The sequence below is a fragment of the Bubalus kerabau genome, chromosome 19, assembly GCF_029407905.1.
Source record: "Bubalus kerabau isolate K-KA32 ecotype Philippines breed swamp buffalo chromosome 19, PCC_UOA_SB_1v2, whole genome shotgun sequence".
Taxonomy (NCBI): Eukaryota; Metazoa; Chordata; class Mammalia; order Artiodactyla; family Bovidae; genus Bubalus; species Bubalus kerabau.
Genome location: NC_073642.1, coordinates 67,642,960 through 67,857,454, shown reverse-complemented (window position 1 = coordinate 67,857,454; position 214,495 = coordinate 67,642,960). Strand labels below are relative to the sequence as shown.

The following is a 214,495-nucleotide window of genomic DNA, read 5'->3' as shown; positions in this document are numbered from 1 at the left end:
AAATGGGGCAGACCTGGGGCAGCCCCACCCCATCTCCAGGGTGCAGCCTCCACCTGTTCAGACACCCCTCTGAGGAGCAGGTGAAGCCTGTCCCCGAGGGCTGCCTCAGAAATCTCAGGAAGCCTTCGAAGGAATGGAATGATGGTCGGTGGAGCCCATTCACTCACCTTCAGTCTTGCCCCAGAAAAGAAAAGAAAGTGAAGTTGTTCAGTCGTGTCCAACTCTTTGCTACCCCATGGACTGTAGCCTACCAGGTTCCTCCATCCGTGGGATTTTCCAGGCAAGAGTACTGGAGTGGGTTGCCATTTCCTTCTCCAGGGGATCTTCCCGACCCAGGGATCAAACCCGGGTCTCCAGCATTGCAGGCAGATGGTTTACCCTCTGAGCCACCAGGGAAGCCCTCAGTCTTGCCCCAAGCCCTACCAAAACAGACAGAAACAAGAGCAGCAAAATCTTGGAAGCCAAAAATCAGGTGGGTGAGTGGTCACTGACTTCACCCACAGCTAGAACTGGTTCCAAGTCCCACTGTGGGGGAAGCTGAGGCATCACCCCTGACCATGCAGACCCCCAAAGCCCTCCCATCCACACTGTGGGCACCAGGCCCACCTCTCTTCCCCCGGCCCGGCCCACTACTTTCTGGTGTATTGAAACCTCCTCACGTCAACCCAATGAACTAAGGTGTGTGACTCCAGGTGGCAGAGGCGGCCAAGGATGGAGGGACCCCACCAAAGAAAGGCATGAACCGTGGGCAGACGGAGACTGTGCGGATGAGCCTGAGAGCAACATGCTAAGTGAAGGAAACACGCCCCACGGTGTCTGATTCCATTTCTGTGAAATACAGAACAGGCAAGTCCACAGAGACAGAAAGCAGATCTGGGTTGTCCGGTGCTGGGGAAGAGGGAATAGGAGTGACTGTTTATGGGGCCAGGGTTTCCTGCCGAGGCGAGGAGAAGGATCTGCAACTGATAATCGAGATGGTTGCACAATACTGTGGATGGACCCAACTGCAGCTGAGCTATAGGCAGGCGCCAAAATGGTAAAGTGATACATCTTATGTGTATTTTCTCTCTCTCTCTCTCTCAAGCACACACACATACAGGAATTGAGAGGCCAGGGTTGGAGCCCAGCCTTCAAATTCAAGGCCAGGACCCCCAATAGGGCCAGAGGGGATGGTGGGGCAGTTGGTAGACAGCCTTGCATCTGGACGCAGCTGTGCACCCTGCACTCTGTCCCTCAGCCTTCTGACCCCAGCTCTTTTTTTTTATTATTATGATTTTTATGATTTTAATTTATTTTGGCTGTGCTGAATCTTCATTACTGCAGCTTCTCTCTAGTCGTGGCGAGAGGGGGCTGCCGTCTAGCTGCAGTGCGAGGGTCTCTCACTGCGGTGGCTTCTCTGGTTGTGGAGCATGGGCTCTGGGGTCCATTGGCCCGGAAGCTGTGGCTCCCACGCTCCAGAGCACAGGCTCAGTAGTTGCAATACACAGGCTTAGCTGCCACCCCAGTTCTTGCCTGGACGTGGTCTGTGATGGAGCGGCCTGGGTATCAGGCACCACCGTCATAGTGAGAGAAGCACTGGGGGCTGAGCACCCGCCAGTGCTCCCTGAGTGGGAGACACTGCTGGTACTATCTGCCCCCGGCCTCCTCTCTCATTCACCCCTTGGTGATCTCAGGCTGGCTCGCGGCCTTAAAGAACACCTCTACCTGATGACTCCCAGGTCTACGTCTCCAGCAGAAACTCAGCCCTCAAGCCCGGCCGCCCGCTCCAGGACTGTCCGGTCCCATGGGCATCACGCCCTGGCCCCTCCCTAGGGACTGTCACCTCTTCTCCCACGTGCTCACTTCACAACTTTGGAGGCACCTTGCTTGGCTTCTCTCCTCCTCAAACTCCGCACCCGCCATCTGCTCTGCCCCCAGGCGTGTGCAGAATCCAGCCTCCAATGGTTCCTCCACAGTCCCCACCTGGGAGGAGACCTGTCACCTCTCACCTGGACTGTTACGACTGGCTTCTTGGCCTCTGCCAGAGGAAGATGGCGAAAACAGAAACCAGATCACGCCATTCCCCTGCTCTAAACCTTCCCTGGGCTGCCCTGGGGGCTCAGACGGTAAAGAATCTGCTTGCAGTGCAGGACATCTGGGATTGACCTCTGGGTCAGGGAGATCCCCTGGGGAAGGGAATGGCTACCCACTCCAGTATTCTTGCCTGGAGAATCCCACGGACAGAGGAGCCTGGCAGGCTGTAGTCCATGGGTTTGCAGAGTCAGACACCACAACTGAGTGACTAACACTTTCACTTTTCAGACCCTCCAGTGGCTCCCACCTTATTCAGAATGGAAACAAAGGCTTTCCCATGGCTCAGAAGGCCCCACCCAAGCAGACCCCTGCGACCTCCTGGACCCTGTCTTATCACCTGGCCTCCTCTCTGTTGCCACTTGGCTGTCGTCCCACTACCCCTCCTGCTGCTCCTTGAACAAACCACGCTCGCCCAGCCCTCAGGGCCTTGGCACCTGCTGTTCCCTGTGCCAGGAGTGCGCTTCCCCTAGAGACCCCCTCGGCTCACTCCTTACCTCTTTCAGATCTGACCGCCCTTTTGAAACGGGCCACCCTCCACCCAACACACGTTTTCATTTGCACACGTCATCAGCTGGTGTGTTTTTGCCGAAAAAGGTTCATCTAGTCAAAGCCATGTTTTTTCCAGTAGTCATGTACAGATGTGAGAGTTGGACCATCAAGAAGACTGAATGCCAAAGAATTGATGCTTTTGAACTATGATGCTGGAGAATCCTCTTGAGAGTCCATTGGACAGCAGAGAGATCAAACCAGTCAATTCTAAAGGAAATCAACACTGAATATTCATTGAAAGCACTGAGGCTGAAGCCAAAACTCCAATACTTTGGCCACCTGATGTGAAGAACTGATTCATTGGAAAAGACCCTAATGCTGGGAAAGATTGAAGGCAGGAGGAGAAGGGGGCAACAGAGGATGAGATGGCTGTATAGCATTACCGAGTCAATGGATGTGAGTTTGAGCAAGTTCCAGGAGTTGGTGATGGACAGGGAAGGCTGGCGTGCTGCAGTCCATGGGGTTGCAAGGAGCTGGACATGACTGAGCGACTGAACCACAGATAACACTGTCTGGCTCGCGCTTAGGATGACAGCCGCTGGGGGCAAGGATTCCTGTGCTCTTTGCTCACTCTGTTTCTCCAGAGCCTAGAGCAGTGCATGGCACACAGTGGGCTTCCGCAAGTATCTGATAAATGGATGCATCTCTTTACGGTGAGGACACCGGGCCCAGAGGGGCAGAGCAGTGCAGCTGTGACCAGCAGCTCCAGGGTTTCCTTCAGGCCTCTCTCTCGGGCTCCCAGATCCCTCCAGCCCACGGCGCTTGTTATTTCTGTTAGTAGCCACCCGTATGCAAGACGGAGTGTTCTCACAGCGTCTTCTTGCTGAGAAGGCAAATATTCAAAAATACTTTGACAATGACATTCTCCGCTTCCCCGAGGCTGTGTGAGATGCCAAAAATGATGTGACTAATTAGCAGCACCAACTCCCTGCACATCCTGGCATCTGTGTCTCCTGGGGAGAGGGCATAGTGGCCAAGACTTCTCTGGATGCTGCCAAGGGACCCCCAAGGCAGAGGGCGGTGGAGCTTGAACCTGGGCCAAGACTTGCTGCACTAGGGCCGCCCCAGGGGCCCCTGAGCCCATCCCTGGGGCTCTCTGGCCTCAGTTTCCCCATCTGTAAAATAAGAGGCTTCTGCCTCAGCTTCAGGTCCAAATGGGACCTGATCTGCTACAGGATGCTCTGACGCCACGTGCCAGCATTGGTGAGGCTTGAGCGGTTTTATCTGAACCTCAGAGACTTGAGCCCCTTTCACTTAAGCCCACTCTCAGCCTCGTTCACTTTATTTATTTATTTTAATTTAGTTTTGGCTGCGCTGAGTCTTGGTTGCTCTGTGGGCTTTCTCCAGTTGCGCCGAGCGGGGGCTCCTCTCTAGTTGTGGGGCTCAGGCTTCTCATTGCAGTGACTTCTTTAGTTGCAGAACATAGGCTGTAGTCACGTGGGCTTCAGTAGTTGTGGCGAACGACCTTAGTTGCATGTGGGAATCTTCCTGGACCAGGGATCGAACTCATGTCCCTCGCCTTCCTGCACCACCAGAGAAGTCCACAGCCTCCTTCACTCTTTGACTGTGCTGTGGGATCTTAGTTCCCTGACCAGGAATTGAACCCAGGCCCTGACAGGGAGAGGGGAGAGTCCTAACCACCAGTGAGTATGAGTGGAAGTTGCTCAGTTGAGTCTCTTTGGGACCCCATGGACTATACAGTCCAAGGAATTCTCCAGGCCAGAATACTGGAGTGGGGTGGCCTTTCACTTCTCCAGGGGATCCTCCCAACCCAGGGATCAAACCCAGGTCTCCCGCATTGCAGGCGGATTCCTTACCCGCTGAGGCACAGGGAAGCCCTAACCACTAGACCACCAGGGAATTCCCATTAGCCTCCGCCCCTCTTCACGTCGGCTCCACACCCCGAGAGCGTCCTGCTGAGCCAGGTGCCGGGGACACAGCGACAGGCCCCATCAAGGTTAGCTCTCTCCTGGCCCCAGTCCCCTTGAGACCAGGCTTTGTTTGACCCTCACAGCACCACGGGAGGCCTCCGGCACAGGGGTCATTGCTCCCACTTGACAGATGTGCAAAATGAGGCCCTGAGAAAGGAAGGGACTTGTTTGTTCCAGACAGCACAGGAAGCCGGGCAGGTGGAACCAGACCTTGAACCTGTACTTCTGAGTGCTGATCCAGGACTTGCATCTGGACACCTCTGAGGAGTGCCAAGAAGGGGCCTCAAAAGCTGGGAAGGGGCCCCTGTCTCAAAGACAGATGGTCCCAAGCTCACAGACTCCACTGGGCTCTGGGGCCGTGGAGAACGGCCAGAGGGGCTGGACCTGGCCATGACCACGGTGAGAGCTAGTGCACCCCAAAGATCAATTCCATCAAGCCACTCCTCTGCTCAAGAGCCTCCTGTGGCTCCTGCTGCTCAGCTGCACTGGCCTCCTTCCCTAGTGTCACCCTGCAGCCCCTGCGTGTCCCTTGTCACCCTCCACCTGGCTGCAGCAGACTGGTGTCCGGGTCCCTCCAGGTTCCAAACGTGTCCCCATCTTGGGACCTTGACTGGGGCTGGGATCCCCTGGGGAGCACCCCTCCACCCCCAACCTGGTCTCATTTTCTTTCCTCCTTAGTGGCCCTTAGGCCTTGCCAGCGCTCCCTCCCTTGGGCCCAGAGATCAGGAGGGCAAGGTCCCCACCCTCCAGAAGCTCACAGTTGCGAAAACAAATACATCTATGAAAAATCAGAAGTCATGGTGGTTTAGTCGCTAAGTCATATCTGACTCTTGGGACCCCACGGAGTGCAGCCTGCCAGGCTCCTCTGTCCACGGGATTCTCCAGGCAAGAATACTGCAGTGGGTTGCCATATCCTTCATCCAGGGGATCTTCCCGATCCAGGGATCGAACCTGGGTCTCCTGCATTGCAGGCAGATTCTTTACCAACTGAGCTACGAGGGCAGAACACAAGGCAAAGGCACCTTGGGCGTGAAGGAGCCGACAGCCATGGCAGCTTTTCTGATCCTCCCCCAGGGCCAAGAGAGGCTGCAGCATTCCCAAACTGAGAAGAGCTGGAAGGGCATTCCTGGAGGGAGGAACAGCCTGTGCAAAGGCCCGGGAGTGAAAGAATATGACTTGTTCCTGGAAAATCACCCACCACATCCCAAGCCCGGATCTGTGTAGAGATGTGGTGGCAGAAGAAGCTGAGGAACATGAAGAGTTTGAATGTCAGGCAAAGGGTTGGGCTTCATCCCCCAGGACAGGAGTGAGCAGACCAACCCAAAGGTACTACATCTAGCCCATCACCAGTGTTCATAGAGCCCGTGAGCTGAGAATGGTTTCACTTTTTTTTTTAATTAACTAATTAATTAATTGATGTGGCTGCATCGGGTCTCAGCTGCATCATCTAGGGTCTTGGTGGCATCATGTGGGATCTTTCATTGTGACTCACGGGCTCAGTAGTTGCACCGAGGCAAGTGAGGTCTTAGTTCCCGGACCGGGAATGGAACCCGAGTCGCCTGCATTGCAAGGAGGATTCTTAACCACTGGACCACTGGGAAGTCTCTGTTTTCACTTTGGCTATCTACTTTTTTTTTAAATGGTTGGAAAAATCAAGCGAGTCTGAAATTCAAGTTTCAGTTTCTATAAATAACATTTTATTGGAACGCAGTCACGCCCACTTGTTTGCATATTGCACGCAGCTGCTTTTCACGCAAAGATAGAGTTGGTTCAGAGGCTCCTCCCCCCACTGCAAAGCCTAGACTACTTGCTATCCGATGCTTCCCCAAAAGTCTGCCCATCCCTGTTCTAGGAATTGGCAGTGGTTCCCAAAGGGGATTCTAGGAAACTCTCAGCCCATGAGATGCTCTGGGAGAAAAGGGTTTCCCAGGCAAGTAAATCTGGGCTCCTCTGCCCGCTGCGCCCCACTCTCTCCAGAGAGGGACAGGGAACAATAGCGCAGTGAAGGCGCTGAGAAGTCCTGCAGGAAAGGACGCTATTCAACTGCTGAGTCATCAGAGGTGTTCGAAGATACTGGAATCCTCTCCTTCCAGGCTCAGGGGAAGACTGCACATCTCCTTGGAGGGAGGCATGGCTGGGGAACTCGCTTTGCCACTGAGATGCAAAGCGATGTGTTCTGAGTGGAAGCTTTAAGAGCCAGTGGGTGAGGGAACACTTCCCCCTTACTCCCACCATGGCCGCCAGTGTAGCTCCAACAGCTTGCGTCCCGCGGGGAGGAGACTTGGAGCAGAGACCCTGCCAGCCCATGATGGACGTGAAACAAGACCAAGAAAATGTCCCTTGCTGTTTTGTGCCTCTAACAAATGAGCAGGGGTGCAGGGGCATATGGGAAAACTCACTGGGTTGTAAACTCACTGGGTTGTGAACCTAAAGAATAAAGTCTAATTAAAAAAAAAAAAAAAAAAGGCAGTGCATATGATCCAGGAATCCCAGTCCTGGGCATGTATCTAAGTTGAAACGATATATGCACCCCAATATTCATAGCCATCCTATTTACAGTGGCCAAGAGCTCAGTTGGTAAAGAATCTGCCTGCAGGGCAGGAGACCTGGGTTTGATTCCTGGGTTGGGAAGATCCCCTGGAGAAGGAACTGGCAACCCACCCCAGTATTCTTGCCTGGAGAATCCCAAGGATAGAGGAGCCTGCAGGTTACAGTCCATGGGGTCGCAAGAGTCAGACACGACTTAATGACTAAACCACCACCCCCACCAAGACATGGAAGCAACCTAAATGTTCACCGACAGACAAAGGAGCAAAGCTGTGGTGCGCACACACAATGGAACATTACTAGTAATGAAGAATGAAATAATGCTGCTCACAGCAACATGAATGGACCTAGAGATTACTATGCTAAATGAAGCAAGTTGGATAGAGGAGAACAAATATCACACGGTATTACTTACATGTGAAAAGTGAAAGTGAAAGTCAGGCGTGTCTGACTCTTTGGGACCCCATCGACTATATAGTCCCTGGAATTCTCCAGGCCAGAATACTGGAGTGAGTAGCATATCCCTTCTCCAGGGGATCTTCCTAGGGATCGAACCGAGGTCTCCTGAATTGCAGGTGGATTCTTTACCAACTGAGCTATCAGGGAAGCCCTTTACTTATATGTGGCATCTAAAAGATGATACAAATGAACTTATTTACAAAACAGAAACAGTCACAGACAGGGGGAAAAAAAACTAATGTTTACCAAAGAGGAAAGGGGGAGAGAGATAAATTAGGAGATTAAGATTAGCAGACACAAACTATTATGTATAAAATAGATGGAACCTCCATGGTGGTTCAATGGCTAAGACTCTGAGATCCTAAAGCAGCGGGCCCAGATTCTATACCTGGTCAGGGAATTAGGTTTCACATGCTGCCAACAAAGATCAAAGACCCCATGTGTTACGACTAAGACCTGGCACAGCCAAATAAATAAATATTAAATTTAAATATAAAATAGACAAACAACAAAGTCCTAATGTATACTACAAGGAATTATATTCAATATCATGTAATCAACCATAATGGAAAAAAGTATGAAAAAGATATATATATATATATATATATATAAATATACGAAACATCTTGCAGTAAATCAGAAATTAATATTTTGTAAATCAACTACAATTAAAACTTTAAAAAATTGAAAATGGGCAGAGGATCTGAATAGATGGCACTCCAAAGAAGATATATAAATAGCCAATAAACACATCAAAAAATGCTCACCAGTCAGGAGGGGAATGCAAAACCACAGTGAGGTTCCACACCCAGAAGGATGGCTTTCACCAAAAAGACAGACAATACCAAGCGTTGGCAGGAAATGAAGAAACCAGAACCCTCATACACTGTTGGTGGGAATGTGAAATAGTACAGTAACTTAGAAAAGCATCTGGGTGGTTTCTCAAAATGTTAAACATAGAGTTACCGTAAGACCCAGAAATCCCATTTCTAGGTCTACACCCCAGATAAATGAGAACTTAGGTCTACAAAACTCTTGTACCCAAATGGTCACCATTGTATTATTCATAATAGCTAAAACATAGAAAGAACTTCGGAGAAGGCAATGGCACCCCACTCCAGTACTCTTGCCTAGAAAATCCCATGGATGGCGGAGCCTGGTAGGCTGCAGTCCATGGGGTGGCTAAGAGTCAGACACGACTGACTGACTTCACTTTCACTTTCACGCATTGGAGAAGGAAATGGCAACCCTCTCCAGTGTTCTTGCCTGGAGAATCCCAGGAGCCTGGTGGGCTGCCGTCTATGGGGTCACACAGTCGGACATGATTGAAGTGACTTAGCAGCAGCAGCAGCAGAAAGAACTTAGTGTCTATCAACTGATGAATGGATAAGCAAAATGTTTTCTACCCATACGATGGAATATTATTCAATCATTAAAAGGAACAAAGTACACCATGGGTTAACTTTCAAATTATGGTAAGAAATTAGCCACAAAAGCCAACATACAAGGTTCCATTTATATGAAATATCCAGAATAGATAAAGCTATCCAGGCAGAAAGATTAGTGGTTGCCAGGAGCTGGGAGTAGGGAGTGGGTTAATGGAGATAGATTACCAGTGCGTTTAAGGTTGCTTTGGGGGTGATGAAAACATTCTAAAATTGTTTATGGTGATGGTTACACAGCTCTGAGAGTGCACTAACTGAATTGTACATTTCAGGTGGGGAATTCTATGGTATCTCAAAAACCTTCTATATTTTTTAAAATCTGTAGGCAAAAAGGAAAAAAAAAAAAGAATCTGAGGTTGCTTATTAGTATCACATATCCTAGCCCATCCTGTATAATATAATTCAGAAAGAGGAAGGGTTAGCTGGTGGGCGGCAGGGCTGGCCACCCACCCCTTGCTGCATTCCCCTGGCGGTGGAACGGAGACTGTGACCCTGGTGGGTCCCGGACCTTGGGTCTTCTGGTGCTTGGTACCTGGGCAAACCCCCCTCTATTCCCCGTGCCTCACCGTGGAGGAGAGCTGTGGCTCCCTGGAGACACTGCCTGGCAGCTGCCATGCAGGGGCAGCTGGATCCCGAAATAGAGTCACAGGCAAGATGGAACCGGGTGATTTCCCATTTCTGCCAAGTACACAGAGCCACTCTTCTCTTGAGCTCCATGTGGGGCTGAGGGAACCACAGCCCCCCTCCCCAGGGCCCTTCCCAGCGGTTTCACCAGGGCTGCAGTATTCATGGGACACATGGGCCCACCTCTTAAGTGGCTCCCATCCCGAGTACAGCCTCATTCACTCATTAATCGAGGGTCTGCAGCATGCAGTCCTGAATTGGCGCTGGGGGCAGCACTGCATCCACTGGACACCCTCCCTGTCCTGGAGGCCACCCTACCAGTCACTGGGCCTCCACCAGACCCTCCAGTCCAGCCCCAGTTACATGACCATGGCTGGTCCCAGCCCCGAACATCTGGTGACTCCCAGACACTTCCAGGCCAAAGCAAGCTCCTCAGCCTGGCATTCAAGGCCCTTCGAGGTCTGGTCCCTGCCTCTCCAATCACGTGAATGCCCGGGGCTCCTGCAAAAGGAACCTGATCCCAAACTGTTCTTGGAATGGCCCCTAGCTGATCCCATCCCTCGGGGCCTTTTGTTCACTGTGTTCCCTCGCCTGGAATGCCCTTCCCTAGCCTGTCTAGTTGGTCCAAGTCTCTGCTGCTGGAGGCTAAGTAGGAGGGAAACGGGGAGCAGAGAGGCCCCTGGCCCTGTCTGTGGATGGGGGCAGGTGCAGGGATGCCAACGAGGTGGTTGCCAAGGCTCCACTCATCAGAGTTAGCCCAGGTGAGCTCTTGCCAAGTGCTCCACGGATTAACCTGCTGGCTCCTGGGAAGCCGCATCTGTCATCGTCCCCCTTGTGCACAGGAGTAATCAGAAGTCACCTGCTCAGTGCCACATGCGTGAGACAGCGGCAGAGCGGGGACTTGAACCCAAGCAGAGCCGGACTCTGGCGCTGCCCTCTGAACTGCAGTGCCCCTTCCCTGCCTGAAGGAGCCACCCGGTTGCGGCCCCAGCTCTGGCTCCACTTGCAGCCTCGGGCCACATCATTTCCTGTTGGAGGGTCTCAGTGTCCCCATCCTCACCAAGGGGAGGAGGATCCTGTCTCCCTACTCAGAGGACAGTCTCTATCAGGTGGTCCCACAAATACACCAGGCCCAGAGGGGCGGAGACAGCAACCCCACAGAGAGCCATGTCCTCTCCCTGGCTGCAGGGGGCACAGATCGGCAGAGGGACTGTGCCACCAGGGTGGGTAATAGTGCTGTCTGGTTATATACAGTGCTATGTATACAAGAGATCACTAATGAGAACCTACTGTATAGCACGTGGTGGGGGTGGGAGAGAAGGCACAATCTGTTTATAGGATACATGTTAACCTGCAAAATGTATTCCAGTGTGCATTAGGTGCTAGTGGTGAAGAATCCGCCTGCCAATGCAGAAGACGCAGGAGACTCGAGTTCAGTCCCTGATTTAGATCCCCTGGAGTAGGAAATGGCTACCCCCACTCCAGTATTCTTGCCTGGAAAATTCCATGGACAGAGGAGCCTGGTGGGCTACAGTTCATGGGGCTGCAAACAGTCAGACACAACTGAGCAACTGAGCACCATACATTAGATCCAGACAAATACTGTTTGACTCCTCAGTTCAGTTCAGTCGCTCAGTCGTGTCTGACTCTTTGTGACCCCATGAATCGCAGCACGCCAGGCCTCCCTGTCCATCACCAACTCCCAGAGTTCACTCAGACTCACGTCCATCAAGTCAGTGATGCCATCCAGCCATCTCATCCTCTGTCGTCCCCTTCTCCTCCTGCCCCCAATCCCTCCCAGCATCAGACTCTTTTCCAATGAGTCAACTCTTCGCATGAGGTGCCAAAGTACTGGAGTTTCAGCTTCAGCATCATTCCTTCCAAAGAAATCCCAGGGCTGATCTCCTTCAGAATGGACTGGTTGGATCTCCTTGCAGTCCAAGGGACTCTCAAGAGTCTTCTCCAACACCACAGTTCAAAAGCATCAATTCTTCGGTGCTCAGCCTTCTTCATAGTCCAACTCTCAGAATAGTCAAATTCATAGTCAGAAAGTACGCTAGTAGATGCCCGGGGCTGGGGGTGGGGAGGGGCAATGAGGAGTTGGTGTTTAACGAGCTTGTCTCAGCTTGAAAGAAGAGAAACTGTTGGCTGCTCAGTGGTGGCCGACTCTGCGACTCCACAGTCTGCAGCCCACCAGGCTCCAGGCTCATCTGAGCCACTGGGAAGCTTGGGGGAGAAAAATTCAGGAGATGGATGACGGTGAGAGCTGCACAACAGCGTGGATGTCCTTAGCGTCACTGAACTGTGCAGTGAAATATGGTTAAAATAGTATATTTTGTGTGTTGTGACTTTTGTTGCTGTTATTTAGTTGCTAAGTCTTGGCTGATTCTTCTGCGACCCCACGACTTTTACCACACACATACACACACAAACATTTTTAAAAGTGCTGTGCGGATCCACGAGGGGGCTGGAGGAGGGGAGATGTGAACTGAGGGTTGAGGGACAATCAAAGGTTTGCCAGGCAGCCAAGGGTGCGAACGACACCCCAGGCTTTGGGAGGCATGAGAGGGTCAGTGTGAAGCCTCTGCCCTCGGGCATCCTGCAGCTGGAGAGGGCAGTCCCATGGTGGGAGCTAGGCTGAGGCTTGGGGCAGCATTCTTGCTGGCCTGCCTCAGGGCCCTGAGCTCCCGAGACCCCGAGCAGCGGGGGGGTGGGTGGGCCTCTGTGATGACCCCCCCCCACTGGGAGTGACCCCTCACTCTTCACTGCCTCTCCGCTCTGGCCCCTCCCTGCTGGCCACACACAAGGGGAGGAACTGGGGTCAGCCCGAAGTGTCAGGTGAGGAACAAGCTCAGGTCTCCTCCTGGCCCTCTCTACTGGGTCCTGGGTCTGGGGGCTCCGGGAGGCAGGGCCCAGGCCCAGCCCTCACTGGAACCAGGCCCTTGGCTTGGAGTCTAGCCCAAGCGGACTGGGCACAGAAGAAGACCACCTGTTCAGCTGCTACCTGCAGCATCTCCTCGGGTGCCCAGGGTGGCACACCCAAGAGGGGCCCAGGCTCTGTGACCCCTCAGATCAGCCCACGGGGACCAGGACAGGCCTGGCAGAGTTTAGGGCTGCAAAAAGCTAGAGTCTAAACCTCTGTGCGCCCCCTTTTACAAATGGGGAAACTGAGGCTCAGCTTGGGGGTAAAGGAGAGGACCAGTGTCCCCCAGCCTGTAGACTCTCTGGGCTCTCAAGGAGGAGGTGGGGACCCAGGCTGGGCCTTGCCCCTCCACCAGGAGGGCACACAGGGCCGGAAGTGGAGCTGGGACTGGGGCCTCTGCCACCTGGTCCTGGGGGGCCCCCTGGGTTGTGGCCAGTGCCAAGGCGGGGCTAGGCCAAGAGGGGGGAGGGCTCCTCACAGCCTGCCCCCATGCTGGGAGGGGCGGCCCTGGGCCTCAGCAGGGGCCGGGGGACCCTCTGGCCCCATTCAGGGCCTGTCTGCTTCTCCTGTGATGAGGGGGGAGGCTCCCCGCCCGCCCCGCGCACTGCCTCCCCGGGGCCTTCTTAGGAGGACCTTCCAGATTGATTCATCTTTCCGAGGGAGGAGGCGGTGAAAGGAAGGGATAGCATGGCCAAACCCAGCGAGAGGTCAGAGGAGCCAGTGCGTCCGGGCCCGCTGTCCAGACAAGGAAACTGAGGCTCCTAGTGTGCGAGGCTGGCCCGAGGCCACCCGGAGCCCCGGGCTGGGCGGCGGCGGGCGCCCGCGGGGGTCCCCGTAGGCCCGCGCCGCCTCGTCGCCGGGCGCTGCCGGTTCTTTGTCTCCTGCGGTCACCATGGCTACGCGTCCCCGCGCCGCCTCCGCCCGCGGCCGGCGGGATTTCGCTTCCGCGCAGGGCTGCAAGGACCCGGCCGCGGGCGGGCGCGGGAAGCGGCAGGCCGCGCGGGCGGGCGGGCGGGCCTCGGTCTCCCGACCCGGCAAATGGGCGGGCACACTGCCAGGGAGGGGCCGGCGGAGCCCCTGACCCTCTCCTTAGGGGGTGCTGAGTGGCCTGGGGTCTCTGCGCCCCTTCCCGCCCGTGTCACATGGGTGAGATTCCAGGCGGTGGCAGGAAGGGCCCAGGAGCCGAGGGACACGGGCAGGTGCCTATTCCTTGGTAGCCAGTGTCATTATTCTGAATAAAACGTTGTGACTTGGGTCCAGGGGGCCAGGTCTGCAGGCCCGGCTGGTACGGGGCGGCGCCGTCACTGAGCAGACCACATCTCCACCGCCAGCCGGTATTAGGAAGAGCTGAGCCTGGATCTCATGACAAAGGACACTGCAGGGAAGAGCACTTTATGCGGAGGGAATAGCATAGACAAAGATCCAGACGGCAGAGGTCTGGGGCCCCTCCCTAAGCTGGAAGCAAGCCAGGTCACAGGAGGACCCCGCAGAGACCTGGGAGGAGGCCAGCCCTTCAGGCTCCTGCCCAGAGGAGCCCGTGTTTGGTCCTCGGCCCTGCTGTTGCCCAGTCTGGAATTCTTAATTTTTGAACAGAGTTCCTGCAGTCTCCTTTTACACTGGGCCCTGCATATTATGCAGCTGGTCTTCACGGAGGCAGTGTGGAGCCAATGGAGGGTTTTGTGTTTAATTATTATTTTTTATACATAGAATTTACCATTTTAAAGTGTGCAGTTTACAGGGAACTTATTCAATATCCTGAAACAAACCACAGTGGAAGGATATGAAAAAGAAAATGTGTATGTGTGTGTGTGTGTGTGTGTGTGTGTGACCATCACCTTCCTGTACACCAGAAACTAATACAATCTTGTAAATCAACTATACTTCAATTAAAATAGTAATAATATTGGGGAAGGGTGGGAGGGAGGCTCAGGGGGAGGAGTATATACATAGGGCTGATTCCACTTGTTGTACAGCAGAAACTAACACTATTGTAAAGCAATTATACTCCAATTAAAAAACACATTTAAAAAAAGACAAGATGATGCTGGTCAGACCACCGATGACCAATTTCAGGATGACTGTCAGAGCTGACTGCTATTTCTACATGTAGCCCCCTCCCTCTGCATATGAAAACTCTTGCCCCTGACAGTCAGGGCAGGGAGTCAGGTTTTGGACAGGAGTCTGCCCTCCCCACCTGCCTACCCAAGTCCCTAGCCCCATTCCCAGCACCTGAAATAAACTTTACTTCCCACCATAATAATAATAATCATAAAAGTGTGCACTTCAGTGGCATTAAATAATACCCATTGTGTGCCGCCATCACCACCATCCATCCACAGAACTCTCTTCATCTTGCAAAGCTAAACCACTCCTCATCCCCCCCACCCCCCAGCCCCTGGCAACCAGCCTTCTACTTGCTGTCTCTGAGCAAGGTTACACTAAGTACTTCCCATAAATGGGATCATAGAGATTTGCCCTTCCGTGACTGGCTTATTTTACTCAGCATAACATTCTCAAGGTTCATCCATGTTGTAGCTTCTGTCAGAATTTCTTTCCCTTTGAAGGCTTGAATATACGCTACTGGATGGATAAACCACATAACTTTTCCAATCACCCTTCCATAGGGATAAAGGCAGAGGGTTCCCTGTGGCTCACAGTCTCACCTGTCCAGCCCCAGCCTCACCTGACACTACCCACCCTTGCTTCCAGCATTCACTTTTCTGTTATCATTTAATGAAAACCTACTATGTATGACAAACCTAGGCAGCATATTAGAAAGCAAAGTCATTACTTTGCTGACAAAGGTCCATACAGTCAAAGCTATGGTTTTTCCATGTATGGATGTGAGAGTTAGACCATAAAGAAGACTGAATGCCAAAGAACTGATGCTTTTGAACTGTGGTGTTGGAGAAGACTCTTGAGAGTCCCTTGGACTGTGAGAAGATCAAACCAGTCAGTCCTAAAGGAAATCAGTCCTGAATATTCATTGGAAGGACTGATGCTGAAGTTGAAGCTCCAGTCCTTTGGCCACCTGATGCAAAGAGGCAACTCATTGGAAAAGACCCTGACGCTGGGAAAGATTAAAAACAGAAGGAGGTGACAGAGGATGAGATGGCTGGATGGCATCACCAATTCAATGGACATGAGTTTGAGCCAACTCCAGGAGATGGTGAAGGACAGGGAAGCTTGGCATGCTGCAGTCCATGGGGTCGCAAAGAGTCAGGAGATGACTGAGGACTGAACAACAACAACAGCAACAATGTATCAGGTGCTGGGGGTACATCAGAGAACAAGAAGGACAAAGACCTGCCTCCAGAGGCACTCAGGCCGCAAGGGCTGCCAGGTCCCCCACCCCCACCCTGCCCTGGAACTTGGCACCCTTCTAACTCAGGGTCTTTAATCCTGCCACTCCCCTGCCTGTATGCACCCCTCCCCTCACCTCTTTTGCTTTAATTCTCTCATGCTCCCCTCAGACTTTCTTTCTCAAAGCAGTCTTTCCACCTTACCAGCATGGTCAGGCCCTCCTTTGCACACATCTGTACTTCCCTGCCCTCTTTGGAGCAGAGGTTAGCACAGCCGCTGTGGTGGGCCACTGATTTACAAGCGGGTCATGAAATCAACTTATGGAACAAGCAGCAGTTTCTTTCTTTTATGCAAAATTGTCATACAGGGCAACGCACCCATTTTAAGTAGCTAGTTCTTTAAGTTTTAGCCAGTGTATACGTCAGTCATGAAACAGCATTTCCATACCCCAAGATGTTCACCAGTGCCCCTCCCCATCAATCCTTGGGCCCCCAGCCACCACAGATCAACTTCTTGTTGCCACAGATTAACCTGGCCTGCTTTAGAACTTCACATAAATGGAATCATACAGTAGGTAAGAATCCCACCAGGATTCTTTCAACTCACTGTCATGTTTGTGAAATTCATGCATGGTGTTGTGTGTATTGTTGTTTAGTCAATAAGTTGTGTCTGACTCTTTGTGACCCCATGGACTGTAGCTCATCAGGCTCCGCTGTCCATGGAATTTCCCAGGCAAGGATACAGGAGTGGGTTGCCATTTCCTTCTTTGGAAGATCTTCCCAACCCTGGGATCAAACCCATGTCTCCTGCATTGGCAGGTGGGTTCTTTACCACTGAGCCACCAGGGAAGCCTTGTGTATTAGTATTCCCTTATACAGATACACCACATTTGTTTATCCATCTACGGCTGATGCAAAGTTGGGTTGTTTCCAGTTTGGGACAACTACAAATGAAGCATTTTTTTTTTTTAATGAAATAAGGGTAAGCTCTGTTCCACAAGCTTTTCCTTGCTGTAATTGAAGACGTATGTGCAGGGCATGGGGTAAAATGCAACGCTTCCTGCTGCTGCATGGAGCAACCAGCTCCGGAGCGCCCGTGTCCATGGTCAGGGGCAAGTGGGGTCCACATCAGAACTCAGCAGGCCTTGCTCTGGGCAAGCATAGGAGTGGAGAGGGTGGTCTGTTTCTGAAAAGGGATCCACTGACCCGGAGGTCTGGGCTCAGGCAGTAGGACCCCCGACGGTCCCTGGGAGGGTGTGCCGTCCCTGCTCTCAGGCCCCACCCTCTGGCTGGTCTCCACTTCCTTCTAGAGCCAGGGAAGCCTGGGAGGCAGCCCGACTTCTGCTGCTCAGCAGCCCTTCCTCACGGACCCCATCCCCACCATCAGGATTTCCTCCCCTACTACAACCTAAGCCCTGATTGTGGGAGACCTGGGAGCTCCGGAAAGGAGCCTGACAATCCTCCCCCACCGGGGAGCCTTGGACTTGGGCTGCAGGGGCCCCTGGGCAGGCATGTGTCTCTTATTAGCTCTAAGCTGTCCCTCCACGCTGGGGCTGCCATGCCCAATATCAGGTTGAGTCAACTGAGGCCAGGAGACTGGGGCCCAGCCAAGAGAGGGGCTGGAGCACTGGGGTGGGGGGCGGGGGGGGGGAGGCAGGAGCGGTGGGGAGGAGGCAGTTCAGACCCAAATTCTGATGAACACTCCCTTCCGGTTCTACTCGGGAGGATCTTCTTGTTCTCATGGCCCAGTCCCATCCACGCTCCCCTCGGAGGGCCCCCGACTCCTCTCTCTGCCCTCCTAACCATCTCCTGCCTCCCCTCTGAGGACAGCTGTGCTCTTGTCATCCCCATTTTGCAGATGAGGAAACTGAGGCCCGGAGAGGTTAAGCAAGTTGTCAAGGCCACTGTAAAACAGGTACGGGGAGGAAGTGACGAAGCCAGAGTCATCCTCCAACCACAATGCTCCAGGCACGGGGTGTCTCAGCCAGTCCCAGCCCTGCCTGGCAGGTGGGCAGCCCTGCATGGCCCCGTGCCCTGCGTGGGTGCCAGACACCCCCAGAGATCCCTTTCTGTCTCTACCTCTCACACCATTCCTCTCCTCCCAGCTCCTTTGCACCAGACCTTCCTCAGACATTCAGGCCACACTGCTGAGGTCCTAGGACTCAGGCCTGTGACAGGTGTTCCCAGCCAGACTCGGGCTCCCAGGGCAGTGAGGGGGTAGGGGAGAAAGCCCGGCAGTCTGCCTGGAGGTGTCCAGCTGCAGCTGAGTTTGTTCAGTTCAGTCACTCAGTTGTGGGACCCCACTTTGGGACCCCATGAACTGCAGCACGCCAGGCTTCGCTGTCAATCACCAACTCCCAGAGTGTGCTCAAACTCACGTCTAGCAGCTGAGTTACTAAGAGCAAAATCCTACACTCCAGCTGAACACCCACCACTGGGAACTGGGCACACCAGTGGGGGCTCCTGGCACAGGGGCCTGGAGAAAGGGGTGAGACGGCACTCTCCGGGGGTCTTGGTGTGAGAGAAGAGTGCCTGGCCAGGTGGCAAAGCGAAAAAAGCGGGGTGCAGACCACGGGTGTGCAGCGAGACCCCTGCGTGCCTGGGAGAGAGAGACTGACGTCAGCAGGAACAGGAGGACCCCTGGGGACCCGCACGGCCTGACAGCAGTCACCCTGCTGGACACCACTGCTGGGCCGTGCTTTTCCAAGACATCCTGTGCTCCCCAGTGTTTGTACCAGAAACACTTATTACTTAGATTAAAAGCAAATTATACAAAATCTACTGAACGAAAAACAAAACCTCATGGGAACCTTTAGAGTTCTTCCAAGAAATGTCTACGGAGAGGGGGACTACGAGGGTGGGGGCATCTGCCCGGGGCCTGAGGGTCCCCGCAGCCTGGGGGAGGGAGCCCGGTTGCCCCTCCCCACTTCCTTCCCAAACCCTCCCAGTACCCAGGTTGTTACCGTATTCTCCCTGTGGAAGCTCCGATTACCACATTCCCCCGAGTATGTGCCACTCAGGTTCTGCCCCGGGGACTGCCATTTCTGCCCTGGATCCGCAGAACCCCTCCCCGCAGGGTAAGAAGCTCGGATGGCTCAGCATCCCCGGGGACTCCACTGTTCCCTCCAGGGGATGGTGCTCCTCCCCCTTATCTCTTTCTCTATTAATTAATGTGTATTTTTATCGGAGCAATGTAATAGTTTAAAGTATATGCACTTGACACGCACAGAATTTTCCAAGATACACAGGCCTACAGTGTTGAGCCGCAGGCCCTCCCCAACCGCCCCACCCCCAACCCTCCCCGGAAACAACCACAGTCAACGCTTTTGGCTTCTTCTGGGTTTTATCTCCATGTTTATAAATAACATGCCTGTGCTGCTATTACTTGATTTACCAATTTGAGCCATTATCTACTGACTTCCTCTTACAGAAGACAAGGGTTCAGCTCTCTCACACACAGTCCCCCTCAGCTACACACCCACACAGCACTCTCCCTCTCTGTCACTTCTTATTACCAATATGCAACAATTTTTGGTTCAACAAATATTCAGTTGTTTAACGATTATGTAAACACTGTTTGCTACTGAGTCAAGTAATGTAATGTGGTTGTATTTCCTTTCTGCTTTAACTTTTAGTTTTTCATGAAGTTAATAATTAGCTTTGTTTAGGCTGCTTTAACAGAGAAGGCAATGGCAAGCCACTCCAGTACTCTTGCCTAGAAAATTCCATGGATGGAGGAGCCTGGAAGGCTGCAGTCCATGGGGTCGCTACAAGTTGGACGCGACTGAGCGACTTCACTTTCACTTTTCACTTTCACACAATGGAGAAGGCAATGGCAACCCACTCCAGTGTTCTTGCCTGGAGAATCCCAGGGGTGGCAGAGCCTGGTGGGCTGCCATCTATGGGGTCGCACAGAGTCGGACACGACTGAAGCAACTTAGCAGCAGCAGCAGGCTGCTTTAAAAGTGGGTCCTAAATTTTAAGAAAGTGGCTCCCAATATAAAAGAATGAAATTGGATCATTTGTAGAGGTGTGGATGGACCTAGAGAGAGTCATACAGAGTGTAAGTCAGAAAGAGAAAAGCAAATATCGTATATTAATGCATATATGTGGAATCTAGAAAAACGGTATAGGTGACCTTACTTACAAAGCAGAAATAGAGACACAGATATAGAGAACAAATGTATGGATACCGAGGGGGAGTGGGATGGAAGGAGTTGGGAGGTTGGAATTGACACATATACACTATTGATACTATGCATAAAATAGACAACTCATGGGAACATACTGCAGAGCACAGGGAATTCTGCTTAATGCACTGCAGTGTCCTAAATGGGAGGGAAATCCAAAAAAAGGAGGAAATTTGTATATGTATGGCTAATTCATTTTGCTATGCAGTAGAAGCTAGCATTGTAAAGCAACTATACTCCAATAAAAATTACTTAATAGAAATAAGTGGCTCCCGAAGACCCCACCATCTGGTGTTCACACCCTTTTGCAGCCCCTGTCCTTGAGTGTGGGCATGACCTTGACTCATTCTAACCAACTGAACATGGCAAAGGCGACGGGATAGACACGGTCATGTGGTATAAGATCACAGAGCCTGTCACACAGGTGTCTCTTGGAACCTCCTTGGCTAGGAAGGAACAAGCTGCCAAGTCGTGTGGTCACAGCAAGAAATTGTGTGTGGCCTCTAGAAGTCGAAGGCAGATGCTGGGCAATCGTCAGCAAGAAGCTGAAGCCCTCAGTCCTATACAGCAAGGAACTGAGTTCCAGCAACATTGTCAGTGAGCCTGGAAATGGATCCTTCCCCAGTCCAGCCTCAGATGAGTCTGCAGTCCCATCAAGCACCCTGAGTGTAGCCTTGTGACGCCCTCAGCCAACGACCCAGTTCAGTTATGCCTAGACTTGCCCAGAAGGTAAATTTGTGGCAATTTGTTAGGCAATGATGGGTTACTAATAGCTTACCTACTTATCCATTTCTAAGTATACTCGATGGTGGACAGTCTCTCAATATTATTTCCTACCTATCAAAGAAACTGTGCTCCGCTCGGTCCATACCTTCCCTGCCAGAACCACCCCACCACCATCACCACCCCTCAACAATCCAGGCTGGCTGCTTCTGTTTCCCCGACCCAGTCTTTCTTGTTCTTGGTTTCCTTGCTTTCCTAGAGAACCTCCTCCAGGAACTTCCTGAGAAAAGGAGCATGGAAGATTGATTAGTATAACTCTTGCACATCTGAAGAGGTCTTCAGCCAACATCATGCTTGGTGATAGCTTGGCTAAGTATAGAATTTCAAGTTAAAAATCATTTTTGCCAGCAATTATTTTTAGAGTTAATTTTTTAATTAAAAATATTTAAACTATTTTTTAAACATTTTGGCCTGTGGGATCTTAGTTCCCAGACCAGGGGTTGAACCTGCATTTTCTGCTTGGTAAGGTGAATTGTTAACCACTGGACCACCAGGGAAGCTCCTTCAGGAGCACTTTGAAGGCATTTCTCCATTGACTTCTTAGCTCCCAGTGCTGCTGCTGAGAAGCCCAGAGTGTCTCTGATCTCAGTACTTTCCATGAGACAGACTTTTCGTCTCTGGAACTGTTTAGTATCTTGGCTTTATCCCTGGCGCTCTGGAACCCCTCTGCCTTGAGGGGAGGGGAAGAGGGGGATGGTCTTTGTGCAACTCTGTGCGGGGCAGGCCTCTGCACTCTGGGGACTCATACTCTGCAGGCCTCTCCTTCTGGGACTTCTGTACTTGGATTTAGCACTTATCCTCTAATTTTTCCCCCTATTTCTTTGTCATTTAGGCCTACTCCTTAGGGATTTCCCTGCCTTTTACTCCCATCCTTATTTCAACTGTTGTCTTTTAAACTTCTACAAGCTCTTGGCTCCATTAAAACAAATAATATTGTTCTGGTTTAATGTCCTCTCTAAGGAATTAGGATTAATTCTGACGTTTCCTTCTGCCCCCGATTCCTCTCCTTGCATCCTACTTCCTTTTCTCTCTGTTTTGGTCTCTGTTCTTCCACTGATGGGTTTCCTCAATGTCTGATGACACTCAGCTGCCACACACACCCCCAGAGGGCACAGACGGGCCAGCTGGAATCCCTGTGTGTGGAAGGATGCCCTGGATTTTCAGGCATCCAGGCAGCTTTCTTGGGTGTATCAGTCAGCTTTGCAAAGTTATGCTTCAGTAACAAACAATCCCCCCCAAATCTCAGAGACACACAACAGCAAAGGTGTATTTGGTGCCTGCAGGTCGCTGCAGCTCTGCTCCGCGTGTCCTTTTCATCCTGGGCCCTCGGCTGAAGGAGCTGCCTCCACGTAGGACACTGTCTTCTGTGGCGGAGGAAAAGAGCAATGGTGGGACCACAGGACGACTTTTCACATTTTCAGAAAGTACCTGTCATTTCCGCTCTCTCTTCATTCACCAAAGCAGGTCACATGGCCTTTGCAGCCCAGGGCAGTGAGTGATGGGGAATCTTCCCGTGCTGGTGCTTCTGGGTGTCCACAGAAGACCCTCCATCTTCCGCCCAGGGACACACACTTGGTTGCCGGCATTCCAGAGGCAGGGCAGGGAAGGACTGGGAATCCGTGGTCACTCAAGCATCTTTTTCAGTTCCACTCTCATTCCTGCCTCTGCCATGCCCGAGGTCCTGATTTTGGAATCTCTCTCCAGAGAGGATGCATTTTGTCTTCTGCAGGAGGGGTCGGTGCAAACGGGGAAGTGAATGGTGAGCAGCTGTGGGAGGGCCTCAGAGTGTGTGTTTCTACGCTGAGTAACAGATGACCACAGACGGAAAAACTGAAAACCACAGACATCTATTCTTTCACAGTTGCTAGGGGTTGGAGGTCTTGGTGGGCTGCTGCTCTGCTTGGGGCCTCACGTGGCTGCAATCAAGGTGCCACTCACTGCGTGCCCACCTGGAGGGTCTACTGGGGAAAAGATCCACTTCCAGGCTCATTCGGTTGGTTGCTGGCAGGATTTCTGTCCTTGTGGCTGTGTGACTGAGAGCTCCAGCTTCTTGCAGGCTGGTGGCTGGAGGCCACACGCCGTCCCTTGCCTCATGGGCTTCCTCTTCAAGGCTGCTTACCTCGTCCAGCCTGCCAGGAGGGTCTCCTTAGATGGGGTAGGCCGTCCCATCACCTGTGCCACAGTCCATTGGTTAGAAGCGGGTCACAGCTCCTGCCAGGGCTTACACAGGGGTGTGAACGTCAGGGGACAGGAAATGCTGGGGTCACATTAGGGTCTGTCCACCACAAGGGCTGTCCACAGTGGGGCCCAGACCTAGCCCCACCACCAGTCCCTGCTGGTCTGTGGGTGCCAGTCTCCGGTACAGGCCACCCCAGGGAGGCACACAGAGCCCTGTCAGTTTCCATCTTCCTAAAACGTGCGGCCCCTCTCATCTGCAGAACTCTCCTGTCTCGTGTTTATACCTTTTTAAACTGTTTTGCCATCATTTTTATGAAGTTTCCAGAGGAAGCAGAGGTGAGCATGAGGTTTAGTCTCCAGGTTTAACCTCCCCCCTCTACCCACCAGCTAACCCTCCCCCATCTGACAGCCTGGCTTTGATGCGGTCTTCCCTGCCCCCTCTGCCCATCCTCCACCACCCACCTCCTGCAACCACCAGCCCACCCAATGCAGAGGCCTCTTGCTGCTCCTTGCCTGCACCTTCAGAGAGACACTGACACACGTGCAAACGCACTCCAAGTCCTTCAAGTTCTCATGCAGGGGTTCCCTGGGCACCCTGCACTCTTTGCTGCCTCTGTGCCTTTGCACATGCTGTACCCTCTCTGGGATTCCTCCCCTCTCCCACCTCTGGGCATATCTCCTGGTGATCCCCACTAGGCTGAAGGCTGGGGCCCCTCTCCTAGGAAGCCTTCTCCAAGTGGTCCAGGATCTCGCATCCACAAAGATCTGCAAAGTGGGGCTCCCATCCATGTCCCTCAACCCCCATGAAGCCCACCAGGGCGAGGAGGCATTGTGGCAGGGTTGCATGACAAGCAAGGAATTCTTTCCTTCACAAGTTGGCAGAGCCCTGGGAAGGCACCAAGGCCAAAGGGATCTATTAAAACCCTAACTGGCCGCACTAAACCCCTGCTTACAGCCCATCCATGTGTGGCTGGGCTAAGATCCAAAGGCCCACAATGCTCTGCGGGCGGTCTCCGCGCCCCGCCCCCACCTCATCGTTCTTTCAAGGGAGACCAGGAATCCTCCCCAGTCTCGGGGTGGAAAACTTGGAGCTCTTTGTCTCCCTTCAACTCCAGACCCTTCCCCAGTCATTTCCTGAGGGCTCTCAGGGTCTCCCCCTGAGGCAGTCTCCAGCCCCGGCCCCCCTCACGTGCCCCTCCCCACAGTTCCGTGGCACAGACCCCTCTGAGCGTCCCCAGGCTGTGAGCCCCGGGCGCAGGGCTGTGTCTGCCTCACTCAGGACATGTTCCGTCTCAGAGAGTAGGTGCTGCATGCAGGAACGTGGGCAGCAGAACCCACTGTGCAGCTTCCAGTGGACAAATAACCAGGTCCGGAGGATCCTCAGGGTCAGGTGGTGAGGTGAAACCCGTAAACAGCCTGAAGCCAGAAAGTCAGCGGACAAGTGCAGTGTGCACCCCTCCCCAGCCGCAGCTGAGCCCGGGGCTGCGCTCTCTGCCCCTCACCCTCCCTCGGATGAGGTCTCCGCCTGAAGCAGCCCAGGTGGCCCCAGGTCACCACCACCCCACCCCCACCCCCCCGCAGGGCTGCGGGTCCTTCTCCAAACCAGTGGGGCAGAATTCTGGTCGCAGGCCTAGACCTAGGAGGGTAGGGTGCCACCCCGACACCGTATCCCTGGAAGGGGACTGGGTAGGGTCCCCCTGGGAAACCAGGGTGCTCTTAGAAGGAGGGATTAGACATCCCCCCCAGGGTGAGCCCAGAGGAGTGGGACCAGCTCTGGGGCCCCAGGAGACTCAGCACTGGAGAGCTGTCCCAGGCCACTGAGTCCAGCACCTCGAGTGCTGGTCCGGGGCAAGGCCGAACAGTGGTCCAGCCCGGAGCTGGAGGAATAAGACAGGGGCCTGCGTGCCTTCCCCCGCAGCGCCCAGGGCACTGAACAAAGGACCCACTCCCGGGCGGTGAGTCACCAAGTGGAGAGTAGGCTTCCCGGATAAGGTGTGCCTCTGGACTGGGACTCCAGCGGACAGGGCGGCGTCCACACCCACAGGAAAGAGTCTCTGGGATCCCCGGTCCACTTGCCGCCCGTGAAATGGGTCAACAATCGCCCAGCACAAAGCCAGGGGGCGTCGCAGACCAGCCTGAGAGACGGGGCGGGCAGCCTAGGTGCGGGGCTCTTTTGCTAGGCCAGGGTATGAAAACAATTGGGTTAATCTTCCCCATCGGGGCTTGGGGACAGGGTTCAAAGTTCCCAAATAATCTCCTCGCGTGAGAGGCAGGGGGGCGCATGCGCCCTGGGCTGGGGGAGCCGCTCTCCGGCGGGTCCGCGATGTGGAGCCGCAAGTCCACAGGCTCGCGTCTGCACGCGACACTCGCATCCTCAAGCCCCGCTCGGTCCCCCGTCCCGTCCCGGGCTGTGCTGTGTTGCTCCTGGGCTGAGCTGGGGCAGGTGCCTGACAGTGGCGAGTCCTTACCAAGGAAGAAGGGCGGCCCTTGATGGAGAGCGCAAGGGTGTGTGTGGGGGCGGGAGCGGGGGTGGGGAGTTCGAATCTCCACGGCATCTCCCCTCCTGAGACCTTGGGGGCCACTGAACTCCTCGGTATCTCTCTCTCCTCCCTCTCCTCCCCTGAAACGTGGGATAATAATAGTAATAAAACCTGCCTCGTGAGGGCGCGCTCCGCTCCCCCGCCCCATAGCGGCAAGGGTACTCCTAGGGGTGGAGTTCGGGTCATAGACAGATTTGGTGGTATTTTTATGGGGGAGGAAATGGCAACCCACTCTAGTATTCTTGCCTGGAAAATCCCATGGATGGAGCCTGGTAGGCTACAGTCCATGGGGTCGCAAAGAGTCGGACACGACTTCACTTCTTCACTTTATGGGGGAGGGGAGTTATTTACTGATGCCCCCCCCGCCCCCCGCCCCGGCTCAGTGACTGTGCATTACTGTCGGTCTTGGACAGTAAACCTTCCCTCGAGAGACCCGCAGTTAGGGGTGCGGCCTGGAGGCGGTGCGATCGCCCCATTTCACAGAGGCGCACGGCTGGGGGCGGACCGAGTCTTCCTGGAGCTCAGCCAGGCTGAGCGGGCAAAACATCACACACACACACACACACACACACACAGACATACACATACAAAGACACACACACACACACACACACACACACAGAGGCCCCATCCCCAGCACCGGGTCAGGCTAGCCCCTGGCTCTCGGATTTCACCCCACCACCTGTTCCCAGCGGGAGCACAGAGGGTCTCCCCGCGGGCTTCCCGCTCCGCGTTTTAGGGGCCCTTAGCTGGCTCTTCGTGGGGTGGGGATGGGCCGCCAGTGGTGTCATTACCACCTGGCAAGGCTCGGCGAGCACCTGGCCGGGAAGAGGAGCACAGCGGGCTGGCAGACCGGCCCAGAAGGCCGCGAGGCTTAGGGCCCTCCCGTGAGCCGGGCGCCCCACAGGCCGCGCGCCCTTCGCTCCTCCCAGCTCCCCGACCAGAATTCGCTTCCTGTTGCAGCCGGGGAAACTGAGGCCCAGAGTGGTTAGGTCGCTGGTTCAAGCTCGGCGGCGATCTGAGCATTTGGGGAGAGAGGGTTGCGTGTTAGGCAGGGGACCCGCTTGGGCGAAGGCGGTGGGCCAGGATGCGGGGGCTAAGCCCCGGGCGGGGCCTGCGGAGAGCGGGGTCGGCTAGAGGGCGCGCGCCCAGCGCACTGGAGGGCATCCGCCCTCCGAGGGCAGGAGGCTTAGCTGGGGAGCTGGGAGGTCAGATGGGATCGGGCGAACAGCCCGGAGGTTCCAGAGATGCTCCGTCTGGTCTGGAGGCGGGCGGGGAAAGAGGACCAGCCTGTGGCACCTGGCGAGCGCTGGGAAGCCGGTTCTGGGAAGAAAGCATCACGTGTCTGCTTTTGTTGGGGCGTGAGGGTGACTCCTGCAGCTCTCTCTGCACAGATCCCTCATCTGCCCCCTCGAAGGGTCTGGGAGTGGTCAGGAGGCCCAGCGGGCTCCGGGAGGAGGAGGCACCTGGCAGTGCGACAGCCTGCTTGGAGCCGGTGGGCTGCTCCACGAAAGACGGTGGGGGCCCCAGAGGCTGAGGGCAGAGGACCGCCAACCGGGCGCCCGGTCAACGGGTCGGACCGGCTGGGGAGGGGGCACAGCCCCTGGGCGCGGCACCCGTGACACATTCCTGCCTGGAGGCTGGTGACCCGGGAGGCCGCATCCGGGGGTGTCACCCTGGGCGGGGCCTGGGGCTGCCTCGCCCGGCAGAGAGCGCAGAGGGTGTGGCCACGGCCGGGACACGCCTCCCCCCGCCCCCGACTCCCCAGCCACCCCCAACAGAAACCTTAGGGCTTGTTCTAAGGTTTGTTCTAACACAGCCGGGCTGTTCTCTAGAGATGGCCCCCCCACCTCCACCCCCCCAACCCCGTGGCCTCCCTCACTCTCGGGTTGTCTCTGCCCCCTCCCACCACCGCTCCAAGGAGGCAGATCTATGGTGGTCAAGGGAGGTGGTCTGTACCCCGTTCTGCCCGGTCTGTACCCACTCTTCCTGGGGGCGAGCCTGCCTCCCCAGGATTCATCACCCCACCCCTTCCGCAGCTAAGGGCGCCCATCGTGTGCCGTTCCAACCTGCCTCTTCCTGAACTTCAGACCCAAAGGCTCCCCTGGGGGCACTTGCAGTCTCCGCAGACACGCCATGCCCAACCCAGCTTCCTCCTTGGGCTCAAACCCGTGTGGGTTCGAATTCCAGCCTGATCCGGGCTGTGGGGTTTGAGGACAAGCTCCTTCCCTCTTTGTGTCCCACCAAAATGGGGAGGATAATAATAATATCGCTGACCTCATAGGGTGGTTGGAGAAGGGCACGGCAACCCACTCCCGTATTCTTGCTTGGAGAATCCCATGCACAGAAGAGCCTGGCGGGTTACAGTCCATGGGGTTGCAAAGAGTTGGACATGACTGAAGCAACTTAGCAAGCAGGTACAGGGTGGTAGATAGTGGTCCTGAATCAGCGCCCACAGTAAATGCTGCATCCTGAGTGTGTTAGATTCTAAGAAGACCCTTATCCCACTCAAAATGGACGATTTATCCTTGAGATCGTGATGGGCAGCTTTCAAAAAGACCCCAAATGATCCTGGCGGTGGTATTCATACCTGGGCATAATGCCTGCTCCTTCAGGGTGCCATGAAAAGAGCAGACTTGATAGGGTCATCACTTCTGAGACTGTTGTTGTTCAGTCACGAAGTCATGTCGGACTCTTTGGGACCCCATAAACTGTAGCTCTTCAGGCTTCCCTGTCCTTCACCATCTCCCAGAGTTTGCTCAAACTCATGTCCATCGAGTTGCTGATGCCATCCAACCATCTCACCCTCTGCCGCCCTCTTCTCCCCCTGCCCTCAGTCTTACCCAGCGTCAGGTCTTTTCCAGTGCGTCAGTGAAGAGCTGACTCACGGTCGTGGTTTAATTACCCACATGGCTATGGTGTTTCCAGCCTCTGGGGCTTCTAAGAGCTTCAGTTGAGGGAGCATCCCTGCCTACCCCCACGTTAAGCTCTCTGTCCCATCCGTCACCGAGGCTCAGTGGTTGTGCCTCTCACATGTCCCCCGGGGTCTCCTTTTCTCCCTCCCAGTAACCACACTGGCCCCCCGCCTCCATTCAGCTCCTTCCAGAAGGCTGCCCTGGACTCTTCCTGTCCCCATGGGCAGCTAGAAGGTATGTGTCCCGCCCCTGCTGACACCTGCCCGCCCCTCCCCTTCAGCCCACCTGCCAACTCCTCCTTTCATGGCTCACACTTCTGCCCTTTAAATTCCAACCTTCCCACCTCGCCCAGGTACGTTTCCAAGGCCCCTCCTTGCCACCTGCTCACCCAGATAGAGGGCAGATAGCGGATGTGCAGAGCCCAGGGCTCTGGTCCTACCAGCCGGCACTGCTTACCTGTCCTCTGCGTCCTAGTTGGCCCAGCTCTAGGACAGGAGTAATGATGGCTCTCCATGCTCTTCCCAGGATTGTTGGGGGAATAAGATAACAGAGAAGAAAGGGCTTGGGAAGGGTCAAAGACTTTGTGAAGGAGTGATGATAAATAATAATATCACATTAATAATAATCATCATTCTTATTAATTATCAGTGTTGTTACAAGCACTCAAAAACAAGACAGTCCAAGCCATAGGATGGCTAGTAAGAAACACCAAAAAGCAGCAAAAATCCACCAGGTCTTTCCCCAAAGTGGCAGACTTGGGGGGAGAAGAGGTTGGGGGTTCAGAAGACCTGGGTTCAAGTCCCCTTCCAAGGGGAGGAGACTGCCAGGCCAACCCCCCTTCCTCAGACACAGCATCTGGGTGCTGGGGCCACAATATTTGTAGGGGCCATGAAATGGTTCACTTTTATTTAAAATCAGAATGGGGGGAATTTTAGGATGAAGAAAAGTTCTAATATATTATTATTATTTACGGTAATGTTGTCATAAAATAGATTTGTGTGTGTGTGTGTGTGTGGAGGAAAAAGCCCAGGAAGACCAACCCTCAGGCATCTGAGAGTAAGGCAGGTGGCCCTGGGCTCTGGGCAAGGTTTTCACACTGTGAGCCTCAGTTTCTGGCCTCCCGCGTGGCTGTGCTTGCATGAGCCTCATAGGAAGGAGTGAGCAGCGCAGCCCGGGTGCCCGGTGGGGGCTCCTCCCTCCATCCGTCCCGCGGGGGTCTCTGATCGCTGCTCCGGCACTTGAGACATAGTTTAAGAGAGGCTGACGAGGTCTAGGCTTGAGGCCTCAGGGGGCTTAAAGGGATCAAGGTGAAGAAAGTGTGAAAGGAAAGAGGAAGAGGGAGCAGAGTGAACCAGAGACAAGGAAACCTTTGGGGAGGACGGACCCTGGCCCAGCCAGTGACAGGGAGGCAAAGGGAGCTAGAGCCCGGGGTACAGAGCTCCACCAGCCCTGCTGGGGTCCCCTCCCAAGGAAGGAGCAGAGCAGGGCGAGAGACAGGAGCCCCCCACAGCCTATCCAGTCTCAGCGTCCTAGGCAGGCCATCTGAGCTCCTCTCATGTGTCAGCGTGTGCCACGCCTGCGTCAAAACCCTGCTTGCGGGAGCAGGTAACTCAACTGCCACACAGCCCCGTCTCTTTTCCAGGTTTGGGCATGACCCCTCCATCTTAGGGAACATGTGTGCCACTCAGAAGATGCTCAGGGACAGCCCTGGTGGTCCAGTGGGTAAGATGCCTCGTTCCCAATGCAGGGGGCTGAGCTTGATTCCTGGTCAAGGAACTAGATCCCACAAGCCACAATTAAAAGATCTCAAGTGCTACAAGGAAGGCCCATTACAGCCAAAATAAAATAAATAAATATTTAAAAAAAAAAAAACAAGAAGATGCTCAGGAGGAACTCCAGACAAGCTGATGGAGGGGCAGGGGCATGTTTGGGACAGGAAGTCTGCCCTGGATACCCCAATACCCAAGTGTGTGTGTGCAACAGGGAGCGATTTAGCACCTCGGATCACATCCTAGCCCACAGCCCCAGGACATACTCACATATGTGCCCCTGTAAGACTGTCACCAACAGGCTCAACCCGAATGCAGGCTTAACTCTGACCCAGTGAGGGCGCACGCGCGTGCGCGTGCACACACACACACACACACACACACACACACACACGACCCCTGGGCCAGTCTATAGCCGGGGGAAAGAAAAGTTTTGGCCTCTTTCTGAATTCAAACACCCCAGGACAAAGCTGCAGGGGAAACGCTTATTCTTCCTAAGAGGCCGTGTGTGACCAGCAGCCCAGGCCCTCCCGGATCCCATCAGGACCCTCCTCCCTGCAGCCTGGGGTGTGTGGTGCCTGGGGCCTCCCAAGGCAGCCCTCAGCCCCTCTGGGCCCCAGACCCCTCCGAGCCTGCCTGCCGGGCAGCCTGCTGGAGAATCTCGGGTATGGATGGGGGGTTGAGGAGTTTCAGGGGAGGCAGGCGTCAGGAGGGAGCACCGAGAGGGGCCCTGGCTTCTCCCCCCTGCCCGGCCTCCTGCCAGGACCCCTGCCAACTCCCCCTTCCACCCCGACCCTGGCTCCAAGCCCGGCAGCCTCCCCTTTGACGCTCTCACGGTTGAAAAGAGGGGGTTTAGAGACCCCACTAAAGCACAGCCTCCAAAACTCCTGCGGAGCCCGGGGGCCTGGAGGGCCCTGAGTCCCCCATCCCCCCGCCCCGGGCCTCAGTTTCCCCCAAGACCTGCCCAGGACCCCGAGGATCCGTGCGGATGGGCTGGGGTGGGGCCCCGCGCGTCCTCCCCCACCGGCCTGGCAGGCCGTGGGCGTTCTTGGCAGCAGGCAGCGAGTCCCGGCTCCGGAGGAGGAGACCGGGCGGGGGCGGAAGCTGCGGCTCGGGAGAGCGAGCAGCCGGGCCTCCCCAGGAAGGGCCTCCATCCCCCCAACCTGGAGAGGCCGGGGCCCCGAGGGCAGCGCCTCCAGCTGGTGGAGGAAAGAAAGGGAAGTCGCTCAGTCGTGTCTAACTCTTTGGGACCCCAAAGACTCTTTGGGTGCCCTACCATGCTCCTCTATCTATGGGATTCTCCAGGGAAGAGTACTGGAGTGGGTTGCCATTTCCTTTTCCAGGGGATTTTCCCGACCCAGGGATATGAACCTAGGTCTCCCGCATTGCAGGCAGATGCTTTACCTTCTGAGCCACCAGGGAATTCCCAAGCTGGTGGAGGAGGGGAAGGGTCACCTCAGGCCCAGGGTCGCCTTCCCCACCCCGCCTCCCACACACCAGATCCCTGCTCAAAAGTGCCCTGGGACAGATCCCCGACCAGATCCCTGCTCAAAAGTGCCCTGGGACAGATCCCCGCAGGCGCCAAAGGCCCAGGCCTCAGTCTCCACTTTTGTAAAACGAGTGGGTTGGGTGGGGCTGGGCTCTGCGCACTTGGATCTCCTGGACTTTGGGGGCTCCCCTCTTCACCCCATGCCCCTCACCTCCTTCCCAGGTCACTAGAGGGGTTGTGGACCTCAGGTGCTAGAACCCAGGATCTCAGAACTCAGCTCCTGGACTCTCAGACTCCAGAACCCCAGGACAGGGAAGCCTGGACCAAGGACGGCCTTCAGAGCTTGGGCTGCTGGGGGTCGTGTGAGATCCTGTGAGGTCCCTGTCCTTCAGGCAGCTGAGTGCTTTTCGTTCAGTCCCCCAGGTCCGAGGCCTCAGAAGCAATGGCGGGCAGGATGCAGCTCTTCCTGCGGAACCTTGGGGCTCTCTTCTCGGAGTTTCCTGGTCTCTGATCCTGGGTGAGTGAATCCTGCCTTGGGGGCTCAATCCCACCCTGAAGGCTCCTGTCCTTGCCCTGCAGGGTCACCGGGAGGGAGCAATGGCCCTTATCCGGTTGAGGACATCGGGGCCGGCGGAGTCCACCCACTGACCCACCCGCCCTCAGCGCGGGACTGCAGTGACCTGGAGGCCAAGCCGGCCCTGGCCCAAACGGCAGCTCCAGGAGGAGCGGGACCTAGGGAGACCTAGGAGGTGGGGTGGCGCGGGGCCTTGGGAGACCAAGGGGTGGGGCCTCCGGGAGACCCGGGGAGGGGCGGGCCTCCGGGAGACCCGGGGAGGGGCGGGGCTCCGGGAGAGCAGGGGAGGGGCGGGGCCTCGGGAGACCCGGGGGGTAGGGCGGGGCCTCCGGAGCTTCCCGCGTCTTAGTTCCCAGGGTGCTCTCCGCACCCACCGTTCGCGCTGAGCGGCTGGGGGGGCTGATGTAACGAAACATCCCCACGCCCACCGCTTGCCAGGGACCCTGCACACCCTCCCTGCCTGGGCAACTGGGAGCTGGCTCGTGCCCAGCCTCAGGAGCTCCTTGGTCACGGGCACAGAGGGCATGCCCAGAGCTCGCCCTAGGTGGGGGTGGGGCGCACCCCAGGGTCTCTGGGAGGAGCTTTCTTGACTCGAGCATCAAGTGATGTTCTAATCAGACCATGGACCCCCGCAGAGCCTCGAGGAGCCCCAAACTGTGGCTGGGGCCAGGCCTAGAGTCTGGGATCTGAGCCCCCAGGGGTCAGTAAAAGCCCTAGCGTTTCAGACTTGCCCGGTTTCAGTCTCCAGCCTGTGGAGTGGGAATAACCTACCTCAAGGGCTGCAGTGAGGACCAGAGAACATCCGGAAGTGCCAGCCTGGCATGTGGCCTGCCCCTCTCCCCCATTAGCCTGGTGGCCTTAGGAATGGACTGCCAAGAACTTCAAAGCAGGTGGGGCTGGTGCCTGGCGTTTAAACATGTGGAAACTTCTACAAGAGCCAGGTCTACTTTAGGGCCGGGATTTGGGGCCCAACCCTCCTACCCTCAGTATTGGAAGGCCAGGCCGGCAGTGCAGGCCCTGAAGGCAGTGGCTGTTTCTCCATAGGAACACCAGGGTGTGGGGGTGGACAGCGGAGGGCTCCGGAGGGCCCCTCAAGCCCCCACTGCCTGGGCCAGCCCCTCCCCGAAGCTCAGCCCCACACGTGCACGCAGCTTCCTGTCTGCCCAGGCTGCCCCCGCCTCCCCCACCGGCCTGCGCGCTGCAGCTCTGAGATTCACACCTCAGGCCTCTGCCTTTGCCAGGGCCCCTGCCAGCGAGGCTTTGCCTTCCTCCCCATCTGTCCGTCCTCAGACAGTCCCTCCCATTCCTCCTCAGTTGGAATTAATTCATCAGCCAGAGCGGTGGGCCCTGATCACCTATCCCCCACTGAAGTGGACATCCCCGAGGGCAGGGGCCTGCATCGCCTGTTCTGGGAGCCAAGGACACAGCATCAAGAGCCACTAAGCAAATGTACTGTGGACAGTAGGAGAGTCTGAAGGACAGAAACACACACAAATCAACAGACGCTATTCGTAGCCTCACAAGAATCCCACGTTATCCCCAGTTTACTGATGAAGTGGGCTCTGCGAGGTTAAGTGACTTGCTTGAAGCCACACTGCCTGGAAGTGGCAGAGCTGATTTAAAGGCTGGTCAGTGAGCCTTCAGGGCTTCCCGGGTGGTGCAGTGGTAAGACTCCGCCTGCCATTCAGAAGACACAGGAGATGCTGGTTCCATCCTGGGCGGGGAAGATCCCCTGGAGAAGAAAATGGCAACCCACTACAGTATTCTTGCCTGGAAAATCTCATGGACAGAGGAGCCTGGAGAGCTACAGTTCACGGGGCCACAGAGAGCCACACACGACTGAGCATGCGTGCATGGGCCTCTTGGGCCCCTGACGAGATGCAGGTCAGTCAGGCTGTCAGGTGCAGGAGTGGACTCCAGGCCTCGCCCTGGGAAGAGGGGGAACTGCTGGAGGAAGCTTCCTGCCTGAAGAAGGAAACTGTCCAAAGCAGGGACCCATGGAGAGAGGGGTTCAGATTTCAGGAGAGCGGCTCTGCCCCTGGCCCGGGCCTCTGAGAGCACAGAGCCCCCCCCCCCGGCCCCAGGGTGTCAGTCGGGGCTTGGCTGGGCGCAGGCCGGGCAGCTGGTGGCTGAGGAGCCCCGTTTACTCCGGCCCCCCGTGGAGGTCACCTCTCCACCGCAGTGGAGGTCTGAGGAGTCGGGGGACCCAGAAGCCCTCTGCCAGTCCCGCTGCCCTGGAGTCCAGGTGGGGACACAGGCGGCCCAGACTGGCATCTGTCTGCCTTTCAAACAAGTCTCATCTCCACACGGTCTGCTGTCTCCGCCTTGGCAGGAGAAGCAGGTGGTCCAGTGTGCTCCTGGCTCATCCGTGAGGCTGTGGTGTGGCCAGTGCCCTCGGCTTTCGTCAGGGCGGGTCGGGGGCTTTGACTCATTGTCACTCAGTACCCACAGCTATCCTATCAGCTTTCACTAATATGGGAGACCCAGCTTCGATTCCTGGGTCAGGAAGATTTCCCTGTCGGGAGGCATGGCAACCCACTCCAGTGTTCTTGCCTGGAGAACCCCATGGACAGAGGAGCCTGGCAGGCCATAGTCCAGGGGTCGCAGAGTCAGACGCGACTGAGCGACTGAGCAGGAGCACAGAGCAGGCGCTTGGCCGCTCTGAGAGCTGCTGTGGAGCCTCTCAGTTGACTCCTGATTCCGCAGATGGGAGAAGCAAGGCACAGAGAGGCTGTGTGGCTGCTCTGGGGTTACGCAGCTGGCACGTGGAGGACCGGGGTCTTGAAACCCTGCCGTTGCTCACCAGGGTCATGTGTCTTTTGTATCAAGCAGCTTGAGACCCCACCTTGAGACAGGGAGAATGTGCTTCTTCCCCTCTTATCCCCTCATTCCATCCCATAGAAAGTCCAGGCACCCCTGGGCCTTGCTCAGGCCTGGACGAGGACCAGGAAATCTGCTGTGTGACGGGGCCAGGCTTCCTGGCTCCCTGACCGCCGGGGCCACCCCACAGAGGTGGGGGTCAAGTGATGGGAAGGGACCGGGAGGGGCTGCTCCCAGGGCCTGGCTGCCAGGAATCACCCTTTGGTTACACACGAGTCACAAGCCACCCCCAGGCCTGGCTCACGGCAGACCCCCTGCAGTTCCCCAGGGCCTACCCCTTCCTGCCAGTCCCACAAGGACCTGAGCATAGCAAGTGGGGTGTCCCGAAGCCTCGGCTCCCCAATTCCAGCAGGTCAGATGACTCTTCAGTTTTTTGAAGAGCTCCTTATTTATTTTTTGGCTGTACTGCGTGGCTTACAGGATCTTAGTTCCCTGACAAGGGATTGAACCCAGGCCCTGGGCAGTGAGAGTGTCGAGTCTGTCCTAACCACTGGACCACCAGGGAAGTCTCTAGATCGCTTTAATATTTGTTATCACGGTCATACAACAGATGACGTTAAGAGAAAAGGGAGCACCAGGGGACTTCCCTGGTGGTCTAGAGGCTAAGCACACTGAGCAGGGGGCTGGGGTTTGATCCCTGGCCAGGGAACTAGATCTCACAAGCCACAACTAAGAAAAGATCCCCAGCGCTGCCAAATACATAAATAAGTGCAAATAAATATCAAAGAAAAAAGAAACAGAAAGGCTTGGGAGGAAAACAACCCAAGATTTCTTTCCTCCCCACCCACCACCCCCACCCCCAGAGAGCCATCCCAGCTCCTGGGAGTGACCTCCTCCTCCACACTGCCCCTCTTCACCAGCCTCCGAGTCCCTCCCCAAAGGCACCCATCTCAGCTTTGGTCCTCTCTTCCCCTGCCGCCTCCACGGCCCTAAGAGAGGACAGCCAGCTGACTTCCGCCCCCTCAGATCCCTCCTGTCTCAGGAAGACCTTGGGGGCCTTCCTTGCCCCGCTCCCCAAAAGGGTCTCCCAGGCTGTGTTAATCAGTTGGCAGTTTGAAAATCAATAGTCAGGTTTTAAGCTGCTGCAGATCTGCGCATCTTGGAACAGGCACTTTTTAAAAGGAGCTGTTGTACCCTTGGTCTCCACCTCCCTGGGCTCCCTGCTGCAGGGTCATGAGATGTCAGAGCAGGGAAGGGCCTTGGAGACAGTCTTCCTACAACCCTGGTTCACAGAGTCAGCCAGGAGCTCAGAGAGGTGAAGGGGCTTGCCCAAGGGCACACAGCTTGTCAGAGCTTGGTGCAGAGACTTCTCTCGGCCCCTCAGGTTCCTGTCCCCACCCTGCCACCTCTCTTGTCCAAGGATATAAAACCTCTGAAGGTCTGTCTGTGTATTTGCTGCCTGGAACAAATTCCCAGCCCCTCTTACATCTAGGTGTGGTGTGGCCATATAGTTTTGGCCTAGATGTAAATAGTGTTCCATTTCAGAAAGGGTCTTTAAAGGACAAGCACATCCTGTTCGCCTGTTTCTTTCCTGCTGCCTGTAATGCAGATGTAATGGCAGGAGCTTCAGCAGCCATCTTGGACTACAGTTTTTCCACATAAAAACTGTGCATGGCAGAGCCATGTACAGAAGGAGCCCCGCTTCCCGATGCCGCCCTGACCGCCTCTGACCATCTGCAGTGTGAAAGGAAACTAAACTTTCATCTCGTGGAAGCCCCTGGCTCAGCGGGTAAAGAACCAGCTTGCCAATCCCTGGGTTGGGAAGATCCCTGGAGGAGGGCATGGCAACCCACTCCAGTATTCTTGCCTGGAGAATCCCATAGACAGGAGAGGCTGGTGGGCTGCAGTCCATGGGGTCACAAAGAGTCAGACACGACTGAGTGGCTAAACACAGCACACCCTGGCATTTTGGGTTTCCAGCTGGGTCTGTCTGACTCAGTCCAGGGCTCCACTTCCTCTCCCAGGATGTCTTCTCTAAGGAGACTTCACAAGGAACCACCAAGTCTGGGTGCAGAGCAGGCCCTGGGGTTTGTGACTTGACACCTCATCGGAGTGCAGGGGCCCCAAATGTTTTTGAAGTAGCTTAAGCCCTGAGTGAGAAAAATCTCACTCAGAGCCCTATAAGAACACAGTCCCTTCTTCCCAGTAAAGAGGGCAGGAGCCCCCCGGTCAGACTTTGCTGACGTGTCCCAACCCCCCTGAGCCCACCCAGCATCTGTTTTTAGAAGCACCTGCCTGCACCCCTGTCCCCCCACCCCCCACCATCCCAGGTCCCCAGGTGTCAGACAGACTGACTGATGGAAAGTTGCAGTGACTTGGCCTATCGGTGTAAACAACGCCTACTCCCGGCGTGGTGGCTCTGACATCCCCAGAGCCTCCCAGACCCCAGGGACTCTGGGTGCAGCTGCATCCCTCCCTGAGCCCTCCTCATCCTGGGGGACATGTGAGAGAAGCCACGCTCCCCCCCACCCTGAGATATCCAAGCTACTGCCTGGCAATGGGTAGGCAGCTGGAATCAAGATCCAACCCAGAGGACCACGAGGACCTGGTGCCACAGTCCTCCGGCGGGACCCTCAGCACCGTGCCGCCTCTCCTCCTGGCCCCCGGGCTCTCCTGGCATCAGTGCTGCATTCTGCCAAGTGGGCACATGGCTCCTTGCCCTGCCCGTCTCCCTCCCACGCTGCTCTGTGACTCAGAGAGAACAGATGAGAGCAGGGCTCTGGGGTGAGAGGCTGGCGTGCACATTGCCAACCTGGGGGGCCTGGCAGGCAGCCGCAGATGCCACCCTTGCTGACCCCACGGTGGCAGATGGAACACCACCTCGTCCGTCAGCAGCCCCTTAGTTGTGGAGGCCAGTGGGCTCAGACGGTGGCTGCTGGCATGGAATCCCTTGGTTCACGAAACCAAGTGCCTGTGGGTGTTGCGCTCTGTCCCTTTAACGTGGGGGCGCTTCAGTAACAAGACTTCGATTTTATGCATTTACTCAATTCTCCACTTCTCATCCCAAATGCCTGAGTAAAGCCGATGGTCTGGAAGGTGACCTGTGTCTGTCTGGTGGCTACTTCCCCCTCCTCCACCCCCCACTCCCCACCCTCCTCTGCCCCCCACTCCTAACTGAGAACCAGGCCCCCAGCCCAACAGAGAAGCCTCCCTAATTGCCGCTTCACCTGTGCAGCTGGGCAGGGCCTCTCCTGGGTCTGGAGCTTGTTACTGGGAGGAAACTGATTTCCCCAGGTTAGAAAGATTCAGACTTGGGGGGTGACGTCTGCTGGTTTGGAGCCTTGATCATTCACAGCAGGTCTCCTTCGCTCACGGTGGGTTTTCTGTCAACAGCTTGGAAGGGATCCCTCATCATCTGGGCTCCTACCCCGCTGGGGTTCCTGGCCTAAGGGGCAAGGGTGGCACCCAGGGCGCCACGACCCTGCACAGGGCCCTGCGGGTCTGGGATCTGAAACCCGGAAGGCTGGGGCCGACTCCAGCCGGGTGTGCCCTCAGCTGAGCCCCACCCACCCTGAAGGCCTGGCCCTGGGTTCCTTTTCCTTCTTCTGAGAGCCTTGCTGATGTATCGCTTTTGTGCCGTGACACTTCCCGAGTTGGAAGGGCACAACTCAAGGATCTCCGGCACGTTTATAGAATCGTGCAGCCTCGACTACAGTCTAGTTCTAGGTCATTCCATCCCCCTCCCCACCCACGTTCCCAGCACCTCTTTTCAGTTAATCCCTGCTCCCACCTCAGCAAGCACTGACCTGTTACCTATATGCTTTTTCTGTACACTCTGCCAAAATGGAACCTCACAATCTGTACTCTTGTGTTTGGTTTCTTTGTGTGTGTGTGTGATGTGCTTAGTCACTCAGTTGTGTCTGACTCTTTTCGACCTCATGGATTGTAACCCGCCAGGCTCCTCCATCCATGAGGATTCTCCAGGCAAGAATACTGGATTGGGTTCCCATGCCCTCCTCCAGGGGATCTTCCCAATCCAGGGATCAAACCCAGGTCTCCCACATTGCAGGTGGATTCTTTATCATCTAAGCCACCAGGGAAGCCCCAAGCTGTTTAGGGATTCCTTCTAAGATTTTCTTTTTTTTAAGTTGTATTTTATTCTGATAAGATCTATCCTCCTAATGCAACTTGAAGTGTGCAGCACATTCTCGTTGACCACTGGAATGTTTGATTTCTTTTACTTAGCATCATATTTTTGAGGTTCTTCCTTCTTGTGGCATGTATCAGACTTCCTTTTTCAATTTTTAAAAATTAAATAATTATTTATCTTTGGCTGTGCTGGGTCTTCGTTGCTGCAAGGCCCTTTTTCTCTACTTGCGGAGAGTGGGCTTCTCCTTGCGGTGGCTTTTCTTATCACCAAGCTCTAGGAGCACCGGCTCTAGGGGTGCAGCGTTCAGTAGACGCTGCCTGTGGACTCAGTAGTCTCGACTCCTGGGCTCTGGAGCGCAGGCGTAATAACTGAGGTGCACCGGATTAGTTACTCTGCAGCAGGTGGGATCTTCCTGGATCAATTATTGAAGCCCTGTCTCCTGCATTGGCAGGCGGATTCTTCACCACTGAGCCACCAGGAAAGCCCAGAGTTTGTTCCTTTTTATTGGTGAATAATTTCCCATTATGTGGACAGACCACAATTTATTAATCTATTTGCCAGTTAATGGCATGTGGACATATGTTCCCGTCTTTGGACTGTGATGAACAATGCTGCTGTGAATGTACAAGTCTTTGTGGAAACATATATTTTCATTTCTCTTGGATATATACCTGGGAGTGAAATTACTGGGTCATCCAGAAATGCCAAAGGTTTCCAAAGTGTCTGCACCCGACTCCCAGCGTATGAGAGTTCCAGCTACGCCACTTCCTTGTCAACAGTTGACACGGTGCATCTTTTTCATTTTCTTGATTTCCAGCTGGAACAAAGATTGTCAGGAGGAACATCAACAAACTCAGATATGCAGATGATACCACTCTAAGGCAGAAAGGGAAGAGGAGCTGAAGAGGCTCTTGATGAGGGTGAAAGAGGGATGAGGGATAGTGGCTCAGTTGTGTCTGACTCTTTGCGACCCCTCGGACTATATCTGCCAGGCTCCTCTGTCCATGGTATTCTCCAGGCAAGAATACTGGAATAGGTTGCCATGTCCTTTTCCAGGGAAGGGTAAAAGAGGAGAGTGAAAAAGTTGGCTTAAAGCTCAACATTCAAAAAACTAAGATCAAATGGCATCTGGTCCCACCACTTCATGGCAAATAGATGAGGAAAAATGGAAGGAGGACAGATTTCATTTTCTTGGGCTCCAAAATCATTGTGGAGGGTGACTGCAGCCATGAAATTAAAAGACATTTGCCCCTTGGAAGAAAAGTTATGACAAACCTAGACAGCATATTAAAAAGCAGAGGCATCACTTTCCCGACAGTATAGTCAAAGTTGGTTTTTCCAGTAGTCAGAGCTGGACCATAAAGAAGGCTCAGCACCAAAGAATTGATGCTTTCGAACTGTGGTGCTGAGGAAGATTCTTGAGAGTCCCTTGAACAGCAATCGTAAAGGAAATCAATCCTGAATATTCACTAGAAGGACTGATGCTGAAGCTGAAGCTCCAATACTTAGGCCACCTGATGTGACGAGCTTGGAAAAGACCCTGATGCTGGGAAAGATTGAGGGCAGGAGGAGAAGGGGACGACAGAGGATGAGATGGCTGGATGGCATCAAGGACTCAATGGCCATGAGTTTGAGCAAACTCCGGAGATGGTGAAGGACAGGGAAGCCTGGTGTGCTGCAGTCCATGGGGTCGCAGAGAGCTGGACTCAACTGAGCGACTGAACACAACGATGAACAACAGCCACCAATTTATCAAAATCTTTTAATTTGTTTTATAGGAAAAAAAAAGCTAAGACATCTTTGTCTAATCCAAGATAATGAAGATGATCTCCCAAACTCATTCTTGAATTTATCTTCTTACCCTTCGCCCCCCACTTCCTAGACCTGACAGTTCCACCTCCTTAGTTTTTTCTCCTCACACTCAGCCACCTCCTTTTGTTCCATTTCAGTGGTGACTTTAATTGTTTTTTGTTTTTTTTTTAATCTTTTGGCTGCACTTCGTGGCTTGTGGGATCTTAGTTCCCTGATCAGGTATCAAACCCCTCTGCATTGGAAGCGTGGATCATAACGACTGAACTGCTAGGGAAGTTCCAGCAGTGATTTTTTTTTAAATCCCAAATCAAATCACACTCCACAAGGGCAGGGATGGTTCTCTGTTTTGATCACCAGTGAGTCCCAAGTGCCTGAAACAGTGCCTGGCATACAGTAGATAACACTGAGCACCTCCATGGAGACACCGAGCACCGAGTTGGGTTGGGTCACATTGATCCTTGGGAGACACTGGGCTGCATTTGGAGAAAAGGCAGCCTCAGTGTCCAGGACCTCAAGACTCAACAGGGGCTTCCCAGGCGATTCGTGGTAAAGAATCTGCTTGCCAGTGCAAGAGAGGTAGGAGACATGGGTTAGATCCCTGGGTCAGAAAGATCCCCTGGAGAAGGAAATGGAACCCACTCCAGTATTCTTGCCTGGAGAATCCCATAGACAGAGGAACCTGGCGGGCTACAGTCCAGGGTGTCGCAAAGAGTTGGATATAACTGAGCGACTGAGCATAGCACAGCACAGAGAAGACTCAACACAATCCGACCCTGCCCACCCTGCCCCTTGCCCACCCCTCTCCTGCCACCCTGATCTGTCCGCTAACCCTCAAACGTGTCAAGCTCATTCCCATCTCAGGGCCGGTGCTTTAGCCTGTGATTCATTTCCCCTGCCCTCCCCAGGCCTGGCTCCTTTTTTTGGTTGAACTCAGGTTAAATGTCACCTCTTCTGAGAAGCCTTCCCTGACCACCTTGTCTAAAGCAGCTGCCCCACCCCCACATCCCATCACCCTATTACATCAACCTATTTTCATTGTCCACAGAGCACGCATCTCCAGATGTTTTCCCCAGTTTGTAACTTTCCTCCCTGGATGGTTATCCTCCAGCCTCCATGGGCCCTGGGATGGAGTGGGGTGGGGGTGGGATGGGGTTGAGGGTGGAGAACAGAGCTCCCAGCCCTCTTTAGCCAAGCCCTTCCTCCTTCAGGAGGCCTCCTCAGTTACTCTGACCCCCGAAGCTCTCCTGTCTTTCGTCTGTCTTCCTTCCTTTCCCACTTCAGTAAGCTGTGAAGTTGGTGGCCCACAGTGGCTCATGCTTCCTGGTATTCATGTCCTGGGGAAGTCGCATTCCACACTGACTCCGGGCTTGGTCGTGTCACTTATCCTGGCCAATGACACACTAGCAAACGTGATGGAAGTGGAGGTTTGCTGAGCTCTTGCCTACTGAAGCTTGTCTTAGTGGAGCATAGCTGCCATGGTGTGAATAAGCCCAGGTTAGCCCTGTGTAGAGGCCAAGTAGAGGAGGATAAAGCACAGGGGCCGGTGCCAGGACCTCTGCAAATACCAATATCCCAGGGTGCTCAAGTCCCTGGTACACGATGGCATAGGAGGATTCCTGGCGGTCCAGTGGTTAGAACTCGGGGCGTTCACTGCCTGAGCCCAGGTTCAATCTCTGGTCAGGAAACTAAGATTCCACAGGCCATGTGCTGCAGCAAAAAATAATAAGTGACACAGTATTTGCATATAACCTATGCAATATCCTTCTGTATACTTAATTATTTAAAAATATTTATTTATTTGGCTGCCAAGTTGACAGTTAACATCAACTGCAGCTGTGTGGGTAAAGCCACCTTGGACATTTCACCCGCTTTGAGCCCCCAGCTAACTGCAGCTGTGTAAATGATCTCAGCCAGCAAAATATGAAGAACTGTGCGGTCAACCCAGAGGATGGCGAGAAATAAGCAATCATTGTTTCAAGCCACCGACGTGGGGCTGTTTGTTACCCAGCAGTAGATGGCCGATACACCTGTGGGAGCCTCTTTGGTCTCAGGGCTTATTGGCGAACCAACTGCAGCTCGCGCGTCCACCACTCCTCCCCCTTCCTGGTCACTGCTCTCGGAGTTGGTCAGTTTGCCCAGTCCTCCCTGTCCTTGGAGAGAAGTCCCTCCCAGGCCTTACTGACCTGTCTCCTCGCAGCCCAGTTCCATGCTCCCTGCACAGGGGTCATCGGGAAAGCTCAGGCCCTTAGTGCCACCTGGCAAGGCCCTCCCTGCCTCTGCAGAGCCTCAGCTTCCCATTGGAGAAGCGGTGGCAGAGTGAGAAGCGGTCCCCAGGGGGATCCCTGAGCCTCCCATCCAGACCACCGTAGACCCTCAGTGAGCTCTGCCAGGCATGTGCTGTCCATTGTCCCCTGGAGTGGGAGCAGAGAGACAGGCTTGGGACGCGGTGCCATGGGGGTGGGTGGCACAGCAGCGTGTCACAACCAACCGTTGTTTCCTGCCAGCCCACCTCCCAGGCCGGCACCTTGTGGCCCGCTTTTGCGGACACTCTGGTCTCAGTGCCAGCATTCTGTAAAATGGGCCCGAGGTAGGATGAACTCTCCCCTGGAGAGGGCAGTTAGACCTCTTGTCCAGGCAGGCCCAGCTGGGTGGACTGCATTCCGGGCGAGGCAACAGCTGGCGGGAAGTCCTGTTCCCTGCGGCGGGGAGAGGAGGCCTTTGCGGAGGACCGGGGCAGGGCGGGGCACCGGGGCCTCTGTTGGGCAAGAGACCTTGCTGCCCTCCCCACCCTGCGCCCTGCTGGGGTCCGAGGCCTCCCTGGGGCGGGGCACCCCAGGAGGGGAGGTGCCTGGACAGGGTAACGCAGAGAGGGGCCCCACTTCGCCCCCGCCCTGCCACCCCCCTGGATTTCGCAGTGGCCTCTCGGGGCAGTGGCCTCGCGCACTAGGAAAGGGGGGGGGGTGCCGCTCACCCTGGGTGACCGCGCGCGCGGAAGGAAAGCGGGGTTCGCGGGCCCCGAGGGGGCGGCCGAGTGGCCACCGGCGTAAGATGGGCACGACTGTCACGGCGGAGACAGACCCAGAATGGGAAGGGGTAGGTGGCGGCCGCACGGCGAGTGGAGGGCGGGGTGGGAGTCTGTTCGTGGAGGCCGGCGCGGCGCAAGGGCGCTCAGACGACCCCCGTCCTCCGGTGACCGAGGCGCCTGGCTCCCTCACGCGGCCAGGAGACGGCCCGCGGGCTGCGCTAACGCGCGGGGCCGCCAGGTGGCGGTGTCGGCCCGCGCCGGGCGGTGGGACCGGACGCCGTGTCTCGGACTGAGCGGACGGGGAAACTGAGTCAGGGCGTTCCCCCCGCCCCGCCCACCACCGCCGCCGCCTCCCTGTGGCTGCACAGCGGCATCCGATAGGGGGACCCCCCTCCCCAAGCCCTGGACCTGATGAGTCCTGTAAACCTAGTTGACGCTCACGCCCCCCTGCCCATTGGCTCCGCCTCCCCGCACCCGTTTCCCCTGGTGTCCCCCGAGAAAGGGATAGTGAGGACGTGGGCATCCAGACGCCGACCGTTTGGGGTCTTGAGAAGGCGGAGGCGCCTGTGCGCGGCTGGCTGAGCTGAATGGCCAGGGCCAGGCCTCAGTTTCCCCTGCTGACTCACTGCACTGCAGGCCACAGCTATTTACCCAAGGGGACATGGAAAACAAAGCCGGAGGGCCCACAAAGTCGGGGGCTGCCCACGGCGCGGCCCACCTGGAGTGCTGCCGCCGCCCCCCAGAGTGGCTGAGGCCTGGTAGGAGCCCCTCCGGATGTTCACCTGGCCTCAGGGGGCAGCATGGGCTTAAAGGCACAGCCAGGCAGGAGTCCAGCCCCTCTGTGTTGGGAGGCTCCTGGAGACAGCAAGTCCACCTTCCCCCTGCAACCTGCTCTGCCAGCTAGCCACCCCCCCACCCCTCTCCACCAGGAGGAGCCAGGTCCGAGTTCTGTAGGCTCCTGCCAGCCGGAACCTGGGCTGGGTCCCCTCGCGCCCAGGGCTCCCTGGTGTCTGGGACCCTGGTGCAGCAGGGGTGAATCAGCCTGTCCAGGGGCGGGCCTGCTCTCCCATGCGGTGACGGGGACTTGCCAGGTTCCCACCCAGCCTGTTCCCTCACTTCCTAGCCCGCCCCAGCTCCACCCTGATCAACTCCTTCTGCACTTAGTCACCTGCATTTATGGGGCACCAATTACCCTCCCCCGGGACAGGCAGGCCCCACCCTATGAGGGTGAAACAGAGGAGAAACCCCTAAGGCTGCAGGATGCCAGGTGACACGGCCAGATGGGCGGGGCCCACTCCTTTAGCCAGGTGACACCTGAAGTGAGTCCCTTCGGACTTCTGGGGCCTGAAGGCCAAGGTTCTCCTGTAACGTGAAGGGGTTCGGCCTTGAGGACTGAGATGGTTGGATGGCATCACTGACTCAGTGGACATGAGTCTGAGCAAACTCTGGGAGATGGTGAAAGACAGGGAAGCCTGGTGTGCTGCAGTCCATGGGGTCACAAAGAGTCAGATTCCACTGAGCGACTGAACAACTGGCCTTGAGGCAGAGCGGGGGTTTTCCACGCAGGTGGGCGGCACCTTTGAGCAGGAAAGGCTCCCAGCAGAAGGGCTGAGTTGATTTGTTTTGACAGGGTCCCCTCGGGCGGAAGGAGGCCGAGGCTGAAGCTGCAGCCTGGAGGGTCCGGGGCAGCCTGGCCCTGGAGGGGGGACGGAGTGGTGAGGAGGGGGGCAGGGTGTTTGCACGCAGAGTCCTGGGGGTGATGTGACGGGTGCTGGTGATTCCTCTTCATCTCAAGTGGCCTCCTCCAGGAAGCCTCTCCTGCCCACTCACCTCTGGTCCTCAAGAGCAGGCTCCAGGGGCTTGTCAGTTGAATTATCCAGTTAAGCTGCTCAGAAGGGCTGGCTGACCATCCAAGTCCCCTGGCCAGGGATGAAGGGACTCCCCACTGCCCCCCCCACCTGCATCTGAGGCCCCTGCCATCCTGCGAGTGGCACAGATTTCTAGCAGAACTTATGTCAGCTTTCACCAAGCCTTGGGAATTCACGAAAGCAGAGCCTTGCCTTCCCAGACTGGAATGAGGCCTCTCTGCTCCGACCCTGTGGGCAGAGCCCTGTCTCTTCTCTGAGCTCGGTTCCCTACCTGGAGAGCGGGCTGACAGTGCAGCCTTCCTCACCGGGCAGATCCATGAGGCAGCATTTCGCCCACAGGACCTGCCTCTTTAAAAACTTGCCTTAATTACACAAATAATATTTGAATATGAGAATGACTCAAACCACAGAGAAGGTGCAGGGAATCAAGAGTCCCTTCCTCCTCCTCCCTGACTTTATCTCCAGGAGGCCCTTCAACCCACACATCATTGTGTGGCTTCCAGTATTTTTCAAACATCATGAGGGACTTTCCTGGGGGTCCAGTGGTTAAGACTCTGTGTTCCCAGTGCCAGGGACATTTGATCCCTGGTCAGGGAATGAAGATCCCGCTTGCCACAGAGTGTGACCAAAAACTAAAACATATATATATATATGCTTTTTCTTTTAACATTTTTATGCTGAAATGTTGAAAATTAGTCCTCAGAGCTCAGTTATTGAGGGCAGCTCCGTGCCCAGCACAGCGGAGTCCTGCAAGAATGCTGTAACTTCTCAAGGACAGCTCTCTGATCCCCAATGACAGATGGGGAGACTCAGGTTCTTTACTGGAGGCTGTGGCTGCTTGATATCAATACTTGGGTTGAGCATGAGTCACAGGGCAGCTGTAGGTTTCCGTCCTGAACTGGAGCCAGGCAGGAATCTCCCTGGCGGTCCAGTGGTTAGGACTCTGCCCGTCCACTGTAGGGGAGACAGGTTGAATCCCTGATCAGGGAACTAGATCTTGCAAGCTGAGACGAGAAAAAAAATTTAAACAAGGACCTGTTGAGAGTGTTGTTGTTCAGTTGTGTCCGATTCTTTAGGACCCCATGGACTGCAGCACATCAGGCTTCCCTGTCCTTCACCATCTCCCGGAGCTTACTCAAACTCATGTCCATTGAGTCGGTGATGCCATCCAACCATCTCATCCTCTGTCGTCTCCTCCTCCTGCCTTCAGTCTTTCCCAACATGAGGGTCTTTTCCAATGAGCTGGCTCTTCACATCAGGTGGCCAAAGTATTAGAACTTCAGCTTCAGCTTCAGTCCTTCCAATGAATATTCAGGACTGATCTCCTTTAGGATGGACTGGTTGGATCTCCTTGCAGTCCAAGGGACTCTCAAGAGTCTTCTTCAGCACCACAGTCCAAAAGCATCAGTTCTTCCGCACTCAGCTTTCTGTATTGTCCAACTCTCACACCTGTACATGACTACTGGAAAAACCATAGCTTTGACTAGATGGACCTTTGTCAGCAAAGTGATGGCCCTGCTTTTTAATACAAGGGGGACACTATTACAATTGCGCTGAGATGACAGGGACTGTCCTGAGCAAATACCCTTGACTCAGGGCTTTTTCAAGTGACAAAGCCCTGTCTCCAATTGGCCTAATCCTAAAACTAGATGATTTAAATATTAAAATACTAAATAAGAGAGTTATACTTTAATATAAATATTAGATAAAATATTTATGTAATTAAATAGTAAATTAAAAAATAAAAATTCAGCTGGCTCACTTAATTACAGAGCCAGAGTCCTCAGGCATGGCTGTCTCTAGGGATTCCCCCACGGACCCAGAGATGCTATCAAGAGTGTCTCCCAGCGGGTGGGGGCGTGGTGGGGGTGAGGGGGATGTGCCCTAGGCTGCAGGCCTACACGAGGTCCTCTCTGAGAGCCAGCAGGGCCCCGGGGGTGGGGGAGGATGCAAGCTGTCCAGCTGGGAAAAGTCATCATGATCATTTTGTGCTCCCCTTCAGACGGCCACCTAGGACGTTTCCAGTTTTTTATTATTAAAAACACAGCAGTATCATATTTTCATAATTTAAAAAAATACGGAGAAAAAACCCCACAGCAGTGATTGCATATTTGGTGGTTGACCCGTGTCGTCTCCCAAGGCAGACTTCACTTTACTGCACTTCACTTCCCAGTGCCTCACAGATGCTACGCTTTGCTCAGACGGGAGGCTGGCGGCTATCCTCCGGCGAGCAAGTCTACTGGCGCCATTTTCCCACTGCATTTCCTCCCTTCGTGTCTCTATATCACATTCTGGTAATTCTCACAATATTTCCAACTTTCTCATTCATATTTTTCTGATTTTTGTCATCAGTTATGTTCCCACTACATCTCACTGAAGCCAAGATAATACTTGGCATTTTTATCAATGAAGTATTTTTTTAATGAGTTGGTTTATTTCTTTGATGGTATCAGGTCTTAATTGCAGCACAAGGGATCCTCAGCTGCGCCAAGCAAACTCTTGGTTGCAGCACGCGGGATCTAGTTCTCCCACCAGGGATCAAACCCAGCCCCCTACTTCGGGAGCACGGGGTCTCAGCCACTAGACTAGGGAAGCCCCACAATAAAGTAGTTTTTAATTAAGGTATGTACCTTGCTTTTTTTTAAAGAGATGGGGATACCAGACCACCTTATTTGCCTCCTGATAAATCTGTATGCAGGTCAAGAAGCAGTAGGTCAAACCAGACATGGAACAATGGACTGGTTCCAAATCAGGAAAGGAGTACTTGGTCAAGGCTGTACATTGTCAGTCTGCTTACTTAACTTTTATGCAGAGTACATCATGAGAAATGCCAGGCTGGCTGAAGCACAAGCTGGAATCAAGATTGCCAGGAGAAATATCAATAACCTCAGATTTGCAGATGACACCACCCTTATGGCAAAAAGCGAAGAGGAACTAAATAGCCTCTTGATGAAAGTGAAAGAGGAGAGTGAAAAAGCTGGCTTAAAGCTCAATATTCAGAAAACAAAGATCATGGCATCTGGTTCCATCACTTCATGGGAAATAGATGGGGAAACAGTGGAAACTGCATCAGACTTTATTTTTTGGGACTCCAAAATCACTGCAGATGGTGATTGCAGCCATGAAATTAAGGATGCTTGCTCCTTGGAAGAAAAGCTATGACCAACCTAGACAGCATATTAAAAAGCAGAGATATTCTTTTACAGACAAAGGTCCATCTAGTCAAAGCTATGGTTTTTCCAATGCTCATGTATGGATGTGAGAGTTGGACAACAAAGAAAGCTGAGCACCAAAGAACTGAGACTTTTGAACTGTGGTGTTGGAGAAGACTCTTGAGAGTCCCTTGGACTGCAAGGAGATCCAACCAGTCAATCCTAAAGGAAATCAGTCCTGAATATTCATTTGAAGGACTGATGCTGAAGCTGAAACTCCAATACTTTGGCTACCTGATTCAAAGAGCTGACTCATTGGAAAAGGCCCCGGTGCTGGGACAGACTGAAGGAGGGAGGAGAAGGGGATGACAGAGAATGAGATGGCTGAATGGCATCACTGACTCGATGGACATGAGTTTGAGCAAGCTCCGGGAGTTGGTGATGGACTGGGAAGCTTGGCGTGCCGCAGTTCATGGGGTCGCAAAGAGTTGGACACGAGCAACTGAACTGAACCAAACCTTGGTATTTTGGACATATTACTATTGCACACTTAGTAAACTTTGGTGTAGTGTGAATGTAATGTTCACATGCCTGGGGAAGCCAAAATATTTTTGTGTCTCCTTTTATTGCGATACTTGCTTTATCATGGTATCCGGAACAGAGCTTGCAGTATCTCTGAGGTCTGCCTATAAAATTAAGCTTGAATTCTCTCCTAAAACTGTAAAGAATTAAGCAAGTGAACAAATACCATAGCAGTGAGCATCGTACATGGAACCTGGCACTTGGGCCAGTATTTATCTGGAATAAGATACCCACAAAAGGTACTGCTGGACCCAACAGCACGAGTGTTTTCCCCGCTGGTGGGCCCTACCCAGGTGCCTGCCCGCCCCCCGTGTGAGAGTGAGGGCCTGACTCATGACCTTGTCGGTACAGGCTGTTTTCCGTCTCCTTGGGTTTTGCCATTAGGAGAATTATTAGAGCTGAGTATCAGGCGTTTACTGGCCAACCTGTGAATTGCCTAGTCATACCACTCACCCATCGTCCTGGGTTAGTCCTTCTAATTGGCTGCAGGAGCTCCTTATTCATTCTGAATACAGAGCCTTGGAGGCCAGGTGGGCTTTGACTCGGTCCAGCCCAGTGGTGGAAGCGCAGGGCCCAGGTGAGGTAGGGGTGAGAGGGATGTTCCCAGCCTCTTACCTGATCCTGGCCACTTTCCATACTGGCCATGGCCAAGCCTGCCCCTGGAACACCTTCCTTTTGAAATCCAAAAATCTACCTGACTCATTTCACAGGGAAGTGACTGGCGCTTGGACAGGTGCAATTACACACAGCTGGTGAGCAGTGACTAGTGCCCAGCTCATTTGGCACAGCCTCCCCCAGGAAGCTCTCTGCCCCCGACTCCCTGTGCAGTGTGCGCCCTGAACTGTGCTCCCAGGCCCAGGCCACCTGCCACATGCCCTCTGCTCTGATGCCACGGGCCAGGCTTGCTGGCGGCAGCTGGGACTCAGGTCAGGGAGACTCTCCGTGTGGTCAATGAACTGCTCTCAAGTCCCACCCTGCACCCCTTGTCACTCTCAGCAGATGACCTTGGAAACAGAAGTCATCACAGCAGACCTCTGACTCACCTGTCCCCCTGCTCTCATTGGCACCATGCCCAACCCTATGCCGCCCAGGAAGAAGAGTCCATGCTGGAGGCTGGGGGCTCCTCTCCGCGCCTGGTGGCCGTCCCTGAGGGCCTGAAGGTCCTGGCTCCACAGGTCTTTCCTGCATCAGTGTTTTGGCCCATCAGTGTTCTGCTCACATGAGCACACATGCACACACACGAGCAAATGCAGCACACTGCACATGGACACGCGCACACACGTGTGTACACAGCGCAGCCAGCCATGACCTAGTGCACACGTGTCTGCATGTGCAGCACTTATGTATTCAATGTTCACGCTTTCATTCTTTTTTGGCCCAAGCATGAGACTTGCGGGATCCTGGTTCCCCTACTAGGGATGGGAACTCGGCCCACTGAGTGAAAACGCCGAGTCCAAACCACTGGACCGCCCGGGAACCCCCATCTCTTGCATTCTTTAGCCCTGCTCACCTCCCGCCCCTTTTCCTCTGCTCCTACACATCTTTCCCAGCCCTTCCCCCACTCCCCTCTCCACAGGCTTCTCCGGCCGCCCATGACCTTCTGGAGAGGGCACCATGACCTCTGTGTAGCCAAATCCTCCTGACCCTCTGGTGGCACTTGCCCCAGGTGGCTGCTCCCTCCTCCACAAGACGCCTGTGCCCTCCAACCACCCGCCACTGACGGCCTCTCCCAGCTCCTGGCTCCGCCTGCCTCCTCTCCCTACCCTGTGTGCTAGATGTCAAGCCTGGCCTCCCAAACTTCCCTCCCGTGTCAGGCTTCCAGTACCTTCTGTCACCGGCCAGGGCTTCTCCCTCCACTTCCTGTTGCCATAGACACCCCCAGAGTGGCTGACAGGCATCTTTGGGGGCGCCCTGCTCCTCCCCACCCTTCCACGTGCTCAGCCTGACTGGGAGGCATTCTGGACTGCGCTCTCCCTCTTGGACCCTACCCAGCTGACCCGAGCGCACACAGAATTCATCGTTTCTGCTTCTCCCCTGTGAGCTCCCTGCCGCTCACCCCAGCCACCCCTTCCCAGGCTAGTTGGCTACTGGGGCTTCCACCCTCTGCCCCTGGGGTTGGCTCCCTGCAGCCAGAGGGGCCTGAGAAAAGCCTCCTAGCCCCTGCCGGGCCCCTGCTCAGAGCCCTTGCTCCCCCAGTCCTCGCACTGACCCTTGGGTCCCTCTGGACCTGGGCGCACGCAGACACCTGCCCGTGGGTGAGACAAGCTCTCCCAGGAGAGAGGGGAGTGTGTCTCGGGTCAGGTCCGAGGGGGAGCATGACAGGATCAAAGATCAAAGCCATATTTAGAAGGCCATCTGCTCACCCTCAGATCCCCCCTTAGTCTGTGAAAACTGAGCCCTATGCCCCGTCTTGTGCCCACTCTCCACCCCCAGCCCCTTCACTCTCCACCGAGCCCATCTGCCCTCCTGGGGAAACTCTGTTCACAGCCCCATCCACAGCCCCAGAGGGCAGGACACTGCTTCTCTGGGTGAGGGGGCACCTGCCCCCAGGGCCACCCTGGACAGCTCGCAGCCATCACAGCCCCACGGAGGTGCGGGGAGGGTGTTCACAGTAGCACCAGGGCCCCACACCCGTGCTGGGCACAGGCAGCTCTCGCCAGCAGAAGGTGCCTCCGCAGGGATGGTGTGGGACCCAGAGTAACATGTACCCCAGAGGGTGAGTCTGAAAGTGACCTGGGAGAGAAAGACAGCCTGTCGAGGCTGGGAGCTGACGGAGCCGACCAGAGGGTTACAAGGTCCGCCACCGCTGTGGGGAGTGCCAGCGCCAGGCTGGGCCGCCAGACGGGCACACCGGCCTTCAGACGTCCCCACAGGTTCATTCCTAACCTGGCTCGTGGGTTCCCAGGCATTGAAAAGTTATCAATACTATTATTTATGCCTGAAATAATCCACCCCCCTCCGCCTCCAGGTCCTCAGGACAAACCCCAGCTCCTTGTGCTGGCCTTCAAGGCCTTGGGCTTCCCTCCCGCTGCCCTCTGCAGCCGCCCTCTGTCACGGCCCAGACCTTTGCCGCGGTTGTGTCCTGACTAGGATCACCCTTCCTCTGCCTCACCTGGTCTTTCTGGCTAAGTTCATTTCTGAGGGCAGCTTTAAGTAGTGGGGCAACAGGCCAGGTTTTATGTTGAGAGAGGCCTTCAAAAAGGCTCTTTCCCTTTGGGAAAGGCAGCAGCAAGCAGTGGGGAGGGCAAGTTGAAGCAGAGGGCCAAGAGGGCTGGGGGTGGAGAGACAGTTGCCCAGAGGCCAGCTGCACAGCAGGCACCTACAGCTGATGCCCCTTCACCCTCAGTCCACTGGTGGCCGTGCAGACGATGTGAGGTCTCACCTCCAGCCCTTGAGGAGCAGCCTCAGCACATGGGAGCCATGTGGTTGGCGTCTAGAACCACAGCAAGTTCACTTGGGACACCACCTCCCTAGGTTGTCTCCCAGGGCCTGGGGGCTATGAAAGGCTGAATGTCAACCCAAAATTTCTATTTGCCTTGTCCCCCATCAGAAACATCAGCAATGGGACAGCTGAGAGAAGATGTAGGAGACTGAGGCCTAAAGAGGGGAGGACACAATGAAAGGTGAAGTGGGGCAGAGGTGGAGCCTGGACCCCCAGCCTTGGTCCATGACCATCTCTGTACATCTGGTGCTGATCATGGCTGCCCAGGTGGCGCCAGTGGTAAAGAATCCGCCTGTCAATGCAGGAGATGCAAAAGACATGGGTTCGATCCCTGGGTTGGGAAGATCCCTTGGAGTAGGAAATGGCACCCCACTGCAGTGTTCTTGCCTGGAAAATTCAATGGACAGAAAAGAGCCTGGCAGGCTACAGTCCACGGGGCGGCAGAGAGCCGGACACGACTGAGCAGGCACACACTATGGTGCTGATAATGGATCCCCACCCCACCTGCCTCAAGGTATGGTAAGGCCTGCAGGGCCATGTTGCACTAAGGCAGGCAGCAGTTTGGGTAGCAGGATCTGGTGGCATCTTGGGCATGTGTGTGCTACTTGTAGAAAGCCCAGAAGGCCAGGACCCCTTCAATCATAAATGTCTGAAGAAAAGAAACACAAGTGTCCAGCTTCCCTTTTGTGTGTTCCTCACTTGAAGGACCGATGCTGAAGCTGAAGCTCCAATACTTTGGCCACCTGATGAGAAGAGCCGACTCATTAGAAAAGACCCTGACGCTGGGAAAGATTGAAGGCAGGAGAAGGGGACGACAGAGGATGAGATGGTTGGATGGCATCACCGACTTGATGGACTTGAGTTTAACAAGTTCCGGGAGAAGGTGAAGGACAGGGAAGACCAGAGTGTGGCAGTCCACAGAGTCACAAAGAGTCGGACAAGACTGAGAGACTGGACAACAACAACGTATGAAGGTCTTCTCCCTGTGAGACCCGATTTCATGGTTGGTGAATCAGGGGTCATAATTCCCACCGCCACTGGCTGTGGAAATGAAATCAAGCGTGTTTAGCACAGAGATTGGTGCAACTAGGCACAGGTAAGTGATTGTCTGCATCCGGTTCACCATCTATTCCCTGGGAAAGTCAGCCTGGAGCAGGGGCTCCAGATGCCCGGACCTTCTGGGGCAGAACGCGGCCGGGGGCTCTTAGAGGTCACAACCCCTTCCCCCTGCTCCCTCCACGTGCGATCCCTGGAAAACAGTCCCGGAGGTCATCCCCAAGGTCACAGAGGGTCAGTGCAAAGGGGACGTGGAAGACGTCTCTTGGGGTGCCGAGGACAGTCACTCTCGGCGGAGCCCGGGCTCCTGAGTGCGAGCGCAGACTCGCTGAGCGGAGGCACCGCAGGCCGAGGGGCCCTCCCGGCGCTGGTGGCCCGCCGCCCGGAGCCCGGAGCTCTTCTCCGCCGGCTACTCGGGTTTCCGGGAGCCCCGCCCCGCTCGCTCCCATCGCGGCCCCGCCCCCCGTGCGCCCGCAAGTTTCTCCCAACTTTTCCGCGGGTCCCCCCGGGCGCCCCGCCCGCCGGTGACGTAACAATGGTGCAGCGCGGTGGCCAATAGGCGGCGGCGGAGGCCGGCGGCGCGGACCAATGGCGACGGCGGGCGGCCCAGCGGTCCTGCCCGGCCGGGGCCGCACTGCGCCGCCCGCCGCCCGCCCGCCCGCCGCCGGCGCCGGCACCGCCGCCCAGGGATCCGGCAGCGGCGGCTCAGAGCGCGGCTGAGGCGGGCGCGGGCGGCGGCGGCGGCGGCGGCCTCTCGTCCGTCAGTCCGTCCTGGGAGCTTCGCCTGCGCACCGACCCGCGGGGAGACAGCGCGCGCTCCCGCCCGCACCGGGGGCGGGGACGCCAGGCTCGCGGCCCCTCCAGCCCCCAAGGTGAGTCCCCCTTCCTCGGCCCGCTCGGCGTGCGGCTCCCGTCCCGGGCGCGACCCCCTGGCCGTCGCCCCCCCTATCCTCCCTGGACACACGCGCACGCAGGTGCAGCCCTCGCTGCGCCGGCCACCGGCCCGCAGATACTCTGGCCTCGCCCCCCCGCGACCCGGGGTCCCGCCGTGCGGCCGGTGGGGGCCGGGGCGGAGCTGGCGGGCGGCCCTGGGCGCGCGGCCTTGCCCTCGGTGGCCCAGCCCCCACCCCCCATTCACTGAGCCGCGACCGTGACTCGCTGCCCAGTGACGTGAGGCCGGCCCAACTTTACGTAACCCGCCCGGCGCCCAGTGTCCACACAGGGTACACCCGGGGCGCGGAGGCCCCGGCGTGGGGCGCCGCTTTTCAGTCACGGTGCCCCCTTAAAGAGCTGTGTGGCTCCAGCTCCCCGCCCCCTGCCCGGTGTCTGTAACTTAGTTACCCGGTTTGTGTGGACTCAGCCTACCCGCTGACCCAGGGCCCTTGTGACCCAAGGGCTTACCCTTGACAAAATGCGGTGGAGAGCTGGGGCCAGGGGCTGGAAGTCAGGGCTCAGGTTGGTTGGTGCAGGGGGCTCTGGGGACAAGGTTAGGGCTCAAGCTGGGTTCCCGGTGGGTTGGCGGGTCCCACCACTTCTGGAATGAGCCCGAAATATGAGGTAGGAGATCTTGGGTCCAGGCCTGGCTCTGCCATGACTTGCCGGCTGACCTTGGACAAGTTTGTCCCTTGCTGGAAAGTGGGATAGCAAGCCCTGCTTTGTCCAGCCTCCGGGAAGACCAAGGGAGCCCGCAGACCTGGGGCGGGGTCTGCAGGCCTTGAAGAGTGTACACACGGGTCTCTGGGTTGATTTCATCCCCCTGCCTCCTCGCGGGAGCTGGGGGCGGGGACGGCGCGGAAACACCATGTTTGGGAGGAAGGCTGGAGGCCCGCTCCTTGCTGTGGCTCCCAGCCTGCCTTCCCTCTTTCTTACAGATGAGGAAGCTGAGGCTCAGAGGACAGTGATACACCCACCTGCACGGAACTTGGTCGCTGCGGTGCACTAACCAGGTAGGTTAGTTAGAACTCCGGGAGTTCGTGATGGACAGGGAGGCCTGGCGTGCTGCGATTCATGGGGTCGCAAAGAGTCGGACACGACTGAGCGACTGAACTGAACTGAACCAGGTAGGTCTGAGTCTGGAGCTCTGCCCCTGGGCAGGGTCTCCTAGCTGCAGGCAGGGGTCAGATGACAGGGTCAAGGTTAGATGGAGTTGGGGAGAAGGAGTTTGGATTACAGAAAGGGTTTGGTTCAGTTTGAAATGTGAGATGGAGCTCTTCTACCCCCTACCCCCCCCCCCCCGCCCCCCCACGGCCTGGCTTTTTCCTTGATTGGGGTTGGGTGCAGCTGCCGCAGGTGGGAGCAGGAACTCTTCCGGCGGGTCCCTGGCCTGGAGGGGGTGTGAGGTTTCAGTGTGGTCTTGGCGACGGTAGGTGGGGGGTTATGAGGGCAGAGGGAGGGGAAGGGGGTCCTTGGCCGAGGTACCAGAGAAGGAGACGAATCCCAGGGCGGGCCACCGGCTGCCGCTAGATCTGGGATGTGGGAAGCGGTTCAGGGCCTGGAAGAGAAGCGAGCTGTTGAGGAGTGACTGGGACAGCCCGTCGGACTCTGGGGGTGGGGGTGGGGGTGGGGGGGCAGGTACGAGACAGGCCCAGCCAGGTGGGGCAGCGTGGGGGGCTTCGACGGGAGAACCCCGTCTCCCGCCTGGATCCTCGACCCTCACTGGACTCCCCTCTGCTTGCAGGTGGTTGGCCCCCGAGGGCCCATGCCGTGAGGTGAGGACACCCAGCCAGCATGCCGTGGGACGCGCGACTGCCGGGGGGCGGCGCGGAAGGCGGGCCCGAGGGCGCAGGGGCGGCGCGCTCTAGGGCGCAGAAGCAGTGCCGCAAGTCGTCGTTCGCCTTCTACCAGGCCGTGCGCGACCTGCTGCCTGTCTGGCTGCTGGAGGACATGCGCGCCAGCGAGGCCTTCCACTGGGACGAGCGCGGCCGCGCCGCCGCCTACTCGCCGTCTGAGGCGCTGCTCTACGCGCTGGTGCACGACCACCAGGGGTACGCGCACTACCTGCTGGCCACCTTCCCGCGGCGCGCCCTCGCGCCTCCCAGCGCCGGCTTCCGCTGCTGCACGGCGCCGGGGCCGCACGTGGCGCTGGCCGTGCGCTACAACCGCGTGGGCATCCTGCGCCGAATCCTGCGCACCGTGCGCGACTTCCCAGCCGAGGAGCGCGCGCGCCTGCTCGACCGGCACGGCTGCAGCCGTGTGGAGGGTGGTGGCACGGCGCTGCACGTGGCCTGCGAGCTGGTGCGCCCCGAGTGCCTCTTCCTGCTGCTTGGCCACGGCGCCTCGCCAGGCCTGCGCGACGGCGGCGGCCTAACACCGCTCGAGCTGCTGCTGCGCCAGCTGGGCCGTGACGCCGGGGCCATCGCCCCTGCGGCCTCCGGGGCGCCTGCGCCGCCGCCTGGGGAGCCGCGCCAGCGCCGCCTGCTGCTGCTGGACCTGCTGGCGCTGTACACACCCGCGGATGCCGCCGGCCCGGCCCGCCGCGAGCTGCTGGGTGACCGGCCGCGCTGGCGGCGGCTGCTGGGCGAGGAGAAGTTCCAGTGGCTGGCGGGCCTCGCGCCGCCCTCGCTCTTCGCGCGCGCCATGCAGGTGCTGGTCACCGCCATCTCACCCGGCCGCTTCCCCGAGGCCCTGGACGAGCTGCCGCTGCCGCCCTTCTTGCAGCCGCTGGACCTCACGGGCAAGGGCTAGATCGCGGGGGCGCTCCGGGCCCTGGACTTTTGGAGCATACAATTTTTAAGAGCGTTGTACCTGGCACTTTACATATATTGTTTCTGGACGGCAGAACCTCTGTTTTCGTCTGTCGGCGTGCTTCGGGGGGCCAGGCCAGAATGGGCAGGCGAGCCGTGAGCTGCGGGGCTTCCGGATGCGGTCGGGCTCAGCTCCCCACCTCCCTGGGTGCGTGGAGCGGGGCTGCGAGGTCAGGCGACTCCCAAGAGCTGGGCCCTGTCCTCAGCTACCTGCTCAGACTCGAGGACCGGAGCCCTGCCTTGATTTAGAGCCTCCAGGAAGGTGTCCCAGAGGGAGAGACAGCTGAGCGGAGGAGGAGCTGGGCAGGTGCTGGGGGCCGGCTTGTGCAAAGGCCTGGAGGCCGAGGGAACCGCCGTGTGGTCACTGGCCGGAGGGCCTCTATCCCGTCAGCAAGAGAGGCCTTGCCAGCTGCCTTGTGGGCTTGGGCTCGGGCTCGGGTCTTGGGAGCTGAGGACGGAGGGGGGCCCGTGTGCCAGGTGGTGGGGGCAGGACCCAGGCTGCGCCTCCTGTTTCTCCCCACCCTACCCTGGCCACTGCCCTTCCTTGAGTATCGCTGGAGCTCTTCCCACCCACACAGGCCTAGGCCTGGACTCGCCCTCTTGTCCGCTTTTTTCTCCTCTGGCAGTTGGTGTCGGGGCCCCTGCTTCTCACCTCTGTTTTCATGGATGCAGCTGCCTCGGGCCCCCAGCTCCAGCCTCCCCTCACCTGGTGTTAGATGTGCCTTCCTGCAGACCTGCCTGCTCACCCTGGGCATGGGCTCCCAAGACCCAGGCCCGGTGTTCGATGGCACCTGTGGGTGCTGGCAACACCCTGTGGGCAAGCTCTCCTGCCTCAGCCGGTAGAGCTGGTTTCTGCAGGAAGGGTTTGAAGATGGAGGCTTGTTGACAGATGTTACCATAACCCTTAAGGACCAAGGAAAGCGGCATCCACGCCCGGAAGAATGTTGGGATCAGGGATGATGGCCAGGTTGTGCCTGGGAGTTCTGCAGGGTGGTGAAATTCAACCCGTGCCGGCTGGGTTGGAGAGCCACGGTGTGCTGCCAGGAGTTGAGGGCTCAGGAGCTGCCCGATGAACCCTGACTGCTTGGCCAGGGGCGCCCACTGCCCACCTTGCCCCTGGCGTCCCTGAGGGGAGCCTGGCTGGGGGTGGAAGAGGCTTGGGAGGTGGTGGCAGTGCCAGGGTGATGGCTGTGGGAGGGGAGGGGTGGGAGCGCCCTGGTTCTGGTCTGTATCTGCCATATCTTCTCAGGGTGACTTTGGGCACATCCCTGCCTTGGGCCTCAGTGTCCCCGACTGCCCTCAGAAGGGGTTTTGGAGCATTTCCAAGCTCCCTACCTAAAAGGATGTTCCTGGGAAGTGTAGGGTGGGCAGGAGCACAGCCCTGTGGGGTAGGGGACAGTGGGGTCAGTTCTGCCCAGTGCTGACCCTAGATTCTTGGTGGGGGTGAGGGTGCCTCCTGTGTCCTGGCCCAGTTAAACAGACTTTCTGAACTTTGACACTTAGCGGGCAGTGGATACTAACATCTCTTCTACCTTAAAACGCGGGGCATCAGGAGCCCCGGGGTATGAAGACCAGGAATGTGTTGATGGGGAGGCATGCTCCTGGGGGCTGGGCTCGGGAGGTTCTGGGGACTCGGGGCGCACTTGTGCCCTGGAGCTTCCGCCTGGAGAGAGCCCGGGCACCTGCAGGGCGTGCAGACTTCCCCTCGCGTCTCCCTGCTCCCAGCTCTGGCCCCTCTGGGCTGAGCCCTCCCGGCCCGAGGCCCAGGGCTAGGCCCTCACTCGCTTCCCTGCTAAACCTATAGCTGCCCCGTTGGTGACAAACTCCTCTGAGCTCCCTGGGCTGAGGATGGGGTGATACAGGGTTGGGGGGGCTCCCTGGTGGGGACCCCACAGAATCCATTGTCCAGTGAGCAGGAGGTGACCCTTGGGAGGCTCCTTGTGTGCAGGGCAGGATCTGGGCAGGAGTTGTGGGCACCAGAGCGGGGGTGGGGGGGGTCTAGCCAGAGCCCAGCTTCGTAGCTTGGGGGGTGAAGGGCAGTGGGGGTGTCCTCGCCTTGGCTAGGCGGGACAGGGAGCTGTGGGAAGGCCGAGGACACCCTGAGGAAGCAGAGTGGGGCCTGATTCCTGGCGCAGCTTCCGCGGAGCCTGGGGTGCCTGGCTCAGGGCGCCCTGGTGTGAGTACAGAGAACCTGGAGCCCGGCGCAGGGCGGAGACGCCTCGGGGTTATCTGGCTGCTGCTGCTGGCCGGCACGAGGGTGGCTGGGCCCTGGTGCTTGTCTTATCGCTCCCCGGGGTGCTCCAGCTCCCGCAGGGGCCCCTCCCCAGCCCCATCACCACCGCCACCCTGGCGATGAACCTGGCGGCCTGGAGGGGGCCAGAGGCAGCAGGGAGATGCGGCTCTCGGCTGTTGGCAGGTGGCCTTGGTGGCTTCTCACAGGCAACAGCTCTGCCTGGAGCAAGGCCCACGACTCTGGGGCAGAATTCCTCTGTTCACTTCCTTCATTCCACGGACCTTGTCTAAGGAAACCTGGCATCGGCCAGATTGCCTCCAGCATGCCCACCCCTGGGCCTGGTGAACTCCCAAACAGGAGCGCTCTGGGGCCAGAATCTGGGCACCCCAGATGCCTGTCGGGGAGGTGCTATGACTTGTTCCTGGAGCCTGGAAGGGTCACACAGCCCTGAACCGCGCCCCGCTTCGGGGGTGGTGACACAAGCCCGCACTGGGGCCTTACTTCACCTCCCCGTGTGCTGGCTTCTCCCATCACTACCTCGATTTCCCCGCTGATTCCCTTTCCTCCCGATTTCAGCCTTCAAATAGTGTACTGAGAGCAGTTTTCCCCAGTCCTGTGCAGAACAAGGATGCCTCCTGAAAGGCAAATGTGGAGGCGTGCTTGGGAAAGGCGGTGCAGAACCAGCTTCTGCTCCAGGAGACCGAGTGGATGAGGGGACCGGCTTTGTCCCACTCGGTTTTAAAAATTGAGGCATGACTGACGTGTACTAAATGCAGACTTCAGTTGTGTGGTTTGAGGAGTTAGCCCCCCGCAAGTACATGTGTAACCATCCCTGTCAAGTCAGAGGTGAAGAGATTTCTCTCTCCAGTGTTCTGTTTTGGCAGTGCCTTGTGGCTTGGGGGTATCTTAGTTTTCCCCCCAGGGATGGAACCTGTGCCCTGGCAGTGGAAGCTCGGAGTCCTGCACCCCTAACCACTGGACTGCCAGGGGACTCCTGTATCTTCAGTGATTTTTTAAAAAGAATTTCTGCTTATAGATGCAGGCTCATGGCAGAACACTCAGACTGTGCTGGGAAATCCAGGGCAGGATGGATCAGAGCCCTGCCTGCGCAGCTCCCGAGTAAAGGGGCCGCCTGCCTGCGGGCCCCCCACCAGGCGACTGCTGCGCGCCTTTTGGTGTATTCTGGTCTTTTCTATGCACTCATATACATATGCTAAAATTTTTTTCTATGCTTATTTCTTACGTACAGATTTGCCATCAGATCAAATTGAGTATTTAAAAACTTACTGTAGAATAAGCATTTCCATATGTTGTAAAACATTGTGTAAAACAGCCTCTGGTGTTTATTTTGTGATTATTTAATTCAACTAGTGTTGGTATGATAAGGAGTTGATGTTTGAGAGGACTGAGTCTTTAAAATGTAAATTTTATTTATTTTTGGAATAAATAATACATTTACATGGCTCAAATTCAAAAGATACAAAAAGGTACACACTACAGGCGACCACCAGCCACCAAGGCCAGCTGCGTGTGTAGTGTCTGCCCCGCCTGTGTCCCCTGGAATTACTATGAAAGGTTTCAAACCCACCAGAAGTTAGAAGAGAGCAACGCAAACACGTGTGTCATCTTCCTCTCTGTACGAAGTCCTACAAAACCATGTTCTCCTTACCACGCCCAAGAGATTTAGCAATGATACAGTCAAACTGCCTGAGAGACTGCTCGGCACAGATTTCCTCCCGGGCACACGGTTTTAACAGCTGCATACTGTTTCACGAGAGGAATGTTCCCAAATGTCAGCTGCTGTTGGTCAGCTGTTTTTAGTGTTTCACAATTACTACGGATGCTGCCCCTGTACACCTGACTTAGGGTTTGTTCTTGAGGACAGGTTTCTAGAAGTAGGGATTTCAGGGTGTGAGGGCTGTAAGGCTGTTACCAGCTCCACGTGCACCCTGGGGGCTCAGAAGGCAGTGCCCTTTCACCTCTGTCCACAGGTGCATCTCAGCTGTTCCTCTGACTTGCTGCAATTGTTTCCCCTTTTATTTATTTTTTAAAATGTACAAGATCGTTATAATTTGAGGAAATCAATTGAGGAAATAATATACTATTTTCCTCTGACTTTTCCCACCGCTTTGGGGTTTAGAAAGCACTTGCCATCCAGAAGTCAGTTACTGTCCTTTGCCCCCTAGTTTTAAGGTTCTCTCGTCCACTTGGTATCTGCTTCACCGGAGCGGTTAGGCTGAGGTCCATGCCAGCTCGCAGTCGCCTCCCCCCTCCATTTGGCTAACTCCCCATGGTTGGTCCTTGCTGGGCCGCTAATGTCACTGCCCTCCCACCCACGGCCTGCTTCATTCGGGCCCGTCATCACTCAGCACCGCTCACCTGTTTCTTCCCAGCACAGGCCTGGAGCCCCTGGAGCTGGGTCCAGTCCCAGCGCGCTCTGCTGCCTTGAGCAACTTACTTCCCCTCGCTGGGTCTCACCGGAGCCCCAGTGAGCTGGGAGACCCTCAGAGCACATCTGTGGGCACAAACGTTATTTTATGGAGTCTTCCCTGCCTCCCCCAACAGAAAGAACCCCAGTGGGGAGTTTGACAAATGGAGAGAAAGCCGTAAATGCCTTGGAGAGGACTGATGTCTTTGCATGGTGTCTGTGGCTTTCCCTCGGCAACATCAGCCACGCCTTCCCGGTCAAGCTTTCACAGAAGTCTTCCATAAAGCCTGGCCAGGTCTTGACCGAATCTGACGTGTCTCATTCGGGTTGTTTGCTGGCACGCGGCTGGCCGTCCTGCTGTGTCGTGAACACGATCTTTCTCCACATGCTGGTTTCCACCAGGGCACTTCTGGTATCTGGTTTTGGGTCGTGGGTGGAGACTAGGCCTGTGGTCTTGCCCCCAGGGGCACCTCTGGAGTGACATTCCCCCAGGACCACCCCTGGGCACACCCTCCTGGTGGGGGGGCTGGGCTGGGAACACCAGCAGCAGAGTCCCGGTGGCATGGGCGGGAACGGCCTGCACGAGTGCCACTCAGGGCAGCTTTTCCCCTTCAGACGTCAGACTGGACTGGGTTGGGGTGGGGGTGGGAAGAGGTCAAGTTTATTGCACTGTCTCAAAGCACAACTGAGAAACCAGAAAGGAAACTTGTACAAAGCACTGAAGCTACAAGTCACTGGAAAGTATCAAACCAGATGGGGGCTCATTGCACTGAAGTCCCGCGGGTTCAGCAGAGCTCTGCCAAGCGGGGAGAGGAGCTGGGCAAGGCACAGCGGGTGCGGGACAGGGGCCTCCGCTGTCGGAACGCGTGAAGCGCTCTGTCGGGGTGAGGGGTGAGGTGCAGGCGGGCACTGCGGCTTCTCGTCCTCCTGGCTGGCTGGGTCCTGTCACAGAGCGCATCTTACTGCTTTTCACCTGTGGCCCAGGGGCTCTTGGACACAGTTGCCTAGTAGAAAATAGGCTTCGAGTAACAGGGCCCCACGCCAAGGGCAGGCTAAAAAAAGCAGCTCAGCAGAACTCCTGCCGGGCGGCGGGGCTGCCTCTCAGAGCCAGGTGACGTGAGTGGGCCCCGTGGGGCGAGGCCACGGACTGAAGTCTGACGTGGCCACACGCAGCAACGGACCACACAGGCACCAGCTGCGGCCCTGTGAGGGCATCTACCCTCCCGAGGTGGATGCCTGCTGACGGAGGCTGCCCCGCCCGGGAGGACACGCAGCGGAGAACAGCGCGGGCTCAGGACAGACCACGTGAAGGGGCGAGAGACCTTCCACTGGGTCCAGAAAATACATTTCAAACTTGTAAGATCGGATTTCAGATGAGGTATCTCAGGTAGGTTTGTAATACAACAGAAAAGGCCATCACTAGGAGGTTCACCCTCTGAGGGTGCCCGAGTTTCTGCGATGCCCCAGCAGCGCGGGCTGAGTGTCACTGAGACGTTCCTACGTCACGGCGGGGCTCAGGCCCCGCGGCCGCTCCGCCGCCTGGGATTCACGCGCACACGTCGGGTTTCGTTCGCCCACCGGCCTTTATTGTTCCAGCGGAGCTGTGTGTCTGCCGGGGCGGGCCTGGCCCCAAGGCGGGGTCGGGGGTGGAGGGGGGCGGTGTGCGTGTGCATGTGCCGTGTGCGTGCGTGTAGCCCCGTCCTGGCACAGCTGGCTCCCCATCCGGCGCGTCCGCGGGGAACGAGTGCCGGGACCGCGTCTGAGAGAGGAGGTGAGGGCGCCTGATGGAGGCGGGGCCCCGGCGGGAGCGGGCAGCGCTGACCCGGGCTGGGGGCGGCCGGTGCTGAGGCGGCGGCGGCGGCGCAGCGGGGACTATTGCAACCGCAGCAGCCGCCGGCCCCACCCGGGACGGCCTCCGCAGGAGTCCAGAGGCCCTGCTGCTGCCGTGACGGCTCGGACCCTCGGCCGAGGCTGTGGGTTCTGGGACGAGACACAGACGAACACGGATGAAAGCAAAGTGGGCCGTCCGACCTGGCTTAGACGTGTCTGACGGGGGCTGGCGAGGTGTGTCCGGGGCGAGTGACTATGAAGCCGACTGTGTCCCCACTCGGGGCCCGGCGTCTGCCCTCCCGGGGGCACCTTCAGATGACCTCCCATTCGTCCTCCAGGTCCTCAGGGTGGGGGGTGGCGGCGTGGCTGCCCTGGGCCCCGTGCGAGTGGCTGAACGTCCTCGTCAGCCGCTGGAGGAGGTAGCCGGGTGGGCCCACTGCCCACAGCTCATCTGACGCGGTCACTGCAGGAACAAGAGCCGGCCACACACTGTTACTCCCCAGCCGGGGCTCCACGTCTGCAGGCACTGCCTAGGGGTGGCCCCAGGCACCCCTCAACGTGCACCGTGGCCACCTTGGCCTTCCAGTGGGCAGGCCCGTGGCCCGTCTTCCTGGGAGACCCTGGCAGAGTCCGGGTGCTGGGCACCCCTCAGGCGTGATGCTGGGATGGGTCTCGTTTGGGAGAACCAGCCTAGTGGGAGCAGCCCCCTGAGAGGCCCCCTGCACCACCCACGGTGCCCCGGTACCCAGCACCTGCCTGTAACACACGTCACGTTCCCAGGGATCTTCTTCCAGTAGTCCCCGGTAGGGTTCTTGTCGGTGACGCCGTACCGGCGGGCGAGGTCCCCGTTGGGGCACCGGGCCCACACGGTCCTGGCACTCAGGGCCAGCTGGCAGGCCTGCAGCCCTGCAGGCAAACAGGGCGTGTGACTGTCCTCAGACCCGGGGTGCAGAAGGGGTGGGACGACCCTCCCCGAGAGCCTGCTCTCCCCCGGGCACAGGGCAGGAGCCCCAGGAAAGGACGCCCTGTCGGCAGGGCAGGCACGGCTGTGAGCCTCGGACCAGAGGCCCCCAGAAATGACTGTCCCACAAGGAACACCAGGGACCAGGAGCCGGCGCTCTGCTGGTGGGGTCCCACCCTGGGGCGATGGGGTAGACGCCTGCTGTCAGCGGTCTGACGAGCCCTGTGTGGCTGCCGCCTGCCCGGCGCTGCTACCTGGCACATGCTCCCAGTCGGTCCCCACTGGCATCTCCTCGGTGATCCCAGCTCGGACATGCACATTCCACCTGCTGTCCAGGGCCCACAGCATCTGGTCGTCGGGGCTGCAGTGGACGCTGACCAAGGTGACCCCGGCAGGCTGGAAGTAGGGAAGGAGATGGGGGTGTGTGATCGCAGGGGGCAGTCCCCCCCAGCCCACGGCAGCCCGCCACGGCGGGAGCAGCAGGCACAGGGGCAGCCCTGAGGGGATAGAGGCGCCTGGCAGACTCAGACCAAGGGACGTCCTCCCAAACACGGAGCCTGACTCTCCAGCGGCCGCCTGTCCCAGGCCCAGCGGTGGGCCGGGTGATGAGAAGGGAGGGGTGCCGGCAGAAGACGTGTTGAGTCCAGGGCTGGGGAGGGGGGTGTGAGGCATGCAGGCGGGGACAGACATCGGGGGACACTGGGGAGGGAGGTGGCGGGGGTCTGGCCTCTGAGGGCACTCACAGCGTCATGGCTGGAGAGCGCACACGTGGCCCTGTGTGGGCGTGACTCTGGGTGAGTCCATCAGAGTTCACCAGTACCTGCCCCTAAGTTTGCTTTATTTTTTTGGCTGCACTGTGCTGCATATGGAACTTCCCTGACCAGGGAGCGAACCTGCAGCCCCTGCAGTGGAAGCGTGGTCTTAACCACTGGGTCAGCAGGGAAGTCCGCTGCCTCTACGTTTTCTGTTGGTTTAAAGATTTCAAAGTGAAAGCTTAATCTTAGGTAAAAGTCACCGAAAAATGCACTTGCTGTCGAGTGTGTTGGGACAGAGGGCCTCTGGGCAGGAGGCAGGTGACCCCATCTGGGAGCTCGATCTAAGAGGGCGGTGGTCTGGGGAGGAGGCTGAGGCGGGGTCTGGGAGGTGGGCCTCCTCATTCACGCCCCAAGCCCCTCTCTTCTGCCACTTGTCAGGCCGATGGGGCCGGGCCGGCTGTGCGGAGCTGCCAAGAGCATCGCAGGGCCCAAGAGCTGGCAGGTGAGGCGGCCAGAGACCCTTGCCATACCCCATCCCACAGAGGGCTCGGGGAGGGGATGCTCACGCCGCAGAGCAGGCCTGAGCGGAGACGGTGGGGCTGCATCCTCACGGCGCTCCGAGAGTACCAGGCCCACTGACACCCAGGAACCCCGAGCCGGCCACTGTGGGCACAAGCTGGCCGCTGTGGGCACGAGCTGACCACAGCCTGCAGCACTCTGTCTGTGAGGTGCGATCAGAGCTCCGGGGCCGGGAGCTGAGGCGCACCCTAAACCCTCTCAGTTGAGAACGTCAACAGTAAAAGGGCCTTTGCTTTCCCGTGTCAGGTGGGGCCATGAGCTCCTCGGTCCCACTGGGACAGGGGTCTGTGCCCAGCCCTGGAATCCCGTCTGTCACTTCTTGGACCAAAAGAAGAACGCGACGTCAGCATCGAGGAGGCAGGGCTGAGCCTGGTCTGGAGGGGCGTGAAGTCTGCAGTGTGGACGTCCTGAGGAGGGAGAGAACGCATGCCCCCGAGGCTCCACTGTGGTGAGGCAGGGAGGAGCTGTCCACGCTGGACTCTGCCCACACCCCAGACCCAGACTCCTGAGAGGTAACAGCTGTCAACTGTGGTCAGAAGCCACGGACTTTCAGGGCCACGTGTTGTGGATGAGCAGAACATGGAGAGACAGATGGGAAGGCTGGGCTGGGGTGAGGGGACCAGGAAAGGGAGGGGGCGAGGGCTGGGGAGGAGGGCGGGAGGAGGGAGGGGGGAACACCCCCACCTCCCCCAGCCCTCTGCCCTCCGCCCTTGGGCTCCCCGACCCCCTGGACTGCTCTGCACTATCTCAGAACCCCTTGGCCCTTGCCCCGCTGCCCGTCAGCAGCCTTCCCAGGGCACTGTGAGCCCACAGCACAGGTGTGGGACGGGCCCCCGCCACCTGGAGAGCCAGGCAGACAGTCCTCAGCAGCATGCCTGTCTCCTTCCAGGCCTGCCCCTCGCCCGCAAGGTCAGCTGGAGCCCACCCTGCTCAAGTGCCTCCCCACGAAGCTCCCTCCCTGCCTCTTCATTCTCCTATTAAAGTGACCAACCCAGACAGTGCATTAAAAAGCAGGGACATCGCTGTGCCGACGAACGTCTGTCTAGTCAGAGCTATGGTTTTCCCAGTAGTCATGTACAGATGTGAGAGTTGGACCATAAAGAAGGCTGAGCGCTGGAGAATTGATGCTTTCAAACTGTGGTGCTGGAGAAGGCTTTTTTCTCCTTAAATGAAAACCATTACTCCAGGTGTCGCAAGCCATTTACAACACTTAGGGAAAACCATTTACTCCATGTGTCTAAGGACACAGTAGGGGTGGCGGCTGCTCCCCACACCCCGGTCACCACACAGGGGGTCCCGTCCCAGAATATGCAGGTCCCCCACGGCTTCCCCCATGGCCTCTGGCCTCAGTCAGTTGGTCGATCACGGGGCCCAGCACAAGGAGGGCGGTGGGCCGGGTCCCGAGCACCCGCGGGCCGAGAGGAGAAGCCTGGCAGTGCCCCCGCCGTCACTGCTGCCTGTTTCTCTTCCCGGCGCTTTAAATCCTCCTGTGGCACCTTGACCGGAACAGATGGTGACGGCATCCTGTGGCCGTAGGCCCGCCGGCTCTCTCTCGGAGGTTCTGGGTGGGCCTCTGCGTGCTCAGAGCAGACTCCCATGGCGTCTCCTTCCGGGGCGCCCGGTCCTCCCCCATGGCTTCTGTGGACACCTGCGGGCTGGGCCTCTGCTTTTCCTTGGTCTATCAAAGCGGGGGTCTGCAGGGTGAGGGGACACGTCACCAGGTGCTCCTCCCGGTCCCTGCTGTCCCGAGCGCCTCTGTGCAGCCCTCCACCGGGCACTGGGACATGTCCTGTGCTCAGCCAGGATCTGGAACGGTGGGTCGTGGCACTCTAGGACGTGGGGGTCCAGTAGGTGACCGGAAGCGGAAGGCCTGCCTGCAGAAGGAGCAGATGTGTCCGTGCAGAGAATGCTGGTGGTGCTCACAGTCTTCCAGGGCGCCAAGCACCCGGCAGCAGCTGGCCGCCCGACAGGTGAACTCAGCACGCGGGGCCTCTCAGGCTCCCCAGCCGCCCGCGTGAACACATCCTGGAGGCTGAGGTGCCTCTGCACGCCCCTGTTCTTGAAGAACGTGTGCTCCCGGCCAGGGGTCCCACTGCGCGGGCAGTGGCTTGGCCATTCCAGGTGCCCCCACCAGGCGGGCAGGCAGCACCTGCGTTGCCCTGCATGCCAGCATCCACAAACTGGCTGGGGCAGGACTGGAGAAAACTCTTGAGAGTCCCTTGGACAGCAAGGAGGTCAAACCAGTCAATCCTAAAGGAAATCAACCCTGAATATTCATTGGAAGGACTGGTGCTGAAGCTGAAGCTCCAGTACTTTGGTTGACTCATTTGAAAAGATGTGAAGAGCCGACTCATTTGAAAAGACCCTGATGCTGGGAAAGACTGAAGGCAGGAGGAGAAGGGGACGACAGAGGATGAGATTGTTGGATGGCATCACCGACTTAATGGACATGAGTTTGAGCAAGCTCTGGGAGTTGGTGATGGACAGGGAGGCCTGGTGTGCTGCAGTCCATGGGGTTGCCAAGAGTTGGATATGGCTTAACAACTGAACCACAAAAGTGTCTTCAACAAACACCCCTCACCCTACCTGCACACCACAGCCAGGACGCCCAGGGAGGCATCTCAAAGGCCGCTCTCTGGGTGGCCTGGTGTGAGCAGCCTGTTGAGAACCAGAACGTGGACAGCCTCTCCAGGGCTCTGAGATTGGAGGTGTTCAGACAGAGGTTTGGAAACACATCCGAGGGCAGATGGCAAGAAACGACGTGATGAATAAGAGGGCCTCTCAGCTGAATCGAGGACTCAGCGCAGGTCCGACGGGCACACCGCCCCCGCCTCCAGGAGAAGAGGGGTTAAGCTGCAGGCAGCAGCAGGAAGACAGACACCTGCCCAGGGAGAGTCCACAAAGCACATGCACCTCTGCCGCCTGCCCCGAGAGCTCCTGAACACGGCCCAGCACCGGCTCCGGTGACCTGACTCCCGCAGTCAGACAGCCAGAGTGCCAAGAAGGGCTGGACAGGAGATGGCTGGGAAGACTGCTCTCCCATGAGCTGGCCATCTCAAACTGGGAGGCTCATTCCTACTGAGCCCCGAGGAAGATGAGTAAGACCACAGTGGTTCTCAAAGCTTGGAATCCCCGGGACTCGTGCGGGGACCTTTCACACCAGCTCTCCAGGTGATGTGGGCTGCAGCCTTCTGTAAAAACCACTCTGCTGCTCTATGGCGCAGAAGCAGGCAAGGCAGTACTACTCAAAGCCATCTACACGTCTCAATGCTGTCCCTGTCGGAATCCCCAGCTAGCGTTCTCAGAGAAAGGAAAAGCTGATCCTAAAACTCGCATGCAATTGCAAGGGACCCTGAACAGCCAAAACAATCTCGGAGAAGAACACAGTTGGGGATTTCCCTGGTCGTCCAGGCAAGAATCTGCCTAGCATTGCAGGAGACAGAGATTCAATCCTGGTTGGAGAACTAGGATCCCACATGGTGTGGAGCAACTAAGCCCGTGTGCCAGAGCTACTGAGCCCACACGCGGCACCTAGTCTGTGCGCCTCAACGCAAGATCCTGTGTGATGCGACGAAGACCTGACACAGCCAAACAGATAAAATTAAGTATTAAAAAAAGAATACACTTGGAATTTCAAAACTATTATAAAACCATGGTGATTAAACAGTGTGATACATAAGAAAAGACATGTAAATCAATGGAACGGTATTGAGAATTCAGAAATAAATCCATATGGTCAAGTGACTTTTGACAAGGTTGCCAAGATTATTCAGTAAAAAGAAGTCTTCAGCAAATGGTGCTGGGATGACTAGATAGCAAGTGCATAGCAAAATGAGGCTGCAGCTTCACTTAACACCGTATATAAAAATAACCTGAAACGTATCAAAGATAAATATAAGAGCTAAATCTCATAATGGTTTCTTAGATAGGCACCAATAACAAAAAAGATAAACTGAACTTCATCAAAATTAAAAATTTTTGTACATCAAAGGACACCATCAAGAAAGTGAAAAAACCAACATATAGGAGAAATTTCTCCTGATAAGGGTCTAGTATCCAGAGTAAAGAACTCTTAAAATTCAACAAAAAAATAAAACCCAACAACAAAAAGGCAAATAACTGAATTTTTAAAAGGGCAAAGGACGTGAGTGGACTTTTCTTCAAAGATGTACAGATGGCCAACAAAGACGTGAAAAGGGGCTGAATGTCATCAGTCACCAGGGACATGTAAGTGAAACCACAATGAGGTTTCACTTCACACTTGATAGGATGGCTAAAAAAGTATTAGTAAGGATATGGAGAAACACGAACTCCCATATATGTTGCTGGGGAGGTAAAACGGTGCAGCTGCTGTGGAAGACACTTTGGTAGTTCCTCCAAAGGTTAAACGCAGAATTCCCACGGGACCCAGAAATCCCACTCCTAGATACACACCTGGAGAAGTGGAGCAGATGTTCCCAAAGAGCTACACCAGTGTTCATGGCAACTTTCTTCACAATAGCCCCAAAGTGGAGACAACACAAATGTGTGCCCACTGATGAGCAGGGGGCAGAGTGTGGCCTGAGCCACACGATGGAGGGCATTCAGCAACAGAGACAAAGGAGGCGCTGACACCGATAAGGCATGGATGAGCCTCGAGAAGAGGATGCTCGGTGCAAGAAGCCAATCGCGAAGGCCACGTGTTGCGTGACTCCTTGTACAGAAACACCCAGGAGAGGGAAATGAACACGGAGAGAGGCACGTGCATGCCTGTCGGGGGCTGGGGGGCAGGAGGACTTCACTGGGCACAGGGCGCCTCTGGGACGATGACGCTGTCCCGTAACACGTAGTGACCGAGATCACACAACGTAGTGAACGTGCCGAATGTCACAGACGGGAAGTCTTACGTATGTGTATTTTACCACAATTTTTTAAAAAACAGAAGGCAGACAGGCCTCGGTTGTAACCACGTGCCATCATTATGCGGAAAGTCACGACTGGGGGAGACTGCGTAAAGGTGCGCAGGGTCTCTGGTTCTTACAGAGCCTGTGAGTCTGCAGTCACCGCAATCAACATTTCAATGGGGAAAAGCAACAGGCAGCCTTGAATTTTGGTTTATTCCTATTCAAAACCACAAAAATGAAAAAAGAGAAAAGAAGGATGCTGTTTTATAAAATGGGGTAAATAAGGAATTTAAGATTTAAAAATCATTTGGAAATGCTAAAAAAAAACACACAAAAAAACCCATGTATAATCTTGGTGTGCTTCCAAAGACTGGGACAGAAAGTGTGTGTTTGTGCATGTGAGTGTGTGTGGGTGTCCGCCTGCTCCTTAGTTTTAAGTGCCCTTTAAAGAGCAGCTTCAGGGCGAGTGATGGGGAGGGGCCACACCCGCTTTCTGGAAGCACCCAGATTACAGCCACCAACATGCTCTGATGTTTACAAATCAAAGGAGCTGCTCAGGCCCATCAACACCTCAAGCTGCTGTCCCATGTTCTCAAAAGATAAACACTCATCACTAATCATTACCAACAAGTAACACATTTTATTTACTCCAAGTCATCAATGTTACAGGACAAGCCATTACTCTTTCCTAGAATTTATTTTATACACTGAGATCCTGACTAGACACGACACTGAGGTGTCGTGAAGTTCTCAGTGACAGACTGTTCCCAAACCAGGACTCCAAAGGTCCTGCCGTTGTGTGCCCCGACTTGGGGCCCGGGGTGACTGCTCTCAGGTGAAGGGGTTCATAATAATTGCCAAGTGCAGATAAAATACTTCTGAGCCTCAAGAACATGTACTAGAAGTGTGACGGGTTCTGTGTTCCCTGCCATCCAGTTACATACAGTACTTGTCAACCTGGCTCCGAGCTTCTCATCTAGTAGATGTCCCAAGAATTTGGATGATAGCTGTTAAGTTAGTTGTGGTAAGACCACACACTCTGAAGACATACAGACAGCCAAAAAGCACGTGAAAAGATACCCAACACCACTGATTATGAGAGAAATGCAAATGAAAACTACTGTGAGGTACCACATCATACCTGTCAGAATGGCCATCGTCAAAAAACCTACGAACAACAAATGCTGGAAGAGAGTGGAGAGAAAGGAACCCTCCCACAGTTGTGGGAATGTACACTGGTGTAGGCACTATGGAGAGTAGTGTGGAGGTTCCTTTAAAAAACTAAAATTGGAGCTGCGATATGATCCAGCAATCCCACTCCTGGGCATATACCTGGAGAAAACCATGATTCAAAAGGATGCGTGCACGCCAAAGTCCACTGCGGTGCTGTTTCCAACAGCCAGGACACGGACGCCACCCAGATGTCCACCGACGAAGGCATAGATCAAGAAGATGTGCTACATATACACAATGGGATATTACTCAGCCATAAAAAAGACCAAAATAATGCCTTTTGCAGCAACGTGAATGGACCTAGAGACTGTCATACTGAGTGAAGGGAGTCAGACAGAGAAAGACAAATTTCCTATGGTACTGCTTATGCGTGGGATCTAAAAAAAGAGGTACAGATGAACTTAGTTACAAAACAGAAGTACAGTCACAGATGTAGGAAACAAATTTATAGTTGCCAAGGGCATAGGTAGGGAGGGATATAAGGGAAATTGGGATTGACCCATACACACTACTATATATAAAATAGGTAACTAATAAGAACTTCCTGCTGTTGAGCACAAGAACTCTGCTCCATACTCTGTAATGGCCTATATGGGAAAAGAATCTTAAAAACAAAAAGAGTGCACATATGAATAACTGACTCAGTTTGCTGCACACCTGAAACCAACACAACGCTGCAAATCAGCTGCACTCCAGTGAGGGTCGAACAAAAACAGACCACGCGCTCACAGGAGAAACGAAAGACAGTGCAGAGAGGAAGCTGATGGCCCTGGTCCCCGCCTCTCTGCTGGGGGCCAGAAGCAGAGAGAGGGCTCCCCCACAGGTCCTCCACCCTTTGCTCTGCCATCTTCATCAGCGCTGGTTTTCTACCCCATTTCACGAGACTGCCAGCTCGGGGCCTGGCGGTGTGGCCTGACGGCCTCAGGGGCCTCGAGCCCACCCAGCTGTGGGCCTGGCTGACACCACAGGCTGCGGTCCCTGCCATCTGCAGGGCACCCCTGCCCCTGTGCCCTCCCCGAGCAGCAGCCCCTTCTGGCCCCACGGCTGGCTGGGCCCCATGGCCCTGGCGCCCACAAACAGGCCTCCTGAAGGAGCCGCTGCCCCGTCTACCAGCCCAAGGGGACCCGTCCAGGCCCACCCCACAGGGCCTGCCCTAAGGGCACCCCCCCCACTCACTCCCCTCAAGGCTGGGTGGACTCAGAATCCATCATGCTTTTTCATTTTCACAGCCCTCAGAGCGCCACACATGGCTGGTGGCACAGAGTCTCTGCTCAAGAAACCCCCACATAACTGGCGTCTGGGGGACAGCAAGGCTTGGAACCCCCGGGAGGAGAGGGGCGTTAGCACCGCCTCTCTAGAGCACTCTGGCTGGTCTGAGCCAAGGGCTCGCCAAAACCAGCTTGGGGCTGGAAGGGCCCTAGGAGACCAGTTAAGCCCAACTCCCTCACATTCTGGGTCAGAAAATGGACAAAAACTCAGGCTGAGAAGTGAGGGTCCTGCCCATCTTCTAGAAACGAAGTGTCCAGGGCTCAGACCAGAGGGCTCCAAACTTCTGGCAGACTGGGCCTCTATTCCAAGGAACGAACACACATGTGTGCATCCACATGCTTCCCGCAGGCAGAATGTGAGTGTGCACGCGTGCTTCGCCACTTCAGTCGTGTCCGACTCTTCGCCACCCTGTGGACTGTAGCCCACCAGCTCCTCTGTCCACGGGATTCTCCAGGCAAGAATACTGGAGTGGGTGGCCATGCCCGCCTTCAGGGGATCTTCCTGACCCAGGGATCGAACCCGTGTCTCTTACATCTCCTGCACTGGCAGGCGGGTTCTTTACCACTAGCGCCACCTGGGAAGCCCAGCAATGTGAATAAATCCAGGCGTAAAGAAAAAAGTCAAAAATTCTACAGCCAGAATTTTATCTAGACAAATCACTCTGGTAGGGACTTCATGTGACCTTGGATAAAGTTCACGTGAAGGAATATTTCGGGGACACAGAGGTGAATGAACCGGGAGCCTGCTGGGCACACAGACCCCACTGGGAAAGATGCTTCTGAAGAGAAACCCTGACCCCTCACGGCAGCCAGTCATGCTTTCCTTCCCCTGCAGGCTCCCCCTCCCTCAATCCGAATGAACCTCGAGCCCACCTAACATCTGGGAGATGTGGTGAACTCTGCCTTTCCTGGAGGATGCGGGGTCTGGATTGAGCACCCCAAGGCAGTGGCAGGAAGCCCCAGGCTGCCAAGCCTCGGGCACATTCAGCCCCTGGCACGTGGCCCCGGGTTTCCGCCCTTCCTGAGTTCTGTCTGGTCACTTCAGTTCTTCTGTGCCTTCCCTGGAGCAGATCCCGTGCCGCCTCTCGTCTCCTCCTCCTTTCATGGGAGCCTGAACAGTGGACACTGGGGTGAACAGCCTGTATCTACATGCAGGGCCAGTGGGCTCTCAGCGTGCTCCCTGAGCATGCCCGGTCCTCCCTTCCTGGGCTCTGCGTCCTCAGCTGGCAGGGGCAGACAGCCCGCGGGGCTCCCCTGCCAGGTGTTCATGCTCCGGGGCTGGGGCATGGTGGTCCTGGCTGCCCTGGGGCCTGCCGGGCAGCCTGGGGGTGTCTTCCACCCGAGGCCCGCAGACCCCGCTCTGCACGCTGCCTTGGCCCCTGGGGCAGTCGTGTGGGAGCCACTCTGCTGTTAGTGTTAAAAGTATCTGGCTGAAGTCCAGGATTTTCTCTGGAGGGTGAGCCGCGCTGCTGAACTGCTGACCCAGCTGGGCGAAGCCACCAAATGCGGGCTCTGGACTGGAGCAAAGTTCCCGGCTTCTTTCTTCCTCTTGCTGCTGATGGCAAAGCCAGAGGGTGACGGGTGACTCCTGCCCCGGCACAACCTCGGAATCCAGTAAGATACAGCAGTTGCTAGCTGCTGGGGGACGTGCCAAGGAAAACACTCAGAAACAGGTTTCCTGGGCAGAGGTCACGTTCTGTTCCTCTTGAGTCGGGCTGGCAGGGGTGGCCGTGCCGGGGAGTGGACCGCAGCCTGCATGCTGGGTCAGCGAGCGCGCTGGCACTACTGTGCTCCGAGTCCGTGGAGACTTGACCCAGGCGCACTGGCCCAGGTGCTCAGAGGGCTTCTCACACTCAGCAGCGGAGCTGAGCGCCCCGTGCTGGGGGCCTGCTTGCCGGGAGAAGGCCGGGAGGGCAAGGCCCTGGGAGGGGCCTCCTGGGGGGCACTCACACACACCTGTCAGCCGGGACAGGGCCCATGGGCGTTTGTTTCAGCCTCTGGGTCGACGAGTTGAGAGATGGTGAGGGGACGGCTGCAAGGCTGGGGGGTCTGGCCGGGAGTCACAGCCCAACCCAGGAGGACGGGGTCTGAGGAGATGGAAGCTCAAAACAGCAGGTGTTCAAATGGAGCCACGGTGGGGTGGGGTGGGATATAAAGGCAGTTCTCAAAAAGTGTTTTTCCTCAAAATGGAGCTGTGCTGGCCAACGGCATGAGCCTCCATTCTTGGAGGTCTTATCCTGCCCTCGCAGGCGGCACTGCTGAGGGCATCAGAGGACCGCGTGTGTGACAGGAGCCCCCGACACCTCGACCCCACCCAGGGGTGCTTGAGGAGACAAAGAAGGGGCGCAGGAGGGGGCGTGTCCTTGGAGGGGCCCCAACTCCGCCAGTGGGGGAAGGGGCGTGCAATGCCCTGGTGCTCAGCGCGGGGCGGGGGTGCCAGCCGCCGAAGAGCTGTGACGCCCACAGCCTCCCGGGCAGTGGTCACCCCGTCCTCCCCTCTCACAGGAGTGTGGGGAGCCCAGGGGTGATGACGCAAGCAGAGCTCGGCCACACAATGCATGGGGCTGGGAGGCCGTGGATGAGCAGGAAGGGGCTCAGGAGCCGAGTGAAGCCCCCTGCCCCCAGCAAACCACGTGGCCCAACCACCATGGAGAGACCACCGTCAGCAAGCCTCACGCACGCTCATTCCCCACCCCACCCAGTACATAAGACCACCATTGTCTAAGGAAAGCTGTGTGGAGAGGACACAGGAGAGACAGGAGGCAGCAGCTCAAGGGACATGGGGTCTCGGCCCGGCAAGAAACTTCAAAACATCCTCGGAGGGCCTCCCTGGTGGCGCAGTGGATCAGAGTCCACCTGTCAACACGGGGGACACAGGTTCAATTCCTGGTCTGGGAAGATCCCACATGCTGCGGAACCACTAAGCCTAGGAGCCGCGAGTACGGACCCCGTGCTCCGGAGCCGGGATGCTGCGAGTATGGGGCCTGCGCTCCGGAGCCCGGGAGCTGCGAGTACGGAGCCCACGCTCGAGGGCTCCATACTGTGCAACAAGAGAAGCCCCCGAAATCAGAAGCCTGTGCGCCACGACTACAGGGTAGCCCCCCCTCACCCCAAGGAGAGAAAGCCCTAGGACAGCAATAAAGGTCTGTGCTGCGCTCAGTCACTTCAGTCCTGTCCGACTCTGTGAGTCCCCATGGACCGTAGCCTGCCAGGCTCCTCTGTCCATGGGATTCTCCAGGCAAGAATACTGGAGTGGGTTGCCACATTCTCCTCCAGGGGATCCTCTTATCTCTTATGTCTCCTGCATTGGCAGGCGGGTTCTTTACCAGTCAGTGGTGCCACCTGGAAAGCCCCAACAAAGACCTAGCAGAATCAAAAAATCAAAGAAAGGAAAAAACATCCTTGAGGGCAAGAGAAGACTCAACAACTGTGAATCAGCAACAGGAGTGTCCAGAAATTGAAATATAATCACAGAGGGAATTTTCCGGTGGCCCGGGGGTTAAGAGTCAGCGCTTTTACTGCCAAGGGCCTGGCTTAACCCCTGGTTGGGGAACTAAGATCCCACAAATCATACAGCGTGTGGAGGAAAAGAAAAGTATATACAAACATATTTTAACATTTACATATGTATATTATATACATACATATTTTAACAGAAATAACCCCTGGAGTCCGCCGCAAACTCCCCAGGCCAAAAGTCGAGTTCCCCGGAAAATGAGCCAGAGGCCCTCGACAGGCTCCTTGGGCAGCTGATGTTTCTCCTGTGTCCTCCCCTGCAGAGGGGCTCACTGGGCCAGACTTAGGACTCACTGCCGAGAAGAACGAGAAATTGATGTCTCAACAGGCTCAGACAGTGCCCCATAGAGGGATTGCAGGATGAAGAAAATGGGATAAAAGTATAAGAGAAAGAAAATAGGAGAGAAAAGGTAAGAAAAGCAGCGCCCTGGCACAAAAGCAAGATGCCCAGGAAGAGCACCTGTGGGGTGGGAGAATGGGGTCGGGGGTCGGGCAGAGGCCTGGAGGAGATGCGAGCATAAGCCAACACAAGCACGGGATATATCCCAGAACAAAGGCCACGAGCTCCAGGCTGGAAGGCTTCCTGGCACAAAGACTCAAACAGACTCCCCCAGGCACATACTACTCTCTACTCCCAAGACACTGGGAACAAGGAGATCTCACAAACTTCCAGGGAGAAAACACAGGTCAGGTAGCAAGGATCGAGTATCAGAATGGCTTCAGACATCTCGAAAGGAATACTGGACGCCAGGAGATGATGAAGAAAACCTACAGATTCTAAAGGAAAATGATTTCCAACCTAGATTGCTAAACTCAAGACAAGGTCAAGGACGAACGTGAGCAAAGACTTTCACACATGCAATGTCTCCAAAAGTTACCTCTACAAACCTTTCTCAGGAACTGACCAGAGGAGAAACTCCACCACAGCAGCGACAGGCAGAGGAAGACACAGGATCCAGAAGAGAAGAGATCCCACACACCAGCAAGACAAAGGGAGACCCCAGGAGGACAGAGCGGCAGGCCAGACTGCAGCTGGTCAGGGTGTCCAGGGAGACAACTCCAAGAAGGGGATGGAACCGATGTGTCTGGGCGTATGGAGGGGAAATGGACTCAGCTGGTGGGGAAACACTGAGGCTGAATACGCAAACCATAGAGAAAACCAGATGGAAAAACAAGACAACGCTCAAGCCCAAGGAAAACAGTCACGCAGATAAGAAAATGGGGTGCAGTTCACTGCCAGCTCAGCTCCGAAGGGTATGTGCCCCACTGCAGCACCGTAGTGCTGGGAGGAGGTAGGTGGGGAGGCAGGGCAGATGGTTGGGGGGAGAGGCACCCCCCGCTTCCAGCAGGAGTCAAATGAAGACCCCAGGGCTAGAAGCATGGAGACACAGATTCCTATGAAGCTATTTAGGGAGACGAAGCTAAGAGACAGTTGTTCTCCTGAGCGGGGACCGTAAGGGGACATGAGGTGCTTGTGGCCCACCGGGTAGAGCCGGCTGACTGGTGAGCTGTGCTTACCTGTGCGCACAGCACTGCCCCCGCGGCTGAGGAGGAGAGGCCCCCCGCCATACCCTCCCGTGCGCCTGTCCCAGGCACCTGCGTGCAGACAGCTGGGGTGCCGTCCGGCAGTGTGCACACACACGCCACGCTGCCTGGGCGAGCCCTTGCGGCTCAGCCGCAGAGCTGGCAGGGGCACATGGGGGCAGCCGGCCTCGTCACCGGGAGAAGCCTGGGCCCCAGCACAGACAGGCTTCTGTGCCCAGACATTTGGGGTCCGGGTTACCACACCCCTCCCCCCAGCGCAGTGATCTCACAGACGTGCGCTCCGGATCCAGGGGACCAGGCCGAAGAGTCTGGCAGCTCCGCAGGACGTCCTCACCCAGAGCCATCATGCCGGCCACCCAGGACGCCGGCTGCCCCTGGAGTCTGCTGAGGACTCTTCAGGCCGACAGTCAAGTTCCCCGGAACCTAGGCCCTCGCCACCCCATGTTTCTCCTGCGTCCTCCTCTGCAGAGCGTCTCGCTGGGCAAGACTCAGGACTCAGCGCTGAGAAGAACAAGAAACTGATGCCTCAACAGGCTCAGACAGTGCCCAGCTTCGAACCGTCCCTAGCAACAAGCCATCCTACCCAACACACCACGGAGCAGCGCCTTTCCCTGCTCAGAAACACTGGCCAGACCAATTTCTTGCTGCTGACTGGAAATGCACCCTGGCTCTGCGAGTTCAAGGCCGATTTCATCCACAGAAGCCGCAGCTGGCAAGCAACCCTCAGTGACCTGGGTTTCCTTCCTGGCTGGGACCCTGGCCTACCCCGCTCTGCCTGAGGTCGCTTATCACTTCCCTCCCTCAGAGGCAGCCCCCGCCCCCACCCCCCAGCACAGCTCAGTGCATGGTTCTGCATTCATTTAAACATTTTTACTGTTTGATACAAGTTTTTTTTTGGCTGTGCCCCATGGCTTGTGGGATCTTAGTTCCCCGGCCAGGAATTGAACCCGTGCCCCCTGCAGCGGAAGCATGGTGTCCTTCAGTTCAGTTCAGTTGCTCAGTTCGTGTCTGACTCTTTGCGACCCCATGAATTGCAGCACGCCAGGCCTCCCTGTCCATCACCAACTCCCGGACAGTCAAACTCATGTCCATCGAGTGGGTGATGCCATCCAGCCATCTCATCCTCTCTCGTCCCCTTCTCCTCCTGCCCCCAATCCCTCCCATCATCAGGGTCTTTTCCAGTGAGTCAGCTCTTCGCATGAGGTGCCAAAGTACTGGAGTTTCAGCTTCAGCATCAGTCCTTCCAATGTGTCTTAACCACTCATAATTAGTATAACTGCAGACTCTTCACAAGAGCGGGGTGGGCACCACCCGGCTTCATTCCCCACACGTGGTCTCTGAACTGGACACTGTCATATAAACAGCAGCACAAGAGCTTTGGGACATTTCTGATTATTTTCCAAGGTGGACTCTCGTTAGCAGACGATTCAGTTAGGAACTAAGGACTTACTCCGTAAGTAATTAAGTTCACTGCAAGATATTCACAGAACAGAAGTAAATTACAGGCGGGAGAGCATTCAGCCACAAGAGCACAGTGAAGCTGTCACCCCAAAATGAAGCTACCATTTTGCTGGATGTCTTTATGGACTTTTTCAGTGTACATGTCCTTTTTTTTTTTTTCACACAAAAATAGAATCATCAGACAGACTTTGGTAACTGACACTTTTATTCAACAGTGTGCTGTGAGTGTTTCTCCGTGGGAAGCAAGATTCCTCCTCGCTGCCCGTGTCTGGCAGAACTTGCCTCAGCCCTCACGGCAAACCCCCAGCCACGTCCTCAAGGAGCACAGGCCTCCGAGACACCAGGCATGGAACTCACAACGTTCTCCTCTCTTACTCTTTTATAATTTATCTTGGGCCGTGCTGGGGCTTTGTGGCCATGCAGGTTTTCTCTCATGGTGGTGGCTCCTGGGACTGCGGAGGGCAGGCTCTAGGCTCCCGGGCTCCGGAGCACAGACTCAGCAGCTGTGGCACATGGCTCAGCTCCCCTGAAGCACGTGGGACCTTCTTGGCCCAGGGACTGAACATGAGTCTTCTGCTTTGGCAGGAGGATTCTTAACCACTGAGCCACGAGGGAAGCCCTTCTCTTTCTGTTATTAAAAACCAGGGACTGTCAGATGCGATGGTGTCCCAAGCTTGGCACGCGGAGCTCCGAGCTTCCCATCCCAGGATGCCGTGTGGTGTTCCTGTGCAATGTCGCTCACTGGGCTGTGTGGAGGGATTTAGCCCATGGTGCCCCAGATGCGGTGAGAGGAATCTGGTTTAATTACCCCAAGGCCTTGTACTTTGATGTCAAGAGGGAACATGAGTCTTCAGAACACCCCAAGACTCTTGGAAGCAGGCACCAGGTTGGACCTGCAGAGCTTGGCTTTGGGGTGTGGGTACCACCTCCTTCTGCCATCTTGTCCCCGCCTGAGTGACCTACGCCAGGCATGAGGGGGCGGTGGTGGTGGTGGAGCTGCATCCAGGGATGCCCACGCACCCTGGCTGGTAGTAGAGAGGGTGAAGACTGCTTTCCCTGTGAGGTCCCAGCCGGGCAGGGTCCCCTCTCACTCTAACGCCTCTCTGAAGCAAGCCTACTGCCCCGAGCTGTGAACTTCTCTGAGATCTGGTTGTGTCAAGTAGCATCAACCTCCATCCCCACCGGCACCACCTGTGAGCATGACATTCTCGTGGGATTTCCTGTTACCATGCTTGCATGTTTGTTTTTTTAGTTGTTGTTCATATAACTAAAAATACCTACAGTAGTTGAATTTAAAGTAAGTTTTCACCATTTGCCAGTCACATGAGTCTTGATTTTGCTGGTCTCTCTCTTTTCCAGACAAAGCTGTAATCCACGCCAAGTAAACGACCCCGGAGCCCGGCTGGAGCCACCCACCTTGGGAGGCCTGGACACCGGGCATGTTGAGGAGGAGCAGGGACTGCCCAGAGCTGGGGCGGGGAGGAGGGCGGGGAGGCCCTCTGAAGGCAGCGGTGGGCCAGTGCCGGCAGGGGCACTCGGTGCCCACGGTGCTGTGGCGCCACACCATCAGCTGTGCTGCTGTGGGGGCACCGCTAGTGTGCAAGAAAACGCTCCCACCAAAGCAGCAAGCTCCAAAGAAACTATGCTGAACACAACTATAAATATTTTTTCCAAATCCTTCCAAATGTTAGCAAGTCTGAAAACTCAGTCATTTGTTTTGAGTACTTGGTTAAAACTTCACCCCAAAACTACTGCAGGAGGGAGGTGCTCCCAGAAGAGAGAGCAGGACGCAGAGACAGGGAAACTGCTGCTGGTTCCAGAAGGCCCCTGCAGCCGCACCGCTCTGTGCCCTGTCAGGCCTGTTGTGGCCTCCACAGACTAGCTGCACACACATCCTACCTGGAGATCAGGATGCTCATGCCCAGGAGTAAATAAAACGGAGCAGAGAGAGGTCGATTATGATCAAAACACAGAAACCCCATCCACATTCTAATACCTGCATTCAACCAAACCATCCCGACTTTCTAAACCATTTTACAAGGCCTCGTACCATCCCCACTCTGCCACTGGACTAGTCTTCTCAGGAACTTCTGCAACTTGAAGATTAATCTGAAATTCAATTTAAAGGCAGGCTTTGTCCTAAAGCCCCGCCTGGGGGGCCACCGGCCGAGCCTGTGGCACACTGCCTGGACTCGGCGCTCTGCGGCTCCTGCAGTCAGTAGGCGGCCCAGGCCTTGGTCCTCAGCAGAGCGTGGAAGAGCGTAGCAAAAGGCCTGTGCAAGCCTAAAGCCTGGTTTTCCCCACAGGAACCAGTTCTGTAGCTACAAGCTCAATGTGCACTTCTCCTACAGCACACTGAAAGCTACTAAGAGAATGTGGTCCATTCAACGGAAGTGCCCGAAACAGTTAATGCTGAACAGCCCACTGAGCAGTCACTACTTTACTCAGAGTACAGCTCTGAGGCCCTTTCATTTGAATTTGTTCTATTTTGGCATTTTCTTGGGCGAAGCCTTCATCAACCCACAGTCAATAGTTAGTTACAGTTAAAGTGAAAGGCGCTCAGTTGTGTCTGACTCTTTGCGACCCCATGGACTATACAGTTCATGGAATTCTCTGGGCCAGAACACTGGAGTGGGTAGCCTTTCCTTTCTCCAGGGGACCTTCCCAACCCAGGGATTGAACCCAGGTCTCCCACATTGCAGGCGGATTCTTTACCAACTGAGCCAAAAGGAAAGCCCAAGAATAGTGGAGTGGGTAACCTATCCCTTCTCCAGCGAATCGTCCCAACCCAGGTATCGAACCGGGGTCTCCTGCATTGCAGGCGGATTCTTTACCAACTAAGCTATCAGGGAAGCCCACGGTCAATACAGCACTCCAAGTAAAGCTTACGTCCCCCCATTTTAGCTTTGCTTCCTAGAGGCTTTTCCAGAATCTAGATGCTGAAAGAAGAGGAGCTTATGATTTCACGTCATCCTCAATGACACCAAAAGTATGAGCAACTGAAGGAAAATGGAGATAAGATGGCCTTCATCAAAATTAAAAAATTCTGTGCGCCTTAAAAGACACCATAAAGAAAGTGAAGGAACAACCCAGAGAGTGGGAGAAAACCCTTGTAAATCATAATTCTCATAAGGGTCTGGGACACGACTGAGTGGGTGGCTATGTATACGTGAGATGCACACATCCAGAATATATGAAAAAGCCTTACAGCTCAGCAGTGAAAAGACAAGTCAGTCAGTTCAGTTCAGTCGCTCAGGTGCGTCCGACTCTTTGCGACCCCAAGAATCGCAGCACGCCAGGCCTCCCTGTCCATTACCAACTCCTGGAGTTCACTCAGACTCATGTCCATCAAGTTGGTGATGCCATCCAGCCATCTCATCCTCTGTTGTCCCCTTCTCCTCATGCCCCCAATCCCTCCCAGCATCAGAGTCTTTTCCAATGAGTCAACTCTTCGCATGTGGTGGCCAAAGTACAGGAGTTTCAGCTTTAGCATCATTCCTTCCAATGAACACCCAGGACTGATCTCCTTTAGGATGGACTGGTTGGATCTCTTTGCAGTCCAAGGGACTCTCAAGAGTCCTCTCCAACACCACAGTTCAAAAGCATCAATTCTTTGGCGCTCAGCTTTCTTCACAGTTCAACTCTCACATCCATACATGACCACTGGAAAAACCATAGCCTTGACTAGATGGACCTTTGTTGGCAAAGTAATGTCTCTGCTTTTCAATATGCTGTCTAGGTTGGTCATAAGTTTCCTTCCAAGGAGTAAGCCTCTTTTAATTTCATGGCTGCAGTCACCATCTGCAGTGATTTTGGAGCCCAAAAAAATAAAGTCTGACACTGTTTCCACTGTTTCCCCATCTATTTCCCATGAAGTGATGGGACCAGATGCCATGATCTTTGTAATGAGCAAAGTATCTGAATATGTTAGTTCCCCAAATAAGACACATAAATGACGAATAAGCACACAAAATGCGCACTGGCCCTTCAGGAAATGCAAATGAAAACCGCGAGGACACGGGAATCCAATGGTCAGCACGGTGGCCGAGGTCGGCAACACTGCACCGCAGGCCTGAGAGGTGCTGAGGGGGCAGGTCCAGAGTCCTCATCACAAGAGAAAACTGTGCATCGTGACAGGTGTTTACTGGACTTACTGTGGCGACCACTTTGCAATATATATATAAATATCGATCATATTGTACCTGTGAAACTAACACAATGCCACACATCAATTATATCTAAATTAAAAAAAAACTCAACTGAATTATAACAAAAACTGCCAATTTGGATCAGATCAGCTTTCCTTTCTGTATAGGACTGTTTTAATACAAATCAGAACATTCAGTAACCCCGATAATATAAAAATTAGCGTTTCCTGTTTCAATGAACTTTTTACCCTGTTTTTTAAAGAAAACCACCATGAAATATTGTTTTACACCCACTAAGACAGGCTTTTTAAACTGGGCAAAAAAAAAGTTTTTCAGTAAGGGTGTAGAGAAATGAGAACCCTCACACGTTACTGGTAGAATGTAAAACGGTGCAGCCAGTGTGGAAAACAGTCTGGCAGTTCCTGAGAAAGCTAAACATACAATCAGCATATGACCCAACAATCCACTTAAAGTCAGAGACCCAACAGAACTGAACACACAAGTCCGTACAATTTTGTACAAGAATGTTCACAGCAGCATTATCCATAGCAGCCAGAAAGTGGGAACAACCCAAACATCCATCAGCTGACAAATGGGTAAACAAAGCATGGCCAATCCACACAATGGAATGAGTGAAAGTCGCTCAGTTGTGTCCGACATGAATATACAGTCCAAGGAATTCTCCAGGCCGGAATACTGCAGTGGGTAGCCTTTCCCTTCTCCAGGGGATCTTCCCAATCCAGGGATTGAACCCAGGTCTCCCTCACTGCAGGCGGATTCTTTACCAGCTGAGCCACCAGGAAGCCCTAGTAGAATGGAATGGAATACTATTCCAATGGAATACTATTCAGTCATTAAAGGAATGAAGTACTGACACGTGCTACAGTGTGGATGAACACTGAAAAGATGACACTAAGTGAAAGATGGCGGATAAAAACGCCACCAATTACAAGACCCCATTTACACGAAATAGGGAAATCCAGACCAGGCAAGTGCATAGAAACACAAAGGAGACGGGTGGCTGCCAGGGCTGCGGGGTGAGGGTTCTGAGAGGAGGTTACCAGTGGGCCAGGGGTTTCTTTCCAAGTGAGAAAGTTCTAGATTGGAGAGCAGGGATGGTTGCAGAGCTTTGCAAATATACTAAAAAGCACTGAGTTGTATACCGTAAAGAGTGAATTATAACCCTTCCTTTAAGATAAAGCTGCTGGGAGGTGGCGATGACTACCAAAGGAGTCAGACAAGAGGGTGCCGGCTCGTCTAAGGCGAGTTGGAGTACAGCAGAGAAACCCTCGTCGCCCATCAGCAGAGCACTGCTCGGCCGGCCACACACCCCCCACCCCCCGTGCTGCGAGAGCTGCGGCTGGCAGCCAGCGCTGTGTGCCGAGGGACACGGGCCGGTGTGCACACAGAGCCTTCGAACTCAGACACGATTCCACTCACTCGCGCCATGACCCCGTGAGAGGAAGATCCGCATGCAGCCTCCCTGTGGCCGTGGCCAGTGGCCTGAAAGAACGTGGCATGGGCCTCTGACTGCAGCGGCTCCCAGCACGCATCCCAGGCCTCCTGGGCAGGACAGGCGCTCCTCAGCCGTGCACCCTGGCCTCTGCTGGCGCACCCCTGGGGCTTTATGGTGCCCACATGCAGACGGCCAGCAGCACTCTGCTGGCGCACCCCTGGGGCTTTATGGTGCCCAAATGCAGACGGCCAGCAGCACTCTGCTGGCGCACCCCTGGGGCTTTATGGTGCCCAAATGCAGACGGCCAGCAGCACTCTGCTGGCGCACCCCTGGGGCTTTATGGTGCCCAAATGCAGACGGCCAGCAGCAGAGGCGCCCGTCTGACACCGGGCTCCTCGTCTCCGTTCACGCGTCTGCTCAGCCAGCCAACTCCCGCCGCTGTTGCGTGTCAGGCTTCATTTTTTTCCCAACAAAGTCACAAATGGGGACTAGAAAGCACTGGAGTAAATAGCTCATTAAATCACAGCCTTCCTGCGAAAGTTTTAACAGACGTACACTTAGCATAGTCACCAGGGCCACTAGCTATTTAAGAGTAACTAAAGACTGCACGAAAATCAGACTTCAGCTTTTGATTTGAGTGGTAGAACAGTCAAAAGAAAAACATTTAGGATACATGGTAAACTAAAATACGATAGGCGTTGGGGATGGGATGGGATGCATAAGAAAAATAATTTCTGGGGACTCCCCTGGGGGTCTAGTGGCTAACAATCCTCCTTGCAAAGCAGGGGACATGGGTTCAATCCCTGGTTGGGGAACTAAGACCCCACATGCCTCAGAGCAACTGAGCATGTGCACGACAAGAGAGTCTGCGCCACAGAGAGACACCTCGCGTGAAACTATATATAGAGAGTCTGCGCCACAGAGAGACCTCGCGTGAAACTATATCGAGTCTGCGCCACAGTGAGACCTCGTGTGACGCACAACTTAAGACCTGATGCAGCAAATAAATATTTTTTAAAAAGGAAAAACAATTTCTTCAACAAAATAGAAAAGGCACTCACAAAATAATGATAATAGGCTCTCTCATCACAAGATCTTTATGGGACTTTTACTCTCTTCCTTTTGGATATTATTTGCTTTAAAGAAAACAATGCTCATTTTTAAAAAGTTAGAAACAAAACATTTTTGAGAAAGAAAAAGCAGCCCTGGCTCAGATAATCGTGAACCTGTTCAGCTCTAAACTCCACAAATACCAGACTCTGAGTTGGAATGCCAGGGAATGAGTGTGTGCCGACCCCAGGCACACTCAGCCCCCGGCGCTAGGATATGCGCCTCCGCCCTGTTTGCTGGGAGGCCCTCGCCGGCAGGTGCGTCCTCTCCCCACCTCAGCGCCTGACCGGCCAACTGGGGAGCTGGGATCAGGCAACCTCTGCTCACCTGGACAGGCGGCTCAATCGCTATCCAGGCCGGAAGCATCAGACTGGGGTTCAGCGGCTGGGTGCCAACGCGGAAGTAAACGCCACCCCTGGAGTCACAGGCCCAGACGTGCTGGTTTCCACAGGCCAGGCTCGTCAGTTTCACAGCTCCTGTAAACAGACAGAAGGCACACGTGCTAGCCACTTTTGTGTGATGACTCACGGCTCGTGTAAGCTATGAACTTTGATTTTGTTCTTCAAAGGAAGAAATGACACTGCGTGTGCAGCTGAACTCTATGGCTGGAGAATATTATCATGCACGAGAGTCACCAAGGCCTCTGCGTGCCCGGCCACCCGCCTGGCGCCACACTGCAGCCCTGCCACACCAGAGACAGAGGAGTCAAGATGCCATCAGCACACCCCCTGAGCCACCAAGCACGGGTGAATACCTCAGCATGGTGGACATGGAACAACAGACTGGTTCCAAATAGGAAAAGGAGTACGTCAAGGCTGTATATTGTCGCCCTGCTTATTTAACTTCTATGCAGAGTACATCATGAGAAACGCTGGGCTGGAAGAAACACAAGCTGGAATCAAGATTGCTGGGAGAAATATCAATAACCTCAGATATGCAGATGACACCACCCTTCTGCAGAAAGTGAAGAGGAACTAAAAAGCCCTTTGAGGAGAGTGAAAAAGTTGGCTTAAAGCTCAACATTCATAAAACTAAGATCATGGCAACTGGTCCCATCACTTCATGGGAAATAGATGGGGAAACAGTGAAAACGGTGTCAGACTTTATTTTTTTGGGCCCCAAAATCACTGCAGATGGTGACTGCAGCCATGAAATTAAAAGACGCTTACTCCTGGGAAGAAAGGTTATGTCCAACCTAGATTACTTTGCCAACAAAGGTCCGTCTAGTCAAGGCTATGGTTTTTCCAGTGGTCATGTATGGATGCGAGAGTTGGATTGTGAAGAAAGCTGAGCACCAAAGAATTGATGCTTTTCAACTGTAGTGTTGGAGAAGACTCTTGAGAGTCCCTCGGACCACAAGGAGATCCAACCAGTCCACTCTAAAGGAGATCAGCCCTGGGTGTTCATTGGAAGGACTGATGCTAAAGCTGAAACTTCAGTACTTTGGGCACCTCATGCAAAGAGTTGACTCACTGGAAAAGACTCTGATGCTGGGAGGGATTGGGGGCAGGAGGAAAAGGGGACGACAGAGGATGAGATGGCTGGATGGCATCACAGACTCGATGGACGTGAGTTTGATTGAACTCTGGGAGATGGTGATGGACAGGGAAGCCTGGCATGCTGCGATTCATGGGGTCGAAAAGAGTCGGACACGACTGAGCGACTGAACTGAACTGAACTGAATGGGCCTCACAATGAGCTCACTTCATCACATACACAACCGTTAGTAGCAAATTCTGGGTCTGGGGTGAGAGAATTCATCCTTTGCATAATCTTGATCCTAATCAGAATTCAGTTCAGTTCAGTCGCTCAGTCGTTTCTGACTCTGTGACCCCATGGACCGCAGCACGCCAGGCCTCCCTGTCCATCACCAACTCCCAGAGCTAACTCAAACTCATGTCCATCGAGTTGGTGATGCCATCCAACCATCTCATCCTCTGTCGTCCCCTTCTCCTCCTGCCCTCAATCTTTCCCAGCATCAGGGTCTTTTCAAATGAGTCAGTTCTTTGCGTCAGGTGGCCTAAGTACTAGGAGTTTCAGCTTCAGCATCAATTGTTCCAATTACGATCGACTAATGAAGCCTCCTGGAATCTTCATTTCTCTTTTTACATTTCTCCTTGTTTATTAAACTAATTTTAAGAGGAAAAGAAGTGGGAGGAGCCTTTAGAGAAATTACATTTGATTAAGAGTTTATCTGGGAGAAAGAGCAACAGCCAACAGTCGCTGAACCTCACAACAACCATACCTGGTTATTACTGCCCCAGCTCACACATGAGGCCATCAGGACGTGGACTAAAGAGATCTGCCCAAGACCCCAGAGAGAAGGTGGCTAAGCCAGGAGGCAAGGGTGCACTGGGCTCTGAATCCAGGCCAGGCCAACGCCTCCCTGCCGGCTGCTTCTGGCCTCAGGCTCCACACCTGCTGAGTGCGCAGATCTTACAAGTTCGGCCTCATCACTGCTGACAAGTGAATATACCCGAGTAACCTGCGTCTTATCCCATCACAGAACATTTTCACCACCCAGAAAGTTCCCTCAGGCCTCTTCTGGTCAACACCCTTTGCCCTGAGGCAGCCACTGTTTTGACTTCTGTTGCCACAGATCCAGTCAGTCTGGTCTAGAAGTCCAGGAGAACAGGATCAAGGCCGGCACTCCCCCCGGCCCGGCTTCCTGCTCTCAGTGTAATGTTCTGGACGGGACAGCCAGCCATTCATTCCTCCTCACCGCTGAGTAATACCTGCTGCAGGTAACAGCCACAGTTAGCGTCTCCCACTGGCAGATACTTGGGTCACTTCCACGTTGTGCTGCTAGGAGCAAAGCTGCTATCGTCATTCCTGTAGGAGACTTTTTGGTGAACGTGTGTTGTTTTTCCTGAATAACACCTAGGAGTGGGACTCTGGGCTATGACATTTATATGTTTAACTTCCAAAGAGGCCGCCAGTACCCCATCTTACACACCCACCGGCGGCCAACACCTCACCAGCATCCACTCTGGGTATCTTTTCATGTCAGCCATCCTAGTAGAAGTAAAGTGGCATCTTGTCATCGTTTTAATTTGCATGTTCCTGATAACAAGTAATGCTGAGAGCCTTTTAATGTGCTTATGGGGGCACTTCCTTTGTGAAGTATCTGTCAAGCCTTTTGCCCATTTTTCAAGTTGAATGGTTTGACTTCTGGTGACTAAGTTAGGGGATGAGTCATTCTGAGTAAAGCAGGAAGAAGGTGGCGCAGCTAGGCTCGCTGGCAGGGGCTCTCGGCCACCCCACAGCTGTCAGTGGCATCAGATGACAGCCCGTGTCGTCACCAGACCACAGGCACGGATCCTGCAATGCGAAAATCTCATCACGTGCATTTAGCTTAAAAATATTAGTCCATTACTACTGGAAAAATTTCCTAAAGATGATACTGTATTTTAAACATCTTTCACAGGGTTAAAATAGACATCCCAGGGCTCCAATATTACATATTAAAAGATCTGTAGCAATCCAAATAAAGTACTTCCAGCAGTAAATTACAGAAATAGCTGAGAAACAAATTCTCACTTTAAAATGTTAATTTAAAAGGATTCTGTGTTGGGATCGTCAACCTGCCCTACTAGGAACCGCTCCTGTGAAGAAAGGTCCATGGTGACAGAAACACCCTGGGTCAGCACCTCAGAGAGCAACGAGCTCCACCCCTAGTGAGACACAGAGCTCACATTACAAGGCCAGCGTCTTCCAGAACAAGTGTAAACGCCTGTGTATAAGTGAATTTATTCTAAACGGGAGAGACAGGTCAAAAGGGAAAACATTTAGTCAAGGGCCTTTCTGTGGTGTCCTACCTCCCAGAGGGTCTCGGGCTGCCTGGGCGCAGGCCTATGGGGTGCAGACAGGTGGGCCAAACACAGCTCCCCAGCAGCCCCGGGCTTGCCGCAGCTCCCGGAGTTAAGGGCACCCCCCCCGCCCCCAGGTTCTGGACTGGGCTGTGAGCACAAGTGGTCCGTCGTTCCTGAGCTGAAGCATAAATGAGCCGGCAAGAAGGCCTTCCCTTCAGTGGTCCATGCTGCAGGGGCCACCGCGCACAGCAGGGCTCAGTCAGCCGCCGCCCGCGAGACGACGACCGGGCGAGAGCCAGCCTCGTGGGAGCCGAGCGCAGCAAGCGTGTGTTAAGTCGCGGGTATCCGGCGTGTGTTAAGTCGCGGGTATCCGGCGTGTGTTAAGTCGCGGGTATCCGGCGTGTGTTAAGTCGCGGGTATCCGGCGTGTGTTAAGTCGCGGGTATCCGGCGTGTGTTAAGTCGCGGGTATCCGGCGTGTGTTAAGTCGCGGGTATCCGGGGCTTGCTGACGACAGCACTAGTCCAACGCACACGGACACGCCACACCTTTCCTGCCTTCTCATCTGCTTTTCCCTCCCATGTAAAAAAAAAGTTTCATCACTTTATTCAACAGATCAGACATTTTCCCTTTAAGACTACTTTTTAAACATATATTTTAGAACAAAAGGTGGCATTTATTTGGTTTTCACTATTTATAAAATTGCTTTTCTGCATAAATTACTATATAATATGGTCCTATTTGTTACCTAAAGGCATGAACTGACGCTGAGTATGTCTTCATTAAGTGCTGTGACCAGATGAACTCAATTACAGGTTGCACTCGTTCGCTCAACACTCTAGTGCCTGACGCAGGCATGTTTATGTGTACTGGGAAAGGAAATGTTGTGAGCATCTTAAATATCTGCTAAACGATGCAATTTTTTTCTAAAAACTAGGCTTGTCATAAGTCATAATATTTCATATTTGGTCTCTGTAACTGAGCTCAGCAGCTAAACATTTAACTGAAGACGTCTCTCAGTCTAAGAAACGCCAGCCGAAACCACAATGAGGCGTCACCTCGCAGCAGTCAGAATGGCTGTCACGAACAAGTCTGCAAAAAATAAACACTGGAGATGGTGTGGAGAAAGGGGCCCTCCTGCCCTGTCGGCGGAAACGTCAGCTGGTGCAGCCACCGTGGAGAACAGTATGGAGGTTCCTTAAAAACTAAAAATAGAGGTAACATGATCTAGCGATCCCACTCCTGGGGATCTATCTGGACAAAACTATAATTCCAAAAGATACAGGCACCTGTATCTGCACGGCAGCACTATTCATAACAGCCAAGACATGCAAGCAACCTAAATGTCCATTGATGATGAATGGATAAACATTTGGGATAATGCCAATAAGGCCACCTGTAGCAACACGGATGCAACTAGAAATTACTACATTAAATGAAATCAGAAAGAGAAAGACAAACATAATAATTTTTGTCTATATGTATACTAATTTGTACATATAATAATTACATACTATAATAATTTCACTTATACGTGGAATCTAAAATTTGACACAAATTAACTTATTTATGAAACAGAAATAGAATCAGGGACATAGAGAACTGACTGGTGGTTGCCAAGGGGTTGGGATTAAGGGAGGGATGGATTCAGAGGTTAGGGTTAGTAGATGTTAAGCTATTACATGTAGAATAAACAACAAGGTTCTACTATATAGCACAGGGCACAAGAGTCAATATTCTATGATGGAATTTTCTAATATTCATAGAATATTCAATATTCTATGATGGATAAACCATGATGGAAAATAATATATATGTGTGTGTGTGTATGTATGTATAACTGAATCACTTTGCTGTAGAGCAATAATTAATACAAGACTGTCATATGGGAATAGAATCTAAAACAGGGTGGACAGATGTGTAACGGACTCGCTTTCTACACTTGTTAGTAGCAACACAACGCTGTAGACCAACTATACTCCAATAAAAACCAATTAAAAACCCCTCAACACTGTGGACCAACTATACCTGGATTTAAAGAGAGAAAAATAATTCTTAGTCTAATCCCAAAGCAGCGATTTGGTAATTTGTACAAGGACAGAAAAGAGGGACACTACATCTTGAAAAAGAAAGACAGAAAAGACAGAAAGCATGTTCATGATTTGATACTTTGCTAAAGTCATTCTTAAAACTGAAATACCTACTTACATTGTAAGAGGTGGTGACATTCCAGACTTTAAATGACCTGGTGTTGCCCACGATCAAGGCTGGCATGAGGCAGCCTGGATCACACTGCTAGCACTGGGGAGATGGGTTTCTGTTTTTTTCTTTTCACAGTCAGAACATCTGTAAAGAAGCGGCCAGGACTGAAAGGGAACCAGGTAATAAAGCACATCTCTGAACAGCCCTGATAAGCCAGCGCCTCCTACCTCACGCCTTGGGCAAGGGGATGATGACGTGAAGCTAGACTAATGAATTACGGTGAAGACACCTTGTGCCTGTTACTAGTTTTATTTGTGATGATCAGTAACAAGGAATCAAAACCCATATTCCAGAATTACTTAGAAATGGAGTTGCAAAATGATGACAACTTGCCTGACAGTCTCATTTCTGCTGGGGGTGGATATGGCCATGCATGGGGCCCTCCACCTCCAATGGAAGCTCCTCGAGGGTCTGAAAGAAGTGAGGGCTGGGACAGCGTGGGAACAGGGTGCTGACTGAGGAAGGCAAGAGCAGGGTGGATGCTCTAGACGACAGGGAGAAAGGGGAGCCCGGCACGGTAAGAGCAATGGCCAGCACTGGGAACCCCACGGCACCAGGCCCTCAAAAGGCAGGCTGAGCTGGCCAGGCCACCAGGGTGCGGGAGTCACCCTAAGACTGGAACTTGACTCCAGGGCATGCGCAGCCACTTAAGGTCAAGCAAGGGTGGCGTCCCGAGCCGAGTTTTAGGATGAGAGCTCAGGCAGCTGTGGCGGGAGGGGGGCACACCAGAGCCGAGAGGCGGTGATGGCCGTGCAGGAGTGTGTGTGGGGGCGCAGAGCTCTGGTCCTGGCAGTGATGGAGGGAAGCAGAGGATAAGACAGCCCAGGAGACCTTCTGGGGAAGACGGAGAGACACAGTCGACCACACTGGCCAGCAGAGAAGCAGAAACAGCCAGAGAAGTTAATGGAACAGAGAAGTGAAGTCAGGAAAGAGAGTACATTTTGGACCATCAACAAAGTGAAAAGGCAACAACATCCTGGAGTGTGAAGTCAAGCAGGCTTCAGGAAGCATTCCTATGAACGAAGGGCTTCCCAGGTAGAGCTAGTGGTAAAGAACCCACTTGCCAGTGCTGGAGACCTGAGAGATGTGGGTTCAATTCCTGGGTCGGGATGATCCCTTCGAGAAGGGTATGGCATGAATACCCACTCCAGTATTCTTGCTTGGAGAATCCCATGGACAGAGGAGCCTGGTGGGCTACAGTTTATAGGGTCACAAAGGGTCGGAAATGACTGAAGTGACTTAGCACACACGCATGTATGCACTATGAACAAAGCTGGTGGAGGTGATATAATTAGAGTTGAACTATTTAAAATCCTAAAAAAGGATGCTGTTAAAAGTGCTGCACTCAATATGTCAGCAAATCTGAAAAACTCAACAGTGTCCATGTCAGTTGTCATTCCAATTCCAAAGAAGAGCAATGCCAAAGAATGTTCAAACTACCATACAATTGCACTCATATCACATGCTACCAAGGTTATGCTCAAAATCCTTCAAGTTAGGCTTCAGTGATACGTGAACTGAGAACTTCCAGATGTACAAGCTGTGTTTAGAAAAGGCAGGGGAACCAGAGATCAAATTGTCAACACCCACTGGATCATGGAGAAAGCAAGGGAATTCCAGAAAAACATCTACTTCTGCTTCATTGACTACACTAAATAAAGCCTTTGACTGTGTGGATCACAACAAACTGGAAAATTCTTAAGAGACCGGAATACCAGACCACCTTACCTGCCTCCTGAGAAACCTATATGCAAGACAAGAAGCAACAGTTAGAACAGGACATGGAACGATAGACTGGTTCCAAATAGGAAAAGGAGTATGTCAAGGCTGTATGTTGTCACCCTGCTTATTTAACTTATATGCAGAGTACATCATGAGAAACGCTGGGCTGGATGAAGCACAAGCTGGAATCAAGTTTGCCGGGAGAAATATCAATAACCTCAGATATGCAGATGACACCACCCTTATGGCAGAAAGTGAAGAGGAACTAAAGAGGCTCCTGATAAAGGTGAATGAGGAGAGTGAAAAAGCTGGCTTAAAACTCAATGTTCAAAAAACTAAGATCATGCCCAAGTGTCCCAGGGAAGGCAGGAGGGTGCCCCACAGCGCAGGCAGAAGCACGGCCAGCAAGGCCACTCCGGTCCTCCCGGGGGTGGCAGTGGTGAGCGCTCTGCTGGCTGGACCGTGACCCACCCTGGTGTGGGGCTTAGGTTCAAAACAAGGAGATGCCAAAAGCATAAATAATCTAAATGACCCTGGAAAATTCCTAGCTTTGGAACAAAGCTTGCTTCTTTAGTTGAGAACCAACCTGCTTCTCCAGCTAAGCTGATTATACTTGGGGGCCTCGTAGAACCAAATAACGACGGAGCCTCTGCGCATTACAGGATGGTGGTGAGAGGCCGCTGGCTGGAGGTGTGGCGAGGGCTGCCCAGGGGGAAGGCGGACAACGCTCCCTCCTCGCTCCTCGTCCTCCCTTTTTATTTGTTAAATGAGAACACGTGGTGGAATTCTCAAATGTTAAATGCTTGTAAAATTCAATTCTATCACCTAACAGAGTACTGGTTGTCAGTTCATCAGGTGGGAACCCATCCGGCTGAGAAGTATTCCTAAGGCTCACATGGGCCCTGGAGGGGCTGGGAGAGCCTCACCTCCCGACAGCCATGCCTGACACTCTGCCCGGAGGATGACCTGAAAGTGCGGCTCACTCTTATTTCCCGGAATGGGAATGAATTACTTATAAGCAGCATCAGGCTGCTTGGCTGCCCTGCAGCCCTGGTGGGGACAGTCAGAGCACGTGGGGATCCGCACACCCTGGGCAGCGGGGGAAGGAGGGCTGTCCCAGCCACGGGCCTGGCCCCAGTGCCCAGACCGGACAGGCACTGAGCAGCAGAGGGAGCCGCACTGCAGGATGGGCCGGAGCAGCTCTCCTGGCCCCTCTCTCGGACACGTTCCTCCTGGGTTCTGAACCCTGCAACCTGGAGGGGGTGGGGAGGGGAGGCTCCTCACTAGACGCTTAGGAGGCCCGTTAACCCGCAAGAGCAGCTAATCGGCCTCCTGCAATTTAGTGAGCGGCCTCCAAGAAGTCACGCGGTTGAACACAGGGGCCCCGGGAGGCGGGTCAGGCCTCCCATCTCCACACGGCTGAAGGCGGGCGGGGGCGGCAGTGCAGGCGGCCTACCTAGCTGGGAGAGGTCCAGCCGGGCCCAGTGCATGCCTGTGGGGCAGCTGGCGGACAGTGTCCTGATGAACACCTGGCCAAGGCTGTCCAGCGCCCACAGGGCATCTTGGCAGGCGGCGTAGGCCCTCATCTCGGCGTCGGGGGGCAGCTGCACGGTGGACGGGCGGGACTGGGCGTGCTGGGCACTCAGGCGGCACAGGTCCTTGCTGCTCTGGCACAGCCACAGCGAGCTTCCTGCAGAGAGGTCATAGCATCACTGTGAGGCCCCAGCCCGCTGCCCACCCTCGCTCCCCACCGTGTGACAGGAATAGCCACTAAACAGGAAACCAGCCCAACACACTCGGAAGAAACAAAAGAAGTCAGATCTCGGAAGCCCACGTCACCGGCTCAGTGGCCCAGACCTTGGATGTTCTATGATGAACCGGGAAGCCTTCATTGTGGTGTACTGGCCAGGGTCCTGAGGAAGCAAGCTCAGCAACTCCTTGGCAGTACGCCACCGAGGAGCCTCTGCCCGGGTGACAGGCGGGTAGCGGGGTGAGGGTGCTGGAGGAGGCCCAGAACACCAGGAAGCCTCTTCTCCCTTTCCTCACCCCCAAATTACACGCTTTCATTGTCTCCATTTATTCAGAGTCCTTGAGGCTCAATTCACTTTAAAATGCAAACCATGCTTAGAGAAGTTTTAAAATCTCAGTCAGATTATCTAAAACCTGGGGCCAGATACAGTTTGAAATTAAATTTTTTGGGGGAGTTTGAAAACATAAGGTCACGATCATGCCAGATATTTAAGTGACAGCCCTGAGGAGTCAGTTGGTAACCCTCCACCCCGCCACCCCCAACCCAGGCAGCGCAGTGATGCTTCTACAATGCAACGTGTCCTGGTCATGACCCGCAGGATAGACGAGGGCAGGAGGGGCCTCCCGTCAGCTCAGGTCAGTTTTGTGGCCTCATTCAGGACACCTGTGGTGTTCAGGGCTCTCTCCCTCGGCACTGCGGTCAGACCGTCTGGTGAGGGAGTACTCTGTTGCACTGACCGAATCCTCCACATTCTGGTGGCTACTGGCTGGACCTCGCCGGCCGCTCCCTCTGAACCACAGACTCATGGCATCGTCTCATTGGACTCGGCACCATCCTGGGTGGATGCTTTGGCTGCCAGCAGGGCCACCTGACTACCCTGAGCTGCAGGAGGGGCTCTGAGTTCTGAGTGGAGTTGGGAGGCCTGCCTGCCAGGGGGCAGTGGGACTGAGGCCAGCAGGGGATCTGTAAATGAGGATCACAGGGGAAATGGCGCAGTGCCCGGACAAGCCTGGTGCCGACTGGCCTGTCTGCGGCCCCAAGAGGTGCTGCTGCAGTGCCGGCTGCCAGCCTCAGCCGCCACACCGGATGCGCCCGGCCGTCAGGAGGAGCCTCGTCTCCAGACTCGACTGCCTCAGCACCCCACACCAGGCCCTTCTCTGCTGTCCAGCTTCAGGGGCCCTCGCCCGTGACACCACCCCGGCCAGGCTCCCACCCCAACTCGACCACATCAGACCATGGATTTAACCATTCAGTGGCACCCCAACCCACCTTCCTTGGTGGGGGCAGTGGACGCCAACACAAAGGCCCACTTTGTGGCAGAGGCGGTCCCCCGGGGAACAACATGATTCCAGTAAGTGCCTGGAAAGAGTAAGGGAAGAGTGTGTTAAAGAAAGAAGAACTTCAGAACACTTCAGAACTTCAGTTCTAGGCCTCAATTGGTCTTCAAAACCCCTCACAGAGGAGGGGTTCTGGAGGGCCCTTAACATTGGAGACCCAAGCCAGCACTGCGAGAGCCAGCCCAACGGGCAGAGCTACAGTCCTGCCCAGGGTTGGGGGAGGCCACCCAGGGGAGACGAGCTGGAGGAGACCCACTGAGCAGGGTTCACTCACAGAAACGAAGGCCCAGCTGGCACCTGAGCACTTATGCCTACGTTTACAGATCTCGCCCGAGCTTGCGTCTCCCACAGGGCAGTAATTTTCTCTTTTGGAAACGGACTATTCTCTCACTAGACTCTAAGTATGGGAGGAGTTTTTCATGTAAATGGAAACTGCTGACATAAAAACAAGCTCCCTGCGCCCTCCTTATATCCTACGACACCCCTAGTGGAAACTGACGACACACCAGGTAGACACCGGTGTCCAATCATAGGAATGACAAACGAGAAAGAGGACACTGGTCAGAGCACAGAGGGTGCCTCCATCACACACTTCACACCACTGGCACTAAACGATCTCTTCAAGCGGAGTCTTAAAGCCGTACTTTCAAAGCTGACTCTAAGTGGAGCGGCCCATCAAGCCGACGTGGAAGTAATTCACCCACCGATGAGACTCCCTCGAGCGACGTGGAATTCGTTCTTGCCGGAGGAGATCCAGACGCCACTGTTGTTGACGCCCAGCAGGCTCGGCTGGCACTGCAGCTGCTGGGACCAGAACGCTGTGCGCAGCCTGTCCGCCACCTTCTCCACGGGCGCCTGGGCCGCCGTGGCCACCGAGTGTGTGGCGCGGATGACGGTCTGGAACAGGCTGCACTGGTCGAACACCACATAGTCCGTGACGCTCACCTGGAGGGAGGCGGGCGGGCACCCTGCTCTCAGCGCAGTCACAGCGCCTGCTGTATGTCCGTGGCCCGAGCGCTAAGGCCCCGCCCCCACCTGCACGCGCGCGCGCGCTCGCTCGTGTGAGGACCGGGGACAGGTGTGGGGGCAGCCCCGCCGCAGGGTGCGATTACCTCCAAGGGGTCGATTCAGGGGGAGGCTAACACCTGCCTTTAGTTTACATACTTTTCTACTGTGTGCACCTCTTACAAGCATGCATTCCTTTTACGACTAAATATCACCCCGCCGCACCCCGTAAGTCTTTTATTCTAAATCAGTGAGAAAGGATTATTTTGTTTTGAAATTTAGAAAGTTCCAAAGGACAACCGATACAATACTTAGAATCATAACATGGTTTTAAAAAGGTAGTACAGGTAGAGTGATGGGGCGATTCGTGACCTAACAGGAAAGTGAACGCGTTAGTTGCTCAGTGGCGTTCGACTCTGCAACCCCATGGACTGTAGCCCGCCAGGTGCCTCTGTCCACAGGATTCTTCAAGCAAGAACACTGGGGTGGGGGCTTCCCTGGAGGCTGTGTGGTAAAGAATCGGCCTCCCAACGCGGGAAGCCTGGTTTTGAGCCCTGATCCGGGAAGAACCTGCATGCCTCAGAGCCAACCAGGCCCATGCGCCACAACTACCGAGCCCGTGCTCTAGAGCCTGGGAGCCGCGACTACTGAGGCCTGCGTGCCGAGAGCCCGTGCTCCACAAGAGAAGCCAGTGCGGTGAGCAGCCTGCTCTCTACAACGAGAGAAAAGCAACAACGAAGACCCAGCACAACCGAAAACATACTGCAGTGGGCAGCCACACCTCTCCAGGGGCTCCTTCCGAGCCAGGGAGCAAACCCCAGCCTCCTGCTCTGCAGGCAGATGCTTTCCCATCAGCCACAGGGAGGCCCTGACCTCACTGGCACGGTTAGTAACTATGCCGTTACAGCAGTACAGACTGCACCTGGCCTGGACGTGTGGGGCACACCTGGGCTCCGGTTCCGGACACGCTTCTCTCCCTTTCCTGAAAGAGGCCTTTCTCCAGGCCATCTAAGGAAACCTCTCCTTGCTGGGCAGCTCTGGTTGCTAGAAAGCTCTCTGACTGTGAGGCTTCCCGAGTCTGTCCACCCTGTTGGATTTAATTATAGAGAATGTCACGGCCCCACTCTTAGGATGGCCTCGTGCAGGCCACACTCCGAGGTCATGCACAACAAAATGCTGAGTGACGTGAAATCACTCCCGACAGGGAATCTCACGTGTAATAAACAAAACAAATGCAACAGAAGCAGCTATAAAATAAGCACTGCACTTCGTGTGTGCACACAGCCCTTCCTCGCGGTGATGGAACTTGGGCTGACTGTGAGTTGCTGTTTGCACCGAGGTTCAAGCAAATGGTGTTTGTTAGCTGCAGAGCCTGTGGCCTCTTTCTCTCTTATGGGCAGAGTGCGTGCCAGCTTGGCCAGGTAGACTCTATCAGAGTCCACAGGAGGCCGGCAGAGCCTGGGGACCACCACCCTTCCTCATGGGGTACGGCGCCAGGCCACACGGAAAGCCTGGGACATGTTCAGTCCCAGCACCCAGGCCTGGCCGGTAAGTAGGATGCAAGTTAAAAAAGAAGAACAGTTTAATGGCCAAACATCACACTGACTCGAGCACCATAGAGCGATTAATCCTGTAGTAACTGAAACAGCTTGCTTCCAAACACCCCAGAGACGACTCTGTCACATCTCTCTGAAGACAATGTTCTGAATACTGATAAAACGGTATCTAGCTTTCTTTAGGCTACTTAAACACAGAATTCAGTACATATATACGTTTTGTGTGTGTGTGTGTGTGTGTAAAACCATATAATACGGTTACAAATACACAGAGTATTTTTGAATCATTTATATAACTTTTCAAATAGCACCTGGCATATTAAATTAGAGACATAGAGCAAACACAACTTCCTTTTCCACATGCTCATCTGAAAGACCTAAGAGCGGCCGATGGAAGACCTGCCCTCAACGAGGCAGGCCTGAGGGACAGCGCCTGACCCAGTGGGGCCCGCACAGGAAGAGCCGCTGCGCGCCCCTCGGCATGAACGCCAGCACGGCTCCACTCACCATGCTGGGGACTGTGGGCGACACGTTTACGCTGAATGCTGCCAGAGGGGTAAAGAGAGCTTAATTACACCATACTATTTGTCAGTGTTTACTTTTCTGGGAAAATTCCCCCTTCCTTTGTTGAAATACCATTTATTTACAGGCCTTCTGTACAAGCAGAGATAGTGAGTTTTAATTGTGGGTTGGGTTTCTCACACCTATTATCTAATCTCTTTTCTTAGTACATTCTTTCAGAGTTAAATATTAGTATTACCTAGGTCTTCAAATGGATGTCACTAGGTTTATTTAGCGTGTAATATCAAATTTCTAAATAACACCAAAATTTAAAATACATAAACAAAGCCTGCATATTTAGGCAAAAAGAGCTTTCCAAGTTACTTTCTGTGATAAAAGCCTTGATATTCCTAATGTGCTCAAATGGTGACTGAGGAGTAAAGACTGCCTGCAGTACAGGAGATGTGGGTTTGATCCCTGGGTCAAGAAGGTCCCCTGGAGAAGGAAGTGGAAACCCACTCCAGTATTCTTGTCTGGAGAATTTCATGGAGTTCACAGGGCTGCAAAGAGTCAGACACGACTGAGCACACACAACTCATCAAACAGCAGAAGTGAACACTGTTGGTTTAACCCAAGCTCCCTGAGCTCCGTAAGGAACAGGGAGGGGCGCCAAGTGGGAGGCGTCCTGGCACGGACCCTGGAGCTGGACACCTACCTGCCACCAGTGGTCGTCGTCTCCTTGGGGCTTCTTGGAAACGATGCCAGTCCGGAACCACAGGTTTCCTCGGATGTCCAGAGCCCACAGGCTCTGCTGGTCCCCGAGAGTCACACAGACGGGCTCCAGAGCCTGCCGCTCACTGCAAACAAGGACAGCAGCGTGGCGTCAGCACCAGGCTCTCGGCCCCTGCGTGCCTGGGACACTGGCATCAAGTGTCCGGGGGTGCTCGGCGTGCGACACGAGATGAGTCCCACTCCAAGTTCCAAGGAAGGAAGCCTGAGTTCAGAGTTCACTGGCTGTGCAGTGTGTGCCGTTCAGACGTGTGGTGGGACCTGAGGGACACCCTGCAGGCCCAGGACGGTGGGGCACTCCTTAGAGAAGACGACCCGGGAAGGAGCGCAGGCGTGTGGGGGACGCCAGGCCTGCGTGATCCAGCATCCCACCCCTGCCTCCACCAGTTAAGTGAACAGAACCCCCCAGCGCCAGGCTGTGCAGCGCAGCGGCAGCCTGGCAGACCCGCCCTCTCGGTGGACAACACCCTCCCTCTGTCATCCAGTGATGTCCCCGCCAGCGTCAGGGATTAGCTGCAGTCCCCCCAGCACAGCGCCTCCCTGACCTCTGCAGGGGGGCCGGGGCGCCCCCGTGAGGCATGTCCCTGTCCGGCTCGGGACCATCTACACCAATGGGGGGTGGTTCCCCCAGACGGGAGCTCTGTGAGGTCAGGGCAGGGTCACGTTCACACTCTCAGCCCAGCACCGCCCCCGGCTCTCAAGAGGAGCTCACTCAAGTTTCCTGGGATGCTAAACTCAAACCAAGACTATCCTAATCTAACTTTTCTAAGGACTACTGATAATTCCATGCTAGAAAAATGACCTGACAGTAATTCTGCAATGAAAATTTTGACTGGTAGAAAGCAACCAAATAAACTGTAATTCATGGATAATTTCAGCTGACAAGGAAGATAATAAATGAAAATATTTGGTTCAGTCATCTGAGACTCTAAACAGAAACTTTCTGACGCTGGGCAGTTCCGCAGAAAGACCACCATGAGAGACCTGTGAACACGTGGGGCTCAAGGTCACACACAAATGCTGCTCAAGGGTAGAAGCATTTTTAAAACTGAGCTCTGACCCAACGTCCAGCCTGCCAGTCAGAGGGAGGCATAGGGTGCCTTCAAAGCCCAGGCTCCTGGCATTGACCCTGACAATACCAGAGAACACCACGACCTTGGAAACCTTCAGGGAACCAGCTCTGCCTGGGAAAGTCTCACACGTCCCTTAAGGGGCATCAAGCTGACAAAGACCAGACAGGGCCAAGGAGGACACAGACCGTGCCTGCCCCTGCGCGCATACCTGACGATGTCGCACTTCCAGAGCTCCCCCTCGGGGCAGAAGCTGCTCACCCCCTCCCGGTACAGGAGGGCTCGCTGCTCCGTCAGCGCCCACACCACGCTGTTGCGGGCAGTGACCTGGGACAGCGGGAACGGACAGTCGACCTTCACGGCTCTGGCGCAGGGGCGATCCACGCTGAGACCTGCCGGGGAAGGCGGAAAGCCCCCAGAGACACACCATCAGGATTTCACTCCCCATTCTCATCCTGTTGCTGGCTTATTTTTCTTTTTTGGTATTCTGTTATTAATAGCCTTTCCTTTCATAGTAAGTGTTTTCTCTTTTTAAGGTTCAGTTAACCTAAGATGGTTAAACAGTGCTTAAATATAACGTTCATCTGTAGTGTTTTTGGATGCTCTTTGGAAACTGGAATAACAACAATTCAGGACCTTCTAGTGTCCCCATGTAGCTAACCAAGTGCTGAGAGAACATGAAAGCCCAGCACAGGAGAGCAGCCAGACCTGAGCCAGGAGGGCCCTGGCCCAGAGGAGCCGGTGCGCAGAGAGGCCCTCTGCACTCAGTGGCCACGGCCCTCGCAGACTCTGCAAGTCCCGTCTCAGGAGCTCCAAGGCCACTCCTAAGGGAACTGGCAGAGCGGCTGCTACCTAAAGCCCGTACCTGCGGCCTTGGCCTGCAGCTGGGCCTCTGCACTCCCTGACGTGTCCCTACTCATCACTAAAGTGCCCCTCGGTATCACAGTCCTTGGGCTGCATTTCCTCGGACTCAACGCGGTGGGAATCACCTACGGGACTTCTTACACTACTAATCCTCAGGCCAAACCTGGAGACTCTAACCCGGTAGCTCTGGGTGGGTCTGAGTTGGGCTGAAATCACTGCCCAGGTGATTCTTAAGACCCCCCTCATCCCCAGGCCAGAGTGCCCTCTTTCCCCAGCAGGAATGATATTCAGATGCCTCTGAAGTTGGACGTGCCTGTCTTCCCAGCTATTTTTCGCTTTCAAGGAAGCCACAGGAACAGGCTGGAGGGACTGGCGGGCACACGGGCCCGAAGCTGGCAGGGCTGCCCTCTGGGCCGAGGCAGGAGCTGCTGTCATGCTGGCATCCCCACAGCCGAGAGTGAGCCAGGTGCGAAGGGCTTCCAGCCCCAAAGCTGTCCCTGGCTGACCGTTCCCAACAGAGATGGAAACATCCTCTCGGAAGCGGCAGTATTAAATGGTCAAAAGACTGATCTTTACATAAATCCAACAGGGCCTCCTGACAAGCGAAAAAGAGCTCCTGCCCTGGACTCATTTCCAGGTACTGCTAAATCATGTTGCTTTTGGAAACCCATATCCCATTTTGCTGACGGTACATAAACACTGACTCTCATTACAGTTTATTTTTAATAAACAAGTCCCACTGAGTCTCTTCCAACAGCTAAAGGTTCCCCTCAGGGCAGTTTCCTAGGATGAGATAAACTGCTATTTGGAGCAGATTATTTCTCGATGTTTTTTCCTGACCCATGTGTAAATAAGGATACGGAAGCAGGGCTTTGACCGGGCTGAAAAAACTTTCATGAGTTAAAGGGAAAAATGATTCTAATGTCATTTCTGTTACTCTTTCCTCTGCAGATTTGATACCACAGGAAAAGGGACATGCAATGAATGGTTAGCCCTATAAGATTCAAAATAATTTTATTAATTCCTGCCGTAAATATGTCCTGGGCTGAACGTGAGTGAATAGCAGAAGGGTGCTAATAGATTTCAATGGCAAATACTCTCTTTCCGGAAATGTTTTAACTTCGATTCGCATCCAGCCCCTCCGTCACCGCCTCCAAGCACATTGCCACCAAAGTGCAGTCACCCCGGGGCAGCCACCTGTCTGCAGGTACAGGTCCCCGTTGGTCCTGATGATCCAGGCCGTGTCGTCGCTCAGGGCCACAAACACCGCCTGGGGCAGAGCTTCGTACCAGTGGCGCTTCCCCTTGATGGTCACTTTTCCGCACGCAAAGGCTCGGTTAGACTTCTGTTCAATCTTCCAAAGAAGGGCGCCTGTGGAAATGAAAATTCTATTCAAGGGCCAATGAACACCGAGAATTCTTACCCGCTAAACTCCCTTCTGGGTGCTGCGGGCAAGCGATCTCTCCAACATGCCCCCTTTGCTGCTACGCCGACCGGGGAAGGGCAGTGCTGAGGCGCGAGCCCCCGGGCCCCCTCAGCCGCCTCCTCATGTGTGAAAGGGGGTCGCCGGCAGCCCGCAGGCCATCAGGAAGCGAGACTGGCTCAAGGACACAGCACACAGGGCGGGCGTCAGGGGCCCACGCCACGTGGGAGAGGAGCAGTGCCGCTAGGTGCGCCCGGTGAGGACCGTCGGCCGTCCTGAGGCACAGTGAGTTCCCAGGAAAGAGAGCACCGGAGGGACTCGAAGGCACAGGGTGAATTCTGGACCAGCCAAAGGGACACGGTGCAGGAAAAGGACACATCTGAGCTGGGCTGTCCCTTTTTCCACTTAAAAAATTCTAAGTGGAATTCTCCACTTTCTACTAAACAGAAAATGGGGAGGGAAGGAGGAAGGCAAACAGGAAGCCCGTCTATGGAGACGGAGGCAAGGTGTAACAAAGCACCAGTGTCACCCAGAGCGCACAGGCCGCACAGAGGCTCCAACGCGAGGCGCAGGCGGAGGAGAGGCGGCCGGCACAGCCCACAGCCCCGGTGCCCGGCCTGGCCGGGGCCCTGCAGAACGGCTCAGCCAGAGCACCAACCTGGTGGAGACAGAGCTCCCACTGGAGCGGTGAGGGACTGAATGGTGTGGACACACAAAGTAATTCACAGAATCAAGAAAGAACCCAAGTTTATAACCGGCTGGGGAGATGAACCCAAAGGTAAATGAGATGGAAAGGGTTAAAGTTCACAACTATATAAAGTCAGCTTTATTGACTATGCCAAAGCCTTTGACTGTGTGGATCACAATAAACTGTGGAAAATTCTGAAAGAGATGGGAATACCAGACCACATGACCTGCCTCTTGAGAAACCTATATGCAGGTCAGGAAGCAACAGTTAGAGCTGGACATGGAACAACAGACTGGTTCCAAATAGGAAAAGGAGTACGTCAAGGCTGTATATTATCACCCTGCTTATTTAACTTCTATGCAGAGTACATCATGAGAAACACTGGACTGGAAGAAGCACAAGCTGGAATCAAGATTGCCGGGAGAAATATCAATAACCTCAGATATGCAGAGGACACCACCCTTACGGCAGAAAGTGAAGAGGAACTCAAAAGCCTCTTGATGAAAGTGAAAGTGGACAGTGAAAAAGTGGGCTTAAAGCTCAACATTCAGAAAATGAATATCATGGCATCCGGTCCCATCACTTCATGGGAAATAGATGGGGAAACAGTGGAAACAGTGTCAGACTTTATTTTTGGGGGCTCCAAAATCACTGCAGATGGTGACTGCAGCCATGAAATTAAAAGATGCTTACTCCTTGGAAGGAAAGTTATGACCAACCTAGATAGCATATTCAAAAGCAAAGACATTACTTTGCCAACAAAGGTCCGTCTAGTCAGGGCTATGGTTTTTCCAGAGGTCATGTATGGATGTGAGAGTTGGACTGTGAAGAAAGCTGAGCGCCGAAGAATTGATGCTTTTGAACTGTGGTGTTGGAGAAGACTCTTGAGAGTCCCTTGGCCTGCAAGGAGATCCATTCTGAAGGAGATCAGCCCTGGGTGTTCATTGGAAGGATTGATGCTAAAGCTGAAACTCCAATACTTTGGCCACCTCATGAGAAGAGTTGACTCATTGGAAAAGACTCTGATGCTGGGAGGGATTGGGGGCAGGAGGAGAAGGGGATGACAGAGGATGAGATGGCTGGATGGCAACACCAAATCAGTGGATGTGAGTCTGAGTGAACTCTGGGAGTTGGTGATGGACAGGGAGGCCTGGTGTGCTGCGATTCTGGGGTCGCAAAGAGTCGGACATGACTGAGCGACTGAACTGAACTGAATTGAATGGAACAGATTATTATCTTAGTCTGTAAGGAAAAATATTTTTCAAACAGGAAAAAGATAGAAGTAAACCACCCTGAACAAACTACTGGTTTACACAGTGACAAAGGCCAGGAGAGTCAGAGGGAGCCTCTAACAGACGTCACAGGCTCAGTTTTGTCTGCCTGCCATTCTTATGCTCTAACAAACCAGCTACAACCAGGCAAATATACATACATACTTTTGTTCTACCCCGTCCCCAAATAGGTAAAGCAGCCAGCATTATGAAAAACAGAAGGTTCTGTGCAGACGGGGGCAGGGGTAGACCCTCACCCAGGAAGCGTCTGTCCCAGCCCACTGACAACGGCCTGATCACGGCTTGAAGGACTGAATGCATTTTCTTTTCACAGCCCAGGAGTAGCTTGTTCACCGAAAGATGTATGTAGCTCATTAAAAAATAATTTCTAAGAGAGAAACCAAATATTTCAAATTTATCCAACATATCCATGGGCCCATCTTCATTAGTTCAGTTGCTTTAAAGCAACACTAAGAAACAGGAACACATTTATTCTTATGAGAAATTTGTATGTTAATATTTCTTTAAAAAAAACTCAAAATTCAAGCTATTTGCATAACTTAACAAGAGTATGTTCATGTGTTACCACTGCAATTAATAAAAAACTAAAAACTGAACTGCATTTACACAATTTTTAGTTGATGTCAAATGAAGCAGTCCACGTCCCATGGAGAAAAGCCCTCAGCCCTCCAGGAAAGGCCAAGGTCTGCCGACCGAGGGTCCCGAGTGCCGAGCGGCTGCGTGGGGTGGGGGTTCGGGCGCAGGGAGCCAGGAGGCAAACCTGAGGGCGAGACTGCCACCTGCTGGACGGCATCTTCGAACTTCTGCCAGCGCAGCCCAGCGCCCGGCAACGCGCTGCAGAACAGGCCGCCTTTGTAGTCCAGGCACCAGAGGTACTTCTCGGAGACCGCCAAGCTGAGGATGCCGTGGCCGGGCCCAGAGTAGCCCATCCAGCTTTCTGCAAACTGACAAGGACAGAGCCTGCTGAGTCAGCGACAGAAGACACAGCTGCATGTGCCCCACACTCGGCAACATGAAAAGTGCGCCAGCATTAAAGTCGCGGAGCTGAAAGGGCTGTGCACGTGTGTGTGTGTGTGTGTGTGAAAGGCCCTCTGAGCAGCCATGCGGAGGCCGGCCCCACTGTCTCTGGACCAGCTCTCACAGAAACACTGTGAGATGGGAGCTGCTGTCCCTGCAAGGACCCCACCACATCCCTGGATAAACACTTTTTCGCTGATACTGTAACCTCTTCCCTAACCCGGGGTTCGCACTGCCATTCTACAGGCGTGCTCCCCTCCCACCTGCGGGCAGACTGGCCTCTGCGCGCCTAATCGCCACAGGAGAGACGGCACTGCCGCCGCCTTGTTTTCTCACGGGATGCTTTTGAGTTCTGTTCCAGTCACCAAACAGGCGGCCCACCCTGTGGTTGGCGGACGCCTGGCCAGGACACTGCCTGACTGGAGTTTGGAGACTAAGGTTTAGCTGCGAGGAGCCTTTCAAAAACCAAAGCTAAATAAAGTGTGTACTTTAAAAGTTTTCCAAAACTGCAAAAGAAACCCATGTATTTGTACAATCACCCATACAAGGACGTTCGTTCACTGCTTCACAGAGCATGATGCCCAATTCTTCTCAGCTGGCCCTGCTCCCCAGGACACACCTTATCTACCCCTCAAAACCCACCAAATGTGGCTTTCAGATGGCTGGGCTGGGTGAAGGCATACGAGGTCCTCACAGTGCTAGGGGCCCTCTCACCGAGAACTTTCTAAAACTCTGCCCAAGAAGCCCAATCACCCAGGCCAGAGCTGCCTGGCTAATGCCGGGGCGGGTGGGGGCCCTGTGGCCACCCCCTCTCCGCCCTATGCTCATCACCAGCACCCAAGTCCTGCTCCACTAGGAGGATCTGCAGATTATCTGGCTCCTCCCTGACTCGGACTCTGGGACCCAGGACTGCCCGTCACAAGCACTGCAGTGTCCCAGCGCCAGATGCAGACCTTGGCAGCCGAAGGCACTCAAGAAAGGGCGAACGCACAGAAAACTGCGGGAAAGGGCACGCTGTCTTAAAGCAAGTAAGCGCGAGGTTTTGCTCTCAAGGCAGGACAGACAGCACCAAAGTTTGAGAGAGGGGACCCTAGGGCCACCCTGGCCCCACTTGCTACTTGACCCTGTAAAGCCAACGAAGTGAGTCTCCACTTCCTCCAGTGAAATGGGAGCACCTAGAGCTTGTGGTTTTTGTTTCCAGAAAAGTAAATGAGTTGAATTTGTAAAGGGCTGAGCGTGGCACCAGACCCCTGTGGGTGCTGCCCCAATGCTGTGCCTCGGCAGGACAGAGGTTCCACAGGCATCTAGGGATGGTGCACGTGGCTGTAGGTTCACCCACAGGCCACACCTCACAGCCACACAGCAAGAAGAGTTACAATACACAGCTCTGAATCCAAACACATCTAATGATAATTACTTGCTGGACTTCCCTGTAAAGAATCCGCCTGCCAGTGCAGGAGACATGCTTTGATCCCTGATCCGGGAAAATCCCATGTGCCAAGGAACAACTAGGCCCATGCGGCACAGCTACTGAGCCTGAGGTCTAGAGCCCAGGGGCCCAAACTACGGAGCCTGCGCTCTAGAGCCCGGGGGACCCAGACTACCGAGCCTGCGCTCTAGAGCCCGGGGGACCCAGACTACCGAGCCTGCGCTCTAGAGCCCGGGGGACCCAGACTACCGAGCCTGCGCTCTAGAGCCCGGGGGACCCAGACTACCGAGCCTGCGCTCTAGAGCCCGGGGGACCCAGACTACCGAGCCTGCGCTCTAGAGCCCGGGGGACCCAGACTACCGAGCCTGCGCTCTAGAGCCCGGGGGACCCAGACTACCGAGCCTGCGCTCTAGAGCCCGGGGGACCCAGACTACCGAGCCTGCGCTCTAGAGCCCGGGGGACCCAGACTACCGAGCCTGCGCTCTAGAGCCCGGGGGACCCAGACTACCGAGCCTGCGCTCTAGAGCCCGGGGGACCCAGACTACCGAGCCTGCGCTCTAGAGCTCAGGACCCTAACTACTGCAGCTCTCATGTCTGGAGTCCAGGGTCATCCGTGCCCAGCTGCCTCAGGTTCCGCAGGGAGCAGCTCCCTTCTACGCCCGTCACGCCTTGGCACCGATGTTGAGTCAAAGAGATGCACGTCTGAGGAGATGGGGGCAGGGAGTGCTGGCCTCCGGCCTGCTCTGCACCTTCTCCTCCGCGAGGGGACGGGCCTCTGCCCACTGGGTTCCTGGAGTGGCCCCCAGCCAACCCAGCCACTCTCCAGGATGATGAACACTAGGTGCCCATGCTGGGCTGGCCCTCCCGGGTCAGGATCAATGATGAGAGGCCGCTCTTGCTGGTTACTGACTGGGAACGGCAGGTCAGCAGGAGCCCAGGCCATTTCAGACCCCTGTGCTGGAGTCTCCTCAAATCTGGGCCTCCAGCACTTGGCTCACAGGGTTGACAGTGGGAGTATAACTTCTTCCCAGTGTCAGTTTGCCAGTGACTTCCCTAAAGGAAGGAGCCCTCGTACCTGATCGGCCTTGAGCAGCCCGGGGTCGTCTGTGCCCAGCTGCCTCAGGTCCTGCAGGGAGCGGCCCCCTCCTAGCTCCGTCACGCTCGTCTCCGAGGATGAAGAGGGCAGCCCGTGGCCGTAGATGTCCTCCTCATCGCTGGATGTCAGCACCTGGTCCCGTGGGGGCTGCTCCTGGGCGCTGGCGGCCAAGGTCCAGGGAGGTGGTCGGCCTCCCCCACCCAGGTCACGCTCGGAAGCAACGACCACTGTCTGGCCCGCGTTAGCGTCAGGAGTGCGCCAGGGACTCGGGCTGAGGTTGTGGGGGGCTCCCATGTGCATCAGGAAGCCCTGCTCTTCGGGGAGCTCCTCAGCTCTGCCTTCATCAGCCGTGGCCCCCGGAAGCCGCTGCTCTGCACTGGGGGCCCAGCTGAGGTGGGAAGGCTCCGGCGCCGAGTCCAGGAGGCAGGCTTCTGAGAAAGCACCCGGGGGGCCATCAGGCTGCACGGCCCCGTCCCCCCGGGCCTCTGCTGTGCTGCCCGGCCCACTGTCCGCAGGCTGAGGCTCCTCCTCGAGCTCCACGATGTCCTCAGTGTCCTCCGCACACTCCGTCCGGCTCCAGGAGGAACTCCCTGCCCCACTGGGCGGCTCGGTCCCGCCCTCACCGTCGCCCAGGGGGCTTTCAGTTCTCCCCTCAGCTCCTCCGTTCAGCAGGTCGGGGGCGGGCAGGGGGACCTCCAGGACACTGAATGCCTCAGGGTCGCTATACTCTGGCAGCACACCACTGGCCTCCCTGCTGACACTGCTCTCCTGGTCAGGAGACCCTGTGCTGGACCGGTCCACGATGCTGCCCAAGCTGGAGGCCGCAGACGGCAGGTCCGTGCTCACGGACTGGGGGCTGTCCCCAGGACACTCACGGCCGGGGGTCGGCTCAAGGGGGCTGGGGCCCGTGGCGCTGCTCCCGCCTTCAACTTGAAACAAGAACGGTTAGGGTTAGGCAGGACGCCACACAAGTGGCAAGAAGCGAGCTAAAAAACAAAAACTTGGCTTAAGGAAAAAGGCGTCGTAAATGAAGGAGCTGTAATGGGTGAAGAATAAATCTCTCAAGTACAAAGTATCCCGATGTGGGGGTGTTTTAAATGGATGAAAATACTGTACACATGATGGGCTCTGAGGCTTCCTTCAACAAATGTTAACTAAGCAAAAACAAAGGAACAAATGGATCACAGAACAACTTTTTAAACTTATTAAAATATTAAAGCATCTGATAACACTTTCCTTCAATACTGTAGCGATCTTTAGTAGAGAGGCTCAATAAGCATCAAGGAGTAAGCAATAAGTTAAAAAAATTCCATGTTAAATCCTGTATCTGGGACTTTCCTGGTGGTAGGTTAAGAATCCATCTACCAAAGCAGGGGATGTGGGTTTGATCCCTGATCCGCGAAGATCCCACATGCCGCTGGGCAACTAAGCCCATGAGCCACAATGATCGAAGGCTGAACTCTGGAGCCTGTAAGCCGCGACCAGAAGCCGAGACCAGAAGCCTCTGCAAGGCCAGACTAGTGACAACCCCTACTCACTGCCACCGGAAAAGCCTGGGCGTGGCACCAAAGACCCAGTGCAGTCAAAAGTAAGCAATTTTTTAAAAATCCCATATCTGGGGAATTCCCTGGCAACTTAGTCATTAGGACTCTGCAAGTTCACTGCCAAGGACATGGGTTCATACCTTGGTTGGGGAACTAAGATCTCACAAGCCCTACAGCATGGCCAAAAAAAAAAAATCCCGTTATCTGATGACATACCCAACACTAGACATAAACTGACGTATCTGAAGATTCCCACAGCTTTCCTTCTGAGCTCATAGACTCTCTGGTCCAGCAGATGATATACATGAATAAACCAAATTTTTAATTTAAGTATTAAAAGTATAACACTTTGTGTTAAATACTGGATAAAGCTTTCACAGTGAAACTCCTCCGAGGAGGACAGACACTGACTGCTGCCTGTGCTCTCGGCGAGCAGCCCCCGACCCCAGGCTGGTGAGAGGCCCCACGCAGTGGGAGGGGGCCCCAGGTGCTCTCCCGCGGATTGTACCTGTCTTCTTCATCCTCTTCTTCTTTTTCACTCTGAGAGGCTTCACCACTAGTTCCTGGTCGAAGTCCTCCGAGCTGATCACGCTGAATCTCTTTGAGGTGAGCGGGCCGCCCCTGCCCAGCTCGGGGGCTGCCTGCGGCCCGGAGCCACTGTCCGTGGAGTTGAACGAGCTGCTCCTGCTCCTGGGCTCGCTGGCCACGGAGCTGGCCACCGAAGAGCCCCGGAGCCTCGTCTCGGAAGGCGTGGCCGCCGGCGGCTTCTCCGCATGTGGCCCGTGGACTTGCTCTGTGCACGCCGATGTCTCCAGGCCGTCCCGCACTGGTAAAGAGGCTGGTTTTACTGCGGTTATCGGAGGGAAAGATGACGTGCTCTTATTATTAAGGGTAAAACACGTGTCCCAGGTGACAAGACTTCAATGTTTGAAAGTCTTGTGCATCGATCCCACAGGCTGGCTCAGAGCATCAGATGGAGATTACTCAGGCGGGTGCTGAGTTCCCCTTCCTATGCACTCAACCCCCAACCCTCCAGACCCACAGAAACGATTCCAGCAAATGTGAGACCCTGACTGAAAGTAGGTGATCTTCAAGAAAAGTATCATAAACTGTTTTTTTAAGAATCAAAGGAAACTCCCTCTGAATAACTCATTTAGATAAAGCTACAATCACTTAATGAGTAAATAAAAGTGGTAAGTTTCCTACATTATAAACTTTAATTACATACATTTTATAACAAATACAAACCTATTGACGCTAGTCCTTCAGGCCTGCTTGAAATTCGTATAATGTTCCTGTCTCCCTTTAAGAAAAATATTTCATTTTCTGTGCAGGAAACAGACACGATATCACCTGATCCTTCCAAACCAGCAATTGTGGCCTGTCCGGAAAAAGAAAATCACAAAACCAGGCAATGATAATAGCTCAATCTGTACAAACAGTGTTGGAATCCAAAGAAGTCAAATAGCTGCTGTTTGCTGTCATGACTTTCTGAAACTTGGGAGTAATTCAACCCAAAGTGTGGTAATACCCGACAGATGGTGACCGAGTACCCGTCAGTACCTTTCTGGGACCAAGCCTGCAGTCTCTCCCCGCCCCTGGCCGCTCTCCACTGGCCCTGGTTGTGCTCCCACGCCCACCCTGCTGCAGGCGCATCCACTGGCCAGTCCGGACCCTGGCCCTGACCCTGTGATGCCATGCCCTCCACTTGGATTCTCTCCCTGGCCCTAGGTCACTGGGAGTTTCAACTAGATTCAGATGCCACCTCCTTGGGAAGAGTCCCTGACAAGCGGGCCCTCCTCAGCGATGCCCAGACTCTCAGAGCTCACAGCCCTTTACACTAACCCCCACCCGGCCCATCTCTCCTGGGCTGGACGTGTGCTGGCAGGTCTAGGGCCCCCACCATGCGGATTCCCACAGGAGAGCTCAGGCGGGCACTGCGAGTTGCGGTTGTGAATGAACGAGGAGGGAGATAGGACTCCTCCAATGCATCTGAAAGCTGTCAGCACCCAAAACACAGGACAACCCTGAGCCCTCGCTGACTAAAAAACATTCTTGCTTCTCAGTCAACAGCAAATAACAGACTAGCTCAACGCAGAGGAGAAAATGGGTCTAAGTCCTTTGTTAATTCTTAAATAATCCTGACAGCAGTCTGAAAGCTTCTGATCGTGCTGCCACGTTCAGACTGTCTGTTCATGCCCCGCCTCTCTGGCTCCACTTCTCCACCTACAAAATGAAGTTAATTACACCTACGGGAGAAAGCTTTGGGTGAGTGTTCAGAAGAGAGGAATTGATGTATCATTATAGTATACCTTGACCCCACCAACTAATAAGTGCACATTAAGTTCAAAGAGTACCCAAAGAAAAAAGAAAAGCTGTGTTCTCTAGACCTGGGGAAGAACACAAAAATGTCTTTCAAACGTTCCTTAAGAGAAACTCAGGGCTAAAGGCACCTTGGTGATTCCCTAGGCCAACTCACCAGTCCCGGCCCCCTGTCGCAACAAAGACTTAGTGCAACTAAAAATAAATAAAATTTTTAAACAAAGAATATACTGAAACTGAACAGTTAAAAAAAAATCCTAAAGCAATCTCTATTGGCAATAATCTCATCACCCTACTTTAAACAGAAATTGTTTCCAACCATGATTTAATAATGCTGGAAAGGTGTCCAAATACATCATCAAGTAAAGTGGGGGAAAAATGGCACGAAGTAGCTCCACTCGGGAGGAGAAATAAGGGTAAAAAAAGAAGGTAGAAAGAAAGCTAGAGATAGGCCCCCTGCCTCGCTCAGCCTCACCCTGGGGAAACCTTGGGGAGTGGGCCCCTGTCTCACTCTTTCTGTTAATGTTTGAGTTTTGATCTCATTTCATTACGCACACGGTAATTTGGTAGCCATAAAACACATGATTCAAAGAAACGATAGAGAACAAATTTACTTTTCTGCTTAAATAAAACACACACACACTTTCTTAGCAGGGGATAGGACTACGAATATTTAAAGCAAATATTTTTTCAAATCTACACCTGGTTTCCATGACCAGCTCAATGGAAAAGGCAACACACAGGACCCAGGCTGTTCCACCCTGAGAGGAAGCAGGAGGCCTGTGCACACCCTCCTGCCTCTAGAAGAAGGTGCGGTGTCATCCCTTTGCTCACCTGGTTGACGGTATCCAGGAGGTAAATACTATATTCATTCCAACTCAACACCCAGCCTTCTTGGAAGAAGCATGACACAAGCCCCAGGTGCTTCTCAGGTGAGCTGCACCCTCCCCGCTCGGCGGAGTCCAGGCGTGGGTAAAGCTCGAAAGGCTTGACTCCTCCGGCGAAGACGTCTTTCAAGATAAACGTGGCCTGGACAGTCCCGTGGATGTCGGCCTTCCACAGCCGGAGCCCAGGCCGGGACGCATACAAGGTTAGATCGCTTTGCTTACAGAGTCCTGGTATAAAGCAGGCACCAAACTTCCCAGTGCTGAGATGACAAGGGAAAAGGGAGGGAAGAAAGAAAGAGACACGGACTGAGTCAAAGTGCTAGCTGTCAACCCCTCATTTTAAGTCGAACAAGAATTTCTGGACTAAGCCAGAACAAGACTGATTCTTTTTCAAACCCTTTTCTACAGTGTGGGTTTTGGTGACGTGACCCGCTGGTCTACCCCAAGCCCACAGAGGACACAGCCTCTGGCTGCACCGCCTACAGCAGCCTCAGAAGTGTGCACCCCGCGGAGCACGCGTCCCAGCTACACGCGCCGTGCCAGCGCAGTCCTCCCCACAGCCCCGTGAGGCCGGGGTCAGGACTCCTGTCCTAGAGCAGAGGACGCAGCGGCAGGAGGAGAGAGGCCCAGGGCCGAGCAGCGCCCCTGCTCTCAAGGTCTGCTCCTTCCGATGCCTGCTGCTGGGTTCGCCCAGCACCCCAGGGAACTAGCTTCAGGCCCAGAACTGGGGCAGCCCTTTCAGAACTTCTCTTAAAACCACAATCTCCATTCTGATCCTCAGGCAAGGTGGGATTTTTTGTTTTCCTATGTTTAATACCATGAAATAGCTAAAACTAACAAATAACAAAATGTACACCCAGGAACCTGTCCCTCGACTTTGGAAATAAAGCCAATAGCCGTATCATTGATGTTCTCCTGCTCCAAAGGTCCCTGCCCCTCTGGGCCCCAGGTGTAAGTCCTACATTGAATTCTGTGTTCATTACTCCGTTGCTTCTATCAACACTTTAACCACATACCTATGTACTCCTAAATGCTACTTACTTTGGTACAGACATACTTTTGTCTGTAATTTGTACTACAAAGTATGATGCTATTTGTAGTCTTTTGCAACTTGCTTTTAATCTAATAATTCTGAGATTTATCCTTGTTGAAAAAAGCACTGGGATCATTCATTTTCACTGCTATACGGGACTCCATGATTTATTCACCCTCAAATTGATGGGTATTTGAATTATTCCCACTTTTTCATTTTGAATTGTGCTCACCATGAGCATGTCTACACATAACGTCCTGGTACACACGTCTGAGAGTTTGTCACGGACATTTCAGAGTGGACTGCTGGACTGTCACGTGACTGCCGTGTTGCTGATTAAGAGCAGATTCAGGTCAGAGAGACAATTTCAAACTTTTCCCGGTGTGTTTACACCAACCTGGGAGTTCTCACCACTCCACATCTCTGCCGAACCCCCGTGTCTCCTAGGGTTCAAACAGTAAGAGTTCAATTTAACCCTAAACCCTCTGATTCTCTGTCAGAGTACTTCCCTGATTCTGAACAGCAGAAGGAATTGTGGCTTGTTTTTTAATACTTATTTGGCCGCACCAGGCTTTAGTTGCAGCATGCGGGATCTCTGATCTTCATTCAAACTCTCAGCTGTGTCACGCGGGATCTAGTTCCCTGACCAAGGGCTGACCCCAGGCCCCCTTCGTCAAGAGTGCAGAGTCTCAGCCACAGGGCCACAGGGCAGTCCCACAGCCCTGCCACTCACTCCATGCTGTGGACTTCAGCTCCCTCATCTGTAAACCAGGGGTAACAACTCCCACCCCAAAGGCTGAATGACAATCCATGAAGACGACAAGCAGCGCCGGTGGCACTGAAGGCCCCGACGCTCAGCTGCCTCTGCCGTCGCGCTCCGTGGGTGCCGGGCCCCGCCTCGGCCTCGCCCTGCACAGCAGCGCTGACTCCCAGGGCAGCGTGCCAGCGCCCACCCCACGCAGGCGAGCTCAGCTGGGTGCTCCTCTGCGGTTCAGCATCTCACTGCATCCCTCTGGACAGGGTCCACGGAGGACACACTATCAATTCAACTCTGAAGTTAAGATCGTCAGACCAACCCGACACCATGGGTCACTCCTGGACAACTCCACGGTCAGCACCATGGTGATTACTGTCTCTGGTGACTTGTTCTGGCAAGATTCTCAATAGAGACGCCCACAGGAGTTCCAGCAGGACAGCCCATAACCTCTTCCTCCTGCCTTTCCTATTTCTATTTCTATCTGGTGATCCAATTTCCAAATTGAAGTATTTTCCTTCTACTAACAAGTCCTCTTAAGAATCTGTCACTTCAGGTGGGGTGACTAAAGCCTTCATTTTAATCAACAGTTAGTGAGCTCCCACAGCACGTGAGAAGCTGTGGTGCAGGCAACAGGAAGGATGCAGGAGGACGGTTTCGGCCCCAGCGTGTAACACACTGCAGCGGACGTGTGTCAGAGACGCGCCACCTCCGCAGCTCCAAGAGCTGCTCGAGGCCTCTAGACAAAGGGGACACGCTGTGCCTGGGCCATGGAAGGCTAGACCTTGGACACTGAGTGGACCATGACCCTCTGGGGAAGGACAAGCTGAGCAGGGAAGGCGGGGCCCTGATCCAAGGAGCCACTGAACCGTGTTGGCAGCAGGCTGGGAGAAGGCGGCCGAGCCAGGGTAACTGGCTACATACCGCCCAGGGCAAATGGCCCTCCACCCCGACGCCGCCGCCACCCACACACAGGGTGACTCCCTAGCGCTGGCTGAAGTCATTCTGAATCAGACACAAAAACTCTAACTTTTAAGGTCAAAGCTCTGCAGGATTCTGAAATCACAAATCAACCGCGTTTCTCAACTTTGGTGGGTCTGTTTTCTAGAAATATCAACCATGACTTTAAAAAATGTCATTTCCTTTATGAGACACACCAATGTTGAGAGAAGTATTTCTAGTTATCAAATTCTACCATAAATCAAATTTTCTAATTTATGTACAATAACGCTGAGCAAGACAGAGAGCCGGAAACGAGACGACAAGCCACAGCCTGGACGGCAGGTTCAACAGCCGGACGCCCAAAGGCACCGGAGGGCACGATAGTGATGCTGCCCCAGAGCCCACATGGCTGGGCGGGGGCCCAGGCTCCACACTCACCCCAGGGCCGCGGGTGCTGCTGACCCGGGTGGCCTACCACCGGACACGGAGGAGAAGCAGACAGCTGGGCGCTGCGATCACCTGGGAGACACACACGCACTGTTCTGTTCAATCTGAGGGGGTTCACAGGCTGAATCACCCACCACTCCCTGCAGCTCTCCCCAGGCCCAGCTGCCCCGCTGACAGGACAGCCTCCGCCCCCCTCGGGGCAAGCTGGCTCCACTGCGGCCCTCCCGGGCTCAGGGCTGTGACCTGCACCACCACCTGGTCACCCTGCGTTCGGGCCCACATGCCCAGACACCCCGACACCCAGGGACCCAGACACCCAGGGACCCAGACACCCAGACCCAGACACTCAGACCCAGACACCCAGATACCCACACAGCCAGACACCCACACACCCACACCCCCAGACACCCAGACACCCAGGGACTCTGACACCCACACCCCCAGACACCCAGTGACCCTGACACCCACACCCCCAGACACCCAGGGACCCTGACACCCACACCCCCAGACACCCAGACACCCAGGGACCCAGACACCCACATCCCCAGACACCCAGGGACCCTGACACCCACACCCCCAGACACCCAGACACCCAGGGACCCAGACACCCACATCCCCAGACACCCAGACACCCACACCCCCAGACACCCAGACACCAGGGACCCAGACACCCACATCCCCAGACACCCAGACCCAGACACCCAGATACCCACACAGCCAGACACCCACACACCCACACCCCCAGACACCTACACCCCCATCCCCGCAGACACCCAGGGACCCAGATACCCAGGGACCCAGACACCCACATCCCCAGACACCCAGACACCCAGACACCCAGACCCAGACACCCAGATACCCACACAGCCAGATACCCACACCCCCACACCCCCAGGGACCCAGACACCCACACCCCCAGACACCCAGACACCCAGGGACCCAGACACCCACACCCCCAAACACTCACACCTACACCCCCACACCCCCAGACAACCACACGACACCTACCACACCCATACCCCGACACCCACACCCCCAGACACCCACACCCCCAGACCCCCACACCCCCACCCCCACACCCACACCCAGCGTGCAGCCCACCCCTCCTACCTCAGCTCCCCCAACCCCGCGGCCTGCGCCCCACAGGTGTTTTTTTTGTCCAAGCCGCACGGCATGTGGAATCTTAGTTCTCTGTCCAGGGACTGAACCCGTACCCCTTGCAGTGGAAGAGCGAAGTCCTTACCACTAGACCCCAGGGAAGTCCCCACAAGGGAGGTGCGCCTGGCCACCACACTGCCAGAGCCAGAGGCCCAGCTGGGCGCATGGCTTGGGGCCAGTCAGCGGCTGCAACACGACTCTTTCTGACAGGTAGAGACAGGGTGCGCTGGCACACAAGGCCTCCCTTTGCCAGTGACACTCACTCATCAGAGAGCTCCTAGGTCCCAGAGCTTTAAACACCCAGAGCTTTAAGCAGACACCCTTGAGGGCACCGCTGCAGCCACCCGCAGCCCTGAGCCCACGTCGCCCCCACCCACCACCCCAGCCTGGCCCCAGAGGAAGACCGTGCCCTGCCCACAGCGACACTCTACCCACTGCCCGGACCACCGCCTCAGACAGCTCTCCTCCTCCCACACTCCAGAGTCAGCCAACCCATCGGCTCTGCCTTCAAAGCATCCCTGCCACCCCACCCTGGTGTGAGCCCGACTCTCACCTCAGTCACCCGGGACCCCGGTGGCCTCCGAGGTGGCCGCCCTCGCCCCCTCCACAGGGCAGCCAGAGTCAATGCCAGCTCGTGACTCTCACAGCGCGGGAGTAACACAGCGCCGAGTGGGGCCGTGAAGCCTACAGGATGGGCTCCCAGCCCCTCCTCTGAGCCCCAACACCTGGCCTGCGCTCCTCTGAGGGGTCCTCACGGCTCCCCCCACCCTCTCCCAGGAATCGGCTCAGACCCCACCACACAGGAGGGTGGGGACACGTCTGCCTAGCCAAAACACACCAGACAGACATCCTCACAGCTCCACCCATTTATTATTACAGCTGCACATTCTAGAACACGCTTATTTAACGTCGGTCTCCCCCACAGGAACGTGAGCTCCTGAAGACCAGCGCTTGTCCCCCTTGCTCACAGCAGTCTTCCCCAGATTGTAAAGGGCACTGGGCACAGAGCAGACACCCAGGAAGGACCCTCAGGGTTGAACGGGAAACACGCTCCCAAGATGACCTCACCCCGGCCAGGGGGCTCAGTGTCACCTGCATCTGACGACCGCATCTTCATTTCTGGCCCAGCCCCCTCTCCTGAGCTGCCGACCTGAGCACGTTACTCCCGACGGGGATTCCGGCTTAGCCACCTAACAGGCATCTCGAACACAACACGCCGGAGAGAGAATCCAGACATCCAGACCTTAACCCAGGGCTTCCTGTCTGAGTTAAAGGGCTTCTCTCTCCATCTGGTTGCTTTAGCCAAGGGCACAGAAATCCTTCCTTACTCTGTTCTCCCCTCGCCCCCTGTATCGAATTCACCCCCAATCATCCTCCGCTCCCCCTCCCACCCCACTTCATGCCGGGGGCCCAGGTGGATCCCACACCACCCCCGGGGATCCCGCAGCTGCCTCCTTGCTGTGCAGAACCAGGCGTGCTCAGGCCGCCCTCCTCCTGCCTAAAGCCCCCACTGGCTTCCCGTCTGGCCTGGAATAACTCAGGGCAAGGACTGGCTCGGGTCTTTCTTTCCAGCACCCGCCCACCCTCCATAGCTGCCCCAGTCCCCCTCTGGCTCCTCGAACATTCCAGGCCCGGGCCCAACGCAGGGCCTCGGCAGCTCCCGAGACCGGAAGGCTCTTCGCACACTGGAGGGTTCAGCCCAGGATCTCTTCCCCAGAGGCCTCTGCTGACCGATTGCCTCCACCCGACCCTTCACCCAGATGCTGCCTTGGAGCACTGCCCACGCCGAGACCGGCATCTCTGAGGGCAGAGCCTGGTTCCCTGCTGAGCCCCGGGTGCCGGCCGGTGGGATGCCTGGTGACCGAAGCTGCAGCTCTGGGAGGCAGTTGTCATTGGGGTCCTTTTCTAACCACGATCTAACACAGCACACGACAAGAGACAAGCTGTCAGGACACAGGTTGGAAGTGTTTCTGTTCACTCTGTTGTCCCCTACTTCTCTAACACAGCTCACTAACAGAAAGGGGACTCAGCTGTTTCGGCACCCTGAGACGGTGCCTGGCAAGTGTGCGCAAAGACCGGCCACAGAGACCCACGAGGAGAGGGTAAGAAGAGGTGCTAAGGCTTCATGCTGGAGGTGAGAAGGCCAGGGGTGAAGGCAAAGACTGCTGGGTACCGATTCACGTGGAGGTAATTGGTTTTTAAGTCTCTCTCTGCATGCCACCTTCCTTCCAAAAAGACACAACACAGCGAGACACCGATAGACAAGCCAGGATGAGACGTGAGGGGGAGAGCGGAGGGCTTCTTGGCTGTCTGCTCCCCACCCTCCACTCTACCCGCTCCCAGCTCCCGTGACCCCGGCCATCCCCCCACCCCCGGCCTCTGCAGACAGCGCTGTCCCTTCCCCTGGCACCCTCCAACTCCGGCAGAGGGAGAGCCTGGCCAAGTCTGCAGGACCACCAAGCCCGAGCAGCAGGTCCTGCTGGGCTTCCCAGGAGCCAAAAGGGAGACGATCGTTATAAGAAGACCAACTGTCAATGGAATTAAGGGGGTGTTCAACATGGAAAGGCGAAGCTGAAGGGGAGATGTGACTGTGTGAACAGCCATGGGCTGTTCTGCCAACAGAGAAAGGAATAAACTTGCACTGTGTTCCTGCAAAGCCTGGACACAGCATAACGGACGCTGAGAGGACCAGAGGCTGGCACCGCCAGTCCCACGCTCATCCACCCCCGGGCTTCTTGGCTGTCTGCTCCCCACCCTCCACTCCACCCCCTCCCAGCTCCCGTGACCCCGGCCGTCCCCCGACCCCTGGCCTCTGCAGACAGTGCTGTCCCTTCCCCTGGCACTCCTCCAACTCCAGCCGCCGGGGATGCGGCTGGACCGACCCTGCTTGCAGCTGTTCTTCCACCAGGAGCAGGTCACAGAAGGGGTCGTCTCTCAGCCAGGAGCTCTGACCCCTTCCAGGCCTGGCCCCACTTCTTCAGGACACCCCACCCCGGGTCACAGCCCATGTCCTGGCCGCACCCCTCACTAGGCTCCACAGCAGGAGACATAGCCAGTAGCGCTGAGGTCACCTGTGTCCACAGTGGTGTGGCTCACGGAGGGAGTGAGGTGGGAACGCCCACCCGATGCTGACCTCTGAGCCAAGCTGTGCAGGAGGCGGTATGCGAGGAGCAAACGCCGGCAGGAGACACGGCGGGGGGCTGGGGACCCACGTGGAGCCCTGTCCCTCGCGCTGTGACCCCAGCGCAGCTCACCTTTTCCTCGGCTGTGTCCCGACCTGCTGGACAGAGCGCTCCTCGGTGTAGAACAGCAGGCTCCGCTGCAGCGTGGAGACCAGCAGCACCTTCTGGCTGTAGTCCAGCTGCACGATGGAGGCCGGCTCCTCCAGCACCAGGTGCGACTGGCAGACGCCCTGCGGAGAGAGGCGTGTGAGGCCCACGGGGCCTGCTCCAGGGCCCCTAGCTCCCCGGACTGGCCCGTGGCCCTCCTGTGTCTGCATTCCAGCCAACATCTACCTTTAATGAAGGCTCTCATCCTCACCGGGTTCAGTGCCAACCCACTGCGATGATACTACCCGGAGAAGCCCTCACTGGTGAGAAAATTGTCAGGGTTACCATCTAGGTCAGGCCACAGCAAGGTTGCCAAGAAACGCTTAAAACTTCTGTATGATTTTTAAGAATGCTTTCAGTACATGTGTGACTCTGTACCTCCCTGTTCACTGAACCCAGGGTAGGCGAGGTAGGAGCAGGGAAGCCGGGAGATGTGAGGAGCCGCAGGAACCACGACATCCGTCATTCACAGCAGCAAGGCAGACACACTTCACCCTCTACCGGCTGACGCAACAGCAACGACGACGATCCAACTCAACACGCCTTGACTCGCTGCTCCTTTGAGTTTCTCAGATGGGGCTTATATAGGTCACTGGGTGCGTGCAGCGCTACAAACCATCTCGGCTGTTACAAAACCATGAATTTACAACTCGTGGGGTGAGCGCGAGAGGCCGTGGCCACCTCCATCCTGGCTAATTTGCTCTTTCCCTGCAACATGGTGCAAAGAAGGAAGAATCCATAGAGATCTAAGCAGAAGTATGCTGCACCATGTATATTATTTATTCCAACAGAACACCACGGACTTTCTAAAAACGACTGTGACAACTGCCCAAGCTCGCGCCACAACCTCCCCCACAAAGGGCTCAGAGCAACGCTGGGGGCGTGCATCCCGGCCTGCTGCAAGGGGCGGGAGAGACGGGTGAGAAAGAAAGGAAAATGTGACTAAGTATGTGAAAGAGCCAAGTAAAGCTTTGCGAGGCACTTTATCGCTGACACAAATGATGTGTCTTTGGGTCAAGTATCCGCTCCTGTAAGCTACTCTTCTCCTAAAGCCTGTTTCTTTAACTGTGTAAGAAATACTGATGCAACGTCGTAGACCTCTGTGGGGAAAAAGGGAGTAGCCATCAGATTTGCTGGTAAGATTTACATACAGTAAAAGTCACCCTTTTTCGATACATGATTCTATGAATTTCGACAAATGCATACCGGTGTGTAACCACCAGCATGACTGAAACGGGGGAACTCCTATCACCTCCACTATCATGGACATGAGGCCAGAGTTCCCTCCCACCTTTACTTACACAAACTGCAGTTTTCCAACTTTTGACTTAGCTCGTAATGGAATCAAATTCATTGTATTGTACTGTGCAAAGGGCTTCCCTTGTGGCTCAGCTGGTAAAGAATTCACCTGCAATTCAGGAGACCTGGGTTCGCTCCCTGGGTTGGGAAGATCCCCTAGAGAAGGGAAAGGCTACCCACTCCAGTATTCTGGCCTGGAGAACTCCATGGACTGTACAGTCCACGAGGTCGCAAAGAGTCAGACAGGACTGAGCGAGTTTCACTGTGCAAAACCATACATCTTTTCTGCAAATCTCATGAAACACCTGTGTCTTTAAAAACGGATCAGAACCTCAATAAAGCTGGGAACAAAGTGTGGGGAAATTAACAAGACGGCACCGGTCAGGCTCTCCCGTTCCACGTTCTGTAAACAGTGGCTGCGCAGCTATAACAGCCGAGACGGCTTAAGGCACTGTGCGTGTGCATCACGAGGTGCTCGCCTGGCCACAGGCTACTTTTGCTCTGGTTGAGCATAAACAAGCTTCGCCTGGAAAAGCCCTGAAGGACTGTGTGTGGTTATGTCTGCTGTGCCAGCTAGGAGAGATTAAACGTGTCTGCAGTTCCTACGGCTCCTCACATTTCCTTCCAGCCTCTTAGCCCGCGCCTTGCCTACCATGGGCTCAGGGAACAGTGCTCACAGTGACACACAGCGAGACAATCGGCGCTGTGAGCAGGGTCAGCAGTACACAAGGAGAGTGCTCTCTGCGTGACTTTTCCCTCCCTTTCCTGACGTGCATGAGCAACGCTCCCGTGGTGCAACCCACGCTGTGGGAGTGACAACAGGAAGGTACAAACACGGGATCCCTGAAAACCTTAACAGAATGTTTTCCTGGAGAGCAGCAGTTCTCAAAGTGTGGCCCACAGTCCCTGAGGGTCCCCTAGGACCTCTTGAGGTCAAAGTCATTTTCATTATGAGGTTTCACCCGCCTTCTTCATGGAGCAGTGGTTCATACTGCTGGTGGGTAGAGCTCCTGAAAGATCGGGGTTGGGGGGACCCCAAGGCGAGAAGGGCACTAAACTCCAGGAGCTGTCACGGTGCCCCCGGCCACTGGACATGGGCAGCAAAAACGTGGTTTTCCCTTCAGAAGGTCTTTGATGCAGGAAAATAACAATCCCAACAACTCTTGACCTTGGAGACACGTTTTTGTATTCTGTGATGACACCGGGCCTGCACACAGCTCTCCGGCTGAGGCTGAAGTCCTGTGGTTCTTTTGAGGAGGAGCACTTGGACGACTGTATGAGCTGGGAGCTGAACTTTTTTTCCCCACAAAATACATTTTTACTTCAAATACTAGAATTATTCAAACTTGGGTCTTTGGCAGGCATTTTCTCAGAAGGAATAAAGCATATCTGTCACTTCAAGGAAAATAAGTGAGGGTATCTGTTGCTGATAGTAAGACTTGATCTTCACAAATGAAGATCAGAATCTGAAAACCTGTATCCACTCTTGTGAACCCGACATTCCCAACAGCTCAAGACCTTTCTCATCAGAATGATGGAGATGTTAACAAAGATGCTCTTTTTGCTTTCAGTTCAGTTCAGTCGCTCAGTCGTATCCAACTCTTTGCGACCCCATGAACCGCAGCATGCCAGGCCTCCCTGTCCATCACCAACTCCTGGAGTCCACCCAAACCCATGTCCATTGAGTTGGTGATGCCATCCAACCATCTCATCCTCTGTCGTCCCCTTCTCCTCCTGCCCTCAATCTTTCCCAGGATCAGGGTCTTTTCACATGAGTCAGCTCTTCGCATGAGGTGGCCAAAGTATTGGAGTTTCAGCTTCAACATCAGTCCTTCCAATGAACACCCAGGACTGATCTCCTTTAGGATGGACTGGTTGGATCTCCTTGCAGTCCAAGGGACTCTCAAGAGTCTTCTCCAACACCACAGTTCAAAAGCATCAATTCTTTGGCGCTCAGCTTTCTTTATAGTCCAACTTTCACATCCATACATGACCGCTGGAAAAACCATAGCCTTGACTAGATGGACCTTTGTTGACAAAGTAATGTCTCTGCTTCTTAATATGCTGTCTAGATTGGTCATAACTTTCCTTCCACGGAGTAAGCCTCTTAATTTCATGGCTGCAATCACCATCTGCAGTAATTTTGGAGTTTTTGCTTTATATTATATAATTAAATGTATCAACATTTGGAAGATCTGCATCACTCTGTCGGAGAAGGCAATGGCACCCCAGTCCAGTACTCTTGCTTGGAAAATCCCATGGGCGGAGGAGCCTGGTAGGCTGCAGTCCATGGGGTTACAAAGAGTCGGACACGACTGAACGACTTCACTTTCACTTTTCACTTTCATGCACTGGAGAAGGAAATGGCAACCCACTCCAGTGTTCTTACCTGGAGAATCCCAGGGAGGGGGAGCCTGCTGGGCTACCATCTATGGGGTCGCACAAAGTCCGACACAACTGAAGCAACTTAGCAGCAGCAGCAGCATCACTCGGTATGTCAATATTTTCCAAGTGACCAACACACAAAATTACAGAATTACAAAATCAAACAAAATGAGTCAAGGAGCCCTTCAAAGTGCAAGACAGACCAATGGATTTCATTGTAACAGAGCAAAAAAATTCATCCACATGCTCTCAGATTCCATGTTGTAACCAACCTTTAAAGAAACTACCGTTAGTCAATTTGGGGATGTGATTAAAGAAGAACATAACACAGTTCTCTGGAAGGGCTACTAAAACACTCCTATTTCCCACCACATATCTGTGTGAGGCCAGATTTTCTTGATATACCCCAACCAAAACAATGTATTATGACAGACAATGCAGAATCCAGCTGTCTTCTATTAAGGCATATATAAAGAGATTTGCAAAAACATAAAGTGATGCTACTCCTGAAAGTAGTAGTAGTCTTTTATTTTTTTCTGTCACACTGGAAGGTATGTGGGATCTTAGTTTCCCAACCAGGGATCAAACCCAGGCATCCAGCATGGAAGCGAGGAGTCTTAACTACTGGACCACCGGGCAAGTCCCATGTTCCGTGTTTTGTTTTTGGCCTCGCCTTGCAGTTTGTGGGATTTTCCAACCAGGGACTGAATCTGGGCCCTCTGGTATTGAGAGCCCAGAGTCCTAACCACTGGATCACCAGGGAATTCTCAGTAGTATTTATTTTCACAAAAATATACAAAAACTTAACCCTTACAAACACAATCTCTCTGGAGTCCTCTTTTTAAGAGGTATAGTGTTAAGGGGCCCTGGGACCAAACAGTTTGAGAACACTGTGACAGAATATTCGTGATAGACAGGTCAGTCTCGGATTAGAGGGACTCAGATTTACCCAGCTAGTAATCGCTGAATTTCTGGACGCACTAGGAAAAATGGCTACAAAACAAAGAAGAAGACAAAAGGAGCATACCACCAAGGAGAGAATTCCAACCGGGCAGACGTCTGACAAAACAAAGCACAGGCAGGCTTCAAGCCACCCACACAACAGAAGCAGACCCTCGGTTTGAAGTTGAGCTCCGCTGGGCGTTACCTGGTGCCTGGACCCCTGGGAGCCTGGGTTTCTTATCTACTGACTGAAGATCAGAATGTGAGGCTTAGGGCTCTGTCCAGAGGTTTAATGAGCAAACACAGGGGTGGAGCTGGCTCCCTGCTGCCACCAAGCCTCCTCCTCCTCCAACACTCTCCCACAACCAAAGTTTGGCTGGGGTGAGCTCACCACCCACTCCGACCGCTGTCCACAGAGTGGACCAAGACTGCTGCCTGCCATGTCAGTATACAAGGGAGGTAGCAGCCATCAGCCACGGGACTGTCCTCTCCCCGACCCCAGGGCGCACCCTCAGGGAGCTCAGGGTGGAGATCCACAGGCTACCTGCATCAAGCCAGCAGCCACTGTGGGCCGCCCCCAACATGTGGCTGAGGGGTTCAGGATGGAAAAGCACGGGACACTGGCCCCAGACGGTTAAGGTGCACATCAAAGGAATGTGATCTCAGTGAGCCCAGACTCTCGCATCTTCCCACACATAGAAAAGTGCTAAATTCGTTAACTTGAGAGATTTTTTTCTTTAGTTAGCACACTTCTTGATGTTCAACAAGCAGGTTTGTTTTTTCAAAGCTCCTGTAGATCCTGGTTCCTCCCCAACCTCTTTGGAAGGATCCCTCAGAGTTACCTGAGACTGTCTCCCAGGCTTCAGTCCTCAGTAAGTCCACCGAATAAAAATTCTCAACTTTTAGGTTGTGCTTTTTATTTTTCAGTTGACAACTGTCATGACTTTGAAATGTTTCATGTCCTCCTCTACAAACTGTCAAGGAATAAGGCTTGGTAGTGGCTTCTTTTCTAAGTGGCAGCAACAGACAACAGGAGAATGAGAAAAGCGTATGTTTGAGTAGAAACAAGGGCCAACTCTTAACACACAGAAGTAGAAGCTCACAAAGCGTCAGGAGAGCCCTTGAAAGAAAATGCTCCAAACAGCAACTGAGGACAGAAAGAGACACAGGGAATTTCCGGGGGGCCTGGAGGTTAGGGTTCCAGGCTTTCACTCACGAGACCTGGGTTCAATCCCTGTTTGGGGAACTGAGATCCCACCAGCTGACTGGCGCAGACAGAAAAAATGGGACAAGGATCAAGAATACAAATTGACCAGCTACAATTTCTCCAAATATCAGACCAACAATACTTCTGAAAATGATTTTACCTGATCTAGATCCAGAGAAGAATAGACGATTTTCCCTTTATCATCTCCAGAGAACAGTTTCATCCCATTGGGGCTCCAAGCCAGAGCTGTTATGCTATTTTTGTGAATGCCAGTGACGTCAAACCTCCGAAGCTATGAATAAACGATAAAAATAACACGCAAGAAAAAGAAAAGGAGAGACACTGTGAGATGCAGAGCTGTGCGGACGACGCGGTGTGCACCCCCTCCTGTTTTGTGGAGTAACTGGTGTTCCCGATCTGCTTTCCAGGCAAAACCCTGCACAAGGGCCCATCTGTCTATTTACCTTGAAAACTGACGGAGAGGAGCCAGAGGCTATTAAGCAATTTAAATTACCCATATGCGCTTTTCACCAATTGTCTTACCAGCAACAAAAATGTTATCTGACTATGAAGAGCACAGAATTAGGCTTTTCTGAGCAAATATTTTCTCAGCAGATGAGGACTTCTCATTTTAAAGGATGAGAGGAAATTTGCCAAGAAATTAAGAAATGCTAAAATGGTTGGCACTTACCTGTTTATTTCTACCTGGCAACGAGGACACAAGCTGAAAAACTGCAACCCTCCCAGAGGCTGTGCCTGCTGCCACCAGGTCATCGAAGCAGCTCAGCAGCTTCACCACCGTGATGGACTCCGTTTTCCCCTGAAAGAGAAAACATCTAAAATCAAATGGGCCTGTCACTGGGCCAGATTTAAAACTGTGAAACAGCACCTACAAGTGAAATGGAAAACCTCACCACACAGCAGCCTATACATACTCCTGATTGAAAATGTCTATAGTTCAGAGAGATAATTATATCTTTTTCTTTCCAGGTTTTTTATTTTTGAAATGGCAAGTGTGAACCACTGAGCTCTTCTCAAGAGAATTCTAAGGAGCTTGGACAAGAGAGATTGTTCCCCCCGAAACCAGAGTCTGGAATCAGGGGAGCTGTCCCACTTCCAAGCTCTGCTTCCTTCTCTCTCAACATGGACAACTCACCCACCAACTGTCATCTGTGGCGTGTACCTGCCACACAGGTGTGCTGGAGGATCAACAAGACAACACACTTGACAGTGCTTCATAAACTTATTCCTGGTGTGTTTAGATTCTTAGATCAATAATCATATTAAATAACATTAATTCAGGCTTAATATATTGGTTTAGTAAAAAGCACATGTCAAGCACTGAATACAGATCTTTAGGCTTCCAGTGCACCTGAATAATCGTTTTTTATTTTGAAACCACTCATTCAAAAAAATTACACAGCCATTTCCACCTTGCTAAGACAAATGGCAAGATCTTCAATAGGCCGTTTTGAACCCTGATGCAGTAATTTACATGGTAATCAATCTGTCAAACCTGAGCGCACCCTGCGCCTTCAGGATCCTGAGTCAGCTGCTGGGTTAACACAAAGCAGGGTGAGGGCCTGGCTTCTCAAAGCGGAGCCGCAGCAGCGAGATGTGCACGCAGAGAGCCGCCCCAGTGAGCGGAGGTGGTCACGCTGGAGCTCGCTTTCAGGCCCTGCTCAGGCTATAAACATGCCTGGTGCCAGAGCATGACAGGGGGTAAGGAAGCTAGATCTTAAGTGACAGGAAGGAAAAGCGGGCCCTTGAAGATGCCTGCTTTTGCAAGTATACCAGTCTGAAGTCTTACTGGGACACCCCCTGGAACAGGCTGGAAGGAGGAGGGCGTGGGCCCAAACAGGAGGACCAGCCGGGAGCTTTCTGTGCTCGTTCAGGCGGAGCAAGTTCACACCCAGTCAAGAGAAGTGGCCAACTCCACAGGTGCCAGGGTGGAGAACCCCAGGAAGGAAAGACGAGTGTGAGGCCCGGTGAGGATGCCAGCAGCAGCAAAGGACAGGGCACAGGCCTCTCAGAAGCACGTGTCCTGCGCCAGGCCGCCTGGCCAGCACTGCACAGGCGTTACCTCCTGGGATCCTCAGACCACCAAGTGCATAGGAGCTGGAGCTATCCTCGTGATACCAAGGCTGTGAGACTGGTCTCAGGTCACATAGCCCGGGGGAACCGAGTCAGGACTCTGCCTGAGTGTGACTGCAGAGGCCAGGCCCTGCTCTGCCTCGGGGCTCCAGCAGACCCATGGCTGTGGACATGGGAGGCGGGGTCGGCCAAGGAGGAGCAGGACGGTGAGCGGAAGGCAGGGACTGTGAGGGACGGCTCCACCTCCACTCGCAGGCGAGAAAGGCACACAACACGCCTTAGATGTGTATCGTTTGACATGCCAGTGGGCCTCCCTGGTGGTCCGGTGGTTAAGACTCTGCAGTTCCACTGCAGGGTGTGCAGGGCTGATCCTTGTTTGGGGAACTAAGATCTTGCACGCTGCATGGCATGCCCAAAATAAAAAAAAATATTTTTCCTGGGAATTTGTAATTACAAAAACTGCTACTCCATCAGTAATCAAAATCACTTATTGGAAATCTTGCCATGTCATAGCACAAAATCAGAACAGCTGTGTAATTTTTCTGAATGAATGGCTTCAAAATAAAAATCATCGCACAGATGGGCTGGAAACTGCAACGCCTGTAAACATGCTTTTAATAAACCAAGGTACTAAGCTTGACTTAACATTCTTTAATATGATTACTAATACATGTCATCATTCTTGCCGTAAGAACCAAAACATCCAAAGAATCAGACTATCATACCCAACTATACTTCAGATAGAAACAAAATATGAAGTTTCAACTTCTGACAGGATAACACTCTAGCTGTTCTGAAAAACACTGCCCTCCAAACACCTAGAAATGCTGAATAAGATACATAAAGCACTTATTAAACGCTCAGCTGACCTCTATAAAGTGAAGAAAATCTACAAGAGCCAAAACCCAAGAGAGCCCTTCTGTCAAACCAGACAGAAGCCAGCCCTGAAGCCACAGGCTGCCCAGTGACTGGTGAACATCCAGACCTGGGATTTTCTCAGGTGAGCAGGGGGGAATGAGGACAAGGCTTTGGGCCAGTGGAGGTGGGGAGCTGGACCTGACCTCCCTGTAAAGCCAGAACCCGTGAAGACCTAATGCTCAGGGAAAGTGTAAACTAGGGAAAAGTCAATTTGTTGGCAAATGGAGCCGACAAGGAACTCAGCCTTGTATCTCAGGCACTGACTGGAGTGAATAAAAAGAACAGTTCCTAAGGATCTGTAATCACAAACCTGCCCCATCCAGCACCAGGGTTTAAAGTTACTCTCCCTCCCCACTCAAAAGCAGCTCCATGCAGGCAGCTTCTGACACGCGTCCTTGTCTGTAATGCTTCAAGGGGCCTGGCAGAGTGACCATAAACCTCACCTCTGGGGACTCAGTCTCAGCCCAGGCCCCTCAGGATTCACACGTGTTGGGATCAGCCACACAGTTCACAGCCAGAGATGACCACAGGGAAACAGGCCCATGAAGAGGACTCAACCGAAAGAGCACCAACAGAACTGGACAACCCCTCACCCCAACTCAAGCAATTTCATGTAGACTAAGAAGAACCAGAACTGTAATGGAAATATGCTTAAGGGGAAGGATAAATTGTAAATTTGGAATTAGCAGATATACACTACTACATATAAAATAAAAAATAAAGACCTGTTGCCGGGAGCCAGCATGGGAGATCCCACCCATGACAAAGGTCATGCGGAGAGGACCTGAAGGCAAAGGCGAATCAGGACTTGAGGGACCCCCTGGACCTGCTCGAGCATCTATGCCAAAACCAGAATCTGTCTGTCTTACTACTTTATGACTTTCACCAACTCCTCTGACATTAACAGGGGGCTATTCCTGACCACCTTTTTCTGAAGGACATCAACTTAGAGCTCTAATTAATAAGTCTCCTGGGCATAATAGGAGTGTTCCAATTCAAATCCCTCAGATAGCTTTCTAACTTGCCTGACAGGTTTATCCGGACTCCTACAGCTACACATGTGATTGTTCACAGCCTCCCAACCACGAGAGGCACGGGAAGCTGGCATATTTTAACAATGCAGAGCTTCTCGGGGAGTTAAAAAATATTAGAATAGAACTGGTAGAGGATTTCATTGTTGAACTAATGCTTGCTGCCAAGTTTCCATATCCCTTACCTACTGTGTCCCTGGAAGTGTATTAATTAATATAGTTGGTATATAGAAATATAAGTAGTAGCCTTAATGTTAACAACCCTAGACCCTTGAGTTAATAAACTCTTTCCTTGCTATCCCCCACTGCACCGTTGGCCCTATAGGAATACAACTCTATCTAGTGCTTTCAGGGAGTGGCGCCAAACTTCAGAAAAATCACCTTTGGAGAAAATAAGTTTTTCTGACTAACCTTTATCAGAAGAAAAATGTTAACAGGCCTTCTGGCCAGAAGATGATGTAAATCACCTAAAGCCTTTGTATATGATAAGTCTGCGGAAAGAAAGCCTGGTCTCGATAAGGGTCAAGGACTGCTGACCTTGCATGACTCTATACCCGCTATTATCCTCTATGTACAACTTAGGGTATAAAAGCTCCTTTTGAAAATAAAGCTACGGACCTGGCTTCATCAGAGCTTGGTCTCCCCGTGTCATTCTTTTTTCCTTTTCCCTCCTTTTCTCTCTCTATTCTTCCTTCAGGATGACTACTTGGAGCACAGGGGCTCCCTGAGTTCACTTATCTGCCCGGGCTTCTAAGACTCAATCGGGAAGGCGCCTAGTGTCTTCAGGGGAAGGGTGCTCTGCGTCTTCACCCCACTGAGAGGGCGCCTGTGGCCTCCGTGAACAGGGCAAGTCCGGTGTCACGGACTTTACTGGCTTTCTGTGTAAACCAAGGTAGATCAAGCCCCTTTCTCTCCCCTTTTACTATCCTTATCGCCGATGCCGTCCTCCTGAGGGAATCCCTGGATCCTACCGGGGCTGGACCCCGGTATACTGTATAGCACAGGGAACTATCTTGTAATAACCTACAGTGAAAAAGAATCTGAAAAGGAGTGTGTAATTAATCACTTTGCTATACACATGAAACACGATAAATCAACTACACTTCAATAACAAAAAGGCTTTAAAATTTTCAAGGACTATAAAGGAAATTGAAACGTAAGAGCAAACCACTATCAGAAATAATTAAATATACATGAAAAAGAATCAAAAGAATTTAAAATCTTAGTGGTGGATTAAAAGATTAGTCACAGCTGAAAGAAAAATCACTGAATTAGATGACAGATCTGTGCAGCAAAGATATAAATTAAGAAAGAGAAGTTGAGAGTCACAGAGGATAGAATACAAAAATGCAACCTACATCTAATTGGGATTCCAGAAGAAAAGAAAATAGGATTAGAGAGGGCAGTGCCTTCAGAGATAAGGCTAAAAGCTATCCAAAACTAAGGCAAGGCCTGTATCCTCAGGAGTACAAGCCTTGAACAAGATTCATGAAAAGAAATGCACACACACATATCTTTCAAACAATAAAACCTCAAAAGCAATGAGGAGATATTCATAGGTCAGAGAAAAGAGGCAAATAACTAAATATGAATAATTATTAATAAAAGATGTCTCAACAAAGGAGTCCTGGAGACTGTAGAGTATCCTCCTCAAAGTGCTAAGAGACAGAACTGATAGCCTTGAACAGTATGTCTTTCTAAACAATTTAAAGACAGAGACACAGGAATTCTCTGGCGGTCCAGTGGTTAAGACTCAGCACTTTTACCATGGCCTGGGTTCAATTCCTGGTCAAAGAACTAAGATCCTTGCAAGCCATGTGGCATGGCAACAAACAAACAAAGGCAGACAGTCAGACGAACAAAATATCAAGAGTACTTGATTTTGTACTTTGAAGTACCACCCAAAGACTTCAACACAAGAACTACTACAGGACACACTCCAGCAAGAAGGAAAATGGTTGCAAAGGAAACCGAAATGTAACAAGGGATGGCAAGTGAAGATGCCGGTAAAACTGTGAGGAAATCCAAACAGTGATTATAAAATATAATAATGTCCAACTTGAGTAGTTAAATGTAGAATGAAAATACCAAATTGTCACATGCATAATGAGAAAGGCCAGATAAAGACATAACCTTCCGTGAATATAGACACAAAAAAATCTCAACTAAAGTACAGCAAGACTTTAAAACAGGCTATCATGATAAAATGTGGTTTAAAGCCAGAGATGTTGCTAAACACTCTACAACACAAAGGACAACACCCCTAGGCCAAAGGTCAATAATGTCAGGTTGAGAAACCCTGACTTAAACCACCTCAAAAAGGACATTAAATATAAGTGGCCTAAATATGCCAATTAGAAGGTAGAGACTGTTAAGCTGGATTAAAAAAGTAAGACCTAAATTTACGCTATCAACATGAAATGCACTGTAGATTTAAAGGCACAGACAAGTTGAAACTAAGAGTGGAGAAAGATAAACCACGCACACTGTAATTCTGGAGATTTCAACACTCTTCTCATAGTATTTGACAGAACAAATTGGCTGCAGAAGCCTTGGAAGACGGAACTATACTATTGCATTAGTCTGTGTGCACAGAGAGCAGGCCCTGAGGATAGAATCAGACACTCAAGGCACTTATTGTGAAAAAAAAATCTGTGAGGGAAAAAGGGATGCAGCTGGAGAAGGCAGGAAGAACTGTCAGATCACGATGCAGGCTATGACCCTGAAGGAGGAGCGGCCTGGGAGCAGCCAGGAGGAGGTGTGCCATGGAATGAGCACAGTGGTGGCTTCGGGGGTCTCGATACACCATCCATCCCCGTGGCGGGAAAGAAGTCAGGTTACCACCAAGCCACACACAGAGTTCAAAGACATTAACAGACTTCCCTGGCGGTGCAGAGGACAGGGATCTGCTTGCCAAGGCAGGGGACACAAAGCTTGATCCCCAGCCTGGGAAAATTCCACATGCCACAGAGCAACTAAGCCCGTGCGCCATGAGTACTGAGCCCGTGCTCTAGAGCCCGTGGGCCACGACTACTGAGCCCGTGCTCTAGAGCCCGTGGGCCACGACTACTGAGCCCGTGCTCTAGAGCCCGTGGGCCACGACTACTGAGCCCGTGCTCTAGAGCCCGTGGGCCACGACTACTGAGCCCGTGCTCTAGAGCCCGTGGGCCACGACTACTGAGCCCGTGCTCTAGAGCCCGTGGGCCACGACTACTGAGCCCGTGCTCTAGAGCCCGTGGGCCACGACTACTGAGCCCGTGCTCTAGAGCCCGTGGGCCACGACTACTGAGCCCGTGCTCTGCAACAAGAGAAGCCACTGCAGTGAGCAGCCCACACCCTGCAACAAAGAGCAGCTCTGGTTTACCGCAAGTAGGGAAAGCCCACACAAAGCAGTGAAGACCCCAGCACAGCCAAGAAGATAAATTAAAACAAAAAACAATTTAAAAAAAGTATTTATTGTGAGTCCCTCTTTAAAAACAAAGACATTGCCAACAATTCTACTTTATTTAGAGAGAGAATATACTTAAAGATTATTTTTCATGACTGCATTGATATACAAAACCTCTTTTAAGATACCCAAACACTCAAGGCTCAAATCCACTGTTAATATCATAATTTTTAGCAATACATCTACTTCATAAAATCAATCCTTCATTTAACACATTTTTTAATAATGGGATTTTTACCACACTAAAAGCATTAAGATACCGATCTAGTACTGTTTCATACAAGTCTACAAATGAGATAGACCTTAATAATATCAAGTAGCCTATATAAAAGAATTGCTAGTTTAAAATGAGATGAACTAGGGTTAAGCAGTTAAGTGTTTACTGATGGCTTCACTGTGCTTGTTGTGGGGACACAAAGGTGCTGCTTTCGGGGGGTCTCACGGTCCAGGAAGGACACGGCTAGCTCCGACATACTCAGGAGAGGGGTGGGCTGGCAAGGTTGCTGCCTTCAGGGTGCAGTCAGCTGCACATCAAGTGTCTCGTGGCATGGTTATTTTTCATTTTCTGAAACAGTGAAATACGTTCATAAATGCAAGACAATATACATGACATATACATGACACCACCCTTACAGCAGAAAGCGAAGAGGAATGAAAGAGCCTCTTGATGAAAGTAAAAAAGGAGAATAAAAAAGCTGGCTTAAAACTCAAAAAACTAAGATCATGGCATTTGATTCCATCAGTTCAGTTCAGTTCAGTTGTCCCTCAGTCGTGTCCAACTCTTTGTGACCCCATGAACCTCAGCATGCCAAGGCCTCCCTGTCCATCACCAACTCCTGGAGTTCACCCAAACTCATGTCCACTGAGTCAGTGATGTCATCCAACCATCTCATCCTCTGTTGTCCCCTTCTCCTGCCTTAAATCTTTCCCAGCATCAGGGTCTTTTCCAATCAGTCAGTTCTTCACATCAGGTGACCAAGATATTGGAGTTTCAGCTTCAGTATCAATCCTTCCAATGAATATTTAGGACTGCTTTCGTTAAGAATGGACTAGTTGAATCTACTTGCAGTCCAAGGGACTCTCAAGTCTTCTCCAACACCACAGTTCAAAAGCATCAGTTCTTTGGCACTCAGCTTTCTTTATAGTCCAACTCTCACATCCATATGTAACTACTGGAAAAACCATAGCCTTGACTAGATGGACATTTGTTGGCAAAGTAATGTCTCTGCTTTTTAATATGCTGTCTAGGTTGGTCATAACTTTTCTTCCAAGGAGCAAGCATCTTTTAATTTCATGGCTGTCGTCACCATCTGCAGTGATTCTGGAGCCCCCCAAAATAAAGTCTGCCACTGTTTCCACTGTTTCCCCATCTATTTCCCATGAAGTGATGGGACCAGATGCCATTCTCTTAGTTTTCTAGGTGTTGAGTTTTAAGTCAACTTGTTCACTCTCCTCTTTCACTTTGAATAGGCTCTTTAGTTCTTGTTTTCTGCCATAAGCGTGGTGTCTTCGGCATATCTGAAGTTACTGATATTTCTCCTGGCAATCTTGATTCCAGCTTGTGCTTCCTCCAGCCCAGTGTTTCTCATGATGTACTCTGCATATAAGTTAAATAAGCAGGGTGACAATATACAGCCTTAATATACTCCTTTCCCGATTTGGAACCAGTCTGTTGTTTCATGTCCTGTTCTAACTGTTGCTTCCTGACCTGCATACAGATTTCTCAAGAGGCAGGTCAGGTGGTCTGGTATTCCCAACTCTTTAAGAATTTTCCACAGTTTGTTGTGATCCACACAGTCAAAGGCTTTGGCATAGTCAATAAAGCAGAAGTAGATGTTTTTCTGGAACTCTCCTGGTTTTTTGATGATCCAGTGGATGTTGGCAATTTGATCTCTGCTTCTTCTGCCTTTTCTAAATCCAGCTTGAACATCTGAAGTTCACGGTTCACATATTGCTGAAGCCTGGCTTGGAGAATTTTGAGCATTACTTTGCAAGTGTGTGAGATGAGTGCAATTGTGAGGTAGTTTGAGTATTCTTTGGCATTGCCTTTCTTTGGAATTGGAATGAAAACTGACCTTTTCCAGTCCTGTGGCCACTGCTGAGTTTTCCAAATTTGCTAGCATACTGAGTGCAGCACTTTCACAGCATCATCTTTTAGGATTTGAAACAGCTCAACTGGAATTCCATTACCTCCCCTAGCTTTGTTTGTAGTGATGCTTCCTAAGGCCCACTTGACTTCACATTCCAGGATGTCTGGCTCTAGGTGAGCGATCATATCATTGTGATTATCTGGGTCGTGAAGATCTTTTTTATATAGTTCTTCTGTGTATTCTTGCCACCTCTTTTTAATATCTTCTGCTTCTGTTAGGTCCATACCATTTCTGTGCTTTCTTGTGCCCATCTTTGCATGAAATATTCCTTTGGTATCTCTAATTTTCTTGAAGAGATCTCTAGTCTTCCCCATTCTATTGTTTCCCTCTATTTCTTTGCACTGATCACTGAGGAAGGCTTTCTTCTCTCTCTTTGCTATTCTTTGGAACTCTGCATTCAAATGGGTATATCTTTTCTTTTCTCCTTTGCCTTTCACTTCTCTTCTTTTCACAGCTATTTGTAAGGCCTCCTCAGACAGCCATTTTGCCTTTTTGCATTTCTTTTTATTGGGGATGGTCTTGATTCCTGCCTCCGGTACAATGTCACGAACCTCCATCCATAGTTCTTCAGGCACTCTATCAGATCTAATTCCTTGAATCTATTTCTCACTTCCACTGTAAAATCGTAAGGGATTTGATTTAGGTCATACCTGAATGGTCTAGTGGTTTTCCCTACTTTCTTCAATTTAAGTCTGAATTTGGCAACAAGGAGTTCATGATTTGAACCATAGTCAGCTCCCGGTCTTGTTTTTGCTGACTGTATAAAGTTTTTCCATCTTTGGCTGCAAAGAATATAATCAGTCTGATTTCAGTGTTGACCTTCTGGTGATGTCCATGTGTAAAGTCTTCTCTTATGTTGTTGGAAGAGGGTGTTTGCTATGACCAGTGCGTTCTCTTGGCAAAACTCTATGAGCCTTTGCCTTGCTTCATTCTGTACTCCAAGGCCAACTTTGCCTGTTACTCCAGGTGTTTCTTGACTTCCTACTTTTGCATTCCAGTCCCCTATAATGAAAAGGACATCTTTTTGGGGTATTAGTTCTAGAAGGCCTTGTAGGTCTTCATAGAACTGTTCAACTTCAACTTTTTCAGCATTACTGGCTGGGGCATAGACCTGGATTATCGTGATACTGCATGGTTTGCCTTGGAAATGAAGAGAGATCATTCTGTCATTTTTGAGATCACATCCAAGTACTGCATTTCGGACTCTTGTTGACTATGATGGCTACTCCATCTCTTCTAAGGGATTCTTGCCCACAGTAGTAGATGTAATGGTCATCTGAGTTAAATTCACGAATTCCAGTCCATTTTAGTTTGCTGATTCCTAAAATGTCGACGTTCACTCTTATCATCTCCTGTTTGACCACTTCCAATTTGCCTTGATTCATGGACTTAACATTCCAGGTTCCTATGCAATATTGTTTTTACAGCATCAGACTTTACTTCCATCACCAGTCACATCCACAACTGGGTGTTGTTTTTGCTTTGGCTCCGTCTCTTCATTCTTTTTGGAGTTAGTTCTCCACTGATCTCCAGTAGCATATTGGCATCTATCGACCTGGAGAGTTCATCTTTCAGTGTCCTATCTTTTTGCCTTTTCGTACTGTTCATGGGGTTCTCAAGGCAAGAATACTGAAGTGGTTTGCCATTCCCTTCTCCAGTGGTCCCATCACTTCATGGCAAATAGGTAGGGAAGCAATGGAAACAGTGACAGACTATTTTCTTGGGCTCCAAAATCACTGCAGATGGTGACTGCAGCCATGAAATTAAAAGACACTTTTTCCTCGGAAGAAAAGCTATGACCTACCTAGACAACATATTAAAAAACAGAGACATTAATTTGCCAATAAAGGTCCATCTAGTCAAAGCTATGGTTTTTCCACTAGTCATGTATGGATGTGAGAGTTGGACTATAAAGAAAGCTGAGCACCAAAGAATTGATGCTTTTGAACTGGGGTGCTAGAGAAGTCTCTTGAGAGTCCCTTGGACTGCAAGGAGATCCAACCAGTCCATCCTAAAGGAAATCAGCCCTGAATATTCATTGGAAGGACTGATGCTGAAGCTGAAGCTGAAGCTCCAATACTTTGGCCAGCTGATGCAAAAAACTGACTCATGTCCCTGATGCTGGGAAAGACTGAAGGCAGGAGGAGAAGGGGATGACAGAGGATGAGATGCCTGGATGGCATCACTGACTCGATGCACATGAGTTTAAGCAAGCTCCAGGAGTTGGTGATGGACAGGGAGGCCTGGCATGCTGCAAGTCCATGGGATTGCAGAGAGTCGGACGTGACTCAGCGACTGCACTGAACTGACACCCGTGATCACACAAACAGCTAGAAGAGCCATCACAAAGCGAGCACCTGTGGAGTCCCCACTCATCACCAAGAGCACCTCCGAAGCCCTCTATGCCCCACACCCCCCCCGCACCTGACTGCATTGCTGCATCAGACCACCGCTGTGGAACTGGGATCCATCACTCCCATGCTCTTATTCAGAGCTTTCATGCTTGTTTGTTTACACACAGAAGTGTAAAGAAGTGCCTAAGACACAGATCCACACTGGTGAATAGGCACCCGAAGGATCTGCCCTCAAGCTTCCTGATCCGAGTACTCAATCCGTTTCGTGTCCTGCTGTTCATCAGCCCAGGAGGGCTGTTTTGTGATCATCCAACTCACACGGAGCTGAACCCCAAAGCCAATGTATGATTATTTCACAGCGAATGAATGCTCGCACAAACCAGAAGGCTCATGTAGGAACCACCGGCACTCTGCCCCCACTGGCCGATGTAGGTGGGCAGCAAGTTCTAGTTCAAAAGCTGCTCAGCAAGCATGGGGCAACTTCTGAGGAAACCTCAGTAAGCCTCAGTGCCAGCCACACCAAGGGCATCAGAGCCCTCAGGGAATCACTACCCCCACCTCCAGCAAAGCCCGGTTCAGCCCAACGTTTAGTTTCCCGAGTTACACAGCAGCCTGCCGGCCCTCTCCTCTCTCATATACTCGTCCTTTTGAAATGAAAGCAGTTCTGCCCTGTTCTGGCCTGGGAGCCACTCTTCTGTCTCTTTAAGGAGACTGTCCTCCGAACAGCTTATCTATTATGTGTGTAACTCTTCTATTTCCCTCCTTTCCAGCTTCCAGGGAGGGGAGTAGGGACACTTCTTGTTGCCTCTAAGTGGCAACTTAACTTCCTCAAACAGAAATCTAGTAATTAGCTTAAGAGAAAAACCTCTGATTTGCAAGAAACCAGCAGTGGTTTTCTGGACAATCACTTCACCAATAGGTCTTAGCCAAGTTTCTTAGGCTCCTTGGCAGACACTTTTCCCTTTAAACACAAAACAAAAAAACACCAGGGAAAAAGTGTTCTTTGTGAGCAAGCTCAAGGAAGCTTTGAAGTCTGACAAGGCTTTCTTTAGGAGCTGCTTTTGCTGTGTCAAAGCTGAACCCTCATAGAAACTGCTAGCACATCAAGCAACCAACAGATCTGAACTACTTAGAAATGTTTAAGAAGACTCAAACATATATAAACTCACTAAATTCATAAGAAGTGTTTCACTATTCTTCTTTGCTAGCAAAGAACCACAGTTTAATAAACCACAGTTTAACTGAAACCAAAGTTTAAATATTTATACAACTTTTTAATGATCTAAAAGTTAAACCAAGGCATCTTCTTCTGGAACAATTTCCTTGAGGCAAATTGGAGTAGGAAAGGTCTACTAGGCTTGAAGGAAGTCGCAGGGGCCTGAGACTCTATCATTAGGGATGATCTTAAGGACAGAGAGAAGGCAGATTACCTACAGAAAAACAATTAGACCTCCAGCAGAAGTCTCAGCAGTCAAAAGACAATGGTATAGTACCTTTGAAGTGCTAAGACAAAATAACCATACCAAGTGAGGTGGGGATCAAGTTTCACTTCCACCCCTATATTCTTGTCCAACTGCTGACATCATTTACCAGAAAATCTTTGTATTATCACTTTGTGTTCACATACATGCAGATTTTCTGGCTTCTCTAGTCTGTTCCAATGACCTCTTTATCTATTTTTGTAGTAATACCACACTGTCTTCATCACCAAAGCTTTATAACTCTTGTTACTCAGCAACAACTGTAAGAGTTATTACTTCCATCAGGACACGGGAGGCATTAGATACACACACCTCTGGCTGACATGGTGATTCAAAAGCTCTCATTTCTGCATCACTTTAAAAAATAAAAACAGGCATCAGTCAATGAGCCATTCATAACGTTCCCTCACATGCCCAGGGCTCCCCTTCCTTCCACCTGGACTCGCCACCAGGAAGCTCCTCCTGGTGAGCTGTTCACTCTCTGGAGGTCTGTGTTCACCTGTCACCTGCTCAGTCAGCAGCCACGCCTGCTGGCAACTCCCCTCCCCCCTTCCCCTAGCACTGCTCCCCACCCAGCCACGTGGCCTTCTTGCACTCATTTTTTGCTCTCCGCGTCAGAGCTGGTATGCTCTCCACTGCATTTCCAAGTCCTAAAATGGGCTGGCATACAGTAAATACTCAATAAATACTTACTGAATAAATTCACCAGGAGACCAGTACGGAAAAGTGGCAGAAATGAGAACTTGCACAGTTAGGCTTAACGCAAAGACAGTTTTGAAGGCCAATCTATGAAATTTCAACAATGTGCTAGGTGCTAAGGAGAAATCACACATTTAATTTCAAAGCAAAATCCAGAAACACAGGTCAGCTTATCTTTCCGACTTTCTGGTCTCTTCTTATGTGCATCACACCCATATATTTAGCAACAGGTTTATAATACTTCTGTACTTAATTATGTCCTCACAGCATTTCCTTCATGCTTTTGCACTTAGCAAGGAAGCATTTCCTGTGTCTCCATCTGCCCTCTCCCACTAACTTGTGTAAGAAAAAAGGTTTCTAAAATCATTATCCTTGAAAATACCTCAGACTTAATCATATGAAAGATCTGCTTTCTTCTTTTGGAAAATAACTTCATTTAAAAACCTAATCTTTCACCCGTGCATGCCACATATGGATTGATTAGAGGGTAAGCTAATTTTTGCCCTTTTATACAGCTATGAGGTTCTCACGGCGAGTACACCGGGGTGGTCTGCCCCTCTCTCTACCAGTGAGGCAGGAAGCAAAGAGGAACTAAGGAGCTTCTTGAAGAGGGTGCAGGAGGAGTGAACGAGCTGGCTTAAAACTGAGTATTAAAAAACTAAGGTCATGGCATCTGGCCCCATTACTTCATGGCAAGCAGAGGGAGAAAATGTGGAAGCAGTGACAGACTTCCTCCTCTTGGGCTCTAAAATCACTTTGCATGGTGACCGCAGCCATGAAATCAGAAGATGTTTGCTTCTTGGCAGGAAAGCTATGAGAAACCTAGACAGTGTGCTGAAAAGCAGAGACGCTGCCCTGCTGACAAAGGCCCGCACAGTCCAGGCTGTGGTCTTCCCATTGGTCACACACAGTTGTGAGAGCTGGACCGTAAAGAAGGCGGAGTGCCCAAGCATTGATGCCTTTGAACTGTGGTGCTGGAGAAGACTCCTGAGAGTCCCGGGGAATGCAAGGAGATCAAACCAGTCAATCGTAAGGGAAGTCAACCCTGAATACTCAATGGAAAGATTGATGCTGAAGTTGAAACTCCAGTCATTTGGCCATCCGATACGATCAGCGGATTCATTGGAAAATTCCCTAATGCTGGGAAAGATTGAGGGCAGAAGGAGAAGAGGGCATCAGAGGATGAGATGGCTGGATGGCATCATTGATGCGATAGACATGAACTTGGGCAAACTTCTGGAGATGGTGAGGGATACAGAGGTCTGGCGTGTTGCAGTCTATGAGGTCACAAAGAGTCAGACACAACTGGGCAACTGAAAAACAACAATGAAACTAATTTGTACTTACCTTCCCATCAAGTCTTAGACATTCCCTAAACTAAACTAGTTGAGGGACTTCCCTCATGGTCCAGTGGTTAAGGCTCTGCACTTCCACTGCAGAGGGGCATGGGTTTGAACCCTGGTTGGGAAACTAAGATCCCATATGCCTCAGTGTGGCCAAAATTTTAAACAACAAACAAAAAAAAACCTAGCTGATGCACCTCCCAATTGTCACTAGGAAATTCCAAAGAAACTCTTAATTGATCTGTTTCCATTGTGCTCTAAATCCAGACTTTTGCGCAAGCCCTGCCTTCTCACATAGAAAGACAGCACAATGGTTAGGCAACCAGCTATGTGGCTTGGGGCAGGAATCTTACTGTTTCTTTATCTGTAAAATACAGGGATTGTACCAAATGATTCCAAGACCCCCAGCTCTGAAGCCGAAAATTACAGGAACAATGACATGAATACTTAGTTCATCCTCAGCTCACACAACTAATGACTGACAGTCAAAGCTCAAAACAAACCTCTGTTGTGTTTATACAAGTAACAGATGAACACACACTTATTGTCCAAATCCTAATAAGTCCACAATACTTAAAATAAAAAATAATAAAGTAAAAAAAAAAAGATACCTCCCTTCTCCTTCCTGCCCCCACTCTCAGTCCCCTCTGTTGTCATAATGAACAGCTTGGAGGTATTCCTCCAGATCCTTTCCTATGTGTTTTACATACAGATATTTAACTTTGTTTTCAAACCCTAATATTCTAAATCCAAATTCTCTGTTCTCTCCAAAACGAGAAGTTTTATTTTCTACTTCCTTTGTGATTCTCCACAATATGCTTCTATTCTATACCCAATGGGTATTCAAAAACACTTTTGATACTCAGAGTTGCTAAGTGTGGATTTGGGCCCAGTAAAATATGCTTTCTTATGGCCCTGTGCACAGAACCTCCCAGGGTCCCCTTCTACCTTCCTGGGTCCAGTCATCTGCACCAGAGTCCCCCAGTTCTGCTCGTCCCTGCAGGGGCTGTCCTCACACGGCACACCCCTTCGGAGTTCATGGGGCTCATCTGATAAACAGAAAACTAGTTCCAGTAAAACTAGGAAATTGGCATCAGATGCAACTTGTGCTTTCACTCTGGGGAGTACTAAACTCTTGCTTCCTTAAGTTTTTTTTCAGTTTGGAGGCAGAAATTTTAAAAATAGTTATAGGCATGCCTCGTTTTATTGTGCTTCATGGATACAGTGTTACTGTACAAATTGAAGGTCTGTGGTTTTTATGTAAAGTCTGCTCCAATTTAAATTTATTGAGGAGTGTTTTACAACCAAGAATACAGTCTGTCCTGGTGACTGGTCCATGTTCACTTGTAAAGAACGTGCTCTGAGCTGCTGTTGGGTGGAGTGCTCTGTAAACATCACTTAGATCACAAAGGTGGATGGGGCTGCTCGGGTCTGCTACACGCCCGCTGACTTTCTATCTGCTACTATTACTGACGGTGGGGTGTTGACATCTCCAGCTAGAATTGCAGATTTTCCTACTTCTTCTTTCAGCTATGTCAGCTCTTGCTTCATATGTCATGAAGCCCTGTTGTTAAGGAGCACAGTACACTAGAGACCACCATATGCCCACTACGCCTTCTCAATGAACTGACGCTTCTGTCATTAAATACTGTCTCTCTGGTTATTTCCTTGCTCAGAGGACTACTCTGGTATTAATACAGCCACTCGGCATTCTTTTTTTAATACTTTCATTTGTTTATGTTTGGCCGTGCTGGGGCTTTGTTGTTGCGTGGGCTTTTCTCCAGCCTCAGCGAGTGGGGGCCACTCTGCAGTTGCGGAGCAAGGGCTTTTTATTACAGTGGTCCTCTTGTTGCGGAGCGTGGGCTCTAGGGCAGGGGGGCTTCAGGAGCTGCGGTGGCACTGGGGGCTCTAGGGCACAGGCTCGGGAGCTGTCGCACAGGCTTAGCTGCTCTGCGGCATGTGCAATCTTCCTGGGCCAGGGATCGAACCTGTGTCTCCTGCACTGGCAGGAGGATTCTTTACCACTGGGCCACCAGGGAAGCCCTCAACGTTCTTTTGATAAGCATTTACATGGTACATTTTTTCATCCTTTTTCTTTTTATCTATTGACATGTGATTATATTTGAATGAGTTTCTTGCAAACAACAAATGGTTGTTTATGAGTTTTTTTTTCCATCCCAATAATTTTTTTTAATTGATGTGTATGGATCATTTTCATTTAATATAATTATGGGTATGTTTTGATTTAAGTCTATGATTTTATTTGTTTTTTGTTTGTTACTCCTGTTTTTCCTTCTTCTGTTTAACCTTTCTGTTTTCCTGAGAACTGTCTCAATATATTTAACATTCTATTTTGGAATGTCTATAGTAATTTTTTACTATACCATGCTGTACAGGGGTTTTAAGTGGCTGCTCTAAGGATTACCATATCAAACGTGGGAGATATACAAATACACACATGCACATACACATACACACACAACTTTTCAAAATCTATTTAGACTCAGCATTTAACCTCTTCAAGTAGAATGAAGAAACCCTACTACCCTATAGGCCCCTTACTCTCCCCTATTATAATTCTTTTATACATTACTCCATGTGTATAAACTGAAAACTCAATCAGACAATGATATAATTTTTTTCTGTCAAGTATATTTAAAAAAAAACTCAAGAGGAGGAAAACAGCCTAGTGTATTTACTATTATTCTTCTTTACTGATGTTCCAAGTTTCCTTCTGGTATCAATTATCATTTGTCTAAAGCAATTATTTAGAGCTGGTGTGCTGGCAATGAATCCCCTTAGTTTTCCTTCATCTGAGAACATTTTTATTTCACCTTCTTTCCTAATAGATAATTTTGCTGGATAAAAATTCTGAGCTGAAAATTCTTTTCTTTCAACACTTTATACATGCTGTACCAACATCTTCTAGCCTCCATAGTTTCTGATGAGAGATTTCCCATCATTCAAGTAACTGTCCCCTACAAGTAATATGTCCTTTTCTCTGTCTGCTTTTAAGAGCTCTCTCTGTCTTGAGTCTTTCGACGTTTGACTCGCACGTGTCTGGGCACGGATTTCTTTGCTCTGTCCTGTGCAGGGGGTGGTCACTGCTGGAGTCATTAAGTTCTCCTTGATCAGTGCTAAACTATTTGAGAGATTTCAGATTAATTCATAACTACTGCACAGCAAGGAAATCAAACCAGTCAATCCTAAAGGAAATCAACCCTGAATATTCAGTGGAAGGACTGACGGTGAAGTTGAAGCTCCAATACTTTGGCCACCTGATGCGAAGAACTGACTCACTGGAAAAGACCCTGATGCTGGGAAAGACTGAGGGTAGGAGGAGAAACAGGTGACAGAGGATGAGCTGGTTGGGTGGCATCACCGACTCAATGGACATGAGTTTGAGCAAGCTCTGGGAGACAGTGAAGGACAGGGAAGCCTGGCGTGCTGCAGTCCATGAGGTCGCAGAGTCGGACACAACTGAGCAGCTGAACAAAAACAACAATTCATAGCCACAGTTTTAAAAGATTCATTATGTAACGATCTTAAATGCTTGGGGAATTAGATCAGTCAAACCCATGCCCTATTAATCAAGAAAAGAAATAGCAATAGTTTTAATTTTCATACAAAAAATACAAATATAAACTCCAGAGCCAATGTGCCCAAGTTCAGACCATGGTGTCACCTCTTTCTGACTATCTCGCACGTCACTCAACCTCTCTGAGCCTCAGTTGTCTCCCTGATAAAATGGAGATGACAAAACAACATAGAGTTGTGTTCTCTACCTCATAGAGTTCTGTGGGGATAAAATGAGTTAATATATGTAAAGGGTTTAGAATAATGCCTGGCACATAGTAAGTACTATATGGATGCTAACCATTTGTGTTATTTTAACTGACTACAGAGGCTTAAGAAAAACCAACTTTACAAATTAAACTTTAATAAGTCGATAGTGATTAAAACATAGATATTTGTAAATACTTCTTTCAAATACAAAAGCCTTGTCTTAGTCTGCAAAAGTCCACTAACCCCAGTGTAGAGCCCCACGTGGCAGGAGCCGCAACTCAGTCACCTTTGAGTCTCTCACAAAACCCATGTTCTTATAAATCACAGATACTAACGAGACAGGTGAGTACGGTGATGGTGCATTCGCAACATCTACAATACACAGAGCTGCCTGAGTCAGCAACCCGGAAGAGACGTCGGTCAGGACCCCAAGAGCGGGGCACTACAGAGGTGTCCTCATTTAAGATGCACGCGTTCTGGCACCTAGCCAACACTGATCCTGAGCCAGTTTTCTTAATAATTTTGCCAGAATACCTAGAGATTATCTGAATCAGTCAGTGAACGTACTCTTGAGAAAACACTCAGAAAACACCGTGAGAGACTTCTCTGGTGGTCCAGTGGTTAAGACTCCACGCTCCCACTGTAGGGGACCCGAGTCCTATCCTGCATGCCACATGGTATGGCCAAAAAATTTTAAAAAAAGAAGAAGAAAAAAAAACCACTTAGAAAATTGTGCCTATTTTCAAAGTTCAAAGTGTTAAACACTATAATGCTCTCTTTTAAAGTAATGCTGACTTTTTGGAGGCAAGAAAAACAAGTTAAAACAATGCATTTTTAGTTGCACTCCACCTGAAAGATGGTTGTAAAGTACTCTTTGGGTAGGACACTCAGGCCATACTTCAGCAACTCAGAAGTAACCCCCCTGATCCTGGGACTCACAGGCGTGTTACACACCAGCCAGGGCCCCACACGCTCAGTGGAAGACAAGCGGCGCCCACCTCGAAGTTGTACTTCTTCATCTGGTCGTGGTGCCGGCAGTACAGGTAGAGCATGCCGATGCTGCTGCCCACGGCGATGTAGTCCCCGTTGGTGTCGAGGGCCGTGAGGTAGACCACCAGCGAGCGGAACCCCTTCTGGATCTTCGTGGGGATGGCATTGAGCAGATAGTACAGAGGGCAGAACTCTCTGAAGGTAACAGGCTCCGACACAGACGCCATGGCCAAGGTCTCCACCGGTGATCATCAGGCAGGACGAGGGATTTTAACCGGCATCTGGGGAAACCTGGGGCTGAAGAACAAGGCATTATAACGCTTTCGATGTCTAGTCATGCAAAGACAAGTTGGACTTCACAGTGGGAACAAGGAACTTTCAGGTGGATATAAATTATAGTCAGAGCTTAATTACACAGGGAAAGTAAACTCAGTGTCATGAAGATTACTTTTGAGGACTTTCCTGGTGGCGCAATGGGTGAGAATCTGCCTGCCAGTGCAGGGGACACGGGTTCAACCCCTTCTTCTGGAGGATGCTTGGGTGTATGCCCATGCACCACAAGTGCTGAGTCTGCGCCTGGGAGCCCGCGCTCTAGGGCCCGTGCCCCACAGCAGGAGGAGCCTCGCTGAGGAGAGGCCCGTGCTCCACAGCTGGAGCAGAGTCACCGCTGCTCAGGCAGGTGGGCGAAGCCGGCGCAAAGCACAAAGACCACACAGCCATAAACAAGTAAATCAACAACATTACAATTCAGACTCGCTTTCTGAATTTCACTATTTTCTGCCCCCTGTAATTTATATCATGATAAATGGTGGGGAAGGGGTGGGAAGAATATTAAAGATAGCTCTGAATCTCAAGCAGCTTATGATTTCGTCAGGGAGGCAAAAGAACCTGAAAAGACACAAAACCAGATATGACTGGTGCTAACCTGTGGGTCTCAATGAGAAGGAGAGAGCTAGCATGGACTAGAGTGTAGAGAAAGCTTCTCTGAAACATTCGAAACTCTGAAGCCCACCAGGAAGCACAGAACGCGGAGAAGAGGAATTCCCTGGCAGCCCAGTGGTTAGGACTCTACGCTTCCACTGCCGGGCGCATGGGTTGGATCCCTGGTCGGTAAACTAAGATCCCACACGCCATGCAGCCAAACAGATGAGAATACTAGTACTGTGTAAAAGCAACAGTCAAGACACTGCACTAGGAGGGCAGTGGGCCAGTCCAGGCGGAGGAATGCCGTCTGCGGGGGGGAGAAACACCCACAGCCTCCTCAGCCACACAGCGCCTCCCCTATGCCACCCTGACACCCACACCTCTGGGAAATGTGGATTCAAAGCTTCCCTTGGACTTCTCCAGGGGCTCAGTGGTAAGAAATCTGCCTGTCAATGCAGGAGACATGGGTTTGATCCCTGATCCGGGAAGACCCCACCTGCCATGGAGCAACTAAGCCTGACCGCCACAACTACTGAGCCTGTGCTCTCGAGCCCGGGGTCTGCCACTGCTGAGCCCACACGCCCTAGAGTCAGCGCTCTGGCAGCAAGAGAAGCCACGGCGGTGAGAAGCCTGCACATCACAGCAAGAGAGCGGCCCCTGCTTGCTGCAGCTAGAGAAAAGCCGTCCAGCAGCAAGACCCATCACAGATAATTAAAAAAAAAAAAACAAACTTCCCTCAATAAAGATGCTCAGTCATCACATACTGTGTTATAATTTATGAAGTGCTCACTCATCCATTAAATCCTTACCGTACAAACGTTTACATGAGATACCAAGAGCCAGAGGACCACAGGACTTGTCCAGGGCCACGTGGATAAGACCTGAATCTATGCCTTTTCGCCCTTCAAGTCCTGCAACTGAAAGATGCTCATTTGTGTCTGGCTCTTTGCGACCCCAGGGACTATACAGTCCATGGAATTCTCCAGCCAGAACACTAGAGTGGGTTGCCTTTCCCTTCTCCAGGGGCTCTTCCCAACCCAGGAATCAAACCCAGGTCTCCCGCATTGCAAGTGGAATCTTTACCAGCTGAGCCACAAGGGAAGCCCAAGCACATTGGAGTGGGTAGCCTCTCCCTTCTCCAGAGGATCTTCCCGACCCAGGAATCGAACTGGGACCTCCGGCACCACAGGCAGATTCTTTGCCAGCTGAACAGCCCTGAGCCCTTGCCACAGGGCTCTCCATCACAGCCCACTGCTGCTGCGCTTTCTCCACACACTCCCTTCCTCTTCTGTTGACAGCCTGCTCTGCCTGACCCCCACTGGTGTAAGCCCCCCAAAAAGCAGAGCCCACACATCCACCTCACTCACCCTTCTAGCCCCTGGCACCTAGAAAAGGTTCGGGCACATCAGAGGCAACAAGTATTTATTGAATAAATGAATGAGTTATGAAAAAGGAAAACTGGCAAGGGAGGAATGAGTGCAAGAAAGGAAATGAAGCAAAATCTCATTTTTCCTCCAGTATGGCCCCAGTTCAACGCTGGAATAAAAATCCTCTAGATCTGTAGGGCATTTTCAAATCCCTATTTCATTTGATAGTCACAATAGACAAGACGTACAGTGAAGTAGGCAGGGTAACTTACAAGCACTGTTTCTATAAGTAAACAAGAATGTCCCTCTGTGATGATGAAGGGCTTCCCTGGTAGCTCAGCTGGTTAAGAATCTGCTTACTATGCAGGAGGCCCTGGTTCGATTCCTGGGTCGAGAAGTTTACCTAGAGAAGGGATCGGCTACCTATTCTAGTATTCTTCGGCTTCCCTGGTGGTTCAGACGGTAAAGAATCCGCCTGCAATGCAGGAGACCTGGGTTCAAAACCTGGGTTGGGAAGATCTGCTAGAGGAGGGCAAGGCAACCCACTCCAGTATTCTTGCCTGGAGACTCCCCATGGACAGAGGAGCCTGGCGGGCTACAGTCCGTGGGTCAGAGTCGGAAGCGACTAAGCACAAGCACAGTGTTGGTTCAGAACGCTAATATGCCCTCTTTTAGCAGAAGCTGAAGCACTCTGGGAGGTTCAGAAATGTGCCTAGGGTCATACAGATTCAACAGCTTTGTTGTTGTTCGGGCTAGAGGCTACAACAACAGAAACTCTGACAGTGAATGCTGATCCTGTCCATGCAGCAGCATAGTTCAGAAACTGCCAACTCTGTAAGGGTAATGCTGTCTTGGCTAAGCAATGCACATGCTCCCCAATCCTCGATTTGCGTAAGTACTCCAGAGAGGTGGGCAAGAGCCACATGACCCCAAAATCAAGTGAAAACGAAGAGGTTATCAGGCAAACTCTAGAGAGAACAGCCACGCTCAGTCCCCTTGGGAAAGCACGCAGACCACTACAAGGACATGGGACATGAAAGGCAAGATAACAGCGCAAATAGCAATAACGTAACAGCAAACATAAGTACTTAATGGAAACTATTTCAGCACACGAACTCATTAAATCCTCACCAAAAACCTCAGGAGGGAAGGCATCACTGACCACTGTCACCTCCGCTTCACCGGCGAGAAGTACTGGCCTCGTTTCCACCGTCTCCTCTCCGTCTCCAAGGGCACGGCAGCACAGGCTCAGCAAGAGCTGTGCTTGCTTCACGCGTGTACGCACGAGGACGCGCCCTCGTTTACATGGCACTTTTAAAATAAGGGTTTATTTTTTACAAGTTATAAATGTTCTCTATCGGGACTTCTCTGGTGGTCCAGTGGTTAAGATTCCACGGTGCAATGCAGAGGACATGGGTTTGATCCCTGGTTGGGGAGCGAAGATCCCACAGGCCACAGGATGACTAAGCCCGCCAAAGAGAAGACCCTGCACCGCAATGAAGACCCAGCACAGCCCCTACAAGAAATAAGTAAAAACTAAACATTTACCCTCAAAAACTGTGGAAATATAGGAAAGTACAAAGAATGAAATAAATGCCATTCATAATCCCATCAGAGAGATGCTACGTTATAAATGCTTAATAAATCATGAGCATTTGCCACATCATTAAATACTCCCCTAGAATAAGATTTTTAATGACTATACTTAAAAAAAACTACAGAGAACACAGTAGACTCAAAAACTGAAATTTTCCCAGTGTTTTAATTTCTGCTCTAGCCGATGAGGTCTCCAAGGAAGCAGGCAGAAGTACTGAGCACTTCTCAAATGTCAGCGAATATTGTTTCCTCCTTTAAAGCCTTTTCCCTCAAAGTAGCTCGGTCAAATTATGACATTTAGATTTCAAAAACTCATTCACTTGAATTGACACCATTCGCTGAGAGCTCCACAATCTCCACACGGGAGGGGCTTGGAGACTGCAGTCTGGTTAGAAGGGGGCAAAGGATTCGCCTCAAAGCTGCACCTGCAGGGCAGGCACACTATTCAAACGTTCACAACATGTTTGCTGGAGGTGGCTTAGGAGATGTTAGGGGATAATACAGAAGGTCAGGGTCCCTGGACCAGCTCCTTGGCACAGTGATCATATAACCAAAAGCCACTTCAAGTGTATGAGAAGGGACTACAGGACTCACCCGCCAAGCACCATTAAGAACGACCGTAATTCTATAGCAGGTGACAGGTAGCTGATTGAAATTATCTAAGCTGAAATCCTAGCATCCATCTGATCTCTCTCCCTCGCTCCCCGCTACAGCAATCCCTCACCGTGTTCCACCAGCCCTGTCTCCCAGCTGCCTGCCGCTGGCCCCTTCTCAGCTCTGTGGCCATGCCCGAGCTGAAGCCAGCACCCCCCTCACCTGGACCCCCGTGCGGTCCTTGGAACAACTGCTCTCCTGCTTCCACAGCTGCCCTGAGAGTCGATGCTGCCCTGGGAGTCAATGCTCACACAGAGTGGGCACAGCGAGCTCTCCGACTTCAACAAAATTAAAATCTTTTGTGCTCCAAAGGCATCATCAAAAAAAAAGTGACAAAATGGACTTCCCTGGTGGTACAATGGAGAAGAATCTACCTGCCAAGGCAGGGGACATGGGTTCCATCCCTGGTCTGGAAGATTCCACGAGCCAACTGCTGAGCCTGCATGCTACAATGACTGAAGCTCACGTGCCTAGAGTCCACGCTCCGCAACAGGAGAAGCCACAGCAATGAGAAGCCCTGCAACAAAGAGCAGCCCCTGCTCACCATGACTGCAGGGAGCCTGCGCGCAGCAACGAAGACTCAGCACAGCCAAAACTAAAGAGAGAAAAATGAAAAGACGGGCTTCCCTGTGGTCCAGTGGTTAAGACTCCACACTCCCAACACAGGGGCACAGGTTTGATCCCTGGTAGGAGAACTAAGACCCTCTATGCTACAAAGTGCAGCCAAAAAAAAAAAGAGAGAGAGAGAAAAGACAACCAACATACTGGGAAAAAACCATTTATCTGACAAAGGACTTATATCCACAATACATGAAAAATTCTTAAAACTCAATAATTAAAAGATAATTTTCAAGTGACCAACTGAATAGTGGGATCTGAATAGACATTTATCCACAGAAGACATACAAATGGCCAGTAAGCACAATAAAAGATGCTCAACATCATTAATCATCAGGGAAAATGCAAAACAAAACCACAATGACATTACCACTTCACACCCACTAGGATGGCTATAATCAAGAGACAGATAAGTGTTAACAGAGGTGTGAAGAACTGGAACCCTCATACACTGCTGTCTAGACGCTCAGTCGTGTCTGACTCTGTGGCCCCACAGCTTGTAGCCTGCCAAATTCCTCTGTCCATGGGATTTTCCAAGCAAGAATACTGGAGCAGGTTATCACTTTCTACTTCAGGGGACCCTCCTGACCCAGGAATCCAACCCACATCTCTTGCGTCTCCTGCATTGGCAGGTGGGTTCTTGACCACTAGCACTGTCTGGGAAGCCCCATACATTGCTGGTAGAGAATAAAAGGAGGCAGTCAGTGTGGAAAAGTCTGGCAATTCCTCAAAATGTTAAACACAGATTTACCATATGACCCAGCAATTCTATTCCTAATTATATACCCAAGAGAAATGAAAGATGTGAGAGTTGGACTGTGAAGAAGGCTGAGCGCCGAAGAATTGATGCTTTTGAACTGTGGTGTTGGAGAAGACTCTTGAGAGTCCCTTGGACTGCAAGGAGATCCAACCAGTCCATTCTGAAGATCAGCCCTGGGAGTTCTTTGAAAGGAATGATGCTAAAGCTGAAACTCCAGTACTTTGGCCACCTCATGTGAAGAGTTGACTCATTGGAAAAGACTCTGATGTTGGGAGGGATTGGGGACAGGAGGAGAAGGGGACGACAGAGGATGAGATGGCTGGATGGCATCACCGACTCGATGGACGTGAGTCTGAGTGAACTTCGGGAGTTGGTGATGGACAGGGAGGCCTGGCGTGCTGCGATTCATGGGGTCACAAAGAATCGGACACGACTGAGCAACTGAACTGAACACAAAAACTTATGTAATTTCAAAATATTACCATTCATAAAACCAAAGTAAAACAACCCAACTGTCCATCAACTGATGAATGGATAAACAAAACAGGGTATATCCATACAAGAGAACATACTGTTCAGCAATAAGAAGGAATGAAGCACTGATACAGACTATAGTATGATAAGCCTTGAAAACATGCCTAGTGAAAGAAGCCAGACACGGAAGACCGTACACTGGATGATTCCACCAAGATACAATACGCAAATGGCCTGAGGTAGCCAGTCTACAGACAAAAAGTAGGTCAGTAACTGCCTAGAGCTGGGAGGCAAAAAGGGTGAGCGTGGGGATGGTTGCTAAAGGGTATGGAGTTTCTTTTTAGGGGGGGTAAAATGTCTTAAAATTGATTGTAGTGGTGGATGCATAACTCTATGAATATCCTAAAAAACACCAAATTGGACATTTTAAATGGGTAATACACATGGATGTGAATTTTCAATGAAGCTTTTACCAAAAAAACAAAAGTATCCACTCTCCGACACTCACTCAAGACAAAAAGCTTCAGTAAACCAGAAATAGAGGGGAACTTCCTCAACCTGATAAGGAATATCTACCAAAAAATCCAACAATTAATATCATACTTAATGGTGAGAAACTCAAAGTTTCCCCAACTAAGACCAGGTACAAAGCAAGGATGTCCCCCTCTCACCACTCCTTTTCCGTATCATACTGAAAGTTCTAGCTAATACAATAAGACAAGGAAATGTAAGACTGAAAAGGAAGAAATAAAATTATCTCTGCAGATGACATGTTCATTTGGTAGAAAACCCAAAAGAATAATAAAACTCCTGAAACTAACAGGCAATTATAGCAAGGTTGCAGAATACAAGAGAAACAGAAGTCGATCACTTTCCTATATAGGAGCTATGAACAAGTGCAATTTTAAATTAAAACAGTATCATTTACATTTGGATCCCCCCAAATAAAATGCTTAAGTATAAATCTAACAAAATATGTAAAGAGCTATACAAGGAAAACTACAAAAGTCACAGGAATGAAATCAAAGAACTAAATAAATGGAGAAGTATCCCATGTACATAGTTAAGAAAATTCAATATTGTCAAGATGTCAGTTCTTCCCAACTTGATTTTCAGATTCAGTGTAATGCCAGTAAGTTATTTTGTGGATATCAACAAAATAATTCTGAAGTTTTATAGAGTCAGAAGACCCAGAACAGCCAACACAATATTGATGGGAAAAAAAATAAAGTTTGAAGACTGATATAATCTGACTGCAAAATTTACTATAAAGCACCAATTATCAAGATAGTGTGGTACTGGTGAAAGAACAAATGAAGCTACAGAAGAGAAAGTGCAGATATGGACCCACATAAACATAGCCTACTGATCTCTGACAAAGGAGCAAAGACAATGGAGCGAAGACAGCCTTCTCAACAAATGATGCTGGAACAGCTGGACATCCACAGGGAAAAAAGTGAATCTAGACACAGAATTTACACTCTTCACAAACATTAACTCAAAATGGATCACAGACCCAAACGTAAAACACAAAAACTATAAAACTTCCAGAAGGCAATATAGGAGAAAACCTAGATGACTTTGGGTATGGTGATGAAATTTTAGATAACATTACCAAAGGCACGATCCATGAAAGAAGTAACTGATAGCTAGACTTCATTAAAATAAAAAACTTCTGCTCTACAAAAGACTATGCAAATGAAAGAGAAGACAAGTCACAAATTGGGAGAAACATATTTGTAAAATACCTACCTGATTAAGGGCTGCTATCCAAAATATACAATTAACTTTTAAAACTCAAGAACCCAGTTAAAATATGGGCAAAAGATCTTAATAAAACATCTTACCAAAGAAGATATACAGATATCAAATAAGTCTATGAAAAGATGCTCCACATCGTATGTCATCAGGATAATGCAAATTAAAACAAGATACCACTATAAACCTAGAAGAATGGCCAACATCTCCACCACTGACAACACCGAGTGCTGCTGAGAACATGGGGCACCAGGAACTCTCCTTCATTGCTGGTGGGGCTACAAAACGGTGCAGCCACTTAGGAAGACGGTATGAAGGCTTCTTACAAAGCTAAACATAACCTTATCACATGATCCAGCAATGCAGTCCTTGGTACTTATCTAAAGGAGTTCAAAACTTACATCCACACAAAACCTTCACCAGGATATTTATAGCACCTTCAATCATAACTGTAAAAATTTGGATGCAATGAGGATGTCCTTTAGTAAGTGAATGAATAAGCAAACTCTGGTACATCCAGACACTGGAATATTATTCAGCACTAAAAATAAATGGGTTATTAAATCATGAAAAGACATGGAGAACTTGAAGTGCACATTACTAAATGAAAGAAGGCAATCTGAAAAGGTTTCATGCTGTATAATTCCAACTATGTAACCTTCTGGAAAAGGCAAACTATGAAGACAGTAAAAAGGGGTTGCCAAGGTTTGGGTGGGGAGGGAAGGGATAAACAGGCAGAGCACAGAGGATTTTTAGGGCAGTAAAAGTACTGACACCATGATGGATGCATGCCACTACACACTTGTCCAGATGGAGGGAATGCACACCGCCGACCCTAAGGTAAACCATGCACTGTGGGCGATACACTGTACCAATGCCGGTCGGCCAACTGTAACAAATGTCCCACTGTGGTGGGGGATGGTGATAACAAGGGAGGTGAAACATGTGCAGGGGAGACCTGAGTTCATCCCTGGGTTGGGAAGATCCCCTGGAGAAAGGAAAGGCTACCCACCCCAGTATTCTGGCCTGAAGAATTCCATGGACTGTATAGTCCATGGGGTCGCAAAGAGTTGGACACAACTGAGCGACTTTCACCTTCACTTTCAGGGAGTATAAGGAAATATCTGCAGCTTCCCCTCAGTTTTGCTGTAAACCTAGAACAGCTCTGAAAACGTGTTTTGTTTCGTTTTGTTTTTAAAGTTCTTTGAAAGAGAAATGGGTGGCTCTCATATCACTCACCCTATTCAAAATTCTTCAGTGGGGCTTCCAAGTGCTTTGAGTCAGCCAAATACCTTTCTATGGACGAGGCCCTGTTGGCCTGACCCCTTCCCGGCTCCCCCATCACACGTCCACCTCTCCCCACTCATCCTCTAAGCTCTGTCTCTACCACCCACTTATTCCCTCCTTGGGCTTCAGAACTGACTATCTTCCCTGCTCCCCACCACCTTGAATCTCACTCCACACATCTGGCTTCAGAAAGACATCCACCGACCAGATCACTGACAGTGTCCATCAGTCCCCACATCCCTCAACTTTTCATCTTGTCTTTCATAATTCTCATCACACTTTTAATTACTTTGATAAACAGTTTAATGATCATCTCACTGATGAGACTGTGAAGGTGATGGTGAAGTCCCTCAGTCGTGTCCGATTCTTTGTGACCCCATGGACTGTAGTCCACCAGGCTCCTCTGTCCGTGGGATTCTCCAGGCAAGAATACTGGAGTGGGTTACCATTTCCTTCTCCAGGGGATCTTCCTGACCCAGGGATCAAACCTGGGTCTCCTGCATTGGAGGCAGACGCTTTAACCTCTGAGCCACTAGGGAACTGTAAGCAACACAAATTCTCTCCTGTTTACCAGTGAAAAACCTAGTATCTAACAACACCTTTGGCATGGAGTAGATGTTCAACACCAACCTGTTGAATGAAAAAATTTAAAAAGTTAACTTCAGGTCTTACTGCAAAAGAATATTCTCAATCCAATCTTTAAAATCAATAATGCTTCCCTGGTCATGGATATTTCCATTAAACATATAAAAATCACAACATTCTTCCTCAAGACAGGATAATTCCCTCCCCCATTATAACCACAACCCACACATCTGGAAGGTGGTAGCTGACTTCACACTGACTGATAGCACCCAAATACCTGAATGGCAGTATTTAAAAATCATCCACTTGGTACAATGGTCTAAATTATCCACTTAGTACAATGGTTGGAAGTTGCCAAAGCACCCTGACAAATCTAATGGTTTAAGGATTCTCTCCAAAATCTCTACGAAGTGGTAATTAGTCTCCCTGTTGTACAGTCTATTATTAAACTCCGGCTACAACATCCACTATTCTTTTAAGTATTAAAATCTTATCAGTTCAGTTCAGTCGCTCAGTCGTGTCACTCTTTGCAACCCCATGGACTGCAACACGCCAAGCTTCCCTGTCCATCACCAACTTCCGGAGCTTACTCAAACTCATGTGCATATAGTTGGTGATGCCATCCAACCATCTCATCCTGTTATCCCCTTCTCCTCCTGCCTTCAATCTTTCCCAGCATCAGGGTCTTTTCAAATGAGTCAGTTCTTCGCATCAGGTGGCCAAAGTATTGGAGCTTCAGCATCAGTCCTTTCAATAAATATTCAGGACTTATTTCCTTTAGGATGGACTGGTTGGATCTCCTTGCAGTCCAAGGGACTCTCAAGAGTCTTCTCCAACACCCTAGTTCAAAGGCATCAATTCTTTGGTGCTCAGCTTCCTTTATGGTCCAACTCTCACATCCCTACATGACTACTGGAAAAATCATAGCTTTGACTAGATGGACCTTTGTTGGCAAACTAATGTCTCTGCTTTTTAGTATGCTGTCTAGGTCGGTCATAGCTTTTCTTCCAAGGAGCAAGTGTCTTTTACTTTCATGGCTGCAGTCACCATCTGCAGTGATTTTGGAGCCCAAAAAATAAAGTCTGTCACTTCTTTCCATTTTTTCCCCATTTATTTGCCATGAAGTGATGGGACCAGATACCAAGATCTTAGTTTTCTGAGTATTGAGTTTTAAGCCAGCTTTTTCACTCTCTTCTTTCTCTTTCATCAAGAGGCTCTTTAGTCCTTCTTTGCTTTCTGCCATAAGGGTGGTGTCATCTGCGTATCTGAGGTTATTGATATTTCTCCCGGCAATCTTGATTCCAGCTTGTGCTTCATCCAGCCCAGCATTTCGTATGATGTACTCTGCATATAAGTCAAATAAGCAGGGTGACAATATACAGCCTTGAGGTACTCCTTTCTCGATTTGGAACCTGTCTGTTGTTCCATGTCTGGTTCTACCTGTTGCTTCTTGACCTGCATACAGATTTCTCAGGAGGCAGATAAGGTGGTCTGGTAGTCCTATCTCTTGAAGAACTTTCCACAGTTTGTTATGAACCACACAGTCAAAGGCTTTGACGTAGTCAATAAAAAGAAATAGATGTTTTCCTGGAACTCTCCTGTTTTTTCAATGATCCAACAGATGTTGACAATTTGATCTCTGGATCCTCTGCGTTTTCTAAATCCAGCTTGAACATCTGGAAGTTCATGGTTCACATACTGTTAAAGCCTGGCTTGGAGAATTTTGAGCATTACTTTGCTAGCATGTGAGATGAATGTAATTGTGTGGTAGTTTGAACATTCTTTGGCATTGCCTTTCTTTGGGATTGGCATGAAAACTGACCTTTTCAGTGCTAGACTGGCTGAGTTTTCCAAATTTGTTGGCATATTGAGTGCAGCACTTTAACAGCATTATCTTTTAGGATTTGAAATAGCTCAGCTGGAATTCCATCACCTCCACTAGCTTTATTTCTGGTGATACTTCTTAAGGTCCACTTGACTTCACATAAAATCTTATGGCTGAACATAATGAGATGGAGGCAGTTATTTATCTTTCAAATGAAATCTGGTCACTTCCCTGATCCCAAGCCTGCTGGTTAGCTAGTGCTCAGAGGGGCTGAAGTCTGATCAGAGCATGAAGTTGAGCATTTCAACAAGGCAGCCTGTATCTAGCTTCATCTCAGGCCACTCTTCCTTCCACATACCCCACACTGCAGCCACACCAGTCTGCCAGCACAGCCCGGAACACCCACGGTTTTTGCAAAGTCCCTTTCGTTCCTTCCCCATCCCCCACACATATCTTGTAAGAACACGCTGGCCACAGGAAGCCTTCAGACTCCCTCTGACACTTCGCTGGTGTCTCTCCGCCTTCACAGAACGCTATGAGCGTGGTTACCACATGCTTTGCTCTCTATCCTCCTCGGTGGCTTCCTGCCAGTCTTCATCTACATCCTGCTCGTCTCCAAAAGACCACCAGGGAGTGTGGTACAATCAACACATATCTGTTGAATTAATCTCTCTCTAAACACGGCCAGAATTCCTGAGGTATGGTAGAACAACATATAAAACCACTCCACATCACTTACATCCATCATTATGCAAAAACTCAATGGTCTCTTTATGTCTGGGTCCAAAGAATACATTCATTTAAAACTGACACACGCTTCAAACAACAGCTCACTTCTGTCTCAGCAGTTCACAGAGCCATCAGCTACTCCCTTGGATTCTACCACGCTCTTATGCTCTTCTGTATCTAGACATCTCTCCAGGCCTGACTCCAAATTTGTTGCTGTTATGAGTAACTGTTTTCCAATCCATTCTCCACTTTTCTAAGTTCAGTCAGCTACTCTGCCTGACGCCTTTTTCCTTCCCTTTTCCCCACTAAGTTCCAGGAACTATTTTGTCCAAACTACACAGAAGCTAAGATAAAATGAGGCCTCCCCCAAACTTAAGGTCTAATTTCTCTTAGAGAAAATGGAAAACGAATCCAATAGGAGCCAATCTTATGCTGAAAAAGACAATGAGACTACAAAGTAACTTAAACCTAACAAAAGCTCCTTACTAGTCACTCCTTCAGAAGAGGACCACCCTGATTCCACCACCAGCCTCCAAGCCAGTCCTAAAAACTCGAGCAGAGTATTCCCTGTACCTACACCTGCTGGTTCTCAAGCTGGAAAGTTCCCTGGGGACAGGGGCTGGGTCTGTCTGGTCCACCACAGCGTCTCTAGACGCTGGTACTCTGGCTGGCATACAACAGGCACCAAATAACTACCTGCTGAATGAACCAACAAGGGATGTTCAAAAACAAACAAACAAACAAACAAATTCAGAGCTTCACCAAGGTGCACGGTAGCTTCTAGGTGGGAGGAAGTACAAAGAGGTTTGCAGCTCAGGGGACGAGGGCTGGTGAACACAAGGGCTACAATGACTTTATTCCCAGATTCCGTCCATCCTGGGATCTGGGTTTGGGGATTTCCAGAACTCCTTTCCTTAAAAGTTTTCAAGACCTTGGCTACTAGGAGGAAGTCAAGCCCAAGTGCAACTGATCGCTCCAGCAGATAAGGCAAGGGTGTTGCCAAGCTGGTCCCCCGCACTCTGCCAACTAACGTCAACAGAAGCAATAGGACGGAATAAAATTCCTGAATCTCAGCAAGAAAAGGGATGAAGAACAAAAGAGCAGAGAAAAGTAAGTAGGGTGTGCGGGTAAGGACCGCAGGGGCTAGCTAGCCTTTATTGAAACGCACAGCGCCCGGCCACGGTGCTGAGCAATTCACAAGCACTGACCCGTTTAATCCTCTCACCCAGCCAGGGCTGGAAACTATTATCAATCCCTACTTTACTGACGGTGAAACTCAAGTTTACGGAGACATCACTTGCCCTGAACACACAGCTAGGAAGGGGCAGTGCTGTGCGCCGGGTCTGATCCGGGGTGCCGCACTCTTCAACCTGCACTCACTATCTTGCCTGAGGCCTTAAAGGACTGAGAGGAGAGTCGCTCACTTATCCATTTAACGAACACTTAGCATCGACTGGGGACGAGCCAAGGCCTGGTGCCAGGCGCTGGTGGGCGGATGAAGGGACCGGGACTGAGAGGCTCGGGCTGGGGGACAAGGCGCAGGGTCCCTCAGAAAGACCCTGGAGCTCGGCACCCGGGGCCGGCGGGGGTGCGAGGGCGCGGCCCGGGCAGACGGAAGGCGCGGAACCTGAGAGGCGAGCGAGCCGCGCGCGCGGGGCGGCGGACCCGCGGCGCCCAGAGGCGTGGGCGACGATGGCTCCCTCAGCCGGCCGCCCGCTTCTGCCCGGAACGGGGTCCGACGCTTCGTGCGCCACGGCAACGGCCTCGGCCACCTGGCGCGGGCGAGACGGGGGTCGGGAACGGGGGCGGAACGGACAGTGAGACCCTGAGGCGCAGGAGCTCGGCTCGGGCGGGGGAGCGCGGGGCCGGGCGGCGTGGCGGGACTCACCTCCCGCGGCAGCCCCTCCGGACTCGTCGGCCCGGCCGGGCCGGAGGAGATGGGGATGGACTCCGGGCCGCGGGGACTGCCGGGAGTCCGTTCCCTGGGCAACGGGACGGGCACCGCCGAGGAACAGCCGGCTCCGCCGCCGGCTAGAGCGGCAGAGCCCGATCTAGGGGCGGTGGGCGTGTCGGAAGTGACGCAGAGGACTTCCGGTCCCATAGGCGGGGCTTCGGATCTCTTTTCCGGGATCCCTGCGGAAGGCATGGAAGGTGCGTGAGAAGGGCCAGTTTTCCCAAGCGGGAGGGTGCGAATGGTGCCGTTTGGTCTTGGAGCTGGACCCGCGGCCGGAAGTTTTCCTAGTTGCGTGCCGATTCGTGCCTGGCCCCGGTACAGCCCGCTGGCCCCGGCACAGGCTCCGCAGTCGGCCTGAAAGTCAGTTTTGCCAAATGATACAAAAGAGCGTCAGCAGATCCGGACACTCAAATTGTCGTTATAAATTAGCAACAGCAGAGCGCTTTTTCTGAAATCCCGTCAGTCAGAGTTCCTGGCCACAGAGTTTTTTCTGCTTGTAATAAAAGCTGTCATTCAGCGAGTGCTCACTGAGCCTCACCACGATACCTTGAAGTGTCATCAACAGGTGGGAAGTCGAGGCTTGGAGAGAATAAGTAAGATACCCACTATGCTGCTGTCCTGCTCTGTGGCTGATACCTGATCTCGTTTGAGTTCTTGAAGTCAGAGCGTTGTTTTTGGTTCCTAAATATGTGCTGTGTTTTGGGGCAGACAGATAATGACTCTCACGCGCTCCTCGCCCGCAAGGAGCCCCTATTCGGTAAGGGAACGCCTTAGAAGATTGTGGTACAGGCGGTAAGAGATTTTTTTCTCCATTTAACGCATTCTAGTCAGCACCTACTATGTGCTGAGGGCTTCGTTTGTGGCTCAGCTGATAAAGAATCCGCCTGCAATGCGGGAGATCTGGGTTCGATCCCTGGGTTGGGAAGACCCTCTGGAGAAGGGAACAGGCTACCCACTCCAGTATTCTGGCCTGGAGGATTCCATGGACTGTATAGCCCGTGGGGTCGCAAAGAGTCCTACACGACTGAGTGACTTTCCTTCACTATGTGCTGAAGTTGTAAGAGGGAACAAGACAGCCTTAGTCGCTACTGTGGTGGAACTTAGTCTTTCAAGGAATGTATTGGGCATTAAACAAGCAAATGCACTGCGTTGGTGAGTGTCATGAATGAAACTTCATGAAGTCGAGGGTGTTCAGGTATAGAGTGCAGTAAGTCCTAACCTAACCTTGGGATCCAAGAAGACTTCTTTGTGGAAGTGACTTTCTAAAAACCTGTGTCAGGGCATGTAGCTACTCAAAGCTTCCTGCTTGCTTTTCATTGACTTGGAATAAACCCAAATGCCTTACCTTGGCCTAATACTTTCTGGCTGTCTTGACTGCCTCCTCAGCTACTACTCCCTCTCTCTCCTTTTCATTCTGGCCACATGGGTCTTGTTTCACACTCACCAAGCTCATTCTCACTTAGGGTCCTTGCTGTTGACTTTTCATCATTTAGGTTTCAGCCTAAATGACAATGTCTTCAGGGTTCGCTCTTAACACAAGATCCTGTTTTATTCTCTGGCATTTATGATACAAGCTAATGATCATAGGGACTTCTCTAGCGGTCCAGTGGTTAAGACTCAGTTCAGGGGACTTGGGTTCAGTCCCTGGTCTGGGAACTAAGATCCCACATGCCACATGGTGCAGCCAAAAAGGAAAAACAAACAAATGGATAATCACCTAATTGTTATCCACCTCCTCTTTGGAAAGTAAGTTCTATGGAAATGGTCCTGGTCTACGTAGTTCACGCACTTCCTTGCCCATGTCTGGTGTAATGTAGTTCAGTTCAGTCGCTCAGTTGTGTCCGACTCTTTGCGAACCCATGAATCGCAGCACGCCAGGCCTCCCTGTCCATCACCAACTCCTGGAGTTCACTCAGACTCACGTCCATCGAGTCAGTGATGCCATCCAGCCATCTCATCCTCTGTCGTCCCCTTCTCCTCCTGCCCCCAATCCCTCCAGCATCAGAGTCTTTTCCAATGAGTCAGCTCTTCGCATGAGGTGCCCAAAGTATTGGAGTTTCAGCTTTAGCATCAGTCCTTCCAAAGAACACCCAGGACTGGTCTCCTTTAGGATGGACTGGTTGGATCTCCTTGCAGTCCAAGGGACTCTCAAGAGTCTTCTCCAACACCACAGTTCAAAAGCATCAATTCTTCGGTGCTCAGCTTTCTTCACAGTCCAACTCTCACATCCATACATGACCACTGGAAAAACCATAGCCTTGACTAGATGGACCTTTGTTGGCAAAGTAATGTCTCTGCTTTTGAATATGCTATCTAGGTTGGTCATAACTTTCCTTCCAAGGCATAAGTGTCTTTTAATTTCATGGCTGCAATCACCATCTGCAGTGATTTTGGAGCCCCCCAAAAATAAAGTCTGACACTGTTTCCACTGTTTCCCCATCTATTTCCCATGAAGTGATGGGACCAGATGCCATGATCTTAGTTTTCTGAATATTGAGCTTTAAGCCAACATTTTTACTCTCCTCTTTTACTTTCATCAAGAGGGTCTTTCGTTCCTCTTCACTTTCTGCCGTAAGGGTGGTGTCATCTGCATATCTGAGGTTATTGATATTTCTCCCGGCAATCTTGATTCCAGCTTGTGCTTCTTCTAGCCCGGCATTTCTCATGATGTATTCTGCATATAAGTTAAATAAGCAGGGTGACAATATACATCTTTGACGTACTCCTTTTCCTATTTGGAACCAGTCAGTTGTTCCATGTCCAGTTCTAACTGTTGCTTCCTGACCTGCATATAGGTTTCAGCAAATACTGGACAATTATCTAAATAAAGAATGAATGAAAAAAAATCAATGATATTTAAAAGTGAAGCCCCTGGGTAGCCTGAGGATGGGGGCTGGTTGTCAAGGGGGGGGCCACCCGTGTGATTAGAGTTGTAACTTTCAGTCCCACCCACCTCAACCACCAGCTCCAACAAGGGGAGAGAGGCTGGAGTTAAATCAGCCCCAGCGGTGACTCATTTAATCAGTTGTGCCCAAGTAACAAAGCATCCATAAAAAAACAAAAGTGAAGGGTTGTGAAAACGTTCAGGTTGGTGAGCGGCTGGGGGTGCAGGGAGAGCGCTCTGCTCCCCTGCCCACATGCATCAGCCAATGCGTCTCTCCCATCTGGCTCTCCCTGGCAGCCTAGTAAGGAGGATGTTTTCCTGAGCTCTCTGTGAGCCACTCTAACAAGTTAATCAACCCTCAGGAGGGGAGCTTGTAGGTCAGAGGCACAGGTGGCCATCTGGACTTGAAGCTGGGATCTGAAGTGGAGGGAGGGGAGAGGAGTCTTACAGGACTGAGCCGTTAACTTGTGGAATCTGATGCTGACTCCCAGTAGGCAGTGTCAGGGTTGAGTGCACCACTTGGTGGTGGTGGAAAAAACACTGGAGAGGCCCTTGAGGTAACATATACTGTGTTGGATACTTGCCATGTGCCAGGTCTCATCTTCACGTTAACTCAGAAGTAGATGTAATTTATCCCCATTTTACGGATGGACACTTTGAAACCATGAGAGGTTAACTAACTTACCCAAGATTGCACAGGTGGCTGTAACAGAGCTGGGATTCAAACCCAGTCAGCCTGGTCTTTAGAATCTATACTCCAAACAATTGTGTGTCCTGGATTCCTACGGACCTCTCTGAGAATTTGGACCTTATCCTGTGGGCCATGAGATGCCTTTGTAGGATTTTTTGGTTTTTTGGCTGTGTTTGTCTTAGTTGCGGCACGAGGGATCTTCAATCTTCATTGCAGCATGCAGGATCTTTATTTGTGGCATGTGGGATCTAGTTTCCTGACCAGGGATCGAACCTGGGCTGGGCCACCAGGGAAGTCCCTGAGGGATTCTAAGTAGAGAAGAAGAGAGGGGTGGGAGGGCCAGACAGCCTGAGTGGTCTGGGTGTTGCTTCCCACAGGAGCTGGGGTCTGGGTGGGTCCCAGGATATGGGCAGCATCATTTTCAGGAAGGAAAGAACTTTCTAGCAGAGAGAACTGCACATGCAGAAGACTTTTCCAGAGTTACAAGTAGATGACTTTAGTTAGAGATCGAGGGGCTTCAAGGTGGGGTTTGCAGCGAGGCCGAGAGGGAGCCAGGTCCTGAAAGAGTTTGGACCTCCTCCTGCGTTGGCAGCGTCGAGACTGTCACTGCGTCTCTGGGGTCCAGCCTTGTCAGTGTTGGAGTGACTAGCACCAGTTACCCACAGGGCTTGGAGCAAATGCCAGGTATCAGAGTGCCTGAGGCTAGAGAATGGGAGCACCAAGGCAGGGGCATCAGAGCCTGGCAGCACAAAGTTACAGCTCTGCCTCCATCCCGACCTTCACAAGTGGTCACAGTGCTCGCAGTGTGGGAGACCTGGGTTCCATCCCTGGGTTGGGAAGATCCCCTGGAGAAGGAAGCGGCTACCCACTCCAGAATTCTTGCCTGGAGAATTCCATGGACAGAGGAGCCTGGCAGGCTACAGTCCATGGGGTCGCAGAGTTGGACACGACTGAGCGACTTTCACATTGACATCACAGAGCGCTCGGGGTGAAAGTGTGGAGCCATTAGGCTTCTAGAGGACTCGGCTATATCTGCCGAGACTTTAAAGGTAGAAACAATTCTCTTTGTCTCGTCCCAGGAACTTTCACATTCGTCCACATGTCTTCATTTTCACAACAGGATTTGTCCAGTTGATGTAGTGTTTTAAATAGTCTTATTGTCGCAAATCACAAGGACCATTTTCCCCCCAACTGTGATCTTGAATTTCATAAAGTGATGTTTCTCTCCCTCCCTATTAGCAAAGACTCTTGGAACTGTAACGCCAAGAAAACCTGTCTTATCCGTCAGTGCAAGAAAAATTAAGGACAATGCGGCCGACTGGCATAATTTAATCCTGAAGTGGGAAACCCTCAACGATGGGGGTTTTGCTACCGCAAACAGTATCGCCAACATGAAAATCAGCTTGTCGTAAGTACCGGCAGAACACGTTCTGTGCGCTTCGGCCTTAGCGACCGGGCAGACACTTCATGGGTGTCTTTTAGAGTGGGCCAGGTAGCCTCCAGCAACGTGGATAAACAAAGTGAGCAAGCACTGATAGAACAGTGCGTGCAGGTGTGAAGGGTACGTGTATTTTAGAAACAAAATTATGCTACAAATCGTTTGTGGTTACATCTGCATGTCAAATTATCAAAATGGATTGGGAGGAGACAGACTCAGGCGCTGGTACTTTCTGGGAGGACTGAATGGGACGGTGGGGCAGGTTCTACTTCATCTCCAGACTGCTGCGTTTTATTTCTGCGGTGTTGTGACTATCACTAGAAAATACATAGATTTGGCCTTTGTCCCTGTTCTTGGCACATGGCTCTTAAAACCCTTATGATTTCCTTAGGGACTTGACCTATGGAAGAATCTTTAGTTATAGTAAGACTTGTTCTTTGGTCCTCCAGTTCCTGAATGAGCTCCAGAATGAGTAAGGAGTGCCCTGTGGTCATAACAGGCCCCTTCCTAAGACATCCGAGCCTGCGTTAATAAGGGGGCTTTTTGGAAAACCCGTAAGGAGGGGGACACCAGCCGTGCAGTTGGAGCTGGCACTGCCAGCCCCGGCCCCTCACCTGCACTCTGGGGGGGGTTGAGTTAATCACCGATGGCCAATCATTTAATCAATTGTGACTTCATAAGGAAGCCTCCATAAAAACCCGGAAGGACAGGGGTTTGGGTAGCTTCTAGGTTGGGGAACCTGAACGCTTCCCTGGGCCCTGTGCTTTTACCCCAGATGCACAGGGAGAGAAGCCCCTGGGCTTGAGACCCTCCCGGACCTTGCCCTGGTTATCTCCCTATGGTGACCAGGAGTCAGACGTGGTCAGAACACCCAGTGGGGTGTTCAGAGCAGAGGAGACATGCTGGAGTGTGTTTTCCCTTAGCAAGTTCTTTTAAAAAGACAAAAGAGAAACTGTAGACAAAAGAAAATGAAGAAACCGTTGGCAGTTGCCAGTTCTGATTGAAAGATTTGCTTTATTATTCTTTGCATTTTCCTGTATATATATTTTTAGTTTGGGTTTTTTTTTTTTTTTTTTAATCAGCCTGGCTTACGCAAGGCCTCAAAAAATTTAATCAAGACTCAAGCTTGTTCCTACCCATGGAAATCTTTTAGTAAAAGGCGAAAGATTTAAATGACCTGAAGAGAAACATGAGTGTGGATCTATATATAGTAGTTTTGATTTCTCAAAGCTGCATATCTTTTGTCTACCGGCCGGAGTCGAGAGTCTTAACTTCTTGGGCTGGACCCCTGGCCCTCGCCAGCTCTCCCAAGCACATCAGACATGTCAGCCCTCTGGTCCCTTCTCCTGCTCAGCAAGTTCCATGAAGCAGTTCTTACCTGACTCCATAAGATGCTCTCTGAAGTTGGAGGTGGGGGGTGGGATACACTGGGAGTTTGGGATTGATACATACACACACACATACTGTAAATAAAATAGATAACTAATAAGGACCTACTATTTAGCTCAGGCAACTCTACTTAATACTCTGTAATGGCCTAGATGGGAAAAGAATCTAAAACAGAGTGGCTGTATGTGTATGTATGGCTGATTCACTTGCTGTACAGCAGAAACTAACACAGCATTTAAATCAAGTATGCTCCAAAAATCTTTTTTAAAACTTTTTGGACTACAAAATGAAGAACAACGAGAAGATCTTCTCTGATAATCTTCTAATGTTTCATTTTTTCACTTAAATGTTGATTGTGGAGCCACTAGATTAATTTCAGGTGCCATGGATCACAGCTTTCCATTTACAAAACGCATTCCTAGCTGGCGGGCTCTGAGGAAATGACCACGTCTTGTCCACTGAAGACGCCACAGGGCTGGATTGAACTGACTTTGTTGTAGGGCAGAATCGAGCAGTGGATGGACATACTCCTTGTTTGCGTGAATAACATGTAAATATGAGGATGTGAAATGACACCAGTGGGCAGTCGATGGCGACACATGCCCACGGACACTGAGCTTTCTAGGCTTCACCCTAACGAGGGAGGCGACCTCATGGAGCGTGTTCTGTTCCCGCTTTTCCATCTGGTCCAGGAGCAAAGACAAGATAGAATTAGCGAGCAGCGGCCTGGCTTCTGACGACTGTGCCGAAAAGGAGCACCCGGAATACAGCAGGGAGCTCGAGACGCTGTGCGAGGAGCTGCAGACCACCCTGGAAGGTTTGGTAAGGTGCCGCCGCCCCGGGGCGAGTGTGCGCCGGCGCCTGGCGGGGTTCCACACTTCCCTCCTCCGAGATTTTGTTTGTCCCTCCACCACCTCCTCGTTGGTCTCTTGCTCTGCCTGCCCCATAAATCTTGTTTCCGAGATGCTATCCTGACCTTCCTTCTGATACGCATGTCGCAGGGCATGTCCCTGCTCCCGGTCCCCACAGGAAGCAGATTAGGCTTGCGGGCTGCTCGCCTCTACTCAGCAGCCGTCCAGAGGCGAGTGGGCACCACTGCATGCCAGCAGAGCTCTATTTATGGACACTGAACTGTGAATTTCATACAGCTTTCATGTGTCACATGAAATATTCTGCTTTTGATTTTTTTTCCAACCACTTAAAAATGTAAAACCCATTCTTAGCTCAAGGGACACACAAAAATAGATGGAGCTGGATCTGGCCTGAGGGCCCTGATCTCACCCATAAGGGATGCTCTGAAGTGTTGTTTAACTCAAGGCTGGATGTTGGTACCCACCACGCTGGCCACCTCATGTGGACGAAACACCCTCATCTCAGCCAGACACAGGGAATGGGTTTTACATATCTTCAACACAGATAACTAAAGCTTCTCCACATAGAGCGTCTATATATTCTAACATTTCTTGATGTGTTTCTAATGCTTTACATGCTTCCTTATCTTTTTAAACAGCATATGTCGAGGATCATTGTATTTCTTCAAGATACCACTTGTTCAAAGTCAGGATTCCGCCTATTAAAGGCAGACTATAGGTTTATGAGTTTCTCAGAAAAGAAGCACATCCTTTATAAGCTGTAATGGCTTCTGAAACATGAAAATGAGAAAAATAAATAGGGCACCGAGGACATCTTGGTTTCGCCTTTCCTTTGATCGAAACGCACTGCTGTCTTCAGGATATTTTGCCGCGGGGGGAGCTGTCTGTCTCCTCTAAGTAAACGATCAGGGTTTTGCGATTGTCCTGGTTTGTAACACCACCTTCGGGTGGTGCTGTGATAGGAAACAGTTGGCCGCCTGCCCCACCCCTCGCAGGCGGTGCTCAGGCAGAAACAGGACAGGCCTGTGTCGTTGGTCCCTTCTCAGCGCCACTGCTAGGAAGGCTGGAGGGGAAGGCGTGTGGGTGTTTGCTTTGTCGCATCTCTATGGTCACTGCTGTGTCTCCAGTAATTGGGTCATTGACCTCAGCTTCTGGACCTAGGCTTCCTGAATTGACACAGGCAGAGTAATCAGTTTTTTCCCCCACATTAACCCATTTGATTTTGGCAAGTGGTTTTGTTTGGACAAAACACCAGTGCACACGTTGCTTGAAAGCGAAAAAACTGGATAGCTAAGTTCCTATATTGAAATGTCTATTTCTGGTCACACTTAGCTTTTAATTGTCAGTATTTGTTGTTTCGTTGAAGTCTAGTTGGTTTGCAACAGTGTGTTCCTTTGTGCTGTAAAGCAAAGTGATTCAGTTACACATGTACACATACTCTCTCTCATATCCTTTATGGTCTGTTACGGCATATAGAATATAGTTCCCTGTGTATATTGAAATGCTTTCAGCAAAGTTAAGTACAGGCAGCCGGGCTATTGTCTGTTGGGTCTATATGGCAACACTCGCACCAGAACCTCATCATCCGTGGCCTACCGCCTCCCTCTCCGCACAAAACATCTCACAGAACCCCCAGCTGGATCAGAACGAGAAACACTTCAGGCACATGCTAACGTGACTTTTACGAAACGTAAAAACCCTGGGAAGGATTTTGTTTCTAAATGCCATTTGGCTTTCTTTAGCACGCACTTCCCTCATTTATAACTCTGTGCATATGCACACCACGGTGGGGAAGGAGGTCTTGGGCAGGAACAAGGGGAAGAGGCTGTTCGCCTCCCCTTTCAGGCAAGGCAGGAGGGACTGACTGGTTTTGCTTGCGTGGTCCCCATTCTCCCTGTTCTCGCGTGGCTGTCTGGTGTCATGGGACCCCCTTCCCCAGCCCCGCTGACTGTGCAGAGGAGGGGTGGCCTGGGGGGGTGTCAGACCTGAGTCAAGGTCCAGAAAACCCAGCCTGATGGACTGAGCAGGTGACGCGTCCTGCCCCTGGCCCCTCCACCCACAGCTCATGGCCTGGCAGGGCAGCCGAAAATGGCCACTAGGCTTGAGGTGACCGCATGCCCCACAGTGGCTCCAGTTCCCAAGGCCTGCTAAGTCACTTCAGTCGTGTCCAACTGTGTGTGACCCCATAGATGGCAGCCCACCAGGCTCCCCCGTCCCTGGGATTCTCCAGGCAAGAACACTAGAGTGGGTTGCCATTTCCACCTCCAATGCATGAAAGTGAAAACTGAAAGTGAAGTCGCTCAGTCGTGTCCGACTCTTCGCGACCCCATGACTGCGGCCCACCAGGCTCCTCCATCCAGGGGATTTTCCAGGCAAGAGTACTGGAGTGGGGTGCCATTGGCCTTCCTTCAGACAAAGCCTGGGCTGACCATGGGTGGTAGCTGTCAGGCCCCAGAGTTCTCTGCCCCAGTGGATTTATTCTATTTTAAATGGAATAAGTGGTTCAAGGGACTTCCCTGGTGGTGCAGTGGTTAGGACTCAGTTCTCACTGCTGTGGGCCCCAGGTTCAATCCCCGGTTGGGGAACTAAGATCCTGCAAGCTGCATAGCATGGCCAAAAAAAATAAATAAATAAAGTAGTTTGAGAATTAGTTCTGTTTCAAAACCAAAGTTGATGTTATGAGGATATTGATATCATTATTCCTGTTTTCCTCTGGCCTTTAGAGAGAATGGTTTCCCAGGCTTGACTTGGCCTTGAATCTGGCCTTGGTGGAGGGTGGAGGTGTCCGTGTCCCTCAGCTGGACGAACATTTCACGGTGAGGGCTGTTGCCTTTAGGAGGGACTTGGCACGGCAAGCGTGTCACTTCAGGGCTGTGGCGTGTGTGACTTTGGTGTCGTTATTGTTGAATGAGCCCCCAGATGGAGCTGGCCCCTCCGGCCCAGGCTGGAGCCTCTGGGGTTTCCTTTGCTGTCCTTGGGCTCGTCAGCTGTTCTAAGCATTAGGTGGCAGCGGGGAGCTGCCGCAGGACGCCGAGGGCAGGGCTGGGGATGGGGTGTCGAGGCCTGGCCTCGTCCTTCCCGAGCTCAGCAACCTTGAGAATTTTCCCAGCTGTCATCCGGAACTGATGAGTCCTACCTCCTGGGGTCGGGCCAAATGAAATATCGAACCTGGAAAGATTTGGGAACAGAGCCTGGTCCTTTAAAAACTAATGTTAGCTAAATTTAGTTCAGCCGCTTCATGTAGTTAGAGAGTGCTTGAAGGACCAAGTGCAGGGAATTAAGATTTTTGATGACTGGTAGAGCTTTTCTTACACCCCGCTGTGTACATAAAGCTAACTTCATACTTAGGACCAAGGCAATGGCACCCCACTCCAGTACTCTTGCCTGGAAAATCCCATGGACGGGGGAGCCTGGTAGGCTGTAATCCATGGGGTCGCTAAGAGTCGGACATGACTGAGCGACTTCACTTTCACTTTTCACTTTCATGCATTGGAGAAGGAAATGGCAACCCACTCCAGTGTTCTTGCCTGGAGAATCCCAGGGACGGGGGAGCCTGGTGGGCTGCTGTCTATGGGGTCGCACAGAGTCGAACACGACTGAAGCAACTTAGCAGCAGCAGCAGCAGCCATCTTATGTCAAGGTCCAATCATGTTTGAAAAAATCTCAAACACTGACATAGCTCTGACCGGGCGCTCTGCAAGCACTCGCTCAGTCCCCCGGCCCCTGTGTTAGCAGGCACTCTGTCGGGCCGGTCCCCACTGCAGCAAGCTCCTGACGTGCACCAAGGCACCGTCAGCTCACGTGCTCGCTGTTGCCTCCCCGTGTGCAGCATGCTGGGCTGCCTTTCGTTATTACAGTTTTATCAACAACGAAACCAAACCTCAGAGGTCTCAGTGAACTTGAAACCAAGCAGGACACGGAAGCCTTTTTGTCCCACCTTTCTTGTTTGTACACAAGACCCCAGTCTCGAGACCTGCCTGGTGGTCCAGTGGCTAAGATGTCACGTTCCCAGTGCAGGGGACCCGGGTTCAATCCCTGACTGGGGAACTAGATCCCACGTGCTGTAGCGAAGATCAGAGATCCCGAGTGCCGCAGCTAAGACCTGGCACAGCCAGATAAATAAATACGGGGCTTCCCTGGAGGCTCAGTGGTAAAGAATTCGCCTGCCAATGCAGGAGACATGGGTTCGATCCCTCATCTGGGAAGATCCCACATCCCGCCGAGTAGCTAAGCCCATGAGCGACAACTACCGAGCCCCTGCTCTGGAGCTGTGCTTGGCGACAAGAGAAGCCACTGCAGTGAGAAGCCCGAGCACCACAACCAGAGGGCGCCCCCCAACCCGCTCGCTGCAACTAGAGAAGAGCCCCACAGCAACAAAGACCCAGCACAGCCAAAAACCATTAAATAAAATTGTAATGAATAAATCATTTGTTTTTTAAAAAAAGACTCCAGCCTCCCTGACCTTCCCTGAGTTCCAAAGGGTGGATTCCAGCAGTTGCTAATTTAGAGAGGAGCAGTCAAGAAACTACTGGAGGCAAGATTAAAGGGACCCGAGAAATTCATCAAGATTAGGAGGCCCGACCACCTGAGACCAGGCCTTACACACACCCTAATCTTATCGGCAACCCCACCCCTTGTGGCTGTAAAACTCCTTGTCAAATACCCCTGGGCCGCAGACACACAGTTTTTCAGAGCAAGAGGCTGCCATGTCTTCCTTTGCCTGGCAAAGCAATAAAGCTACTCGTTTCTACTTCACCCAAAACTCTGTCCGAGATTTGATTCAGCACTGGTGCACAGAGGCTGAGTTTTTGGCATCAAACTCAAAGGCAGTGCATCAGAGTCAGAGGTGAGCTCATTTCATGCCTCTTCTCCTGTCTTTCATTCCATGAAAGGGAGAGCCTGCCTTGCCACCCCTCTAGGTCTTCAGTGCTAAAAAGTGAGTGATGTTCAGAGAGCTAGTGCTCAGCAAGCTTCCTCTTCTCCAGCAATGGAGATCCAGGGTTTATTACTGAAGTAATCCAAACTTGTGAAATCAAAGCAACCGTTTACCTCCATCTCCCAGAAATTTGCTGCACACGGAGTGAATGGTATTGAGTTATTGGACTTACATCTCAACAGACTTACATTTCTTAGCTTTGAAATCTTCAGAGTTACTGAATCTAAGACTGAATTTCCAATAATATTCTCATAGTCTAAGTTAATATCTTTTTCAGACAAAAATACAGATGAAGATGGAAAAGCTGTCTTCAACCACCAAGGGCGTTTGTGAACTAGAGGATTACCATCATGGGGAGGAGAGGAAGCGCCCCCCACTCTTCCACACGTGGCCCACGGCTCATTTTTGTAAGTAGTTCTTTCTGCCTGCTTTTCAAGGGTAGATCCTGAGAGCATTTCATGCCATTTAGATCTGGCCCTCTAAAGCTGACAAGACTTTGAAATTCAATTCAGGAGGATCCACTGGGAGGGAGGGAGATGGAGGCATCTTAGATGAGTGTTTCTTCTTGGCTTTAATTACCTACTAACCAGCAAAGACTCATTGGAAAAGACCCTGATGCTGGGAAAGATTGAGGGCAGGAGAAGGGGGCAACAGAGGATGAGATGGTTGGATGGCATCACCAACTCAATGGACATGAGTTTGAGCAAGCTCCAGGAGATGGTGAAGGACAGGGAAGCCTGGCGAGCTGCAGTTCATAGGGTCACAGAGTCGGATACGTCTTAGTGACTGAACAACAATCAGCAAAGAATGTTAAACATCATTAGAGACCCATGAAGCAAGCTGCCATTAGTCCTTTAAAGCCAATGGGCAGAATGAACTTAGCCTCCTCAGCAGAGGCAGGATTTTTTTTTTTTTTTTTTGTAGAAAGATAGATTTTCACTTTTTGTTTTGCTTTGTTTAAAAAGTAAATGGGGATCACTTTAGCCTGCCCCATGAAGGCAGGCTGCTGGGAAAACAAACTCCATTACTTAAATAAATTGTGCAGTAAGGGCTGTTTTTAGCATCATTAGTTTAAAAGAAGGGCTAAACTATTTGATGTCGCTTTGAGACCTCACTTCTAAATAAGGGAGAAGGATAAAATCACCTAATGTAACGTGTTCATTGAATATTGTCGGTTTGAGATGAATGTGCTGTGTATAGTGACTGTAGGCTCCTAAGAGCTGCGTAGAGAAGGTTACAGGTGCTTTTTAATTCCATGACACTCATTTCCCTTGTTATCTGATCCTGATCTACACTGGCCAGAGTCCATCTTCCTCGTAGTTCTGCTGCTGACTCTGGCTTTTAAGGAGCAGCTTTTCAAAGTCCCTGGTGGTCCGGTGGTCAGGACTTGGTGCTGCCACTCCAGAGGGCATGGGTTCGATCCCTGGTCCAGGCACTAAGATCCCATAAGCAGTGCAGCAGGGCCAAAAAATCCCCCTCCAGCAAATGCCGCTGTTCGAGGGGGCCTGCGTTCGTTGCAGACGAGGTCTCCCGCAAGCTCTCGGACATGTACGGCCAGGAGCTCCGCCTGAAGCGCACGGTGGTGGAACAGCTGGCACACACGGCCGACCGAGACCTCGCCCTCAGCTACCTGTCCATGTGGCTGCACCAGCCCTACCTGGAGGCCGGGAGCAGGCTGCTTCTGGAGAGCATGCTGCTGGAAACTGGGCACCGCGCGCTGTGACCTCCCCCCACGCCTCCGGGCTCCAGAGCCCCCCAGCGGACAGACTTCCAGGTGGGCGCTGGGCGGTACCCTGGGATCACGCCCCCCGGCTGCACCCTGCGATCGGGCCCTGTGCTCGATCCCTTCACCAGCTCTCTGTGGCCTCTCCAGACATTGTCTACCACTCAGCCTTGTCTGCACCTGTTGTGAATGTGGCATCTATGAAGACTTCTGCATGAAATAAATGAGTTCCTCAACTAAATGACTGAGTGATCTGGTTTTTGTCAATTAGGCCTATTTTACATAGATTCCACTTGCGTAGAAAATGCCTGGTTTAATATTTGTATTGTTAAAATTGTGGGACTGTATTAGCTTTGTAACTACAACTAAGATGGGTGGCACTCGCGGTAAAGAATCTGCCTGCCAACGCAAGAAATGTAAGAGATTTGGGTTCAGTCCCTGGGCTGGGAAGATCCCCTGGAAAAGGAAATGGCAACCCACTCCTGTATTCTTGCCTGAGAAATTCCATAGACAAGAGGAGCCTGGTGGGCTCCAGTCCCTGGGGTCGCAAAGAGTTGGACACGACTGAGTGCACATTAGCTTTCTAATTGCAACTAGTGTCCAAAATACTTTAGACGTCACTGAATAAAGATCAGCATCATGCAAATGAGAACTAGCTACCAAAAAATTGCCCATCTTTGTACTTAGGCCATGACAGGCCAGTGAAGTGTCTTCCATGTCCTTCTGGTTTAAATCCTAGTTTGGCAATATTTGCAACCAGATGCTGGGGGTCAGTTCTGCCATTGCTCCTCCAGAAACAGAAGCCTAAGAAATGTCGTGCTGTGATACGGGATGTAGTCTCATGACACTCAAGTCCTAGCAGCTCAGGACAAGTGCTTCCCAGGCAAAGAAAGAAAATATCCAAAAATAAAAGACTATATGTAATGGGGGTGTATTTGGAGCGAATCTCACTGTGTAAGTTGGCATGTGCAAAGCATTCCAAAGCAGCATTTCTTAGAACTTCTTGTTCCTCTCCTTTGCAGTATTTGTTAGAACCCAACCATCATAATAGTAGCCCATCAGATGTCCTTCAGCCTGGAAACCGCCTGGCTGGCATTCGGCAGAAGGGGCATCCTGCCCCCAGGGCTCCCTGCCGTGGTCCCAAGCCAGGTGGGCAGGACCAGCCCTCCTCAGAGGCATGGGGCAGTTTTTAGGATTGGGATGGGGTGTGGTACTTAAAAAAGAATAAATGCTCTTCAGGGGAGACACTGAAGAACTGCTCAACCTTTCTAAGGCATATCCTGTCTTCTCGACACCTCACCCATGGACATCGAGGTTGCCCGGGAGAACTAATGGAAATGAATGATGCTGCTGATGCTGAAGCCCAGCCTCTGTGCACCGGCGCCGAAGTGAATCTTGGAGACAGTTTGGGGTGAAGTAGAAAAGAATTGCTTTGTCAGGTGAAGGAAGGGGGCCATGTTGGGCTAATGCCCTCAAAACTGTGTGTCCTGAGCTTCATTGGTGGCTCAGTGGTAAAGAATCCGCCTGCCAACGCAGGAGACACGGGTTCGATACCTGAGCCAGGAAGATCCTAGATGGCAAAGCGCAATGAAACCCCGGTGCTACAACTACTGAGCCCGAGCCCCAGAGCCCGTGCCCTGCAACCCGGGAACTCAAGCAGTGAGAAGCCCGAGCACTGTGACGAGAGTAGCCCCCGCTTGCAGCAGCTGGAGCAAAGCCTGCACAGCAGCAGGACCCAGCACAGCCGAATATAAATAAATAATAAACAGATGTGTCCCACCCGGGGTGAGGGTGAGGGGTTGTGTGGTGTCTTATAGTCAAGGGGGCAGGCTTTCTGCTTAGTACCAGGGTGCCTGCAGGGCCTGCATTCTTCAAAGCCAGAGGGCATCTGGAGTCAGGGGGTGACCTCTCTGGAGAATGTTTCATTGAGTAGTTAACATGTTCCATTTGTTGGGACACCTACCCAGCAGAAGAGCTCGAAGATACTGTTCTATGTATCCTGAATATTCATTGGAAGGACTGACGCTGAAGCTTCAATACTTTGGCCATCTGATGGGAAGAACTGACTCTTTAGAAAACATTCTGATGCTGGGAAAGATTGAAGGCAGACAGAGAAGGGGACCACAGAGGATGAGATGGTTGGATGGCATCACCGACTCAATGGACATGGGTTTGGGCAAGCTCAGGGGCTTGGTGATAGACGGGGAAGCCTGGCGTGCTGCAGTCCATGGAGGCCAGAGTCGGACACGACTGAGCGACTGATCAGATCATTTGAGGAGGAACCGTGACCCTGCCCAGGGCTGCACTATTATTTCTCAACAGCTCCTCCCTTGTCGCTCTATACCCTCCCTTCCCTGATTCAGTTCAGTCCCCCAGTCCAACTTCCCTGATTAGCAACTGTTTGAACCTGCCCTTTGGAACTCAGAGGCTCCCCAGGTGGTGCAATGGTGAAGAATCTGCCTGCCAGTCTGGGAGACACAAGAGACACAGGTTTGATCCCTTGGTCGGGAAGAGCCCCTGGAGGCGGGCATGGCAACCCACTCCCTGAGAATAAAGCCTCCTCCTCCACAGCACAGGGAGGGCACAGCCCACAGCCCCGGCCCCAGCGTCCAGGGTCCCTCCTGATGGTGTCGGCCAGGGCGGGGAAAGGACAGCTGTGCCCTTTTGATGCTCTCATCTGAGTGTGGACAAGTGGCCCTCTCTTTCTCCCCCATAGAGCCCAGGAAAACATTCCAAGAAGAGACTGCAAGACCTTGCTTGATAAGTGGCTTTACAAGCGGGACACGGAGGGGCTGCGGCTCCTGCCCTGTGCCTCACTCTCCCTATCCACCGAGTGCCAGCACAAACAACGCTCTCCCCTACTGCCCAATAAAATGCTGCCCAGATAGCAAGCTTGCATATTTATTTATTGAACCCAGAAGCAGCTTCTCGTGTGGACCAAGTCTGGTGCGAAGCAGCACATCGCCGAGGAGAAAGGGGACGTCACTTTCTGCGCCTGGGGGCAGGGGAGGCCACCCAGAACCAGTGTGGCGGCGGCTGCCAGAGGCTCCAGGGGCAGATGTGTCAGAGGGACCCCTCACCAGGCAACGCGCCCACCATCATCACAGCAAGCAAGATGAAGAAAAAGCTAGACAGTGAGGTAGAAAGACGTTGTTCTTTATAAATAAAATGTTCATTTGTATCAGTATTCATATTAGAAAAATACACGTTCCTTGAAACAGACCTTCTCTGGGTAAAATCCACACAGATCTAGGGCTGCGGCTCTGACCCCATCTCACTGAGAGGGCTGCGTCTCCAAGCCTCCAGAGGAGCCATTCCGGGGGGCCTGCCTTGCAGGCAGGCCCCTCCGCGTCCATCACTGTGACAATACCCCCCTCCCTGGACACGACGGAACCCGAATGGAACAAGGGAAGCCCGTCAGAGTCTGAACAGCCGTCTGCTCCTGTTCCTGAGACAAGAGCATGGGGCACCCATCGCTGAGTTCAAAAGCCACGGCCTCCCCGACGGCAGCGCTGCCTCCAGCCCCTGGCCTGTGTGCCTCTCAGGGGAGCTGGTCCCAGCCCCCTGCGGCCTGCAGGGCCCCCTCAGGACTCGGCGTCTGCCCCGGCTGGGCCAAGGCCCCACTCGGACTCGGTGCTGTGCACACAGTTGGCTGGCACGGCGTCCATGGACCACGCTTTCCTGGGCAGAGGGGCAGGGGCCTCGCCGGCGCTGGACTCGGGGCTGCTCGGGTGGGAGCCACACGCCTCACGGAAACTTCCTGCCTCTGAGTTTCCAGGCTGGAGACTGACGCGCTGCAGAGAACTGGGCTCCCCAGACCAGCCCCAGTATCTGGACTCTCCCCGGGGAGTGCTGCCAGCTGGTACTGGGCCCGCGTGCCCAGTTCCCCTAAGGGACAGGGGAGCCCTGGCCCAGGGCTTCCGGGCACAGGGCAATGGGGTCTGCAGGCCCACCCCGAGCTGCCCAATCAGCCAGTGCTGCCGGCCGGTGGCCCGCCTGTGCCACGCTGCCCTCGCACGCGGGAGCCGGGATCGAGGGGCTTTCCTCAGGACGGGGAGAGGCGCCCCCATTCACTCCAGGGGCAAAACCTAAACGGTTCAGAAAAACAGAGTCAGTTGTGTACTGTTGCCAGTCACATATCACTATCCAACCAAGCTAGTCCAAAGTAACTTTCCTGCCCCTGAAACAAAAACATAAACCCTCCTTGTTACTTGGCAGCTTCCAGGAATGGATGAAGCTAAGAGGAAACTCAGACCTGTGAGGCGAGGGGAGCTGTGTTCCAAACAGGTGCCAGACAGCCCTCATTGTTCTGTGAATAAACCTGCCTTCCTGTCTGCAAGAGTTAAGTCCTAAGTTCTGAAGGGGAGGAGGCCTCTTTATATTAGAGACCTAAGGATCAGGTAAGGTTATTAGGCAGCTGTGATAACATTTTGGAAAGTTGCTGCTGCTGCTGCTGCTGCTAAGTCGCTTCAGTTGTGTCCAACCTCTGTGCGACCCCATAGATGGCCTACCACCAGGATTCTCTGTCTCTGGGATTCTCCAGGCAAGAACACTAGAGTGGGTTGCCATTTCCTTCTCCAATGCATGAAAGTGAAAGTGAAGTCGCTCAGTCATGTCCGACTCTGTGCGAACCCATACACGGCCTCCCACCAGGCTCCCCCGTCCCAGGGATTCTCCAGGCAAGAACACTGGAGTGGGTTGCCATTTCCTTCTCCAATGCATGAAAGTGAAAAGTGAAAGTGAAGTTGCTCAGTCGTGTCTGACTCTAGCGACCTCATGGACTGCAGCTGACCAGGCTCCTCTGTCCATGGGATTTTCCAGGCAAGAGTGCTAGAGTGGGGTGCCATTGCCTTCTTCTTTGGAAAGTTACACCTGCAATATATTCCAGGTGTCTCATGGATCCGTTCTGGCTAGCACCAAAATAAAAACCAGAACATGTCTTGTTTTCCAATGTTAACTCTCAGCTGGCACTGAGAGCCAAGTTTCATGAAAGCCAAGCTCACATGTCCTGTGACCAGTCCCTGCTCTCAGGTCTCCCCAACTCCTCAGGACCCTCCCAGGTACAACCCATTCAGCACCACGAGGCAGCTCTTTATTCCAATAAAGGACTCAAAACCCCAAAGACCTGAGACTCCTGGGGAATAAACACTGGGAGGTTGGGGTAAAACTCTTGAGAAACCAGAGGGGTCTCTGAAACGTGGCCACAGGAGCGCCGTCCCCCCTGAGCAGCAGGTCTCTGAGCCCCGGGGTGCACACCGCGAGGGCTGTCTTACCCACACCAGCCGCTGGGGCACACGGGGCCGGCCTCTGCAGGCCCCCATCTTCAGCAGGACACTCCGTGGGGTCCTGGGGCCCAGCGTCTCTCCTGGTCCTTTTCACTGAGGCCAGCCCATCCTCTGCAATCTAGGGAGAGAAGACCCAACCAGCTAAGACTAGGAAAAAACAGGCCAACCGGCACCTCTTCTTCCTGGAGAAGTGCTGTGAGTCCCAGCGGTCCACCTCAACAATTCCCCGCTGGCCGGACGGCGGCCTGGCGCCCCTCGGGCCATGCCCACCTCATTCGCCCTCTTCTGCGGACCTGCTCCCTCCAGCTCCTCTGGGGCCTCCTCCGGGCTGGTGCACTTGCAGGGAATGCAGTCTGCATGTACTTCTTTTTTCCTTAGGAATTCCTCTGTGATTCCTATGGACTCAGCAACCTGAGAAGAAAGGGGCCCATAGAGATGCTTCACTCAAAACACAAGATTCAGAAGCATGTGCACACTTAAGAATACAGGACTGAGCTTAACCCTACGGCGCCCTCGGTGCGGCAAGATTCAGAAGCATGTGCACACTTAAGAATACAGGACTGAGCTTAACCCTAGGGGGCCCTCGGTGCAGCAGGTGCCACGAGGACAGGGGAAGGATGAGGATGTGCTGTCGTCACAGCTGCATGGGAGTCTGACTCCACGGTCACTTTCTTGCCCGCTATTCCTCCTGGATGGCATCCACGCCTGCTCAACTGGCAGGTTATGTATGAACAGGTAGGTGACCACTGCCAACCGGGGCATCTATGTGAGGCTTAGCGAAAAATCCATTACATTAAAAAAAAAAATATGTAATTTAAGGCGATAAAACATAGGGCCTCCCTGGTGGCTCAGGGGTAAAGAATCCGCCTGCTGCTGCAGGAGACACAGGTTTGATCCCTGGTCCAGGAAGATCCCACATGCCTCGGGGCAACGAAGCCCCAGCACCACAACTACTGAGCCTGTGCTCCAGAGCCCGTGAACCACAGCTACTGAAGCCTGAGTACCCTGCAGCCCATGCGCCACGAGAGAAGCCAGCGCAGCGAGAAGCCCAGCTCTGCCACAGGGCAGCCCCTGCTCCCCGCAGCTACAGAAAAGCCCCTGCAAAGCAACAAAGACGCAGCGCAGCCGAAGAAGACACAGACGCGTGTCAGTTTGTATTAAGCACTGAATTTGTATAAAACAAATGAGGACAACCCAGAAAACCCACATGGTATGTTACAGTGTGGATCAAGATACTTCTTCCTGTAGAAGTAATGACTCTGAAACACTACCCTTTCTAGGCAGGCAGCTCCATCATGGGTATAATCAAACATTAGGAGCACTTAAAGTCAACATGGCCTAAGTGTTACTCATTGTTGTAGGAGCAATTTTTTTAATACACCTGACCCTGCTTTGTTTACTTACTTCCTTGCTGTAGTCACTGGTTTGTTGTCCTTTCTGAGATTCTAAATCTAAGTGAGATGACATGGCATTTGCCTTTCTCTCTCTGACTTCTCTCACTCAGTATAATACCCTCCAAGCCCACCCATGTTGTTAAAAGTGTGGCAAAACCAGACTATTGAAAAGCACAGCATCTCGAAAGTCAGAAAAGACGACTGATGATTCAGGGCCGCCCTCTGCCGAGGGGGGAGGTGGGGGACTTGGCGCAGCCAGAGGCGCTCGGCGGGGCAAGGACCTGAGTCTCTGAGCTGGGCGCAGGGAGTCCCCCGGATGACCTGCCCACAGGCACATGCTCTGCCCAGAGGAAGGTTTTATCCAAAACAAGTAAAACCACGTCAGTTCACAGCGTATTTCTGTCAAGGACCCAAAATAGCTCAAGGCAAGGCTACTGAAATGGGAGCTCTGGGAACACAACCACGAACAGTAACTGCTGGTCCCTATGTGATTCATCCCTTTGAAAAAACCTACATAATGAAAAAAACACACCACCTATTCACTGTGATCATCGGTGAGTGGGAGGATGGTGGGTGCTTCCTTTTTTTTTAGTTTATCTGCATTTCTGAGTTTTCTGAAAAAAGCATGTATCACTTTTGGAAGAAAGAGCTAAACAGAAGCTGACTATGAAGATGTCATGACTAAAATAAACATCCTCCTTCTTTACTGGATAGCTTCCCCTTGGCTCTGCGAGACTTCCCACGGGAGCTTGTTACCTTACTGTTGTTTACTTCCAGGGGCTCCTGAGAACAGGGTCCAGAACTACGGAGGTAATCTTGACACATTTTCGTAACCATTTTATGCAGCTCTTCAAACTCCTTGTATACAGATGGGAAGAGAGGTTTTGCTAGATGACCTTTTTCAACCTCAGTGAAGATAAAGATGACAAAGGGGAAAAAAAAAAAAAAAGATGTTTCAACCCAAGGCAAAGATATGTAAAATACAGAAAGGAATCCTAAGGCAGGAAGGACATTCCTAAGCCCCCAGCTGCTGTCAGCAGACTCGGCCTTCACTCCCCAGCGAGAGCAAAGTGTGCCCCGTACTGCGCTCAGTGGGGCAGCAGACTGCCCGGAAGCAGCACCCCAGGAAACAAACCAGCCCTGCTGAGGGCCGCCGGAAAACGGTGGCCAGGGGAACAGGACAGACAGGCCCTGAGGACCAAACAGGCACGTTCTGGGGCCTGCAGCTGGGGGAGGGCCAGATCTCCACTCCTGGGGTGCTCCTGAAGTGCGGGTGCAAGGCCGCATCTCAGCGCGGGCTCCCCGGGGACGGGGCTGCCGTGGAGGTGGCTGGCAGGGGCGTGGGTGCGAGAGGAAAGCTGACTGTGGCTCCTCCCGCACGCCGAGTCCACGCGGGCCCGCCTGACGGCCCTGCGCTGGGTGCCCAGGCTGGACCAGCCGGCTCACTTCAGCCCTCTCTGGGGAAAGGAGATGATTCCCAAGGCCTGGCTCCGTCTAAGAAAATATTATAAAGGATGCCTTTCTAAATAACTTCAGATCATCCCCTCAGTCGCTTAGAAACACTAAGAAGACCCACCTTCATCAGAAGAAACTCATACACGGTCACAACCTGAGCCAGTCGAGGCAGAGCCAACTCCACTAGATCGTCCCGGTCACACTGGTGGAGAAGCTATCGGAAGAAAGTGTTTGACATCTTTGAAAGAATTTCCCAGCAGCCAGCAAGTTGGTGCAACAAAAACCACAGGAAGCAGCAAGTTGCCTAAAGTCTCAGTGACTGAGCAACTCTCAGCTGGGAGCACTGTGCCTGCTACACAGCTCACATGCTCACGCATAACCAGTCCTGTGATCGGCTCTGCATTCAGAGTCTGCCCCCGACGGGAGCACTGAGCGAGCAGTGGGTACCAGGCCCTGGATGAGGACACAGCCGCGGTGGGGAAACGGGTTTCGCTCCCCAGGGCTCACCAACTGGTGTCAGAGCCAAAAACACAGCAAGTCCCGAGGCAGCCCGCAGCCAGGAGACCACACCAAGGCATAGGGACAGGCAGGAGGAGACGCGGTCGTGGGGAGAGGCTGGGCGGGGCGGGGCGTGGATGACGCAGGAGGGTGCAGTCCTCGGACGGGACTGGAGTGACGGGAAAAGAGGCGTCGTGGGCACAGTGTCCCCCCACACCCTGGACGGAGCCTGATACCGGACACCCCCAGTCGTGTGTAAACCAGTGCCCATCTCTGGGGAGCTTCTCTTGTGCGGGATCAAAAGAGGCGCTCCTCAGAGGGTCCCGGATTCTCCACGGGACAGTGCGGCGCTGCGGGTCCCAGCCACGCACTCCAGTGGCCTCACTGACCTGACCCACAGGGAGCATCTCTGGGGTTCCAGTTCCTCATCTAAGCGGAGCTACTGACACACAGTGAACTGAGCGCGGCTGGAACCCAGCAGAAAGTGCTCCCAGAATGGAAGCCATTCGCTCGTTTCAAATGTTAGTGAGCAAATCACATCAGAAGCCTCCTGACCTCCTACTCCTAAAACTCACTCAGCCAGGACTTGGTAACAAGCCCATGGGGAGGAAAGTTAATTCACCCGGGTTTAAATTTCCTGCCGTACCCTGCAGCCTCCTAGGCTTTCTAGAAAGCCATTTCCTCTCTGAAAACCACTTTCCCCTCATGTGTAGTTTGGAGGCCCAGGGCCCAGAAAGCCACTCTCTGGGGCTGGTTGTCTCATGTACTTATCTGTGCTTTCCCTTTGCTATTTTTTTACTTATTTTCTTTAAGATGCAGGCAAATAAATATATCCTTGCCAAAGACAACCTAAGTTTGGGGTCCCACTCTTCTAAGCCAATCTAACTAAATTCAATAAACCTACTTTCAAGGGGCTAGAAGGGAGATTCTAAAATTTAAAACCCGAAACATGCTTTTATATCTTGAAACTTTTTACCAAAAAAACCCCACCATTTCTATTCTTTTCTAAACTGCTTCCACGCAAACCCAAGTTATAATTATTCTACAAGTTATCAAGGCAAGCAGCTGGTACACCTAAGAATCATTTCAGACAATGCCATCTCTGAATAGAGCATTCATCCCATTACACATCAGGTGAACTGTTTGAGTCCTTCTGGGCATTTTACTCTGAAATTCAGAAACCTAGAGAGTTGCCACATACCATGCCAGAGACACGGGTTTCAAGAACGGGGCTCTAAGGGCGACGCACCTCCTGGAGCCTGGCCCTGCTCCTCGCGGCCCCAGCACCCACTGGCGGGTGAGCCGTGCCGCTCCACTCCAGGATGGCCGTGCTGGGCTCTGCGGGGACCATGGAGTAGCCGCTTCTTCTAGGTCCGGGATGTCTCTCTGATCCCAAAAGGGCTGAAAAACTTCCATTTTTTGCTTCAGATACCAGCGCTTCTTCAACTTCCACAGACTGACCATTCTAGATTGGGGTGCACACCCAAACCAAAATAAAATAATCATGCTTTATACACCGTAATGAAAACCTTAGAGCAGAAAAAATATCGTTAAAGCAAGGAACTTGTAAATTATTCGTCTTGGCATAATCAAGACACATAAGTGATAATCAATGCATCTTAAACAAAGGTTCCCTTTAAGATACCAGATGAACACCAGCCTGCAAATCTGGGCTGACAAACCATAATCATGGAGTTGTGCCCAAAATGAAACGAAAAACTCTTCTGATGTCACTGGCATATTAAAAATTGACCTGAGTTTTGTTAATTCATAATTCACCCATGACTTCTAAACTTTTTTTATTGGATACACTTCAAATACCATAAAAGTCATCCTTTGGAAATATACAGAGGTGGACTTTAGAAAATTAGCCAGGCTGTGCAAGCTCAGAGTCCTAACCACTGGCCTGCCAGGCAAACACCTCAACTGCTGTTGTTAAATAACGGACTAGTGCACGTCACACAAATGCTCACCCCACACACACTGGGCTCCAGTAAATAAATGCTGACGTGGTAATGCAAATCCATGGTGACTGGATCTGCTCTGTTTGTGAGTTTCGAAAGGGGAAAAGCAGGCAGAGAACCTGGCAGGCCGCGTGTTACTGCACACGGTCCAGGAAGCAGCCTTGTGGACCAGCGCCCCCACGCAAACCTTTCCCAAGGCCACGGTCATGTCAGCGTCAGCAAGAGCGCTGCGATTCGTTTCCCTGACCGGCCCCGCAGGACCCGCGCCTGCATTCCATGGCACACAGTGAGCCAGGCTGCCCAGACAGGAGGCACACTGCTCCGTGGCCACCTGGCACCAGTGCACACATATCGTCCACTCAAGGACAACGTGCAGGAACGAGGACACAACCACCGACAGAAAGGTTACCTGCAGGCCACGCCGCGCTGACGCAGCCCCTTCCTCAACTGGCAGAGCTGGCGTGGGCGGCCCCCGGGACGCCAGGCTGCAGGTCTTGCCCTCCGTGGGGCCTGCGATCACGCTCCCATTGGCCTTCTCAGATGGCAACATCTCAGGCTCCAGGTGGCCGTGGCCTGGGTTAAGTTTAAAGTGCCGGGCCAGCCCCCCCTTTCCTATGTATGATTTTTCACACATCTGACACTTGAAAGTTTTGGGCCTCAGGGAGCAGGTTGCCAAGTCAAAGAGCGCCTGCCTTCCTCTCTGATCTTCGTCTTCTTCCACACTCAGCTCGGCGTAGTCGTCGGAGTCAGATGGGTGACCGTCAGCCAAATCCTCTGTCTTGATGAATTTATAATCTTTAGCTTTATACTTGGGAGGTCGAGATATCCGTCCAGAACGTGTTTTCACTTTTAGAGACTTCTTTAGTTTCTCAGCGTGTTTTGTTTGCGAGCTGGAAATAAATGAATTTGCTGAACTGGATGAGACAGATGTGACTGTTGGCGGGTCAGAGGCCAACAGACGGACGGCCGCAGTGCTCCGGCCACTCGGAGGCTCGGCGGCCAAGACTGTCTTCACAGGGACTGGCCGGAGGGCAGGCAGCGGCCTCTGTATGAACACGCGAACCGGAGGCCGGGGGTGGTGACTCAGGACGCGTGGCGGCGGCCCTAGCAGCTGAGAGCTGAGCCCCACTGCGCTGCAGTGCCCGCTGGGCGGCGGGCCCGGCCTGGCCGGCTTGGGCTGGATGGCAGCCAGCGCGGGCATCAGCTTTTCCTGACCTTTCGTCTCTCCAGATCTTACCTTGATGCAAATGGCTTCCAATTGCTTAAACACAGAAAAAAAAAAGAAGCACTGTGTTTATCACATTTCTGCAATTTTGTTCCCATCTTAAACCCACTTCTGAAATTTTTTTTCTAACTTACACATCTTACATATAAAAAAACTCTATATCTATTCTGTTTACACTGATGTTTCTCAACCTTTCTGCCCAGTCCATAGTCATCTATTTTACATCACGTTTCTTGTACTTGCATACATAAGAAGCACTTGCTTATATACACAAAATAAAAAGTTCATGTAACTACTCACCATTCCTACATAAATGCCTTCTGATAGCACTGGGTTGACCAAAGTTTGTTCAGCTTTTTCTGTAAAATCTTAACGGAAAAAACCGAATCAACTTTTTAGCTAACCCAGTATCTACTACATTTTTTTTTAAATCCACTCAGTTGATCGCATGAACCATTAAAAAATATCCTTCTTTATAGTCTTACCACGTGTACTTGGAGTTCTTAGTACTCTAAATTGGACTCAGTTCAATACGTGGCCTTATTTTTTAAAGTTTTCAGTGAAATTCTGGAAACCAAAAAAGCCATAAAGAACTATGCAACTCGGGTCCCGACCACCTACGTTATGACACGCAACATTACTACACTGGGAAGTCGTCTTGCCCGTCTGCACGCCTTGCTTTCCCCCATCTCGAATGTGCTGTTTGTCATTTGCACGCATTCTTTATATCACACTTGTGCTTAGTCGTTCATTCATGTCCAACTCTGCGACCCTGTGGGCTACAGCCCACCAGGCTCCTCTGTCCATGGGATTCTCCCGGCAAAAATACTGGAGTGGGTTGCCATGCCCTCCTCCAGGGGATCTTCCCAACCCAGGGATCGAACCCAGGTCTCCTGCATTGCAGGTGGATTCTTTACCAGCTGAGCTACCAGTGAAGCCCATATTATACTTGTAGGTATCCCTAAAAATAAGTAGTTCTGTTTTGATGTGTTTTCAAATGTTATATAAGTGAGTATCATCTCTGGTATCCTGGTGGGGTTTTTTCCTATCTTGCTTGTGAAATTCATCCATGGGGAAGTGCATAGCTCTCGGGCGCTCACTGCTCTGTAGCACAAGGCAACAGGTGGCCTCCTGCCCTGCGCTCTCTGGTGTGCTTTGCACTGTCACGGATCGCAGATGTGTGTGTACACACGTGTAAATTTCTCCAGGGCACACACCTAGGAGTTGGGCTGCATTTCTTCATCAGCTTTTTTTTTTTTTTTAACATCTAACAAAATTTTATTTTATCCTTTTGGCCCCATGGCTTGTGGGATCTTAGTTCCCCAACCAGGGATAGAATCTGAGCCCTTGGCAGTAAAAGAGCCGAGTCCTAACCACTGGATGGCCAGGGAAGTCCCTAAAAGCATTTTAAATGCACGTGCCTTTTGAGCCCGCAATCTGGCTTCTTGGACCCCAAAAGAAACACTGGCCCTGTCACAAGGGTGTATGTCCAGGGCGTTGAAGGCAGCGCTGGAACAGAAAGCACCCGCCAAAGGCGAGGGCTGCGCCGGCCAGGTTCCACAGTGCTTGTTAGAGCACACTTACTTATTTGGCCATGCTAGGCTTTAGTTTCGACACTCGGCATCTCCGATCTTCACTCTGGCACAGGGGTCTTTAGTGTAGCGTGCAAACTCTTAGTTGTGACATGCAAGATCTAGTCCTCTGACCAGGGATCGAACTGGGCCCCCTGCCTTGGGAGTGCGAAGTCTTAGCCACCAGACTACCAGGGAGGTCCGCACCAAGTTACTGAGCAGTGACCTTGTGCCTGATACAAAGGTGTGGGTGTTCGGGAGACAGCAGTCATGGTCTCGGCGGGGGGAGGGGGGGCAGCAAAACTAGGTTCCTGCCCTCACTGAGCAGAAACAAAGAGAGAAAAGATAGATAAACCTCATCACCCAGAGCCGACTTTCGCAACTTGCCACAGCTGACATCTTGGACCAATAAGTCTGTCATGCCAGCTGAGCTGGGCAGCGTTGAGCACAGCCCCGCCTCTACCCAGCAGAAGCCAGCAGCACTCCCCAAGCTGTCACAATCAAAAATGTTTCCAGCGACTTCCCTGGGGGTCCAGTGGTTAAGAATCTGCCTTCCAGTGCAGGGGATGTGGGTACCACCCCTGGTTGGGGCACTAACATCCCACGTGTCTCTGGGCAACTAAGCCGGTGCCCTGCACTCCAGAGCCTGTGCTCCACAATGAAGACCCCGTGTGCCCCAACTAAGTCCCAATGCAGCCAAACAGATTAAAACCAAAACGAAAATATCACCAGACGTTGCCAAGTGCCCTCTGTGGGGCAAAACTGCCCCCGTTGAGAACCACCAATTTGGGGCCACTAACAGGCCCTCTTTGGACTCAACCCTCTACCAAGGAGAGGGTTAATAAAAATAAAACACAGGACAGAATGAAAACCCACACTGAAATCAAGTTGGAGGTTGGAGTAGATCTGTCTGCACATTATATACTACTACAAACAGCAGACAATTCAATATACTGGTTTTTGAGGAGGTGTGCAGAGCTAGCCCTGAGCCACTACGAATCAAATGACAACTAGCTTTACTTTGCATATCCTTTAAGAATCACATTTGTTTCTTTTTACTACCAATCACTTAGAATGTTTCTCTAAGCTCCTGGGGTATTATCAGATAATGCCATTACACACACACACACACACACACACACACACACACACAGAGCAAATCCTGTTGTTTCTGAATTACCTCAGAGGCAAAGCTGGTCTGATTTTTAATCTGCTCTGCAGACTAGTTTATCAAGTGGGTATTCTACCTGATACCTGTTATATGCCTATTTCGTTCAACAGACTTTTCCTGAGTATCGCTGGGGGCCAATTCATAAACAAGTCAGGTCCCAGCCTCACCCGTGGGCGGCGGGTTTCCCCTCCCAGGCCTGCCACCTGCAGCCCTGCTGACTCAGGTCTGCACTTTGCCTCAACGTCTGTGCTTTCAAAAGCTCCACGGCTACACCTGAAGGCAGTAATTGCGGAATGCTGCTAGGAGAACATCACCACCACGGCGCAACAGGTGCAGTGAGAGAAGCAGGGGCAGCTCAGGGCTGGCGGGCTTCTGGAAGAGGTGACCTCCGCAGGGGGCCTTGTAGGATGAGTAGAATTTTTGGAACAGATGTTCTAGGCGTAAGGAAAAACGTGTGACTGCACGGATGCATGAAAAGGAGTACTCTGTGTGGAGGAAACTGAAAATCTCTCTGTGGGGCAGGATCAAGGCTGGGAGCGGTAGGCGCTGACCTGAGGGAGTGTTTAGTCTGTACCTTTGAATCCACACCACCCTCCAGAGACCCTCCCCTGCCTGGGTTCTCCAATTACGCCCAGGTCCCCGCCCCCCACCGCCTCTCCTCTTCTGTATTTTCAACTCGGACCCACCCTCCCAGGTCTAGCTCAGACCACCTCTTCTCATCCCTCTCGGCCAAAAACAACTTCGCGCTTTCTCTAAGTGCATTTGGCTGTGTCCTATTTATTTAGTATCTCTAGCTTTCTGACCTTGATCAGAAGTTATCTGAGTGATGAGTTACCTCCTTGGTCACATCATAACCTCCATCTCGTGCGTCTTTGTGGCCTTTGTGGCACAGCCAGGGGGAAAAGAGTATTACCAGAATTGAATGCAAAACCACAGTATCATGAATGCATTAAGTATTTATATCACCCCAATGAGAAGAGCTAGAGAACATGATCATGCTATCTAACTCCAGTTACGTTTGCTTTCATTTTGGGGAATACATCATTTTGAGGCTCTTTCCTAAGTTATCTAACCCAAGAAGCTATAGCCACATTCAACAGACCCTGGAGTGCAGCCACGCCTGGGGGAGGCTCGGAGTAATCACTCAGCCTCTCTCAGCTCCTTCCTCATCTATAAAATGCTGATAAACACACTTTTGTGTGGTTGCTGAGACCCAAGCAGTCCAGCACAGTGCCGGATACAGAGAGGAGACGGACAGACTCGGCCACCGGAACCCTTCTGACTCCACAGACCTGCTGTGGGACTTGAGTGGGAGGCATTTATTTCTTCAGCACAGTAGGAGACAAACGTCCTACAAATGAGGAAGCCAAAGCCCAAAGAGGTTGAATTACCCAAGGTCACACTTCTAAGAAGTTTGGTGTTTGGGCAGTCATACTTATCTCCCCAAACTTGAGTGAGACAACTCTCCAGTCTTGATGACCAACTGGGTACCAATCTTAACTGGCCAAATCCCTCAGAAACGAAAACATAAACTTCGTGAAGACTGCTGATTCTACTACCTATTTCTTCTAGAGGCAGGATCTCTGTGGCACTTCCGGAGTGAGAAGCACGGTGACATTTACAAGCCCAGTGCTGAAAGGGGATGTGACTTTACAGGTCGCATGAACGGCCTCAGGCTCGGATGCTACTCTGGACGCTCTGGGATGGCAAGACCCATGTTCGAGTTCCAGCTTCCTTAGCGGCCAAGAGCTGTGTGACCCGGAAATCAGGCCACTGAGAAAGGACGCTGGCTAGCACACGGAGTGCTTCCCACGGGTTTCATTCATTAAGCGAATGTCAGGCACCTGCCGGGTCTGTAACAGGGGTTGCAAACGCAGGCGCCACCACTGCGAGCAGGTGCTGCATCAAGTCACTAGAATGTACTTCGTTCCGCCCCCGAGTCTCGGCCGGGCCATTTGCAGCACCTTCCACCTGAAAGACTCACTACGTTGGTTCCTTTTAAGCTATTCAGGCCTCCGCTCCATTGTCAGGCCTGGGGACCCCTCACTCGCGAGCAGCCCCCAGGTCCGGCCGCTCTTCATGGACTGGGTTCAAACGCCGCACCCGCCGCAGCGCCTAGACACCGTGAGCGCTCAACGAAAACGGGACGAAACGCCGGCGAGAGCAGCCAGGCTGCGCGAAGGAGCCCCGGGTAGGGGCTCGGCGGGGTGGAGGAGCCGACGGTGCCGGCGCTGACAGGGGCGGGGGGCCTGCCGTCCCCAGGGAGCCGAGTATGGGGACGCCCTGAACTGTAACGGCCGCTCTCTCGGGCAGGGCGGCTCTAAGGCCTAAGCGGAGAAGCCTTCCTTCCCCGCGCGAGGCCTCTCGGCACGCTCCGGGCCTCAGCTGCCCCACGGCCCCTCCTCACCTGCGGCGGCAGCAGGCGCGGCGGGCGCGGGGGCTCGGCGCCGGGGCCCCGCTGCAGGGCGGCCTGCTGGGCCGCGTCCCGCAGCCGCCGCGCCGCGTCCAGCACGCAGGGCGGCGGCGCCGGCTCCGCAGGCGGCTGCGCCTTCGTCACCTGCTCCAGGACGCGCTGCAGCTGCTCGGGGCCCAGTGGGGCCACGCGCGCGGCGCTCCCGCGCTGGGAAGACGGAGCCCGGCTGCCACTGCAGCCGTCCTCACTGCCACCCTCAGCTTCCGGCTCCGCGTCCGCCATCACTGCCGACGAGGGGACTCGAACCCGGGTCACGGAGCGCCGGCGGCTCAAATGTGCGTCACCTGGGAAAGGAGGCAGCTACGAGTGCCCCGCAGGCCAAGACACCTCGGAAGGCGACCGCGCCTGACAGAGATAACCGGTCGGTGGGCGGGGCCTGAGCTGGCCCCGCCCTGCCGCCCCTTCCCGCCCAGAACTCTACCCAGCCGCATTGCCTCATTGTCAGGCCATATTCATCTTTCTGTCACCTCCTGCAAGAGGTGTCCAACAAAAAGAACAAAAAGTCTTCGAGGTTCCAGAGCTCCTGGCCTAACATTATTGTCCAAACGCTATCAGCGTCACCTGAAAACCCTGTCTGGACCTGCGGAGGCATGGGTTAGCAGTGGCCCGCTGCAGGGGCAGGGGCTCTGGGTGCAGCAGGCTTGGCTGTGGCATAAGTCCTGTTAGAGGAGGTCTCCATTAACCCCACCTTAGAGTTGCGGAGCAGACGACCCAAAAACTGCAGAACAATTATACCATATAAATTGTCCCACTGTTAAGAACGTTCTAGGACCTACAACAGATTGCCCCACCCGGGGATCTGGCAACGGGACTGAGAACCCCCAGGGGAATTTGACTTTGGAGGGCAGTGGGATTTGCTTATAGAACTTACACAGGACTGGGGAAATAGACTCTTGGAGGGCACAAACAAAATGTTCTGCACACCAGGACCCAGGAGAAAGGAGCAGTGACCCCACAAGAGACTGACTCAGACTTTCCTGTGAGTGTCCATGCGTATCCGGCAGAGGCAGGCCCAGGTCAGCAGTGGCCTGTTGCAGGGTCGGGGGCACTGGGCCATTATCTTCATCATGGCTTCCCTCGTAGCTCAGTTGGTAAAGAATCTGCCTGCAATGCAGGACACCCAGGTTCAATCCCTGGCTCAGGAAGATCCCCTGGAGAAGGAAATGGCAACCCACTCTAGTATTCTTGCCTGGAGAATCCCGTGGACAGAGGAGCTTTGTGGCTACAGTCCATGGGGTTGTAGAGTCGGACATGACTTAGCAACTAAACCACCACCATCGCCACCATTATCTTCATTACCTCCGCCATAGTTTGGTCTCAGTCAAACAACAGGGAAGGGAACACAGCCCCACCCATCAACAGAAAATTGGATTGAAGATTTACTGAGCATGGCCCCGCCAATCAGAACAAGATCCAGTTTCCCCCACAGTCAGTCTCTCCCATCAGGAAGCTTCCATAAGCCTCTTATCCTTATCCCTCAGAGGGCAGATAGAATGAAAACCACAATCACAGAAACTAAACCAGTCACATGGACCACAGCCTTGTCTAACTCAATGAAACTATGAGCCATGCCTTATAGAACCACCCAAGACAGACGGGTCATGGTGGAGAGTTCGACAAAACGTGGTCCACTGGAGAAGGGAATGGCAAACCACTTCAGTATTCTTGCCTTGAGAACCCCATGAAGAGTATGAAAAAGCAAAAAGATAGGACACTGAAAGATGAACTCCCAGGTTGGTAGGTGCCCAATATGCTACTGGAGAGCAGTGGAGAGATAACTCCAGAAAGAATGAAGATACGGAGCCAAAGCAAAAACAACACCCAGTTGTGGATGTGACTGGTGATGGAAGTAAAGTCCGATGCTGTAAAAACAATATTGCATAGGAACCTGGAATGTTAGGTCCATGAATCAAGACAAATTGGAAGTGGTCAAACAGGAGATGGCAAGAGTGAACATCGACATTCTAGGAATCAGAGAAAAAGAAATGCAAAAAGGCAAAATGGTTGAGGAGGCCTTACAAATAGCTTAGAAAAGAAGAGAAGCTAAAGGCAAAGGAGAAAAGGAGAGATATACCAATGTGAATGCAAGTTCCAAAGAATAGAAAAGAGAGATAAGCAAGTCTTCCTCAGTGATCAATGCAAAGAAATAGAGGAAAACGATAGAATGAGAAAGACTAGAGAACTCTTCAAGAAAATTAGAGATATCAAGGGAACATTTCATGCAAAGATAGGCACAATAAAGGACAGAAATGGTATGGACCTAACAGAAGCAGAATATATTAAAAAGAGGTGGCAAGAATACACAGAAGAACTATACAAAAAAGATCTTCATGACCCAGATAACCACAATGGTGTGATCACTCACCTAGAACCAGACATCCTGGAATGCAAAGTCAAGTGGGCCTTAGGAAGCATCACTACAAGCAAAGCTAGTGGAAGTGATGGAATTCCAGCTGAGCTATTTCAAATCCTAAAATATGATGCTGTGAAAGTGCTGCACTCAATATGCTAGCAAATTTGGAAAACTCAGCAGTGGCCACAGGACTGGAAAAGGTCTGTTTTCATTCCAATCCCAAAGAAGGGCAATGCTAAAGAATGCTCAAACTACTGCACAATTGCACTCATCTCACATGCTAGCAAAGTAATGTCAAAATTCTCCAAGCCAGGCTTCAACAGTACGTGAACCATGAACTTCCAGATGTTCAAACTGGATTTACAAAAGGCAGAGGACCAGAGATCAAATTGCCAACATCCATTGGATCATGGAAAAAGCAAGAGAGTTCCAGAAAAACATCTATTTCTGTTTTATTGACTACACCAAAGCCTTTGACTGTGTGGATCACAACAAACTGAAAAATTTGTTCAAGAGATGGGAATACCAGACCACCTTACCTGCCTCCTGAGAAATCTGTATGCAGGTCAAGAAGCAACTGTTAGAACCAGACATGAAACAACAGACTGGTTCCAAATAGGGAAAGGAGTACGTCAAGGCTGTATATTGTCACCCTGCTTATTTAACTTATATGTAGAGTACATCATGAGAAACGCTGGGCTGGAGGAAGCACAAGCTGGAATCAAGATACCAATAACCTCAGATACACAGATGACACCACCCTTATGGCAGAAAGTGAAGAGGAACTAAAAAGCCTCTTGATGAAAGTGAAAGAGGAGAGTGAAAAAGTTGGCTTAAAACTCAACATCTAGAAAATTAAGATCATGGCATCTGGTCTCATAACATCATGGCAAATAGAGGGGGAAACAATGGAAACAGTGACAGACTTTATTTTTTGGGGCTCCAAAATCACTGCAGATGGTGACTGCAGCCATGAAAGTAAAAGACACTTGCTCCTTGGAAGAAAAGCTATGACCAACCCAGACAGCATATTAAAAAGTAGATGTTATTTTGCCAACAAAAGTCCATCTAGTCAAAGCTATGGTTTTTCCAGTAGTCATGTATGGATGTGAGAGTTGGACTGTAAAGAAAGCTCTTGAACTGTGGTGTTGGAGAAGACTCTTGAGAGTCCCTGGAAGTGCAAGGAGATCCAACCAGTCCATCCTAAAGGAAACCAGTCCGAATATTCATTGGCAGGACTGCTGCTGAAGCTGAAACTCCAATACTTTGGGCCACCTAATGTGAAGAACTGACTCACTGGAAAAGACCCTGATGCTGGGAAAGATTGAAGGCAGGAGGAAAAGGGGATGACAGAGGATGAGATGGTTGGATGGCATCACCGATTCAATGGACATGAGTTTGAGCAAGGTCTGGGAGTTGGTGATGGACAGGGAAGCCTGGTGTGCTGCAGTCCATGGAGTCGAAAAGAGTTGGACACGACTGAGGGACTGAACTGAACTGTGAGGGAGTTCAAAGTGTGCATTTTTATCAAGTGTGGTCCCCAACCCCGAAATTGTTTCCCTGTTGGCCCACTCCTCCTGCCTACTCACCCAAAGGGGGCACACCTCAAGGGTATCATTTCACTCATCAGTGCCCGTTGGTTCATGCTCAGGGAGTGAATGATAGATGCATAAACATGAATGAATGAATGAATGAATGAGCAGAGGAACCTCCCCACCCCTCTTCACACTTCAGTCACAGCTCTGCCACACTCTCTTCTTCCTTTCCCAATCTCCCCTCCTCGCCTAACCGCTCCTGGTTCCCAGTGTCTTATAGCCACAAGCACTAAGGCGGCCGTAGGGCCATCAGTCAACAAATACTAACTAAGCGCTTGTTGGGTGAGTCATCATCGCTGCCCTCTACATACAGTCCAGGCTGGAAGGGAGGAAACTAGCATTTGCAGCGTAATATGGTGAATCCATGATGCTCATGGTTGGGGAAGCTGGGGGCCAGGCTTATTTATAGCAGAGAAGTTTCCAGTAATCTTTCTGATACTTTTTCTCTCCACTGGACCACTATGATCATCATTCACCATCATCATCAGCATCATCTCATCATCGTAGTCAATTATCTTGCGTTCACTGTGCTCCCTGCAGTGTCTGACTTAATTCATTAGTAGCCTCACTAAGGATTGGCCAGAAGAGAGGTCAGATTTGTGGAATTTGTTCCAATTTCTTAACCCTTTTCTTCTTTCATTAAAAAAAAAAAAAACCTTTCGAATGAAAGACTTTCTCATCCTTTCATCCTCAAATGCCAGACAGGTCCTCTGTGACATCTAAGAAAGGACTGGCCCCTCATCTAGAACACTATCCCATCTATCTTTTTTGAGCCTGTCAGGGAGGAAAAACTTCCTCTGTCCTCTTATGTTCTGTCTCCGGGGGCCTGTGAATTAAGCTGACAAAAGACAGATTAACAAGAGAAAAGACAAATATTAGGGAGTTCCCTGGTGGCCTAGTGGCTAGGATCTGGTGTTTTCACTGTGGAGTTCTGGATTCAATCTCTAATCAGTAAACTATGCTGCATGGCCAAAACACACACATAAACACACAAAAAAGAACAGGCAAATTTTAATATAATGTATTTTTAGTAATGTACCAATGGAATTCACAGAAAAATGTGGCAGTTAGAATGTGGGGCTTATACATTATCTTAGCAGGGAAAGGGATGGTGGGAGAGGGCACTTATGGGAAAACAAACAACTTGGGAAAGATAAGTAGGCCCTTCCCTAGAGTAGAGGGGAGGTAGGATAGTTTCCTGACAATGCCTGCGTAGGGGTGATGGCAGCTTCTCCTGTCCAGGGATGAAAGTCAGCCTTGCCTGGTTGTTCCCAGGAAAGAGGATTTACGACAACCAAATTCTTCTGGAAGGCTCTACTTTAGGCAGAAAAGACTTTTCAGGAGCTAAAATGACCTCTGTTCAAAATAATTTTTATGCCATAGAGGTGAATTCTGGACCCTTTCAAGTCCTTGTTTAGGGAAAGTTATGGGCTCAGAGGGCAGCAACTTAGGCGAGGCCTCTGCATCTAACAAGGTGCCTGTCGTACACACCCCAGGTGTTGACGCCGAAAGCTCAGCCTCTCTACACAGGTGCTGAACCACATCTTGGAGACAGAGTTTTGGGTGAAATAGAAATGAATAGCTCTATCGCGTTGCCAGGCAAAGGGGGCACAGCGGCCTTGTATCTCTCAATATAGCATGTCCTCCCCTGGGAGGACTTGATGAGGAGTTTTATAGCTAAAGCCCCAGAGCGGGGTTGCTGACAAGACTAGAGCGTGTACAGGGCCAGTACTCCAGGAGTCTCGAGTGGTCTAATCATGGTGAGCTTCTCTGGGCCCTTCAGTCTTGCCTCAGGCCCTTTCTTAGCTGTTCCTCCCTCAATTAGCAACTGTTGGAATCTGCCCTTGGGACTCAGGGAAGGTCATGGAGGCTGGAGTCTCCCCTACAAACAAGAGATGGGGGACAGAAAGGCTTCCGGGGTGTTGCCTGGTGGCTAAGTGGCAAAGAATCACCTGGCAATGCAGGAGATATGGGTTTGGTCACTGATCTGGGAAGATCCCACATGCTGTGGAGCAACTAAGCCCGTGCACCCCAACTACTGAGCCTGTGCTCTAGAGCCCGGGAGCCACGACTACTGAAGCCCACGTGCCCTAGAGCCTGAGCTCCGCAACAAAAGAAGCCACCACAGAGGGAAGCCCGCACCCACAGAGTAGCCTCCACTCTTCACAACTAGAGAAATGCCTGTGCAGCAACGTAGACCCAGCACAGCCGAAAATAAAATAAATGAATAAATACAATAAAATAATAAAGGCTTCCATGCCTAGGAGCCCACAGGGTCCTGCTTGATTTCAGTGTGAAATGCAATCTGAGTACAGGTGCCTATTCTAGGGGTCAGGAGCCCCAGGTTTTCCTAACTGTTCGTAATAATAATGGTCCCGTCGCATTTAAAAAAAAAAATAATTTTATCTATTTATTTTATTTTTGGCTGTGCTGCATCTTCATTGATGCAGGCAGGCTTTCTCTAGTTCCAGAGCGGGGCGGAGGGCTACGCTTTGGTTGCAGTATGCAGGCTTCTCATTGCGATGGCTTCTCTTGTCGCACAAGGGCTTCGGTTCCCAGGCTCTAGAGCACAAGCTCAGCAGTTGTGGTGCACAGGGTTAGTTGCCCAATGGCATGTGGAATCTTCCCAGAGCAGAAACTGAACCCATGCGTCTGCATTGGCAGGCGGATTCTTTACCACTGAGCCCCCAGGAAAGCCCTCCATCACACTTTTAGTACACATGGAACACTTGCCAAAGGTGTTAAGCCTGTAGCCTGTGGACTTGAGCTGTTACTTATTTCAATCAGAGCTTAAGGCATATTTGAGAAAAGAATGAATGAACGGTCTAGCAGATGTTCTCATTTGAGATTTTTTCAAACATGATTGGACCTTGACATAAGATGGCTGCTGCTGCTAAGTTGCTTCAGTCGTGTTCGACTCTGTGCGACCCCATAGACAGCAGCCCACCAGGCTCCCCCGTCCCTGGAATTCTCCAGGCAAGAACACTGGAGTGGGTTGCCATTTCCTTCTCCAGTGTATGAAAGTGAAAAGTGAAAGTGAAGTCGCTCAGTCGTGTCCGACTCTTAGTGACCCCATGGACTGCAGCCTACCAGGCTCCTCCGTCCATGGGATTTTCCAGGCAAGAGTACTGGAGTGGGGTGCCATTGCCTTCTCCAGACGTAAGATGGCATCCACCCTTAAAAGCGTTTGCTAAACGAAAAACTTCTGCGAACTTCCCTGGCAGCCCAGTGGCTAAGACTCGTACTCCTAATGCAGGGGGCCCAAGTTCAATCCCTGGTGGGGAGTTAGATCCCATGTGCTGCATCCGAGAGTTCACACGCCACAACTAAAGATCCCGCTGCTGCAACGAAGATGGAAGATTCTGGTGCCGCAACTGAGACCCAGGGCAGGCAAATAAAATAATACATATTTTTTAAAAATCTAAAAATGCCTGACTTGGACTATGAGTGAGAAATTCATCCAGCTGCCCTCTCGCTACATACTGCAGAACTGAGAGGAAGAAATGTGAAATCTAACCAGCCTGAATGGCTATCATCAAAAAATCCACAAACAATAAATGCTGGAGAGGGTATGGAGAGAAGGGGATTCTCCCACACTGTGGGGAGGAATGTAAATTGGTACAGCCACTATGGAGCACAGTATTGTTTTTTAGTCGATAAGTCGTGTCTCTTTTGCAACCTCATGGACTCTAGCCTGCCAGGCTTCCCTGTCCATGGAGTTTCCCAGGCAAGAATACTGCATTGACAGGGGGTCCCTTTTACCACTGAGCCACCAGATGGTAAACTGAAAAAAAAAAAAAAAAAAACCCTAAAAACAGACCTCCCATGCGCTGTGCTCAGTAGCTCAGTCGTGGCCGACTCTTTGCAACCTTTGGACCGTAGCCCTCCAGGCTCCTCTGTCCATGGGATTCTCCAGGCAAGGATGCTGGAGTGGGTTGCCGTGCCCTCCTCCAGGGGATCTTCCCGACCCAGAGATCAAACCCATATCCCCAGCATCTCCTGCATCGCAGTCAGGTTTTTTACCCACTGAGCCACCTGGGAAGCCCAGAGGGATCATATGACCCTACAATCCCACTCCTGGGCATATATCTAGAAAAAAACATGGTCTGGAAAGATACATGCACCCCAGTGTTCATTGCAGCACTTTTTACAATAGCCGAGACATGGAAGCAACCTAAATGTCCATCGAGAGAGGAATGCATAAAGAAAATGTGGTACATATATACAATGGGATATTACTCAGCCATTAAAAAGAATGAAATAATGCCCTTTGCAGCAACATGGATGGACCTAGAGTGTCATACTGCATGAAGTCAGACAGAGGAGGAGAAATATCATATGACATCTCTTATATGTGGAGTTTATAAAGAAATGATACAAATGAACTCAAAAGAGACTCACAGACTTAGAAAATGAACTTGTTGCCAAGGAAAGCATAGTTAGGGAGTTTGGAATGGACATGTACACGCTGCTCTGTTTAAAATGGATAACCAACAAGCACCTACTCTATAGCACATGGAACTCTAGTCAGTATTAGGCGGCAGCCTGGCTGGGAGGGGAGTGTGGGGGAGAATGGATATTCGTATATGAATGGCTGAGTCTTCACTGTTCATCTGAAACTATCACAACATTGTTAATTGGCTATATCCCAATACAAAATAAAAAGTGAACAAAAATGTGAGGTCTAAGATCTCTCTGAAAAACAAAAATCAAAATGTAGCAAAAGATTTCCAGATGCTTCTGTTACCCAAAAGCTGGGTTCGCCTCTAGGTGAGTGTGGACCCAAAAGACAGCCAAGTCAAAAACTGAAGGAAGGGCGCTTTCCTTGAAGGAAGTAAGGAGAACACCAGGGATCTTTCCTAAAGTGGTGTCAATTCAAACAGCAAAACTGGGGAAGGGGCTTGGGTGGTATATACATATTTATGAAGGGGATTGAGCAGAGGAGAATTCAGCATAGCAGTGGGACAAAGATGCTGATTGAAATCAGGAGGGTCAGAAAACGTCAACATCACAAACCTTTAGGTTCCAGTAGATCTGGTGGAGGGAGTTTAAATTCTGCAAAGTAGCTCAAGAAAGTGCTTCAGGCTAATCTTTACCTTTGAAACAGAACTGGGAGTCTTTACAAAGGGTTTATTATCTTTGGTACTGTCACTTCTCTTGCCAGATAACAGTTTGTTCTCTTGTGCCCTTCAGGTTGTTATTACTGAGCTCTTCCGCCTGCTCAGCCCCACTTTAGGCCGCACCGTGTTTGCTCTGAGCTCCAGCTTCCTACTAAGCTAGCGCCGCTGTGGTCCCCCTCCAGTCACCATCATGATCATCTACGAGGCCCTCATCAGCCACGATGAGATGTTCTCTGCCATCTACCACATCCGGGACATTGCAGACGCGCTGTCGTGGACAGATTGTGTCTGGAGGTGAAAGCGAATATGGCCAGCAGGACAGAGGGTAACACCGATGACTCGCTCATGGGCGGAAATTTCTCCGCTGAAGACCCCAAGCACAGCAGTCACTGACACTGATGCTGTCATGAGCCATCACATGCAGGAAATCCACTTCACAAAAGCAGCCTACAAGTGAACCAGGAGAGAAAGGGGGTGGGGCACAAGCTTGAAAAGAATGGCAGAGCCATAGGATAGAACATAAAAGGTTACAGCCAACGGGGTGCAAGATGGCGACAAGACTTCCACTAGACCTTGAGCCTCAGTATCTGCTCATTGTAACGTATCAGCGAGCTAAGTGACACACTCACAGGCACTCATTAGCATATGAAATTACCCGCCCCAATAAAAACTGACAACCCCACACCCTGGAGCCGCTCTCGCCTTCCGAGATGGCCCACGCTCCGTCTGTGGAGTGTTTCTCTCTAAACAAATCCACTTCTTACCTATCACTTTGTCTCTCACAGAATTCTTTCTGCGATGAGACATCAAGAACCTGAGCTTCATGAAGTCCTGAGACCAGGTGTGTGATCTCAGTTAAAAGACCATGAGCTCAAGTCCCAGTGTGGGTTGCACGGTTTCACAAGAAAGGCATGAAAGATTACACGAGGTCAATCGAAGGGAAACTTGAAGAAGAGACCAGAAAGACTAAAACCTTTTATGACAGGGGCTGCGGAACAAACCAAGCACATCCTTACTAGTTTCAAAAACGATTGGTTCCTTATTAGTGTAAACATGGATTCAAATGGCATGGTTGCTCTGCTGGACTGCTGTGAGGACGGTGTGATCCCATACATGATTTTCTTTAAGGATGGTTTAGAAATGGAAAAATGTGAACAAACTTGGCTGTGACTTTGAACCAACTATCCTCATAACTGGCTGCCTGCTGCTTTTCATCCACACAACACCAGGACTTAGACAACCGGGACTGATGTCATCCTGAGCTTTTCATTTATTTTCTCATTGATTTAGAGCTTCCCTGGTGGCTCAGAGTTGTTGTTGTGTTCTGTTTTTTTTTTTTTACTTTTAAAATTTTTATTTATTTTTAATTGGAGGAAAACTGCTTCACAGTGTTGTCTTGGTTTCTATCATACATCAACATGAATCAGTCACAGGGATATGTATGTCCCCTCCCTCTTGAAGCTCCCTCCTGCTGCCCACCCCATCCCACTCCTCTGGGTTGTCACAGAGCACTGGATTCAGCTCCCTCCCTCATTCAGCAAATTCCCACTGGCTCTCTGTTCTACACATGGTAATACATATGTTTCAGTGCTACTGTCTCCGTTTGTCTCACCCTCTCCTTCCTTCCCTGTGGAGTGGAGGTATGATTTTTGAGGGGGAAAAACACATGTCATGTAGGTTGTCTAAAAATTGTTGTTGTTCAGTCACTAAGCCGTGCCCAACTCTTTGCGACCCCATGAACTGCAGCATGACAGACTTTGCTGTCCTTCACCATCTTCCAGAGTTTGCTTAAGCTCATGTCCATTGATGCCATCCAACCATTTCATCTTCTGTCCTCCCCTTCTCCTCTTGTCCTCAGTCTTTCCTAGCATCAGGGTCTTTTCCAATGAGTCACCTCTTTGTATCCAGAGGCCAAAGTATTAGAGCTTCAGCTTCAGCATCAGTCCTTCCAGTGAATATTCAGGTTGATTTCCTTTAGGATTGACTGGTTTGATCTGCTTGCTGTCCAAGGGAATCTCAAGAGTCTTCACTAGCACCACAATTCAAAAGCATTGATTCTTTGGTGCTCAGCCTTCTATAAAGGTCCAACTCACACATCCCTGTATGATTACTGGATAAACCATAGACTTGACTAGACAGACCTTTGTCGGCAAAGTGATGTCTCTGCTTTTTAATATGCTGTCTAGGTTTGTCATAGCTTTTCTTCCAAGGAGCAAGCATCTTTAATGTCTAAAACTAAAATGCATTTAAACTGAACTAAACAGATCTCATTATTACTGAGATCTGTTCAAGGACAAATATGGTGGCCAGGCTTAGAACACTAATTAGTTAGGCCTGAAAGGGCTTTTCTCATGTCCTGAAAGCTATGCCTGGTTCTCTTTCTCCCCGGCCTGCTACCCTATTTGCTTTCTAACCCTAACTCCTCACTACAGACTGGGCAGCCATCTGGCCGGTCCTTGTCTCCACGCGTGCGGGGATGCGTGTCTCCCTCCGGGTTCCCCAGCTGGACTAGGACGCGTGCAGTAGGCGCTCCATTGGTGATGGACAGGGAGGCCTGGCGTGCTGCGATTCATGGGGTCGCAAAGAGTCGGACTGATCAGATCACGTGTTTCAGATCAGATCAGAGCGACTGATCTGATCTGAAACACGTGTGGAATGGCCTTCGCTTTGGCAGCACGTACACTAAAATCTGAAGGATACAGAGATAGGGCCCCTGAGCAAAGATGACACGCAAATTCGTGAAGCGTTCCATAAAAAAAAAAAAAAGAAAAAAAGAAAGAACCGCAACAACAATTAAAAAAAAAAAAAAAAAGTGTGGAATGAATGAATTCCAAGGCTGGATTTTCAACTCTAAGAAACTACTGAAAACCGAGGTACCCCGAGGGCTCTCAGAAACTCTGCATTGGGGAGAAACCCGCAGTGACATTGGAGAGTATCCTAAAATAGGCCCGAAAGGGGCAGCATGCCCCCAGCGCGCGGGGACTTGGGGTACCCTGCCCTCCCTCTGCACCCCGCCCCCGCTCTGCACCCCGCCCCGACTCCCGACCCAAGTCGAGAGTGACTCCGCGATTCCTTCTGTTTGCACGCGGCCCACGGCACTCAAGAAGCCTATTTTTCAAGACAGTTGTGAAACAAACCCATTAGCTGGAAAAAAGAAAAGAAAAAAAGTCTTACTTCTGTGGCCCGTACGGGGATCGAACCCGCGACCTTGGCGTTATTAGCACCACGCTCTAACCAACTGAGCTAACCGGCCACCTGGGCGCATGGTGCCGCCGGCTCACTTACCAGACATCCACGCCTGCGCCGCATGGAGCCGGCCAAGCGCCTCCCGGCGGAGTCCGCCGCGTCGACTTCCAGCCGGCGCCAGCCCGTCCGTGCTGCAGCCATCCTCGTAGTCACCCCCATGGGCCAGATAAAACAACTGAGGCCGTTAAGGAGAGGGGAGGAGACTTCTTAGAGCGAATTGGAGGCTTTCATTGGACAAATGCAAGCTGCCCCTGAAACTTAACCGGGGAGTAGGATTCTCCAACTCGGTGCTATTTTTATTCATCACCGCGAATCTCACAGCGTGGAAGCTTCGTGTATCAAGGGCATGGCTAAGTCACTTCAGTCCTGTTCGACTCTGTGCGACCCCATAGACGGCAGCCCACTAGGCTCCCCCGTCCCTGGGATTCTCCAGGCAAGAACACTGGAGTGGGCTGCCATTTCCTTCTCCCATGCATGAAAGTGAAAAGTGAAAGTGAAGTCGCTCAGTCGTGTCCGACTCTTCGCGACCCCGTGGACTGCAGCCTACCAGGCTCCTCCGTCCATGGGATTTTCCAGGCAAGAGTACTGGAATGGGGTGCCATTGCCTTCTCCAATCAAGAGCATTGGGCACTGCTAAATACAGTTTGGAAAATGCAGAAAACCAGATAAAGGACCAAAGAACCTCCGAATTCCCCACCGCCCCGAGAAACAATGGCTACTGGGGTCTCGGCATTCTTCCTGCCGATCTTTTTTCATTGGGCGGTGTATTAAATATATGCAACCTTGTGAAAAAGAAAATAATTTTTATGTTGCTTTTTGTACTTAATATTCTATTACATGTATATCTCTAAGTGATTGAAAATGTCATTTTAAGTGGTTCCTCAATGTTTCTTAAATAAGGCATAGTTTTTCCTCCTCCCTCCTTTTTGAAATGTCTGGAAATTGTCGTCATTTTGCCCTCTTTTGTTAACTAGCACATGAATAAATCATGAAATAGCTGTGGAATGGGCTGCAAAGGCATAAGGTCTGTATGCAAAAAAAAAAAAAAAAACAAAAAACAAAAAACAACAACCCAAAACAAAACAGGAGAAAAGTGCTGGGAAGACAAAACCCAAAGACGTCCATTCCTCCAGCCATGTGTCCCCGGGGTCTCTTGGTCCCTTGAGAGGCCCTAGCGGCCTGCGCTAATGCGCAGGTGCTCCAGGAGCGCAGAAAAGGAGCTCCAGCTTTTCCTAGTCTAGGCCTCTGGTCTGATCACGCCAAAAAAAACTGCTCCCATGGGAGATGTCTCATCAAGGTTCCCTGTTGCAAGCAACAGAAGCCAAGCCTAGTTAATCTTAACCCAACAGATTTAATTGAAAAGATGTTACGTAGGGAATTCCGCAGTGGTTAAAACTCTGAGCCGTCATTGCCAAGGCTCCAAGTTCGATTCCCGGTGGGGGAAGAAAGATCTCATACGCCTCCAGGTGCGGCCAAAATATAAATAAAATAAATGTCATGAAAAGATGCACAGGGAACCCAAAGCCCCGGCTCTGTGACAACCTAGAGGGGTGAGCTGGGGAGGGAGGTTTCCGAGGGAGGGGACATATGTATATCGATGGCCGATTCATGTTGATATATGGCAGACACCATCACAATATTGTAATCATCCTCCAATTAAATAGAAGTAAAAAATAAATATCATGAAAAGATGTGAAGTTGTTCACCTCCCCATCAGGAAGGCTGGAGAACCAAGCGTGTACAAACAGCCACTCAGTCAAAACATGCTCATTCAGCCTGGCCGTGCGCTAAGCCCTGGGACTCCGCTGTGAGCAAAACGGACCTAATCTTGTCTTCACGGAGCTCAGACCTGTGCCTCATCAGCGCGGGCGGCTAGGGCCTCTCAGGGACCAAGAGACCCCGGCGACACACGGCTGGGGGAATGGATGTCTTCAGGGTTTTGTCTTCCCAGCACTTTTCTCCTGTTTTTTGGTTTTGTTTTTGTTTTTGTTTTTTTTGCACACAGACCTTATGCCTTGGCAGTGGCTGTCACATTGCCCATTCCACAGCTATTTCACGATTTATTCATGTGCTAGTTAACAAAAGAGGGCAAAATGACGACAATTGCCAGACATCCTCAAAAGGATGGAGGAGGAAAAACTATGCCTTACTTAAGGCATAGACAGGTCTGGCAAAGACAGGTTTTAGAGTGCTTAGGCGCGCTTAGGCGCCGTGATGAGTGTATTAGACTGTGGAGCTAGTGGAGGGTGGGCTGGACAAGCTCCTGGAGACTGGGACGCCTGACTGTGTCCTGAAGGACAAGGATAGATCCGTGTAAGCCAAGGGGGTAGAGTGAGCGGCCTACGATGAGTTGTAGGCAGGCATCCTGCCCATTTTGCTTACAGGTGAGTGTCCAGAGTCTAGCACCCTGTCTGGAATAATACATGATTAATAAACAGGAGTCAGGCTGTTACTGAACCAAACTTGGGTCCCCTCGTTTGTTCACTGTAAAGCCCACCTACTGCCCCCGGGTCATGGTGAAGGAAAGAGTGACATCTATTGTAGGGAGCCAAGCAAGGAGTCCAGCAGAGCTGGTGCTCGGAATACCCCAACTCCCCAGTGGGTTTCAGCAAAGCATTTTGAAAGGTCAGGTGAGGGAGGGGGCATCACGGGATATGTGATGAGCTCATACTCAGTTCTCTGATTGGGTGATAGTGGTACTGGGATGGTGTCAGGGGTTAACATTATCGATCCTTAAGCACCAGTAGGTCTGGGGCTTCGCGCTTATGGCCATCAAGAAGTTAATTTCTTCCATTTGGTGGTGATTGTTAGCACCTGTAAAACAACTCAGGAGCTGTGCATCAGATACTATTATCTAGGCGCTTCCAAGAGAAGCCAGCACAGAGGACATGAGGGAGGGGGTCTGTCCTGGGAAGGCCCCAAAGAGTTCTCAGTTACAAGATGGATAAACGAACTAATTTCAAACTTATCTTACACTTTAAAACAAAGTCAGATAAAGTTATTTCTCTGAGTTCAAACTGTCCTCTTCTGGCCCAGCCCTGATAGTGTTGCCAGATTTAGCAAACACCTTAGCATAAGTCTGTCCTGCACACTATCTGGGGCATACTTATACTAAACTAGGCGGCCCGTGTGGTAAAGAACCCACCTGGCCAACGCAGGGGACATAAGAGAAGCAAGTCCCATCCCTGGGTAGGGAAGATCTCCTGGAGGAGGGCGTGGCAGCCCAGTCTAGCATTGTAACCTGGAGAATCCCATGGACAGAGGAGCCTGGCATGGGGTCGCAAAGAGTCGGACATGACTGAAAAAGAGACTTAGCACACATACTAAACCAGTGTGTGGTTGATCTGAAATTCGGTTTCAGCTGGACATCCTGTACTGTATCTGGCAATCCCACAGCTGGAGTAACAGCCGCTTGAAAGACCCCACCGTGAGTCTCAGTGAACTCCGGGAGTTGGTGATGGACAGGGAGGCCTGGCGTGCTGTGATTCATGGAGTCGCAAAGAGTCGGACACGACTGAGCAAAGCGACTGATCTGATCTGAACCTGCTCCTTTCCCCGCTTTCTTCTGCCACAGCCTCATTACCCTCTTTCGTGGTTGTTCCAGCCACGTTTCCTCAGCAGGCAAGGCCCTCCCGGCCAAGGCCACCCAGGATTCAAGGTCGGGAGACGCAGTGACTAAGTATAGGCGGCAGGGGGCACCCTAGACCGACGTAGGGAGCTGCGCACTTGGGTGCCTGGGCTCCTCGGAGTCCCGCGCTGGCGGAAGGCTGAGGCTTTTGCACAGCGCTCTTCTCCAAACCCCTCTGAACTTCTCCGGCCATTTCTCACCCCATTTTACAGGGCTTCCAGGACAAACAAGTCCTAATTTTCAATCTTTGAGTGAACCCAGGTCTCTCACATTGTAGACAGACGCTTTACCATCTGAGCCACCCGGGAAGTCCAGGAAAACACATACATGATCAGAATTAAACCTGTATAGTTACATGGGTTTTTAAATATCCAAGGGGTGCTTTGTTGCATGCAACTATCTCAGATTTTAGTTTGCTTTAAAATCAACTTATAAAACTTGTCATTCTGTTTATAAATTGCAGCCTTTGGTATGAAAATAAAGGCACCCCTGTATTCGTCTCCTCTCAGTGTGTGTATTAGTCGCTCAGTCGTGTCTGACTCTTTGTGACCCCCTGGACTGTAGCCTGCCAGGTTCCTCTGTCCATGGGATTCTCCAGGCAAGAATACTGGAGTGGAAAAAAAAAAAAAAAAAGAATACTGGAGTGGGTTGCCATTCCCTTCTCTGACTCAGGGATTGAACTGGGGTCTCCTGCACTGCAGGCAGATTCTTTGCCATCTGAGCCACCAGGGAAGTCCATTCGTTTCCTAGAGGTGCCATAATAAAACCCCACAAACCGGGTGATGAAAACAACACAATTATTCGCTCACAGTTTTGGAGGCCACAAGTCCAAGGTCACAGTGTCTTCAAGGTTGGTTCCCTCTGAAGGTCCTGAGGAAGAACCTGTTCCAGGCCCGTTCCCACGCTCCTGGCGGTTTGCGGGCATTCCTGGATGCTCCCCAGCTTGCAGAAGCATCACTTATCTCTCCCTCCGACCTCACACTCATGGATCCCATGTTCCTAGAACAGTGCCAGGCACAGCACACATTCAATTAACTATTTGTTAAATGAATGTCAAATTCACTGTGCTGAGCATTTCACGGCCTTTTCAATTTGGAAACGTGTCCTTTTGTCCTGGCATTTTTTTTTTTTTCTGTTTTGGCCATGCAGCGAGGTTTGGGGGATCTTAGTTCCCCAACCAGGGATTGAACCCATGATCCTGCAGTAGAGTCTTAACTACTGGACCACCAGGGAAGTCCCCTTTTTACATTTTTCATTTTGACTCGGGGCCCTGGTGCACAGCGACAAAAAGAGAGCAAAGCACTTTCAACATTGAAGCTGAATTCTTGCCAGCCGATTCCGGAAAAAAAAGAAAGAAGGGAAGGAAAAAGAGAAGTGAAATGCTTCATTGTACAATATGTACTATGTCAAAGCTGTTAGACAATACAAAAGAAAAATAGACAAACAGAAGGGTTTTTCAGATGTTGCTTCTAATTTGTTCCAACAAATAGGTTGATTCAAGGGCTTGTAAAATGTACTTCTTGAGAGTACGTGCATTCATTGGAGAGCTTTTATAAAGGTCTCTTTTAGACACAACAACTGTAGAAGCACGGGGAGCTGGAAGCCGAAGACCCGGGTCAGAGCCCAGGGCGCCACCAGTGAGTGGGGGACTTTGGTAAAGACCTTCCCCTCTCTGGATCCCCAACAACAGGCCATATGACTTCTACAACCTGTCAGTCTGCCTGTTCAATTCCTCCCGATCAAGGATTAAGGTTTACCCTTGTTGTTATTGTTGTTGAGTTGCTAAGTCGTGTCCAACTGTGTGACTCGAACTATAGCCCACCAGGTTCCTCCATTCATGGGATTTCCCCAGACAAGAATACTGGGGTGGGTTGCCATTTCCTTCTCCAGGAGAATCTTCCTGACCTGGGGATCAAACCTGTGTCTGTCACTTGGCACTTTATCACTGAGTCACCTAGGAAGCCCAAGGTTTGTCCTGGATGCTCAACACTCATCAAAAATCGGCTTGCCCCTCATCACAGAGGACAGACAGAGCAGGTGACAGCTGATGGTGTTTCCTGATTAGTCAACAACCTCTATCGAACATTTGCTCTCTGCCAGGCCTATTTTAGACCTGATGCAGAATCCAGCCTCCATACGCTGACACCAAATTAAATTTTGGAGACAGAGTTCTGGGTGAAGTAGAAAAGAATGGGCTTCCCTGGTGGCTCAGCAGTAAAGAATCCACCTGCCAATGCAGGAGACATGGATACGATCCCTGGGTCGGGAAGATTACGTGGAGGAGGGCAGGGCAACCCACTCCAGTATTCTTGCTTGGAGAATCCAGCGGACAGAGGAGCCTGGCTGGCTATAGTCCATAGGGTCACAAAGAGTCAGACATGACTGAAGCAACTTAGTACGGACGCACTTACTGCTATACAACAAAGTGACTCAGTTATACACACACACACACATATATACAATCTATTTCATATTCCTTTCAGTTATGGCTTATCACAGGATACTGAGCGTAGTTTCCCGTGCTATCCAGGAGGACCTTGTTTATTCATTCTACATATGCCCATTTGCACCTGCTAGTTCTCCATTCCCCCTTTGGCTTGCCTGCTCCTCCTTTGTCTCCACATCTCCTCCCTTCCCTAGGTGGCAACCGTGTAAACCTGCTCCTTGGGACTCAGGGGAGGTCATGGAGGCTGAATGACGTCTATTTCCTACAAACAAAACACTAAAAGGGGGACACAGAAAGGCTTTTGTGCCCAGGAGTCCTACAGGGTCTTGTCTGGTTTCAGACTCTGGGAAAAAATCAAACAGCATACTCTAGAGAGACAGAGATGTCGCATCTACTCTTCACTCTTTGCATTGCTCTTCACAGAGGATATTTTTATCCTCATTGTTCAGAAATGAGGAAACACTGGCCCTGTAACTTGGCTGGAGTCACCCACTTGGCTCACTGATTGGGGTCACTCACTTGGCTCACTCTCCTACCACTTTAAGAATTTTTCTATTCTCTTCTTGGGAAAAGTTCTTTCACACTTAAAAATCTATTGTTTCATGTGTCTTTTTATTGGAAAAGTGCTTGGACTCCTCTTTAGCCTGACGTTGATTTGTTTTACATTCACACTTGACAACAACCTCATTCATAACTGCTTTGGTTAACTGCCATTCTTCATGTTCATTTGAATGGCTAATGTTCTTGCTCTTATTTTACCTTCCCACTCTTGCTAAGTTTCCTCTGAGATACATTTATTATTTATTTTTATATTACTATTATTATTATTTTGGCCATGCCACATGGCTTGTGGGATCTCAGTTCCCTGATCAGGGGTTGAACCCAGGCCCCAACAGCAAAAGCGCTGAGTCCCAACCCCTAGGTTACCAGGGAACTCCATTATTTTCTAAAATCAATCTGATTTCTAATATCCATAGGTAGATTTGCGTTTCATCCACCTTACCAAGGTTAACATGTATGAAATTTCTGTCTTTCCTAATTTTTCTAACTTCTGCCCATTTCCTGCTTTGAACATTAATTAAGAAACTCAGCAGAAACAGATTGTC

At 52.0% G+C, this 214,495-nt stretch overlaps 4 protein-coding genes, 1 long non-coding RNA gene, 2 other non-coding genes and 1 pseudogene across 18 annotated transcripts; 4 read left to right on the top strand and 4 right to left on the bottom strand.

Moving 5' to 3' along the window:
* The first annotated feature begins 54,821 nt into the window (after nt 1-54,821).
* Nucleotides 54,822-57,978, top strand: ANKRD9 (ankyrin repeat domain 9). 6 transcript variants are annotated; one of them, XM_055556461.1, is made up of 4 exons: nt 54,822-55,070; nt 56,070-56,144; nt 56,876-56,906; nt 57,043-57,978. In XM_055556461.1, the coding sequence occupies exon 4, from the start codon at nt 57,082-57,084 to the stop codon at nt 57,880-57,882; it is 801 nt and encodes a 266-aa protein (XP_055412436.1). In that variant the 5' UTR covers nt 54,822-55,070; nt 56,070-56,144; nt 56,876-56,906; nt 57,043-57,081; the 3' UTR covers nt 57,883-57,978. The 6 variants fall into 6 exon arrangements, with proteins under 6 accessions (XP_055412436.1, XP_055412435.1, XP_055412432.1 ...); XM_055556460.1 differs by having other exon boundaries at nt 56,070-56,258; XM_055556457.1 differs by having other exon boundaries at nt 56,876-57,978.
* A 3,608-nt stretch (nt 57,979-61,586) lies between these two features.
* TECPR2 (tectonin beta-propeller repeat containing 2) lies at nt 61,587-164,104 on the bottom strand. 4 transcript variants are annotated; one of them, XM_055556451.1, is made up of 20 exons: nt 163,967-164,104; nt 149,510-149,798; nt 129,899-130,027; nt 129,368-129,499; nt 123,300-123,457; nt 115,659-115,971; nt 113,751-113,883; nt 113,011-113,349; nt 110,938-111,887; nt 108,177-108,360; nt 105,211-105,384; nt 103,361-103,541; nt 102,006-102,147; nt 98,933-99,173; nt 98,161-98,250; nt 96,598-96,831; nt 87,675-87,823; nt 65,648-65,789; nt 65,189-65,338; nt 61,587-64,895 (listed from the first exon to the last, which is right to left on the bottom strand). In XM_055556451.1, the coding sequence occupies exons 2-20, from the start codon at nt 149,726-149,728 to the stop codon at nt 64,744-64,746; spliced, it is 4,212 nt and encodes a 1,403-aa protein (XP_055412426.1). In that variant the 5' UTR covers nt 149,729-149,798; nt 163,967-164,104; the 3' UTR covers nt 61,587-64,743. The 4 variants fall into 4 exon arrangements, with proteins under 4 accessions (XP_055412426.1, XP_055412427.1, XP_055412428.1 ...); XM_055556452.1 differs by having other exon boundaries at nt 113,011-113,328; XM_055556453.1 differs by lacking the exons at nt 61,587-64,895; nt 65,189-65,338; nt 65,648-65,789 and adding an exon at nt 68,478-68,601.
* On the top strand, nt 66,097-81,982 carry LOC129634318 (uncharacterized). Its single transcript, XR_008705553.1, has 3 exons — nt 66,097-66,650; nt 66,974-75,725; nt 80,849-81,982. It is a non-coding gene; the product is annotated as an uncharacterized LOC129634318 (long non-coding RNA).
* Nucleotides 163,149-178,206, top strand: CINP (cyclin dependent kinase 2 interacting protein). Of its 4 annotated transcripts, none has more exons than XM_055556465.1 (5): nt 163,149-163,188; nt 168,847-169,015; nt 171,127-171,256; nt 176,520-176,649; nt 177,763-178,206. In XM_055556465.1, the coding sequence occupies exons 1-5, from the start codon at nt 163,164-163,166 to the stop codon at nt 177,963-177,965; spliced, it is 657 nt and encodes a 218-aa protein (XP_055412440.1). In that variant the 5' UTR covers nt 163,149-163,163; the 3' UTR covers nt 177,966-178,206. The 4 variants fall into 4 exon arrangements, with proteins under 4 accessions (XP_055412440.1, XP_055412438.1, XP_055412437.1 ...); XM_055556463.1 differs by lacking the exon at nt 163,149-163,188 and adding an exon at nt 163,965-164,229 and having other exon boundaries at nt 177,725-177,950; XM_055556462.1 differs by lacking the exon at nt 163,149-163,188 and adding an exon at nt 163,970-164,229.
* LOC129634653 (U5 spliceosomal RNA) lies at nt 170,126-170,242 on the bottom strand. Its single transcript, XR_008705825.1, has one exon. It is a non-coding gene; the product is annotated as a U5 spliceosomal RNA (small nuclear RNA).
* Nucleotides 178,207-181,105: 2,899 nt separating the features above from the next.
* On the bottom strand, nt 181,106-195,375 carry ZNF839 (zinc finger protein 839). The gene is given in 10 exon segments (XM_055555906.1): nt 181,106-181,386; nt 181,389-181,495; nt 181,590-181,759; nt 181,863-182,053; nt 183,239-183,368; nt 183,521-183,661; nt 186,221-186,313; nt 187,847-188,062; nt 188,971-189,822; nt 194,936-195,375. Coding segments are annotated over 10 exon segments (2,421 nt in total). The 5' UTR covers nt 195,224-195,375; the 3' UTR covers nt 181,106-181,153.
* Nucleotides 195,376-203,576: 8,201 nt separating this feature from the next.
* Nucleotides 203,577-205,239, top strand: LOC129633955 (translationally-controlled tumor protein-like; annotated as a pseudogene).
* Nucleotides 205,240-207,248: 2,009 nt separating this feature from the next.
* On the bottom strand, nt 207,249-207,322 carry TRNAI-AAU (transfer RNA isoleucine (anticodon AAU)). Its single transcript has one exon. It is a non-coding gene; the product is annotated as a tRNA-Ile (tRNA).
* Between the last annotated feature and the right edge of the window lie 7,173 nt (nt 207,323-214,495).

What these genes read in the sequence shown, in the direction of transcription:
- ANKRD9 (XM_055556457.1), top strand. Translation starts at nt 56,926, where the DNA reads ATGCCGTGGGACGCGCGACTGCCGGGGGGCGGCGCGGAAGGCGGGCCC.
- TECPR2 (XM_055556451.1), bottom strand. Translation starts at nt 149,728, where the DNA reads ATGGCGTCTGTGTCGGAGCCTGTTACCTTCAGAGAGTTCTGCCCTCTG. An exon ending in GAAGAGGATGAAGAAGACAG is followed by an intron (nt 111,888 to 113,010) that starts GTACAATCCGCG and finishes TCTTGTTTCAAG; the next exon opens with TTGAAGGCGGGAGCAGCGCC. An exon ending in GGTGGCAGTCTCGCCCTCAG is followed by an intron (nt 105,385 to 108,176) that starts GTTTGCCTCCTG and finishes TCATTTCCACAG; the next exon opens with GCGCCCTTCTTTGGAAGATT.
- CINP (XM_055556462.1), top strand. Translation starts at nt 164,016, where the DNA reads ATGGGGATGGACTCCGGGCCGCGGGGACTGCCGGGAGTCCGTTCCCTG. An exon ending in AACATGAAAATCAGCTTGTC is followed by an intron (nt 169,016 to 171,126) that starts GTAAGTACCGGC and finishes CATCTGGTCCAG; the next exon opens with GAGCAAAGACAAGATAGAAT. An exon ending in GTGGCCCACGGCTCATTTTT is followed by an intron (nt 176,650 to 177,762) that starts GTAAGTAGTTCT and finishes CGTTCGTTGCAG; the next exon opens with ACGAGGTCTCCCGCAAGCTC.